The sequence below is a fragment of the Acanthaster planci genome, linkage group LG20, assembly GCF_054643075.1.
Source record: "Acanthaster planci isolate LZ-2023a linkage group LG20, COTS_SCS, whole genome shotgun sequence".
NCBI lineage: Eukaryota > Metazoa > Echinodermata > Asteroidea > Valvatida > Acanthasteridae > Acanthaster > Acanthaster planci.
Genome location: NC_141796.1, coordinates 11,211,062 through 11,450,929, shown reverse-complemented (window position 1 = coordinate 11,450,929; position 239,868 = coordinate 11,211,062). Strand labels below are relative to the sequence as shown.

Sequence of the window (239,868 nt, the reverse complement as noted above, 5' to 3'; positions counted from 1 at the left end):
AGGCCGGGGGACAAGATTTCATGTTCACTAAGGTGAGGTAACCATTTTTTGCAGCTGTGAACATGCACAAGACCCCCCGCATCACAGGGTTCATCAGATTTGGCTAAGGGATTGTTGCTGAAAATGGTACAACAGGAGAGGGGTCGATCATTCCATGTAGAGGCCGGGGACAAGATTGCATGTTCACTAAGGTGAGGTAACCATTTTTTGCAGCTGTGAACATGCACAAGACCCCCGCACCACAGTCTTCATCCGATTTGGACAAGGGCATTGTTTGTGAATCTGGTACAACGGGAGACAGGTCGATCATCCCAAGTAGAGGCCGGGGAATTCACGATTTGCATGTTCAGAAGGTGAGGTAACCATTTCTTACAGGCGTGAACATGCACAAGAACCCCGGATCATAGCAACTAGGCTTGGTAAAGTAACCCTTTATTTTCATATCCAAGCAAACTTGAAACACTTTTGTTCAGGTTTGCTTCTTAACCATCCAGGGAAAATTTCTTGGAAACACTTTTTTGAAATAATTTTCCAAATTTGGTTGCTAGCTTGACACCTTTTCTGTGGAAGAAAAAAAATTGAAGAAAACAATTGGTCGACTAGTTGGTTTATGAAAATTAAGTTTTGAAATAAACTGTGCAGAATTGAAATTTAGTTTTGTGATGTTGGCCAAGGTTGACAGAAAAATCCATGAGTTTCAAGTCAGTTTAATATTTTCCCAGAATGGTTCAGCTGCATGTTGTGATTGTGCGGTGGTGGGTTATGTGTTGTGATTGTGTGGGGTGGTGGTCTCTCACAGGTCATCGGCTCAAATTGAGCATATTTCCTTCAAGTCCAATTCTATAAGGGACTATGGGATCAGCTATATCCCGATGTCCTCAAGACGGGTGATGGGATCTTCTATATCCCTACATCCCCAACGCAAGACCAGCGGGACTATGGGATCTGCTATATCCCTATGTCCATCCAGGGGTGGATCTTAGGTGGCAGTGACGGGCTGGACAACTATAACTCGGCTCCTTGGGGAGCTTGCTTGTTAAAATTATATTAGGCTTCATGTGTCACAGTTTTCTCTTTGAGAGAATAATACAATGATTGTCATGGCAACATCATCAAACATATTATTGGGGTCTATGAAAATGAATTTAAAATTTATGGTCCACTGAGAAACATAAGTATAGATTAATTAAGGTTAAGGAACTTGCCCCTGGATCCATCCCTGCTGCAAGGCTCCACCAGCAGTCATCTGTAGGGCTTAGGTAACTTCCTTCAGGGACTTTTTTCTTAGTAGTGAAACGATTTGAAGTTTCACTGTAGGGCTTTTTTTCCTGTAGCTCAGTTGGATCTGTTATATCCTTCTGAGCATTGCAGAGACTATGGGATCTCCTATATCCCTATGTCGTTAGGGCTTAGGTGGGTGCGGAGATCGATCTAAAATTGGAACTCGCTCTAGTTGGAGTCCTGGGGAGTTTCAATGCGAGTTGTGCGGAAGGGGCTAGGCAGTTCGTGAGTCTAGCCCTACCAACGCTTCTGTTAGCCAAAAAAGATGCAGGTAGTTGTGTCCCTCGTGTCGAGGGCCGCGGACCTCTTCCATAGGGGCGTGGCCCTGTTATCATTGGGGTTAGCAAGGCGCTGGTACGTCCTCTCACCTACCCGGGGGTGGGAGGGCGCGCGTGAGTAGGCAAGGGCACTCTCCTTCGGGAGGGCGGACCGGACAGTGGCAGATGGTGCCCCTGCGGCCACAGGGTAGTACCAGTCTGTCCAGCGATGGGCCCGCTAATTGCCGAAAGCGTGCGGGGCTGGTATCCTGGGACCTTCACGTGGTGGCCCTGTTTTCACTAACCTTACCAGGATATTCACTTTACTGCAGCTTGAAAGGTGAGCATGTGACTTATTTACTCAACAAAGTCATTTCTCAAAGTTACTTTAATTCTCATGCTTATTGAGAATAGTCATTTTTTGGTCAAGTATAAAGATTCCATGAATTCCTGAGTTGAAGTATTATGACAACAATGTTGAAGTGGCATTCATTGCCCATCGTCAGTCTTCAACATCACTTATTGTTTGCCTTGTTGCTTGAGACTGCTGACAGAAAATTGTCAATTTAAAGTTTTAAAAATTGCAGTCAAAAGAAAAATGTACATGTAGTATCTCCATTTTCAAATATATGTGGAACCATAGTCAAGTTGAAACAAAAACGTTTGCTAAAATTAAAATACTTTTCACTTCAAGTTTCTTCTTTCTTTTTCTTTCTGACAGGTATTGATGAACTCTGAAGCAATATACACGAGGGAAGTAATGATCAAATCCTTGACTCATATGTAATTTTGCCTCTACAACCAGATCCCAGCAGCAACAGATGAATCGGTGGCATCCTGTTCCCCCACCCCAAAAAACCTCAGTGAATATCCCTCCGACTACCATCATTTTGTTGATTATGGACTCAGTTGGCCTTGGATTTTGTATAAAATTCTTCCCTACTTTCCTGAAATTTATAATTAAATCATACTCTTCATCAGTCTTGGTTTGCACTGGCAATGTGTACCAAATCATGGATCATAGTGCACCCCAAAATATTTGCCAGTGTATGAGGCAGGCAATTATACATTTTTTTAAAATTGAAACTGCCAAGTTCTTAACAACTTCATAAAAAGGCCACAGAAAAAGATTTGAATGTTCGTTTCAAGCTACATTCTTTATCAGAATCCAGGCCAATCAGGCAGGTGCATTTGTTGTGCAAATGTACAAGATTTTCTTTTGTTTGTTTTCTGAAGGTCCACCCAAGGAAACCCTCTTGAACTTGCTGACCAAGAAATAAAAGAGTCACTTCCTCAAGTAAGCAACTTTTAAGTGCAGTCTCTTCATTTTACATGGCTTGCCTCCTAGGAGAGACTGATGCTATTTTGTTTTATAAATAAGTGTGAAATGATTGCAGAGGAGCTGTGTCACACCAGAACTTGGTCACAGCTGTCAGTGTTTTTTTCTGTCCAGTATATTATCAAATATCAGTTTGTAAAGCAAAAATAAAACACCTATAATTGCTTTTGGCTGAATTTGAAAATCTTAAAGTATTCCTAGTTGTCTGTGAGGAAATTCTTCCTGGAAGGTGACCCCATTTTTGTGGTGTATTGAATAGGAAGCTGAACCGCTTTGAGAAGAAACATTCTGGGTCTGTGCATAAGGAGAGCCACAAGAGGTGATGGTGCAGCTCATCAGAGGACAAAGACCAGAGAAACACCATAGGGATGACAGCAGCAGCAACAGATTTTAGAAGTCCAATGTTATCGAAATCTTAACAAATATGCCTTGGTTTGGGTGAAATTTGAAACTGGGGAAGTTATTTCATCAAAATTGTTGAGAAGTGTCAGGAAACCTGAAATTCATCTCAACATACATTTCTGAGCTCTTTTACAAAAAGTCAATTTTTGACGAAATTTTAATTAAAATTCAAGTTTAAGGAGGTCTCACATAACAAAACTAAGGATACAATTCTGTGATTTTGTAATTACCTATAAGATTTTGCCATATACTATATTCGCTTCAATTTTTGCCTATTATCCCTCTGTTTGCAAAATGTGTGCATTTGACTCCTGCTTAATATTATACACTCATTGGAGGTCACACATAACAACTCCAAATTATTTTCATTTTGCACATGTAGTCCGTGAATTGCAAGAGACTTTTAAAAAGTCACATTACCGAAATTATGTTTCCGACTTTGCTGTCCAAAATTTCTGTAGTTGTAGATCCCAGCCCTAATTACTGATTTGAATTGTTTTTATACATGAATTGTTTGTGATATGTATCTGTCTTTAGCCTACATGGGCTACATATCAGTGCCTGAGCAATTTTTACAGGGTTGCTGACCTCCAGACAATAAATTGGCAGAAACAAATTCCTGACATTCAGTGCAGTTTCCTTGGCAGTGTCGCAACGCCCCCTTCATCTTAGATAACACTTTTGAGCCTTTTTTTTAGAAAAAGACCAGTTTTGACAAAATTTTATTCAAACTGCAAGGCTAACCCATTGTAGATTGGTCAATTTAGGGTGAAATTCGAAATTTAAATTGCACTGAAATAATCTAGTAGTGTAAGAAAAGGTGCGAATTTCATCTTGAAATACATTTCTCAGCCTTTTCAAAAAAGACCAGTTTTTCGCGAAATTTTAATTCAAATGCAAGGCTAACCCCTTGTAATTTTTGCAATTTTGGGTGAAAATTTGAAATTGGTTTACATTGCACCAAAATGACCTAGAAGTGTAAGAAAAGCTGAAATTCATCTGGGAATACATTTCTAAGCCTTTTCTGCAAAGATTAGTTTTGGTGAAATTTGACTTAAAATGCAAGGCTAACCCCTTGTAATATTTGCGATTTTGGGTGAAAATTTGAAATTGGTTTAAATCACACCAATATGACCTAGATGTGTAAGAAAAGCTGAAAATCATCTTAGAATACATTTCTCAGCCTTTTCTGTAAAGATCAGTTTTGGGTGAAATTTGACTTAAAATGCAAGGCTAACCCCTTGTAATTTTTGCAATTTTGGGTGAAAATGTGAAATTGGTTTACATTGCACCAAAATGACCTAGAAGTGTAATAAAAGCTGAATTTCATCTGGGAATACATTTCTAAGCCTTTTCTGAAAAGATCAGTTTTGGGTGAAATTTGACTTAAAATGCAAGGCTAACCCCTTGTAATATTTGCAATTTTGGGTGAAAATTTGAAATTGGTTTAAATTGCACTAAAATGACCTAGAAGTGTAAGAAAAGCTGAATTTCACCTGGGAATACATTTCTAAGCCTTTTCTGAAAAGATCAATTTTGGGTGAAATTTGACTTAAAATGCAAGGCTAACCCCTTGTAATTTTTGCAATTTTGGGTGAAAATTTGAAATTGGTTTAAATTGCACCAAAATGACCTAGAAGTGTAAGAAAAGCTGAAATTCATCTTGGAATACATTTTTTTTAGCCTTTTCTTAAGAGATCAGTTTTGGGTGAAATTTGACTTAAAATGCAAGGCTAACCCCTTGTAATTTTTGCAATTTTGGGTGAAAATGTGAAATTGGTTTACATTGCACCAAAATGACCTAGAAGTGTAAGAAAAGCTGAATTTCATCTGGGAATACATTTCTAAGCCTTTTCTGAAAAGATCAGTTTTGGGTGAAATTTGACTTAAAATGCAAGGCTAACCCCTTGTATTTTTTTCAATTTTGGGTGAAAATTTGAAATTGGTTTAAATTGCACCAAAATGACCTAGAAGTGTAAGAAAAGCTGAATTTCATCTGGGAATACATTTCTAAGCCTTTTCTTAAGAGATCAGTTTTGGGTGAAATTTGACTTAAAATGCAAGGCTAACCCCTTGTATTTTTTTCAATTTTGGGTGAAAATGTGAAATTGGTTTACATTGCACCAAAATGACCTAGAAGTGTAAGAAAAGCTGAATTTCATCTGGGAATACATTTCTAAGCCTTTTCTGAAAAGATCAATTTTGGGTGAAATTTGACTTAAAATGCAAGGCTAACCCCTTGTAATTTTTGCAATTTTGGGTGAAAATTTGAAATTGGTTTAAATTGCACCAAAATGACCTAGAAGTGTAAGAAAAGCTGAAATTCATCTTGGAATACATTTTTTTAGCCTTTTCTTAAGAGATCAGTTTTGGGTGAAATTTGACTTAAAATGCAAGGCTAACCCCTTGTAATTTTTGCAATTTTGGGTGAAAATTTGAAATTGGTTTAAATTGCACCAAAATGACCTAGAAGTGTAAGAAAAGCTGAATTTCATCTGGGAATACATTTCTAAGCCTTTTCTGAAAAGATCAGTTTTGGGTGAAATTTGACTTAAAATGCAAGGCTAACCCCTTGTATTTTTTTCAATTTTGGGTGAAAATTTGAAATTGGTTTAAATTGCACCAAAATGACCTAGAAGTGTAAGAAAAGCTGAAATTCATCTTGCAATACATTTTTTTAGCCTTTTCTTAAGAGATCAGTTTGGGGTGAAATTTCACTTAAAATGCAAGGCTAACCCCTTGTAATTTTTGCAATTTTGGGTGAAAATTTGAAATTGGTTTACATTGCACCAAAATGACCTAGAAGTGTAAGAAAAGCTGAATTTCATCTGGGAATACATTTCTAAGCCTTTTCTGAAAAGATCAGTTTTGGGTGAAATTTGACTTAAAATGCAAGGCTAACCCCTTGTAATTTTTGAATTTTGGGTGAAAATTTGAAATTGGTTTAAATTGCACCAAAATGACCTAGAAGTGTAAGAAAAGCTGAATTTCATCTGGGAATACATTTCTAAGCCTTTTCTGAAAAGATCAGTGTTGGGTGAAATTTGACTTAAAATGCAAGGCTAACCCCTTGTAATTTTTGCAATTTTGGGTGAAAATTTGAAATTGGTTTAAATTGCACTAAAATGACCTAGAAGTGTAAGAAAAGCTGAATTTCATCTGGGAATACATTTCTAAGCCTTTTCTGAAAAGATCAGTTTTGGGTGAAATTTGACTTAAAATGCAAGGCTAACCCCTTGTAATTTTTGCAATTTTGGGTGAAAATTTGAAATTGGTTTAAATTGCACCAAAATGACCTAGAAGTGTAAGAAAAGCTGAATTTCATCTGGGAATACATTTCTAAGCCTTTTCTTAAGAGATCAGTTTTGGGTGAAATTTGACTTAAAATGCAAGGCTAACCCCTTGTAATTTTTGCAATTTTGGGTGAAAATTTGAAATTGGTTTAAATTGCACCAAAATGACCTAGAAGTGTAAGAAAAGCTGAATTTCATCTGGGAATACATTTCTAAGCCTTTTCTGAAAAGATCAGTTTTGGGTGAAATTTGACTTAAAATGCAAGGCTAACCCCTTGTAATTTTTGCAATTTTGGGTGAAAATTTGAAATTGGTTTAAATTGCACCAAAATGACCTAGAAGTGTAAGAAAAGCTGAAATTCATCTTGGAATACATTTCTAAGCCTTTTCTGAAATGATCAGTTTTGGGTGATATTTGACTTAAAATGCAAGGCTAACCCCTTGTAATTTTTGCAATTTTGGGTGAAAATTTGAAATTGGTTTACATTGCACCAAAATGACCTAGAAGTGTAAGAAAAGCTGAATTTCATCTGGGAATACATTTCTAAGCCTTTTCTGAAAAGATCAGTTTTGGGTGAAATTTGACTTAAAATGCAAGGCTAACCCCTTGTAATTTTTGCAATTTTGGGTGAAAATTTGAAATTGGTTTAAATTGCACCAAAATGACCTAGAAGTGTAAGAAAAGCTGAAATTCATCTGGTAATGCATTTCTAAGCCTTTTCTGCAAAGATCAGTTTTGGGTGAAATTTGACTTAAAATGCAAGGCTAACCCCTTGTAATTTTTGCAATATGGGGTGAAAATGTGAAATTGGTTTAAATTGCACCAAAATGACCTAGAAGTGTAAGAAAAGCTGAAAATCATCTGGGAATACATTTATTTAGCCTTTTCTGCAAAGATCAGTTTTGGGTGAAATTTGACTTAAAATGCAAGGCTAACCCCTTGTAATTTTTGCAATATGGGGTGAAAATGTGAAATTGGTTTAAATTGCACCAAAATGACCTAGAAGTGTAAGAAAAGCTGAAAATCATCTTAGAATACATTTCTCAGCCTTTTCTAAAAAGATCAGTTTTGGGTGAAATTTGACTTAAAATGCAAGGCTAACCCCTTGTAATTTTTGCAATTTTGGGTGAAAATTTGAAATTGGTTTAAATTGCATAAAACAAATCAAGAAAAGCCTGAAATTTATCTTGGAATACGTTTCTAAGCCTTAGAACATGTCCTAATTCGACTAAATTTCAATAAAAATGCAAGGCGTGCCCCTTGTAATTTTTTTAATTCAGGGTGAAAATTTAAAAATTTATGAAAATCATCCAGAAGTGTAAGAAAAGCTGAAAGTTATCTGGGAATACAGATTAATTTTGATTATCTAGAAGTGTCAGAGAAGTTGAAATTCGTTATGGAATAAGTTTCCCTCCAAGCACTGAATAAAACAGTTCCAAAAACAGTTTCCATGAAAAAAGCTTTTATTGACAAAGCTTTCGCACGTGGTCAACTGTGCTAACTGTTATTAATAAAAACAACATAAGACCCAACTTTAATGCCAGAAAGTTGAGAATTTCCAGCTTTTCAAGAACATTCTTCATTTAGAAAAGGAAACTTCTACATTCTCAATGCAACAAAACTGAAAAAAAAATCCAGAACTTATTTGTTCCAGCCTATTTTTGTGGTCTCTCCAACCCACCAAAAGCAATAAACAACGTCCATGTTTTTGTCCATCATTAATACATGTTTCCCCAGATGATTGTGTTAACCACTTCATGATGGGGCATTTTTCAATGTTGATGATGCTGGGCCAGCATGACTATCATTTTTTCCATTTTCAAAATCCTTCAAAAATTCCTAAATTCATTTAACGGTCATTTATAGCTGCACGAAGTAATCTTTAAGCACTACTCTAAGTTGACAGGTGACCTTCATTGACGCCCGAGTATTTCAGCCAGGCCTGCAGCCTTGTAAACAGAGCTATGATTGTGCGGTGTTATGTAACTGTCTTTTGTTCACGAACCTGGCTCAGTGCACTGCTGACCTCTTTTGAATAGGGGCCAGATTAGCGTGCAGCTGTGCTGTGTGGCTCATCGCTGCGGTGGTGGCGCGCTTTTGTCCCCGGTGGTAATCCGCTCGCTCTCAATGCCCCAAACCCTAGTATACGGTTTCAAAGCGAGGCTTTTGAGAGTGAAAAATGTCGGTAATGCCCAGCAGCCTGGTCTTTTGTTTGGAGTACGGTCTTTTATTACAGGGCCCTGTCTCCTTTGTCCGAGTTTGGAGACCCTGGCCACGCATATAAACCATACATCTCCGATTCCGGAGTCCCCAGCAGGAAGTGGTTAAAGAGCATGATCACATACAAGTTTCATTTGCCTCTACTTGATGATAAAAAGGGCAATCTGAATTTATGCCATGGACAAGTTGTTTAAAGCTGCATCGAAATCTGTGGTCAAAAGCTAGGTCGTCACTCCATGGGTAATACACAAAAACGCACAGGCAATAGACCTAGCCATAGCCTTGGAAGCCTGTGGTCCAGAGCTAGGTCGTCACTCCATGGGTAATACACAAAAACGCACAGACAATAGACCTAGCCATAGCCTTGGAAGCCTGTGGTCCAGAGCTAGGTCGTCAGTCCATGGGTAATACACAGAAATGCGCAGACAATAGACCTAGCCATAGCCTTGGAAGCCTGTGGTCCAGAGCTAGGTCGTCAGTCCATGGGTAATACACAAAAACGCTCAGACAATAGACCTAGCCATAGCCTTGGAAACCTGTGGTCCAGAGCTAGGTCGTCACTCCATGGGTAATACACAGAAATGCTCAGACAATGGACCTAGCCATAGCCTTGGAAACCTGTGGTCCAGAGCTAGGTCGTCACTCCATGGGTAATACACAGAAATGCGCAGACAGTAGACCTAGCCACAGCTCTGGAAGCCTGTGCTCCAGAGCTAGGTCGTCACTCCATGGGTAATACACAGAAATGCGCAGACAGTAGACCTAGCCACAGCTCTGGAAGCCTGTTGTCCAGAGCTAGGTCGTCACTCCATGGGTAATACACAGAAATGCAAAGACAGTAGACCTAGCCAGAGCTCTGGAAGCCTGTTGTCCAGAGCTAGGTCGTCACTCCATGGGTAATACACAGAAATGCAAAGACAGTAGACCTAGCCAGAGCTCTGGAAGCCTGCGGTCCAGAGCTAGGTCGTCACTCCATGGGTAATACACAGAAATGCAAAGACAGTAGACCTAGCCACAGCTCTGGAAGCCTGTTGTCCAGAGCTAGGTCGTCACTCCATGGGTAATACACAGAAATGCAAAGACAGTAGACCTAGCCACAGCTCTGGAAGCCTGCGGTCCAGAGCTAGGTCGTCACTCCATGGGTAATACACAGAAATGCGCAGACAGTAGACCTAGCCAGAGCTCTGGAAGCCTGTTGTCCGGAGCTAGGTCGTCACTCCATGGGTAATACACAGAAATGCGCAGACAGTAGACCTAGCCATAGCTCTGGAAGCCTGTTGTCCAGAGCTAGGTCGTCACTCCATGGGTAATACACAGAAATGCAAAGACAGTAGACCTAGCCAGAGCTCTGGAAGCCTGTTTGGGACATGGCCTAACAAGTCGTTCGAAGTGGCTGATAACGGGGTTGAAATCTGGCCGTGACTTGATTATGACGGGGCCTTATTGCAGCTTGATCCCACCCAGAACTCTTGCTCTAAATGTCGCGGTCCAGCATACGTGAACACATCTCCTTGGTGGTGAGCGAGCAAGTGTCTCACTTTGTTAAGTCCAGACAGGAGAGACTTCCTCCACATGAGACAGTGCCTTGGTATGCATGTTGGCTCCCAGAGAATGACTGGACTTAAGGCCAGTGATAAGCAGAACAAATGAGATTGAGAGCTGTTTACATGAGGTACCCGTCTCATGCATATAAATGTAAAAGTAATAAAGCCCTTAATTTAAAATGCTATTTTAAATGTAGCCACACTCTATGCAAATACACAGGCTAATTATTCAGTTGCACAATATATGCAAATATATTACAATTATGCAAGATTTATGCACATAATAAAAAAGTTGTCTTCTTCATTTTAGCAAGTCAAAGAGCGTAAGTTCATCTCCTATGCCTTGAATTCCAGGTTGTGCTGGGGCTGGTTGCCGTGACAACTGTTGCTGGGCAACCTGTGCCTGTTGCTGCATCATGATTGGTTGCTGCGGCTGCTGGAGGCGGAACTGCTGTTGTTGACTGACACCCGGCTGTTGTTGTTGCTGCTGTTGTTGTTGCTGCCACTGCAGCTGCTGTTGCTGTGTCTGACCCTGCGTTTGCATGCCTGGCTGAACGGTTCCCTAAGACATGAAAACCAAAATGAACAAACAATATGATTATTTACTGTCTGACTGACGTGTATTGACAGGTATTCAAGTCATGAGACATAAGACAATAAATGGGAACCCCAAAAGGCTCCAATTCAAAAATAGACATTCCTTATAAAGTGGCCTATCAGTCACTATGGTTCACCCAAACACATAAATGTCTACAAATACTACATACATAGAACTCACAATACAGTGATTCACAAAGAGGCTGTCGTGGAGAGGCCATTTTTTGAAAGTTTACAGTCAAAAAAAGTGACCGACTTGCCGCAAATTACATTTGATCATGGGTTTACACGCAGAGTCAAGGTGCCCGAAATGGGACAAAAGAGCTGGTCCGTGTAACAAAAGACCGTACTCGGAACAAAAGACCAGCGGCTGGGAATTGCCATCATTTTTAGGCTTGCATTTTTCGAAGGTAATCCATCACTCTTTTTAAACAGTATACCACTGTTTTGGGCATCGCGCACCCGCAGATTAGCACTACAGCGATGAGCCACACAGTACCGCTGCACGCTAATCTGGCCCCTATTGAAAAGAGGTCAGCTGTGCACTGTGCCAGGTTCGTGAACAAAAGAAAATTACGTAACACCCTAGAATCTGGGCTCTTTTTACAAGGTGGCAGGCCTGGCTGAAATACTCCAGCGTCAATAGATGTTGTCTGTCAGATTAGAGTAGAAACCAGACGGTCCTTTTTGTGGGTGCAAGTGTCCAGTAAATGAAGATATAATTTTTTAAAGAATTTTGAAAACAGAAAAAAATTGATAATTATCCCGTTCCAGGATCATCAACATTGATAAATGCCACCGGTGCGAAGTGGTTCTAAGCCCCCAGCAGGATGTGGCTAAGAACTGGAGGATTGCCACAGCCACTGCCATGCAAACAACGATTTAGCTTGTAAGTTTGTCATATTCTCTATTATAGGACGCATCCAAAAATAACCCTTACGTGATCTTGATTTCCAGGACATTTCCATATCCTTTCCTCTTGAAACAAAGTTCCAGGGTAATCTAGTTATTGTCCTTACAGGGAAAGGGTGCTGGGAAGGGCAGCTATTTCTAAGAGCATGATCTTTTTATGTCCAGCACTCATTGGCGAGTTTGATATGTACATGACACAAGTCAATATGTCTGCATGTGTGCACCGGTGTACAGTGTTGTGGTTGAATACGTGTACTAAATATATAACTTCAGACACTCAGAGTTTAAGTCTAAGTTTTAAGAAGAAAATTACTCAGAAAGTACTCTGTTGAGTACTTTTTGAGTACTTTTGACCTTGAAACTTAAGTTCTATTTAAAAATCGATAGTCTGAAGTCATCTTATCTTTGTGCATATACCATCCAATGTCCTTGTTCTTCAGCTTTGTACCCTCCTAACTAGTTCAATATTTGGCAGAGAACTTGGTACTCAAAAAGTACTCCACTAAAAAACTGGTGCTGAATGTGCAGACTTGGATTGGGCTAGCAGGTGTCCCACAATGCTTCCAATATCTCTAAACTATGATATACTTTCTGTAAAGGGTAGTTTGCCCGTCCCAGCACCTTGTGAGTGGAGTGGGTGTGTGCTAACATTGGAGACAAGTAATTCAGGAACCCAATGTGGTCTCACCGGGGGTTGGTTCATGAGAAGATGTCTGAGCTGAGGGTTATTGGTAGGCAGCTGCTGGCTCTGGGCAGGGGAAGCCCCCGATGGCACCACTGCCTGGCCAGGTGGGGGCAACTGAGGGCGCTGTTGCTGTTGTTGTGGTTGGACTGGCTGCTGCTGCTGCTGCTGCTGTTGTAACCTACACAATTTAACGGAGCAGAGAAAATGAAGCAAACATTAAAAAACCTGCCACTTAAGAAAACGGTTATCATGTGATCATGATGCATTGCATAGCTCAGCTGTTGTCAGAAAAGCAATAAGATGATGTGATCAGAAGCTAAAATATGATTTGCCACTTCACTTGGTACAACACAGGAGCTCAGGTTTATAGGTCTGGGGTTTCAATCTAACCTTTGGGAACACATATTCACAACTGAGCACAGGTTGTACCACACAGGTACATGAGTTCATTGATCTTTTCGGATCACGACCTAATTTCAGACGTTACCTTTGTTGCTGCTGTTGTTGCTGGAGTTGTTGCTGTTGCTGTAGTTGTTGCTGCTGCTGTTGAATCTTCTGTGCTAACTGCAGTTGCTGTTGTTTCTTCATATGGAGATCCCGAGTTTTAGCCATTTCCAAGAAACGCTGAACAGAAAGAGAGATGAAATCACGCAGAATTGATGAGTGTCATTGTAACATCTACAGCTTGTGCCACACACTGTATCCAGATCTAAGGGAATAAGAACTAAGTTTGGGAATTGTTTGGAAATTGTCTACAGGTCTTAGATGTTACCTGCTGCTGTGCTCGCTGTTGCTGCTGCTGCTGGGCAACAGCAACTGCATTTCCCTGCATCGCAGCATTCCCATTACCACCGCTACCCCCTGCGGTACTCATACCACCCATGGATGCGGTTGCTACGGGAACACTGGACATGCCTATGGTGGAGATGTTGGTGGAGCCAGGTATGCTGCCAGGCATTGTGGGTAATCCCACCTGCTGTTGTTGTTGTTGTTGCTGTTGTTGCTGCTGCTGGTTGACAGCGGCTGCAAACTGCCGTGCTTGAAGCTGACCCCCTTGGCCTAACGGTTGCTACAGAAACATTACAGAAAAGACACAATAATTGAAGTTCACTTGGACAAGCACATTTAGAGAACCCAAATACATCTCCCTATTCCGTAACCTTATTTCAACAAATATATGACCCACCTAACAAGTCATGACGTGACAAGAGTAATTCCTTTTCACAATTTACAGATTTCAAGTCTACTGTGCTTGTGAACTTTATCTGTGCTAGAAGAAATCCACCTTGATTACTTTCGTAGCTATCCAACCCGAAAGTCAAAGGCAAGATATTTTCACATCCATTATATCCCTTGAGATCTGTCAAAGTCCAATGAGTTTGGGTAGGGTTGATGGGATAGGAGAAGGTCTATACCCACCATGGTAGTCCCTGTTCTGCCTGGGTAGGGTTGATGGGATAGGACAAGGTCTACACCCACCATGGCAGTCTCTGTTCTGCCTGGGTAGGGTTGATGGGATAGGACAAGGTCTACAACCACCATGGCAGTCCCTGTTCTGCCTGGGTAGGGTTGATGAGATAGGACAAGGTCTACACCCACCATGGCAGTCCCTGTTCTGCCTGGGTAGGGTTGATGAGATAGGACAAGGTCTACACCCACCATGGCAGTCCCTGTTCTGCCTGGGTTGGGTTGAGAGGATAGGACAAGGTCTACACCCACCATGGCAGTCCCTGTTCTGCCTGGGTTGGGTTGACAGGATAGGACAAGGTCTATACCCACCATGGCAGTCCCTGTTCTGCCTGGGTTGGGTTGACAGGATAGGACAAGGTCTACACCCACCATGGCAGTCCCTGTTCTGCCTGGGTTGGGTTGAGAGGATAGGACAAGGTCTATACCCACCATGGCAGTCCCTGTTCTGCCTGGGTTGGGTTAACAGGATAGGACAAGGTCTACACCCACCATGGCAGTCCCTGTTCTGCCTGGGTTGGGTTGAGAGGATAGGACAAGGTCTATACCCACCATGGCAGTCCCTGTTCTGCCTGGGTTGGGTTGACAGGATAGGACAAGGTCTATACCCACCATGGCAGTCCCTGTTCTGCCTAAAATCCCTCTAATAACACACACCAGAATACAACTGTAGTTGAGCTTTTATGAAGGAGTGATTTTTTATCAGCTGCTTGTTACCATGTTCATTTTTTAAACATAATCCTAAGGGCCTAGCGTAACAGCAATCGTTTGACTTATTAGGCCGAAGTGCTGACGAAAAGATTATTTCCACAACCAGCTGTCTCCTTCTTACCATCTGCCCTCGAGTTCTCTCTCCCTGGTTCTTCTTCTGTTTGGTCAGGACCAGTCGGAACTGGTTGACAAATCCAGCCTGGTCGTTGGGAATGAAACCAACAAACATGGACTTCCGTTGAGAATACAACAGCATTAGGATCCGGATGTTGCACGGAACTTCAGTAGGAAAGTGTACGCTACCAGCCTGTAGATAGGAAGGTTGGAATCCTGTTAGTTTTGAACAATAAATAACTGGATGCTTACATAGCTTTGTTAACCCCTTCACTACAGATGACTGCTACTACAGCACCTTTGTGTGAGCATTAGTGCATACCACACATACAGTCTATTCACCATGCAGCTGCTGGTTCAATGGGGCCTGCTGCTAGACAAAGCCCTCCATTCATAGCATGCCACAGCCCAGCAGTCGCGGTCAAAATAATCCCACCATGAAGGGGTTAAGGTTTTTTCATTTATTATTTATTTCTTTCTTATTTCTCAGGTAACAACACATGAATACACTCAAACACAAATTAGGAATAACACCATAAACAGATCTAAAAAAACCCTGATAACACCCCTGAAAGATTACCAAAAAGCGAACTAAATCGCTGTCTAGAGGCTCTCCTAAAATGTTACCAGTGACTAGGTTGGGCAAAAGTGGGACTCACAAACTAATAAGGCACAGTGAGGAAACACAGAGGGAGGGGGAATAATAAACGGAACTCTGAAGAAAGCTGTGTAGGCCTAAACAAAAAACTGAGAACGAAGAGACAAACCACAAGGAATTAAGAAGGGGGTAGGGTTACCTCAGAGAATTCTTGCAACACAACATTTTAGGCTCCTTTGAATTTCAGTCATTAGTAGCACAGATTAGGCTAAAGTACAAGTGTCCTTCTGCGGTTGATCAACACATGCTCAGATTCTTGACACATTATCAATAAAATCATTTTTACAAACTTACAAAATTGCTTTGCATGACTTTCATGAGAGCTCTCATTGCTTCAGGGTCGTTGTTCTGTTCAGGAAACTGGAAACCAACTTGTTGAGAGTTACACAGTAATGGACTCAGACCTTGCTGTAATGACAGAAGACAAGAACATTAAAAATGACACTGATGAAATGATTCAAATTACCTACAAGGTGCACTACGCTAAGAAACTGCAAAACTGTAGTAACAAAAAAGATGTTAAGCTATGACATTAGATTTATCTCTCCTTTTGTACACAAAAACAATTCCATTTTTCTTTTACCAATAGATGCTGTGGAATAAGTTGCATGATGAGTTTATTAGGCCACTGTTCCACTTGGAGTTTGCTATCTGGACCGACGGTCACATGACAGGTATGCGTTCGGGTGATCTTGGCCTCAGGGCCTGCCATCTTGGGGCGCTGGACGGAGAAGAAAAAAAATTCAATGCCAATTCAATTTTGGTGGGAAAGTAAACGTGAATGCAAAACAGTGATGTCAGATCAAATATTTATGTTACAAAGTTGCTAATGTTGAACACATTTCAACTTAGGGCCTTCACAAGGCCAGTCACAAGGCCAGTCACAAGTCCCTTCACAAGGCCAGTCACTAGTCCCTTCACAAGGCCTGTCACAAGTCCCTTCACAAGGCCAGTCACAAGTCCCTTCACAAGGCCTGTCACAAGTCCCTTTACAAGGCCAGTCACAAGTCCCTTCACAAGGCCAGTCACATGGCCAGTCACAAGTCCCTTCACAAGGCCAGTCACCAGTCCCTTCACAAGGCCTGTCACATGGCCAGTCACAAGACCAGTCACTAGTCTTTTCAGAAGGCCAGTCACATGGCCAATCACAAGTCCCTTCACAAGGCCAGTCACCAGTCCCTTCACAAGGCCTGTCACATGGCCAGTCACAAGACCAGTCACTAGTCTTTTCAGAAGGCCAGTCACAAGGCCAGACACAAGGCCAGTCACAAGGCCAGACACAAGGCCAGTCATAAGTAACAGGGTGAGCAATGAAAAATTGCTTTTGTCACAGCTCATTTGAATAGCTTGTGAATTGGCTTAGAAAAGACTGAATGAATTGTGCCGGACTTGTGATGGACTCAAATACAATACTAGATGAAACTGACCTCATGCCATTCTAGCTGACCCCTCCACACCACTGTGTTGACCGGTCCTGTTTGAATACCAGCCATCTGCTGCTGCTGTTGCTGGTGCTGTTGTTGCTGTACATTCATCGAATCTACAGGCTGAGAGGGGGACAAGGTTAGAATAAATCTCATTACGCTGCTCATAAAACAAAGAGGTAAGTTACCCATGAATGCCATCTAATCTTGTGCCCATGGCTAGGTCTAGGTCACTGCTGGTTACAAATACACTGGCTCATGTTGGCTATAGACATAGCCACAGCTTGGAAACCCGTTTTGGACAGCCCAACATGCCTACAAAGTCACTGAGGCTACACACTCAAGAGTGTTTCAACACTAAAATTCCAGTCCTAAACTTAAGAAGTGCGACTTACCAATGAGCCCATGGCCATCGATTGCTGCTGCTGTGATGACACAAGTTGTTGCTGCTGCTGTTGTTGTTGTAGCATGGGATTGACGACACCGATGGGTGCAGCCTGTTGCTGCTGGATACCAGTGACACCAGTAGAGGGAACCAGTGATGACTGTCCTTGCTGCTGTTGTTGCTGCTGCTGTTGTTGCTGCTGCTGCAATGGTGTGTTTATTGTTGATGGTGTGCTGGGTGTGGGGCCTGGAATGCCGGGAATGTTGGGTTTGACTGGCATACGCTGACCTGTAAGAAACGAACAAACAAACAAGTAGGAAACAAACCAACAACTTTAATATTTCTGCAGTTACTGACAAGATTTGGTGTCACCTTTTCTTACCACTTCCGCATAAATCCATGGCAATCTGACAGAAGCAAAACTACAGGATGTACGTGGGATATTTATAACTGTTCTGCTGTCCACCCTTAGAAGACCTTGTTTTCCACTGTAACTGCCCAGAGCTGTCTGAACGTGCAACATGAAATTGTCTAGCTTGTAGGTTTTTACTGCCATAAATTCTACCTTAGAAACATCCATAGACAATAAGAGAAATGTGCAAGTAATGAAAACAGATCTGTGATATGTTTAAGTGGGTTTCCAATACAGAACACTGATCCCAAGCAAAAGCTGCAAACCAAAACAGGTTTATCCTGGATTTGAGGTTTACTTGAGGCTTGTCCTTGCTGACCAGGGCGTGGCCATCGTTGAGACTGTGTCGCTGCAGCATGTTTCATTACATCCTGAACAGCTTGGATGGCACCTGAGGGCACCATCTGGCCTGCTGTCACACTCCCGGCAGGATTGGGCTAGACAAAGGATAATCATACACACCATAAGAGCTTACAGTAAAAGAAAAATACACACACATGGGAATAGGACCCGATTTGATGGAAATGCCCACAGAAAATGTTGCTTAGCAAACTTGAAGCTTTAAACACCTGCTACTTGATTTGAGGAATGTTTGTTGGTGACTTAATAACCTACCTGAGGAATTGCTTGGGTGTAGGTCACCGTCACGTTGGGTTGGACTTGAGACATCCCTGGCATTCCTCCTGCAGTGATTGGCTGTACCACGGCCATTGGTTGATTAAATGTTGATGTTTGCTGTTGTTGTTGTTGCTGTTGTTGTTGCTGCTGCTGTTGTTGCTGCTGTTGTTGCTGTCGCTGCTGTCTCACCTGCATCAGCATCTTCAAGTGCTGTGGTGTCAGCTGTTGCAGTGCTGTCTTCTTAGCCAACTGTGACATCGCTGCTTGAGTCTGTGCCTGCTGTTGCTGCTGTTGCTGCAAACGCATTTTACACAAATATAATCAATTTGATAATCATTCCTCTCTCTCTGAGGAGAAAAGCTTTCTTCCAAGATTCAAGCACTTATCCCTTCCCATTCGTCTCTAACCAGCCAAAGATAAAATCCTTCCTGTTCTCTCCGAGAAGAACTTTTAAAACTGACACCACACAACACTCTCTGAGGCCAAATTTCAAATGCACTTAATGTTGAGGAAGGAAACATGAAGACTCGTTCACCAGTGTTGAAGATTTTGTAAAAAAAGATTCCTAGTAAATTTGCTAACAAGCAAAAACTGCCTTTCAAAATCCATTGTTTGTCCTTAGGATAGGTAGACGGCTAGATGAGACACTAAGAGGCCATTTGGCCTTGATAGCCATGGTCTTTAGGGTAATATTTCTGTTCAGGTAGAAATTGACTCAAAGTACATTAGCTTACCTGCTGCTGAGGTCCCCCTTGTATCATCTGACTTGTAGCTTGGCCACTCATTGGTTGATTGCCTAGAGACTGTTGCCGGGACCCCACTCCCCCGTATGTCTGGGCTGCTGCTTGGTTCTGTTGTTGCTGTTGTTGGAATTGCTGTTGCTGCTGCTGCTGCTGAAGTTGTTGCTGTTGATACTTTTGTTGTTGTTGTTGTTGTTGTTGCTGGGTTTGGGTTGAGGTGAACTGGTTCATAGGTTGTTGTGGTGACATACCCTGACCTTGGTTAACAGTGGCTGGATCGGCAAAAGTAAAGCAAGTTATCAAGAAACCAAAGCCTTTGCATTAGTATTTTTAATTGACCAAAAATGATTTGTTAGTACCGGCAGTGTGTAACTGACGAGGATATGGCTAAGATTGGCGTGAGGGTTCCTGAAGCGAAAGACGGGTACGGGTAGACCTGTTTATATAGAGAATTGCCACATGAGTGTCTCAACTGTTGCAACCAAATTGGACGGTTAGCACACAATATCTGCATACCTTGCTAATGAACAGCCATTTTGGTTCCAAAGTTGACACTACTCTCTCTGTATAAAAATCTGGGGTGCATTCGCGCGGCTACTCCTGTCAACATGAGTCGGATGCGTGCGCATTACACTTGGGTACAGGAGTATACTCCCGCTGACCCTCGGGTCGTGCTCCAGCCGTTGGAATGCTCAGGAGTATACTCATGTTAACGCAAGTAGCTCACTCGAATGCACCTCTGGGTACAAGTACGTACCTGGAGAGCTAATAGAGTGACTGGATGGGATGTTTGTTGAAGGAACCTTGAACCCTGGAGAACCAATACGCTGAGCTCCACGACCACTGACGGATTGATTGGCTGTAGGTGTGGACAAACAGATTACAACCTTGTATCAGTTTCAATGGGAAATTGGCTAACATTAGAAATCTAGTAGATCAGGATTCAACCCAATGGACTTGATATCAAGAAAAGATTTTCCCCCATATTTGGAAACTGTCAGCATAGCTCTGTCTACTGACTCACATTTCTACCCTTGAACATAGGACTCTCGGTTCTAAAAGAACTCTGCCAAGTTTAGCAAGACAGTATCCCAACTATTACTTCATATTTTCATGCTTTAGATAGACTCAAAAAGGAGGTGATTACTCCAGTGATTCAAAATGAGCCTGACCAGCACCAAGAGAGGGCGCAATTTCCCTTGCCATGGAGGATCCTTTCGAGGGAACTGCACTTTGTTGGTTGAAGAGTAACTACGAAATGCATGCATTACGGTTTCATCACTACCAAATATGCCCCACCAACATGGCTTTTTTCAAACCAATGAGGGGTACTTCTGCCCAAGGCAGAAAATGCTTTCAGGTTTGAAAAGCCATATGCAGAGTCACAGTTGACATAAACAGTCTCTCAAAACAAATTTTGGAGAAATGTTGATTGTTATGGAGAATAAAACAACAATTCTAATGAAACAAAACAAAACCTACATAAAAAGACCGTCACATTCAGATTCTTTTATCAAAAGCAGAAATTGCTCTTTTAATGATGTTGTCCAATTTTTGTAATGGCTTCATTTCTATGTATGTATGTGTTATCATTTATACACACTCTGAGATGCTGAACTTCCAATGGATCGCATGGCGCTACCTGCAGGGGTACCAGTCACAGAGGAAGGAACAGCAGATGATGCAGATGATGTGGATGTTGTTGCCCCGGCTACTGATGCCACCTGGAGATGTGATGGGGACGAACCTGGGGGGAGGGGTTTGGTGGTATCTGCCCCTGATGATCTCTCTAAAACAGAAACAAAACAAGACAAACACAAAGTTAGAAATGGGATCATTTTCCTGTCTAAGTCACGTACAACGCAGTGGACGTTAAATGACGAGTACACAGTTAAACCTGCTAGTCACATCCTTTCTCCACACCTTGCGCCGACTTGTAAAGTCAAAGCCACTCAAGAGAACGTTTTGTACCTGTTACATTAATTCTTGATAAGTTTCTGTCCCTAACTGCAGGTGTTGTCAAAGAGATCGCTAACCTCCCCCCGTCCTACACAAATTCCACCCCCTCCCAGCATCCATACCTACCTGTAAGCTCAAAGCCACTCAAGAGTACCAAATGTCTTGGATCTGTTGTGTAATCCTTGATGGGTTTCTGTCCTTCACCACAAGCTTTGTCAAAGAGATCATACAGAATAGCAAGCTTGCGTGGGGACACGATGGAAAGATGGATGTTTCTCTGTGGAAAACGACAACCCCAAAAAGAAAAATTACGTCTGATGAATGCACAAGGAAAGAAGTCTAAATGCAATAATTCCAAGAGAGCGAGATTGGAAAAAAATGAAACATCAATCAAGTAGTCAGCAGACACACCTGAGGTTGTGAGGGTCCTAGGGCAAAGTACGCTCTAAGGTACAAACAAGTCACCCCCTTTTTTGTGTTCTATATCAACTTTTATATATGTGAATGGTAAACTCAGGATTTCCAAGATTTTTTAAGAGACTGATTGCAAAATCCTGAAATCAGGAATTCCTGACAAAAATATTTCAATATCAGGAAAACTCCTGACAACTCTCACCCCTGAAATCTGACAAAATGGAATTACACAACAAAATATAAACATAATAATCTAACCAAATAATTGGTCTGCTGTCCACAATTCTCAACAATAAAATCAAAAAGCAACTAGAGTAAACAGGAATAGAACTTTTACTCTAAACCAATGAAGCACATACACGTATACACACGTTGCTGTTTTCTTGGTATTAAAATGACATTTTCTCAAGAAACCTTCATAAATCTTCCCAAATCATCTGCTTGCACAGAGTCAAGGTCACATTATTTAATCCTCTGTCAGGATTGATACGTGGCTATACTCTATCCTTTCTGATTCAAACCTGCAAAATCCCCCCATGAAGGCAATCATGGAGCCAGTACTAAGGTGCAGCTTGGTGTAAGCTCCTCTGTGTAAAATGTAATCCCAGGTTCATACATGTAATGAGTGAGTGTACAATTGACTAACCATTGACCCTCATGACTCATAATTCCTGACATGCACTGTCTTTGTTTGGCTAAGGTTTGGAAAGTCTAGCAGGCAAAGGTAACCATTGAGCAACAATAGTTTCAGGAAGTATAAAGTGGAAAAAAATCAACTCGCTGTTAGGTCTGCCTATAACGCAGCCCCCAAACAATCAACAGCTTCATAATGTGGCAAGGATAAAAGGAATATGTAGTGGTAGGTGGTAAGTTGACAGATGAATGGGCTGGCTCATTTGGCATGCTCTAACAACCTTTTCAGAATTTAGGGTTACGCAGGGCAACACTTACACTTTCCTGCTTAAAAATAAGATTAGTTGAACATCAATTTATGCTTACAAATTTACAATCCTGTGAAACTAAAGGTTCTGTAGAGAGCTTTCATATTTTGTTATTTATTTAGGAATGTTGATAAAGACTTGAAAGTACAGTACATGTCAGGAAAACACCATATTTTACTTGCAAAGAAGCAATGTTCGGCTGGACTGTGGGCATGTAAAGACTACCGTGTAGACCGACTACTGTATGTACATTGTACGCATGCATCAGGGATGGTTAGGGAAAATCGAGTGTGCCTAGAGCGGTGAATGACAAGGATTTTGGCCTCAAAACAAATCCAGAAAAAGGCAGAATACATGCACAAGCAAAAGATTAGCTTTGGCGGTTTGACTTAAACAAATCTTTAGTGGGTATTTATCTAGTTTTATTTTCACTGTCTGCACAGTTTGTCGGTGTTTTCACCGACAAAAAATCATCTCATTTGCAGAACAAACAGCGAGACAATATACAAAATCTCTGCACACGTCTGTGTGTGTACATAAACACGCCAACGATGTTGTACATGAACACCTGTGTATGTATTGAAATGTAATGAAAGGTAACAATTTTCTTCAAGCACGTATTGTTTCCACAAAGTGACAAAAAGTTGGTATAATGCAGTAGGAAAAAAACTTAAAGACCTCAGGGTTTTTCTGTTTTCACAAAGTGAAAAAAATTTCATCAGTTTTTATTCATGAATTATTCTGTAATTTAAACAAAATCTCTGTAACTACATGTAAGTATGGATTAGCATTTTCCAAGTCTGACATTTCATAAATTCGTAAAAAAATTTCTCAATCGGTAACATAAAAGTGATTGAAAAGGTGTATCAAATGGCTGGTATTTTCAAACGCAATTATTTCAGAATGTCAGTTTGGCCAGATTTAGAGGTTTTTGTCACTTCATGAAAACACTGACGAATCCCTTAGTTCAGACGTATGCACATGTACCATGCACTGTGGGTTCACAGCTAAAGATTGATTACCGGCCAATCCATTACAGTTCATTCAGTTTAGCAGTGGGAACCAGTGTAAGAAGAATGCAGATGTACATATATCGCATGTGATTTTGATGCAGCTACATGTACAGTGCACAACATTAAATTTGTCTAAAGTTACAATTTGACTTGTGGAAAGAACAACCCGAACTTAAGCGTGAGAAAGACATAAATTTTGCAAGATGTACAGATGTTCGTGTTATTTGATTTTTCAAAAAGTGAACAAGGTGACTGTACATTCAGTGGGTGAAATCAGTTCAGTTTCTTTGTGCAGTAACATCTTCCTGCTAATGCATATGGGACATTGGAGCCTAGAGAGCCAGTCAAAAACAAGCTCCCACAAACAGGTGGAATGTCCATGTTCTACACGAATGGAAAGTAGTCTGGTTTGCAGAACTTCTCCACCATATCCTGTCTACACAGTTTGGTCGTGGTGAGGAAAAGACTAGACTGTCAAAGTGCTTTTTAATACTGTGGGTCAAAAACTTAACAGCACCAACACAGGGTTCCTGCACCTACACTGTGTATGTGTCAAGGACAACTAAACTCCATGGCTTTTCCATGACCAAATTATGAAAATCCATGACCCAATAATACAATTTCTTGAACTCTTCGGACATTTAAAGTTGCAAAAAAAAATCACACAGGGTATGAAAAATTCCATGACTTCAATTATTTTTACAAAATTCCACGACATTTCCAGGCCTGGAAAACGAAAACAAACTTCCATGACTTTTCCAGGCCGTGGGAACCGTAAACAAACTTCCATGACTTTTCCAGGCCGTGGGAACCGTAAACAAACTTCCATGACTTTTCCAGGCCGTGGGAACCGTACAACAGTAACAGCAATATCAGACATATACGGCAGATTTCACTGTATGTAAAGGGCATGTGTGCCTACTTGACTGTAACATAGTTTTTTTTTCCTCAGAGGGCACTGTGGCCAGTGCTTCACCATATTGTGGCAATGACTGCTCATGGACACTAGTAAGGTTGAGGCCTGATGCTCATGACTTCAAACATTATGGCAAACAGCATGAAAAGAAATTGTCATTACAACAGCTACCCTAACCCTGCAGTTATTTAGCTCATAAAAGCAAATCACTTATGCTGGTTAGGCTAACAAGATTTATTGCTTCAAGTATGAACACATTCACGTCCTTCATAGGCTGATATCATTTACTTACAGACAACGGTTGACATGATTCGTATGATGTGGCAAGTGCAGAGCATTATGTACATGTAAAACAGGATCTGCAATTTATGTAATTGTTTGGGTATTATGCTCCGTGCACTACGCACATCAAGCAACAAGAAGTCCCGCCGAATAATGGATGCTACAAAAGGTCGACAGTGATTGTGGCATAAATTAGAATTCCCAGAAATGCCTGACTCTAAAAGTGCAATGTAAAAACAGGTGCAACAAAACAGAACTGGTTATTGTAGCTCGTTGAATAAAAAGGAAATGAGAATAAAAAGTACCATGGCTACATGAATCCTGTATGGCACTTGCACATCTTACGGGACTTTCCCTGTTTTTAGTCTGGTCTTGTTTTGAAGCCGGGTAGGCTAAATTACTCAATGCCACATATTTGTGTTTAGTAGCAACCGTTGCTAATCAGTAATTTTTAAGTGGTATTTTTTTCTATTGCAATCAAAGGTATTCAACGTTCCAAGACATTTCAATCCTTAAACTTTCCATGTTTTGCCCAATTATAAAATACTTCAATGGACTAAATTTTGGAACTTACACTAAGATGATATAAGTTCTTCGCTGGAAGTGGCATATGAACTCAACAAATTCTTCACAAAATAAACAGCAGTCACTAAGGTTTTTAATTAATATTAGCCTACAAGAGGTCATTGGTGTCATGTCATTAGACCGGTGAAGACAGTTTAAGAAGTGTTCCAAGTCTGTGGAGGCGCCAGCATTTTCAAATCATATTTCCATTGGCAATTTCATGTACACAACAATGCAGATAGACTTCAAAGGTGCCTGCATTTCTGCATATATCTGCATAAGTTGAATGCAGTCCTGTCAAAAATCATGCAATTGTAAAACTTTTACATCATCATTCAAACCAAGTAACATGGATCACAAATGGTCAGGCTGATTTCACCAACTATCTGTAATGACGATTACCCTCCTTATCTGGGTACAATTTGTTATTTTGTGAAATTTTCCACCAAAACATAGGTAACAATGTCAAGATTTTAATTGAGGGTGGGAATTTACGTTTAATTTGAAAAACATTTAGAAAACATTCCCAAACTGTTTAAACATTTAGCCAACACTTTACAGAGCGCGTCGCTGCCTATATTGGTGTTTTATGCATAGTTATATAGTTCAACAATTCATATCGTCCAACCAATGTAAAAAATGAAAGATTGAAGTTGGGTCACTTAAAACAAGCAATGTTTATTGTTTTGGAATCCACTTTTTTCTAAAAAAGTACATGGATAACTAAAAGGGATAAATATTCTGAAAATCAGATTACACGCTACAGGCATTGTTTACAATAAAAATGCCACATTGCATCAATCAAAATATCAAATCTCTACCTCCGTTTAAACGTTTGGGAAAATCTGTAAAGGAATTTGGAACTTTTTTCATTTAAAATATGTAAACGTCCCACCCTTAATTTTAATATCTACGTTGAAAATATTCAACACAAGAGAGTTCAACTGATGCATCTGAAAGCAATATGGATGTTACAATGTAAGTTTCTGAACAATACACGTAGGTCTAATAAAAATATAGCTCTACAAGGAAACAGCATACTCACCTCAGCCATCAGTGTGACTAAATCTTCCGATGTATATCCTATGTAATTCCCACTTTCCATACTCGGTAGAGAGAACGGCGGTAAATTACAGACCAAGATGCATTGACAGGTGCAGTTGGCAAGACTAAAAGGTAACAAAAAAAATCAAGCGTCAAGAAGTCAGACTTTTGTCTTACATGGCTGTTGTACATGTTCACCTCTTCAGATCTCCGGAACAGAAAAGAAAGAAGCTCTTGCCATGAAGCAGGCAATGGTCATGGACATCGAGTTGACATAAACATGTATTTAAATAGTAACATCTGGTAAATAAACGTATCTTTTTGTGGGAGGGCGACGACTTTGAATTTACATTTCAGAATGATTTATTTATCTATTTATTTATTTATTTCTGATCATCTAACAGCACATTTACATGTAGCACCAATTACAGGATGATAATGAGCGAAGAAGGCAATGAACAAATGTTCAGTTTTAGAAGTGGTAGGGAAAACCCGGATAAATGTTTTGGGGAAAACCCACGGACTCAGGTAGGGATCGAACACCCAACCCACATGTGGACCAGGCTGGGACTCGAACCCAGGCCCCCAGATGTGGAAGGCAAGGAAAGAATCACTATGCCAACCTGACTCTCCTACACAGTTAACATTCAACACAATTATGGTCAGAGAGGGAAAAATGAAAACGTCTTGAGCACGTCATATTCTGGGGTACAAAACAGAATTTCCTGTAACAGTCTTCTACAGCATATTTTATGATAAAACTGATTGAGTTTTGCACCTGAAAGTGATCACTTCTTTGTTATTATTCTTATCAGAAAATAAAAATGCATTAACTCTTACCTGGAGTGTCTCTTAGCCTTAAAGTCATCAAATATCTGCATGGCTGATCCCAGTCCCTCTGCTACAAGGCTACCACTCTCCCCTCCTCCACCAATGAACCTGCCCAAGCAAATAAAAGAACACTTAATGAGACAGAGTGCAACAAAGAGAAGACAGGGGTAGGTGAATGCTTCAAATAATAGAGGGACCAGTTTAAATTCTGAAGCAGAAGAAAACATACATGTGACACTAAATTGACATGAATGTCATTTTTACTTGGAGGGAAGCTCCGGCAATGAATTACATAAGTTAATCCAATTTCATGAACAAAGGGCAAGGAAAATACAGGTATCCTCAATCTTCACCTGTTAGAACCCTTCAAATGAAGTCTGTGTAAGTGATGTGGCATGAGGAAATTAGGGGATCTAGAGTCAGGCAACTGTAAAGGCCCAACAGGTAATGAGATAATGACACCACAAGATAACAACCACCAAATAAAACAGAGCCTATACTACAGGCCAAAACAAATGAATGCCATGTTTCTGGTCTCCACAGACGTTAGTTTTGAAATATACATGTACACGTACATGTAAAAAACGTCTCAATATTTCACAACAGTAAAACAATCTGGTTTCAATCCAATTGAGCTTATAAACATAAGCTGCAACAAAAAGAAAACTTTGGATGCAACAAGGTACGGGAACATGATGAACCCAGAGGCGGAATGCTACTAAAGGTGGACCCCTCCCACTTTTTGCCCACAGCTCCTCCCCTCCTAACTTACTGTATATTATCCATTGAGTTGCTTAACTGCCATGCATTACTGGTTGGAGCGATGCATGATACTGCCGGTGAGGGATAACAATCCACTGTGTTATAGATGACTAAACTGTACAGCGGCCCACCATACTGTGAGAAACAACAACTCCATGTCAATGGTTATGCTGAAGGGGCATCTCCAGGGGTATTTCTACCACCCCCCACAGGCCATTTTGAAAACCTTGTTTTGCCACACTTAAGCAGGTAAAAGTATAAAACCTAATGCAACTTAGAAAACATAAACACCCCATTTTCAAATGGCAAAGAGTCCTTCTGATATTGTAACACTGGCCAACACACACTCCACAAAAATATATCTAATCACAAGCTATGAGACTTAAAGTGTCCAAAGTTGATGCATAGCACAAGAGACACATATATTATATACAAGTCAATTGGTTTAGCAGGTGTTTTGAATAACCTTCGACCACTCTTTTTCAAAATTAGCCACCAGTTTAAATCACACAGCACAAAACATTTGTGTGTCCATAGCTTCTGTTGAAATCAGCAAGTTCTTGTATAAAAAGTGGATTCATTTTATTGTGTGGTGTTTGGTACATGTAAGTATGTTTTACATGTCTGTAAAAAGGTCATCAATCTAAAGAAATGGACAAATGGAATAATCTAATGGATAAGAAAGATTAACAAGTATGAGTTCTGATCAATATTTTAAAAATTTGAAAATAAAGTTGTACTCACATCACCACTGAAATCACTCTCTCCAAGTGGTCCACCATTGAAGTGTCTGAATAGACAAAGGAAATAATGCCTAAACTTGTCAGTTGCAACTGGAACTCTTTTTAGCAGTGACCAAATTCTGTTAGCAACATTTCTTAATTGCTGGTCACATAACAGTCATAGGACAAAAACTGGCTAAAAAGTAAGATGACCAATGTCGGTGGCAGTATCCATCCAATCCGTGTTATTTGTTCAATGTACATGTACAATGTATGTTGAGTACAATGTGGAACTTAGCCAAATTCTTTGAATTGGCGTACAAACTTGGGACCTTCCCAATTCAATGTTCATTGAGATAATCAACTCATGAATAAGGACAAAGGCACTTTTAACCTAAAGAGTCACATTATTTTGGACCATCTCCCAGCCAATGGAGCAGATTTTGCCCCCCCCCCGCTGCCACCATAGATCTCAGCAGTCCTAATTTTCTAAAAACTTGGCATGCATGTACATGTCAAATATTTGACCTTCAATTCAATCAAGTATCTGAATATATGGTCGTACCGACAGGCAGATTGTTGATGAAGAAACCACATACAAAAATCAGTAGCAATAACACACACAACTGTACATTATAATCACTATAATAGCTTTTCACTGCTATGAGTACAAGTACGGTGTGTATCCCAGCCATGATTTAGCAAGATTTAACGGGCCCACAGTAGGCCCTACTTTTTGTCCTGTTGAAAATATCTATTGCTTTTAATTTGTTTTAGGAATAATTTACTTTTTGAATCATTGTAAGATTTCTGTTACTTCTCATCTGAATCTGCTTGAAACAAGCATCCACAGTGCAATTTTTTTCATTTAAAACAAAAGAAAATTCTCCCTTCCTTTTCAAGAATTTTGCATTTGAGTATTCAAATTTGGAATATTATATTCAAATATTCAATAATTGATCAAATATTCAGATATTCGGCACAGCCCTATATGCATGTTGAGAAACTGATTATCAGTACAAATGTACAATTTCAACTCAGACATGTGCTTTTACCATTAAGGTTACTTGAAGTTCCAGGCCATATGCGTGGAAAAATGCACTTTTACCTGACCTGTCTTGGAAAAGTGGGTGATTTTTACAAAATCATCAATTGTCATTATAACCACAAGACATTAATGAAAAAACAAAACAGCAGGTTCAGAGTATGAAAAAAATTGCACCGTGATGGTACCAGGAAAAATATGGAGGGCCAGATTCCCCCTCTACTGCACTCTTTAGGGTTAAAGTAAGAGAAAGCAAGTTTAGGCTTTTAAAAGGGTTAGCTGTGCCGTTCACACACCAAATCTGTACACCATCATCAACCAAAAGCTTCCACTTTGATCAAGTAGGATAACAGAACCCCAGTACTTTCTGCTAAAATGATCAACATATTTCCTCTCATTTCCGACTTACATGAGTGCAGGTAGGATGTAATTTGTCTTCAATTCTTTGAAGTAGGCGCCCATACCAGCTGTTCCTTCAATCACAAACACAATATTGCTTGCGTTGTCTGCTGTGACGATCATCTTGAAGATTTTCAAAGAAATCTCTGTAGCTATGTCAAATAGAATTTCACAGTAGATCCCAGTCTTTCACAGATGTGATGTTTTTCACATGAAACTCGTAAAATTCATATTCTAACCTGAAAAAATTAAAGAAGAAAATGTTTTCTCAGATGATCAACCTTCTTTTGATGTCTTTGTCGTTTATGTGTACATGTACATGTATATGCCCTGCTCAAGGAAAATCAAAGATATTTCTTCGGATACCCAAATTCACAAATCCTGATCAAAAAACTGTTTTAATGTACACCAAAGATGTAAGTCATGATCGATGATGTGGGTGTTGGAAATAATGGGTTCATCAGCACAATCTCACAATCATGCGAATCAGGTTTGCGTAGTGGTTCTTTCCTCGCCTTCCACGTCTGTGGTCAGGGTTAATTCCCGGCTTGGTCCACATGGAGATTGGGTTTTCACAAAAATTTCAGTCCCTACCCGATTCCATGGGTTTTATCCAGAATATTCCTCTGGGGTTTTCCTCCCACCTCTAACTGTAACTGCTTCTCATTGTTTCCTCTCTAAAGGTTTCTTCAGGCTTCCGAGCTGCACAGTGCCTAGGGCACTACTGGGGAATCCTTGGTGTCATTCTCAGAAATAATTAGTAATGATTGCATTGCCCTATTGGTTGATCTTGTATGAAATTTACGACTATACTTCCCTCTTGGAAACCATCTTCGGAAAAAGCCAGTTAAGAAAGAGAAGAATTGGCCATCACGGACACGTTGGATCATCGCAGAATTACTGGCAAAGTTTCCATGCGATAAGATTGAAAGATTGTGTGAAGATCAAGCCATCGTGGGCCTACACATAAAATGATGGAAAGGTCCATACGGAAGCCACTTGACAGCCTGTGCACAAACCCTATGACTATGAGACTGGTCGGAAAAATTTGAAGTGTTTTCTACGTAACTGTAGGCTAAGTAAATGACTTGTTTTTTTCCTTCCTAAATTGAACTTTAGTCAGTGTCAGTTTAAAAGTTTTATGGACATGTTTTTGCTTTCTGACGGCTAATAATATTACACAATAGGTCTACTGGCGTAGGGCCTACTCTTCCCAAATTTACTTATTGTGCCCGACACGGACATGAATTATCGTACACCTACCATGGAGGTAGAAATAGATTTCTACCTCCATACACCTACGGTATGTGGCCAGTTCTTTGGTAGCCTAGACATGAACCGGTAATCGCTCCTGAGGAAGGTGCATATGCACCAGACACGGCCGGCCATGACGGCAGGTAAACATGTGGGAAAACGTTAAAATTCAACACACAACTCACCTACTTTCCAACTGATATGCAACTTGCTCTGCCGTCTTAGATGGAAAATAACTGTGCTGGTGATAACTAAATTAAAGGTAACTCCAAGAGAAAGAGGAATTTTCGAGGGGAAACACCGAAAAAGGGTGACTCAATTACTTCTGTTCTTTGAAGCACATCCGGTCCTAAGTGAGCACGCATGGCGCGGCGCGGCGTTACTTGTTTTGTATGAGCAAGACCATTCTATTCCATTACAGCAATAAAATCGAATACTTCGACGTCTTGGTGCAAGACTACAGCGCGCTACATACTACATGCACTGCACGCGCACCTCCGGCTCGGGGAAAAATAATTTTTGTTTCTCCTTATGAAAAAAAATCCAAAGCTGTTATTTCCAAATTCAAAAGGGGAAAAACAAAATTTATTCATTAATTTAAAAAGGGGAAAACTGATGTATGGAAAATAGGGCTCAATTCATTGGTTTTCTAACTATCAGGGTGTCGGGGGTGGGGGGTAGTGCAGGGGATACATTAGTTGAGACGTGGAGGTACATGGGGCAGGCATATGGTAGCATCAAATACCTCTATGGTGGGATGCATTGGAAAATTCAGATTAAAAGAACTGATTCTGTATGGGTCATTCCGGGACGTTGGGGCACAATTTGTCTGACGGTGTCCTTGATACATCCAAAACTTTTGCCACCTGTTATGTTATGACCTCTTGAGTAGGTCATTTACTCTGTATAAATAACACACCCCTCTGTATTCAGTCTTGCAAGATGTATAACAATGTCAATTTGGAATCCACATGCAGGGAAATAACTGTTCATTTTTACGGAACCCATGTAATAATTGAAACCGTCACAGACTGTGCCCTACCTCATGGAATGACCCGTATACATGGGGTAGACTGACCCTTTTAAATTGACCCCTTCCCATCCATTCATTCCTCATACAGCCAGTTACAGGTCAGTCCTCCTTAATTCAGAAGAATAATGCCAAGGAACAGGGGAGATAATACAATTTTAAAAAATCAAGTCTTTTTCCTACGAACAAAACAGTAAACTGATTTACAAAAGAGTAGACTTTCTACATGTACTATAGTACGACTTATTGACTAGCACTCTGTAAATTATTCAGCAATCTTCCTGAGTGTCTCAGAACAAGCTATTTATTTCAAAGTGGAGTTAAAAACATTTTTTCTAAAACCAAAACAATCATTCTAAGCATGATCTGAACTTGTTCTAAGAGTGAAAAGAATACAACAAAAGCAATGGTACTCATTCTTCATTCATCAATGTGCACGAGTTACGAGTTGTGAAAGTGAAATAAATAAAGTAATTGCAAAATACATGTTGCACAGGGCACTATAACTGAAGTAGTAATAACAAATGTCCATGCAATGTAAAACTTACACAACAAAGGTTGAATTTTGCTTATTTTCATCTCCATATTTAAACTAGCCAATTGTCTCCACACAGAATAGTGCTTAAAATATTCTATATTTATGATTTCTTGAATTTTTCAAACACAAAGCCAAAGAAGCAAAAAGTAAACTTGGAAAAGACTTCACATTTCCATTTTTAACCCTCAAATGTGTAATTTTTCTCTTTCTTAGACACAATAAATCATCTGATAAAATATAACAGTAAACAAGCACAAAATCTGTCAGTAAATTGTTAAAATAAAACTAATTTTAGTAATCTATTGAGGGAAACACTGGTGTACTTAAATGAAATACATTCAGACAAATTAACCTATGCCAAGTCACTTTGCAGTCCTTTATGAATCATCAAAATAACTACATGTATGACAAAATCCATCACAAACACTTTTCTTGGCTTTTATATACTTGCTAAATGCACACTATCAGGGAATTCACTGATAATTCAATAGAATTTTTAGTTCTTCATAATTTGAATGGGCCTACAAATGATGAAGTTCAGGCTTCAATTAATTGCAGCTTTGTTAATCTACATTGGTTCAAAATATAATCGTACAAAGATTACAAAAAAGTACACATTCAGAAAAGATTGTTTGAAAATAAATATGATATATAAAGACATTTCTTTTAGCCACACTTGATGGAAAAAGAACTTGATGTTACAAGTGCTAGATTTCTAATATGTTTGTGTGATTTGTCCTTGTGAAATATGCTTTGCTAAAAGTGAGCCACATGTACATGTACAGCATCAAAAACAGCAAATGCAGAAAATTACAAACGTCTGAAATATGCAGGTTAGTTTCAAATGCTATTGATTCAACCCTAGCACCCTCTACAGCTCAGCAGTGGCCCCATTACTGGAACCATATTTCTCCTGGAATTGGACTTTTAGGAGGATGCAGTAGTTTATCTTGTTGATCTGCTTTCATTTTCTCGTAGTCTGGGTGGTTCTCTTTAAACGTCAATTTCCACAGTCTGGTACCAACTGTTCTGTGTGTGCCTAACACACTACGTTGACTGTCCCTCTCCAGCTCAGTCATTTGTCGCAATGACTGTGTGTGAGTGCTCTCTGGTGTTGTTAGTCTCCGATGCTCATATTTCTTGAAACCTTTTGGAGGGACAATGTCACCACGTTCAGTAATAGGTGGCACGCGCATCTCACTGCGCAGTTTCAACTCCTTGAAGTCTTTGAGTTCTCGAACTGAGCGACAGACAGCCAAGTCTCGACGTTTCTGGTCTTTAATCATCGGCACTTCACTCAGAAACTTGACAAATGTGTTGTCACTCATCTCTGAGTGAGGAGGGATCTTGATCGGATACATATCAGCCACCAACTCTGAAATGTTCCTTCCCTGGGAATCCACTCGGTAACCAACTCGGCTACTAAAGTTCCTCCAGACATTGCTGTTGTATTCTGGGTCCCATCGTGGTGGGAAGGGGGCACCCTTGCGACCGCTTTCAATCCACAGACGGAAAGGATCAGTAGGCTTAGGTATCACGCAGTCTGGCACATACGTCCTCATCCTGTGACTGATCTCAATCTTAGAGTTGGATCTTGCTGGATGCTTTTGTGTGAGTTTCTGGACTTGTCTGGGATTAAATGCTGTCCAACTTTGAGGCCTGTCATTATAGAGACGATCGCGCTCCCTCGCCGTCAATGGAGCGGTGTCTTCCTCAAAATATCCTCGCCAGTTGCTTGCCATGGATGTTACCATGTCTCTCCAAGAAATGCAAACTAAGGAATGTGACAACAGAATCAATTTTTGTTAAATATCGATATTTATCAATACCAAATGTCCTTTCTTTTATTATACAGTCCGACAGTGACTAATTCTATACATTCATACCAAATAAATTTCCACACAATCAACAATGGTACTTCAGATGTAATTTTGATAAACAAATTCCAACTTGTTCTCTAGCAGTGCACTGCAGTCTAGGTATATTGCAGAACTAGAAAGCTGCTACAGGCTGTACAATACCTAGTGCTGACGAATACAGATCTCTTCAATTTCAGTTCAAAGTGCCGATCATTTCATTATCGATAGTCACATTTTGCTAGTATTTTTGTTCAATCTGATGTAAACATAACGAACTTTACGTGTAGATATGTACATTATACATGTACATGTACAGTGTGTACATGTAAGTGAACTGTACTCATACGTACGCCCATACGTGGTCACGAACTCGTATCGTTGCTATCAATACACTTAACAAATAACCTTTGGTACACTGTTCCATATAACTTCTAGGGGAGTATTCTTTCCTATTCCGTATTTTGAATGCAAATAATCTTAAATAAATCACCGATTTGAAATATGGCAATATAAAAACGTACCAAAATGACTTTGGCTTATATGAAATTAAATGTTAGGGAATTCCTCCGATGAACAATTCGTTTTCAAATTATCATAAACCACCTACAAGCAAATGGAGTGAGCCATGAATGCTGCTCAGCAACGTAAGCGATCACTGAGCATTTCATTAAATATTCTTACTCCCTTATTGAAACAAATTACGGCTAAGTACTGTAGAATTCTTTTTTAAAAGAATAAAATTACTGTGTTCAATGTGAATAAAGTTTTGAAATATTTTAAACGTGACAAACTGCTCATGTATTCATACAGTCATGTATTCATACACAGTGTTACCACGTGGCGATCATGTCGGGAAAATCAACGCGCGTACGGAGTAAGTTAACTTAAGGTAACAGCACCGAAACAACAAGTGCAACGGAATGGGTTTGCGGTGTTTTGTTGTGCGAAAGCGGTGCTTTTGATCTGAGACAATTACATTTAATCAGGATTTCATCGAAACAACGGTTTGGAATGATGAGGACACAGGAGTAGATGATCGGTGGATATCCTACAGAATTTCAGCCGAGCAGTACATGTACGTTATTCGTCGTGCTCGTTTGCATGGTGATCTCGACATGAATTATTAGAGGTTTATTCATGATGACTTGGAGTTGATTTTTGAGCTTATTACATGTACCCCACGTTTGTTAACATTGCCAGAAATCAGTTTTGATACAAGCTGAGGAAATGTCTGATGTACTATGACCTCAATTAGTTACTAATGTTTTTAGTCGGTACATGTATCTCTGATTTTGCATGAACTCGCAATGAACTGCATTTGTGTATGTTGAAGTAGATGTCCCATTTTTGTGGTTGACAGAATTCAAGATGTCAGAGTTGAGCGCAAAACACAAAGCGTTGAATGTCCTGAGAGTGCTGTCAGCAGGGAGGGGACATCGTCTAGCCCAAACATCACCAAGCCCTGACCTAACCGGTTCCCAAGAGGTTTTGGCAGTGAAGTACCGAGAGTTAGCGACAATACTTGTTACACAACATGTTGAGCATCAAACAGTATCTCGTCTCCACTCTCTTGACCTGGTGTCCAGAAGTGCTGGATGCATTCCACCAAGGAGACAGCATATCCATGACAGCCAAGTCAGGCCGATAAGGAGGAGATACAGAAAACCCACAGTTCCTAAGGATGGCCAAACCCCTAAAGTTGTTGAGCTTAACAGCTCAAATACAGAGAGAAAAGATGCTTCTGAATTACATTTAAACTTAGAGCATCTGTCTACATCATCATCAAATAAGAAAAAAAATGTTTCATTCTGTGATGTTAAGTTAGTGAGAGGCATTGATGATGGTTCATCATCCAGCACAGACATGTCAGATACTGAGTTGATACGGAGAATCCTGCAAAGCCCACGTAAAGTATTAGTGAATAAACATCCAATCCATTCTATGAGAGCAACCTCACATGCAGCGTCTCCAAATAAGCAAACCAGAAAACATAAAAAAAAACTTTGCAAGGTGAAAAACACTCCAAAAGAAACTTCTAACCAGAGCAAAAGAAGTAGCAGTCTAGGGTCACCCACCATGACAATGACTCCAAGAGAAAAAAAAGAGTTTCATCCAACCGATAACAAACTGAGCAGCTCTAACAATCCAGACGTACTGTGTTGGCTGAAGGAGAAGAACAAACTGATCAGGAAGCAGAAACGCATGGAGAGAAAGAAAGAACGACAGGAGAAAGCAGCAGAGCAGAAAGTGATGGAGGAGAAACAAAAGAGACTTGCTGAGTCTGAGGATAAATTCAACCAGTGGATGAAGCACAAGAAAGATGAATCCCAGAGGAGACAACAGATTGAGAAAAAGGTCCGGAAAAATGCTGCAAAGAGGGGAACATCAGAATGGACAGAGGTCAGTGAAGGAAAGACAGACCATTCCCCTGCAAAGCACAGAGGAACAAGATTTGAAAGACAAATCAAGAAACGGACAACAAACTCAAGAAAGGAAATCAAAATACACAAATCTGTCTCCAGTCCTAAGGAAAGTGTCGCTGATAATCAGAGACACTCTGATGAAGAAGCAAGGCACCACGTTGTACAAAATTTGGAAGCAGAGAGGCTCCAGGCAGAAGAGAAGAGGCAGAAGAAAGAGGCAGAGAAACGAAGGAGGCGGCTTTTCAGAGAAGCCCAACATGGAAGCACTAATAATTCAGATTCAAAGTCTGGCACTGATGAAAAATCAAATGACAAGACATCATCAGCTGCGAAGCCCACACCTGACACGAATAGTCAACCATCTGCCTCTACTACTGCTAGCATTCGCAAGACTATGCCCTCTTCGAATCCATTCAAAGGCTTAACGTATGACGAGTGGCTCAAACAGAAACAAGCTGATCAACGTCGGCAAGCCAAAGAAGCTAAGACACAAGAAGGTGGCGATCCTGAACTTGATGACTTCATTCCTCAGCTTGCCCGGCGACGCATTGAACAAATCAAAGCCCGGGCTACCCGTGTTGATTCTGGTCTTCGAAGATCACAGAATTCTTCAGATGCTGACGAAACAGACAAGTCAAGGACACCGAATGGGGTGCGACCTTACACATGGACACCAACTTCCTCTACCCCCAGTGATAAACACCACAAAATCTCAAGAGCAAGTCCTCCAAAGAACAGGAAATCTACAAGAACAACTAAGTCATCTACAGCCATGCCAGATGTCATCAGCTTTGAACGACCGGAACCACAAGGCTGTGAGAGAACAGAAGAGATTACATGCCAAAGTCCCAAACCTGAACAATCAAAAGATGCAAACCTGAACAAAGAGCCAATTCTTAACAAATTCAAGGACCTTGCAGTCAATGAGAACAATCAAAGTAGAAATGAACAACTGATGAGTAATATGCAGGCTTCAAAAGAAGACACAATTTTTATGACTGAGCCCCAAACATTCAAGGAAGTGACTTAACAGAAAACTTTTAAATCTGCTTGTACAGATCTCAGAATTATTTTAACCATTTACTAAAATTATCAATGTTTGTAGCTGTGATCACACATCAGTTAAAGGCAGAATTTTCCTCAAAAAGACTTATTAAAGTGATGTAAAGCTGGACAAAGACTGTCCACTTTTGTAAAAAAAGGCTTTTTTCATGTCTGTGAAATCTAAACTCTAAAAGTACCAAAGAAGCATGAAGTGCAAATGAATGTAGACTTCTGTGAATTGTAAGAAGTATAGTGAAAAAATCACTTAATTTTATGGAAGTGAGCTACATGTACATAAAATATTGCAAAATGCTGATCTTTCAGATGTGAGCTTTTTTTTAGCAGAAACATATTCCATTTCCTTGGTAAAAAGCTACCCCTGCAGCACAATTTTTGGTAAATGTGTGTTAAGCGCAATCTTGAACCTTGCATAAATTTATTGTACTGGATTCTGAGTTGGTTTTCCTTTGAATAACATTTATTCATAGGATAATCGACTCAGAAGGGAATACAATAAATATACACAAGTTTAAGCTTAACATACTCAGGTAGATAAATTTGCATTATAATCACAAGTAGTTTGTGGTTCAACAGACAATACAGAGGAACCTCCAAGTTCAAGTAAATTGGCAAGTGATACTCTTTGCATTTCAAAATATGTTCACCTTTAAAGGATTAGACCCACTAGGACTGGACTTTTATTCAAGACTGTGACAATGCTTTCCATAGAAATCAAAGCTGTTACAAAAACCCACAGTGGTTTGTAATGCGACTCAAACACAATGAATTTTATTTCCACAATTTTGACTTGAGAGTCTATATTCTGAGTGTACTTAGACAAAAAAAGGAATGAGAAATGTACCTTTTAAGTCTACACATAGCACAAATATTCTCACGTGACTATATAAAGAGACATTTAAACTACAATCTACCTCTATACAACTACAATAATACTTCAAGTGCATCGCTGGGTTTTAAATATTTGGAGAATTTTTCTTTCAGAAGAGCCTCAGATACACAATTGGATTCTAGTGCATTGTTTCTCTGTCCTCTGTACGTTCAATAGGCATGATAGGGTATCTAGTTTGTAGTCTTGTGACACAGTCTTCAAGAATCCAAGTTTTATTTCCTAGGCACCAAAGGCGAGGCACTGTACCCTATCAGAGCCAATTACCAAGCAACGACTTCAGCTGTGGCTCCACAGAAATCTGCCACAGACTTTCTTTAACACCTGACACTTCTGCAGCAGCAAATGGACACCCAAGATCAGACTGTACCAGAAGGATGAATCAAAGTCATGATTTGATAAATTGCAATCGGTTTCCCCAACATGCAACATGTACAGGGAAATGTGTAAAAACACACTTCGTTAATTTGACATCACTGAACACAACGTCAATGTACTTTTGCAGCAACATAGAAACACATCCTTGTACATGTATCTATGGTCGACTATAAGCTGACCTATCAGGGGTAACATGAAATGTAATACATACTGATCAGGACTTAAAAGTACTATATAAAAGCAGGCATTACTTTTACACATGTCACTACCCAACCGTGTATTAGTTGCAGACTACAGTTTGGTTTTGGCTTACTGCTCGCTTATAGTCGATAAATAAAACCAGACATAATCTACACAAACATCAATGTGAAATTCTGAACATTTTTCTGTGCAAAGTTCCAAATTGAAAGTCACACTGACTTACGTAGAAAGCATTAGTTCAGCAGATGTACAAAACATACTTGATACAGTTTTCCATAAATGCTGATTAAGTATTGAGACAGCTAAATTCAACTTGTGACTTCTAAAAACCGAAAAGAAAAGGAAGCAAACATTGGAAGCATGCTTCATTACATTTAGGAATGATTGGGAATGAAACCTACATTAGACAGTATTAACTGCTCCAATATTGCAAGTTTTGTCTACACTTTGAAAATCTACACTTAGTGATATGTCATTTTACTGTCTTACTTTTTGAGTTTAATACAAATTAGTTTCACACTGATTCAAAATTTTGCTATCTAACTGTACATCAGGAAGTTGGGATTCAGAAATTAAAGGCAACATTTTGAGAATAAATATGAGATTTTTAACCCAAACTTTATTTTTCCATCCCCTCACACCACCTTATTTGGTCTATACAACAGTGCTGCCAAGAGTTGGCAACACATTGGCCAATCACGTTGGCAAAATCTGTCCACCCAATGTGCATTTGGAAAGGGTCAACAAATTTCGCATGCTGTGACTGGCCAACGCATGGCAAACTCTTGGAGGCACACTATTGGGAACCCCTATTCTACCAATGCCCCACAGCCAGGTGTACTTTGATGGATCCAGGAGGATTACCAGGCAATGTGAACTGAGGGAAAGTTTGAAGGATGACCACAGTTGACCATAGTTGGACCACAATTGCCCAAATGGTGGACAGTTCCATCTAATCTGCTCCAAGCGGAACAAAAAAGGGCATGTTTTTGTTGGTACTCAGCGCACTGGCGCACCATGAGGCACACAAGTATAGGCACATTTGACGCGGAGCACGCTGAGTACACGTAACTAATGTATTCCGGCATGTATGGTCTTTGCGTACACACAGAACGCATGTAAAACCTGCTTGTAACCACCTGTCTTTCTTTCGCCACTTGACGGTGCACTTCAGCTCGGGGCTGATAGCCCATTAGGAACAAGACCTTGGGGCATGGTTGCACTATTGGTTTTTCAACAGCCATTGCATGTAAACACGGGGGAACCATTCACAATAAAATAATCACATGAGGTACTACAGACCATGAACACCAAGAGAGTTACAATCAATGGCAACAGGTGAATGATGGTAAGACTTCACAAGACAGTTTGACAAGGGTGATTTGAGTGTGACTGGACTGAGCATGAATGCATAAGTAAAAAGGATTTACCCTCTGGTCCAAGTATAGTTAACAGCAAAACACCCAAACTTTCTCTGAGTTGGGAGAGGCATTCCATGTCATACCATCTTTGACCATCAAAACAAACACTTTCCCCAAACATCACGCAGATAGAAAAAAAAAATTGCTTGACAAGGGAACCGGGCAGATTGTATAGATAGGAAGAAATCGTATTTGTTTAATAGCCAATTACCTTATCAAGCATTTAGTAATACTAGCCACAAGCATAAGCATATCCAACAGCAGGTGTTCCTAATTAGCAACTTGGAATGCCAGAAACGAAAAGAAAACCTGGCAGGTTAAATATTACAAACTGTTTTCGACACACGACAATAGCACCAGACAATATCAATGTTCACTCCAGTTCTTGCACTTTCCTGTTTAGGGAACTAATCTAAACTCTACATCGAGATTATTTCTTATCTTCATGGGGTAAATTTCAATATTTGGCACAGCCAGATTTAACTCTTCTTACAAAATGGAAGTGAAGAAACAGCCCACGAAATGGCATTAATGAGGGAGAACTTCATATTCTTCAGTGTCCATAAGCAATCCTCATGACTGTAATAAAATGGCAGGCCTTTAACTGTAGACCGGCAGACTGTTTTCTGGAGCAACAAGCAGATTTGCTGTAGCCATGTTTCAAAAATACTACCCATCACACAAAACAGAGAACAAGGCATTCTGGGACTGAAATGAGACAAAAATGCTGGTTTTCTTGGTGCAGACAGCATCACTCAACACTGGTAAATCCCTTGAATTAGCTACTGTCAGTCCCTGAATGAAACATACCATTCCTAAATTTTGCAGCTGTTAGGAAGCAATAACAGATGTTAATGCAACTCATTTTTCGAAATAACAGTGAAGTTGCTGAAGAAATTCCTACTGGCCACAAAACTTTCCACAAAGATACTGCGGGCATGCAAGTTGGATAAGTGATCCCAGAACCTTACATTTTGGCTTTAACATGTTTTAAAATATCATATTAGTTATAGTGGATAAATTCACCTGTTAACAATTCTATTAACAATCAAAATCACATGGTTGGGAATGCGTTCCAGGGAACCTCCTCCTAAAGCTAGTTATTTCATCTCTTTGTCTCCTGCTAAGGTCACCCCCCCCAAAAAAAATTATCAATTATCAGCCGAGTACCTTGGACTGTTGAGCGAATTCTCACACTAGAGCAACTCTAAGCCACCCTTACAATCAGGGTAACAGACTACACCCTGCACAAATCCAAATGACAGCCTACAATACTTTATTGGTCTGGGTCCTCGTCTTCAGAGTCCTCTTCCTCTTCAGCGGTTGCCAGCCAGGTCAGCCACTGGTTAACCTATGGCAAGGTAACAGGGAACCAGTGATAAATATTTATGTGACCCTACTGAGACCAATCATTGTCTCTCATTTCATCATCACCTAAAACCACAGAGCACAACCCTTCCTACTCAAGCATACAAACTTTCATACTTTGACCTCTATGACCTACAACCTTTACGAAGCCTCACCTGGAATAGAGCCTTGCCCTTTCCTGGATGTTCATCCGAGATGTCTTCCTTCCATTTCAAGAAAGCTTCTTCTTCAATGACCTCCATGTTGTAGAAGTTGACGAAGAAACGCAGCAACATGCCTATAAGGACAACACAACTGCTATCACCAACGATTCAGGACAATGTCAAGTATTCATTAGAACTTACAAATGACAGTAGACTAACAGTCCACTCTCAATATAAAGAACAGTGTTAAACAGAATAATTTAATGAGCAAATTCTGTGAATTCCAATTTCTTTATTTCTTTTTTCATTCTCTGCATTGACAGTCCTTTTATAAAGTCCTGGTTATAATCAACTTATTTTTCTAGCCCTGTAACTTTGCAATAATAAGAGTTGTCTGTATATGAAATGCCTATCTGAAAAAACATCAATATCGTAGGATTTGCAGGTGTAAAACTTTCGTTAACTTGGTGACACATGGAAAGGGAAAATAGAGAACATCCTGAATTATGACTGGTTCCTTGTCTGTTACTGTAAGCAAACTGATCCCTTTTCTGCTGGTGGTAATTCCTAGCTCACCTTTGGGGAACCCGCTATTATTACAATGCACCTGCAATGCATACAATGCACTGAGCTGCAAGGCAACGCTCTCGTGGACGAACTTCTGTAGAACAGCTTTGAATTTTTCCAGCAGGGCTCGTTCCTTGTCTTGCAGGGGCTTGTCTGGGGCAACGCTGGAATCAATACCTTCAGCCAGAGTGGTCTGGGAAGTTACAAACTTGATGATGCTGTGTACAGCAGTCAAGAGAAAAAAAATTGAGGAAAGAAGTGAAGAACAAGTATTGTGTAATGACCAGAAGCCGTAGAGTACATTCAACAGTCCTCAATCCTTCACCTGTTGGAGGATTGAGGACTGTTAGGGTTAAGCAAGAATTTGACCGTTTACTCTAAGACAAAATTTCCTTGAAATCAACTAAGCCGAATAACATCAACTAACTTAAATGTGGATCGTACAGAGCTGAAAACTCTTGTTCGGGAAACAAATGGGCCTTTGATTTATTTACAGCATTGATAAAGCCTTTGTCTATAAAAACCACTGGCTGGTATGTTTTTTCTCAATCCCTAGTTAGATGATCACATATACCCCTAAATTTCTTACCTTGTTGCCAGAGCGTTGATGAAACCCTTGTCCGCATGTATTTTGGTCGGTATGTTATCTCGGATCCATTTGTAAAGTGCGGAAGGGTTGGGCTCTGTCGTTATCTGCTTCCAGATGTCTGCCTGAACCCTCAGCAGTGGGAACAAGAAACTCAGGCCCTGTCAGAACACAAGATCCAACATCTTATTCGATAAAAAGGCATGCAGTTTTCATTCAGCAAGGTGTGTGAATAGCGCCTTCTATTAAATACGCACTAAGCACATAGCTGAGTAAGCTATGCATTCCTCATGGTTCCCAAGTTGTACACATGCATAGACCCTCGTTACAGGTGCAACAATCCTAACTCGCATTTGTTTTGTAAACGAGATACGAACTTCTTGCACTGACGTCACGAATTATGAACCAGGGCAACGGCTCAGTGATCTGAGCTGAGAGTAAATAGTGCCCTCTGTCAGCTTGCACTGGGGGATTAGCAGTCATGGGTTTGATGGACACCAACCTTATCATCAAGAATATCCATCATGCGCTCCTTCCTCTGGTCAATCTCAGGTAACATCAGCATCATGTTCACCTTGCTTGCACCTGGGAAAGAGGACGACAATGAGAATAGCTTGAAAATAAACAAGTTGAGGGCAGAAGAAGTCTGGTCATGTCTGACTGGGTTTAAAATAAAACAGTAAAAACAAACAAGAACTCACTGAAGAGATTGACAAGCCATTCCTTGTCCTTCATCTTGTGAAGTTTCTGAAGACACAGAAGAAAGAGAGGATAGTAGGCACCAGACTCCAAGGGTTTGGCGATGTCAGCGAGATGAGCCACGTCATCAACGATAGCACGAGCAGCCAAACTGGCCATGTGAGACTTGATGAGGGCTACCTCTGCTTCTAGGTCAGTGGAACGCTCCAAGAGGGATGTGAACCCCTGGCAAGATAGTGGATATTAGGGGAGTAAATATTGGCACTCTAAACTCAATGATGGTACACACTGCACAGCCAGCCACAGGGGAAATAAAGACGTGTCTAAATGAGCTTCCAGGGCTATGGCTCTGTCTACTGTCTCTGTGCATATATCCAGTAGAGTGAAGACTTAGGCCTAGCTCTAAAAACAACCTTGGATGCATCCTAAGAGGAGTCACTCTAGAAATAGTTGACCTCTGACCTCAATAACAATGTTGTGTAACTAGCCATCTGAGACTTTTTCAGTATGAGCTCAGAACTCCTGACAAAACAGACTCGTGGAGTTTATTTGGAAATGCTGGATCCATGCTATTAACCACTTCACGCTGGATGACGTGTAAACTCACATATTTTTCCTTATTTGTTCCATGGAGGATGTGTACACTCGTTTAAGAATTCTTGTTTCGTTTCCACGGTTGATGTATTAGCGTGTCGTGCTTGGTTGGGTCAAAGTGCAACTGCAAGGTTGAAGAATTTACTGGCAAAAACTTCATCCCCAGCAGCTTCTTCCCGTTAGAAAATCTGATGTTACCTGACTATGGAGCGACAAGCATTTTTTCTTACATCTATGAACTGTGCTGATGTGACGGCATCATTCTGTTTGAGTGCTGTGATGAATTTACTGACGCTTTCCCTTTCCGTGTCCCCCTTAGTAAGCGCCTCCGTCATGATGCTACACAGCAAGGCAGCGACATACTCTCCAGCTACACGCAAATCCTTCCAACCGTCAACTGCTGCTGTCAGGTCATCGGAAGTCAAGTAAGACTTCATCAAGGTCTCCTGTCATCAAAAAGAAGGAAATGGGGAGATAAGGTCAGTCAGAAAAGCTTGACTAGAGAAATGAAGTTGACTGGGATTTAAATCTGACCCCTTTCATGTTTTCTACAGGCACCCTGCTGAATCAAACAGAAAACAACAACAGAAAGTATGAAGCCTGCTGAGCCAGAATCCAACCGCTAGAAGAAAAATCCATTCCTTCACTACCCAGATCAAAAAAATCCAACAGAAAGAGCCTGGTGTTAGATACCACTGGGTTCAGCAAGGTTTTAGTTACGGGAACAGCTGAGCAAAACTGAGATCAATAAAGTGATCAAATTTGTAGAATTCTGACAAGATGTAGTGCTTGAGAATGAATCGGTGGTAAGACAAATGATGGACGGCTAATACAAGCAACTCTACATCCACTTATGCCTAGAAAAAAATCTTGAAGTAAATGAATTAGAATTCCCAGCAACCCACTACTGACTTAACCACTTCCTGTCAGGAAGCCCGATTTCGGTCACCGTGTGTTTATACACAGAGCTGGGGTGCCCGATTTGGGATTGATGAGAGACACACAGCGCGGCTGCTTGCTACTCCAGCTGCGTATGAAAAGACGCTACTGGCATTCACCGGAACAAAGGAAATTATGCAACACCACACAATTCTGGGCTCTCTTTTACAGGGCTGCAGGCCTGGGTTGAATACTCAGGCGTGAATGAAGGTTGCCTGACAGATTAGAGTAGCCACCAGACAGTTGTTCATGTGGGTGTAAACGTTCAGTAAATGAAAATATGAATTTTTGAAGAATATTTTGAAAAAGGAAAATCCTGAAAAGGTCCCGCCATCACATCCCGCTCAAGAGAAATCCACCCGGCAGGAAGTGGTTAAGCAAATCTTTTCTTAACATTTTCTTAATTTTCTGTACCAAATCATGTGGCTGAATGTAAAATTTCTAGAACCTACCATAGACTTGAGCAAGTCCTCCTTGCTGGGTGTTTGTTTCTTTGCTTGCTTGCCACGTTCTGAACTGGTACTCTGCTTGACGCTCAATGGAGGGAAACCAGACTGCAGGTTACCAACCGGAGGTTGTTGAGATGATGGAGTTGGGTTGTTGGGTTTGGAAGGGACAAGGCTAGGAGGCTGAGATGATGTCTTTTTGGTACTAGGAGGTAACATGCTAGGACCCTGGGGCTTGAGAGAAATGTTGCTGGAGTTGGGACGAAGGTTGAGCTGGGTGAAGAACAAGGAGAAAAACCACAAGATAATTTGAAGTCACAGAATGTCTAAACGGAAAAACCACAGGAAAGGTTCATTTATCAACATTATCTGGCTGGATTAATTCTGCATTATAATCACAATTGACCATTACTCCCTGAGGCTTTATGTAAAGATGCAACCTCAGTCCTGCAAAATCCTACAGGCTTGCCTGACAAGACATATAAGGCAACTACCAACTTGCCTGACAGACAAAATGAGGAAAATTAATCCCAAGATCTTAAAGGTCTCTGACAAGATAATGACAGATCTGATCACATGTTAAAGGCGATAACTGCACCTGCATCTGAAGTATTTACTAACGAGAAATCCTGACAGAGGACTACGACTTCTGTCAATCTCACCTGGTCGGAGGTCATCTTGCTCATACGTGGTGGTTTGTTGTCTCGTTGCCCTGACAGGTTTGACCTTTGACCCATGTATCCACCCCCTCCTCCGTCCTTACCCATTCCCATACCCTGTTGATTCATATGCTGCTGAAGGCGTGGTGGCGGATTGTTGTAGTTACCCTGGTAGTTGCCTGGGTCAAATGATAAAGGTCAAAGGTCAGAGGTTAAAATGGCTGATAATGGTTTATAAACCATAGACATTTTGTTTTTTCCATTTCAAGAGAGGCTTTACAATAATGTTAGGATTCCTCATCAGGAAACAGGAGTTTTTAACAAACTTTTGCCTGTGTTTGTAACAGGAACTTTATTTCAAAGAGGGATTTGCCACCTTGGTTTTGTCTATCCATGTTGCGTTGTGGGTTCCTCATCTGCTGCTGTTGTTGTTGCATCATAAAATGAGCATAAGAATCCATCTCAATGGTGCCTGGACCAGTGCCAACCTTACCAGCTAGAAAACAAATAAAAATGGCAGAAAATCAGATGTGAAATTCCTCAATGCATGTATAGGACACTACACTAGGAACCATTTCCAACATGGTTCGCCCTCAGTGTTTGTTACCAAACAGCCCCATATTTAGCTTGCACATCAGTGTCAATAATTAGATGAAGTTTTCTCATCTACCACTCCAGACGTTGAAGGGGTGAGACTGTTATGAATCGACAAACGGACAGAGTTTTTGAATGTGGAGATGCAAGATTTGGTTATGGAAGCAGGGTCAAGGTATGATAAATTATAACCGTATGATCACCAATGTAACAGAATCCCACAAGGTGGCCTTTTATTAGTAAGGCATTAAAGACGTTACATCAAATAGCACGATCCAGGAACTGAGTGTACTAAAGTGCAACCTCGTTCTCATGGGTACGATCTTTCCGTGCCATGTTGGTTCCCGGCACCAAGCCCTGAAGGCACACACACAGCCCATGGAGTCAAGGTTGACTGAAGTGACCTAATGAGGTCAGTGCCTATGAAAGCATTAGGAAACAAACCACCCCGACTAGAGTGCATCTTTAATGTTGATTTTATCTCTCTAACGATGGTTAGGACTGTATATCAGAAGGTGCAGGTGAATTCAGGAGTCATCACTGCAGCGACTCGAGGCATTAAGGGATACTCTATTACCTCAGAAGCATTTAGAGAGATAGAACGAGATGAAGACACTTACACATTGTATCTTGGAGGAAGATATCGCTCATGGCTCCTCGTGATTCCCAACCACCATGCAAACCTCGATCACCGTTCAGTGGGCCGAAGAATTCACCATGGGAACGCCCCATGTCCATCGACATACCGGAGTCCTGACATCAAAATGGAAACAATCACCCAATTTCATCTAGTGCTTCTTTAAACATTTTGAATTTACTTGTTATGAATTATGAAAAGATGTTCATCTTGAAGAGATTACAAGTAAAAACGAAGACGTGAATAGGATAACAGTGAGCACAGTAAAATACATCAATGTGTACATAACCACTGACATTTCTTCCTATGTGCTTCGTTGGTAATGTGTGGTTAAAGATGATTTGTTACCTTGAAAGCGTCTTGGTGGATTTGACGTATTGTCCTTGGACCTTGCACAACGGCGCAATGTCGAAGCACCCACTGCGAGTGAACAGACAATAAGAAACCACCATCTCAGACATACTGTACATCTCAAGAACTGAAAATAAATGTTCACATTTAGAATGACACTTGATAATCTGGACATCAGTCTGTCCTAAGAAGATGGTCTACTCACGTTGTTGCGTCTCAGCTCCAGACAATCCTGTAGCATGAAGCGAATTCTCGCTGGCAACTCGGGAGCTTCTGAGAAACGGGTCATGCGCTCAAAATACTGATCCATCCAAGACTGTGTAAAAAAACATTAAAAACAGTGACCACTACAGTCTGGTTCCAGACCCAGTAGGTCAGTCTCTGACTCACTGTATAGATGTCAATATTTAAGTTCGAGCGACTACCATTTATGAACCGCAGGTCAATTTTGCCTGGTACCCAGACTGTATTTTGTGTACAGGTTACGTGTCAATATTTCCCCGTGGTGACTAACAACTATCACTCTGAGTTTGTTGTTATCTATTTTCCATCTAACAGCCTAGTCTCAGAGTCAGTCCCTGAACTCACCCTCGCTTTGTCATGGTCTAGTCTCCGGCCCACTGTATTCATTATCTTACACAAACACTCCAAGTCCTCCGCCTTCTCTCGAAATGTCTCACTGCTTCGTTTGTACAGCAGCTAAGGAAAGCCAGGTCAGAGGTCAAAGGTTAAATTAAAAAATTACACAGAACACCTCAAATTATTGATTTGTAAGTCATACTTTTTGGAAATTATCAGAGGGTTTTTATCCAACTCAGTGTGTCCACTTATTTCATATCTGTTCATTGGAAAGATGGCGACACATCAGAGTACAGTCAAATCCAAGGAGGTGCCATTCTCCTGAGGCCATTACACTCATGAACTGGTTTTAACTTGACCACCCCATTGGTCAGAGAGAAATGTAACTCCACGTCAAACAGGATGGCTGCACAGTAATGGCCTCTAATTCTAGTGGAAAGATTAGTCAACAGAAACAAAAGTTTTCCAGAAAAAGCCACTCAGGTCAGCTTCAAGAAGGTCAAAGGTTAATCTACCTGTTTAATGCACTTATGCAGTATGGACTCATGTAGCATTTCCAGTTTGCCGAGTTCACCTGTTGAAACAATGCAACAGTTTCCACAGAATTAATTGAATGGTGATTTCTCTTGGTGGGTGGTGATATCTGGTTCCTAAATGTGATGTCACATCGGTTTAAACCACACCACACCAAGAGCAATATGAAACCATGAAACCGGAAGCTAACATGCAACTTGAGTGTTCATTCAATGGAAGCAGTCGCCAGTGGTGTGTGTGCATGTATGATAAAGTCATTTACCAACTGGATATGAGATGTGGTGGGAGTAGATTTGAGACTTGAGCTAGTGAATATATAAAGATCAACGAACCTGAGTATTATCGAATTATGTCAGCTGTCGTGTCATGACAACACTGCTTGTACTATAGTCTTGCCTAATTCTTGAGTCTTCTCAGCGTGACGTCCTGTTGACCTGAGTAATGCACTACTGTCATATGGCGAAAAAGCCCCTTTGTGCAATTGAATGCCGTGCAGGAAATGTAATGAAGTTCAGTGATGTCCGACCACAAGATTTCCAAGAGGGCCCCCCAAAAACTTCTACACAGCCCACATTACCAATAGGCTTCCGAGGCTTCAGCTTCGCCTGTTGTTACCAAAACATTGAAGATCAGGGCAGGCATAGAATCTCAAGAGGCTTACCAATAAACTGGATGTTACCCAGCATCTTCTGCTTGGTGATGTGACGTTGCTCCTCCTCGTCCGGTGTGAGATTGCCATTTTTGTTTTCGAAGGCTGAGAAGAGAAAGAAAAAGTCAGATACAATGGTTTAAATGAGGCCGAAGATTTAAACTTGGGAAGTGATTGAACGTGGTAGGATCTTTCTCATGGATCTTGTCTGTGTTTGGACAAAGGACTGTGCAGCTAACCTAGTTACTTCACATCAAGGCTAGATATCTCTCTTTGGCAATCTGCACAGAATGTGTCACTTGATGACAGCCATGTTTGTTTTTTTTGGGGCAGACCCAGGAGTGACTACTGTCCAACTACCCAAGAGACAGGTTGGTGAAGTGGTTCTTTTCTTGCCTTCCACCTCTGTGGTCTGGGTTCGAATCCCTGCTTGGTCCACATGGGGATTGGGTTTTCAGTTCCTACCTGATTCTGTGGGTTTTACCCAAAATATTCCTCTGGGGATTTTCTCCTACCTCTAAAACTGTCCTGCTTCTCATTGTCTCCTCCCTACAGGTTTCTTCAGGCTAACAAGCTTATGTGCCTAGAGCAAGTTTGAAGAATCCTTGATGTCATTACCAGATATAATGAAGAATAAGAAGGAATAACAAGACAGAGACAGAGGTTACCTGCAAAAGCTTGCGATCGGTTCTCAAACTCATCCTGACATTTATTGATGAGCAGGCGCCGGAAAGTCTGTGGCAAGAAATGGGGGGAAAAAAGAATAAACTTAGGGGAGATTGGACAGAGAATAACCAAACTGGCTTCAGAGATTGGAAGTAAACCATCTGAAGCAAAGTGTTAGACAGTCCACAGACAGTATTTGACACATTCTATGAGCCCTGAGCTGGACCAAGAGAGGGCGCAAATTTCCCAGCAGCCCATGCTCCTTTGGCAGGAAGTGCACATCCTGGTTCACAAACAACTAGGAAATAAACTCGTTAAATAAGCACTCACGACAACACATGGCTCTTTAACCGATGAGGGGTGCTTCAACTTGAAGTGGATAAAGTACGTAAAATAGATGCTATAAAAAGAGCGACAGGCCTGGGGACGTAGGACTGGAAGACAGGGCTATAGTGGGGCCAAGTGGGACATTGGGGACGGTATACCTTATTGTTTGAATCAAAAGGTTTGCACATTCAACCTTCAAGTCATTCACAAACAGTGGTGCAGAGGGGGGTGTCAAGAGGTAAAAGAACGACTCACTCTACTGGTTGAGCCCGGAGGCTCAAAGGTAGGTGCGTCTTCATCCAATCGCTTACATAGCTGAGCATACACGGCACTGTACTTGGGTTCTTCTAAAGCTTTGTCAAATACCTGCAAATGAAACAGGTGAAAACGAAAAATAGCACATTGTATTCACCAGTGCATAAAATATTTTAGGCCACTACGGAAGAAAGACGAGTGTTTGGTTGAGGGATCACATCTTCAGAGATTTGATTCTTAAATTTAGCGACCCTGAGAGGTGATGTACTACATAATGACATTTTACATGCAAATTATTTCATGAATAGTGCAAAGTGTCTTTTTGCAACCTGCAGTTTGTGCGACTTGTCACACTTTCCATCCAATTTTCCCCCTTTTTAGCATCAATGTGCTAAGGGATTAGTTTCGCTTACCAAGAGAATGATGCCTTTGAGTACAACTTTTGAGTCGATTCCTACATTGAGGAGCTCAAGAACCAACTTGTCAAACTTTTCAGGGGTGAGCTTGTTCAGAATCCTGCAGATATGGAGAAACAAAAACAGGTTGGAATGGATCCAATTATGCACAGGATCAGTGTATCTTGACCAAGTTGATCAAACCCCACGGCAGACTTTAAAGTATGATTCTACTCTAGAGCCTCTTTATCTATTAGAAATTGTGGTCCTGTGTTGTTTGTCATGGGCTAGAAGGGTGTGATGGGTTTCAGGGATGGGATTTGGAGGTGGAGTAAATTGGTACATGTACATGGTGAGCAAATGGTGAGTGAAATATGCTCAAAAGGTGCTGATATGAGGCCCAGGGTGCAGTGGGGTATGGGTGTTGGGCCAGATTGGGTACTCTGGGATGCGGTAGGGTAAGATCAAATAGAGAGAGAGAGACAGACACGTACCCTCTGACACGCCTAAAGATGTGATTATGCCTTTCTTGGTTGGTGTGATATTCAGGTCTGTTGGTTGAGCTTGGTGGAACCCATCTCTGTTGGGCTCGTCCACTACTACTACTCTGAAGTCCACTGCCTTTGTTGCTCAACACAGGTTCATGGTAGTTACTTTTGCTGTCAGGAAGAACTCCATCAGTTAGTCCCATTATATTCAACCAAAGGCATTTATGTATAAGTGTGGCTGAGCCAGAAATGATAAAGTAATTAAATACACGTTTTTACATAGAAGTAGTTCCCCTTTAAAAATGTTTAACTTTAGTTTAGAGTTCTTGATTTTTTTCTAGTAGTGTGCCCCCCTGTTTATTTGTTTAAGCCCTAGCTTCCCCCATATAGAGTTGCCACATGGTCTGGTCACACTCAGTGTAGCAGATCAGCAGAGACCAGTCACCTTCACATGTACCTATGTATTGTTCCTCCTAACTGGAGTGTGGTTTTCTGCTTGAGTCCTATTCTGCTAGTAGTCAGTGATTGAAGTCTGAATGTAAACTCGTTAGGTCCATTTTACATACTGTGTGGGTTTTGGTTTTTGCTCTTTTGGTTTAAGTCTTTTAAATCCTTCAGTCCTTTTAGTTCTTTGCATTTTTCCAGTATTTTTTCATTAATAAATTGTATTTTTGATCTTTTTTTTAAAGTCAAATATATTGGTGTCTGAGTCCTGAGTCCTGGTTTAGTTAGAGTTTTTGTTCTTTGCAAGTTCCCCATAGTGTTCAATTTTTCCCTGTTACATACATGTAAGCACTACCTTTTTTCTCATTTATTCACCTCAGTCAATAATGTCTAGACCTACATAGGACACGTTGTCATAGTGACTCTGGTGTCTATTAAACGGCAAAAACTTCAGCAGCAGCATCTATTTTCTGCAGTCTTCAGCACTCAACTTACTCAACCAGGGGAATAGTTCAACTATTGCCCTCACTAGAAGCCAGCATTTCCTGGGCTTATCTAGATCATAACTAAGAAGAACAGTCAATGAGTTTGTTCAAAGAAGAACCTTAGCAATATCTACTATTGTCCTATTTTTAGTACTCTTAACAAACTCTTCCAAGTTACACCAGTCAATCGTTCAACTATTCCCTTTCCAGGACCAGTCAGTATATTTCATGGCTTTGGTCATTGGCATCTTCAAGAAGCACTGCCTTTTCTGTTTTGTCTTAGGATTTCAGCTGTCAAATCCCTTCAAAAGAAACATGCCCAGAATGCAACAAAAAGAGGGCTTAGGCAAAGACTACCTGTAAGGACAGTAAGTAGTTCAACTACTGCCCTCTTTAGCAGTCAATAGTTTCTAGTCTTACGTGGGGTACTGTCGTGGCGTCTCTTGTTGCCTTCGCTGAGGGAAAGCTTGAGAAGCACCACCTACTTCTCCCTGGCCTTCCACTTTGTCTTGATTCAAGCCGCTGTAACTACACAAAATATTCAGACCACATCCGTACCTACACAGGAAAATAAGGTTTAAATGAATAGTGTTTGAGGGAAATGGGCAAAACCTAAATTACTGCCCACACTACACCTTTACGTTAAACATTTAAAAATCATGTCCACTATTTTATGCCGTAGAAATATACCTCTTATACTAAAAAAGTAGTATTTGGCCATATTTTCCTGCATTAAATATTCAACAAATCAAGTACGCCCCTATTCCCTGTGCAAAAGAACAGATGGCTTCCCCTTGGCATGATGAAAGTTCAAAAGGTTGAGCAACCCATATCTCAATTATTTCTGGATACTTTGGGCCTATTATGAAACTTTCCACCATTTCCACCGGTAGGGTTTCACATCACAACTCGTAGACTTCCCTAAACTCGGAGAAGTCCCTTTATTTGGGGACAAAATCAGTCCCGTAAAAGACAGAATGTCCCAAAACAGGGACTTTTTTTCCTTCAAGTGGGCTTGGTGATCCTACCATTGCCCTGGGGATCGTTTTAATGCCATAATTGGATTCAGCAGAAGAAAATACACAAGGGTACTGTTGAAAAAAATTCAACCATTTACTTCCAATATTACAAGGAGGGGTCAGGGGTCAGGCTATTTAGCATCAACAAGTTATTCAAGCATATTTATGCAACTTTTTTATATAAAATGTTAATTAGGATCCTTTATATCAAATTCAGTGTATTATATCTATCTGAAATGACACTTGAAAGTTGAAATTTGAGTGACAAAGTCTGGCCTGTTTGTGCAGTCCCACCTGCCGACATCTTGTTTTCGCATGGATGGCAGAGGAAAGAAAGTTGGCAGCCCCCATACATGTACATCACAAAAATTTTCATTTTCCTACCAGAATCTGGAAGCAAATTCGGTGTTTCTCTTATACAGTGGCAAGTGTTAGAGTCTCTGAAATATAATAAACCACTTTTAAATCTGTGGAGGGTATTTTCAAGTTGTTGACGCTTTGTCGACACTATGTGCGGGTGTTGACGCTTGTTGACGATAAGTAGCATGAAGGGTAGGTACATGTAAAAGACCGCATCTAAACAATTTTTCTGAATATTAATCCTTTACGTACAGTAAAACTGAATAATATGGTAGGCCCTAGAAAGTTCATAAAAACAACTTGGTCCGAGGGCCTGCCGGTAAATAACTAGATGGAACTGGAAATAGGCCTATGGTGCAAAATTGAAAATAGCATGTGGATTTTTTTTTTAAATCTAAGCCCACTTGGGCAAAAAAGTCCCCTTTAAAAGAGACATCTTTCAGGGGTCTTCTCTGAATAAGCCTTTTGCGAGTTAACTCTGACTCAAATCTGGTACACTGAGTTCTTTAAATTTACGTGAACATAACTTGAATTCTCCTTACTAAAACTACTGTTGCTATACCCCATGATCCAAGGCAAGCTTTTGCTTAGTTACATAAGAGATGCTTCGCAACAATACACTGTTCTAATTGGATAAGAAGGGCACAAAGGAACCAGTCCATTCCAGAGATGGTGGTCGCTAAGCAAAAGCTTGCCCCGAATCACGAGGTATAGCAACAGTGTCTTCAGTTTGGGGAAGTCAAATCGTTATGTTTATATGCAGTCAGAAAACTCAGTGTACAATATTTTATTCAGATTTAACTCGAAAATGGCTTATTTAAGGACAGTCTTCCAGATGTGATGTGCACCTTCAGTCTACTGCCCACCATCTGCCAATTGTTTGCATTGGCATTGTCCACTGACCAAGAACAATTCTTCAAAATGCTTCAAATTAAATCAGCAAACGCTTATTGCCTCATGGATCGGCATACAATATTACAAGTATCAAAGAAATACGAAGGACTCCAAACAGTTTAACCGCTAGCGTCATCCACGGAAAAATAAGAAAAATAAGTGACAGAAAAGAACACGTTGTCAGTGTACAGTGGTGTAGGCCTAGGCCAAAAAAACGCCTGAATGCCACAAAAAGGAAGTTACGACACACATACGCAATCACAAATAACAATCACTTCCATTGGGAGAGTTAAAATCAATACTCAAGCACTGTATACCAAGATACTCCTTTATTTATTTCATTAGTCTAGGATGTGAAAGTTAGGCTAGAAACGAAGTTTACAGGTTTTTTAAACTCACCATTCAGAGCAAAAAAATTCGTGGCGGCCTTTACTGCTGAGTGTAGAATGGATTGGTAACCAGTAGACCTCGTCCAATGGTAAATTAACGGGAAAATGTGCATAAGACAATGGAACATCCTGCCTCGATAGCAGGAAACCAGTGACCATCTTACGGACAATGCATTTCACGGCATGCCTCCAGAGAGGGCGTCCTTCACATTTTATGGACAGCGAAATGTTACAAGTTGGAATTTTTAAATATGGGCTAGTCGAATCAACCCCGACATCAAAACAAACTAAATGTATCAATTTCAGACAACTGTCTTTGCCCTACTCGCACGTATGCAATTAAACATCACGTGTGCCACTGAAAATTTACTCACAAGCAGTGGGCATATCTAATTTCCACTTTCTTCCATCATCCCAACAGTACACATATAAACAGTCACACTTGAAACACCGCCGAGTCTATCCACTTGCACTAAATTAACTTAAACTAGCAGAACTAGATATCCATTCTTTATTGTCTCAAAAATTTAACTTCACTGATACATATGCTGTGCTCAGATTTTAAAAAATCCTCACTAACAAAATTCTCAGTAATGTAATCTTGACATTCAAGACAAAAGATGACCCGGGTAAAATAAATTCTTACAATATAATACTGAAGCCCAGTATATTCAATTGTTGCTGAGGTATTAACGGTGTGTAAGATGAATTTGTTAACACTAAAAATAAACCATCTGACGCCAAAACAAAGCAAAACATTATAACTTATCATTTTGCTTGATCCGACAAAAAATAACCCTGTTTATTCTTTTAAATTAGTATTTAATTTTACAATTTTACAATTTCAGTGAAGAATTAATCTGATAAATTTGAAAAAAATAAGACAGAGGAAAACATATGAAGTAAATATAACGGAACTAATTTTTATCAGACAACAATAAAAGGATGTCAAAGAGGCATTTTTTTTTTTAGTTTTTGCATAAAATGTCTCCTTGAAACAAATTACAAAATACCAAGATGAAACTAAATAAAAATAAAAGCTCAAAGAAAAGAAGACAATCTTATGGCTCAGGTAATGAAAAGAAACAACTTCAAAATCCCAAACTCTAAAATTTAGACAGAGGTAAAAGAAAACAAGGCCAAGAAGAAGAAGAAAATAACTGTCCATCACAGGCACTACACTTTCCTTCGAGTTATTATCAAGATTGGCCAATGAATAATTGGGTTATCATTAAAGAGATTCCACAAACAGATATAAGGCCCCCAGAACACTAAACCGATGGCCAAACATCCAAATCTGAAAAACAAAGACACTGTTCATGAGGGTGCGCTCCCAAAATTTGTGAAATAATCTCCTTATTGTCAAGCCAGCTACTTGAAGTTGGCCATGTACTCTTGGAAGAGTTTAGGATTCTCTGCTTTCCACTTGTCAGCCGTGTTCGTCTCCAACCAATCAGATTTAGCGATCTCACTTTGCAGTTGGGAAACAAGCGCTTCTAGAGATTTACCTAAAACAAATCAACGATAAAGAAAACTGAACAAATAATTGTGAACATCAAAATGAATAAGTAATGACTACAAATGACAATTATAGAGGTAGGCATACTGTAAGAGAAAGCAGATTATAAGTATGCCAATTAGACCTGAATACTACCAAGCCCATCCAGCCCATTAAACCTCCCAACTCAACAACCAACCAGTCAGCAAGGCCTCTCCTCCAATTTCTTCCGCTAACCTCCAAACAAACACTGATCAAAAAGAAGCCATCAAAACACAGAACTAACCAGCAGCCAGTAAACCTCCTGACCAGCCAGGAAACCACCTGACAAGCCATTAAACCACCTGACCAGTCAATAAACCACCTGGCCAGCCAGTAAACCTCCTGACCAGTCAGGAAACCACCTGGCAAGTCAGAAAACCACCTGGCCAGCCAGTAAACCTCCTGACCAGTCAGGAAACCACCTGGCTATCTAGTTAAGCACCTGGCAACCAACTCATCTACTTACTTTGGGAGCTGTCTCCTGCTCCACCTCTCTCGGCAGCTGGTGCTATGGACAAGGATTGCTTGTTTTCTTCTTGAAGCATGTGGCAAACCTTAGCAAGCCTTTCCATGGCTAGAAACCAAATAAAATCAACATAACTTTACATGGCTGGTGGCTGTTGTGCCTCATTTTGGGGGGCAAAAAAATGATGCTTCAAATCAAATTCCAATTTCAGAAAAATGATAAAGGTCGTGTATTCAGGAATTTGAATACATGACTGGGTCTTAAAATTCGAAATCTCCACAAGACAGAGTTCATCTAATTAGTAAACAAAACGAACCTCTCCACATATCTGTCTCAATTTGTTTTATTTGTTGTATTCTTGCTTTTGTGTGCTGTGGACAAATTTTCTTACCAAGTTTGATCTCGTCAAGCGGTCGGGTGAAAATGATGCGGAACCATCCACGCTCATCTGAGTAAAATGCCAGAGAAGGAGCGATGTAGATGCCATCTTTGATGAAACGATAGAAAAGCGCCATTTCACTCTCTGCAGTCAAGGATGGCATGAACTGAAAAAAAAGAATCAAACAAGACAGAGATTTGAAAAAAAAAGAAGAAAAACCGCAAGCTGTCCGTAAGCTATGTCCACAGCACCAGGAGCCTCAGCATTGTTACAAGAAGTTACATTATGCATAGCAACAACATGAACAGAAAATGGAACTGAACCACCACGGATTTTGACAGAGGTTCGTGACACTTACTTTCTTAAAGTTAGCATAGACATAGAGTCCAGAGGGTCTGTTGAGGTATGGTATCCCGATCTCATCCAGGGTGTCTGTCGTGACTTTATGAGCCTCTCGCAACCTCTTGTTATTGGTTGGAAAGAAGACATTGTTCAACCAATCTAAAAAAAAAGGTACAGAAAACTCTTGACGAATGCTCCCCTTGAATGCTTCAAACACGTGAAATTAATGGTCTTTTAAACTTCCCCACTTGTTTTGTGGATAAAATACATCAATTCAAAGAGATGAACTCTTTATTCTACAAATAACAGGTGATATTAACCTTTGTCAGAAAGAAGACGAGCCATGACTTTCTGGATGTAGACAGACACTAACTGGAAGTACGCGAAGGTATTGATACAAGAAATGATCGAAGTGTTCAAGGTGTGAATGACTCCAAATCTCATACCGGACATCGACATATCCTGAAAAAAAATAAACACAACAAATTACATGTTGCACAATTTGCACATAGGTTGAGCTGGGGTAAGGGTAACTTGTTTCTAACCTTGCTTTCTGCACAAAGGATACTCTCTATGGATCAGGGTAAGTCGTTTCAAACCTTGCATGCAGCCCAGATAAAGTGCACGCTCTCAGGATCAGGGTAAGTCGTTTCTAACCTTGCTTGCAGCCCAGATAAAGTGCACGCTCTCAGGATCAGGGTAAGTCGTTTCTAACCTTGCTTGCAGCCCAGATAAAGTGCACGCTCTCAGGATCAGGGTAAGTCGTTTCTAACCTTGCTTGCAGCCCAGATAAAGTGCACGCTCTCAGGATCAGGGTAAGTCGTTTCTAACCTTGCTTGCAGCCCAGATAAAGTGCACGCTCTCAGGATCAGGGTAAGTCGTTTCTAACCTTGCTTGCAGCCCAGATAAAGTGCACGCTCTCAGGATCAGGGTAAGTCGTTTCTAACCTTGCTTGCAGCCCAGATAAAGTGCACGCTCTCAGGATCAGGGTAAGTCGTTTCTAACCTTGCTTGCAGCCCAGATAAAGTGCACGCTCTCAGGATCAGGGTAAGTCGTTTCTAACCTTGCTTGCAGCCCAGATAAAGTGCACGCTCTCAGGATCAGGGTAAGTCGTTTCTAACCTTGCTTGCAGCCCAGATAAAGTGCACGCTCTCAGGATCAGGGTAAGTCGTTTCTAACCTTGCTTGCAGCCCAGATAAAGTGCACGCTCTCAGGATCAGGGTAAGTCGTTTCAAACCTTGCTTGCAGCCCAGATAAAGTGCACGCTCTCAGGATCAGGGTAAGTCGTTTCAAACCTTGCTTGCAGCCCAGATAAAGTGCACGCTCTCAGGATCAGGGTAAGTCGTTTCAAACCTTGCTTGCAGCCCAGATAAAGTGCACGCTCTCAGGATCAAGGTAACTCATCTCTAACCTTGCTTGCAGCCCAGATAAAGTGCACGCTCTCAGGATCAGGGTAAGTCATTTCTAACCTTGCTTGCAGCCCAGATAAAGTGCACGCTCTCAGGATCAAGGTAACTCATCTCTAACCTTGCTTGCAGCCCAGATAAAGTGCACGCTCTCAGGATCAGGGTAAGTCATTTCTAACCTTGCTTGCAGCCCAGACGAAGTGAACTTTCTCAGGGTCTGGCACCTCCTCTGGCTTGAGGCTCAGAAAGCTCTGGAATTCCACTTCTTCTTTGAAGATGGAGTTTAAGTAGACTTCATTCATGATCAGATGGAGTGAATGTCTGAAAGAATGCATCACGTTCAAACATACAGCATTGCTTAGCACAAAAGACAACCAAAATTATCGTTAAACAATACTGATTGGTGCTCTAAACGTTTAAGCTTTAAGTTCCATTGAAACCTTCACTTAGCAGCTTAATCAAACTGAACCTAATGTGAGAAGATAGTCAGTGCAATGTGTTGATGTTTGTTTTTGGCAGTCAACAATCTTTTTGAAGGCCAGTATTCTGACTTGCTAAGTTTGGTTGGGCTGTGACTTTGAAAGATTTTAGAAAACTTACTTAGAACACAGATATCTGTATGACACTGTTTGTCCTTAAACAGTAAATGAACAGAAATGAAATCATTTGATTAGCATTCACCTGTGACAGAAATGTAACATGTCTAGAACCATTTGTTTGGGATACACATCTCCAAGTGGGTTATTGGGATTCATGAAGACAACGGCTCGGATTTTCATTCCCTGAAAAAACAATGACACAAAACTATCTGTCAAGCTTTTGAAACTATGCAACTTCTAGATTGTTTGCCATAAAACCAGGAAAAACTAGAAAGTTCTACATTGGAATCCTCGTGTTATAGAAGCTCATAATTACATTTTTACCGACTCGCTTCAAATTCAAGATTTGAGACAATTACACCAGTGACTCAGTTCAAAATTCAACGCAACACACTGACCAAAAGTTGAAACAGAAACATCCATGAAATGACAGCGTTCGCTGATTAGTAAAGGTGTCTGGTCATTCAATTTATTTCTTTCACAACTTCTCAACGAGATTATTTTAATGAGACATGTCACTTCCTTCTGGATTCACCTAACCAGAACTTTTACTCACCTTTTCAGTTTCTTCCTTGTATACCGATTCAAACTTAGAGATTGTAATTTCAAAAGGTTCAGTCAGTCCAGGCTCCGGCTATGAGGAAAATAAACAAGAATGGGAAACCATAAGCTAGAATTCAAGTTTCACAAACTACGCTCTATTATATCTATAAGAAGTAGCAACATACCTTGCTGTAGAAATGGACAGGAATAATCTTAGCTTCGGGTCTTAATACAATGTCATTTTCAATTCCGCCGTAATACGGTGAAGCAACCATCACGCCATCTAGAATGTCAAAATACGAAAGAAAATCAGTGACATTGTCCTTGTGTGACCCAGCCCCGCCCACTAAAATACCCTAACCACACCTAACAACCGTTCTTCATTTCATTTCACCACTTCTGCATTTTCCCCGCCTACATTATCTCCTCCAAGTCACATCCATCCTGCTCTGCCTAGGCCAGAGCCGTTTACAGAGAATTGCGACATAAGTGTCTTAATTGTTGGAACCAATAGCCCAGCCAGGGGGCCTACCTAGTCCCACCCTGCCCTGTCCATCCTAACCCAATTCATTCAAAGTCACCCTATCACCTACCTCCAGGATCACAGATTGAAAATGACAATGCTTCCATACAAATTCCGCCTCCATTCATAATAATGATCTACAAATCAAGCACAACGGACCAAAATCAACCCTTGGAGGCCAATAAAAGTAACATTGGATAATTCTGTCAACACTGAACTGACTGCCGGCCTATTCATTGACTTATCTACCACACAACAGTTTCAATTTTTACAGATTAGTTATGCCAATAAAAGGATATGTATTCATTTGAAGATTTGTTGCAAGAACTGAGATTGATAGGAGAAATCTAAATTCTTGGCATAACAACTAACATTTTCAGGATCCAATGGCTTTAGAGATTTGGCTTGATCACTCAGAAATCCTGCAACAGCTTTCCGGAGTTCTGGAATTCCTTGGGAGTTTTGGTAGGTATACATGTAGTCTTCCCATTGAACATTGTATCCATTCATCTAAAACAAGAAAGTGTGCATTGGTAAAAACCACAATTTGCCAAGAACATCTCCAAACAGGTGTTGGATACCTGCAGGAGAACTCACAAAACAACACAATACATTGTCGTATAAAACAAACAATGCTAGAAGAACTGCACAAACTATCAAATAGCAACAAAAACATGAGCTTAAAATGTGCAAAAGACAAAGGGAAATTTATACAACACAATAAAAAATGGGCAATGCCACAGATTCTGCTTTTTCTTCTGTCACTTCTTCAGCAATTACATAAAATTCCAAACTTTCCTTGTATCTAGACAAACGTCTCAAAGTGTCAGGGGCACATGGTCAGTTAATTACAGGTGCATGTGTGTATTTCAATAAGATACCTACTCTTTCTTTCAGTAGATCAAACACGAGCCTGTTTTCAGCTGTGCCCAGGTTGATGCAACCCTAAAAAATAGCCAAATAATGACAACAAAACAAAAAACAGCGACTTTAATCAAAAGCTGGGAAATCCTAAGGTTGTTTGAACTTATCACTGCATACAAACAAACAACGTACAATGTAGAGTAGTAATTTGGTCATTGCATTAGGAAAAGCCCTTATGATTAGCTGATGAATGAAGGAATGCTTGTAACAAGCGGTCTGGTTGCTGGTAGAGAATGCGAGGTAGGCCTTCATGCTGGTAACAAGCGGTCTGGTTGCTGGTAGAGAATACAAGGTAGGCCTTCATGCTGGCAACAAGCGGTCTGGTTGTTGGATGAGAATGCAAGGTAGGCCTTCATGCTGGTAACAAGCGGTCTGGTTGCTGGTAGAGAATGGAAGGTAGGCCTTCATGCTCGTAACAGGCAGTCTGGTTGCTGGTAGAGAATGCAAGGTAGGCCTTCATGGTGGCAACAAGCAGTCTGGTTGCCGGTAGAGAATACAAGGTAGGCCTTCATGCTGGTAACAAGTGGTCTGGTTGCCGGTAGAGAATGCAAGGTAGGCCTTCATGCTGGTAACAAGCGGTCTGGTTGCTGGTACAGAATGCAAGGTAGGCCTTCATGCTGGTAACAAGCGGTCTGGTTGCTGGTAGAGAATGCAAGGTAGGCCTTCATGCTGGTAACAAGCGGTCTGGTTGCTGGTAGAGAATGCAAGGTAGGCCTTCATGCTGGTAACAAGCGGTCTGGTTGCTGGTAGAGAATGCAAGGTAGGCCTTCGTGCTGGTAACAGGCGGTCTGGTTGCTGGTACAGAATGCAAGGTAGGCCTTCATGCCGGTAACAAGCGGTCTGGTTGCTGGTAGAGAATGCAAGGTAGGCCTTCATGGTGGTAACAAGCAGTCTGGTTGCTGGTAGAGAATGCAAGGTACCGGTAGGCCTTCATGCTGGTAACAAGCGGTCTGGTTGCTGGTAGAGAATGCAAGGTAGGCCTTCATGCTGGTAACAAGCGGTCTGGTTGCTGGTAGAGAATGCAAGGTAGGCCTTCATGCTGGTAACAAGCACTCTGGTTGCTGGTAGAGAATGCAAGGTAGGCCTTCATGCTGAGGATGTTGTGCTCTGCTTACATGTGCATTCTCCAATCAGATAGAGGGGAGGCATGCTGAAAACTCCATGGGAAAGTATACGCAAGCAAAGTGTGATGTCACAGGTCAATTGAAAGGATAGCCTTGTGTGCATGCACGCATGACGCCGGGCCCTTTACCAAAGGGGAGGGGGGCCCGATTGGTAAGCCAGATGGTAAGGCAGGTGGTAAGCAAGATGGTAAGCCACATGGTAAGCCAGATGGTAAGCCAGATGGTAAGCTAGATGGTAAGCCACATGGTAAGCTAGATGGTTAGCCAGATGGTAAGCCAGATGGTGAGCAAGATGGTAAGCTAGCTGGTAAGCCAGATGGTTAGCCAGATGGTTAGCCAGATGGTAAGCCAGATGGTGAGCAAGATGGTAAGGCAGGTGGTAAGCAAGATGGTAGGCCACATGGTAAGCCAGATGGTAAGCCACATGGTAAGCTAGATGGTAAGCCACATGGTAAGCTAGATGGTAAGCCAGATGGTAAGCCAGATGGTTAGCCAGATGGTTAGCCAGATGGTAAGCCAGATAGTTAGCCAGATGGTAAGCCAGATGGTTAGCCAGACGGTAAGCTAGATGGTAAGCCAGATGGTAAGCCACATGGCAAGCCAGATGGTAAGACAGATCGTAAGCAAGATGGTAAGACAGATGGTAAGCTAGATGGTAAGCGACATGGTAAGCCAGATGGTAAGACAGATGGTAATCAAGATGGTAAGCCATGTGTTAAGCCACATGGTAAGCCAGATGGTAAGACAGATGGTAAGCCAGATGGTAAGACAGATGGTAAGACAGATGGTAAGACAGACGGTAATCAAGATGGTAAGCCACGTGTTAAGCCACATGGTAAGCCAGATGGTAAGACAGATGGTAAGACAGATGGTAATCAAGATGGTAAGCCACGTGTTAAGCCACATGGTAAGCCAGATGATAAGACAGATGGTAAGCCAGATGGTAAGACAGATGGTAAGACAGATGGTAATCAAGATGGTAAGCCATGTGTTAAGCCACATGGTAAGCCACATGGTAAGCCAGATGGTAAGACAGATGGTAATCAAGATGGTAAGCCACGTGTTAAGCCACATGGTAAGCCAGATGGTAAGACAGATAGTAAGCAAGATATGGTAAGCCAGATGGTAAGCTAGATGGTAAGCAAGATGGTAAGCTAGATGGTAAGCAAGATGGTAAGATAGATTGTAAGACAGATGGTAAGCAAGATGGTAAGCCACATGTTAAGCCAGATGGTAAGCCACACGGTAAGCTAGATGGTAAGCCAGATTTTGTCAGTAAAACAGCAGTTGAGTAGAGTCCGAGGTCCTTTCACTGATCACTTACACTTGGGTTTGAAACACTGTTATACTTGTCAGCATTACATGCTGCGGAACCTTCACATAATCGATTTACAAATTTGAGGAACTTATTTCCCCGACAGCTGAGAGAGGTTGTCTTCTGAACTGCCATTTCAGACATCAGTCTGTAAAGGCGATAAAAGTCAGGAATTTTTACAGGGTAGACTCGTCTGAGTAGCATTGGCAGGGTGCATGTTGCTGAATCCATCAGTGATGCAACCAGGATTCGTCCGGGGGAGGGGAGTTGTTCTGACCCTTACTGACCCCAGCATAGTTCATAATGGTCACCTCCCCCCTTGGTTGACACTGACTGTCATGTCTGAAACAAGTTTACACAGCTATGGCTAATTTGTAACCAGTGGAAACCGGGACCAACCATACATGTATATATTTCCAGACAAAAGATTCCAGAGAGTAGAATTCCAAGATGAACCGAACAAGTTTTTGCAAAAATGCAGAGTTCAAACTGGTTTGGCCCAATGGCCAAACAAATAAGGCACTCTTCAAGTTGATAGGTGGAATTTAAGACCTACTTCTTACTCAACAACCTTACAGCGGGGGGGGGGAGCAGATGTCATTCATACTCATTGTGACATATGAAATACAGTATTGTGACTCACATTTGGGTTTGTTTCGCCATCATACAAATTGGAGGCACACCTGCCAAATCCTTTTGCTAGTAAGTTCTCTGTACTCAGAAGTCTTTCCCCACGTTTGCTCAACACAGACATGTCTGACATCAGATGCTTCACAAAATCTGAAAAAAAATGACAGGACAATAAGCAGGCATCATTTCAAGAAGCAGATGGCTTTTATTATTGTTTTGTTGGGTGACGTAATCAATCAGCACGATCACATTGCAAAGTTAGCTTCCTGTAGACATGGTCTTTACTTCCCTTTTTTGAAACAAACTTTCAGAAATCAGAAATGAATCAGAAAGAAAATGTAATTGTCTGAAGTCTTGAAGGTATCAAGATTTTATGGCAAGATCACCGTAGACAAACTGACAGAGATCATACAGAGATCAACCGATTGCGTCTACCAAACATGCCAAAACTACAGGCCTAGTTACAATCCAACAATGGACCTACACGCGCGGCGCTGGCAGGACTGGTCATGCTGGTTGGGGTTTTACACAAGTGTCAATAGGCTCAATTCAAGTAAACCTTTCATACATTCATATTTTGTATTCAAATTTAAATGACAAAGTGCAGCAAAGTCACCAGCAATGTACAACCTTCATGGCTATTCGGGAAAAATTCAATAGCCTAGGCCTAAACTTAGCAGAGCTCGCCATGCGCTGACATGACCCGCATGACTCACGTCTGGAAGGACAGCTAGGCCTAACTTGTTTTAATTTCACCATACGTAGGCTTAAAAGCTTTTTCGCTTCAGTGATTAACATAATTCCCCGTGGACATGATGGACCAGAATATGTACCTGATATTTATGATTGACTAAATCATACATATCAGGTATGAACAAATCAAATCCTCAATGATACGTTACCGACCAGTCGTTCCTCTCGATCGGTCGTGCGTTCAAGAACAACACGAGGCCATCGCCAGCAGGCTGCGTGATCAGGTGATGAATCGGCCAGCATAACAGCGCCCTCTATTTAGTTCTGACTAGTAAATGCTTTTCCTCATGCTGCGTGTGAGTTATATGTGCGAATAATTATAGCCTGGTGCCCCCTCTCAGGTACCCCTCACTGAAAAAAAAACCGGAGGAATGGATGTTGAACAAAGCTAACAAAAACTTGCCCTCAACACACCGTTGAAAGCTAGTGTCCCCCCGCATAAGATTCTGGTGCCCTTTTGTGCTCCCCACCGAAATCCTAGCTACGTACCCCATTGAAGTTATCGCGCGCTACAATATTGAGCAAAGAGCGAATGAATTGAATAATGACTGAAATTCCAGTTTAACCCGAGCCACAATTATTGACCACTCGACCACACTCAAGTATCGACGGGTACTGAGTCGACTACTGCGGGCAAATGATTTGACTCAACCCTCCCCCGCGCAACACCCTCTCAGAGAAAAAAGTCATGCCGATTCGGATGCTATCCGGACGACTTGTAAATGAAATAGATGGGTTACATAGAGTACTTTGGGGGGAAAGGCATGCAGACCCGAAAGCACAAGCAAGCCTATAATGACGCCACATGGGGTCGACTTCTGAACTTTGCTTATTATTCCTTGCCGAAGCTGTAATTTGCAATACGTTTAGTGTAGCATGGTTTCCGATAACGGCAATAGCTTTGCCAACCTCTCCTTTCAAACAGTATCGGTTAACAGTTTCCTTGTTCCGGCTCAAGCGACCGAATAACCTCAAAACCAGTCAGACTATATCGTGCCAACACGTAGGCTTTGGGTTTCCCAAGCGCAGTTGCGCAATCCCGAGCGGGGCTGTCCCAAGGACATCCTAGACTTGCTACAGAGCACTGTGGCTTACACCCTGCAATGATATACTACACTAAGCCATGGGCATAGAAGTCAGTACTTCCCCGCTGAAATGGTTACAACAGCTACCTTTGGCGGCCGGGCTTCCGGACCAGACTCCTTGCTGTATGCTTCAAGGTCAGGAAATGGGCCGTCGGTTGGCCCCGTGCACCGTTTCAGATCAACTTTGCTGACTGGGTCAAGTCTAACTTGTTTACGCGGGCGGCTGTTATTGTTATGGGGATATAGGCCCATAGACCTCCGATCTCACCGTGAGCTAGGAGTGTAAGTATGACCATACAAAGAGCAAGGAACGGCAAACAAACTTAACGACCCAGTAGGTGATAGGCTCTATGGAGAGGGTGACTGGTGACGTGTGTAGTTATACCATGGAGGTGGTTTTACTGTATAATGCCATTAATGGTGAGGTAGTCTGTAGTCCGGTTTTCCTGGCTGCCTACAAATTCAAGTTTACAAATTCCATGGGTCATGTTGTAGCTTAATGATGGCGTCCGGTGGAGGATCTGAAGAAGACAGTAAGTCGAAAATAATTTACTGATGTTATTATAGCCTGCTTAAAAGTCTCTATAGCACAGAATTTAGACTACACCGACAGATATATATAGGGCCTATGGCCAGCGCATTTTAATAAACGGGGATGCGTAGAGTCCCTACTTCCAAAATGTAGCGAAGGCACGTCACCACCCCCACGGTTCAACAAGTCATTAATTTCAGGTCTTTACCACTTGTGTTTTGAACCTAAGTCCAACAAAATTTATGCCGGGTGAGTGGCAAAGGAGAAATCGACTCACTGCAAGCTTTGTCTTAGTACAGGAAGTGACAAGTCTCATTTAAGTTGGCAGATCAGGGTAAACGGCTCTTTCCGTTTATGAACATGCACTCGGATAGCCAAATGCATATTTTGAGTCGAACATTCTCTCATTGGCTAAACTCTACTGATTTTAACTTTGCAAATGAATTTCTGCAGACCACAAGAAAACGTTGCCAGACGGCATAACCATCGTGAATCATTACCACTTTGTGAATTCACCACTGACCTTTGGAATCAGCTCAGGAAACACAGTTAATTATGGACCAGGTACAGTACTTGCAAAAAACAACTGACAAAGATCTTTAACAATTCCAATAGTCTTTTAATACTGTTTTGGCTTTTTACGTGGGATAACTGAACAAAGGCTGAGAAACTATTGACTCGATATACCATACGATGACCTCCCACAATGAAAGGGAATCCGAAATTCAATTTGAGAGAATGAAAGGTCACTACAACAAAGTCTACTTTTTGAATATACTCTGAGCATGAAGGAAATGCTAAGGATCTTTCAATGCAGTTATTTAGAAAGCAATTTTGAGCACTGACACAAAGATGTGTAACTCCACACAAATGATTTTGACATGACGACTACATTTTCTATGAAACGCGTACAACACGCAACACAATTTCAAACAGTCCTTTGCAAAAGTCTGGACGGCTTTTTAATGATTTGACAATAAATGGCTATTTTTTTTTTGCAAACAGAGGTGCGTCTTAAGCTGGAAGGACCGCCAGAGTTGTTGAGTATCATGAGTAGTTTGATAAACGAACAGGGAGAGAACTCGTCCATGTCGCTAGAGGAACTTCGAAGAACATGTGACGTCACACCTGTGAAAGTGCGCAAGGGATGCGTGGAACTCACACTACGTGTTGCAAGTCAGAAAGGTCTTGAAAAACTGCGTGATATTTGTAACAGCGGGGAACTCAAGCATATCATGGGAGCAGAATTTCCCATCAACAACTTGAGGATGGTTGAGGAGGACTTTTTGGAGGCCAACAGATTCTTTGAGACTAAAAAAGGTAAGTTTAAATCTGTCTTGACTTTAATAACATAACACATGAGGGACCATTGAATGATAGTCATTGTCGCTTAAAACCATCATTGAGCCTTTAGGTGTACTAACACTCGACTTAGGCACAGCTTTTGTATGAGGAGGATCTAAAGACAGACCACATGATGCCACGAGGAAGAAACTCCCCCAAATGACTTCACTTCAGACGATGAAGACTTCTCATCTTCATCTCTCACCCAACATCTTGCCTTCTTTCATCAGGCTAAAGTGTCACATACACTCTCACCACTTCAGTTTAAGTTCCGAGTCACAATAATTTTCACGTACAGGTAAAATTAGCGGTAAAACCCGGCGTCCGTATAACTAAACAGGATTATATCTCGAACCGAATCTTGTTTTTCTTTAGCTAATATGAAGAAAGAGCTTCAGACAGAGGTGGAGAATTTTGAGCGAGCTGCTTGCGACTACGTAGGACGCCGACAGAACACCGTGAGATTGCTGAGGGAATTGGTCGATTACATAACTCGTCGCCAGAGACAATCCCAAGCTGCCGCGGTAAGAGTCGATACATTTTCCAACCGACCCCTGGGGCATCCGTCTTCCTTTTCCACCATTCAAAGCAGTGTAACCATCCATGGTGTAACCAAATTTAGGCTGGAAGGAAAAGGTTTGCTCACTTGTTAATAACGTGTGAAATTGTATTACTATTGCCAATGGGTGTACAGGGAACAAGACAAACATGGCGGCATCTTGATAAGGTCTAGTTACGACCCCTTTTTATTCTCTTTTCAAGATTATTGATAGTGAAATACTTTATCTTTCTTTATAGGCTGCGGGAGCGGCCGGTGCTGCTCTCGCTGTGTTCACCCTTGGAGCCTCACTTCTGCAATCGGCCGTCGCTGGGGGTGCGGCCTTAGCGATTGTGGCCGTGATAGCTCAAGGAGTCACGGCCAAAATATCGACAGACGAGGCAAAGAGAATCATGGCCGAAGACAAGAAGGCATGCGATCGGGTGAACAAGGCTTTGGAGAAGATCGAATTAAAATTACAGAGAGGAAAGGAGAGAGACTTAAGTACATTAGTGAATTCCATATACGATTTAGTTAGGGTGGATAAGATGAATCTGAAACGGGGTGAAGACGTGATCGAGACAATTGACGGAAAGGGCCGGGGAGCATTTATCCACTTTGTGGTTATCGCAGAAACGCTCGATTCGATAATAATGCACATATTGGATGTATTCAGTGCAGACATTTCTAAAATGGCCAAGAAAATTTCAGAAATTGCTGACAAACTTGCTTGTCCGGACGAAGCGTCCATGAAGGCACTTGTCTCACAAATTAAAGATAAGTTCCAACTCGACGCTTCTTAATGGGATCATAGTCAGTTCAGTTCACAACTGAACATACCAATCTGCTCAAGAAGTCCATTTTACTTCCCAATAGCCGGCTCGAGATTCTATAGTTTTTGAAAATAAAGGAAAATACCAAGTTATCTTGAACATTCCTTCTGTTTTCTTGCTTTAAAGATTCCGTTTACTCTACATGTATTTAGTTATGTCATTTTAGTACGTTATCAATTTTATGAAGCGTCTAATCAGTACTTACCGTTAGTTGGTTGTACTTGTCTGACTGAGGCTTATTTTCGTGTACTTACTTCTTTCACTGTGACTGTGCGTCTGTAGGGTTTGTGACCTTATGACATTTGAGTTTATTTTTGACATTGTGATGAGGTTTTATTAGATTGTGTCGACGATTCTGTTTGTGTAGGGGTCCATAGTGTTGTGTACACCCGAAGCGAATGTACATTTATTTAAAGCACTTTGAGGCAGAATTTATCTGCAGTTTAAAAAAAAATTCATCAGAGGCATTTATTTTCGATAACCCTAACAGTCCCAAATCCTCCGATTGCAGTGTGACACTACATATTTACGAATAAATTTTTGTTGGTACTGTTGTTGCTTTTTAAAGAAACACACTCCACATCACAACTATGTTTTCTGCAATATTTATTCCAAAATTCACCTCTAATAAGTTGAAATAATTACGATAGTAGAAACTTAAAAAGAACAGTTCTCTGCCTTAGATGTTGACCGTAAATCAGTAAATTATAATCACTAGAAGTCTTGAGAGGGAGAGAGAGAGAGAGAGGCTCCATAGGTTTCTTAAGGTAACTAGACTACCAATAAGATTAGATATCCGTTTCAAATTCCAGTCATTCCTGTGTCCAAATCTTTTCAGGAGGTGGCGTTGCTAGTTCACCTCTACGCACACACCTTCCACCCTCAGCCGATCACCTCCAGTCACGATGTTTTGAACGGTCATCTTGAACCGCTGGCCGTTGATGGTGAACGTGTTTGAACTGAACGGTAGCTCGCCAGACAAACTGGCCACTAGAAAAGGAACACGACGAATCAGGGAATGTTTCGTTGTAAAGCAATTTTAGTGACATCGACTGTCGGTCGGATTGTAGTTACAGATAAATTGACAGATTTAAAATTGTCTGTACAGATGAGAACGCGTGCATGGAATGTTTTAGTGCAGTGAATTAACGCACTTGTCCAATCCCATTGATATAACAAGTTCCTAAGTGTGAACTGATACAGACCAATCAGTGGCCTAACTTGGGCTAAATGTCCATGGGAGGGGGCACTCAGGGGTGCATACATTTATTCAAGGGAGCACCAAAAGGAAAAAGCTGCAACTGTATAACGATATTATTCAACTGAGATTTGGGGGGGGCGGCACCTGGAGAGTCACAGGCATTCACGGGGGGGGGACACATGTCCCCCGTGTATGCGCCACTGAGACCAACAGAAGGCCAAAGCGATCATTCGAAGGTTAGTTTATTCCAGTCAAGGAAGCGAATCCAAATTCTATGAAATTACCTGTCTTCACATAGTCCACGTGAAGATCCCAGTATCCTTCTGTATTACAGCAGTATTCGAGTCCAATGGATAACTTGTAAGCATCCCCGTCTGGTTTGTATTCGATGAACGCAGCTGAAAAACAAGTCATACAGGGTAACCCTGTCATGTGACAGATATCGTAGATACCATATCTATGGTCGTTACATATTCCCCCAATTTTTTTTTTCGAAACGTATGTAGGATAAACGTTTCTCAGACAACACATAAAGGTTAACAAACCATAAAAATGTCTTGTGACACAAGAATGTACAAGCAAAGAAACAAAAATATATCATTTATTGCTCACATCCAAAGTCACCGACTTCAACATTACAACCAGTATCCCAGCAGAAGAAATCATCGGCGGCAGCGCAGGCTGGCAAAAACAAATAGGCAAGTATTATCAGCTCGGTAAAATGTAACGTGAACGTTTACAGTGCTAATTATGATGGCTCCGATCTGTCGTAGGCCTACGCTATTCACAAGCGTACCTTCCTGTCATGCTGTGCCTCTTTGTAGAGTTTCTGTTAAATCTACAAGGTTTATGAGAAAATGCATTAGAAAATGTCTTCCTTGCTTTTGTCATTGGTTGTCGTCAGCAAAGGCCTACACTAAAAAAAAATCTATCGTTTTGTCTGACCATGCTATGCTACATGCATTCATATAGTCTTTCTAAAACTTGGTGGTCCTGATAATAACAAGGTTTGTTGAAATATCTGATCAAGAGTGCAGAGACTTGACACCGTAAAGTAAAATGCAGAGCCCTTAGTACAGTTATTGAAGGGAGGTAGGTGTATTCTCGATCCGGGGTCAGGGTGGGTGATAACCTTTTGCAGAAATATTTTTCGTTTACCTGGTTGCATTTGTCGTTTGTCTTCCAGAAGACGAGAGATCAGTTCTTCAATCAGTTGGCTCTGGGAACGACGCTTGAGCTACATGCAACCCAAGAGAAGTTATAGGAAACAGTAACTAATGAATTGTCGACAAATGCACGGACACTTGCAGAAAAATGGTTCCATAATTCATAGTATGTTGAAATAAGGGGCCTAGCGTCTACACGGTCACGGATGTTATATATTTTTCCCCAGGAGCCTACATAATCCTGTATGACTGCCCAAAACTACCATTGTGAAATGTTGCAAGTGGAACTCCATGTCTAGTTCGACAGACAGTCGGTAGGACTAACTTGAGTCAGGTTCCCACTGGGATGATCAAACAGCATTTGCTTACAATCGTGTCACTCCATAACAGGAAGTGAGTAAAACATATCTGGAACAAACATACCTCGGGAAACTCCTGGACGGTCCGGTGTTCAGGCCAGGCCAGGACCTGACAAGCCAAAAGGCCGAAAACAACGAAGACCAGCAAAGATCGCATAATGTTCAGTTATCAGATGAAATGGCTGTCAGGATAGACGAGGAGGAACCAACTTCACAGCAACGAGCGCCAACCAATAGAAGTCGATCGGAGGAGTGGCCTTTTGTGTCACAATGCCAAACAAATCGTACTATATCGTGGTACAATAAGAATAGTCAGCGAGGTCGCGCATCTGTGACTCCTGACTATCTCAGTAAATCCCCTATAAAGAGGTGTCAATACTTCTACGTTCAATATTCTCAATGGAGGTCAACCAACAAAATTAAGGCATTGTGGTAAGGCAACAAAAAGCAATTTACATTATATCGTATGACCTTACGAATCCGAAATAGTGAAAGTTGCGTGACCACAACTGGTATTTTACAGTCGCATCCAAACCAAATTTTGTAGGGGTCAACATAAGCTGCATGCCTCGGGGAGAAGAAGGAAAACAAATTCGGGGATTTCTTTTTGTAATTAAATAGCCCTCTATGGCGCTATTCATGCACATTCGAGCGGAGGACATCACAAATAAGACATCATTTATACCACAGGTTTCGTACGAGGTATCTTTGTGGACCTTTTCGGCTTAGACCTAATAGGATCTAACCTGCTTTTCTTCATACGATTACGTTCTCTTTCGTATCAACGTGGCCATCAGTCATCAGGCTATAAAGCCCCGCAGTTTTGTCAGACTTCGTGAATTCTCTCTGACTTCGGAACAATGGTCCAGTGAGAAACGAAGCCCGACATTCTCAGTTGATTTATCCCTTGTCCTTTAAATCGTTTCCAGGGTTATAAATTTGAGTCACCAAATTCCTAGTGCCATTGTTAATACGTCTGTGTGTATAATAGGCATCGTAGGTGCAGTAACAATGATTTGGACATAAAATGATAGAACTTGAACAATCACATTTACAACTTCAAATTTTCTGTTTTGGCTTAATTTCCAGCTCCATTTTGAACGACTGCAACCAAGCATACAAAAGTACAATTCTATAACCTCGTACGTACTTGTAGAAGTAATGTAGATAACCGATGTTGATAAGAACGACCGTAGAGAACAGAAAAATGGTTTTCATCCTCATCTGTAGTAAAAAATACAGATATGATCAGCACATATTGGTACTTTTTCCAAAGCTCGATTTTTTTTACTGTAAAACCGGTTTTGAACGTTTTGTGAAACTGAATTGAGAGACACCTTTTGGTGGACAATTACAGAACAGACATCGATAACACCGCTATGATACAAATACAAGCAAAAGGAAGGGAATTTCACTTAAACTTTTGAATACTTTTTTATATCATAAAAATAACGAATTCACATGGAATTAGTTCATTCCCTCAAGAACATCAAATCTCTACTACTTAACTTTCTGTTGCATGTGATTAATGCATGTACAGTTGGATGCCTTCGTGACAATGATGATATTCATGCTGGACAAAAAGTGTTCTTTTAATATTCTTCGTTGAAACAAGAAATTCCTTTGCTAACTATACAGTTTAAACGAAGCGAAGTCTCAACTTTGTGAAAACCGAGTATATGAGATTTATTTTCTTGTCTAAGATTTCCACTTGCTTCTTTGCAGGAATCTAATAGTGCAATGAACTTGCCAAGTTCTGCATAGGATTGAAAACCGGAGCACGAAGCACCTGCAAGAATTCAATTTGCAGGTTGGCTAATCACAATGCAAAAAATCTGCCGACCCTTTCCAAACGCGTGCTGGGTCGACAGATTTCGCGCAACGTGATTGGTCAAAGCGTTGCAAATTCTTGGAGGCGAGCTACTGTGAAACGCCCGTATTGCTCCATTACTTTTAAAGAGTGCGACATATTTTTTTGACAGCTGTTTGAAGTATTTTAACGCAAAGAGTTCCATGTGCGAACGCCACTTATGACATCCCGTGCATACCGTGATCCTTTGAGTCTGGTCTGAAAAATTAGCCTTTCAGAAGTATGGCGGACACAATGTGAGGGTGCTATTTGAAGTGAAATTTGGAGCAAACACAAAAGATTTTATCCAAACCAAAAAGCGCTCTCCTATCGTGTCCCCCGTGCCCGCCAAAAGGTTAAGAGTTTTATCAGCCACTTGTAGGAAAAATATATAGACCAGACTCCATAATCCTGGTTAATAGGGTCTTTGGATAAGAAGAACGAAGTATGTATTGAAAATCATAGCATATAGGCCTAACGTGCCATTGCATAATTTTGTAACTTTGCCAATGGGGACGCAAAATTTGTCTCAGGGGAATTACAACGCACACGGCCCCTCAGAAATGTTGCTTAAATATTTTTTTCAGCAGTAATAACATAAGGTGACTGGAAGGGACTGAAACTTTACCTTAAGAAATTCCTGGAAGGGGCCTCCTTCAGGCCAGGCGAGGATCCGGCAGACCGGAATCCCCAGAACCACAGGACGGGACGGGTAGAGGTCGTATCGTGCCATATGATGCAAGATACGGGCGGAGAGAACCCCCCCCCGCCTTTGTGCTGGTCACTGTTTGATGGGAATCTCAGGAATTCTTTACAGACTTCTAGGGGGATGTGTTAGGTAACAATAGCCTAGAGTGCCTATAGGGATTGGACATTATGGGGGGGTATCCATCATGTACGGTAAGCTGAGATGTATAGACTCAAAGCAACTGAACAACCGCAAATGGAGTGTACGTACGGCGCACTGTACCTATTTTTATGTTGAACTCATCTTACGTAATATGCAAATAGTTCCCCCATGGTTGTTTTGTGCAAAACAGGCATGGTTGTGGATTCTAATGATAGCTTGTCAAATCTCTCAGCAGTATTCAAGTTTTAATGCCCTAACAACGCCAACCTGGAGGTAGCCTGATGTTACAATAGAAGGACGCAGGCGTTTGAACTGCTTTCTTTTCGGTCCCTGTTTTTGGGGTATGGAATACCTGCATGGCTACCGAGTGCACCAGAGAGCGACTTGTTTCATTCTCAGGCGGAGAGTTGGGTTTTATGTCATACTCTGATAGACTCCTACCCTGGAATCGCCAAAAATCTCTCTCTTGTCATTTGTGATCAAGGGATTAATTAATATTGTCAAACACATTATGGTAAATGAAAGACGCTCTAAAATTTCAACTTTTAAGCATTTGTTTGCCAGGACTCAGGGTCTACACCAATCACCAATTCATCAGTTTCCCCGACTTTGGTCAGAATTACCCGTTGATCTTCGTAATACTTGGATTCTGATGCCCCTCATCAGATTTTTAGGGTCACTGGCGCGTAATATCCTGCTCTCCTCATATTGTTTGATTGTTTTTTTCTTTTCTGGCAGCTTGGTCTGGTTCTTTGTACTCATATCATTGTCCATCCCATTTTGTTCGTTTTTGCTAGGCCTTTCCAATGTGGCCATTTTGTTAGTCCTTTGTCATTGCTGTCCCTGCTTTTAATTTGTATTTGCATTTGACAAAATAAAATAATTAGTAATAGTAATAGCATGATGTTCGGCATCAGACAATATGGCTGTCCAGACAGACAAGAAGCTAATTTCACAGCAACGCACGCAAGTGGATAATAGTGAACAGCTAGGAGCCTGCCTTTTATTTCACAATTACCTCATTGTGCCTTACTTTCCTACATCATTACAACAAACTAGTCGGCTGAGTTGTGATGGTTGACGAATCCCAGTAAATTTGGGACGGAAAAGATAGTACCACCTCTATCACGTAAATGAAGCATTCAAACCATTCAATGTAAACGAAAGCAAGACAGTTTAGGCCTACAGAGCAACCCGCCCAGGCAATTCCTACCAAACCGTCGAGTTGTTTTGCGCAGTAGTGACACGGGTGGACCAAATCCCAGGTTTTTGGCAGCTTTTCGGGTGGCTGGGTCCAAACAATTTGGATATTTCTTAACCTACAGTGACCCTGTTGAATGGCGAGGCTGAATTCTCTAAAATACTGTTCGCAAACCCTTTTAAAACCAACATTTAGACCCAGGTCCCTTCTTAAAAAATTGTCATAAGCAGAAGGAGGTTGGTCCTCAACCCGCTGGATCTGCCCCTACTCATTGAACAAGTTTCTTGAGAGAGTCGTCTGTTACACCAACTCAGTGCCGTAGACAAGGGGGTACGATAACTGCCCGGGAAGAGCCTGGCTTCGTCACTTGGTAGTCGATGACTTGACAAAATCGGATTTTTATTTAGTAGCTCCTAGGCTTAGAGGTTTTATGTCTCTTTGTCCGTATAAGAGGATGGCATCAGATGAAGCGTATAGGTGACTGACCTGGATTCCAATGCAAACTAAACAATACGCAATAGCTTGATGGCTTCATCGCTGTCTTCACGCAATGGGGAACTGAAGGGGCTCGATTTGTGAATCTTAAGATTGAAACAAGCACAAGAGAAACATGTTGACATTTTTCCTGTCCTTACCACAGTGTGAAAAAAATTACAGAAAGACCTAATAAAACACGACGGGCTTGTGAATGTTTCACCCTGTATCGTTGCTGCATTAGAGATATTTCAACCACATATTTTACTAATACATTTTTGGTTGGTACTGCTGTTGTTATGTTAAAGGCAACACACTGTATATCATACTTTTTTTCTGTAACATTTATTCTAAAAATTCACCCCTAATAAGTTGAAATAATTATGGCAATGTTAACTTAATAGAGAGGAACCGTTCTCGGCCTTAGATGTTGACTATTAATTAGTAAATCATTATCAATCACAATCATTAAAAGACACGAACCCTTTTTTCCATATTTCTCTGTTGCTCCAAACTGTTACCTCCCATTAAGCGTATGTGTTTCTCCGGCAAATGTTTGAGCTACAATTGATAAAAAGATGTCAGCCCAACAAGACCGTGCTAAACCTTAACCACATCTCGAATATCAACATAAAAAAAGAAGAAAACAAGTTTTGTGCATTTTTTGTTTGGGGATACTTTGGAGACTTTAGTGACATCGACTGTCGGTCGGAGGTTGTAAGTATACATAAACACACAGATTTAAAATCGTGGAGAAAGGACGCGTGGAATGGTTTTTTATAGTACTGTGAAACGCATTTGTCCTATCCCATTGACATGAACAAGTTCATTATTGTGAACTGATAAAGACCAATCAGTGGCCTAACTTGGGCTAAATGTCCGGGGGAGGGGGCACCCAGGGGTGCACACAAGTTTTTCAAGGGGGGCCCCACAAGAAAAAAAGGTGTAACTGTATATTACTCAACGGAGATTTCAGATGGGGGGGGGGGCACGTGCATCCGCGGGGGGACACGTCCCCGTATATACGTCACTGAGACCAACAGGAGACCAAAGGGATCATTCGGGGAGTTTATCCCAGACAAGGAACAGAATCCAAATTTTAGGAAATTACCTGTCTTCACATAGTCCACGTGCTCATCCCAGAATCCTTCTCTATTACAGCAGTATGTAAGTCCAATGGATAACTTGTAAGCATCCCCCGTCTGGTTTGTACACGATGAATGCAGCTGAAAACCAAGTCATATAAGGTAACCCTGTCATGTGACCGATACCATAGATACCATATCTATGGTCGTTTAACAAAACGAATATTCCCCTAATTTTCTTGTCGAAAGGTATGTCTGGTGACAATTTGCCATTGTCATCATACCAAACTCGTAACTATTGGCACAAGAAACAAAACCAACCAAGCAAAAACGGTTAAATTTATTGCTTACATCCAAAGTCACCGAGATCAGCATTGCAACCAGTATCCCAGCAGAAGAAATCATCGGCGGCAGCGCAGGCTGGCAAAAACAAATAGGCAAGTATTATCAGCTCGGTAAAATATAAAGTAAACGTTTACAGTGCTAATGGGAGACTTTGAGACGCATGGTGGCGGCAAACAAAAAACAAACAAACAACCCAACAAACAAACAAACAAACAAACAACCCAACAAACAAATAAACAAACAACACACAAACAAACCAACCAACACCCCAACAAACAAACAAACAAACAAACACCCCAACACCCCAACAACCCCAACAAACAAACAAACAAATACGTCCGTGTCTATGGTGCGCTATTCACAAATACACATTTCAGTCGGTCGTGCTGTGCCTCTATGTACAGTTTCGGTTAAATATCGGGGGGTAGCATAAGAGACCGCATTTCTTTGTTTTCTCTCTTTGTTCATGTTAGCATACACTCAGAAAAAATGATTTGTCTCACTATGGCATGTTATAATATGTACACGCATACATATGTAGGCCTATGCCTTAAAAGTTGGTGGTTGTGATAATGCATGACAAGGTTCATTACCATTAAAATGACCAACACCTGACCAATATTGAAAAGACTACACAGCGTCAAATAAAATTGAGAGTACAGTTACTGAATGGAGGTACTTATACGTATGTTTACTCTCATTCGGGGTCAGGGTGGGCGGTAACTTTTTCAGGAAAAACCTGTTTACCTGGTTGCATTTGCCGTTTGTCTTCCAGAAGACGAGAGATCAGTTCTTCAATCAGTTGGCTCTGGAAACGACGCTTGAGCTGCATGCAACCCAAGAGAAGTTACAGGTAACTAACGATCAGTAAATTGTAGGCCGTGACGTATAGACACCACACAAATCCAAAGGTGCTTCAAGTTTGTTCATCAGTGGCCTAGGGCTACGTATTACACTGCCCCTCCTTCACAGTTGGTATTGCGTCCTACACCGAATTCATAAACATGTCAATGTTGCACGATACCAAATTTTACCGTAGATCATCAACCGTCTATTCTTGTGTTCAGACTTGGCTTTGGGCAGATAAAAATGCAAGCTTGGGTAAAAAAAGAATTAGAAAAGATAATTTATAATTGTAACCTCTAAAAACATCCAAAATACCGGAATAGGCCTACTTGAGAGAAAATCAAAGGCAACTAAAAATTGTGTCAAAACCCCCAAATGGCCAACGTCCCTTAGACCTACTATTAAGTCAGATTTGTGTTCACAGTCAGTGGTGAAATGAGCGACCTGGCGAGTAGACGGTCGGTCACGTACGTTGTAGAAGAACTGAACTTCTTGACTATATATATCGCCCCAAGGGCCTACAGGATGTCTTCAAAGACTGCCTCAAAACCACCATTCTGAAATGTTTTAAGTGGAGCTCCAGACGGCCGGTACATGTATAACTAATTTTAGTCAGGTTCAAAACACTGCTTACAACCGTGTCGCTCCATTATAGGAAGTGAGTAAAACACATCTGGAACAAACATACCTCGGGAAACTCCTGGAAGGTCCGGTGTTCAGGCCAGGCCAGGACCTGACAAGCCAAAAGGCCGAAAACAACGAAGACCGGCAGAGATCGCATAATGTTTAGTAATCAGAAAAGATGGCTTTCCGGACAGACGAATAGTAACCAACTTCACAGCAACGAGCGCAAACCAGTACAAGTCGATTAAAGAAGTGGCTTTTTGTGTCACAATGCCCAACAAATAGTACCACTGTCGTGGCACAAAGGATAGTCCGCGAGGTTGCGGATTTGTGGATTTACATACTATCTCAGTAAATCCCCTATCGAGAGGTGTCAGTGCTTCAGCGCTCAATATTCCCAATGGAGATCAGCCGATAAAATTAAGGCATTGTGGTAAGTCATTAAAGCAATATATATAACGCGTACCACCTTGCCAACCAGATACAGTCAAAGCTACGGGGAGTTGTGACCACACCTGGCATCCAAACCAAATTTTGTGGGGTCAACTTAAGCTGCAGGAGTTTGGTAATTTGGGGAACGACTCGGAAGGCAAATGAATTTGGAGATTCATAACGGCCCTTCTATGGCGCTTTTCAGAATTCCAACTTTTTTCCCGAAATAAACAATGCTGTATTTGTTTTACTACACCTCATAAATATTCAAACAGAAATCTCACGTTACTTGTACTCACAGACGCCATTATTTGTTTCCCAGCTGCTAAATTTCCATGTAATGATAGTAGAGTGCAGATGTGCATAGAAACAGGGCTTCAATAGTCTGGTGCTGACATACGTTTTGGGTCTTTACTGTAACAGTTATTAGGATACAATCCCAGACTGGTTCCGTAAAGATTACATGACACAGACCACATATTTACGCGGCAGGTTCCAGAGGGATTTTTTATGCTACCAGAAAAAACTACCGCACGGAAGCGAGGTGGATACTCACCGCTATAACGTCACCTGGTCGCGTACCATTTCTATTTCCCTGACGCAAGGTGGAATTGGCCAATGACGCGCTCCAATTCGCTCATGAATATTTAAGAGGTGTAGTAATCAGGAATACAGTATGCGCAAGATCTCTAAAGTTTAGCCCTTTTTAAATGCGAACTACTGTATGTTATCAGCCTGAAAATGTCTTCGTAGTCCATGAAATTATTGCTTAAACTTCCGTTCACAAAACTTGACAAATATGCCTGATTTTTTTTTCCTTTTATGTCCTATCATTCCATCCTAAAATTCTTTCAGAGGGGAGAGAGGTAACGATAGAAGCCAGTTCTCTGAGGATATGGTTGAGATGCATGATATGATATACATCGTTGATGAAATAATAAGCGCTGTCACACTGCCCGTTTGCAAAAGGAAGTTGTGTATATACATATCTATTAAATTGCGTTTGTAAAAAAACCTTCCATCCAATTACAATGTCGCTAAATTACGTTACAAAAGAAAACCATTATAAATATATGAGCTTTTTTATTACTCCTAAACAACTAGCCCATTTCCATAATATATCAAACTTTATAATTCCTCTTATATAATGATTTGCTCCTTCTAAATAAGATCATGCGATTTTTCCATATACATGTATGGTAGATGTATCTACGACGCTAACGAAGTTAATTTAATTTTATATGACTGTAAGTTCAATTTCAGTTATTTACTGCAGATCCATCTCTCCTCTGCCCGTTGTTTCGTCATAATTGTGATGCTAAAATAAACTTAAAACAAATATTGAAATGTAAACAGAAAGTCTTGAGGGAAAAAACTGAAACAAGTCCCAAACTTGCACATTGCAATTTTTACTTAAAAGGGTGGATAAGAACCAGAATTTGCGGGGGGGGGACAAATGTGAAATTTATTCATGTAAGTTTTTATGGCCATTCTGAAAAGGAAACTACATTTTGTAGCTTTTAATGCGCTTTGGTAGAATGAACTTGACATAGACGAAACACTGTCTTTCCTGCTTTTGTTTATTTTGGAGGGGGGGGCTTTAGTATGGTCCCTGGTTCGCTCTTGAGTTGTTAAATGTCGACATTTGTGTTTTGCACTTTTTTTACATTCGACACAGACCACTTTTTGAAATGTCAAACTGTATACACGATAGTAAGACTAAATTTTGCGATCACCCTTTCGAAACATGAAATTAGTGAGCAAATATTATCAAAGCTAATAAATGTACAAGCCTTTGTTAAAGGAACCAGGTAATGGATTTTTCTAGAATCATTTTTTGTGTATCTCTGTACTCTTCTTCCATGTATGAAGACTGTTTGACATCTTTTTTGAGTTACGTGAACTGAACGGTGCACTTTTTGAATCATTATAAATTGACCAAGCATTTATGGACAAGTGAGGGCGCCTTTGCTTTGATGTAAATCCAGGAAGACAAAGTTCAGGTTGCATGATTTCATGTTCAAATTGTAAACCCAAATTTAATATCTGGAAACATTTCTATAAAAAGGATTTTTTGCTGGATTATTGCCATATATTTACACAGCAATAAATTGCCAAAGAAATAAAATCTGCCATAGCAGTGGATAAAAAATCTAGAAATTTTCAGTGCACAAATCAGTGCAACATTGAGATTTATTGCCTTGGATGACGTCATAGTTCTGCTCATGAATATGCAAATATGCATTAGCATAAAAACACAAAAGCATCAAAATCTGGGTTAAAATTGCAAAATAAAAATTAAAATCAGGTTAATTGAAACCCAAAGATACAATTTCAAGGGTTTTTTAAGGTGAAATTTATAAAAATATTTCCATTTCCTGGTTCCTTTAATTAATTATATCAGTACGGTAATTATATCAACTTAATACACTGTTCTTTGACGCACTTTTGTTAATTTACTATTGGAAGGTTTTCAATCTACACGTACATTAGACATGACAGCTTTTTGAATTTACGCCAGGCATACATCAACTTCATGCAGCGATTTATTCTTGGCCGGTCTTAAACGCACATTGAAGACCGTCTCAAGAGAACGGACGCGACTAATGCCCAAGTTAGAGGCGAGGGCAATATCAGCGTTCGTTCTTAGCACATATTTACTCCCATTCATCAATACCTTTGTATTCGAAAGGTCAAAAGCAGTTCATATATGATGAATTTCCTGCAATTTGGTTCTAGATTTTTACTTTCATTTTCCCCAACCACCCCGTCCATTTTATGGGATACTCCTTTTGAAAGTTGTCCAATAGAATACCCTTCAATGAACGCGGCACGTCGCGTGTACACAGACTCCTGACCAATCAGACCCGATTAAACTGTCTTGTATGCATAACCACCGATCTCCACCAATGATATCCTTATGTGCTGCAGCGACGGGTGGTATAAAAGTTCAAACTTTGCCGGAATGAATTAGTTGCCAGTAAGGGAATGGCCTGGTTCGTTCCCTTTTCAGCGGGCAATCATCAAATGTTATTACACGGTCACGTGATGCGTTTCTATAGTATGGAGGGTTGATTTTGGTGGTAGCAACGCGAAGCGGCGAAGTGCTTTTGCCCCTAACGGTGCCTCCGCTGTTAGGAATTTTTGCCCTCTCTTGGTCCAGCTCGGGGCTCATAAAGAGACGGGAGCTTGTAACATGGACTACAGCACGTCTTCCATCACAACGTTTTGGTTTTGGGGACCCTTCTGATAAATCCTGACGATGGAGCTATCATATAACGCAAGCCTCTGACCAGACTCGAACATACACATCCCGCGAATACCGGGCCATGGCTTGACAAACTGACGAAGAAAATTGCCATTGAGATCATACTGGATAATTTCAAATTGTCTGTTACATTTAGTGTCACTGACAATGAATACAAACGAATCGGTTACAAAGAGACGAACTGGATTTAAAATATTTTGCACAATGAAATCCTTCTCGTCTATTTGCTTTTCAGTAACCTTGATCAGTTTTACTGAGCTCTGATTATCGCTTTTGTATACAAAGATCTCACCTGCTGAACCCCCAGCAAGTATTGCAGGGGAAAACTTGAGCTGGATAGACCTCATCTTTTGTCCTTGTGAATCAAACATAACGATGGAGTTATCAATGCCGTCCCCTGCGTATAGGTTGCCACTTTTGTCAACCGCCAGGTCGGTGAGTTCATGACTTTTGCTGATTAGAGGGACCTCCTCACAATTGCTAGAGGCGGCTGTCTTCTTGGTTGATCCGGCCTTTTCTTGAGCAGACTTCAACTTTTCTGTTTTCTCGTCCGTGGAAAGTGAACAAAAAAGGTCCTCACGCAAAGGTTTGAAACTTACGATGGTAATGTCTCCATGTGTAGTGCCAAGAAGCAGACGACAACCGTCATGATGGGTTACCATAGTGATGTATTTTCCGGATTCATGACGAAGATTGGTCTTATGGTCCGCCGGAGTAAAATCCGGTGAGAATGTGTGTAAACCACTGCTATCCAGAACAGCCACGTACGAATTGTTGAAAACGGCGACGCTCTTCAACGAGAAGAAGTCATATCCCGGCTTTTTTCCTTTTTGGCCCAAAAAGAAATCAAGAATCCACTGATCTTGAGAACCTGTATCAAAGTCAAGGGAGAAAGATTAGAATTCCAAACTTTGTGAGAGATATAGGGATCATCTTTCAAAATATCAACAGAAAATACTTTAATCTTGATACCTCACGCCGACAGAAAAGACAAGTTTGCTAAGATTAAACCGTTCACTTATGTTTTCAAGTTTGAAAATTATAAATCGAAAACTACATTTCCAGGTACATGTGTAAAAAAAGACTTACCAGAGTCAACTTTTGGACCTTTTGGGTTTTCCAGCCAACGCTTGTAGCGTCTCTGTTTTGTGAAACACTTCCACCAGACAAGAAAAACGATGAAGATTACAAGCGATATCAAGATGACTGCCACACAGATGCCGATGATTGTCCCTAGATTACCCGAATCTGAAAGTTCAAAAAAAGTGAATACTCGCATTTCTTCGCAAGAACCAGAACGAATTTAGAAATATTGTAACTGCGATAGAAAAAGGAATGTGTTGCAACTTGAAATCGTGGCATCAATGGATTTGTGGACAGCAACATGTGTACATTCAAATTTGTACAAGGTAACAAGTAGTTGATGTCAAAATGTAACTTCAATAAAAAAAAACCCACCTGTCATGCCTGTGATTTGTATAGAAACCCTCGAACTCTGAAGATAGAAACTGTCGGGTGTTGAAGACACGTGACACCAGAAACCAAGAGACTTTTCAGAAGGTATCGATTGGAGAATCAAATCATTATTAGAATCAACCTTATATCCCTCGGCATAAGAAACTTCCCCGTCAGAAAACACTTGTGCCGTTATCACTGTCTGTCCATCTGGTCCAGTGATTTCTTTAGACCAGTATAAGGTTGGCTTGCTAAGAGAAGAGGCTCTTTTGATTGGGCAGAAGATTTTGGGTTCCCGTTCGTCCCTCAGTATTGTGACATTGTTCCCATCTTTAATTGTACCACGTTCAGTTGGGAACAGATCATCTATGAACAGAAACACAATATGACCAAAAACATTAATCCACCGACTACAATTGCTCGGCACAAACATTGAGAATCATTCATCAAAATGTGAACGCATAAGATAACGACGTACTTAGACATGTGCGTAAGGCAGAGTGACTCTTTCTCGGAGAAAACAGCAGAACAACGAACACGCTCGGCATCATAACACGACAATAAACAAAATGTACAAAGACAAATGTCCACGTCACGAGAAAAGCATGAAGACTTACAAAAACCAGAGTAGTTACATATACAACCACAAAAGTCATTTATCGGTCGTCTATTTATTCAATACCTATCACGACGACTTCTACGTTGTTTTCTCTATCATTTGCCTCAACTGATGCCCCTTTTTTACACTGGTACGTCCCCCCGTCTTCGCCGACCACTGATTTGATGACGAGGCTCAAGTCTGGCGCCAACTGGTAGCGAGCCGCTGCACTGAAGTTGTCACCGTCCTTTGTGACGAGAACCAGCAGGGTCGACTCGAGCGCCCCGTCCGGAATCTGAGGCACCTTGTACCATGCGATCGCCTCAGCATCTGTACCGTTGGCCAGACTCATGCACGATATGCGCTGGGACTTTCCCTGCTGAAGATAGAACCTGGACTCCGAGACAAGGATGCCGTCTATGACAGTATTGGCACCTGAAAACCAACGAAGAACGTGAAAAAGGTCACCGTCTGATGTAACAAAACATAAAACGAAATATTGACAGCTGAGCTTTGCTTGGTGGTTTTTGCTGACATATCAATGCAGATTAATAGTTTCTAATCCATCAAGAACAATAAATAATTTTGTGTTTAAAATTCAGTGCACGTTTAATTACCACCACCTAAAATTTATGTCAAAGTAATTTCCGTACTTAAAAAATGGCAGTGACATTGATCTTGGCTCTTTTTCATCTGGAGTGACCGATCCCGTAAATTATTCTGCTTATACCTCCACATAATTAAGTCTGCGTGAAACCCTCCAAAACTAATTGTCAAGACATCGAAGGAAATCATTTCCCTCCTGCAGATTCAGGTCTAGCATGCATCATGCTATTATTAATACCACACAGATGTGTCAATATTGTGCATCAATATTGTGACGACAATGCCAGCGCACGTAAACTGAATAAAGGTCTGAAGTTCACCCGTCTGTGTTGCATTGCATGCATTTCCAATAGTGTCTCTTGTGTGGGTTTAAAGTTCACATACCTGCAGCGATCCTGGCAAAAACCCGCCAATATGCACAGACGGTTTCTTCATGCATGGAAAAACATCGTGATCAAGTTCAACAGCTAGTATGTGTTGGTACTGTACATGCGAACAGACCAGCAACAAGTCTGTATATAGCCTGGCAGTGCATATCTGGCTTGCGATGCGCGCGCAACCCCCAGCGCCATTCCCGTCATATACACACATCATACATGTAGTACCCGACATGGACTACATACAGTGAGTGTCATTTGAATCACAGCACATACGACTCACTAGTTTATGTTCATATCTATATGTAGCCACATAGGCCTACACGTACCATTGACTAGGAACACATTGCACACCAGAACACCGCAAAAGCAGCAGAAACCAACCAGCTCTTTGCTGAAGAAAGAAAACAAAAACATTCAAGTATTCCAGAATCTCGTTCGCTTGAAAAGGCACAGTAAACCTGGGCCTATGATTAATACAATCATGAAAGAACTTTTAGGTTTATATCATTTCGAGTATGCACAACAACGTTAGTTTCGGGATATACTTCCTTCCAGTTTCAATATTCTTTACGGCATTGCGGTCTACAATTAGGGATTTCTCTTATACGGTGTAATGCCTGTGCTTTGGAAGGAAATTGCAATACATCATGTGATACAAGCGGAAACATGAAACTGTATATTTTAAACAAGGATGTGCACGGTCATGGACAGACTAGTTGGGAATCAAACAACCTACGCATGATAAGCTTGTGTCCAACGCTAATTCTAATTTGACATGGAAATGTCATTGGAGTTGACTTAAAACATCAGGAAATTTGCATTACTTGAAGCTTACGAAATAACAAGTCAATTGTGAAAGGGTCACAAATACCTGGACCCAAAATCCTTTAAATGATCTCAATAACCAGTCACTGGTATTAGTACGCTTTAGATTTTTATTCCAAGAAAGCCAATATATGTCATCAAACGACAAGTGTTTTCCCCTAAATTGCAAAAGAAAGCAAGAGCTCACCAAAAAATCCTAGACTACAAACTGAGGAAAAGCTTTCAGCATTTGAGTGAAATTATCATAAAAGAACGAATGATTTAATTCAAGGAATGCTTATTAATGGTGTTAAACACGACCCCCAGCACGCGCCGCCTGATCTAGCTCTCGCTATGAAAAAACTGATAATGTCTAAACAGTGTTGTAGTCGAGTACTTTTCCGCGTACCAAGTACTGCCGAGTGCTTTGACTGCCGAGTACAAAGATAGGTCGACTACTTTGCCAGACGAGTACAAGTACTGGTTTCCGAGTACAAGTACTTGCACTTCCGAGTACGAGTACAAGTACTTCTAATTCAAAAGTAGTTTTATCTTAATTTAGAGACTCTAAGACCTGCCACTGAGTAAAAGAAACACATGCAGATGACATGGCTACAAGAACAACTTCTGGCTAGCAATGTCACGGTCACTACGCGTGCGTTGCAGCAGTCGACACAATTGTTAACGTTAACGTTCACGGCGCGGCGAAGTCTATTTTCTAAGTCTACTTTGATGCTCGAGTACAAGTTTTGGATGTCGAGTTCCGAGTATTTTGTAGCCCGAGTAAAAGAACTGTAGTTTGAGTACGAGTAGTTGGACGTCCGAGTACAAGTACGAGTACTCTGAAAACGGTACTCGAGTGGTACTCGAGTACGAGTACCGAGTACGAGAACTACAACACAGTGTTTAAACAGGTAACAAGGTTGCGAAACGTCAGTGTAACTACACACAACACGATATTACAAACTGATTTTCCACACATAATACACCGTTGAAGACAAATGCTTTCTTGTCAGAATTAACAATGAAAGTTTGACTGACCTGGTCTTTGTTCTCTGATGTTTGTTGTACCCCACGAGTGAATCAGAAGTCCTTTTGTTAGCTGAAGCCATTCTGTCCAGCTTCTTTTATTCGATTCCGGTTGTAGCAGCAGGCTTTACTTGCTAATGGCCGATGACACATTCGCCTGACTCAACCGTGACGTACAACACCAGCGCCCACTAATTTAGAGGGCGTCCTTAAAAAATGTCTGCTGCATGCATGCAATAGGAAAGTTCAACGTGGACTATTTTTAGACCATGCATACCACTGATCAATTTTCCCGGGTAACGCATGACCATTAATATCCGGGGTAGAATGGGCTCAGGGGCCGTCCATGAAGTACATACGAACGAAGGGGGGGGGGGGTTAGTGCAGTTGCCTACACCATGCACAAAGTCAGTGCGTACCGTACGCAAACCAAAACTTTGCCTGTAATGAATCTTCATCATATCAATACCCTTTCTCATCCAAATAAATGACAAACACATTCAGCTTTCAGAAATTCAATCACAGTAACCTTCACCGTCCAACCCACCATTTATCCTTCCGCGCCAACGCCCATTATTAGCACATCGTAACACAGTACAGTAGATGTACTGTGAATGATTCTAAATCAAGGTACCCTGAGAAGTCAAAAGATGTGTGGAATGCGTATGCGTTGGGGGAGGGGGTGAGCCACTGCGTACGTCATGCGTGCAGGGGAAGGGTGTCTGAAAAGTAGGCATTTTGACGGTGCGTGCATATGGAGGGCCCCTAATGGTTTACAGTCTAAACTTCCCAATGTTGACCAGTCAATACGGTCAATGGGTTCTTATTTTCACTGTGGCCAAATGACAAGGTAGTAACAGCGACATCCCAAACACACGCTCACCCACTATCAAAAAAAAAGCTACACAAAACGAAACAAATCACAAACTGAGGCTTTGTGCGAAAATAAGAAACGACAGAACCATATATCCTCGTTTTTGTTTCACATTGTAATGCATTATTGTTTTAGCAATCATACAATGCAGAATTTTTAGTCAACGCCAACTGTTTATAAAGAGAGTGCAGAATTTAGCGGGACAATTTCACAAGCACAGTTTGTGATGTCATAGGCCTAAGGGGATAACATTTTATAAACGGATTCGTTCAAGTTAAGAAAACTATGTACCATAGAAATTTACAAGCGACTTGTCAAAATCGAATTTACAAAATATAATTTGAGAGAGAACCCATGGCCTCAGGTATACACAAGCCGTAAGCCAATCTCACCACAAATCTGAACAAACAAGTTTTACTTGACATAACCCCAAGTATGACCTTACAACGGAGAATTGAAAACTTCACCATAACAAGCGAAGACAAACAAGCAAAACGGTTTCTCTTTCAATAAGAATTGAAAAGGAAACAAAACGCATATCGCGTAACATTCGATTCATCTCTCCTCACTGCTGAAATTTATGTACATTGCAAAATGATTTTTCAACTCGTGTTTTGTTTTTCATACACAAGTTACTTATATTCTTAAATTACACCATTTTGGCCGACATCCTGACACTATCCAAATATTTCAATAATAATCCACCCTTTTGGAAGTGTTGAAACTACCAGGTTTTTGACCACCACTCAAGTCATATAAACATAAAAACAGTATATCACTATGAACTTTCAACACCGTGAAAATGCAGTTTTACCATTAAATCACCGTGAAATTTTTGTGAAGGCAATGTAAGCCCGTTTTTACGGTGGAAAGTTGATCAGCTTGGGAGCGGATTAGCTCATAGCAGTTTCACGGCCTTTTCACGTCAACATCTTAGCTTATGGGATGGTCCTATTGTTATTCATAACGGTACACCGGTCCAGCTTCCCACCGTGGAAGGTGTGAAAACAGTGGATTGACTGTCAAAGCGTAATAAAAGATTAGTGTGATAGACAACCAGGAATAGCGCAGCAGTTACCAACAAAAGGAGCGATTGAATACCCCTGTTTAGGTCTGGAGTGTAAACTCCTCGCTCATCACGAACTCAACGGACCGCACTGTAGCAAGATCCACTGTCGCGTTAGCCCTTGACACTCATGCCTCATGCGCGCTCAATCTTAACGATGCCCTGCTGGCACGGGGCCACTAAAAAATTCATTGAGCCACTGCATTCTCCAAAATCAATGGCCCAACCGGCAGTGGTCATTTGAGGAACACTGCCACATTTTCAAAACTTTCCTCACATTTAATGACTCGTGTTTTAAATCACCGGCGCAGCACTTTCAAGTTCACGGTATAATTCCACAGCCTGAACAGTTGTGATTGCCTGCTTAATGTACGAGGCTCATGTGCTACATGTAAACACGTAGCTAGCGCGCAGCGCGACTGTTCATTGCACGGTCGACAGTCGTGCCTACGGCTCATACTCTTGCAAATGACCTGAGTAGATGTTGGCTGGTATATTTGTCTAACAATGCCAGTTTACTTATATTCCTTCCCAGTTTATATATATTCCTTCGCATGGTGCTACAGCAAGCCTTTCCACCTATTGCTGTCTTTCTCACCATGAATAGCCTGACATTTCATCCAATACCAGTTTAACGTCCTCTCCCACGGACACCAATGAAACCTTTAGGAGGTCGTGTCGTGTTGCACCTCAAGCCAATCAAGCAACATATATGTGGCCTCAAATTAAATTTGTGAACACAAAAAATACGTACATTTTATATATCCAACTAATCAAGTTCTGGGAAGTACACGTAACTTGTACTTCCTGCGACATCATTTTTCTATGTGCAGCCACGTAGAGTTTTGTGTGTGTGTACACTGAATTGCACAACGCTATTTTAATGCATGGACTGGTTGCCGCATTGCCATCACACCTTTTTGGCAGTTGCACGGCGCAGGGGAACCAGCGGAAACCTTGCATCAAGCAATATTGTGAAAACCACAAAAGTTTCTTTCCACATGTTGTGAATGTAAAGCAGGTGTTTTGTGAAGATAGGATCCTAGGAAAGACAGGATTGATTTTTCCTTTTTTTAAGCTGTGAGAAGAGACGGATACACGTACGATGGCTCAAATTTGCCGGATGCAGCTGAAAAGTTGATAAGCACATTTTGCTTATGTAGAACCATGGAGGAAGGACACAAGCTTTTTTTCAGCCCTAAAATGTGACATCATTCATAAAATTCCACGAAACTTGGTGTTAGATGTCACAACACCCCCCCCTTGACCACATACCAGACGACATATGAATATTTCCAACTTTTGTGGGCAAAAGGCACATTGAGTGGTGAAGTTACCACACCGAATTATGGAATTGCCAAAAGACTGTGAAAGTGCATACAAAGTGGTGGAATAACAAAGCCGACAATGTAGCATCAGAGCGAGCGAGGATAGCAACGGCGTGTACATCATTGTCCAATCCAACAAGCGCAGTGTACATATGACATCGTGCATGGACAGGGTTTGCCCGTAACGTTTTGCTCACTTGCCAGCCGGACCAGCAGTGATGGCTTTTTACTAGTCCATAAGCAGAATTTTCACTAGTCCGCGTCTTCCCCCAAATTTCAACATTCTTTTTGGCACTAGTGTTTTCTGCTCCAACATCATGCATAACAGCGTGCACTCGGTGCTGACTGTTGTTTAATTGTCGATGAGTAATCATAAATGGCCATGGGAATTATGAATTTCCAAAATATTCATGAGTATAATTCTACTCAAGCAAATTAAAAATAAATCACAGATATGCCAGAAAATTGAAATAAATGTTTCTGTGAGGTGACATAATTTGTGGGGAGTCGTTTTGCTGAAGTCCCTACAATGTTCTCATTCAGCTACAGGCCATGATGTAGTGTATGAACAACCTGGCCGAGATTACATGTAGGCCCTACATTGCAAGGATGCGAACATTGTGATTGGGGTGTTCAGTGTACATTTACACCTGTCACCACCACAGTAAGAAGACAGGTAATGGTACTTTTTATAAGGGATTCAGATAATGGGTCCGTAAAGCATTTAAAGGATTAGCCCCACCGCAAATTTAATGAGGAAGGCCCCCTGGATGGGCTCACTGCATTTTCACGGTGTTTTCACTTGACCTCAAGGTGTCGGCAAGGGGTCACAACCGGAATTATTTTCACGGTGTTTTCACCATGTGAACTGCCATGAAGTTGCAGCGAAAAAGAAATTTCACCGTAAAACTGCAAATTAACCGCAAATTAACTGCAAATTCATGGTCCTGAAATGCATATACGCTTGTACGATTGAGACTGCCGATTAAGGAAAATGTCTGATCTTCGAGGCTGTAATTAACTCCTGAGGTATATATGACGTCACAAGTGATTCTTCCAATTCAACCCAACTTTAGATATTTCGCCTTAATTTTATCAACGATATTCAAGGCGTGTAGCATGGGTCACAAATTGGGTACGAGGGTAAAACTGACGTACATATTCACGGTGTATTTCATCAAAAAATGCCCATTAAACAAGCCAAGGCCATTACAATTTCAACTATACCAGGCACTGGTGGGGATAGAGGTCAGCAAGAGATTTCGTTGGTGCCCAACGTAAAATTGTACCAACGAAATCTTCAGGCAAGATTTATTTATAATAAATATGCAATAAACGCTATTGGTAACTGGATTTAGTAGTGATAAATCCACCACGTATGCGCATGTAATTACGTCATGACATCAGTCAAGCTATGTCTATCTACTAAGCCCCATCCCAGTCATTAGCCGTTGTAGCGCCATGTTGATGTAGCCAGAAACATGAGCGAATTCAACCACGTGGCTAGTACACACGAGGCAGGCTCATGCGCGGTCTCCGGGAAATATCAGGCGACTGTTGACGTTTAGGAGTTGCTGGCAGTTCAGACTGTACGAAAGTAAAAGAAAAACAAAAAACAAACTTGCATAATTATATGAATTAAATTGCGACAAAAAGGTCTCAACGATTTGTCGAAATGAGCTGGGCCACAAGTTAGCAACCATAAAATGAACTCACTATTGCGTGATTACAAAGGTTAAAGAACAAAACAGCAACAACTCCGGCTACCATAATAAAAATACTACCAAACTGTGCCTTCACAACAGCAGTCAAAGTTGGTGATATAAAACTAACCCGCGATCTTGTTGACATAACAGAGTCAAGAATGCTGACCACACCACGTGGCTCTTCAGGATGAGCCACGGCATATGTACGGTCACTGTCATTTTCTGGAAGTAGCAAAATATTACAAAAAAATTACCAAGCGTATGCGTCTTGGAAATGTCAGGCAAAATGTCTGAAATCTACCTGTAACGTCTGGTTTATATGCTTAAATTCCATTGGCAAAGTGATTCTCGCTTCGCGTAATCTTGTGATGAGAACATAATTATCATAGGCTCCCAACGAAATGGCGGACCTTACAGCACTTCATGCTCATGCTCAGTGATAAACATTTGCTACCACCATCTACTGAAGTGTTAAAAAACAAAGATGGAAGACTTGCCGGTAGACTTACCAGTTGTTTTCTGCTTCTTCTTCTGAGACCGTGAGTAGCAAACGGCAACCACAGCAAAACAGGAGCAACAAATGCTACCAATTAACAATGGCAAGCCAATCACGTAGAACAAACCTAAGGTCAAACACGTAAGAAATTCATCTCTTAAGTAGAATACTACGGAAAATTTAAAAACAGGTTTACATTTTTGACAATTTCTGTGCTATTAATTAATTAACTATGTGGAGTCCTCGGTATGCCTTCAACCTCGGGTAAAAGGAGGGTTTCACTTTAAACAACTGCCAAGCTCCTCGATGAAAAACTTGTCTTGCTCCTGAGCAACCTTGTTTTATTTTCGTTGTGTTTTGATACGTACGTTTTCCATCTGTCACAAACAGGTCAATCAAAGCTTCAGCTCTGCCAATTGTGTTTTGTGCGATGCACTTATAAACACCCCTGTTGCCTGTATTGGTATGGTCCACCGGCAATTCACTTCTTGTTAGATTGCCCTGCCCTTGAGGGTTATCCCCAAGAACTGTTGTCTCACTGAGAATGTGGTTCTTCCGTGGGTCTATCCAACTTATGTTAGCTGGTGGATTAGCATCAGCTTCGCACCAGAGTGTTGTGCTCAGGGGTTGGCTAGTTTGTCCTGAAACGATGGATGGTGGATCTGATTGGACAAACAGAAAGCATCAAATGACGTAAGATCAACCGGCACATGCGCACACAGGTTCATCCACGCTTTATAGCCAGTGTCTGTTGCCGACTGTCTGATGTGCGCAGTTTTTGGCATGTGCACACTGCACAACTATCCTACCAACCTGTCTTAATTAATTGTTGGCAAAAGGGCGCCTCTTGTTAGAAAGCTCTGTATCGCCTGTCTGGTATACTCACGGATGAAGGCAATTAAACTTTAATATGAATGCTTTAGTTATCAAGACGCGAAAATTGTTCACGGTGGGGAGTTCGCCATAAGCAACAAAATTAAAGAACTTATGGATGAACCAATGCGTGGCTGGAATCCCAATAACAATATTTGTAGGGCACTACTTACACAACACGGTCAATACAGTCTTGGTTTGTAGTGCCTCAGTCAGTTCAGGATGTGGCGCCCTACATCTTAAAATGCGATTGTGGTACCTTCTACTTGCTGTGATATTCAAAATATTTGTTGATCTGATCGAAGATGGTTCCGATGCGACGCCATTTTGTATCCGTTTGGTGTCTATATACCATGTTATATTTGTCTGGTAATTGGCTTGGCATATCAATGTGCAGACAGTTCCCTCTAGGGGCGCGCTGCAGCCAGAGTTGCTGACGAAGAGTGATGGTTGTTCTGGCGGAAAAATGCGGATATTTTTTTAAAAAGGTCTTTTGGTGGGATTCTGCTGAATTCCTCAGACCGCAATATCCCATCATGTTGGCATATCTAAAAGCTGAGAAAAATTCACCTCCACTCAAGATGACGTAGTTTAAAATGGCAAGGTGATTTGAAAGACTCACCCAAGACTCTGAGCATCCACGCTTCTTTCCTTGTTCCCGCTCGGTAGATAATGTTGCATGAAAGGTTCAAGTTTGTTTGGGTCTTCAGGGGAGTAATCTGGAGAATACTGGACTCGATTCTGGCCCATGAAGGGCCAGACTCTCTCGACGGATACAACTTGTACGACACTTCACTCGATGTAATAATAACGCCATTCACGTACCAACCAAACCAAGGGTTGTCATTCTTGGACTGTTGACAGGTAAAGTTGACAGGTACACCTGACCAAACTGTTTTTTCTTCAGGATCTGATGAAGCTGGAACAAAAAAAAGCTTGGTCAAATCGAAGGACAATATAAGACTTGTGACGACGAAAAAGAAGCGTTCAAAACATAACAAAAACTACAAACACGAGTCTCACCTCAGCCAAAAAAATCCTTGGTAAAACGCCACGATTTTGAATTGACATAAGTAACTGACGGTTTGCATATTAATGTGGAATACAAAGTAACAAAGAAACAGAACACAGTAGAAGATTTCGGCCTTTTGCAGCGAACAATTAGCAGTCAGCATCATGAGACTGTCGATTTGATTAACTTGAAACTTCTATTCGATACCCACCTACGACACAAAGCTAAAAAATGCATTCTTTAAGAAAAATTCGCTCGAAAACGTATCAGATTTTGTTTAACTCTCACTGGATTTTATCTGGAACTTCAATGTACTGCCGTTGAATGGATCAATGATAGTAGCAGCAATATTAGCTGGGTCATCTGGAATGTGCTACTTTAGGATTACCAAATATACCTTGTAGCATAACTTTTATGGGGGAGGGGGCTTTCTGCCAGTAAATTGTTAACATTCTACAGTATAATGCCCTCTTTTCATAAAAAATAACGCCTACTCAACTGCACTCTGCGAAAGTGAAATATCATCTTGTGGCAATATCATACCCAACACATTTACCGAGTATTTTGACAGTACAGACCTCTACCTAAAAAGAAAACGGAGATATCTACATTTTTGCTTTACAGTTCTTCGCATGAGAACAAAAACAAGAACACGAATAATTGAAACTTTACTCGATAAGTACATGTATTAAAACAACACATTACATTGCAACAAAATTGTCTAGGCCTATGCCAGCACGGATGGACTGTACTCTGGTGGTGTTTTCAATTTTGTGGCAGCTAAATAATTCTTGTAAATATAGGCCTGTCAGAGGCGAGTTGCAGTGCTCCTAATTTCAATACTCCCGCCATTTCTAGACTACCCTGAGCTTAAATCCCTGCATGTGGCTGGATCGGTTTGCTTCGAATTCAAGGAGGGAGGTACTATACTCCAAATAAATAGTTGGAATGCGGTGCAAACATACACAACTTACCCAAATAACCAAACAGATGGGCTTTGAACGAAATTAAATTTCGTCTTTTAAAAAGGTTTTCAACATATTTCTACATATATCTAGCAGTGTCACATGCACGCCAGGCCTGCCCATGAATCAATTTTTTCATCGTTAAACTTGGAATTATACATTTTACGGAAAATGAAAACACAGAGAAACACTCCAGCCTTATAGGAGTAAAAAAAGCAAATTGTTTGGCAATTCAGACACTTGAGGGAACCAAAGCTTGATAATCAGTCGCAATAAACGATGGACAGTCAAAGGTCTATAAATGTGGGCCTACATGCAATACTCAAAGAAAAACCAACAAAACAAACAATTTCTACCATACATCAAATGGTTATGTAACTGTTCTTTCTGTTAAATGTGCCGAAAATTCAACTTACCTGTGGAATTCCTCCACAAGCACAGAAGCAACAACAGTATCGAAAATATCTTCATCTTATCAGACAGCAAAGCTAACGGTAATAATCCAAATCGCTCGCAATGTCGGTAATTAGCTTGGAGCATCAAGGAAGCTACCTTTATTTTGACAACGCAGCTATATTCAATTACATTCTCTGCCGGGGAAAGTGAAACCAACAGCTCAAACAACGGAACTCCTATTCAAAATAAAACAAACGAGCGAAAGGGAAATTCAGTGCATTGTCAATCAGTGCATTGCCATTTTTCCCTTTGGAATTTCAAACTTTGGAAACCGAAATGCAACAATCCTCATATCTATAGAGGTCAGGGGTGAACAAAATCGGGATTCGATGCAGGTATAGGGAGAGATTGCTCCATAACATTCCGTGGAATGGGCAAGGATAGAAGCACGTATCCACCCTGAGCTGAAGTGCACCCCCAATCGGCGAAAGAAAGGTGGTTACAAGCGGGTTCCTGCACGCGTTTTGCGTGTACGCAAAGATCACACATGCCGGAATAAATTAGCTACGCGTACTCCGCGTCAAGCGCGCATATGCATGTACTTGCGCGCCTCATAGTGCGCATATGCGATATAAAAAACGCGTCCTCTTTTGTTCCGCTTGGAGCGAATACGCAATAAATAAACAGGTCGAACATAAAAACCTTGGGTGTAGGCAGAAATATAGTAACTTAGAAACAAGCATTCTCGAATGACATTCCAGTACTACATAACCGGTGCTTAGCAACAAAACAATAAGGTCTGTAGAAAAATGCAATGAAGATTAAATGTAGTAATTTACAAACACAGCATGGTTTGAGGGGAAGAAGTGGGAATTACTAGTCCCGAGGTGTAGGCCACCTCCCGACGCCAAACGGAGGGAGGAAGTCAAACTGACCTACACCGAGGAACCAGTAATTCCCACTATTTTCCCGAAACAAACCATGCTGTATTTGTTTTACTACACTTTATAAATATTCAAACAGAAATCTCACGTTACTTGTACTCGCAGACGCCATTGTTTCTCAGCTGCTAAATGTCTATGTAATGATAGTGGAGTGCAGATGCGCATAGAAACAGGGCTTCGCACTATGAATTTCAGCACCATGAATTTGCAGTTTCACTGTGAAATTGTTTTTTTACTGCAACTTCATGGCAGTTCACATGGTGAAAACACCGTGAAAATAATCCCGGTTGTGACCACTTGCCGACACCTCGAGGTCAAGTGAAAACACCGTGAAAATGCAGTGAGCCCATCCAGGGGGCCTTCCTCATTAAATTTGCGGTGGGGCTAATCCATTAAATGCTTTACGGACCCATTATATGAATCCCTCATAAAAAGTGTCATTACCTGTCTTCTCACTGTGGTGATGACAGGTGTAAATGTACACTGAACACCCCAATCACAATGTTCGCATCCTTGCAATGTAGGGCCTACATGTAATCTCGGCCAGGTTGTTCATACACTACATCATGGCCTGTAGCTGAATGAGAACATTGTAGGGACTTCAGCAAAACGACTCCCCACGAATTATGTCACCTCACAGAAACATTTATTTCCATTTTCTGGCACATCTGTGATTTATATTTAATTTGCTTGAGTAGAGTTATACTCATGAATATTTTGGAAATTCATAATTCCCATGGCCATTTATGATTACTCATCGACAATTAAACAACAGTCAGCACCGAGTGCACACTGTTATGCATGATGTTGGAGCAGACAACACTAGTGCCAAAAAGAATGTTGAAATTTGGGGGAAGACGCGGACTAGTGAAAATTCTGCTTAAGGACTAGTAAAAAGCCATCACTGCTGGTCCGGCTGGCAAGTGAGCAAAACGTTACGGGCAAACCCTGTCCATGCACGATGTCATATGTACACTGCGCTTGCTGGATTGGACAATGATGTACACGCCGTTGCTATCCTCGCTCGCTCTGATGCTACATTGTCGGCTTTGTTATTCCACCACTTTGTATACAGTTTCACTGTCTTTTGGCAATTCCATAATTCGGTGTGGTAACTTCACCACTCAATGTGCCTTTTGCCCACAAAAGTTAGAAATATTCATATGTCGTCTGGTATGTGGTCGGGGGGTGTTATGACATCTAACACCAAGTTTCGTGGAATTTTATGAATCATGTCACATTTTAGGGCTGAAAAAAAAATTTGTGTCCTTCCTCCATGGTTCTACATAAGCAAAATGTGCTTATCAACTTTTCAGCTGCATCCGGCAAATTTGAGTCATCGTACGTGTATCCATCTCTTCTCACAGCTTAAAAAAGGAAAAATCAATCCTGTCTTTCCTAGGAAAGACAGGATCCTATCTTCACAAAACACCTGCTTTATATTCACAACATGTGGAAAGAAACTTTTGTGGTTTTCACAATATTGCTTGATGCAAGGTTTCCGCTGGTTCCCCTGCGCCGTGCAACTGCCAAAAAGGTGTGATGGCAACGCGGCAACCAGTCCATGCATTAAAATAGCGTTGTGCAATTCAGTGTACACACACACAAAACTCTACGTGGCTGCACATAGAAAAATGATGTCGCAGGAAGTACAAGTTACGTGTACTTCCCAGAACTTGATTAGTTGGATATATAAAATGTACGTATTTTTTGTGTTCACACAAATTTAATTTGAGGTTTCATATATGTTCCTTGATCGGCCTGAGGTGCAACACGACACGACCTCCTAAAGAAGGAGGTACCGAAGGGTGACGTCACTGTGTGCCAGAAAGTGCAGTGCAAACGAATGGAGTACGCACGCGTAATGGTTCACGCGCTGGTTCACGCGCTAATGCCTTTTACACACTAATTGTGCGCGTGACGCATTCACTTCTGTACTCTATTGTTATAAGGATACAGATAGACTGGTTCCTCAAAGATTACATGACACGGACTAAATATTTACGCGGCGGGTTCCAGAGGGATTTTTTTATGCTACCAGAAAAACTACCGAACGGCAGCGAGGTGCATACTCACCGCTATGACGTCACCTGGTCGCGTATCATTTCTACTTTCCAGACGAGAGGTGGAATCGGCCAATGACACGCTCCGATTTGCTCGCGAATATTTATGAGGTGTAGCAATGATGTTCACAACCATCATGGTTCTCCTAGCAATGTAGTGAACACTTTAGAGAGTGTGTCTTCATTTAAATGCAGCTGTAAGCAACGTTATGAAGGGAAATAAACGTATTGTGCACTGCATTATACAAAGGATCAGTTTTAATGTTTCGGCACACCTTCGAAATGACACACACGGCCACCAATCCGGAGGCAAGATTTGCTACTCACATTTTAAAAGAGTATGTACACTGTTCACATCAAATATACTTTCTGCCCGTGAAGATTCAGTAAGGTTTCTTTGTGGATAATTATATTTTCCTCAGGCTAATATATGTAATTATCTAATTTATTTCGATCTTAATTCATAATCTAATATTATGCAATGATGTCTACTCTAGTAAACAGCAAGTCGTGGGTTCGAGTCTCACCCGAGGAAGCTTGTGATGTTTGGCAATCCTCGACCCCGCATTGAAAATAAAGGGGACGTTTACGGTTTCAAAGTAAAACCTGGTACAAATTTCACACTTTATTTTTTACTACAATTTCAACAGAGTCACTGGATCAATGACGAACTTTAAATAAATAATACATTAAAGTTTTCTAACGTAACACATAATAGTTACGATTACAACAGTTATGTTATATTTCAAACTTCCCTATTGAATTTTCAGCACATTTATAGGCTTAGCGAGGGTGGATTCAGGGGGAGGGTTCAAACCTGGAGCATCAAATCCAATCGTGCAGTCCGAAACCTAAGTCAGAATTTAAATGCAATGGAGCCAATTTTAAATTCATTGTCGTGCCGGTGGGGGGGGCGTCCGGTTCGCCCCCTCTAAATTCGCTTCTGCATAATATCGTGTCTTTTGCCAACAGTTTCAAGTTTAACAGATGCTTATTGATAAACTTGAAAACTGTTCTCATTTAAAGTACTACATATTACTTAAACCAGACTCCATGGGATCCTAGTTACATAGTTTTAAGTTTTACATCTTTCCTGAAGGATGTTCACCAACAAAGAATCAATGTCATACGGTAAATGTCAAACTTTCTAGTTCATAATCAACACGGTATCATGGTATCACGGTTTCCCATTCGGATCCTTGCCGTAAGATTTTGTCAGACTTGATAGTTGCGTACACTTCAAATCTTTTCAAATGTAGCCAATGCCGAGAGGTTTTTTTTAATTAATTTGGATAAATTACACTTAAAGAGCCTATTCACAACGAGAGCGCCTGTAGCGTCTTTATTACTACGATGATCACTGCAGAAATCCGACTTTGTTATTCCTGGGCAGATAATTATTCTGCCCAATTTTTTCGAAACGCAATTACGCAACACTACAGTCGTAAAATTCCTCAATTATTGCTCAACGGTCGTGATGGAAGGTAAAACCAGCTTCAGTGGTCAGTATCAAGATGAACAACCTTGTTGGTGGTTTGTCCAAAGACTCAGACACTAATTTTCCTGCGGGCGACAGGTTTGAGTCAAGGGGTTTGCGTAGACGTACTTATCAGCCTGAAATTGAGACATGTCCAACATTTCCTGCAGGAAACATAAGTGATTTAATGAATTGTGATGAAACCTCGGACGATTTTCATTCTCTGCATTTAGTTTTAAAAGAGAGAGCGACAGGCCTAAATGACGTGGCAAGAGTCGTGAACAAAAAGACAAGAATTTCTAGGTATAGAAATGGACGTAGGGCTGCCATTTGTGGAAACACCACAGCTTAATATGGCAATTCTTTCGTTTTGGTGCGTTTTTAGTCTTTTTACCTTTTTCTCGTTTTGTGATTGTCATCATTGATGTTTTTTTTATTTCACATGTTGTTGTATTCTCTCTTTTTAGTTTCATTCCAACGAGGTATTCCTTTCGTTAAAATTTGTATCTCTTATTTAAACGAATGTTTGTTTAGAATTTGAAACTAAAATTTTAATCGTAACTGAGAATGTTTTCGGCCTGTTGGCTGCTTTTACTTCAAAAATATTTTTAAAAAGTGTAATTTAGACAAAATCCGAGTTGTCATTTTAAGCCAAGAGATACGAAAGAATTCTTGGCTTACACGTTGCAGTTATTGTTTAAATGGTGAAATCCTAAAAAAGTGGCATCGTCCTTCACTCGCAAATGCCTTTTTATGTCGTTATGCAACACTACGGAACAAACAGGGTTTGAAAAACAAAACAGGGTCAAGAGTTTCGCATTCTCACCGAGTCACTGTCCAACAGACACCCCAGTCTTTGATGTAGGTCAGTGAAGTCTGGTCTCATTTCGGGCTCAATATTCCAACACGATGACATCAAATTATATCTGCCAAAGAACAATAAAATCTTTCTCGAAAGACATTGCTTTATACAGACAAACGTTTTAAAAAGGTTTCTGAAATGTACTTACACTAAACACCCTAACATTACTCACACTTCTTTTCCACAATGTAAAGGTCTTGGAAGTCGAAACCCACCGAGAAGATAGACAACCATGGTTTCTAAAGACATGTCCGTGTAGGGTTGAGCACCTGTCAGTGAAAGGTAGGCGAATGTCAGAATGATCACATCGTTCAAAGATTACCAACTTGAAGCTACACCAAGAGAGCATCATATTGGCAACAGCCAGCGATGAAACTGGTTGGGTTTGTGTTTGGAGGGGCAGGGTAAGCTAGAGGGAATAGGTTTATTAATTGGTGACTGGATGGACGAATTGACGGTTAGTCCTTTGCCCAATTTGACTTACCCAGCGTGACCAGTTCCCACAGAAGAACACCAAATGACCACACGTCACTCTTTGTTGTGTAAGTGTTGTGGCAAAGACACTCAAGAGCCATCCAGCGAAAAGGAACAGTATTCTGAAAACATAAATTGATTTCAAGGTACGTCAACAAATCTGTGAATCCAAATAAATTCATGATAGGAGACCCATAAAAGGCCATAATTTCTTGATGTCCTGTGTCGGTTTAATCTTACCCAGCGTGACAAATTAATAAATTCACTAGAAAGAAAAAGACTTTAATTTAAATAGTCGACTTTAGAAATATTTCCACTAAAATAAGACACTTGGACACCAACAAGTCAATATTAAATCTCAGCTCCAGTGAATAATTGCATTACATCGGATGTCTGTTTGTACTGCCCAGTTCTTGTGACGTCACGTGCCAAGCCAAAGTCACACAGTTTGCAGGTTAGCCCTTCACCAAGAAGGACATTTCGAGTAGCAAGGTCACGATGTACCAACTGTGAAGAGAAAGAGACTTGTTCTAAAGCAAAGGTTGTTCAATGAACACTGGAATATTCAAACTGTTCACCTCGCAATGATAGCTCATACTGCAGTAAAAGTTTGCATTACTTGCAACTTTCTGTTTTTGATATTGTAAATAATCTAATTCTGGGACAGTTGTCAAAAAACGGACTTGCAGAATACTTGTTTGCCATATCGTTTGTTCCATCCTTTTTCTCAATATCAAAATTAAGTTACTTAGTTACAGCACGGTTCATTTTGATACTTGCGTTCATGGAAGACAAGTACTCCATTCCACTAGCGATTTGGAAAGCGAACATAAGTATTCGAATGGGGTTCACGGCTTCCTTCATTAATCCAGTGGTAAGCTTTGCTTCGGTCCAGGCCACTCGTTTCTTCGTGATGTAGGCCTCCAGTGTGCCATTAGGAACGTACTCCATGATCAAGTAGAAAGGCTCTGCAACCAAATCAAAAACTCACCTCTGCCGATGTGTGTCCTTAAAGTTCGTTTTGTTAACAAAACACTTTTATATGGTTTGGATGACTAACGCAAAAGGGTATAAAGCTGGTAATATCTCTAACGAACCTTACCTTCGTCTGTGCAACTTCCAAGAAATGATACAACATTGGGATGTTTCTTGAGAGCTTTGGAAATAGTGAGCTCGTGCTTTAACTCGGTCCCTGTGAAACCTGTAGGAGTGGAGAAATATTCCTTTAGAGAGTTTTCTTGATTTACCAACATATCAAGGAAATATAATGCCAAGGTTTCTTATAAAACAAAAGAACAGGGACCTAAACTTTATTGTCATACATGTACAGCATCTGTCTTAGATACAGTCTGTTCATTGGCCCAGAACGATCACATGACAAGACGATATGTCTGCATAATATAACACTCATCGTGAGACATCTCATTCTACCGATTCCACGTGCACGCGCACGAGATAAAAGAGCTTTTGAAGTCAACTTTGAGAGGTACCCACGACACGTTTTGCGCGTAGGTTACCATGGAATGAGGGCAATGGGCAAGTTCAAATAATGACTATGGTTAACTAAAGTTTGACTAACACCGTCCAACCGATGGATGGTTTGGACTATCTAAGCAACCATTTGGGACCACGCCCCAGGGTATAATTATACAGTTTGACACTAGGCCTAATGTTTTCTGAACCTCTGAGATTCAAAGCTCGTTTCTTTGGATAAATTCCGGAGCCTCAACATAATGCAGACAGAGGTATGGCAATACAATACAGTTATCAGTGCGAAAAATTATACATTTTGGTATTAATTTGTTTTAATTTTTCAATATTTCGAGGTAAGGCTTACAAACGACAAAAAATCTCAAGTTAGTCAGTTCAATAAATCATTGCGGTCTCACTGCGTTTGATACCGGAATACAGTAACTTCTTTGTATTTAGAATTAAAAGAAGCCCACCTTTGCAAATTTTGACAGCGACTGTGGTGATTTCTCCGCTCAGAATACCGTCTGCTTTAGCTTTCAGTACCTGTCCGTAGAAACCATTACCGATCACCTCTTCCAGATGAACTCTTTCTCTTGGAAACTCGAAATCAGACGAGATGGCTGGGACAGAAGTCTCTGGACACTGAACTGAAAAATCCTCTTGTTGCACTGTCTAATGAGAAGCAAAAAAAAAATCACAACTGAGAGGATCGGAATGCAAACTTAAAAACACTTCCTGATCAGCTCAAAGGTATTTGGGAAATGAACATTCAATAATAGAATAAGTCCCTGAATGATATTCAAGAAGCTCGTAGGCCTCTAGGAAACCTAGCTTTGGGTACGATGACATGCGATTGTTTGGTTGACCTGTTTTTGGAGCCTGACCATCGGATGGGTTTCCTCTCTTATTCCGCTATTCATCTCGTCATGTACTCCTCTGTACCTTGCCCTCCATTTCACAGCTGCTAGAGAGCTTAGGCAGATAAGGAGCAAGAAACTGGCGACAGACCCGGCGGATATTGCTGGAAGTTTCCAAGAGGAATCCATGTCTAATATCCAAACAAAAGAAAAATTTCTTCGAGACATAATATATTCAATCTTTATTCGGGGATTGTGGGATCGGACACCATTTATTTCTAGCCTACTTGGTATCGTGATAAATTCTACAGTTCGAAAGACGAGTGTAAAATTAAACCCTGAAAGACAAGAGAAATGACAGATTACCTCGTGAGGGCTGAACAAGTATCTGAAGAACCTCCTCCCTAAATATTGTGGCATTATCGGGATACCAAACACGACACACAACGTCGATGGCATTTACACCTGGTGGCACTTTGATTGAGAGTGTGTTTTCTAAGTCCCAGCTACGAGTTGTGTTATCCTGGAAGATCGACGATACATTATCACGATAAAAAACTGATTGGAGATCTTCACCACCGTGACCTATGACCTCCCAGGTGAGCAGACTAGCTGGGTTGGAACCCACAGCGATGCACTGTAGTTCTAGGTGTTCTCCCACCGAGGCATTTCTTGTGCAGTTCCTGCAGGCGTCACAAGTTTTCAAAGACTTCACACAAATTGCAGTGTTCTGAGGTCCATCTGAAAGTGAGAATTTTGAATTATTCTTAAGAATACAACTATAACTTCTCACAAAATAGTAAAGACTGTTTCTTCCTAGATACAGTTTAAAGTGAAAGCACGCCTACCAATCTCATATTTAAGCACTTGGCGCGACTGCTGCCACTGCACTATTTTCACAAAATATGAAGGTATAACGTGTTAAATACATGTAGTTCCAGTATATCAGTAAGCGTTGCAACACAGTTAGGATTGTTGCAGCTTTGTTTTACTCTTCAAGACATGGTAAAACTTACATTTTGCTTCAACTGAAGCTACAGCTCTGCCGATCATGTTGTACGCTATGCACTTATAAACACCTCGACTGCCCGCCTTGGTAAAGTTTACCGTCAAATCACTTCTTGTCAGGTTGCCCTGCCCTTGGGTGCTATCATCCTTATGAACTGTAACTGTCTCACTGAAAATGTGTTTGTTCTGTGGGTCTATCCAGTATATGATGCTAGCTGGTGGATTAGCATCAACTTCGCACCAGAGTGTCGTGCTCAGGGGTTGACTAGTTTGTCCTGAAACGATGGATGGTGGATCTGATTGGACAAAGAGAAAGCATCGAATGACGTTTTATAGCCAGTGTCTGTTGCCGACTGTCCGATGTGCGCAGTTTTTGGCATGTGCACAACTATCCTACCAACCTGCCTTTATTAACTGTTGGCAAAAGGGCGCCTCTTGTTATTAGAAAGCTCTGTATCTGGTATACTCACGGATTAAGGCAATTAAACTTTAATATGAATGCTTTAGTTATCAAGACGCAAAAATTGTTCACGGTGGGGGAGTTTGCCATAAGCAACAAAATTAAAGGACTTATGGATGAACCAATGCGTGGCTGGAATCCCAATAACAATATTTGTAGGGCACTACTTACACAACACGGTCAATACAGTCTTGGTTTGTAGTGCCTCAGTCAGTCCAGGATGTGGCGCCTTACATCTTAAAATGCGATTGTGGTACCTTCTACTTGCTGTGATATTCAAAATATTTGTTGATCCGATCGAAGGTTCCGATGCGACACCATTTTGTATCCGTTTGGTGTCTACATACCATGTTATATTTGTCTGGTAATTGGCTTGGCATATCAATGTGCAGACAGTGCCCTCTATGGGCGCGGTGCAGCCAGAGTTGGTGATGAAGAGTGATGGTTGTTCTGGGGGAAAAATGCCGAATTATTTTATTTTTTTTTTAGAAAAGGTCTTTTGGTGGGGTTCTGCTGAATTCCTCAGACCGCAATATCCCATCATGTTGGCATATCTAAAAGCTGAGAAAAATTCACCTCCACTCAAGATGACGTAGTTTAAAATGGCAAGGTGATTTGAAAGACTCACCCAAGACTCTGAGCATCCACGCTTCTGTCCTTGTTCCCGTTGTGGAGATAATGCTGCATGAAAGGCTCAAGTTTGTTTGGGTCTTCAGGGGAGTAATCTGGAGAATACTGGACTCGATTCTGGCCCATGGAGGGCCAGACTCTCTCGACGGATACAACTTGTACGACACTTCACTCGATGTAATAATAATGCCATTCACGTACCAACCAAACCAAGGGTTGTCATTCTTGGAATGTTGACAGGTAAAGTTGACTGGTACACCTGACCGAACTGTTTCTTCTTCAGGATCTGATGAAGCTGGAACAAAAAAAAGCTTGGTCAAATCGAAGGACAATATAAGACTTGTGACGACGAAAAAGAAGCGTTCAAAACATAACAAAAACTACAAACATGAGTCTTTCACCACATCCCCCCCAAAAAAAACCCTGGTAAAATGGCATGATTGTGAATTGACACAAGCAACTGACGGTTTGCATGTAAGTGGAATACAACGTAAGAAAGAAACAGAAGAGAAAAGTGCTTTTTGTAGCAGCAAAAACCTGTCTTTTAGCATTCAACATCACCAGACCATCGGTTTCATTAACTTGGAAACGTTTTCTAATAGAAAACTGACAAAGCTAAGGAAAAAATCGATCAAAACCTGTCAGATTTTGTTCAACTCTAACTGCATTAATTTTATCTGGGATTTCAATTTACTGCAGTTGAATGAATCAAAGATGGTTGCATCGATTTATGATCCATATTCTCTGGGTCATCTGAAACGTGCTTCAATACAGGTAGCTACTTTAGGATAGCCAAGTATACTTTCAGCATAATTTTATGGGGGGCCTATATGTCATTAAATTTTTAATCTATAGTTTAGTGCCCTCTTTTCATATGAAAAGATGAATGGAAAGAAGCACCGCTCAACTGCACTTTGCGAAAGTGAAATGTCATCTTGTGGCAATATCAGCTTCCCTATTTACTCATTGTTGATAGACCTAATATGAAAACAAGTGCATACATGGGATAGACCTTCTAGGATGCAGTTGTTCGCACGAAAAAAAAAAAACAAACGGTGCATTTGCAAGCTTTACTAGATGCATAATAAAAAAAGATATAAGCCAGGCTGTTGTCAATGCAGCAGAACATTTGCGGCAACTAAATATTTGTTGTAAATTGACCTCTCAGAGGCGAGTTGCAGGGCTCTTATATTTTACTGACTCAATGCTCCCGCCATTTCTGGACTATCCCGAGCGTTAGCATAAAGTCCATGCCTGCGTCTAGATCAAGTTATTTGCTTCGAATTCGAGGAGGCGGTTTATCAGGATATTTTATCCAAATTCAAACTGAGTGTCCTGAACTTTTGTGTCGCTTTAAAATCCTCACTGTCTCATAGCACAATGAAAGAAAACACATAAAATTCTTCAACTAAGTTTCAAGCATTCTTATTTACACTTATTTCTCTCACTTCCTATGGTGTCATAAAAAGAACTGTAGCCACATATTTACGGTACATGAACTTCAAGACTTACTTCAAACGATTTAAAGACATATCTAATTAAAAATTACACATCAGATAATCAACTATGGTTAATGTTGTTAAATGGATACATGCACTGGCGTCTCGATCTGCCAAGGCAGAGAGATCTATTGGATAACTGCACTCCTAGTCTTCCTGCTAGACCTGTGCCCCCGGCTCAGTCTTTGGCTCGAGCTGCGTCGCTGAGACTTGACACTGTGCTCATCAGACTAGGGCAGTGGTACAGCGGGTTGGGGTGTTTTGTAACCCATCGGTAAAACCATGATTGCGACGGATGACTGAATAAATTTTACCCTGTGGTGTGTGCTGGTAAAGCCGTCAAAACTGGCTTAAAACAACAGCTACCAGTTAGCAGAAACGTTAGCTTGACTATCCATCGCTGCCAAAAGCTGCTCTTGGCCTGCTTTAGCTTTGGCACTATACCTGGTGGCTCTTGGGTTGTAGATGTGCGATCATCGGAAGCAGCACACCAACTTCACGTCTCAAGATTCAAATATCAACTGACCGAATTCACTTTTTGACTTTCCACCCACACCTCACTCGATCTATCATCCATCTGGCAAACATACCAGTTGTCAACACAAGTCCCTAGTTACTATTATCAATCCAATCCGTTTCACTGTAATTCAAACGCAGTCCTCACCTGCTAAATGTATTTCCAAAGTAATCACAACCATGGTTTTCCGTATGCTATGACAATCAACCAATTGCTGCATGCTACTACACCAACTACTGTGAATAATTACGACTACAAGCAGTATGTCACACAGCACAAAAGGGCTGCAGGGCTGCCTGCGTACAATACTAATTGGGCTATTGTGTCTACCTTGAGTAGAGATGCAACTGCAGTTTCCAACTTTACAGACTTTTCCATTATGAAATAGAGGTGTCCAGAAACATCTTACACGGTTAATCAAAAGAAATAGTTTGGAATGTGGGGTTAAAGTATACTGACATACAGATTACCCACAGTTAAATATAGATTTAAATTACATTAGATTTTAATTTATGTTTTAAACGAAATTAATCGTAGTCGTTAAAGCAAAAGGTTTACAACACACTTGTATCTAGCTGTGTTACTTGTAGGGTGTAGGTCTGCCCCACGAAGCAATTAATTCTACATTAAAATTGGAATTATACATTTTAGGGAAAATTCAAACACATACCTACAAACATACCACCCTTATAAATAAATAAGCAAACAAAGCAAATTGTTTGCCTACTAAAACACTTGAGGGAACCAAGGATTGGCAATCAGTGGCAATAAACAATGGACAATCAAAGGTCTATAACCTGTACATATGCAAAACTCAAAAAAATGAAAACAAAACTAACAATTTCTACCATACATCAACTGGCTATGTAACTGTTCTTTCTGTTAAATGTGCCAAAATACAACTTACCTATGGAATTCCTCCACAAGCAAAGAAGCAACAACAGTATCGAAAATATCTTCATCTTATCAGACAGCGAAGCTAACGGTAATAATCCAAATCGCTCGCAATGTCGGTAATTAGCTTGGAGCATCAAGGAACCCACCTTATTTTAACTCGGCATGTATTCAAATGCGTTTTCTGCTGCTAAGGAAAGTGAAACCAGCGACCGAAACAATGCTATTCCTATGTAAACGAACGCAAACCATCAAAGAGGAAATTCCTCGTAACGTAAAAAGGCCCTACACTAAGTAAAAATGCTGTCACAGTAATGACATTTAATTATATCAAGCAAAACTGCTATAATCATCATCATGGTGACGCCAGAGCGCCAGTAGCGCAAGGGCGTTGCTCAGTGGTTAACATAATAAATTAATTGTCTGTTTCCATTGTTCGGCGTTCAGAGTGGCTTGTTGTTACTGATTGAGGCTGATTTCAACAATCCTCATATCACCAGAAAGTTGTTGGTAGGTTCGCATAAGCGCGCCGCCTCTATGGTATGATTCTGTTGGTTGTTTCTGTCCAGGAGCAATGAGAGTGGCATCATGCCTAATTGCGTGGCCTATCAGTTGAAGGCGCTGTTTGCGAAGCGTTGTTGATGCTGGTTTGACTTTACATCTACGATACAGTTCAGCGTTGGTGATGCTTTCGGGGTATCTGATATTCAGTGCGTAGCGTTACAAGGCTCAGTGTGATGCGTCGATTGTTTTCTCGAGCGTTTCTGCCAACTGCTATAATGATGACATCTAAATGTACAATGTACTCAGAAATCTCTTTTTTCGACTTCAGTATTTTTTTTCGCAATAAACACCAAAAGTAGTCAATCTTATTGTGTATGATCACAATCACTAACAACTAATAACAGCTACTCACTACACAGCTATAACATTCAGAAATCCAAATGCAAAAAGTAAAGTTACAAGTTTTTCACATTTAACATCCCAGGCAAACATTGTATTCTCCCAGAACGAAACTCGGTCTTCTGAAGTCGTGACGCTACAGTTGTAATTTAAGTCCTTTTCGTACCATTGACAAAGCCTGTTTAATAATCAAGAACATGGGTGTATATGTCCTGAAGTGTCACATGGCCGTCCAGAAGGTTGTAATATAAACGTTACCAAATGAGAGCATTTAAAAATAATTCCGTATCCTTCTGCTTGTCTGGCGGGAGTTACATTTTCCGTACAGTCTTTGAAGTATGCCTGGGTGTGTTCGAGAGACGATCATTGATGAGTCAGTTCAGTCTTTCAACAGCGCATGCCGAAAACGAGGCGCGTAAGGGGTGATGCGGACGCGCGTGCGAATTCTACCCTATCAGCGCAGCCCTACGGGTAGTAGCGCGCGTGATTTGTTCCCGATTGACCTTGCTTTTTTGAAATACCGAACTGGCTCATTATCATTGGGCGATTTTTACCTGGTACCCACAGAGCAATGATCACGACGTAACTTTGCCGAGTCGAAGCGAATTTTGACTAAACCAGGCGACTAGCCGTCTCGCAAACAAATGGGTAGCTGCCGTTAGTTGCTTTTCTTTCCTCGCCATTGGTTGGAAAGTCGTCGAAATACGTCAGTCCACTGACGGTCATGACCATACCTGTGGATGAAAAGAAAATAATTATTAGAAAAAATTCAAAAGCTGCTTCCTTAAATTTGAAATGTTTAGACAGCTTAACTACACAAAGCAACAGAACCACGGCTGTGTGTCAAAGGTTAACTGTAGGAAGTACGTTGCCTTTTTCCTGTCAAATTTCCTCACTTAAAATACATGCACATCATGTCCGTGTCTTCTTATTTAAGACCGTGTCCGAAACGGGCTTCCAGAGCTACGGCTAGGTCTATTGTCAACGCGTCTCCACGCATTCCCAATGGAGTGAAGACCCAGACCTAGCTCTAGACAAGAGATTCGGATGCCGCCTAAGACAGAGAGTTGATCAGTAAAAGCAGAAATTTTACAATTGAAGTCCACACGGGATAGTCTGGATCTACACCCTTTCTTCCTATTTTCCTACTTTTAACTAGTCCATTCACAAGTCCTTTTCTAAGTAACAGGCTGAACAACTATAAGAGAATGCTTTTTGTCAGAGTTCATTTGGATATAGCTTGTGACTTGGTTTCATCCTATACCCCCAAGGGTGTATGTAAAATCATATATGAATCAGAGGATTGAGGACTGTTCGGGTTAAAAGTGAATGACCCGTGATGGACTTGGTTAAGACTGAATGACTTCTGACAGACTTGTGACGGACTTGGTTAAGACTAAATGACTTCTGACAGACTTGCGATGGACTTGGTTAAGACTGGATGTCTTCTGACAGACTTGTGACGGACTTGGTTAAGACTGAATGTCTTCTGACAGACTTGTGATGGACTTGGTTAAGACTAAATGACTTCTGACAGACTTGTGATGGACTCGACTTGTAACACTGCTCTTACCTCGGTGGATGTACTGAGAAACTTGCATCGAGCCAGTGGTGGCCTTACAACCGATGACATCATTCCAACCGATGGGTTTCTGTGTTTGATCGATCACCAGGCTAGACTGCAACACGCATGACGAGAAAGTGGTCTGTGTGATTTCAAAGATTCCCTCGGTCGAATTACCCAGTTCGTCAAACTCCGCTCGTTCCGTGTAGTACACGCTCCATTGTATCGTAGGCCCGGTCGAGGCACTTGCCGTGCAAACACACCGAAGTCTGCCGCTATTGGTGTTGGTATCATCGATGTAGAGACTTCGTATCTTGAGTTCCCAATCTGTAAGGTATACAAAAGGTTTCAGCAATACTGGTAAGATTAAGAAAATCAACGGTAGATGTATTTTATAGCTCACAGTATGTAATATTTGATTGCCGATCCATGTCACCTGAAGGCAGGTAACAATTTTTTGTTTCAGAAACAATTGCAATGAATTTAAAGGGCGAATTTACAATGTGCCGAGTAGTATTGTGTAGAAATGGAGTAAAATATAAACTCGATACTGTACATTTTTGTCTTTCAGAATCTGAAGAGACGCCATATCTGCGGTGGTATCATACAGTTAGATAACATTATGAACATCTATTTCCTACTCTGCAAGGCAAAGGTACCACCACACTCACGCTAACGTTCTTAAACTACAGATGCGCGTCCGTTTTGACAAATTCACAGCACCAGTGTTAATCGAAGCGATACTCTACGCACGCGTACCAAAGCCGCTGGGAAAACTCACGTAAGGAATCATAACTCACCCAGTGACCCACATGCGTAGAGGTTACGCATCTCTTTCTTCGAGAGGAGACGATCCAATACCATGAGATTGCTATAGGCGGCTGTGACTCCGTACCTCAGGGATGAAAGTGGCGGCCCATTGCAGGCATAGGAGTTTCCTAAGAGTAGCTTCGTGCATCCGTCCTTCATTGGCAAGGAGGAGGTAGCGCTGTGGTCTACGTCTATACGAAGTTCCTGGCCGTTCAGATACACGATCAACCAAGCGCTGCTCTGCATAAGATCGAATGTGACAGCGAAGTGGAACCATCTATCCATTGGAATCTTGCTATTTTCAAACTCAACACACTGTGGCACCTGTTTCTTAGTGCGAACGCAGAAATCAAAGGAGTCGACTTTTTTCAACAAGGTAACACCCCGGCCTTGTTGACTGTGCCCTCCAGCGGTAAAATAGTATCTCTCATCCCCATGAATAGCCGAAGAGTTGATCTTCAACCAAAGAGACCAGGTCGCACTCTCTGAAGCACACACGTCAGGATCTGAGACACAGGTCTTGGCAAAATCACCAAGGTTGACGTAGGCACCCTCCCCTAGGGAAATCGCGCATTTGTACTCGACCACCTTGGGGGCAGGAACCATTTTGGAGACGCCCGCACCACTTTTATCTTTGAGGATTGTAACCGGTGAACTATAGGCATCACACGATGTGAGGTGATCGGCGTTATTTTCGCTCAACGTGTTGTGGTAGATCACATTGTAACTTTCTGGAAAGAAGTTTCAATTAAACAATTAAACAGAACCATACACCTAACAAATCTGTAGAGCTCTTTTCTCGTACAGAAGAGGATATCCCTCCCTCATTCCGATGTGGGTGTTTATACCTTTCGTTTGGAATCTCACAACGGCACGATAGATTGGTGTTTTAATTGAATTACAAATCAACTTACCGACCGTGTTGCGCCTTCTGTCAAACCAGACAAATCCAGGGCCGGTGTTTGACCAACTTCGTACATTCTTTACGTAGTAGGTTACGAGAATCATCTCCTCCGGAGAGGTGATCTCGGCTAAGCCACCCTCTCCGCTGCCCGTGGCATAGCGTTGACAATATGCTTTAGCTTCATCAAATGAGAAAGGTCGAGCTAAGTATCGATAGCAACGATGCTGATGCTGTACCCATCTAAATGGGCACGGGGAACATGAACCTTCGCATCCCGTAAAACCGTACGCCAATGCTAAACAAAGAATTATATTTCTCTGCAGGACTGTAACAAATTCCATTTTCTTTGCTGTAAAAATTGACAGCTGTGATCACTTTCTATGCCACTCTGCAAATGTTGCTAGCAAGTTGGATATAGCTAAACATTACGTCGGAAACGCACAGGCCATCAAGCATACTGAATCATCTCTTCCAACGTTCAGTTTCCTATAAGTTGAAACCTTATGAAAAAAAAACAAAACAAAGCAAAGCACGAAGGTAATATTGTGTATCAAAGTTAATGAGCGTTGGTCGCCAGTCAGCCATGATGAATGGACATGGTTAATTCAGTGGAAAACGCCAACAGTCGGTTTCTATTGGCATTTCCTATGGAAACTGCGACCATGCTGCGACAGACTCTGCACTTATTGGCTACGTATCAACTATTAGTTAGTGTAACCTCGAGAATAAATTTTATTGACCATTATCGCAATCTAGTCGCTGAAGTAGACTGAAACAGGCTACGCAGATCGTCAACTATTGGTTAGTGGAACCTTGAGTATAAATTTTATGGCCATCATCGCAATCTAGTCGCTGAAGCAGACTGAAACGGGCAACTTCGTGAAAACTTTGCAAAGTTTGACCTGGAATCAGGAGAACAGAAATTGAGGCGCACTCAGGGAGGGAGCGTTCGGTCACAGTTCGTGACAGTGGACAGATGCTTTTGCTTCTCTACTTTCTTTAGCGGAGGGGGTAACAGGCTTCGAGCGGGGCGGCCGTACCCCGTCTGTTACGCTACTGAAGTACATTTGTTGAGGGTACCCCAGCAATTATCGAACACCGATAGGAAGAGCACTGCAGTGATGTATTTTATCAGTGAACCGATAACATACTACACCCTGCTTTTGAGGTGAGCTTTTAGGTGTCCATTACTTTGAATTGTTTATTGTCCAATAGTGATTATACAAGGCCCTTGTTGAGGAAAGTGGTATAATAGCAACAGTCTTGTTAAGAAAGTATTGGACAAGTTGACGTATTCATTAACCCTAACACTCCTCAGTCCTCCAACAGGTGAAGGATTGAGGAGGGTTAGGGTTAAAGTCGTTACGTTCACTAAGAGAAGAGCCTCCAATTTATCCCAAGGTCTTTTGAATAATGTGGCTTCAAGCTTTAATACGGGCGATTCACGGCAAGGAACACAAAAAGGTTGGTTTTCACATTCCACATAGACTTAGTCTCAGTGCAGGTTGGAATTGAAAATGCAAAACAACCGAGTCTTAAATTTGCGGCTAAATGAAAACTTTGAGTAGTTCTTCAAAGTATTACTGGCATAAATTCAAATACTACGGGTGATCATGCCTTCTGTCAAAAATGTCACATCACGACAGCAAATTGGTTTCAACTTCGATGCATTGTCGGGTAGAATATCGAGGGACTACCTTGGTTCATGGTAAACATGTCAGGTAAACGGAATTTGGAAGCGAGTACCAACACGAACAAAGAGCAACTGCGAGCTAAAGAAAATCATATTTTTCATCTTAAAGAGTTTAATAAAAGTATCAAAGTTTTGCAGCATACATTCCAGATCACTTATTTCACATTTCCCTGTTCGTACAAAACATATACAACCAAGAATTACCCTTAATAATAAAAACAGAACAAGCAATCAGAGCGTAGCCAGCAGTCAACGGGTAGCGGGGTAGTACAGCTCCAATACATTTTCTGTCTTTGGCATATTCAACACGTGCCTTAGGGTCTGGAGCGACGATCTTTTTTTCCGGGGGGTGTCCCTGTCCACTTTGGCTCCGCCACTTGCAATCGTACTAAACAAAACAAAACAAGCTGATATGCACACATGGAGATTTCCAATATAAAACTACCTTTATTGACAACAAAAATGGAACGAAATGCCTAGTAACAGATGAATATCTCTTCATTGGAAACCAATCAATAAGACCAGCCACTTTACACGTCACTAATCACAGTAATGACGTCATTTATAACTCACCCCAAGGATGCCAACATGATAGATTATTCAGAATTTAAATGCCAGAAGGATAAACTCTTAAGGCTTCGTGAATGAACGATGAAGACACAGAGAACATGAAAACCTTTTAAATTGCTATTGAATTCTTAAACTGGTGCTTTGCAAAAAGTTTCCATTCTGTACAGTTGGGGCACAGAGCTCTTCCCCGTAGGTGTCCTGGGCGTAGTTTGGTTTAACTTCAAATAAAATTTCGAGGATTTGATGACATGAATTAATTCTCTCTGAAACTAGAAATCTCTAAGTGAGCCTAACGCAAATCCGCTATTATTCTTCCATACTTTTGACAATGCGTGTACAGGAATGCAGTTTTGCCAACACAAAACGTGAACTAGCTCCTTCTCACCAGAACTTACTAAAGTGGTTGCCACAGAATCTATTAACTTCTACGTTTGCTTTTCTGTACAACTTTTATGATCTAAGATCACCATCTCCTATTTTTTCAACTGCATTAGACAGTTTTCAAAGGAAGTTGTATTTAAAAAGAGGTTTATTCTCCCATTCGTTGCCCTCATCCATAACAAGAGATGAAAACTGGCAGAAAATTTGTGTCCCTTTCTGAGGTCAAAGGTTAGAGTTCAGACACCGAAGTGACTCGATATGGTCTCGATGAGATCATTTTTCTTTCCGGCTGTGGAAAGTCCATTCTTGGAACAGAACTCTTTCAAGACGGCGACAGTTAACTTGCCAAGCTGAGGGGAAAATTGGAGTGAGAATTTGTAGGAATATTTCATCTAAAGGCAGCCTGGATATAAGATTATAATCAAATATTTTTCCCTGTAGCTATCGATGTCTGGCTTTAAATAGACAGGTGACACAGCATATTCCATGGGCGTAATGAACAGGTTACCACAGGAAACAGGTTGCCTGTAGTGGAAACTTGTCCAGTGTGGCTCACTGTCCATGAGTGCTATCTACTACTGATAACCCCTGACGGCCACCTGTCTAACAGTGCCATAGTCCAAGTCCATCACAAGTCCTCTCACAAAACCAGTCATGACTAACAGGTTGAACAGCGATAATGAAATGCATTGGTTACAGCTCATTTGAAAAGTTGTGACTTGTCCTCAGACCATATGACTTGTGATAGACTGACATGGGCTTGAAGGGACATCTGATGGACAGAACTCCAGCACTGCTGTCCAGTCACACCTGCTTATATTCCACTCACCTGTTCCCTAATAATTCACATACATTCACACTCACCTTTCCCTGCTGGGCATACTGATTCATGTCAACGTCCATCGTTGGTTTAGCTTTACCAGAATCACCTCCAACCGTCTACAAGATGAAGCAATAATACATTTGTCTAAGTTTTAGTCTTTCTGTGGATGCTACATAAATGAACAAATCGAGACAATCTTCTCTCTCAATAACATCAAAGGAAATCAAGTCAATCAATCCTCCCCTGGAGCGAACAGAAGTAATAACCGATAACATGACTTTAATCTCCACCACTGAGCTACACAGCAATTTTTTTTCGGGGGTCTATCACAGTCTAGTACCTTGAAGTAAAGCACACTGGCTGACCTACCTTACGTTTCTTGGCACCAGGCTGGTACCCATCTGGGAATACTAACTCCTTGAATTCTTCAATTTTCTCCCCAGTTCGCTTTCTCATCATTTCAACGTCAGGGGCTGAAGTGCACACACAAAAAAAGATTCACTCTACTCAAAAAAAGAACAAACTTGACAACTGTAATGATGTAAAGAGGCAAAAGAGTCCTGCTAGGTTTGCAGACCAATTCTCACTGATTATTTTGGTAAAACTTTAAGGTGACCAACTAACAAAGAAAGATGAAGAATCTCCTTAAGGTTGTGGATTTTAAAATCTTTCATTTATACAAAGAGAAATAAATTGATAAACGACCCCTGATAACCTCTGACCTGTGTGATCTACAATGTCGTCTGGCTTATCTCGATCTAGGGCTAAGGCCTCCAAGTTGCGGTAGTGTGTCTGGAGAACTGGATTCTCAAAATTCTCACTCTTGAATTTGAACTGCAGTTTCTTGATGACTTCCTTCGCTTTGTCAATCTGATCAACATTAGCTATACAAAAAAAACAAGAACAAAAAATGTGCCTGAGATGGTGACTGAAACGTTTCCTGGGCCACATGACCAGGGCTAATAATTGTGAAGCCCTTAACCCTTTAGTCCCAAACCCTCCAATTTCAAAACAATTTTACATACACCCTTGGGGGTTAGGGTTAAGCACCAGTCCTGGTGGATACATGTCCGTTTTTATAAATACCCATTAATATTAAGTGATAGATAGAGCCTTCCTGCTTCAATACCTCGTGGATGCTCTGGAAGGGTTAACCTCCTGATGTCTTCAGAGTTGGGCAAATAGATGAGATGAAATCCTGGTGGAGTAACCTGAACATTGCGTTCATCCAACTCCTCCTCCTACAAAGGAAAAGGAAAATTCTGTGTTGGAGTTGAGACCTCTTCAGACCTTCACAAGACCCCATAAGACCATCAAAACATGATCACAAAACCCTACAACACATCCAGTTTGAATTTGAGTCACAAGCTATTGAAATATGAACTCCAAGAAAAGTGCTACTTTGTCACTTGTCACCCTGTTACTTGTGACTGACCTTGTGACTGGCCTTGTGACTGGTCTTATGTCTGGCCTTGTGACTGGTCTTGTGTCTGCTCGTGAGAATGGCTTTGTGAAAGGTCTTGTTATAGTTTCAACTACAACACTGGGAAAGTTACATCAATAACAGGAAAACTATCCCTGCAGTTGTTGATAATCAATGATTGGACAAATACAGGTGTTTCAAATCAAGTGCATCTGGATATTAGTCCATGCTCAAATTCTTAATTGGAACAGTGGCTTTGTGAAGAAACACTGCAGGAAACTAGTCATATGTGGAGAAGGAAATAAGGTTTAACCCTACCACTCCTCAGTCCTCCAACAGGTGAAGGATTGAGGAAGGTGAGGGTTAATGAGGGTGTAGGAATGTGTTACCTGGGCAACAAGCGCAACAAAAAATGGTGTGGAGTTTTTTCGTGGGATGAAGCGGCAGATGGCGACCACGTCCCTTTCTTGGCATTTTGTGAGAAGGGCAGAGAAGAGGGGTGTGCTTCCCTTGACGACGCTCTCATCGGGGAAAAGAAACTGGGCCGGCCGAATGTGGAGGTATCTCTTAAGGGATGAGCGAGGCTTAAAACCCATCAGCACAAGACCTGACAGATAGGACCACACAAACGCAAATCAAAAATTTGTCACTTGTCACTGTCTATGCTCTTCAAAACTATAACAACATAATTATTTGTAATTATATTCACCAGTCTGCAATAATTCTAATTATTGAATGAATAATTTCCATACTTCAAGAAATACAATGACAAATGCATTAATCAGTATTTTACTAGAATTTTACAATACAGGAACATTCGTTTCTACTAAATTTTTTTACTACAAGTTAGTGTTAATATAAGGCTAAAAATACTACAAATGCAACATCTCAAATACTACAGAGCTAAGATGTTTTAGGAATATCTTAAGTTTTCATTACGTAGAAAATAGCAAGAAAACAAATGTACAACATATATTACTATCCTTATTAATATTCAATAATACTTATCAACGATACTAGCCAACAATTTTTAGAATGCATGTATCTCAAGTATAAAAATGTGAAAAAAAGGACAAATTATTGAACAAATTCATGGCAAACCTGATTGACCAAAGTTCTTCATGTCAGTGATTTCTTCCTTCTCAAAGACGATGTTCCTGCCTCCATACACCTGATACTTCTTGATGTCAGTTGGCATGAGCAACTCTCCTGTATCCTTGATGAGATGAGAGAAACAGGCTGCGCTTCAATTGCCTCAGCCGCGACAATGTCTTGTGCTTGTTTGATGGGACAGGGCATTTCCTCTCATGTGTAAATCTGAATTATGCAAATGGTCTGCAACAGGGCCTTTCTGAATACAATGCAACGACTTGTTTGGTCAGCGTTGTATGCATGTGGGACTGGAAATCCACTTTTGATGAATTATGTTTTAGAAGTCGAAGTGCAATTTAATCTCGGTGAGAGGGGAAGATCGTTCTTTATTGAGTCTGGAATATTATTAACTCACTAAAAGTCACCGATTATTGGCGTATTGTTCAAAATATCCTTTACAGTATTGGTGAAGTTCAATAACATTTGGATGATGATTGTTTTAGGGGTAAGAGGTGAAATCCACTTGTTAACCATATGTTGAAAGCCTCAGGCATGCATCAGGTCAGGTCTTTCTAAACATAAACATGGTTACCAGCAATACTGGTACCCAGCTAAGGCACAGTAACAGTCTCTCCAAGATCTCAACAACAATTTGTCAGTTTATAAACAGACTTCTCTTCACTTTTTATTCCAGTGTTTTTACAGCAACTTCCAAGCTAAATGGAAGGTGAATTGCACCATAAATTGACAAATCTTTAAACAGGGGCATTATTTGCAATTTCCTAACTACAAATTGACAAGAAAATTGCTTGCACTTGGAGAAAGACGGGCATACCTCACAAAACATGCGTGACTTGCTCTTGAGTTGCTCGTTGGTCTTCTTGTACAGCTTCACTGGATAAGGTTTATTCTGCTGACGCACAAGATTGAAGCTATATTGGAATAAGACACCAATAACAGTATTGAGAGTCAAATTTACCCTTTTACCTCAGCAGGAATTAAGTTGCGTCCAATATTTCCATTCATGCACGTCTTGTGGATATCTAACAGTAGTTTAACCCTAACCCTCCTCAATCCTTCACCTGTTGGAGGACTGAGGAGTGTTAGGGTTAAAGGTATGGCAGACTGGAAAATTCCGACAATTTTGTTAACAGAACAAGAATGGATTGGAAACAGACTGTGAAAGGACCAGGGGAAAAAAGATTCCGAACAAACAGACACGGAGACTGACTCACACTCCTACTCCAAGATCAAGCCCCTCTCCAAGGCTAAAGGTCAATCTGCCCAGTGAGCGTTTCTTGTGGTCCTTCGCTCGGACTCGGTTGAGTAACTCTTCAAACTTCTCTGCTGCATCTGGCAGGGTGCCAAGATCTTCATCGTCTGGTGAAAACACAATGTCCTAGAAATAAAGCAAACAGCAAGCTGGATTTCAAAAATCTTTGTTTTTAATGAATTCAAGTAAAACTACCCAGTGGCTTTAGGCCATCAAAATGTCCACTCCTGCAAAGTTTTACATCAAAAGCTTTCATTTCTCACTGTCTTTTTAACATGAATGGAACTGTGGAACTCATCAGCACTAGGGTGCTTGCTCATTGTTCATCAGACTTCAACTTCATATCTCCAAAATATCATCTCTTGTCTTCTTTTTTGGAAGGTGGTTGACAGATAATCATACCTGATAAAACTTTGAGTAATCGAATTCTTTGCCGGGTTGTGCAAGATGCATCAGCTCAATGTCGATGCCAATCTCATGGAGATCCTTAGCTTTGGTCTTGGCTTGGCGCTGGGCTGCTAGGTCATTAGCATGAGGGTCATCGTTGTTGGTAAACAGAAGAACCCTCTTGTGACCAATTTTCTGGGTGCTAAGGGAGATATAATGGACTTGAAATAATTCTGAGTCCCAACAAGAGATGGTTATCAATATCAATGAAAAGATTGTTTGTCTAATCCTCATCTTTTGATGTTTTCAGCTCCGCATATAAAAAATTTCCACATTAAGTAAGCTATTTCACATCGACCAAAATCAGTTCTTAAGGCTTGGCATGTAACATGAGAATGGAGTTCAGCCTTGTACCTTGTCTCTATTGCAAAACTGCCCTTGCATTAATGAGAGGCTGGATATACCTGAGATATGTTACCTTTGAGAAAACATATTGGAGCAGGTCCACAGAGCATCGTTGAGTGAGAAACTTGTGTTGTGGCCGTAATCCGTCTTGAAGTCATTATCATCTGAGAACAATGAAAGGAAGAATCAAAGTCTTGACTTTCCTTCAGTCAGATTCCTGAAGCCTTCTTGTCTGTAACCTTTCTGCATTTGCCAACATTTACTGCAGCAAACAAGATATATTTTCATGATAAAACTAGGACCCTTTTTTGCAACGGTTGCAATGGGGGTAGGTTTTCGTTTATGCAGATCTATCAAATCTTCTCAAAAGCTTCAAAAAGGAGATTTGGAAAATTTCATTTTACCTTCCAGCAAGCTTTCCAGTTCCAAAATACGTGATGCACTTGGATTGTCAAGGTCCTATACAAATATTCAAAATTGGAACGACAAGAAATATGTCGCGAACTCAGAACTTGACAATGGAAACTGATTACTTTCAATATAAAAAAATCATCATGCCTTCTCAAGAGTAGCAGATGACACCCAATTTGACATGGCTAATAATATCCATCTCACAAATACAGTTATTGACATGACACTTACCTGCAAAACGTAGATATGATCAAAATTACCACTGTTTTTCTTCTTCTCTGTTCCAAAGAAAATGACTCCCAAAAGGTCTTTGTCACTGCTGATGATTTTATTGGTCAGCACGCTGCGTGCACACTGTAACAAAATTAAAGCAATCAAATGTTTCAGAGCAGGAAGTTACAAATTAGGTTTAACAATTCAAGATGTCAAGATAAAACATTTCTTTTCTGTCAAGACAGAAAGTATCTAACAGCAATACATTTTATGTTGGGGGGGTGGATTTTATTGACAAAAAGCTTTATTTCATATTCCAATCTTGTCTAGACTAGAGTTGTATATAGAAAGAGTAATGCTAAACTCAAACTTTGGAACCAAAATGGCTGTTTATTGCATGTGCAGCAAGACATGCAGCTTCTGTGTGCTTATTGTCCAGTGACACACAATCCACCATTTTGGTTCCAACCATTGAGACACTTATGTCGCAACCCTCTCTCTAAACAGCCCCACCCAGAGCGCACGTGCCTCTCTCTAGTTCCTCACTGGATGTTGCAGCAACGCACATCATATGTGTGTACACACATGCCAGACTTACATATCTTTATGCACTAAGGACAAAAATCCCAGTAGTGATTGGTCAAAAGACCACGGGGTGGGGTTTCATGAATCTGTCTATTGATCCGTGCACATCTGCAAATGTACGCACCTTGATGCAGAGTTGAAAATGGCTATCTTCATCTGGACTTGCTTTCTGGAACATAGACTCACCACAGTCCACCAGGAAGATCAGACTGTCCTTGGTGGCAAAGGAAGTCTGGTACCCAGACTCCGCCTCCTCATCCTCATCACCACTGCCGTCTGCATAGCCGAACGATGTTCCCCAACCACCCCAATTGCTCATGCTGCTGATTGCTAACAAAACAGACATACATGGATTGTTGGGGGCGATAAGTCGATCTACATGCATGTCACTCCTAAATCTAGGGGCCTGTTTGTTTCACGCAGAAACGGATCATGATCAGTGATCCATTAGTGAAACCAGAACACATCTAATGGATAGCACCCGTACCAGCTCAGGGATCGATGATTTCGATCCAGATCCGTGTGAACGTGGCTAAACAAACAGGGCCTAGATCTTTCCACAAATCTTTCAATCTAACTGCATGATTTTCTGATAATCCACCATCAGCTTAATTCACAGTTGTGGAGGATTGCTTGGAAAGAAGTCCAAACAGACGCCATTATTTGGCTATTTTCCCCCTACAGTTACCTATGGCATCTGAAGTAATAACACGATGGAAAAAAGTCAAATTTAGTATGTTTAAGCTTTAGCATGTTCAGCTCAATAGCAGGGAAAATATTGGGATAGGCCTATTATTGCAGAAAATGCTTTCAGACAAGTCTCACAGTCACAGGGTTTGTGCAAAAGGGAGTCTAGAAGTAGCAGTGTACGTCTGTAAATGAAACTCTGATTATTTTGACAAAGGGAAGTAGGCTAGGCCTAACGTTAAGCTTAGACCCTACCCCAAAACTGTCCGCTCCGGACACTGGACCCTACAGTTTTGAGGGTACCTGGGCCCTAGGCTAAGTAGGGTGATGGATGCTCATAGGCCTAGGTGAGGCTGCAACTTAGCATGACAAGATTGAACACTGTCATGATTGTCGAACATGCATGTCATGTACGTCGAATGAACATGATCAGATGATGATCGAAGTCACAACAGGATTTTGTGATTGTGTTGATTAACTGATGGTGTAAACATGGTAAACAAGTAAAACATTACAGCCGTCAAATGAATAAGCACCAACACTAGCATGATCACTGACACGCAGAAAAAATTTACGCCTAGGCCTGGCGCATGGCGGCCGGCTTCAATTTATCAAATTCATCACGAAATAGTTTCAGTGCAGCCTACCGTAAATAACGTAGGCCCTGGTCTGTTCCTAAACAGATGGATAATCACGAACAGACTCTAACATGTAAGAATTCTCTACCTCTAGCCTCCTCTGAGTTGTGTGTCTAATGAAATAAATTAAAATCTGCGTGAAACTAGACTAAAAAAGGGAGACCACTCCCCTCCTAGACGCAAACACTCACATGTCTCGGCTTGTTCGTATGACCTCTGACCCTAGGTGTGTGTGGCGCGCGCGCGATACAAACGGTACATCTCACTGATCTCTGTACTATGTATGTTTACAGTACCAATAGCCAATCAATACGCCAGTCGTAAAAATTCATGAATATTCATTCTAAACTTTTGCCCACAGCATGCGCGCAAAGAGATCGAGTGCCTGGACGCTACGTACGTGCGCGGCGCTATACTATCTTTGGCCCACAGTACGCATGCTCGGGCTGAAGTTTTAGTGCACAAATTTGTGCGAACCCTACTGCTAAAACGGTACATCTTTTTTATTCTTATGCAACTTCAAAGAGGATGGAGAAACAGCACACAAGGGCTGTTTTTGCACGTCAGCCAGGTAATATAACGCGTAAAATACGAGACTCAGTCTCAGACAACAGAACCTGTGTTTCATTTGTCGTGCTCGCTGTGAAGCATTGCTAAAATTAGGCTAGGCTGCGCCCCATTCATGCCATTACGTTCATGAATGAATTTCATAAATCTTATGCTCGTACTACGACCTCTAAAGTAACTGTTAAGCACGAAGGTCCCAAACTGTGGGACTCGGTCGATCTCTCAAAAGTATCCTGAGTCTTTCGCTCTTTAAGAGTAAATATAAAAATATGATGTCAGACAATTATTTGCAAAGTAATTAAATATTCCTTTCACGGGGTTGCAGTTGCAGGGTAGGCCTAGGCTAGGCCTAGGTTTCTAATTCTGTTTGTCCTAGACCTATATTCTTGCTATGTGTTTGTGTGTTAATTAGTCTTTATTATTGACTATGGGGATCACTACTTGCCAAGCTTCGCTTTTTAGTGATTTGCAACCACACACTTGTTTATATTACCTGCTGAGTGTGTTCCATTTTTTTATGTGGAGATAAACATAAATAAAGTTAAAGTTGAATGTGTAATGGAGTTCATATTGTGCGATTGGTTCACATGTGGATTAGCTTTCAGTCCCTGCCAGATTCCGTGGGTTTTACACAGAATTTTAGGCCCAGGCCTAACACAAGAAAAAATGATGCAGGCTTGGACTAGCATCACTAAACACAAACTTTATTTTTCAAGTGATACCCTTTGGCACCGAGTCTGTACTACTACTAGGCTAGAGCCTTGAAGTTCAAGGATTCTTTCATGATCAAATTTATGTTTGCAGGCATAGGCCTACCTTCAGTTTAGGCCTAGAAGTCAGAAGGCCTAAGCCTACTCAGTAAGTCAATCAATTTTTGAGCAAGATCTAAGTTGAATCATGTTTCCAATTCCTCAGCTCGTATTTTACTGGTGGACTTCTCCCTGCCATTTAATGCTGGTATCTGTCACCTGGTTCACAAGTCTCTGGAGGAATTGTTTGCAGTCGTCTGCAGTATGCCTGGGATACCAAGGATCCCCTACTTTGGGCTTTTTGCTCTGGGCACACATGCCGAGGTAAATCAAAGCATCAAGGATGCAGTCAAGCGAATCAACCCTAACTCCCTTGGAGGGACCCTGTTCCTATAAGAGATGGTTTGAATTCACCTTGGAAGATGACTGTGATATCGTGCTCAATAACTGTAGGGTTGATGTCGTCAAAATAGGGCAGGTTTTTGAGTTTAACACATGATACATGGTGGATTCAAATTGGCTGGCTAATATCAGTAAGAAAGATACATTTTCTCACAATTTACAATTTGAAACTTCCTAAAATAGGGTCAGTGCACTAAACAGAGTGTTGCCTTTGTTTCTTGGGTGGGGGACTTACCAGTTTTGCAAGATTAAAATGACAAAAAATTGGAGGGGTCCACAAGTATACAATCCCCACTCCCTTGGGTGTGTCAAAACTATTAATATTGGCTGAATAGCAAATAGTCAAAGAATCATTACAAGGAAAGCTCCAAAGATTTTGAGTAATGTTTGCCTCAAATTTTAACGAGATCCTACAGAGCCTAGGGACCTATATGTCCCTGATGATGCAGAAAATACAAAATGTCAAAACAAAATGAGAAATTTCTCTGTACATGTTGCTGGTAGGAAAGTATTTGGCCCCATACAGTGTGTTTTTCTTGCTTCACACTGACTCTGTATAAGTGTCTCACACTGGAGTGTGAACAGTGAAGTGGACAGCATACTTAAATTATTTCTTGCAGAATCTGTTTCCGCTCCAACACATCAAAGGCAATTTCCAGCGGCTGTATAACGCACTGCAGGAATTGAAGTCATTCACGTCAGATAGTTTCATGACGATGGAATCATCGGTCAATCTAGGCCAAGCAATGAGAGAGGCAACAGTCCAGTTCCGTCGACAGGCTCAAACACTACGACAGGTATGACGTGCCCTGAAGTAGCTCATTTAGTTAGTTTGCCCGTCACCCCTCCTGGGGTATAGGTCATCAACGAGAGTCCTCCAGAGCCCTCTGTTGTGCACTTTCAACTCTAGCTGCTTCCATGAGAGGCCCATCTTCCTGATATCTGACTGGATAAATATCTCATTAGGCCTCAGGAGTGTTGGCGGATTTGACGGGGGGTTCAGAAATCTGTTGTACAATTGTGAAAACATGAGGTAAAACATGATGAACAGTTGTGCGATGGACTGTTTCCTGAATTCCTGAAACCAATGCCTTGCTAGCGAGGATTACGTCACCTGATGGTCACTTGGTTAGAAATGATGCCATCACAGGAATTGTTTGGAATCATTCAAAGACGAAGGATATTAGTTCATTTCTAACATTTGAGAAACCATAACTTCTGTTTGGGATCAGTTGAGTGAAGACATGGCCTGCAGCAGGATATCTACAGGCCACCTTGAGCAAACAGTATTGAAAATCTCTTGTCTGTTCACCAGATGACAGGCTTTAGTGCCCAACTAGAAGTGACTCTTTTGACTTGTCATCAAGGGCCGTCAATTAGCAAACAGATTAACGAGATCTTACCTGAGATGGATCTGACATCATTAAGAGTAAGTGGCTTGTGTGCCGAGTTTTACCTTCTTATACTTGCACTTTACAGGGTAGCTGCAATCAATTTGTTTTAGGCCTTTTAACACTAGATAATCTCGGGGTTGACGCAGGGTTGAAAACTGGTGACAATTCACGCTTGAAAATTTTCAACCTCGCATCAGCCCCCGAGATTGATTTTAACTTGGGTTGAACTCAACCTTGGTCCAGCCCAGGGATGAGAACTCCGAATCAGGCTGAACTCACCCCAGTAAGCCCGGTTCACACAGAATGACCATCCTGGGTTGAAATATTTCAACCCAGGGTGGTCATGGTTTCACCCAGGGTTGAGTTCAACCCGGGTTGACAGGCTGTAGTTTTTTTATTCGTTTATGTAGCGAATCCAGGTTGTCACAGTACTCGCCGGGCCCAGTGGCCTAATGTTCATGGACCCCTCTACAATGTCAATTGACATTGACAGCTCACCAACCATCAAGATAGAAATGACAGGATCACCAACTTCCTCCCAGAGCAGCGACCCACTAGCTCTAGGTGCTGTGGAGACGGTAACTCTGGAGCAAGGTACTCAAGGATGGAAGGAGACAGATATTGGTGGCATCTTGCTCTGTAAAGGCAGTGAAATTGATTGGAGTCGGACCAAGACTGAAGTCAAGAAAGATTTGTCACAGGAAGTAATGAGACAAAATGAAAGTTTGAAAGTAGAGATAGCAGTTGCATCCCTTAACTTATCAATTTGCTACTCTATCCGCTCTGAGCGGGAACAAGAGAGGGCGTGTTTATACATGAACATGCCGGTCCTATGGTGGCAACTCATCACATAGGCTTGACAGTTGATGTGCATTTGGAGCGGGCACACTGAGTACGGAATGAATGGGGGTTTTTGCATGTGCGCTGGGCAGGTGCGCGGTGCCTGGTTGTGCATTTCAGGCGGTCTCTTTCCTCTACTTCCAATTTTTGTAGATGAGATAAGTTTTCAAGAGTTTTTCCGCAGTTGGCTTCATGACTGTGGCACAGACAGAGAATATCTTCATCTTCAACTTCCTCCAACAAGTACGTATGACTCAAAGGTAACAAATGGAGTCAAGAACTCCTGACAACTGATAGCGTAGGGAAGATACCCTGGATGTCTGTAAACAGAGAAACAATGAGTTTCATGTTTTACCAGAAAAGGGAGCTTTTTCACCCAAGAGCCTTGTGGCATCGCTCAATTCACCTGAATCATACTTTAAAATGTGTGAAATTTGTATATCATCAACACTGAATGCATGAGATTTTAAGTTTTGTTACTAAAACACCAAGGACTCTAACTTTTCTCAACAGCTGTTGAAGATGACTGGTTGACCCTGAAATGTGATCTCCAGGAAAGTTTGCTCAGTTCATCCCAATTTCCTTTCCAGGCACAGTTTGTAAGTTTCTTACATACGGTACCTTCAAGAACAATCCACCTCCAGATACATGGTTCCTTCTTGCTTGTTCACAAGTGTTTACACGCTGAACAGAAAACTGATAAGAGAAGATGCTATCCTACCATTTATGAAAAAAAAGTAGTCAAGATGACTTTTACCATAAATGATTGCAAACAGGTTGCAAATGCACCCACAACTCAAGTCACTTGTGTTTGATGAAAGAATCAAACAATCAAAGATCCCATCATTGAAACCATTTGAAATCAATATGCTTGAAAACAAAAAAACTACAAGTATGAATCCTCTTGAATCACAAAGTTGGAATCCTGCTTGATAATCCTACTAATACTTTCTCCTTTCTTTCTAGGATATTCATGCAAGCATGGTTCCCAGTAAACCTATCGCCAGTCAAGTGTCTGGCAAGATCAGCACTATCACCGCCCCGATCATAACACTGCGTACAATCCAAATGGTCAAGGTGTCAGGCCTACACGTATGCGACTCCACAGTAAGTTGCCACTGTCAAGGTCCAAAATGTGGCAAATATTTGTAAAATCTGAAACAAATTACACGACAGAATACAGGCTGATTTTATTAAGAAGGAAATGCCTTGCACTTCCTATTTGTAGGATCATGCCAGCAAGACTTTGTGTTGTGATGTTAAATGGAAATTCTTGTAACTTTTTTGCATTGTATTAACAGACTTGTATGGTTACATCTTTTTAAGATCCTGTAAAAAAAATAACTGCTTACTTTGTTAGGACTCAAACCTTCTGCTTTAAGTCCTTTCAATCTTTCAACCACCTGGGCCAGTGTAATCCACTGCTAGAGCTCAATTCTCTCCAGCCTGAAAATAGACTGAAATGAACCAGTAATCCACCCTGAGCAGAAGCACCCCCTCATTGGTTGAAAAGAGCCATGTTGGTCAGGAGTGTTTATTTGGTTGGCAGCAATGCGACTGCAATCCTTGCGTGTCACACTCTTTCGTAAACCAGTGATGCATAATTACTTCCAAAGGAGCCTCCGTTGCTAGGAAAATAATTGCGGCCTCTCTTGATCCAGCCCAGAGCCCATTATTAATTTCTCTTGTACTTGTAGGTCTTTGGAATGCCTCTCCTAGTCAAACCGACATCATGTTGGCAGCTGGATTGGGAAGAGCTAGAGTCAAACCAGCAACACTTTCACGCTCTCTGTCACTTGCTTCAAGAAAAGGTACTCAGTCAAATTTGCGACCCAACATTCTATAACCAGACTGAAGGCTTCTTAGCTTACTGTCTGGAAAATGACACCAGTATACACGTGAACAATGCCAACTCCACAACTTGCAGTGCCCGTAACTACCAAATCTTTCTGCAGAAAAACATCTGCACAGTGGAACACCTGAATGTGTGAAATTAACGATGGGGGATACGTTTGGTTTGGAATGATATATCATATTTTGATTAAAACACGTAATTTAAAAATAAATCAATCTCATTTTATGGATAACTTATGATTGATGTCATTTCAAGTTTGGAAGCTCCTTAATTGCTTTGATCATTTCTCATTCCAGAGTTTAGCCTTAGTGACCAGGCTGGATGACAACACTCCTTCACCTAGCTATCAGACCCCAAAGCCTAGTGGCCATTTTATCCTTCTACCTTCATCAGGTCTGTCTCTCCTCCTCAAGCCTATTGCTGTTAAGGAACTCATACTACCAACAGATTGTAGCCAGCAGGAAGAGCAACCTGTCTCCGACTTTCTACAGAATGTCACAGCTCGTTTGAATAGGGTACATCTTATTTATGACGCTGTAAACTCAGGAATTGGGATTATTATCCTGAAGAATAGGCCTTTTGGAAAGATGTATTGTAATTGTATTTATGTATTCTACACTTTCCATAGATTTCTACAAAGTTTTTGCTTCCTCCTTCATGACTTGCCAATTGGACGAAAAATTACCAAATGCATTATGAAATCTGCAAACTGAACAGTGGCAAACAGAGGTTTGTATTTTGCCTTACACAGCTGGAGGTCGCTGACCTTTATAACCCACTTATGAATACATCCCAGCTTCACAAGAGCCTGATGGGGACACTTGTCCGTGACAAGGGCACCAGGCCAGTGCAGAGTACCGGGAGGCAACTCAAACGCAAAACAACAGACACAAACACAGTAAGCGAACCTCCAGATGATAGCCTGAGAAAATTAATTACAAAAAACAAAATTCCTACTTGAAAGTCAGATTTTCAGTGTAGCTTTTCAAGACACCTGTAATTTCCCATTTCTATACATTTCAGCCTTCAAGGATGTACCCAACACAAAGATGCTCATCTTACCTGTACCCAAGCACCCATGCAATGCCTCATGGAAATACTTGGGGTAGCACCAAAGGCACATCAAGGGGTGTAAAGCCCCCTAGCGCCCAGAGATATCACCAACCACTTGCAATGGAAAGTACCACCTGCTATCCCCATACTGAGTAAAGTGGAAAATTTCTGCTGACTGAGGGGCTTTCTAGCAGTAATCCTCCACATCAAAACAACTGGGTAAGCACTTTACAAACTGATACTCTTGTTATGATGAATAAATAAATGGACTATTTGAAACATCCAATGACGACTGAAGCTCTACAATTCATGGACTTCCTCACAAAGACAGAAAGGTGGATGGAATTTGGTAACATGGTATTCATTTCTGTGTAGGATTCTCACATAAGAGTAATCAGGTAAAATACATGTGCCTTACTTTCACTGCATGACAAAGGTGAAATCATAAGCTCAAACATTCCAAGCAAACATTTTGATTTTAATGAACTCATCACATTTTAAAAAGAGCAAACCTACAGATGTCAAAGCTCTTGGCCACTTCTTGGCCACTTGACCCTTGAAACCTAACAACTAAAAGGTCCGAACGAAACATTGACTTTAATATAAAAACTGACAAAACTGTGGTATTTACAATCATCCTGATCAAATACTGTACTGTTGTACAAACTCAAAGCTCTCAACTCTTACCAGCAGACACATTTCGTGACAGCTAGATTTTCTGAAGTCATTTTATGGAACCGGTCCACTCAACCTTGAAACTTGCAATGAGATCTTCAACCATAATTTTCAATACTAAGCAAAGATGCTTCAACCTGGATTAATAACCACACCTAGTTCAATAACTAGGATCGGCCCTAAGGTGCTAAGGTGATCAGCTAAGGTGCACTTCCTGACTGCCATGTGTCTTACAGTCACTCATAACTTGGGTTCTTGTGACTGCAATGAAAACCATGTTGTAAGGCTTTCTTCAACTGACAATGGGCTCATAGGGGCATCTTGGCCAGTTATAAGATTGTTGCTATTTGCTGTTGTTCAGCAAGTTGGTTAAATTTATACAGTTTTTCCATTTGAACAATTAGTGAAACAAATTTGGTCTGAACCAGAGTTTGATCCCCAGTGATATTTACTTAAAATGTTCATCTAGTTCTGGGAAAAGCTTTGGTGAATCCAAAAATATTCATTTTCAGGTCATCCAGAGAGAGTCTCATAAGGTTATACTCAAAACAATTCATTTTCTACTTCTCGCCCAAAATAATCAATTCAGTGGTTTTCTGAGACTCTGCTTTTGTCAGCACCTGTTAATAATTCCTGTTCCTGCCACTTTTTGCAGTTTTTGTCAAAAGCTCCCCGTCCACTCTTAACACACTCAACTATGTTTAGAGACTTTTTACCATATTATTCCTTAAACACAGCTGTTACTTAACAATATTATTAAAACACATTTTTCTGCAGTTTTTTGTCCTGTATATTGAAGAAAATTTAAAAATAAAAGCAAGTTGTTCAAAACTGCAGGTTGGTTTTCATTACTAAATAACTCCAAAGCCATTAGCGCCGACTTTGAAGGGGTTGGATGGCAAAAATTTTGTCTGGTTGAACCGAGTTGCTAAGCTAAGTTTGGTGGCAACCAGTCATGAGAAATGTAAACACAGCATACCAGGATAACTGGTAGTCTGTTTCTTCTAATAAAATAAACAGACGAGATCTGTGTTCAGAAAAGCTTTGTTAACAGTGAACTTTCCTTTTCACAATGCAGTGATTGTTTTCCAACTTTTCCAACTTACATTACGTAGGATTTTAATGATCACAAAGTATCATAAACATATCATGCAGATTTCCCCACACAAAAGCGAGAAAAGATTACATTGGGAAAACAGACTGTGCATGAAAACCTATCACAGGTGATTTACAATACAGTACACCACCACAAAGTTGCCATGGAGAGGCAATTTTTCAAGTTTACCATCAACCTCAAAACGGCCAACTTCCAATGATTGTATTTGAGTGACTGTCAGTTGACAAATGGGGGAAATCACACATAGATTGGGGCATTCCATGCTTTGGAAATACATTTGCAAATCTTTTACCAACTCAAACAATAGGAATGATTCCAGGTCCCTTCGTGCAGTCGGAGCATATTTTTCAACGATTTCCCACAGTGCAATTGGGCAATCCCACAGTGCACTGCAGCAACCTCTTGGTAGTGCAAATGTATTGCAAATCACCGGCATTGATATCCTACTGGCCACAAGAACTGCAGCGTCATCCATTTTGTCTGTCCAAGTGAGACAGAACAGCAAAATCTTCACAAGCCCTTTCCTGTAGAGGTTTAGCATGTGATGTAACCTGACGGGAAAAAGCATTTCAGAAAGCATGCCATGTGGGCACTGGCAATTTCAAATTGGAGTGTTCTATTGGCAATTTCACGCACACAAGAATGTTGAGACATCGAAGGTGCCCACGTTCTCGCGCACATCTGTGTGAATTGAACACCGACAGTCAACAATCACATGACTGAAAATCCTCTAGTCCAGAACACAGCTTGTGGTTTCTGAAATTTGAAGGTGCCGGCTCCAACCTCAGACTTGTCAGTAATTAACCTACTTGGTGTTTGGGGTGGTTAGATCCGATGTTCAGTGTATCCTTGTCAACTCTTCAACAATCTTGATGATATCACTAACGGTGGCATCTCGTTTCATATCTCCATCACTGATCTGTTTAATAACGAAACATTCAGGGAGAGACAAAAATGGGTTCAGAGTGATGCTTTCTCATTTCTATTTCCGTGATCTTGGTTCACTTCAAATGGACTTCGGTGCTTTCATTTAATGAAATACAAACCTAGATGTTTCAACCACTGATATTTCCAAGACTTTCAGACGTGCAAATAAAAAGTTTCTATAAATACCTGAAATAGATTTTATAAAAAACATGATTTAAAAAAATTAGTCCTGAATCAGAAGGTTTACCTGTAATCCTTGAACGACTTCTTCCATCTTATCTCTACTCAGGTCCAGAAAGCTTTCAATTAAGTCACCATCAATGAAATTCTCTGCAGTTTCTGTTTTACGATCGGTGTAGAATGACCTCCAAGTATCACCCAGTCAAGGAAGAATCAAGTTAAATCAAGACTTTTACCAAGCCACATGGCAATTCAAACGGTACAGAATGGTAACTAGTGCAAGAAAAAACTTAGCAATTTCTCACAAACTTTCAAAGACCTAATTTTTCAATACGGTTAAAAAATTTTGTGCACATTCAGCCGCAACTACAATGGAAGTCACTTCCACAGGGAACTGCGTGTGTGCAACATTTAACAACGACGTTGGCATGGTTGCCTGCAAATAAAAGGGCATGTCAGAAAGTTATGGCTCGTATACTCCGAGGGAAGCCAGTGACTGTGGCTGTGGGTCTTCCACAGACACACAGTAGTTAGCCACTGCCAATTGATTTAGACATAGCCTAATTTGGCTCTCTCAAATAGCCAACAGCGCCCTCTATGGCACTGTATCAAGCCAAGCTCCCCCCTCACCCCCAGGTCACATGGAATGGCAAATACCAAAGGATATAATGTGTGGTCTATCTTCCCAACACTCTTAATGACTCTGGTCAGTTTATTCTGAACCTCCATCAAGAAGTGGTAAAACTCCTCAGAGAGCTGGGTTACCAGACCTGTAACACAAGCAACACAATTAAATGATTTTACAAAAACACCTGTAACACAAGCAACACAATTAGATGATTTTACAAAAACACCTGTGACAGCTAGTTACCAGACTGGTGACACAAACACAATGCAAATAATTTCAAAAAATAAAACATAACAAAGGACAGTTACCTAAAAGTAAACTTCAAATAATTTAAAAAAATAAAACATAACAAAGGACACTTCCCTAAAAGTAAACTTCACTGTGTGAGGGTTGCAATATACCAAATACACGCCCATAGAAAATAGTGCAAAATCTGACCGAAATAGTGCTGCCTGTTGACTCTCGTGAAGAGGTTGGCCTACGTTTTTTCACTGGAAATTCAAGATCATGGCCAGAAAATCACTTTTCGTTTCAATTTCATAGGTGTTAGCAACGAAAATATTGTTTTGTTCGCCTTTGAACGAAGATACCCCCCAAATAGCAGTAAAACTAAGCGTTCATTTCTGAATGTAGACGCCCACCTCTATCCAAAATAGGTCCACAATTTGGCGCTTTTAGTGAAAGAAATACCCAAAACTGGAAACTATCAGTCCTAAATTCGGGATTGACAGAAATATTTCTATGATACCTCCTGATTATGGCTTGTCCTATTGTAAAATTCCCGTGGGATCACAAAATATTATTGAGCTCGCACGCAGAAATACACCCATTTGGTGGAATGCACCCAGAGAGCTGTCAAGCTGTTCTTACCCACAGTGCCATTGACTGTACCAAACAGAACGCTTCCATGAGTTGGTATGGTACTTTCACCGATGTTCTGCATAACCAAGGATCCATGTCTGAAGACATTGATGAACTCGCCAAAATGGAACAAACCGACCTCTTGAAGGTGTTGTCTCTCTTCGTCTGTCGTGGCCGCACTGCGTGCAGAAAAAAAATCAAATTATGATACATTTTTCTATTGACCTGATATATTTTTTTATTGACTTGATATATTTTTCTATTGACCTGATATATTTTTCTATTGACCTGATATATTTTTCTATTGACCTGATATATTTTTCTATTGACCTGATATATTTTTCTATTGACCTGATATATTTTCTATTGACATGATATATTTTTCTGTTGACCTGATATTTCTCTGTTTTTTTTTTATACATTTTGCTATGGTCATGACATGCTTTTATATTGTCTAGATGTTATTTCGAGATGACTTCTCATTCCATGTTTGCTTCCACTCCTTGAAGCAACTGGTTCTATATGCAGTCTGGCTCTCCCGTGATGATTGATAATCTATTCACTACTGATGGAAGTCTGGCTGTATATAAAGTGTACATGCTTCTTGTGGTCTGTTTCAACACAATCTCCTTCAGGGGCATGATCGTAAACATTTGTCTTCCAAATCAACACTCACTGACACTCCATTTTCTTGCTACCAGGGCATCAAAATGTCTTATAAGAGGCCAAAATTTGGTGCATTATCTGTTTGGTTCAAATAGTACACACTTTAAGCTGACTGAAAGCTCAATATGAAGTAAAAGACAGAGACCAAGCCATAATTGGACTAAGTCTGATGTATCGTTTTGAAGTCCAATATACGCACCTGTCTTTCTGGCATGTAAACAAATTGAATGAGTTCTCAGCTCCTAGGAATGTGTCATCATCCAGGATTTCTACAGCCGACATCCAGTTGGGATTATAGTCCCGAGCAATCTAGCCATTAAATACAGAAACAGATTTCATAAATAAAGCATACCAACTGAACCAACCCTGGCTACATAACACACTTTTTTAAGCCCTTGCTACCTCTTTACGTCAAAGTGCACAGTTTGAAGAAAGCCATGATGGTGCAAGACAGTCATCATCTAGACTAGCACAACCCTAAGACTTACCTCCTCCAGACACCCCTCCATGGGCTTATAAGCCAGCAACGTCACTGATCTCATCAGGTCACCAACTAGGACAAAATCACCTTTGGTCTTGAGGTGTAAGGCTAAGATGTTATTGTAGTGACTGCATTCAACACGCAATTCCCTTTCTGAAGTCCACTCAAAAAGTCGAACCTGTAGGTGAAAAGATCCCATGGACCGTTCCCGTGAAATATGCAAAAAAGGCAGGTGCACGCGCATCACTACCACTGGTTGGCAAAGTTGCTTAAATCTACGACGTAACAATACAAATCTCCATGTGCGTGTCACAATCGCCGTTTCTGTACTAGTATAGTTTGACATGAGTGCCACACTTAAAGACAACGAATCGTTACTTTCCAACCTCAGGACACTGAAAACTTCACTTAGTTTCGAGAAAAGCATGCTGAAGTATCGGACAAAGACTGTAATACGGTTTTGTTTGACCTTCAACGTGCCAGGTTATGGTTAGAGCAGCTCTCCTAGGCTGCCGACAGTGCTGATGGTCGAGCTTGCCAACCAGTGTTAGAAACAAGCATACGCCCGTCTAATTTGCATATTTCATGGGAAAGGTCCGTTCCTCACTCTACTCCTCCAACTTCTCTTTTTCTACTGTTTCCAGGGCAACACATGACCAGAATCATCAAGTCACTCCAATGCCAATCTCCATCCCTATTCTTTCAAGTAAACAAATTTTTCTCAATGAGCAATGAAAAGTACCAAGCTGGCGTGTTGGTGAAATTTTCTCTAGAAATCTTCCCGACTTACGTCACTTTCCATTGTGTAGGAACCCATTCATTGTATCTCAAACTTCAAGACCCTGCAAGCCACATGTATACTGCACAATTTGTAACCAATAATTTTCTGCATCCCCCAGAACTGCCCGGTGGATTTCCAAGAACTTGGAAGGATAAATGTGGACATTAAATCTGGAACTGAGAACAAAATACTCAGTTTGTTCACACTTTACTCACCACGCTATTGATTGATGTCAGAAGTTTTCCATTGAACTCTAGCATAGAATATGCTGCTCCTTTGATTTCTTTTTCTGTCACTTCTTGAAGTTTACCTTAACGAAACCAAACCACAACTTCACAAGATGAGAATCTGCTCCAAGCAGAAACAAAAGAAGGCATGTTTTGGAATGAAATTGACTGTCATTTGGTACGCACTCACCACATAGGCGCAAGTTTATGCATGCTTGACGCGAAGCACGCCGAGTATGTCCAACTAATTTAGTCTGGAATATATGGTCTTCACATGCACACTGAACACGTGCAAGACCCCGGTTGGAAAACTTAGTACCATCGTTCTTTCTTTTGCCGTTGAGGGCGCACTTCAGCTCAGTGCAAATACACCGAAACCAAATGAGGCAAAATGTACGAATTGCTGGGTCACTCCACAATCATCAGCAGTTGCTCACAGGTAGCACTCAACATTTCAACATACCATCACTGTACTGGAATACAACGATCCGCCCTTTCTTAGGCTCCGCCTCATCCGGGTAGACCATAGCTGTTCCCACGATGTAATACGTGGTAGGGTCGTTGCCAAGTTTACTGGATACGATGCTAGTGGCGTACTCGTAAGGAACAAAATGATGTGCATGGAGAACTGTTGAGAAATATACATAAATAAATTCCTTGAACTTGGATCAAAAACAATAAAGGATTTCTGTTGCTCCCAGGTTTCAAAAATGTATAGAAATTGAAAATCTTGAGAAATCAAACACATTGGCGTTGAAAGTTTGACAACTCAGAGAAATGATCCACTGACACACATAACAATGGCATCTGCTTAAAATTTGAAAATAATGTGTATTCAAAAAGTGTCACTTTTCCAATAGCAAATTGTTTCACTAAGTGAAAGTGCTGGTTATTTGTATCCGTTAACGGCAATATTTTCCCATTTTACTTTTAATATCTAAAGTCAAATTCTGAATTCCAAGTTTCCTAATGAATTTGAGATTCAGGCTCTGTTTGCTCAAATCCTCCTGTTTTTCCATTTCCCAACTCACCTTCAAATGTATGCTGATCAATAATGAGCAATGAATGAAGCTCGATTTCCTCTCCGAAGTGAGAGCCCTCGGACCCACTCTGACCAGGCATGCTCTTACTGTTGGTGCTGCTAGACATATTGAGAGCCGTGGTGCTGGCTGATTGGCGTACTGGCATCGTACCCAATCCTGTGGCATCTTTGAGCTCCGTACGCGTCGTGATGACACCAAAGGTCTGAGTGGCCTCTTGGTAGGCGATGCGGTGGGGAGATTCGCCCAGAGGGACGGTACGAATGTGCAGTTTCTGGATCTCATCGATAGTGCCAATCATGAGAGTGGTGTCGTTAGCCAAGGCAAGGCTAATGGAATAAGATGGAAAATAAAGATTGATACACCGATGAAATAGGTCTACGAAATCTATAAAGAATGACTTCCAACCAACATCTTCATGCTTGGTTTGTATATCCGTCTGCAAAACAGAACACAATCCCTCTCAATGGAAACTTGTATGGTCAGATCGTTTTTTACTCTACCTGGGCAAAAAAATATAAGGATTTAAAAATTTTAATAAAAAAAAGAATAAAATAACTCCTCCAGCTAAAACAAAATTCCAAATATAGATCATGTGCTAACACATTTGCATGCTTTTCCCACACTTAAAACTGCGTATCTTTCAATGTTTAGATCTGAAATCATTCTGAAAGGAGCTGGGAACCAACCTGTCCTGGTACCCTTCAGAGTTCAAAGGGCACATGTAGCTAACCTCCTTCAGGTTGACATTGGAGAAGACTAGCTTGTGGTTGCTACTGTAGATGACCGTTGGTCGGTCCGAGCAGGCGAAGACATTGACTGTGGCATGGGACTTGAACGTCTTGAGGACAGTTGGCTGAGTGCCAAGAATGACCTTCTTACGATCCCTCATGAAACCTGAAGGTAACATGGACACCATTTGATAATAACATCCACAATTTGATTGCCATCAGCTCATAATGCTTTCATTATTAAACAAAAAGTAACTTGACCATGAACGCTTATCATGAACGTGCCCAGGTAGATTGTCTATGAGTCTTGAGCTAGACCAAGAGAGGGCTCAATTGTCTTAGCAACGGAGGCTTCTTTGGTCAGAACTGAACTTTGCTGGTTCACGAACAACTATGAAATGCATGAATAACAGTCTTATTGCTACCAACAAAATGAACACTGCGGACCAACATGACTCTTTTCAACCAATGAGGGGGTGCTTCTGCTTGAGGTGGATACAGAAAACTAAATTCCAGAGCCCTGCAGGTGCCTACATTCTTAGTCCCCCCCAAAACCCTCTGTGGTTCAAGTACAAAGCCTTCAGCTGACCAATCAGCTTTTACCTGTCTCTGTGTTGAGTTGGAAGTAGAAGAGAGAGCCGTCTCCTAGGGCACACAGGACGTAGCACTGTCCCTCAAACACGCTCAGTAAGATTGAGCGTGGGATGATCTCTGAAAGCAGGAATAAAAAAAATCCACTTCAAATCGATTTTTAAAGCTCCAAGGTTCCAAATCTTCTTGAAGATAGCTCACAGGTCTACTGGAGGGCCACAATCCACTACCCTATCTAAGTGCATTTACTAACTCTACTTAAAAGTTATGTGCAACTGAGAAATTTGATCACCGATCACAAAAAAGCAGTTCTAGTGACTTTCAAAGGAGTCTTGAAGCAGTCTGAGAATATCAAAGAGGCGGAGGTTTATTCAGAGGATTAAGCTCCGCCCCCTGAAAAGAGGTTATGCGTTAAAGCCTCCTCAGAGGGAAAGAGTTTTGTATCACTGGGGTAGGCTCGAGTAAACCTTTTCAACATTTGTTGTAATTAAATCAAAATAACAAAAGCAGCTTCCTAGACCCCATGGAGATGCCAGCAACACATAACCTCTATTACAATTTCATAGCAAAATGGAAGGCATCAGTTTCCGAGTCAATCTCATTCTTTAAACAAGGGTAATTCTTCTGAGGCAGTAAACAGAGATGGAGCCAAAGGACAGGTCCTACCTCTACAGCTCAATTCTCATCTTACCTCCTCCAAGCATCTCGACGTGCATCGATTCCAAGCTAGGGATTTTGAGTATCCGTGCAGAAATGTCAGTCCACAGACCCACAGCACACAGCTCAGCCATGTCAGAGCCCTCAGTGAGAGGCGTAATGTCTAAACAAGCGACCTCATGTTCCATAGTCACAGTACTGCAATGCCCAATAAAAACTTACAGATTTAACCTCAGTGCCCAAGCAGTATTGATAGGAGAATTCCTAAATCCTCCAGTTTTCACACTAATAGGAACAGAAAGGGACATTCTCTGTACAGGCAACTTTCAAAGATTATATCAAGCTATATCCGATAAACAGAGCCTATTAAGGTTGCAAGATGTTAAATCTCTTTAACCCAGCTTTTGCTGTAACACTCACAGACAGTCAAAAAGTTCCTTTCACTTCTCCCTCTACAGTACAGAGACATATCATATATCACTTGACTGATTTTGACTGATAGGACTACTGGGTACAGATTGCATCTTTGCACAGGAGGGTTTATAAAATCCTACAAGATCCAAAACCTACGAGTTTCCAAATTCTGAAGGGCAGACCAAGAGTAGCATTAACCTCCATTCCCTTGGAATCCAGCCAACAAAGTTACTTGGATGCTCCTTGGACTCACGCCCCCCCCCTTTCTGTTAACTTAGCCCCTCCTCCTCTTGTTCCCAATGCTGAGACCAACCTAATCTGTCGGAGTTCCCCTTCGTGGATCTTGAGGTAGAATATGTCCCTTCCCACAGCGCAGACAGCTTGCTGTGTGTTGCAGGAAGCTACGCTAATGTTCTTACTTGACGGAGAGCGCCACTCACTCACCATACGTTTGGTAACAGCATTAACGAGGCGCACGGACGCTGCAGTGATCTACAGAAATAATTCAGACTTATAATCAAGACTTCAGTGTCACTGGATGCTTTTAGAAAATCCTCCATGATTTGGGGCAATCTTTCAGCCTTCTGCATCTGTAAAGACTTTATTTCTTTTTTCTTCAAAACATATAAATATATTTCCTGCCAACCTGGACCATTTGTATAACCGGACCTCAAACCTTTACTGACCACTTCAACTCAATCAGACAACACCATACCTGAATGAGCTGATTGCTGTAGACGTTACCACAGTAAAATGTTTGCTGATTACCATCAATACCAGGCATCTCCGTCTCTTCAACCTCCTCCCCATTCAACATTAAGACCCTGGCAAAGAGGAAGACATCAGATAAGGCATGAACAGAGAACTTGCTTCTGACAACAACTCAAGTTAATACAAGAAAGAAGCTCAACCTTCAACCATGTCACACATTCGTCCTCTCCGAAAACCGAGATTCCTCACACCAAATGAAATGACAAAACTACTCAATAATAATTAAGAAACCGAGTTGTGAGAACAAACCTTGTTTGCCCAACGAAAGACAACACCAGGGTGTCATCAAACTGTGATCCTTGGTCCACTCTGAGTGGCCATAACCCCTTGATCCCTGGAAGGTCAATGCTAGCATGCTCATGTATACCGATGCCATTCCTGATGATGCGAAGACTGCCCTCTTTGTACGAACCTGAGCAGGTTACCAACTAAACATAGAAAATACAAACCAAGCATTGCCATGACCTGAAAACCGCGTCAGCAGGAACTTTCAGACACCAAGTAATTTTTGTCTTTTACTACAAATGGTATCACAAACATTTTAGTAAACTGAGGGATGAAAAACCAAATCCTGACTGCTTGTTAGGGAACCATAACCTCCAAAAAATTGGATTTGCAGACAATGAGCAGGGAAGGGTTTGATTAAACTATTTGCAACTTACCTGGCCTTGACCTTGTCTGTCTAGGTCAACAACCGCCATATCTACAATGGGACCAAGATTGGTAAATGTCTCCATGGGCTGGACATAGCAACCATGTTCATCTGGGTCCACAGTCAACTGCAAAGATCACAGGTCAAAAGTCAAAACCAGTTCTGAAAAAGGAGCGGTTGATGGAGTAATTCAAAGAACCTTTCAGTTGAAACCAATCTTAGGCTATTCTTGAGTTTGATTTCTTTGAAGATTTGGCTAGGTCCCACTAGCAGTAATCATTGATCAAATCTTGTTGATACAAAAGTCAGCAATAAGATGATTTACCCTGACTAACTGCGAGTCTCCGAGTCTAGACCCGATGAAGATGACCCCATTGTCCAGATACGTCAAGGATTCTGCAATGGATGTCTAGTACAAAACAGTAAATCAAATCAAATCAAATCAAATCAAATCAAATCAAATCATCAAATCAAATCAACCACTCACTCACTCACTCACTCACTCACTCACTCACTCAATCAATCAATCAATCAATCAATCAATCAATCAATCAATCAATCAATCAATCAATCAATCAATCAATCAATCAATCAATCAATCATTCAATCAATCAATCAATCAATCAATCAATCAATCAATCAATCAATCAATCAATCAATCAATCAATCAATCAATCAATCAATCATTCATTCATTCAGTCATTAACTTATAATAAAATCTCTGAATAGAAAATGGAAAAGCAAGCACCATGATGGCAAAGGACAAGTATGAAAAAACAACATCCACAGTTGTGACTGCATCCGTTTCCTTGACGATGGTTTACTTAATGCCTCCTCAATGAATGGGATCATTAAACTTGCCAAACAGAGCAAGAACTTCAACTTTAATAAGGAGGAATGCTCGATGCACGCAAGCATTATGTCATGACAGTAACAGCGTCAGATCGGAGTAGTTTACTGACTACAGACAGCGTCTGATGGGAGTAGTTTACCAGCTACAGACAGCGTCTGATGGGAGTAGTTTACTGACTACAGACAGCGTCTGATGGGAGTAGTTTACTGACTACCAACAGCGTCTGATGGGAGTAGTTTACTGACTACAGACAGCGTCTGATGGGAGTAGTTTACTGACCACTGACAGCGTCTGATTGGAGTAGTTTACTGGCTACAGACAGCGTCTGATCGGAGTAGTTTACTGACTATAGACAGCGTCTGATGGGAGTAGTTTACTGACTACAGACAGCATCTGACTGGAGTAGTTTACTGACAACAGACAGCATCTGATTGGAGCAGTCGATGGACTACTGACCATGCAAATATCATATCCAAATTTTAAATCCTGATTGTAGCACTTGTACGAGCCACGCTGTGCCCCTGCATACCACTTACCTCTCCGAGTAGCTCAACCTTCAGATCCTTGACGATGACCGAGCCATCCATCGATTCTTCCTTCTCAAGATGTAAGAGGAACAATCTGCCAGCCATGTCACCCAGCAGGTAGCGTGAGCCGTCAGAGTCCAACCGTCCATGACACACCAGTGTACTTGCCTGATACAAATCATATTGAAAATTTAATGTAATGTAATGACCCAGGGGTCAAATTCCCCAATCTTTAGGCAAGCAAATGAATCAAGGACAATCTTGTTGAATACAAAATTGAAATCAGTTCATATACTACACGTAAAAAATTACACTGACTCTCAGTTGATTGTGCCCTCAACACATCCATGAAATCAGTTTCTGCTTAAGTTCGTTGTAATTGATTGGATCTGTGCATGAACTGACGAGGGCGCTGTGTAGACTTCTCATTTGTCGACTGAGGGTAATTTGATTGTATTTTTAACTGTGCATGGGCAAAAGCCAAGGGTAATGTTTGAATGATGCAATACCTTTATGCTAGGTGGCGCAATCGCAACGTATTTATCCCCATTGTGGTAAGTGATAGACTCCTGTCCGATGATAAGAGCACCACCACAAGGTTTAGGAACAGCCACAACCATACTGGCCTCTGTCTCAACATTATCCTGCTTCCAGGGCCCCTTATTAAACTCCTTCTCTCTCAAGTTGATCTCATAGGTTTTCACGTGCCTGCCATGGGGGTCCTGGAACATGGATAAAGAGATCAATTATAAAAAATTGCCAAACTGGATTGTCCACTAGTGAAGTTTCACAAAAAAAATTGCATCTTTTGTATATACACCTAAACTTCCTGTTGAAACTTACACCGGTGCAAAGGGAAACGTTTAAAACAATTTGAACATATCCTTTCCATTTCCTGTTCAGTGACTTAGCTCACTTAGCTCAGTTTTATCATATTTCTCAGCTGTAATTGGTGATGCATCTGGGGGGAGTAACTTTTGACAAACATGTACAAGTAAATCCTACAAATCCAGTGCCTTCTTACCTGATGAACAAATACGATAGTTGGTACTTGGCAACCATGGAGAAACTTGACATCAATCACGTTCAACTCCTCCAGTCTAAGAACAGAGGAAAAAATGAATTTAAAAGCAAACTAAAATTCAGAGACTGTTCAAAATACTTGTTTACTGATTTAGTCAGCAACTGAAAGAGAATTGCTTCTGCAACGGTTGCTGTAAGTACCTGATATTGAAAGCTTTCAACTCTTTGTTGTCTCTGTCAAGTGGAACAACTTTGAAGAGGCCATCATAGAGTCGCAAGCCAATGACACGGCACTCAGGATCCACAATGCCGATAAGTCCAGTCTCTGATGGTCTGCCTATGCGATCCTACAAAATTAAATGTAAAATTCCATGACAAAAAAATCAGTAAAGTGAATTTCTTGGAAAAGAAATGATCAACACTGCGGCAAACTGCTTCTGAGTGCAGTGACCTCATGAATCTCAACGTTAGATGTTGAGATTTCAATACTAGTAGAATATTTCTCTAATGTAGAAATTTTCTCATTTCCTTTAAGGAAGACCCTACTGGGATAGAGACATCACACCCTCTAACCGATAAACTTTTTTCAACTAGTCTGTCAGTAATGACGATTCTTTAGCATACTTTTATGGGAAATGTTAAAAAGAAGGAGGCTTAGATGATGGGGACCACCCTGTGCAACTCACCTGAACATTGCCATGTGCTTTGGTCACAATCTCTTCATTTTCACCATCTTTAACATACTCCAGGATGCAGGCATTGTAGCGTGCCGTCAGGATGAACAGCAAGGATTTGTTCTGACCCTGAAGTAAATCAACACAAGTTACATGCCATGTCTTTAGCCAGCTAGCATATCAAACTTACATACACACAGCATCCACTCCTAGGAAGATTCCTCTGATACTTTTCATTTCAAACCAGAGACAATAACTTTGAGATGAATTTTATTAGACAAGAAAGTAAAGAAGCTCTGGAGGTTTACCTGCGGCTTGAAGAGTTCCATGACCTCAATCCGTCCATTGATTCCAATCTCCTTGACAGGTCGAAGACCTTCAGGTGTTACCACGTAGATCTCAAGCCGAGTGTTCTTAGCAACAATAAGATTCAGGTCATCAGGAGATGTAAAATTACCTGAAAATAATGTGGAAGAAAGAAAAAAAGAAACGGTGTACACTGGAGGATGATTTTACAATTATAATTTTTACCTGACCTTTTCAAAGACTAGCTAGCTTGGTGCAATCAGTCAATCAGCATGATTGCTTATGATATTGATCCTGTATGAATTCTCCCACTTCACATGCCCTTTTCAAGACAATCTTCTACAATCACAAATTTTAAAAGAATTATTGGTAAATCTAGCACACACATGTAGTTCGAGAGATCATGCAAAGATTAAGCGGTTGTGCAAACTGACCAAACAGCCCCAAACTATGCAGTTGAATGACTTGAATAACAACAATGATCTGTCTGCGCACTGAAGTTAAGTAAACATACACTCAACAGGAGTTAACAAGGAAGTCTAGATGGCATCATCCAGGATGCGATGGCCAGAGGAATATGGCAACTACTGCAGCAGTTTTCAGAGGAGCTTAGCTTGAGTTTACCCCAAAATTATTTATTTATGGGAGTGTGTAGTTTGAACAAAACTTTCTGTAACTTAGGAGCTCAAGTGCAGAATACCCCGCCACTATGCATGATTAACCTCATAGCCAGGTACAGGTCCTTTTAAAGGACAAGGGATTTTTACCTCGTACCCACGTAACCAGTCATTCCAGCAGTCAGTTTTTTTTGAGTGGCGGGGTATTCTGCAATTTCTTCCTGTAAGGTTTGTTATAAACCTTACATTTCTGGAAGTAATATCCATCCAAACCATCAACAATAAACATGATCAGTGATAGACTACACATGTGTGAGGTGTGTCCATGATGGATGGAGGACACGCTTTATGGTGCAAGGCATGGCAGGTTACACCTGCCTCTACATGCTGTAACTGAACCATTTGAACATGTTGAAGGTAACACTGGTGATAATTGATATTCATATTCATCGCTTTGACCTCCGCATCGACATAAAAAAAAATTAATTAAACTTCGCTAAATCCCGTGCTATGTCGGAAATAGGCGTCTTTCCTTTGATGTGAGTAATAGAGTACATGTACTTAAATAAATGCTTAGGCCTAGTAAGTATACAAGTTAGGCCTAACAACATGGTTAAGTCATGTAAGTAACGTGCACGAAGTCAAAGATGCAGTGGTTTATGGTTACAAGATAGAGACAGCGTTCTTCACAACCATCGTACCTGTGACACATGCATTGACAGCAGTAGGTTTATGTGCTGTAACTACGTAGTTGTAGGCCATTTTCAATATAAAAAAAGGCTTCAAATGCACTTCTATATCCAGAAAAGACGAGTCGTGTGCACGATGGACATTGAATCGCTTTAGCGAAAAAATAATGTCAGAGTTCACCATGGACCTGATTTCACCTTTGACCCGACAGAGGGCGCGAAATCGAGATAAATAGCGCCACCAAGAAAATATCAACGTGCGCAGGGCCAGGGGTAAAGCTCAGTGTTACCACTTTAAGGAAATTCCCTTATTTAAGGAAATTTTCACGTCCTAAGGAAATTTCTAAGGAAATGAAAAATTTAAGGAAATTTTAAGGAAAATCCAAAATCTGAAGGAATTTTTAAAGAAATTTCTAGAAAGTAGAAGAAAATCATGAAAGACTAGATTTCAGTTGTGTTCCAATAGAAAATGCCGCCGGGCAAATTCAGAACAGGGATTGGGTGTCACACGGTACCGTCCGTCCTTGCTCTATGAACATACATAGTTTCTTCCCAGCCCCTTGGGGCCTACTCGGCGAAAGTTGCCATTCTAAAGCGCAGTATTCGCGGCTGTTTTGACTAGTTCGATTCTTCCAAATTAAAGAGGTTCGAAGATACGGTAACCAGTATAGCCTAGGCTGCTATCAGCATTATTGTCGTGGTTCGTCAGTCACTTTAGGCCTCAGTGATCTAAAAAATGTATACGTGGCTGCTGCAATCACCGCACGATTCATTTTTTGAAAAACAGAGTTGATTCAAATGCATTGTTTAAGGAAAAAATAAAGAAATTCAAAGAAAAATGTAAGGAAATTTCAGAAAATTTTTAAAAAATATCCACTCTAAGAAAATTTAATTTTAAGAAGTGGAAACACTGAAAAAATAAAAGGTGTGCTCCACGTGGGGTCTCGATCGATCATGAATTTCGAGAAATCGAAGCAGCATCGAAAGGTCGGGCTTGATGTCAATTATACCACCAAAGGCTTGAAATTCTTGACATAACACACGGTGCACGTGGTCCCGCCTAGCTGTTCAATGTTGGGAAAATGTGGTAAAATAATTAGGGATAAAGTCAAAAATTAATGTGACGCATGTACCGCGCGCAGTAAAACATGCATTTTGAAATCATTACAGTAAAATGCATGTACCATTATGCTTTCAAAGACCCTTCGAGACTAACTCCCAAAGTAGGATCAACCAACCAACCAACCGTGATTTTACTTATCATACTCCGGATGCCAGCATAAATTAGCCGACTTAGCTCACTCAATGGCACACTGTAATGATTCAGGGGATTTCAAGCGAGATTTTTAACCCAAAAACTGGAGGTGCAGCTCTGGCCGGCTCAAGTCGGTCGCCTGACCGGACTGTCCAGGGGGTCCAGTAAAAAAAGCACAGATGACCAGGCGATGAATGATCAAGGCAGCAAGAACAGAACATGTACAATTGGGTTGTCCGCAAAATCATCTTTCTCTGTAATTAAACCCCTAAAAGCTTCAATCTGAGAGCTAAACGGCGTTTTTTCCTTTCATCGTGTACGAACCAAAAAACAACAACAACAACAAACAAAACAAAACAAAACAAAACTCAACCCCCCCAAAAAAACAAACAAACCAGGATGCATTAAAGGTTAAGAGAGGCGCAAAGGCTGCTTGCAGACAGAACATTCCGGATTGGTGGCTGCACTTTGCTCCGATCGACTTCCGGGAAATATTCTGCTGATAATGGATGCAACCACGTGATGCAAAGGTCGAAGGTCAACTAAATTTGTGAAGGCGGAACATTTTTTTTACAGTGCTCAGTACCACTCCTTCCTTTCATTCAAGCTTAATACCCCCCCCCCCCATGGAAGTGGCACTGTCCATTTCCCAGTCCACTATGCCGTCTATATTCGTAGTGATAATTGCAGATGTGGCTTCTATTATTCCCTCTGCCCTCGCGTATCCCCAAGCCTTGAATTTGACCTGGACCCGACCTGATCCCTGGTCTGGCATCCTGGCCGCATTTCCAGATATAGGAAGACCCAGATGGTATTGTAATCGGACCTCATGGATTTCAAGTACGTTATCCCTGTATCAAATATTAAAGGTGATGTCTTGTTACGAACACAGATTGATATGAGCATATGCAGCCCCCATCTTTCCACCGGGCTGCCCACCAAAGAGGTGTGATCACTTTTGAAATGATGCATCTTCAAGTTAGCCCCTGGACAAAACTGATTTCCAGTCATGCTCTGACAAGCATAGTTATTGTTATAGGGTGCACTGGCTGACCTGCGTGATTCCCCTGGGATAGAGCAAAAGCAAAGGTCATGCGGCTCAAAATAATAATAATAATAATACAGCATTTATAAGGCGCCTGTATCTGGTGACCATTCAAAGGCGCCGGTCTGATGAAAGAGCCTCGGTCTCAAGAAGGAAAAGCTAGGACATAAAGGTGGGTTTTTAATCTCTGGGCAAAGAGTGTGGGGTTATGTGTTTCTCTCAGATCTACCGGGAGGGAGTTCCAAAGACGGGGGGCGGCACTTGAAAAGGCCCTGTCACCATAACTGCTCAGGCGGGTTCGAGGAACAAATAGTGACTTTCCTGATGACCTCAAGCCCGACCTGGAGCTGCGAACCTGTAAGAGTGATTGTACATAGTCTGGGGCGGAACCGTGAAGTGCTTTGAATGTGAGCAAAATGATCTTGTATTGTATTCTATACTGGATAGGCAGCCAGTGAAGGGCTTGAAAAAACAAAAAAAAAAAAACAAAACCTAACCCCAAAGACAGGAAGGAGGGGGTATTAAACCTGTAAACTTAATTCTATTAGGCTGGATGAGAATGCAGACGGCGTGGGTGCGGAGAAAGGTGGGTCCCATATACCTCAGCCCCTTCAAGCATCACTTCCAAATGTGTTATTTGAGACTGTACCGTTACGGCACACTAAAAGGGCTGCTAAACATCAACGACGTACCATAAAACTCCTTTAGCTTTGTTAAAAATATTGAAGAACTGTTTGTCCGTCTGTGTTTGATTGCAATTTCAAACAACTGTAAACTGGTACTTCATCTGTTTGTTCTCGATAGTCTTGCTGTAACAGCTTTAAGGCTGCTTCATACCACAGGCGAACGTGCATACGTGAAAGCGGAGCGAATTTGACGTCACAAAAGATATGCAGCGAAATTTCGCTCGTGTTGAGATGTGCTCAATTTTTGCGAATTCATAGTGCGAATATTTGATCTGCCCTCATAAATCCACGTTTTGTCCGCTTTCGCGTAAAGTATGAACCAGCCCATTTTGGTTTCTGTCTAGCTAAGTTCCCTGAACAGCATTTCAACTACATTATCTTTTCCACTCAAATTCCAGTGAGGCACGGTATCCTTCGGGGAACCCTTCCCCCATGGTGGAACTTCGACGAGAGACCGAAGCCGTTTCGTGCCGGTGAAGAGCTCAGACCCATTTGTGGTCTCACTCTCTACGTATCGGACATACCCTTGGGCCCTCAGGCGCGTTTCCCATCATTAGCAAAGCAGGCAGCCGGTGCTTGACATTGCCGGAAGAATCGCGGAAAAACAAAACTATTTTTGTCCATGTTTCCAACAACTTGAACACTGGCGGTCGGGTGTCTTTTCTATTCATTAATCGGCGACAACCCGAACAGGCAGATTCGATCATCTGATTGTTCCTGAAGATGAGTCGTAGAGCACATTTGGAAGGAAATTCATCTTCATCTTAGGGCGGCAGACACTCAGACAAGAATTTATAAGTTATTCAAGGAGTGCGAGTTCTGATTGGTAAGTTCTCTTACAATTTCATTTGAATAATAATTAATTAATGTACATTATACAGGATGTGGTAAGATGCGATTGACAACAAGCATCCAAAGAACTTGACTTCTAGTTCTAAACCAATGAACTATGCAATACCCATCATCCTGTTGGGATTTCTTTCATAGAAAAAAGTTTTAGTTTAATTGAATTTAAACACTTTCGATGTCACCATGAAATTGGAAAACCTTATGGTTTATAATATAAGCGTTCGTCCCCAAGTGTTTATTTGAAAGTGGATATAAGGTCCTACTCAGCCTAAGACATATCTTAGGCTGAGTTAGGACCTTATATCCAATCTATGTCTTAGGCTGAGTAGGACCTTATATCCAGTCTATGTCTTAGGCTGAGTTAGGACCTTTTGTCCACTTTCAAATAAACTAATGTAAGCGTTAGTTCCCAAGTGAAAGATTTGATAGTCATCAAAACGCGGTCTGACTCAAAGAATTCCCAATGTAAATGATTTCAATGTACTTAAATCTTAGCACTGTATTTACACGTAATTCGTTATTATACTAACACAATGGCAGAGAGGTCTGTGTTGGTAATCCACGCAGACATTGCGCGGTTCATTTTTCTTCCCATAAAAACAGGATTCTGGTGGTGTTGGCGGTTAGGCACTATATAGGAAATGGTCTACCCGATCACCTTGAAGCGCGTGTTGTAGCGCATGTAGCACATCTGCCCTTCGCATGTTTACATGCCACTAAACGCGGCTGATCCCTATGTAATGGGTAGACAAGTGGTACATTATTTTCAAGACAGGTTTTTCCCTTTACACAATAGTGGGCATTGATGGATCGAAACCAGGTTTTCACCACCCATGTCGCCCCTCTTCCTGACCGTTTATAGGGCGGAGATGGACCCTGGGAGAGAGGGTCGTGGTGTCTCACTTGACAGACAAAGCTTCCATCTGTTCATGTCGACATTGAGTTTCTGAAACCCAACACTTTTTGAAAAGAGCAACGTGAATCATTTTCAAGCGTGTTTTATGTAATACAAGTAAGTTTAATTTCTTATAGCTATTTGTAACAAAGTTTTTTTTAAATAATCTCCGAATAAACAAAGTTTGCATGACAAGTATTCTCTTTTTCTTACCTCACTTTGCTTCTCTGCACTCTAAAAACATCTTATCCCTAATTTGCAGTTACATATTTATGTTCAATTTCATAAGGTGCCATTCCTGAAAAAAAGTCCAAGCACAATGTCTTTAAAATGCATTAAGTACACCCAAAGATTATAATGTTCATTGCAACATGACACAAAATGAACCACTCCTATGGTTATCAGTTAGTAGCACTGTATACATGTAAATATTGGTTTATATTTCCGCATAATTTACATCCGTATTACCTTAATAAATAATTGCATTTTTGTGAGTTTGCCATAAGCCAATAATGTATATTACATCTTTATTTTGCTTGAAAATTAAAACGAAAGTCTCCTTTGGAGGCGGGATCAGACGCATTCTTTCCATTCTACGGTGAGGTCATCATTTTCAGAAAGTCTGGACCAAGGAAAGGAAAAAACAATAACTGTTTTGCAAAAGTACCTCATTTCGCAAATCCAACTTGAAAAAAAGGCGTCGAAGACGGTATTTTTGTCAAACAGACTTGTAACCAAGATAAAAGAAATGTGAGGCTTTATTAAACGTATATGATCAGCAGTCTTGGTTAAAAAAATGGTCAGCCACTCCATCAAAATAATGTCGCTGTCTCAAAACCGCAGATTTCTACAGCGCAGTTACCCATCCTGAAATGCCAAATGCACCAAGCCTTACCTTCATACGTGACACGCCCGTCGCTATCTGTGTCTGCCTCTCCTATCATCTGATTGGCTCCTTCATCTGTGATGCACTCACCGTAGAGTGTTCCAACTCGCCGAATATCAGCAGCACTAAATTTACAATAAACGTATAGTAAACTGACCTGTAGGCCTATGTATGTTATTTTACATAAGAAACATCTCAAATTTTCTTAATTTTTATCTATGTAAAAGCCTAAGTCGTCAGGAGAGTGTTCAAAAGTATATGTTTAGTTCTTTTTTTCACCACAGATAAGGTAGTCAGCAGACGTAATATCTAAATCTCATCATCGTAATACTACAAATTCTGAATGAGCCAGTTCGGTATTCTAACAGCGCATGTCCAAAATGAAGCGCGCCCGGCGTCATCAAGTTCGGGAACACGCGTAGCCATACACTGACTTCCTCGCGTGATTTTTTTCCCGAATGACCTTAACTTTTTGAATAACAAATGTAACGCACTGTAATGGTAATTACTTTTGTCTTCATTCTCACCTTATGTAACCATTACCATTGTTGTCGAAGATATCGTAGGTTTTCTTGATTTCCTGTTCCGTCATGACGTCATCATCCTGACCTCTTCCCTCCTGCATCATCTTTTGAGTCATGGTGGCTAGAAACTCGTTCAGTTCGATCATGTTGTTACCTGACAAACCAAAGTTCAAAGGTCAGCATTAATCGTCTAAAGTGGGCGTGTCATCAAGGTAATACACCAAAAAATGCGCATGACCAGAGTCGCGTTAACAAAGATCGATGGGTCACATACCATCAGTATTTGTTCCACAGGTCTTATCCGAAGCGGCATGCTTGTATAAACTACCCTACTCTATCTTCCGTTGCCACATATAATTATGCCAAAGGTTTAAACCGTAGCCACAAAATTGTTGACATGACATTCACACATGCATGTATAAATTATTTCTTTTCGTACCGTCCGTGTCCGCTTCTTTGATGATCATGTCTAGCTCCCTCTTGGTCGGGTTAAGGCCAATCGACCTCAGCACCACTGCCAGTTCATCACTGGTCACTGTCCCGTCGCCGTCTTTGTCAAAGATCGAGAAAGCCGCCTTGAATTCTGACCCAGGAACGGAAGACACGCATTGTTATTTGACTGAAAAGGTTATGATCTTAACAAGATTATCAAAATGAGGAAATTCTGGCGGTTTGAAATGACGCTGCGTATAATGCTCCATCATGAACTCATCGTCATAAAATCGATGCGGAAGAATTATACTGGCGCATTAAATTTCAACCACAGAAATGTAAGTTACGGAAGTAGAGTTTACAATGTCATCTAGTTATACATACCCGAGAACTGTTCTTGCGAAAAGGCGTCACTCTGTCGACAAGGACAAACAAATGAGTCTTTGTGTGAATTGTTCAAATGGACAATCTACTGAGTTTGACGGGAGATCCAAAGTTTGTTCTGCGCGCGATCTTCACATATGCAGGGTATGAGACGGAGAGAACCCCCCTGCTTTGTGTTGGTCATTGTCTCGCAGGAATCTGGGGAATTCCTTTCAGACATCTTGGGGGATGTGTTAAGTAACAATAGTCTGGAATGTGTATAGGGATTGGACATGTTGGGGGGGGGGTACCCCTCGGTCTCATTTCTTGCTGTGTATAAATCTTCAGATCGTCCGTGACCTCTGAACCACCATAGAGCAAGTCTTACGCTGTGCTAATACCCTCTCAGCAAATCTCCAGACGTATTCAGGTCATGGCACACATATGAAAATGTACTTCGGAAAACATTTGAATCCACAATATGCAAATAGGGCAGTGAAATACATGTCCACATCTACTGTTTAAGTTGAATCTTGTCCGTTCTGCATCAGATCCTGTAGACCTGCAGATCACTGTAATCGTATACTACCGTATAGCATCCCAAGGATTCGTGTTTCGTAATGTGGTGGCAAAACTAGGAGCCAACCGTCCACCAGCATAACTACACCCCACCAAGTTGGGTCTCTTTGACAAGATAACCCCTAACACAACTATACGATAACATTCCACACGGCAAAACTCTAAATATATTTTTGATTTCAGTGAATAAATCGCTATTGGCAGAATTAGTTTACACGGATGTATACATGTACATTATTTCAGAAATCTAAACCACTCTTCCTCCATTATCAAGCCAACTCTGAGTTGGCAAACCTGAAACCGCAAGTCGGTGGAACTATAACGGGCAATGAGAATAACATGTCATTCATGTCGGTTCATGCACTAATTAACCATACAAGAACCGGTCAATTTTATAAAATGTTCCCCTTTCTCTCCACTGCGGAGCCATTCCATCGTCAATCCCTGTTCCTCAAACACTGACATGGGGGATGTAACTTACCATGATTTCTACTTTTCAAGAGTTGGGCTCCAAGTCACTTTGTACATCTCTTTCCTCGTGTGACTACCGGATAACTCAGGCGTGGACGGTATGTCAATGAAACGTTTATCCTTAACAAAAAGCCCTTTCCTCTGTTACGTAAATCCGTCGTGAATAAACAGGCACCCGCTCCCTTGAAGGTAATAAGCCGCTGGGTACAGAGCAGGCGCGAGAAACGTTAGGTGCTTGACGGGGATGAGTGGTCACGATAGCCTGGTGACTTACAGATAAAGAGGAACTAGATCCAGCTCATTCAGGAAGCTGGAAGTCACCATGATGTGCAGTTTCATAGTCCGGCCATAGATCATGGGTTTGTAGCTCTATGGTCCAGCCAAGCCGACAGTATGATCGGCGATAGGTTATACATGTACTGTCAAAGTATCCCGTGAAAGACACGGAACACAGAGCCAAGGGCTTATCCAATCTTGTCTGCTCATTTGTCAACATTTAGGTTGTTTCATCACTTCAAAATGATACCAAATTTCTCGTTGTTTGGTTTGCTTTGTTTCTATTGTTTACATGTACTTGTTGTTATTGACTTGATGTTGTTCTCTGGCCTTTCTGGGGTGGAGCTTGTATATAATGTGCATTCCAAGCGCCAGCGCACCCTTTTATTTAATAGAGACACTGAGAAGGGATTATCACGACTGATAACCATCACATACAGCAAATCATCAATGAAGATAAAGCGGATAATCCATTCATAATTAACCAGATAATGAGGTTATTGAATTCTTAAAAAGATTTCTCCGCACAAGATCAGTCTGTTTCATTAACTGCCCAATATACCAATCATTATCTCGTTCTCAATGAAACTGTAGCAGGGTTGGTAGGGTTACTCAAACGGCACGGCATGACACTTGTTGGGACCTGTACGGGGTGCATACAAAGAACACACAGAACACCTTCGATGAACAGGTGCTCTACAATCTCGTAGACGGCACTGCCAACACTCATATAATCATCCCAATTTTAATAACGACTATCTGAAATATTCTCTGTACCCAAGAAGAATTCCTGAATGGAATCTTCTGCCTGAGGATGTAAAGATGGCACCTGACCGAACGAGCTTCAATGCTGCTTTAGGCTCAGTTGATATCCCCAACTTACTTACTAATACCCCCTTTAAAATTTAATTCTGCTGCTACCACATGAACCCTACCCAAACTGTATCGGGATAGCCCAGTGGGGCATTGTAAACAGAATAAAGCAGAAATTGAAGCATGTTTTTGAGGGGCATTGAAAGTAAATTAACTGTGGCTTGTTGGATTCATTCCAAAGTTTCAGTGGGGGAGGGGGTGTTATCACAATGTAATTACATGAATCTACCATATGCACTGACATTCAACAATTTCCAGAATTGTTTTCTTAATTAATGACGCAGCAGGTCGTAATTATGTGTTTGTTTTCTTTTCCACCTGTAAAGATCTTTTCCTATACGGAAATCTTTGGGACTTGCTCGACAATGCGCATCAACACAGCAGCGGTAATGTTTTTTGCTGCATGCTCCGTGATCAACTTCACGCAGCGTACAGAGAGCCACCCTCTTCCCGGGGCGCACCCCCACCACTGTCCCATGAAGTGCCGCTGCGTCACGGTGTCTCGTCGCCTGCTGGCTGCTTCACGTCGTCTTCAGCAGTACGCAGCGATGTTTGACTGGGTGGAAGGGGCCGGAGCAGCCGTATGCTGGGGGAAGAAGGAGGTACCAGTTGACCTGTTGCCGGGTATGTAAATTATGTCGAGGCGTGGCCTGTGGCCTTTGGTAATGATCAATTTACAAAGATCCAGTTGTAAGATGTTCTAGAATACATAGTGTAAGAAAATGATGGATTTAAAAACTTCTTACAGTAACTGATCAGTTGGTACATGTTGCACAGACATTCTAACTGAATGAGCCAGTTTGGAGACCAGACGTATTTACACGCTTATGCATTTGAGGTTTGGGAAACTGATACAAAGGCAGTGCTTGATCCCACGTGACCCCACCTGACCTGTGTGTTGGATATCTGCCAACCCCCATGGGATTCACAAAGTCAGTAAATCAACCAAAAATCGTGTAATGCAATCGGCTTAACCTCACGATGTTGTCGGCTTTAAAGGGCAAAGTGGTCGGATCTAATAGATGTACAGAAAGAAATCATTGTTCTCTACCGGCCAGTCAGACTTAACTAAAGAGGAACTAGTGAAGAACGTTGAAACATACCAGGTTATACAAAACGGTAAACAAGCTATGATAAATCTAATGCGTATAGCGTATTTAAGGTACCGTAATTGAAGAAACCAGGACGATTAACTATGGGTGTTAATCTATGTAATTAAAATGTAATTAGAAATTGAGATCCAAGAATTACTGATTGGGAATTTCCTTCCATAGGTACTAACTGAGCGTAATGAAAACACTGTGTTATGTTTGTGTTTTCATATTTTGACTTTTGGAGCAGGAGATGGTGGGTTCGAGTCCCACTCGCTCTTATCAGTTATTTGTCTTAAAAACGCAACACTGGGAAGTATTAACGCTGCTTTGAACACGAAGAGGCAATGGTAAATTGTATCTCAGGTTCAAAGAAGTACAGTACCCATATTCTGTGTAATAACCCGGCTTTCTGATTGATCCACTAACGATGTTGTGTTCTTGCTGTCACTTTCTCTTCTTTCAGAGGTCAGTTACCTATTGCTGGTTGGTGACGATTCGCGAACCGGCATAATTGATTACGACATGACAGGTTCTGCTGTAACTTCGACCGCGCAACCAGACAGTGATGAGAGAGTAGGACGCATCAAAGACATTCCATTGGGTACATTCGCCGACGGGGTGGGGCTGGTTCATCTGGATTTACGCGGCAATAAGATCGCGGAGCTAGAGCCCGGAAGCCTGATGGGATTGGGGAATCTACAGATACTCTCCTTGAAGGCTAACAGGTTGAGGGCGCTCCCAAAAGACGCGTTTCAAGATGTACAGAATCTGACACAGCTCTTCCTGTCAGACAATCATATCCGATCTGTACAAACAGAAGCCTTCATAAACAACACGCACCTGCTGGAATTGGACATCGGAGACAACTTGCTGGAGGTCATGTCTCCGGGATCGCTGAGAGGTCTGACATATCTCCGGTTCTTGAATCTGTCGCACAATCGCCTGACTCATCTCCCTGAGGATCTGTTAATGGATCAGCTTGAACTCCAACAACTAATCCTTAATGACAACAAAGTAGAGAGTCTGTCCAAGAACATCTTCGCAAAAAACTCCAATCTGAAACTCCTTTCTCTTAAGAACAACAGGCTGCGACAGTTACCCGAATCCGTGTTCATCTCCCTGACGAACCTGTTGGAACTTGATCTATCTGGAAACAATCTGATTGCCTTGGCTGATTCCATTTTCCCGCCAGTGTCTGCTCTAAAGTTTGTGAACATGTCCCACAATGCCCTGGTTGAACTGAGCAAGGTCACCTTTGAAAACTGCACCCATCTCAGAAAACTAGTCGCCAGCTCTAACAGGCTGAGTGCAATAACAGACAAGACATTCGGGCAGCTGTCCTCTCTTCAAGAACTCTTCCTAGACAGGAATAACATATCCACGATACTTCCTCATTCTCTGCAGGGTCTGAACAGTCTCAAAATTCTAGATATCACCAACAATGCACTGCAGCGCCTCCAAACTGAGACATTCTACGGACTTGAGGCTCTGACGTCACTGCGACTCGACAACAATAAAATCACAGACATCGAACAAAATGCCTTCAGCGTAAGTGCAGCGCATAGCATGTCCAAACTAACATGGCTCTACCTGAGGGGTAACGACCTCAGAGAATTGTCAGCTGATATGTTTGGCGGAGCTCCATTTGTCAAGATGCTGAATCTGGCAGACAATAAAATTTCCACTATTGATCCCTCCTCTCTCCGACGTCTGAGAAGACTGGTAACACTTTCTTTGCACGGCAACCGGCTCGGGAGCCTGCAAGATAGAACCTTCTCAGAAGCCACAAACGTTCAGAGCTTGGATTTGAGTGGAAATTCGCTTCATCGGGTAGATGAGGGCGCCTTTCATGGACTAAACTTACTCCTGGAACTCAACATGGCAGACAACGAACTCGACGAGACCACTTCTGATTGGCTGGCAAGTTTGACATCACTCAACCTGCTTAACCTGAATGGAAATCGTTTCTCCCGAGTTCCAGCTACCCTGCTGACCTCTCTACCGGACTTGAGTCACCTCTATCTGAAACGGAACATCCTGGATACTTTTCGGGTTCCCGACCACGACCGTTTTAGGGGACTCTTCCTCTTGAACATTGCAGACAACAATCTTCAGACTATAGAGGGCGGACTGCCAGTTATCTTGGCCCCCGGGAGTTCAGTGGACCTATCGGGCAATCCGTGGATATGCAACTGCGCTTTGGTTGCCGATGTGAGGGAGATGATTTCAGTGAATATCCGTTTTGAAAAAGAGAACGAGACGCTATGCACAGTACCAGGACAAGCCAATGATAGAAAGGTAGGTCAGTTCATCCTCGCTCTACCACTTGCCAAAATAAATCTTAAAACTGAGTCTCGATCAATCTGTTCATTCGGATCACTATCAATAATCAATTATCAGTAACTTCCGTAAGTTATGGTTTAGTTTCGTTGGTTGCTACATTGAGTCTGCAGCAAAATTTTCCTATTCCTGTCAAAGCAGGAGTTGACGAACACAGCGGATGACGACAGCGCCCTCTGTGGTCTAGAAGACTTCCCACCGATCTTTTCAACGCAAAGTGATGGACTGGTCAAGTCTAGTAAGGCTGCACCAAGAAAACCTCCGTGCGAGAATCACCCAGTGTAAGTTTTATTTCTTTTGTCACGGTGACTGCATTCAATAACAGTCATGATCTGACAGTTTTTGAAACGCTGAATACAAGAAGTGTTTGGCAAAACCAAATAGCACCCCAGTATCGAGGTCACAGTAATCCTTGGAGGCTTCGCCGCGTTCGCATTATGACCGGTTCATACTTCGTGCAAAAGCGAAAACGAACGCGAGTTGTGGGGGAGGGGGCGGCAGATCAAATTTTTGCGTTACGAATTCGCAAAGTTCAACACATTTCAGTAATTTTTGGTGACGTCAAATTCGCTTCACTTTTGCATCCGCATAAAGTATAAACTAGCCTAAGGCTGAGTTCGGGCGGCTTGTTCTCGTTTGTTCAAGAACAGCTCGATTTGTTGTTCGTGGGTCGGCCGCTCGAACGCCGGGAACACACAACCGGTTATTATCGCTAGTAGTTATTTGCATTTTTCGAGAGTTAATGTCGACTAACTGGGCGAACTTCTTTTCTATTTGAAAAAACTTCTATCATGGAAAATTATTACAATGTAATATTAATTTTGCAAAACTGTCCTTTGTCTTCGGCTTTGTAAAGCCATATCGATACTTTTTGCGGCTGTTCAAAAATCAAATCTCACGAGTTTTCCCGTGTGTTCGTGTAAAATCCTAACGAGAAGGTGATGTGTGACCCTGTTCCGAGAAAAGTGTTCTTTGGTCATGTTCACGCCGTTCGATCGCGATAACACGAAACCCGTGTCAAGAACGGATCGCACGAACTCGAGAAGCGTACATGGCTCGTGCTGGCTGCAACACGCGTCTACAGCAAGCCAGGTGGATACATGATGTAGGAGTTTCAAGCCAAGGTCTTCTGCTGGAGCTTAAGAGATAATTAACAGCTAATACGGGTGATTCACAGTAATGTGTCCCCAAGAGTTTGCAACGCGTTAGCCCATCATGATGCGTGAAATCTGTCGACCCAGTGCACGTTGGGAAAGGGTCGACAAATTTCGCGAGTTGTGATTGGCCAACGCGTAGAAAACTCTTGGAGGCGCACTATTGTGAACCACCCATATTATGGCCGTTTTCCAATACGCGACTTGGGCTCCGTCGGAGGTATCAACTGTTTTTTACTTCCTGACTTTGAGATTGTAAGCGCAAAAGTAAGTCTGATAGTGCCACAAAGCATCAAGTAAGATGCAAAAGAGCCAAACATTACAGTACTTTAATTTAAATTAAACGCTTCAGGCCCACAATCGGAGATTTGATTTCCCACACGGAAACGGAGACGAAGTTGAGTATTGGAAAACGGCCTGTTATATTTAAGATTTCAGTAAGCTGAAATCTTATTAGGGCACTGAGCATGCGTGATCACAGACATTCGTCGCAGTTTCCTGAATTACATACAGCAAAGTAAAATGGCATGTTTGACAGTGTTAGCATGCTGCCGTAATCGTAACTTTCTTCAAGGGGCAGGACTACATTTTTAATGTGCTGCTTCTTTTATTTTTCCCAAAGTGTGTCCAGAGCCGATGGCACGTGGCCGTGGTACGCTGTTGTGTGGAGTACAAATAACGCGACGGCTCTCTGTAATGCTGCCCTCATCGGCGTCGACTGGGCAGTCACAACTCTACGCTGTCTGCAGCAGATACAACGCACACTGTCGAGCAGTATGCCCAATATCTTCAGAGACATTGTCAAGCGAGAAAAAGACAGTCTGCTCATGGCACCACGAGGTCTGGTTATCCGACTCGGTAAGAGTAGGTTCATGGATGAGTTTGAAGCTGACGAACAAGGTTACAGGATTATGAATATGCATATACCGGGAAATGACCACGGAACTGGTTTAGACCGACCTTTATTGCTCCAATTCAGTTCCCTAGCAAGGGTAAATGAGCAGGTCTCCCCCGTGTGCATTGCGAATTATGTGGTCAAAGTTCAAAGGGCAATTAGCTTAGGATGGGGGATGAAACCGAAGGAGACACCACCGGAGGAAGCCCTTCAAAGTTCCCGGATGAAGCTTGAACCCTGTGACCTTTCCGGCAACGCTATCGAGGACTTCATGTTATGTGGGGTTAGAGAAAGAGGCAGGCCTATTGACTATTCAATCGATGGAAATATGGGCGGGGCACTGGCGATGAAAAGGGGGCGTAGTGACTGGGCTTTAATTGGCATAGGGAGTCGAATTGAGAAGGGTGTTAATGTGTTCATCGATCTGACTCGTTATGAAGAATGGATTGATGGGAAAACTGCGCAAACAAGGTCACGATAGACCAAAATCATCAATGTTGGCAATTATTGGAAGTTATTTCAGAAAGATCAAAGCAAACATCTTAGCTGCAGAATAATTTCTGCAAGTGTTAATCTGCACTGCAAGAAATATGTATGGAAATGCTTTGTGTGTGTGTGTGTATCAGCAAGCCTTCGGCGTTGTTACTACTTGAAATTTCTATCTATCGCCCTCTATTGAGGAAAATATCGTTCTGCGAATTTCTGTATTGTGAAATAAAATCCACAATTCTCTTCATGTATAGGTTAGCCTTCTTTCTTTTTGGCCTTGTATTTATCAAGTTTAGGTTTTTACCTTAAAGTAGTTGTATCGTGTATGGGATTCTGTGTTAATTTTATACATGTGTTATTTATTTAATATTTAGCAAATGTAGTATATCATTTGATAATCCTTTATTTTTTATCGTAAACCTAGATGTAGTGCAAGGGTAGTACTAAAAAGATGCAGCTTTGATAGAACAGAAAAGAGCAAACAGCAACAGCAGCAGCAACAACACCAGCAGCAGCAACAGAACAGCAACAATACAGCGATAGTTGCTGTTGATAGTAAAACATTGTTTAAACACCCCTCCTTGAGTACTTCGTCAATCATGCATTTTGTCATGCATTCAGCCGTTCTTTCCTTGCACATTCAGGTTTTCAAATAATCCCGCACTCACATTTTTCACCTTTTCAAGCGCTGAGATATTTTCTTGTCAGTTTTCTATTACCTCTCTGCACTATGTTGTAAATACCGTGCACAATCCAGTGCGCTCTTCACCATTATTTAACAGCTCATTTGCTCAGATTTCCCGCCATTACTTTGTTGTGCTTTTCTTATCGCATCGATTGCCCCAACGCGCAGATTATCTGCGCGTATCACATGTCACTTCCCAATGCGCCAACCGGTCCCAACACTTTTTAACTACTACTTACTTAGCGATCTCCCTGAAGAAAGTAGCCAGGATTTCATCCAGCTTCCCGCCAGTTTTTCTCTGTCCAACGAAGTGTAGACAACGTGCAATTCACAGTAATTATCTCTCGCCTAATGCGTGTAAATAGAAGCGCGTGGCTGCAGAAAGATCATCATTTCAAGTCATCACCCTTTGTTAGGGTAATTACTCCACAACCCTTCTACTGTACTATGCTCCCTTTTTAACTTTTTGATTTTGAACTGAAGGTTCATTCAAAAGGTGAAAATGTGGGAACCTTAATGTGTGTAAACGAGAAGGGTGAAAACCAAGCAACGTGCACTTATATACGTAATCGTGACCGTTCTGGTTTGATACATTGTTTGTCTATTTTGTATTAAAGAAAACTGGTTTCTCTAAAAAGAAAAGGACGGATTTGTTCCTACCGTGGCTACAGTAATTTCGTTTGACTGGAACACGTGATTTATAGGTTTGCAGCAAACTTATGCCCAGTCCCTAGAAATATCTTTTGTAAGTTATTTTTTAACAGTTGCATTGAAAAGGTTTTCCGAGCTTTGACTTTTTCCTGCACACTATACCTTAAGCTTCTCAAAGTCTGTAATGCATACATTTCATCTCACCACGGATTCAAATCCTTGTCACGGGGTTAAACTGGGACAAAGAGGTCAGAGAATTTGGATCTATGTAAAGATTTTCCATAGCTTAACTTGACTGTTCTTCTTAAGTGATTCTTTGTTTGTTTGTCGGGTCTCTACACCTTTGCTTATCTCTTTGAAGAGCTCAAAAGCTGCAGGTGGATAGGGTTCAATGACTTGTTGCTAAACGATACCTTTTCGAAGTTTTCGCGCTCAGCCGTAACTCTCGACGTCTTCGCTGTTTTGCTTGGCTGTCGATGGAACATTTTTCTTACAGCGATTACCCTTGCGCAAAATGGTGGCAAGTCGGGTGCACCGTAGCAGAACGGTGATCCCTTCTACCCCAGCTCCCCTCATTTGCTGCGATCTCACTCCGGCGTGACGCCATTATTCGCACTCCATCTAACCCTCTGCCGTGCCTCATTTTCTATTCTCTCTTGTTTTGTTACTTTTGCCGCCCATACCAACGATTTTACCCCTCTTGGGGGTAATAACGACCGTAGGGAGGCCTCTTAGATCCAATTTGAGGATCATGGTCTCTTTACTGGTTTTCCAAGACGCTGAAACGGAATGGCAATCTTAATTTCACAAGTTATCTAGTTAAGTTTGTCTGGTTTACACACTGTTTTCAACTAAAAGGCACCATGCAAAGGGATATTGCAATCTGACGGTGTATAATTCATCCACCTAATTAAAAACAAGCAGTCCTACTTTAAGATTGCATTTAATTGATCTTGAAAGCTCAAGCTTATAGTCTTTTCCCAGAAGCATTTTCGCGCTGAATCAAATACTTCCCAGATTTGACCGGATCATTTTACTACTCATTGCTGCCATTTCGAAGCGACAACACTTGAAGTTTTTTCTCACATTATCGATTCTCGTCTCCATTTCAATCCTCCACCTTTGCTTCTATAAGTCTCTCCATGTTTTGCCTGCTCAGTCTGTCTCCAATTTGCTTGGAAAGCTCTCAGTTCACTACCCAAAACTACTCAAGATACACGCCGTCTTAGCGTGCATAGACGCTACATGTCTTTCACTCTGGCGTCTCTCTATGGAAGCAGCTCCTTTGTCATAGGCTTCTCCAGTTTTTGTCTGATTGCATAGCAAGTATCCGTGTTCACACCAATTAACTCTCCATCAAATGACAGCAAATCAAGGGCGCTCTGGCAGAACCTGAGCGGTTCTGACCCGCCAGTGTCCCCCCGTCCACAAGCTGTATCCTCCCCGTGCTTTGCCCCTCGAGAACACGGTGCCAATCCTTTTATTTTACGGTTGTCGGTCCTTTCGTTTCAGGTTGAGCGAGAAGCAATACAGGCGTATACCGGATGCCAAATGCGCGTGAGATGCTATCGTGGACTTGTTTTTCGCGCCAAAAGAAAAAAAAGACAGAAAACCTGTCAGCTGTTTCCTGTATTCTACAATCTCAAACAAGGAAAGTATCCCCCAAATAAACCTGAACGAGGGTCCTTTCTGGTAACTTTACCTTCGCAGATAACACAGCACAAAACTTGGCAACCCATTTCCTCCATTTTGACTTTGTCAATTCAAACCAAACAACGCCTGGTCTGCTTTGTTTACAATTCTAACAATAAAAAGTCACCATAAATACACACATGTAAAAATCTAGTAAAGACGGCCTAAACACAATATCGCAACACGAAAGTGAATCAAGAACTCTCTACGTAACGTTGCATGTTGCCAACTAAAAGAAGATTCTCAATTCACAGCGTTACTGACAGAGGCCGATGGAGAATTCGCGTAAAATGTCACAAACAATATAACAATAACTGAGGTGGTAATAGTTATGGTAATCATAAAACAACAAATATGTGTTCCAAATTTGAATTCCGATTACAATTGAATTGTTAACATGAGAGATGGTTGATGATGCGGAACCTCACAAAAATTGATGGTATACATGAAACAGCCGATAATTTTCATCGGGGAAGTGAGAAATGAATAAATGTGCAAATCCATAAAGCTGCGCCGTTGCTTTATACGCTCCCATTTATATTGTCTGCTAAGTTTTGGGATGATCCAGAACGCACTTTTGCTTGAAAACGTAAAGAAAAATAGACAAATCGAGAAATATTGGTCCAAAATCTGGATATGCTCAAGAAGGAGGAATTTGACTGGGATGTAGGTTCGTGAAACACTAGCTCTTTTTGCATTCTTACAGCATCATGAGATTGCATGTGAACCAGTCAAATGTGAATCTCAAGTAAATTCTTGTTAAATCAAAGCTCATGCATAGCATATAAGAAATACATGTATTTAAAAAAAGTAAACGTGATTTTCAAAAGCTTATAAATTTATTCTGAACTACTTGTAATTAATTAGCCTAACCAGTCCCGCCCACTTAGCTAAGCCCCGTCCCGCCCACATAACCCAGCCTATATAGGCCACCAACTTACCCAGCCTAGTCCCACCCACTTACCCAGCCCAGTCCCATCCAGCCCAGCCCAGAGCAGTCTAACCCAGGTGAAGCTCAATTAGTAAAGTAACCTAACCTTGGCCACCTGTTAATAGCCCAGCCCAATCCAATCTGTCCTATCCTATCACTTCCTCTGCTATAAAGTACTGGCCGGTAACATTGAAAGAAAATAACAAAACTAACAACTCACCAAACAATACGTCTTAGATGATATTCCCAAATCGTGATTTTTTTCAAATGAAAGGATTTTTCGTCGGTGAGAGATTTTGATGTGTACTCACGTAAAAATCCAAGGTCGGAAACGTAGTCTTCATAGCTGCAGGATCAGTATGGTTCTATCCATCAGCACTTGTGGTTCGTAGAAAAATCCTCAGTTCCATACAGTAAATTTTTAATATTTTGTAAACTTAATGCAGTACATTTCGGTAGCTGCAACATTATTATACATGTACAATTCTATTTGATCCTGGAAGGCCATGAACTTAGGCACTGCGATCCACCGATGGTGACTACGTGGCATGAATTCCATTTTGAGGACAAACGCACACAAGTATTGCGTGGTGTAGGCCTATGCCATGAATGGAACACTCGGACTGTTACACAACCAAGATCCAGTCGAGATGCAAGCGCATAATTAAGGAAAGGGTAGATCTTTTACTTGTGCAGAGCTAGTCAGAACTGAACAATGGATCGAATTCATGACATAGCTCGAAGTATTAGTAAGAAACCACACTTTTTATACCCATGTATACACTAGACAATACGGTAGAAGGGACGAACGTATGTGGTTTAAATCAGAGTTGAAGTCTTTGAATCAAAGAATCTCATTCCACTTTTTCGTCATTTCTCATCAAATAAATTGAATTTTACCCTAGATTTGTTTTCGATTTTAAATTAATTCTTTTAATTCTCTTAAATTAATTTATACATGCCAGGGCTTAACCTGTCATTGTGAAATAAAAAAATAATACAAATTTATTAAAATCTATGCATTTTAATTTGAAATTTAAAAACTTTCCAGCTGAAACGCATGGAATACAAAGAGTTGGTCTGGCATTTTTATTAAGAGAATATTGAAATGGTAAAAGAGCAAGGGTTAACTTGACTTTTTATTGATGACATAACTTTTTTTGACCGAAAACATTTGGAGAAAATTAAACAAATTTTTACTGTGATAAAATCTGACAACTGGTGAAAATGCACAAATTTAAGTGTATGTTAATTCTGATTCTCGTAACAAAAAACATGCAGACACTGAAAGACAAATAGAATGCACCACGGAGCAGTTATTCCGAGTGTCGATATTTATCTTTATTTTAAAATCAATCGGTCAAGTATAATAATTCATATATTCGTCTACGTCAAATGACTTGCATATTAACTTAAAAAGGGGACTGCCATTTTTTGTTCATTACAGTACTCAAATGAGGGCGCTATTTAACATGAATGCCCATTTTATAGACTTTCTGAGCAATGTTATCGGTTATGTAAAAACAAAATCAAACCCCCTTCACCTGTACCAGTTTCGGCAAGTTTTAGAACAGAACACAACCACACAACGCCAATTCATTGACAATATCTCAGATTTCTCAGAGTAATCTGTTGCCAAAACACAGAATACACATCTTCATATGGGGACGATGTGTAAAGAATATGCACCATGCTACACGAACAGACAAATATACGCATAAATATAGACAGGACACAAATACATTGGCTTCATAAACTTTATATAAACATACACAAGTCACTTTTAGCCTCTTTTGTAGCTTAGTCTTTGGAGATTTATATTTCTTTCATTAATATTCGTAAATAAAGTATCGTAAACGACGAAATGAATGGGATATACATGTATCCACATCCATTAAAAAATTCTCCGACTCGCATGTTTTTAACGGGTTATACAATGAGATTATCGTATGAAACAATCAGGAATTTAACCCTTGTATCTCGTCTCAGTTAATATGGGGTTTCACAATAGCACGCCTCCAAGAGATTGCGACGCGTTGGCCAATCACAATGCGCGAAACCTCTCGACCCTTTCCAAACGCGCATTGGCTCGACAGATCTTGCGCATTGTGATTGGTCAACGCGTTGCAAACTCTTGGTGGCGCACTATTGTGAATTGCCTGAATTGTTAATACAGCTCGCAACACATGAACAACATCCCATTTTCTCCCCAGAAACCCTGTAAATTTCAATAATTGTTACGATGTGCAGATGGTGATTATAAATAGATGACGTCATCAGAAGAATTGAAAAGATGACGTCCTAACGGAAGAAACTTGATTACCAATAATGCTGAAAAAAGGCACAGCTGACGAACAAAAGGGAAAAATACACGTACACTGCAAACATCAAACGTCTATCATTCCAACAAAGATGAAGTCTTTTGAACAAGATTCAGGGCTGCCATTAGTGCTCCCAATTTCAACTCTGGTAAAGGGTTGATGAGGCCTTTTGGAAAAAAAAACAAGCATTGACGAAAACCAAACCAAAGTTAAGAAGTCTTTGCGAAACAATTTACTTTTTTTCTGTAGTCATTGTTTCGTTAGGGTAACTTCACGTCAGAAATACCGACAAAAATAGTTAAACATTTCATAAAGATAGTCCCGCTTGGACCCGTGTAGGTGATTTTGGCAGGAAGTTCGCATCCTACCAAATTTGCGATTATAAACATTTCAATAAAACACTTCAAGGTTAATATGCGTAGCTCACACGGAATGTCTTTTTGTTCACAACCCTTTAACATTAGTAATCCAACCGTCCAACTCCATAAAATTTCCCACAAATTATTATTTCAGGGTGAAGAATTAAGGTGTCCACAGGGAAAAAACTGATTCTCAAACTGACAGCATCAACGGCCGCGTTCTCTCCGTTTGGGGCGGCTCGCTTCTAGTAAGGTCAGAGGTTACTTCCACCAAATCGATGGGGCATGCTATTTGTCACTTTCGAGCCCCTATCCCGTCTCCGAGTAGGCTTCAAGAGAAGTTTTAAAACCCCTAATACGGTTAACTTCGGTCTGGGGGACACTGAACTCCCTATGGAGCCAAATTTTAGATGACATGTATTTTCTATATGGTTTGGTAAGGCCAGTGATTCACATACGGAGCAGGTGTTCAGTGAAGCCGACATTGAAAACAAAGCCAGGATATGAAAAAAAAGAAGAACCTGCCGCTAGAGGGCCATTAACGCAAATGGCATATAAGCCGTTCCTAACAAGAGTCGTCATACTCCAATGTTTCACAACACTCGCAAATAGTCCTTTCATAAAATGGAAAAGACGACAGGTAGGCTTACCATAAAACTCCTACTTTACTTTTGTTCGACAAGCGGCCCAGTTAAAACCCAAACCTCAGGGAAATGTCAGTAGCAAAATCATCGCGGTTGAAAAGACAAATAAACCCAACTAGCTCGGTTGGCTATGTCCAGATATAAAAAAAGACAAATAGTAATAATACACCAGAGATTATTTACTGTAACAACGATACCATAAAATCACTAATCATCATTGAATAAAGCTATTCTAACTATGGAACCGGTTTGCACTACTGGCTGTTATCGGCTATACTACATTTTACCACTACTATTTTCCAGACGACATAAGACAAATATTTTACAAGAATCGGCTGACTTTTTAAATCATCTATCCCATTTCATATTTAACATCGACGACAAAACGTTCCTGAGATAGTAGAAAAGAAAGCAAAATTTCAACTAAAATGTCCAAAAATCACAGTCGGTGAGATTCGACATTAATTATCTCAGTACAGTGTGGACTTAATACGGTGGCCTATACATGACACAGAACTCGACAACTACTTCAGTCGAAATCCTACAAACAAGTTAGGAGATGCCTCGAGTTACATCAAATCTGGTGTGACGACCCGTAGATGAATTCTTGCCTAATATTTTTCTCCATTGGAAGCCACACCCAGCCTCTTTTTAAAACCTTTCAGCCTCATTTTGAAACACACGCAGATATCATTTCAATACATTACTGCTAACAACCGTCTTTCCAGATAACGTCGTGGTCGGTGGATATCCCTTATTTAAACCGACTCTACACTCTCGAGTCTGAGTTGGTGACTCCGTGGCCCATCACTCACCTTTATGTACATCAGAACGAAATATCACTGTATTTGTTGCACTTAGGAAATGACATCTACCCCGACCAACGACCTTTGACCGCAGTAACCTCTCTCTGAGCATGCCACTGGTCAGCATGTTTGAAGCATCACCTTTCGTCTTGTAAGTTCCGGCACTGATCAGTTCCAGGAAGTTCCGCGTTCTAACCAAAAGAGGGTGGTTGCCGATGTGAACAGAAACAAAGAATATCTACAGTTTCTCCCGCTCCAAAGCTCCATCAAGTCTCACTATAGCAACAACAACCTTGAGCTCATGATTTGTTCTCACGGCCATACGTTCTCATTTCTTGTCAAGCTCTTCCCATTCCTCGGTGCCAATCAACCTCTATCCCGAGTTTTGGAATCAGCAGGGCCGTCTACAGGTGGTCACAATGAGTAGCTCATCAGTTTGGTGTTTACTGGATACGAGGCCAATATTGAGAGGAATGAGAGTCGTTAGAGTTTCCTCCTGGGACTTGTACGGGAACTGAGACTCCTGGTGAAATGAGACCTGCGGACAAAGATGGATAAGAAGGAAGGGTTAGGGAGATTCACAATGACACAGTAAAGTTGAAATGAGAAACAAGGACGACAATAACGCAGGACGACATCTTGCCCGCTATTCGTCGAATGCATTTAAAGCATTAACAAGTGGTGGAATATATCATGCAACATCTAACAGTGATGTTCATCTTGTATATGTGCGGAACTCTTTATCAAAAACATCAACAGTGTTTAGTGGGATTCTTTCAAGACATTTTAAGGAATGTACAACCACCAAATCCATCATCAGCAGTTCGTAAGTTACAAAAAATAACAGTAGAGATTAGACGATAGATTTGAACGAGCTAATTTCAACAGAAGCATGCACGACCTTTGACATGGTTTGACCTTTAAACTTACTTGAGAATGCACCATTGTTGCAAGCGCTGTTCATGTGGTGGCTCTGCATATGTCCATGGCTGGAGTGGGGCACGTGATGTGACTGCATGGCGTGGTGTTGGTTGGGACTGCCGTAGAGTGATTCGTGGTGGTAACCATGGGACACCGATCCCATCATACTCCGGTAACTTCCGGAATCCCTCGGTGGCTGCGTCCAACAAAATATGGACGTGTATAAAGTTTAGAGCACCAACTATAAACTGACATACATGAGCTCTTTACACCCATCGGGTCAGAGTGACTTCATTAATCGTTTTAGATTGTAGAAGAGCCATTCTCACTGCAAACTGGTCACTGTTCTTTTCATTAATTCCTAACATTTAATGTTGAATCACTTCCCCTAGAAAAGCCACTTTTTATTTTTTGTGAAAATAAGCTATTACACCTAAAAAGTACTGAAAACGGAAGATTTTGGCAATCCGGTAAAGGTGTAACACGTAGTGCCTAATAGAAAGGAATTTGAAAATCTATTCATTGACGTTTAAAGGTGTAATTTATTTATTTTTCCATGACTGGCGTGTTTATTTACCTGTACGTTCAAGTTGGGAGCTGTAGCCATACTGAAGCTGGGCACAGGTGGGAGGGCGCTGTAACTCTCAGCAGTACGGGGCACCATGGGAGCCGAAGGCTGAGCTATGGGCTGGTACACGCTGCTGATATTAGAGAAGCCGCCCAGGTTACTAATGGGAAGATGGCTGGAAGACTGCGGCGACGCCTCTGTCTGCTGGCGTCGCTGATTCCGCAGTTTTTCCTCCCGACGCCATTTGGCCCGACGGTTAGAAAACCATACCTAGAACAGAAAACATATCAAAGGGGATACAGATAAGAGAAAAAATAGCACCAACAATAAAAATCGACAGCAGCACCAGAAAAATAGGACAGTAACTTTACAAACAAGCCGCTGTCACGAAAAGAACAACATTAAACAACATCGAGCAGGAACTAAGATTGTGAGCATAATCTAGACACAAGAACGAAATTGTGAACTACAAATATGAAAGGAAATAGCATTTCCAAGTATAAAATATCTCTACGATTATGACATAAACCTAGTCTCAATAAAAAGTCAAATTGTCCCCAGCAGTAATTTAGAAATCAACATAATAAAGAGTAAATTATTGCACAACTTTTCGCATTGGTTCTAACACGTTTTTTGCTTTTTAATGCTAAATTTAATGAACACGGTTACTTCTTTTCTTTCTTTCGTTGAAATTTATCAAGCCAGCGGTATTTCCAGTCAAAAGTTCAGCTGATTAAATCAACATTACTGAACTCACAAACAAAAATGTAATTGGCAATGTCCGCTTTTATTTGGTGCCGTATATGTTTATATTAAACATGGCTTCAAATGGAAGACTTAAAACAACTAAGGCGATAAAACATCTTACACGAGCCCAAAAAGTGCCTTGTAGCTCACTGATTTTTATCAAAAGGTTTGACAAACTGGCCGTTCACACTTAAACGGTTTATGTATTGTGCATGTATAACTAATTGAAGATAAGGTCTACTTGCTTGCAAGGTAGCCGCGTTATATGTAGCCTCGTTCAAAGATTATTATCAACAATATCAGACGGTCGGTGAACTCAACTACTGTGCTGATCTTGACATAAAAAAGTAACCACATTTTAAGGGTTGTTTTTGTGAGATTTACCCGAACACAGATCACAAGATCAGATTGGCCAGACTGTAAAAAGCTCTTGAAACAGCAGAAAACGAAACATGAACAGAACTGTTTTCAGGATCTATACTATTCTCACTGTGGTCTCTGGAGGGCTGAATGGATGAGGAACAACATGTCATGTTTTAGAATCCCCACGAAAACTGAACATAACTGGAAATAGATCGCTTACCTGTATCCTGGCCTCTGGTAGGTCAATCTTTTGTGCCAGACGCTCTCGAGCAAAGACATCCGGGTAATGTGTTCTTTCAAATTCTGAAAGACAAAAAAAAAGCAATGCCTTATCCAGTGTAAGAGTAAAAACATGATGGAAGAAACAAAACATCAAAATTGGCTTTCAATAAAAAAAATAACTTACTGGTGGACGCTTAATCTTTTGTCGTCAGACTTAAGTGCTGAAAAACACTGTCCTCGATGAACAAAATTAATTTATTTTCGAAACTTCAATATACTTATTTTCAGACCTCGGTCTTATTGTTATCCAGCCATGCAAACAAACTGTACCAGGCGGAGTAAGTGATCATTACTTTCGTATTAGAACCAAGCTATAGGTGGACAAAGACTCATATTCAGCAAACATATCAGCTATGCTACTTTCAAATTGGAAGTTAATGTCAATCCCAGCAAACCAATTAGGTTGTGCTTGGTGTAGATAAAGAATTGACCATGGCGTAAGGTCCATTGCAACCGTCGATTAACAAGTTCAGAAAGTTTCTTGACGAAGGATGAATGCATCAAATCTCACTGAATGTCACAAATGTAAAAGCTGACGCCGGAGTAACTTTCAATTAGACGACACTCCTCTTCGCTCTCAAGTAATGATTTTGTGAAATGATTTAGGAAAGACAAACGAACTTCAGGTTTTCATGAGTTACAGTGACAGACATTCAACCTCCGTTTCTCCTATTGACAGGCTTAAAACAAGGTCTATCAAGTAAAACCACTGGGCTTGAGGTAGCTTCAAGACACACGTGCATTGGCTTATTAAAACATTCTTAGGACAATCAACAAAAAAGAGAGAAACAAAAATCAAGGAAAAAAGCCAAACCAAACCAAACCAAACCACAGACAAAAACTTGCATGCATTTGTCAGAACCAGCCACAGAAAAATAATTTCAAATACCACAAAAATTTTTTTAGGTTTGACTACAAAAAATGTCAAATGATGAAAAAACCCACCAAAATTGTGTCAGCAATTAACCACTCCAATGCTGAGTATAAATGACTGTGCCTCTATCAGCAAACATCGGCAGTGAATCCAAAGTGACACTGTCGTGTCATTGTCGTGTCATTTTACAAACAACGTTTTGCTGATTGATTTTTGATGGATGTAAGTACCACATAGAATTCTAGCAATCCTCAGTTACCCTTGATGGCCTTCAACTCGGCTAACTTCAAGATCGGTTAATGCATTTATTTCACGTGTAGTGTTTCCTTGATGTAATTAAGCAAACAAAAGTATCCATTAAAACAACACTGAACATGCATCATTTGAAAAAACCGTTGATTCTCCAAATTACAGCGCAGGGAGGGAGAGCGCGCTACCGGCTGGTGCGCTCTCAACACGGTGCAGTGTTGCTCGCTTGTCCCGCAGTTTTGTGCAATTGATGGGGGATTATTCGCTGAGGATGACTCGGTAGTAGTACCGCTGAAGTTACAATGGAAAGCATTAATATGCTGTGACTCTAAAACAAGCATCATCCACGGACCAAGCCGGCGCAATTAGAGTAAATAATGACGGTAATACATCATCAGGCGGAAGTACGCATTCATGAAAAAGCTTATGTCTCGGGAAAAATGAGTACAACGGGGAAACCTACTGGACCGAAACAGCTAGAATGAACAGTGGCTGAATGGAGAATCTGTGGGCATGTTTCGCACATCTGAAAGCAGATTAATGAATTCAGTCTCATCTAACATTATCGCGAACAGTCATCAAAAATGTCAAGGATAACAAGCAACTATATGGTTTAGGAGTGCCGAATCTTTTGAGTAAGGTTCTCTTGGGCACTGAATCACTCATAATTATGGTACAACTTCCATATGTTACTTTCACACAACCCCTGTCGCGTCCCCAAATGAAATTCAATCAAAGCTTGGAATCTCCCCATGTAAAATCCTCTAATTTGTTACAAAATTACAGATTAATTTATGCCACAGTCTCTGTCCGTTCGATGCCACTTACATAGGTCTAGAGAAATGGAGAGCTAAAGTACGACAAAAATGGTCAAGTCTGAATGGAACTTACCGATGCTACCAATCAATATTCTGCTACGTAGCATTGCACATTATTTCAGGCATGCAATCTAATGTCAAGTTTCGATTGGGAGAGTGTTGGAAGATAACGGAACACATTTGGATTTCCCTTGATATGTACACGTTTCTAGGGATTTGATGAGCAATGCCATTTAATACTTGGAGTTTGATATGACATAGATATTGCGACACGCGAGTAGGGCTTAAGTACCAACCCCCCTAGCGATCTCATTTGATGGAGAAACCCCCGCCAATTTACACCAATCCCGGTTTTCTTATTCTGCGAGGGATCAAGGGCTCACCAACCGTCCCTACCACCTTGATACCTGACCATCTGCCTTCATCTCCGGCCCCAGCCACCGATTTCCAAAGCTCATATTTCGGGATCTTGTTTTCTTTCTTCTCTGCCTTAATCTGGCAGAAAAAAAATGATCGTTTTCTTCGCGCCGGATTGAAGTGGGGGATTTGATCCGGTTTTGCCTTTAAGTAGAACCTTAATCGCTGACGATGTCGGGTCAATGTTAACATCCTCCCACATGTACAACCAATAATTTCACTGGCTACTTTAAAAATCAATCTATAAGGAAATGGCAACAACACAGTACCCGCAACTTATTATCACGAAATGTACATACTTAAATGCCAACCTTTGTAGTACATGTTTGAAAGAAAGATGTATACGTTTTGAAAGACACCAAAGGAAGGAAACATACTTTCACTGTCGAAACCTTTCACTTTTTTAAAATTGTTTTCTATTTCACAAGAAGATCAACCCCGCGATGAGAAGATCAGTTGAAATGCCTTACGGGTTGTAGAGTCCAAATGCTAAAATAGATAGGACTGCTACCTTATGAGACCGTCACAGGTAACTCCGACTCATTCCTAGGTGAAGTTTGTATGAACAGTCGTAATTGCTCTCATCCAATATATCAGCCGGCAAGCCAAGCGTGCGGCTGTAGCTCGTTTTCCTGTAGGGAAAAACTAATTGAACGCTGATCAAAGGGGGGAGAATATAGAGTGTGGAAGACAGAAAGCCGCCGCGAAGGAGCAACAGCCATTGGCCATTCGCATCTTCATTTCCAGTCTATTCGCTTGGCTTGGCAGAATGCCAAGGTCACGGTGTATTATTGGTGACGGCGCGGGGCGGTTAATGTCGATTTCTTTTTTTTTTTCTTCTTCGGTTTTCTTTCCACTTTCATCTCACTTTGGTTTCAGCGGGGCTGAGGGATTTGTTTTTGCAGGGAGAGAAACGATTTAGCGCGGGATCAGGGAAACCGCTGATGGGGGATGTGTTTAGGAACAGAAGACCTGACTGGAATCGACGGAATCAAGGGGATGCCTGTGACTTTAGGATGTTATGCCAGGGAGATATTGAAGAGATCTCATTGGTGCAAATTATTATCACTTCTCGCTAAATTCTGGAAACAGTAAATGACTGAGAAAATACTTAGCTCTAAGTTGAACAAACACTGTTCGGCAAAGTCCAGCTTTGATGATGATACAACATAACAAAGATCACAATCCCAGCTAAAGTCACATCCCACGCTCGAAGGGGGATAACAGTCAGTTATCTTGTTTGTTCGTAGCCCATAGGAGCGACTCTTGCGACAGGTACCAGACGATGGACAACAACCACTCCCAACTACATCTCTTAACGGATTCATTCTATTCTACAAAACCCAAAATTTCAGGAAAAAATTGGCTATAAACATCATTCCAGATGTAAGGTTTTCCGGCAATTCACGGGCTGAAAAGCTTAAAATTATTTCAACTAATATTTCCACGATTCTGCACATAGTAATTATTCCATAACTAGGATGTGTTGTGTTATCGGATCAAATCTCTCCCATCAAAACGAGGTTCTGCAAAGACGCACGTAACAGTCGTCGACACAACACAGTATGGCGTCATGTTTTCTCTTGTTGGTGCAATATCTTTTTATTCGAGTGGCATTGACGAATTAAGCCACCACTTTGCGCTTTAAAAAGAGGTACAGGTAATTGCAGGGTAACAATATAATGGCAAAATGACCCTCAACAATCGAGGAAATATCTTTTAGATTGCCAGCTTCGGTGGGATCTAATCCATAATGAAAACCCGGAACAAAAACTAAGTGTTTTGGAAAAAAAAAACCGCGACACGTATCCGAGTGTGGAGGCCGAACATCGACCAGCAGTGAACTCGGAAGCAAAGGGGATGCCATCAAAGAGAGAAATGTTCCCTAAGCTGAAACAATTTTGTGGTTCTAAATGACGTTTTGCTCTGCACTGAACGTAGCAGATTCAATCTTCAGGTACGGCGAAAAATCTCTTTCAAATATGAAGTTGACATGTCTCTCCCTCTTTATGACACACCATTCAGAGACATAACTGATGTCACGGCTAGTAATATTTTAAACACAAGAGGTATGGTAACTAGCGCTTTTAGAAAAGACCTCATACCACGCGTAGAAGATGTGCACCTATGAGGCTGCGTTCGTGATATAATTCAATTATGTAACTGGAATATACAATACCTTAATTTCAAGAAATCACAAAATTGTGGTTGATGGAAAACAGACATCTTTCTCTATATGCGCACAGCATAAATTATGCTGAAAAGTAATTAACGTCCGTACATTAAAAAATTATGCAGACCATGGTCTTAAACAATCGCATAATTCACACCCAATTGTCGTACCAGGTGACGTTTCTGGTATATAGCTAACAAACACCCCATACTGGCAAAATGCGACGAACCGTTAAGGAAACGATCAGCCTTCAACAAAAAATTGCTATCAGAAATTGATGTATGGAGATTTTCATGTAATACATTTTTGGACAAAGAGGTTTCTATGGCAACATTGTGCAAATAAAATAGTAGCCTTTTATTTCCGTCAGATTCTCACATGCAGCATTAACGAGCAAACTGGTTTATAGAGACTTTTCCCCCAAATTGCCAAGAATCGCAATAAATTAACCCGTTATTACTTCTTGGTGTTGTAGAATAGCATCATTAACGCCAACTCCATATTAAAATAGGTCCGGTATTATCCTAAAAGGTTAAGTAATTCACGTCTATGGAAATATCTGTCATTCAATATCCATCACGATGACGCAAACAGCAATACGGCAAATACTATCTCGACTAAATATGAGAGTCTGAAAAAGAGGGAAGGAGAATCGCCATACTTAAATGACCATGGCTGTGTCCTACAAGCGAAGATTGTTGTCTTCAATGGGTGAGATGTTTGCTGGAAACGCTTCCATTTTTGCATCATCTATTAGGAGAGCACCGGACCTTTATATTGATTTTTCTTTCTTTTTACAAATCGCCCAAATGCACATTGTAAGAAAATGTTATCATCTTCCACAGTAAAACAAATGATATTGTGAACTGTCGATTTATTAAGTATTAATTGCGTTGCCTATTTAGTAGAGTTTTCACTTCAAGGTTTCCTTTCGCTTATTAATAACAAAAGGGTGTACATCTTTATATTCGAGTCCAGCATGACGTGTAAACATCCAAACCCCACATCAGCCACCTTCGTAAATTGAATCCACGCGCTTTCTCGGCCTTTCTCCTTGTGAGCGTGCGTTGAAGCGAGCTAATGAAATTCTAGACGCATATTGTCTCTTATTGAGTTACCAGGTTGAGTTCAAAATGGCGCGTGCTACAATTTCTGGCCGAGGTATTTAATGACAAGCCGCAAACGAACTGTACGTATTGCTTTCACCTATATAAATGATACATATTCTACGGGAATTTCATGTATAATACAACGCTCAACCATCAAAAAGACATCACCGTTGCCTTCATTACTTTCAAGTTTAACTGCCGTTTTCGCATTTTTCTTATTTGGTTACTATTATTATGGCAGCTCATTGATTTCAGACCATGACATTTTCCAATTTTCAATTAGTTTACGATGGCAGGTGGAAAGAACGTAGTCATCTGAGTGAGATTCAAAGAAAATTGAGTAAAATTATCATTTGTGTCAATTCCTAGCCGTTGGCAAGATCGATGTGATCTGGACGTCAGCAATGTTCAGTAGGTCATGTTACGGCCATAACATGACTGATTGATGACTGACTAAAACAGCACATCGGTCAATTACATATTGCATATATTCCATCAACATGCACGGCACATTCCCAGCTAATACCAATTCCAGAGACAGTAGTTTTTTGGCTCTGAAAATGTCAAGTTCTTTTCGAATTCCTCATCCAATAAAGAAAACAGAATGTTACAGTTTAAATATGTAGTTTTCAAAATGTGCAACCTCGAGTGAAGGCTTTTATTTTACTGCCTGTTGCTTCATTCAATGACGTGTTCATTGTCTTAAGCTTCATTTGAATCTTCCTTTTGATATAAATGTCAAGGAAGAGATGCCCTCTCTCTGTTTTCTTGACTGAAGTTGGCATTATCCAAATATCTAATCATTCAGACAAAGTCAAAAGCGCTTGCTTTCGATAATTATAACTGAAGCCGATCTAAACTAAATATCAACTCGTTGAAGACCATATTTCTTGTAGAAAATCCAAAACAAAACATTCTATAGAACACCGTGAAGCTTTGTTTAACATCCAAAAGGGTTGCTAATAGACCGGATAATGCGCCTATTTGCCCCACTCCATCGGTGCCTATAATTCTCGATGCTATGTCAAAACGCGAAATGCCATGTCGACATCAACACCTTTTCATTGAAATGTCGAAATATTATTTCGAGATGTGTACAGCATTCTTTTTTACGGTTTCGTACTGTTTCTTAGGAGGGGAGTACTGAGGGAAATAATGGAGTATAACTTACCCTTTTCGAGTTCTTCAATTTGCTGGGCTGTGAAGGAAGTTCGGTTTCTTTGGAGTTTTCGTTTCAGTCTTAGCCTCGCCTGTGCTTCCTCGCTGTCATCATCTTTCAAGTCTACATCACCTGAATAAACACACAAAAACTCCATGTCGGTTTGCTGCAGCATACTGATAAGTGTCTGCTCTTCACTTTCAGGAGTGACCAGCGACTAAGTTCTAAGGTGCCGGCACAGCGCTCCGAAGCAAATGATCAGTTCAATAAAAAAAAAAGTGGCGGGAACTTGGCTTCGTTTTCTCACATGATAATTGAAGACAGAGAGAATGTACGGCTACCGTAGCCCGGTAAAGCAGCAAATATGGATGCCGGCTGGAACAGTTTTTTTCTGGTTCCTTTTTCGAATTTATGACAAAAATGCATGCAGCTGGCTCGCTATGTGTACCCGAAGCTAACAGAGTGAAATGAAATAAAGCTGGTGTCACAATAAAATCGGCCGGAGAATAAAATACGCGGCCTTATCTACAGGAGCGATCTTGCGACAGTTGGGTGGAGTTCGTGAAAGAGAGGTTCCCCCGAGCGTTTGGGATTGTGGCAAAGCGCGTTGAACTGAGCTGGAGTTGAGAAGCCATGGGTTGGGAAAGACAAGGAAACACAGACTGTAAACATGCTCAATGTAAAAAGGGAACGGGGTATGTGTACGTGTGGGCATATTCGCAGCCAGGTAAAAAGTTTAGCTGGCGTGTTGGTGCGCTGATGCCGCGGCTTGCATGCGCAGTCTATGAAGTGTGACGCTGCCGGCACTTTAGCGGGGTCACAGCCCCTGCAGAATACCTGCTAAGCGGCTGGTGAAATTGGTTTCTATTCAAGAGATGACTTCCACAAAAAGCGACCCATGGTTTGGTGACGGCATCTCTTGTTTGTGGTTTGAAGTAAACACATCGATTCTTCTAACGGTCTTTTTTTTTTTTTTTTAGCAATGCACGTTCTTTTATTGGCTAACAACAATGTTTTGTGGGCACGGGGGATGTAAAATATTGAAAAATTCTAAAGCCAGCCGCATTGACAGAACGCGTAGGCAAATTATATTCCAATGTCATTTTTTCGTCCTGCAGAAGTGGGATTGGAACTAATTTTGGTATTGTTGCGGGTCTGTTTGAGGAACATGACGGAGACAAACATGAGCGTGGGGTAGCGGGCGCTTAGTCTGATTGCCCGTCCAAAGCGCATTTTCGTCGGGCGTGAGACGGAACAAAACACACTGCGTCGACTCTGGAGGAGGCCTTTTGTGCCGTTGTTGATTGGATGGGACCTCTCGTGCCCCCTCCAAAAAATAAGGAATTCGCACAAATCCCATTCGAAGACTGAGAAAGAAACCTGATGGCAAATGCTAAGGTGAGTGATGGGCCTTTAATCTGAATTCAGATGCCAATAAAAGTCATATCGATTGCACAGAAAACAATTTCGATTCTGCATTTGCAGTGAAAAAAAAGTATTTTGAATATTCACTCAGCTTTACATAATCAGTGTAGAGCTTGTGGTATTATCCTAGACAACACTGCAGCGGGTGGACGGCTAGCTTTCCTAGTTAATTTTTTTAAATCTTTATGGTAAGTTTTTTTTCAACTCCAGGCTCAGGAGATGTGGTTAAAACAATTACAGCATTATAAAAAAACGCTGGGCAATTTTTGCCCAAAGTTGAGTAGCAGGTGAAACGCCTTAATGTTAGCTGACAGATTACCAGAATGCGTTAATTCTCTCCCAAAATATGGACAAACTTGTCTCATTTGACCCAACGGTTGCAGAAAATATTGTTTGAACTGCCACATTTTTCCCCAGCGTTTTTGGTCTTTTTACCCATCATCTAGTACCCGACGCTCAGCAAAATACTTCCCAGCGTTGGAAATCCATGGCATTGGCTATCGATCAAAGTTACTAGTTACTATGACTACACCTTGTGGTCGGGTAATCGAACTTGCACCTTTACCCGTGGTTTGGTCAGGTCATAAGCATGAGGGTTGAATGACACCCAGGAGGTCGAAACAACGCCCCCAATCGGACAGCTATAGTACAATCACCCGTTTGATTGCTAGCGCAGACGGGACGGGAGGCATTGTCCCTTTTAAATGTCACGGTCCACGGCCCGTTGTACGGGACAGATTCCCTCGGAACAAAAAAATGAACGAATCAACAAGCATTGTAGGGGCCCAACAAAGCCCGGATATTTTTCATTTGGCAGACAAAGTCGGTTTAATAGAAACCCAAAGTGTAAAATTGGCTCCAAAAGCCGATAGAACAGATCGGGTGAGGGCGAACAAAGACAGGCTAGCAACCTTCTGCAGATTTGGTATTTTTCCCAGCCAAATCGAGCTACTGCACGCCAGTTGTTGTTGGTGATCGATTGCCAAACATAGCTACTATTTTTTTTTTATCGTTGGTGAGTAGTAACAGCCTAGTTAAACCTTCTGACTGATGCATGCTCTGGGTAGAACCTTGAGAATTGGTATTCACTGTGGTCTTGTGACGACCAAGTGATAGGGTGTTGTCTAGCCGAGTGGAGACCCACGAACTCCCGGTCAGTTACCGGTAACTGTACTTATGCAACGTCAGAATTCACGCCACGTGTCACACCAATTTCAGGACATAATCGTTCTGTTGCCAGGAATCTTTGCCACAATGACAGTGAAACATTTCTGCTTGTCACATCTAGCATGGCTACTTCGAGTAGACGTTGAGTTCACTACTGAGTAGGAAGTTTGGTATACTTTGGAATAATAAACACAATTGTACGCGTGCGCAACAACGACCAACAAAATGAACAATTGGAAGAAAAAAATAAAGGGGTTGTTTCCCTAATAAAAGGTAATCCTACAACATCCTGGCTTCGCTTCGCTTCTTTGTTGTAACACTAAATTTACAAAGAAACTTCCAACCTTTGGCAATACCAAGTAGCGACTGGCAACTAACAACTAATTTCACATGAAATTCCGAAACTTCAATGTTTGTATGAATGTTTTTGTCGGTTTTTAAGGTAGCACTGATGCGTCACTCGGCTAGGGTCACTCTTTACCGGGTCAATCGTGGCCGAATTTCGATCTAATCCCACCTTATCACCATGTCCAGCCTTTTGTGCTATCGGGGTATTGGGATTTGCAGCGGCTTAAACTTTGACAAGCCCTGATAAAACTAGTGCTTTTGCTCTGCTGATTTACGGCGCAGTGTTTTGTTTATCTGAAAGACAGCGCACAAAAACATTACGTGGGTATGACTCGTCGATTCGCACCAAGCGGCCGGGTTTGGGGGCGCTATTGCCTTGGGGGCATGCGCAGACGTCAAAGTGCATTTAGAGATAGCTGGTCGATTCAATGGCATGGGCATGACGTATTAGTTCCATGTAACAAGGGAAAAAGTAGCAAGACCTAAACTAATTAGTATTTAAAATCCAGCCTTTCTTCGACAAAAAGGTAGGCTGCTATTTTGCTGTGAATTGCGCCCCAAGCGGTTATTCTTGATAGCTTTAATAAGTCATAGTCACATTGAAAAAATCAGCAGATATGTGTCAGAAATAATAATGCAGAGAAAGGGGCTGCAGTTGTCATCGCTTGTTGTTTTCAATACGGTGTCCGCTCAGAGACATACACACGGATGCAAAACGACTTGAAAATGAAATGGATTCAAATTACGTTCACGCTGCTTTGTTTTGGTATAGTATATATGTGTTAGAATTAACCTAAGAGGCTTTGGTTTTGGGTAGCACTATATCAGTCTCTTGAAGGTCACATATATCATTAGAATTAATAACTTATAAAACAAGGCCATGAGAAGATTATAAGTACGCTGATGCGATCTTCCTGTAGCTTCCGCCGCATCCTGTACAGCTTCCCTTTTGATTGCCAAGAAGAGAAGAAAGAAGAGACACACTGAGAGTTGTTTTCAAGAAAGTGGTGCGGCATCTTGTGATGGTGAGTTGAGCCCTCCCACCCTGGTAAAGAGGAAGCGAGCGGCAACTTGACCTTGAGCCTGGAGCAAAGCAGCTATTGATCGGACAGACTGTTCCGCCTTTACAGCGACCCTCCCCTATGGGGCAGCCGGTTACATCAGATATACCCCTCAGACTCTCTCTTATATCCGGAGGGTTTTTTTATACCTCCGCTGTCTATCTCCTCAGTTTGCGGGCCTTGCACGCAATAATGACCATGATTGTCGATGGGCGAGGGACCAGGATCGGCCGATCCTTTATGCTCGCCCGCTACCCTGCTGCCTCGGGCTGCAAGGCACCCCAGGCTATAGAACACGAAGTAATAAAACGACCTTCTAATCAGTTCCGTAGATGATGATTAAAGATCGCAGGTAATGCCATCCTGGTACGTTTCTCTCGGTCTTTATACTTTTCCACAGGTCCCATACCCAGATTCTTTTATCCTGATTTCTGTGGCCAGCGCATGGGAAGGGAAAGCCGTGGGCTTCAGAACGCGCATCGCCGGGCAGACCTATTTGCAGCGACACGCTGCCGACTTCGTTGCCCTGGTTCAGAGATTTTCCGCTGAAATGTTTCACCTCACACGCGAACCGTGTCAAAAAATAGTTCACAGGTTGACAAATTATAAATAGCTTCAGTGACAGCGGCCGGACATCAAATAAATCCTTCACAAGAGAGGATTTTATTCTTAGTCATTTCTGGCTGAAATGATACACTACGCTGCTGCAGGGACTGATGTACGCTTGGTGCATGAGAGCTTTCGTTGCCAAATATAAGGCTACAAAGAACAACTCTGGTGTGCTTTCTAGCAAATTAGAAGTTCAGGACTTACACAACATGAGCGCAAAGCGTACGCTTCAAACTTTTCACCGCGTTGTGTTAGAGGCCAAATGCTCTACAGTTCTATAACTAAGATCTTTTATGATCGAATGAACTTGACTAGTCTGAATATACCGGTATAAACCTGCAGCATTGTGTATTTTTATACTATTTTTCTCTGTCTGTTTATTTCTTAAAACGGTGGGATGGATTCCACAATTGTGCGAAAAAATTTGTGCTTTTCTATTTTACTCTTCCAAAATGAGAATACACAGCCGATCTCCAGCTGCAAGTTTTTCCCTGTGAGACAACAGGGAAATTTTTTGGCCGTCACGGTCGTGGTTACAATAAGAAATCAATCAAAACAAAGTTTAGGTCAGTCTTGGACAAAAGAAGGTGTTCGCTCCCGGCATAAAATTTCGCAAAAGTGACAACGACACGTAGGAATTGAGAGTGGCTAGCGATCGTCGTTCGTCACTCGCTGTGTCGATGTCGACCTTGCCAATGGTGAAAATAGCGTACTTCCGACGACAAGCACGTACGCCTACGGTATGTGCAACCCATCCCAACTAGTCACTGGCTCTGTTACAATGCAAATAATCTAATCGGGCTTCTGTCGAGAAGGAGAAACGGAGAAATCACCAGGGAAAAGGTCCAGGAGGTATTCACTCAGCGGGGTTGTGACACGTACGTACGGTCAGAAGAAAATGTTCATTCCTTTTTTCCCCCGCGCGCGTCACTGCGTTTAAACCAAGTTTCCCGTGGCATTGTGGGAGCGCGCACACCACAATAATCAGGTTCTTCACTCGTGGGCGCCTTCAGATTACGGCCCTTCGCGAATTGAGTCCACATGGATGCGCCATTTGTTTACAGTTTCCTGCTTGTAATGAACTCATTAGTACTTAGGGCAGAGCAGAGAAAAGACGCTAGGAGCAAAGTAAGTCCATAGCAGAAGTGTTGCTTGATATGTGCACCATGATTGTTGGGAGGACACAGTAACGACAGCGTGTTTGCCTGAATGGTCCGTTTGAATGAGAAATCATGATTGAATTTTCGGGTCAGAGTTGGAAACGAAATGGAGCAAATGTCGGTGGAAAATGTGAACTTGACCGTCCACTAAAGGGTGGAAAAAGACAATGTGTGGGCAGCAACTTTAAAGACTTCACAGTTACTAAAAATAGCATGGAATCCTAAGCGAGACAGAGGAAAGGGCGGGATTAACTCTTTGCTTTGACTAGCAATGCCACGGAGCAAGGATTTTATGATGTAGCAAGATTGAAAAACAAAATGCTAGGATACCAATTTTAGGATTCGAGTGAAACAACAACAGTTCATTAAAAACTAGCTGTCTTTTCTTGCCTGTTGCAAGTAAGTGGACTTCTCCATAAACGCTTGAATTTCCTTATAAAACTTGCACAAACTGTAAGCAGTTCAAAACCCTGAGAATAAGAGAGCAATGGTTATTATAAGAACAGAATCCGTCTCTGACTTCGTAAATCGGTCAACCGAAACAGACCGAAAATTTAGGTATATGTGGGCAAAAGTCCCTCAGTAACACCAAAGTCTAGCTATGCTGACAATACAAAAAGAAAAATGTGAAGTCGTAGACTATTGGAGGTGAAATGAGCTATTGTTCACGCTTAAATTGCTAAATTATGGTTTAAATTGACCTTTCTATACCACAAACAACTTTGGAATTGATATGCCTAAGGTATTGAATTCCAAGGTGATAGCGGGACTTTGCAACAGGCATATTCTTGCTGAACAAAGAGGCAAGACCATGAAAGCGGTTGCTAGCAGACCGTAAAAACACGCGCCATGTCCAGAGAAGCACGAGTTCTCCACGGTAGCAGGTTTTGCCTTCAATAGACCAACATCCTTTGATCCACGCTGGGTTCCGTGCGTAAAAATACTACAATAAGCCACATGAATACAGGAAGTCAAGAAGATCCAACCGTGTTCCAACTACTGATCAACCCCAGACAAGTCTTCCATTTACGGAATTTAAGATGAAATCGTTAAATTGTTCTATGTTAAGTGTTTGAATTACACAAAACTGTACAACAAAGCTGTTTAATTTACAAAGAAAATTAAAAAAATCTTGTAAATAAGTTGCAAAGTGGCTGACTACGCAATCTTAAGACAAGAAACGTGCCAAAGCCAAAACCACGTTGAAGGAAATGTTTTGTGTTTTCCATAAAACGACTCAGACAATTTCAAAAGCTTGAAAGCAAATTGCTAGAGCCATACATCGAGTAAACTATTCTCTATCACAAACAGTCGACAACCTATACCTCTTCTGAAATTTGTTTGGAACATGGGCAGGATAATCGCTTTTCAAAATAATTTAACCCTGACCCAGTTGACACTCCGCGGCAACTAACCCTGACAAACAGGTGCGGAAAATACGGTACGACTTCTGGCCTAAAAGAACTAGTTTATTTAATGAATTATTTTCATTGTCTGCATTCGTTTCGGTCGGTTCTCTCAATCATGCTAATAATCGCATCGATGTAGAGTGTTTCCAGTCATTATTCTACTTGTCAAATTGTTTTGTTGTTGATTCAGACCACAGTTCGTTCAATCATGTCATGTGCAATCCGGAGGCCTTCAAGTTGGATTAGGCTTATGACTTTGTCTGAAACGGAGCAACTGTGCAATTTTTCAGTTTACACACGGAAACCAGCTTGCATAAAGTAGACCGCAAATTATGAATCATTTTGCTGACACAAAACTTTCCTGCCAACGGCGATCCCCGTTGAAATTAGTTTCAGAGTTGGTAGACGTTTCGAAGAAGCCTCACGTTTTTTAAACACATTGGAGCAATGTTCGTGCGTATTAAAAAGATCATTTATTTTGAACAAATTAAACAGGATTAAACAGAACTTTTTTTGACATCTCAAGACTTAGTTCACCTTTATCACTTGCATGGAACGATCTCTGCAGGGATGGAAAAACACAAAATCATCATAGAAGAAATCAACAATTAAAAAAGCTACTTCCAAAATATTCTTGGGTCATAAGAATCTTGAAGGATCTTTTTTTTTCATTCAGTTTTTGAATAGAAATTGTGTTTTATTGTCGATTGTTAATAATTGTTTGATTATGTCCGTTGACTTGTTTTTATCAGTTGGGAAAAAACGAGCTTGATTTTTATTTTAGGAAAGCCCTGACAGAGATTGAGGAGAAACCATGGTTGGTAATGTCAAGGCACATCAACTGCAATAGCTCCCTCAAGAAAATTATCTGCCCCTCTAGAGCTCATCAGTATAGCGCCACCAGCGGCAGATTTTGGCCTTCTCACGTAAGTATACGCACAGTCGTCATGACCCTCCTGTAATCCGTCCATGTGAGAGGCTTAGCTCGTGCACTAAAAGAGGGCTTGGAACAGCTGATCAAATGCGCCGATTAGGAACTCAAACCCGCCGTCTTTTCCAGACGCCATGCTCCGCCAAAATAATTAATAATTCGTCTCCCGCTTGCGTTTGGGCTCCATCTTAATCTGCGATCCTCCCCGATAAGGAAGGCTGCTTTATTCAAATCATACTAAGGTCAGAGCACTTTAGACCGGATATTGAAATTGCAGGCTATCAAACAGCCATTATACAGACGCCAAGAAGAAGAAAAGTGTTCAAACCAATGACATTTTATGAAGGTACTTAGAATCTCAGGACTGAAACTCTCTCACAGGCTTCAAACAGTTATCACCCGTTGCTTTTTCCGCACACCAACCTGTGCTGAATTGCAAGTTCATCAGTGTCTTCTTTTATCTTGACGTCAAATAGTTAAACAATATCACTTTTACAATGTCACCTCAGTGATACCTCATCGCGGAGAATACAGGTCTCCAGAGAGCATCTTTAAAAGAACCTTGAAACTGTATTTTGTCTGTGTCGTCGGCGGAGGCAAAGCCTCTAATTGTAGCCGATCGGAACCCGGCGGCGCTTCCAATCAAAGGGAAATGATTACTGCAAGATGACTGCACACGTAAAAAGGCGCCATGACAGGCTCTTTCAAAGATTAGTGAAAAAAAGGCTCCCCCGTTTGGCGCTTTTTCAAATCCTGGATACTTTAGAGTTGGCGAGATATGGCCGAAGAAGTCGTGAATACGGCACTGTAAAGTACAGCGTACAAGTCGATGCACAAAGAGAATCTGGCAGAAAACGAGGTGAGAATGCCAAATAAATAACTTTATCATTAATAATGATAATTTCGTTCGGCCCGGAAAACTACGCAATGTTGAGTCTCTGCTTTATCATAAATTACAAGTTTCTTTTCAAGGTTACTAATAGTTTGAGGGCCTACTTTATCGCCGCCACTGTATATTTTCTGTACAGGGACTGGATCGTAGTGGATTTACTAAAAATGAGGGCGCCATTACTCAAGTACAGTCGTGGCAGAAACATCCGCACGCATGGTTTCAGCGCGCCGCCCTGCATGTCACGTTAACATAATGATATCCTGTTTGTTGCTGGCTATTTAGGCCGCGTCTAAATCACTCGGATGTGGCTTGAAATTACACACGACTCTATTGGAAATCGTTGGAGCCACTACCATAGACTTGTGCGTAATAGCAGGCCGCAGCCAGTAATTCGGACACGGCCTTATTGTCCTTAATCACTGGTAGCCATGCGTGCACCAGATGTTAAATGTTTTCCCGCCTAAGACCGTAGATCGGGACGTGTTGAACTTCATCAAAATTGGTGGCGCTACTTTGCTGCGCAAAAACACGTGACATTTTGTGCACGGAAGATCCTTTTCCCTTTAATGTTTGTATAAAATCCAACTTCAGAGGGCTGAATTTTATCCGAACAGGAACTTCCAAAATCTTTATACATCAGATTTATAAGTCTATTTTGGGACATATTTTAGTTAGTTCGCCTTGTAAAATGTAAGGACGGGCGCATATCCTTATGTCTTACAGAAAAGGTAAAAATACACCTGGTAACAAGTGAAACGACCGAAGGGCAGTTTTGCAATATTGATGAGACTACCATGACGGAAAATCATGATAGCAAAGTGACTGTCCCGTTGCCATGGTATTACCATGGACATGAGAGATTCAAGATTTCCTGTGAGTTCACTGACGGGTTCACTGGTCTCCTGACCGTCAGGACTAATCCAGCAAGATGCAAGAGTTCCTGTAGTACCTTTCGTTTCTTTCAATTAATTAATGGCAACTTGTCAGCATTACTGCTTGTCTTAAGATCTACCTTTGACGAATCCTTCATTTTCAGGCAAGAACTGCAGCATTCTTCAAATCTGTTAAAGGCGTCAGCGATAAACAAAACATCAATTCAGTCGCCAGGTAATATATCGTAAACCGATGCACAAACACTTGTGTAAAAGGGAGAAAAATCTGCGGTGGAAAAATAATTACAGTAGCTTACGCATGTGTCATTTGGGACTTGCAGTCGGCAGACGACCGGCGCCGAAAAGCCATCAGTCCAAGCGCGCCAAAACGATCGCGCTTTTTCCTTTGCCACTCGCTCTTTTCCATTATTCAACTCCTCTGTCAATAGGAGGAAGGAAAATCACTGTATCGCACGTTTCTCTTTCTCCTCAGAAAACAGTCTCGACCCGCCGATCAGATTTGCGAAAATGGAATTTCCTGGGATAAGATCTCAGAAAGCAATGGCCGGGAGCCAAGCGGCGAGTCGGAGCTCTTAGGGAGTCCAAACCTCTCGGGAAAATCGCAAGAACAGATCGTCAGGGAAAGAGAAGAGAGAAGGGAAGGAGGGGAGCAGTAATGAAAGCGGATGACATAGCACGGTTGGCCCTGAACTTGGATTGGTCGGGCATGAGCAAGAATCTCCTTGACTAACCGAAGAAGCTCTCAACCTGCCACTAGCGCTAGGACTTCCTGTCTTGCTTCAAAGCATTTGGTAGCTATTTTCCTCGATAAATCCACCGACACACAAAAATTCCCTGCAAATTGAAGATTACGGTCTTATTATAGAAAGCTATAATTTGCCATTGCAAATCCTTTTCTTCAGAAAGCTTTAAAAAATCATCAGCATTTGACGCTGGACTGAAAAAAACCCACAACTGCATTTGATTTAAAGTAGCATGTCCAACAGAAATATTCAATTTTGTTGGGTTTACTTGTCAACAGATTTTATTAATATTCAGTTTTCAGGCAAAACTCACGGTGATGTTGGTTTAATGTCAACATCACCGCAAATTTTGCCTGAAAATGTTAAATGAACCTCTTTCGTCTGACATGCACCCGACTCTGGTACAGAGCAGTGCAAATATTAATAACTATTTCGAAATACATTTTACACTAAGATTTTTTATACCTTCTACAATCATCATTTTCGTTTTCCATTTGCAAGTGACGCAAGAACGAAATTGGAGGAGCCGAGGAAATTCAATTCTTTCTTGTAAAATTGTTGATATCTTACTCGGATACATTAAAGCCAATTTCTGCTAACTACTGACAAATTCTAAAAAGACAGGAAAGGATTTCGACAGTAACACTTTTACTTTATACGAAAAATTAAACTTCAAATTTTGATATTTGGAATCAAGTTTCCACAAACAACCAAGACAATTTGGGGGGGCATCAGCCTGAAAAGAAAGAGAAACTGCTTCTACAGAATGGACAAAGAAGCCTACTGTCAAGTATAGGGCGGTTAATTTTTCATTATCTAAACAATACGATCCCGGCAATTACCGGGCAAGGAAGAAGGGAGAAAGGATGGAGGCTGAGGCCGCGTCCTTCGGTGCCGGTTGGACAGATGGCGCACGATGAGCGCCAAGGTACGCAGCGGTCTCGGAATCTTTAAGGTCTCCTTCAACAACGTACATGCATCTTTCATGAGATATTCCTTTGATGAAAGAATGGCAATTGCTGAAAGGAGGAAGGAGTGAACGTCTGTTCTGGCATGCAGCTGAAGGATTTACACACACTTTTAAATAAATAAGACAGCAGAGGAAAGAGCCATCGAAAGAGAAGACTTTGTCTCGCGTTTTCAAATCATACTGGCAAGAAGTTAATTTCCCCAAGGAATGCGTCTTGCATTAGTGAAAGAAATCAGTAGCATGGAACTACAAAGACTTTGTAACCATTTTCAAAACCAAATGAAAAGATTAAAACATGTTAGATTTGAATTCTAAAAACCTGCTTTGAAGAAATGAAAAGTATACAAAGTAGGAAAGATTTTGTTTTGAAAATCGAAGCAATAAGCAGCAGAGAAATATGTAAATAACTCAGGTCGTGGTACTGTCACAATGCACGGTCTGGTTATGTTGCGTAGCAGCAGCTGCGGAAGGCTGAACATTCCAAATAAAGTGCGCCCTCATTAGTGTCAGGGAGAAACCATCCTTATTGAGGGCGCCGTCGGGTAAACAGGGACGCGCGCTCGAGTAAAAACATGAGCGCGCAAAGTGAGAGACGTTTTTGTCCGCGTCAAAAACGAACCATATTTCTCCCATCCAAGTCTTCCGCCCATCACAGCAGCCATTAGGGCCGTCAGAATGATGGAAGAATTGGCCACTTCACAATGGTTCGACGACAGAACAGCAAATCGCAGAAGTTGGGAGAAAATCCCGTGGAGAAAGAGGAGAGAAAAACGAACTAGAAATAGATGAGCTCACTGGAGGGGAAGTAATTAGCACTTGGCTCCGGCGTAGTGGATGGCAACAATAAATGCTGCCGTGTGGGCAACGGATGTGGACAAAGAGAGCGGTGAAATGGCGTACATGCCGGCCACAGAGTGCCTCATTGGAGGAAGGGGAAAGGAGGAGGGTGCTTGGAGATTGAGATGAATTCCCAGTTTGAAGGTGGCTGCCAGAAATGGGCACTTAGTGAAATTGTCAACTATTAAGCTTGAGAGGTGGGGAAAAGGCGAAGAAAGGTGATGAGATATAGCTCGGGGAAAAAAGTCTGAGGTTGACCACTTGTACTAGCCAAGGGATGCATAGAAGAGATATTATTCAATCAATTGCAAAAGAAACACTCGTGAGTTAATTTAAGTATCAGGATTTAATCTGATTTCAAACGCCACGAGACCAAATTCATCAACTATTTACAGAAACCGTAGCTTCCTAGGTTAACGTTCAAGTTACTGTTTCGTGGAGCTACGTGAACCAAACATTACTCTGCAAACGAAAGAACCAAGCATTCATAAATATTATCGTTTCTTATCCTTGCAACTTCCGTTCACGGCATTGCAAAAATTCTACAAAAACGTGCAAGCAAGACAGAAAAGTCCCTAAAACCCTCCGAAAAATCCACAGTAGTACAGCAAGGGGAAATGGCGCGCGATTATTTCGCAAATCGCCACGCTAGATTAGACAAACTCGCGCGCGCAGCATTCCACGGATTTTCCACTCTTAGTTATATGCCCTCTCTCTGTCTTTTTTTCTTATTCTAGGAGAATCGGCCGGAGAGACGACCGCTGTTATTTGCGAGTAAGATGAAAACTTGGATCACAGATTCTGCGATTCATTGGGGAATTGGTTGCCGAGTCGTTGCTGCCTGGCAAGGTAATGTCTGATTGACGCAAAAGCCGAGTTGTTTCGTGCCATAATAATGAAATGGCGTACTTTCTTTAAGTCTTCGATTTGATGAGAGTCCACGCTTCTCTGCCGCGTGTGTAATTTTTCCCCAGTTTGGATCGTGGAAGATGTGTGTTTATTCCACCCCACTGGCTCCGGGTAATCATGTGCAGTTGCCGAACGACCGTATAAAACAATATAAGGGGTAAATTGGGAGGGGGCAGAAAACGAGGCTATGAGATGGTGAGATGATGAAGTGTGTATGGACAGGAGTAATATAGATGGAGGGACAAACGGACGGATCAAAAAAGACTTGGATGATATAACTAATGACTCAAATAAAATGTGGCATGCTGAACTTGCGCATTTCATAGTCTATTTGTTGGAGATAAATATAAAAAATGCTAAAGCATTTTGCCATGACATGTGGTCGATCTTTTGGATGAGTGATTGTTTACTAAACACACAGGAATAGTCTGTGCAACTGCAGGGGATATCATGATGGCTGTTAATTAAATAAAGACAACATTTCACGTTTGGGGATTTAGCCACCATATACAGTTGGTATCTAATTAACCCTAACCCTCCTCAATCCTTCACCTGTTGGAGGACTGAGGAGTGTTAGGGTTAAAGTGTAAATTTCCAAATCATTCCAAAATTATACAACAAATACATCAATAATTTCCCGCCTTCGTAAACATCGACATGTTCCGTATTACATTATGATCTCGACCAACCTTCTTTCTTGCAGCTGCTTTCAACCTCGTGCACGTGGTTCATGTGTTGGCCCGGCATGGCGGCGTTAGGAGAGTACCACGTGCCTGGACGGGGCCACTGGCCGTTGAGCATGCGTAGTTTATCAAACATGGCGTCATGACCCATATTCTTCTCGGCTGCAAGACTGCGTAGTACTCTGTTGATGGAGGAGACCTGGTGAAGAGAGTTAAGAACATTAAAAGGTGGTGAAGTTCTGTGCCAATTGTCAAAGCAACAAAAAGGTGGAGGTATAAAATAGATCTTGCGTTTAGGCTTTATCTTTTTGGGAGTCGTTCAAGTAGTGCTAGGAATATGGGTCGAAAATGTGATTAAGCAAGGAGGCTGTACGTGGTAAGATGATGTGTTGGTTACTAATCATCGTTTCCTCCTCTGGTGTGAACAGGTTGCCCGGGCAACACCTTCACATCTTCAGAGCCAAAAACTGTCAGAATTTGTCATCAGTTTTGGATGAACTGCACGGTATGGAGATTTCCCGCCTTAAATCCCGTGGCTGGCAGTTAAATTCTCGTCGCTAAAATGAGCTGCAAGCCCACAGCGGAAGATGTCTTGGCAACACCTGCAGCTCTGCATTAATTGGCAAGAATTCTGCAAAGAATGAACGCTTTATACACCTCGTCCAAAACCCTTATACACCTCGTCCAAAACCCAAAGGGATAACGTGTCACCTTGTTTCCACACATTACTATCTATTACTTAGCCTGTCAGGCAATTAGAATTATGGTTATTAGTCCCAGCTACGTCAACTGGTGTTATTCAGCTTCATCCATTGGTCCCGCTTTCCACCAAGTTCCGAAGACTATCCAGGAAAACCGTGGTTAAAGTTATCAAGTTTTCTCGCCTTTTCATGGTTGAAACTGTATACAATCACGATAAACAACAACCCATGTCTTGGTGCCAGGCGAATAATTGAAAATGAGCAACCAAAGATTGTAGAAATCTTACAAATTGCTGGTGACAGTATTTGACCAAAATGTTTTAGTCTTGTTACAGATCTTCATTGGGACCCAGGTCCCCCCTAAGACATTCATCTTTTGTCTTTGTGCTAACGACCAACCGTAGTTTGTCAACCTGTGTTTTGTTAACCAATAGCCAAATGGATGTCCTGCAAATGTGACAAAGCACAGGAAAGGTCTTCCTGCTTTTTCGCCTCCAGGGGGCGCGATACAGACTCATCTTCGTCCCAGTTAAAAAAATCCAATGGCAGACGTTAGGAGAAGCAAATATCGCTCAAGGGCAGTTTATATCAAACACAAGGAAGCCCAGGTTAGCGGCCGTCTTTTGTGGAAACATAAAAAGGGAACCTGAAAATAATTGTCACCCACAAAGAGGTTTGACCGCCCTTACTAGTAGCAACGGCCCAACAATTTCAAGGGGAGCAAGTCTTAAGGTTTGCCGGGAGATATGTTATTAATTGCTGGCAGAGTTGGTAGTGATCATTATCTCCACCTGACCATAAAAGACACCAAGATGTGCCAGCTACAGGTCGTCTTCAAATTGATGCATCCCACGGTGTGCTTACGGCACATCGACTATTGTTTTGATATCCAACGAGGAAAGATCTAAGCGATCGCATCGGCCCTTCATTAGGGGGGTATCAAGCCCAATTGCTGCCCTCAAGGTTTGGCGCGGCACACGCTTTAATTTCTCACCGCTAGCTGTTCGGCTGGGTATTTGGTTTTGTCCGCGCGACTACCCGTAGCGTAATTAAACATCGTTGATTCACAAACACGCATAATTTGTGTATAAACAAAAGGAGAGCTCCTACCATGAAGTAGCACACAGCTGTGAAATACAGACATGCGGTCTAGAATTCTTGTATTCTTGGAATACACGACACAAATTTTTTTTCTCCTATAACCAGCAATATCTTGCACAATTAACCTTTTCACGGGAGCAAACATATTCAGTTCCTGTCTTCCGGGCACATGAAAATATCCATATCAAGTAGATCTGTGGTAGACTGAATGAAGTACTAGGTTATAACTTCCAAGAATACCCATCGCTGACAGTTTTAATTAGAGCCGACTCCTTTTCCTGGAAAAATACACTGCAATTGGAAATGAGATTTGCCATAAAGTATTCCATTGCAATTTTGAATCTTTATTTTTGTTCATTTGCGAGAATGTTCCAACCTGATCTGATTTGTTTTACAATACACACATCCATTGAAATCCAAGAGCTGAAAAAATGAAAGCAAGCATTATGATCAGTCAAAAAGAAACTGAGCTTCCTTTTAGCAGCATATGGATGACAGAAAGAAATCCTGATTTAGAAATATGTTCAGGACATTTAAGCAATATAACTGTAGAAAGATTAATACAATTTAAGCAGTCTATGTTATAAGAAAACAAAAGTCAAAACTTGTAATTTCAAAAGCCCAAATATAAGTGCTTTGTGATATTGCAATACAATCCATGGAACTGGAGAGTTCTGTATTTACACACGACAGACTTGGACCGAGGTTGACTCTGGATGTGTTTGGTAGTAATAGGCATCCTCATTTACATAATATGCTGATTATTCTTTATATGGACATTACGTCATTAATAGTCGTCTGTTTAGACAAGCAATCGGACCAGAAGCGGGGGAGAAATAAATTAGACGACGGACAGATGGAAAACAGCGGGAGAACTATCACCACATTGAAAAACCGTGATGAAAATAACTCTAATGAAAAGGAAAGAGAAGGGGGAAAGTATCGACACAGAAAAAAAAAATCGTCAATATTTGAGGAGAAAAAGTGCAGGCAGCATACGTCGTGCGACACAGGAGGGAGGAATGAACAGGGTGAACCCCCCTACTGTGACTGGCGAATCGAGCGAGGACGGAAGGCCAAGGTTAGGCAGGGCTATGGCTCCGGGAGACGGTATTGTCCATAGCAGATATTCGCAGGAGGAAACTACGCTAGCTTCGGGGAGAGACTGCAAATTTGGCGCGGAAACAACCAGTGGGAACAAAAGAGGCAGCTTGACAAACTACTGTGGTTCAGGACCAAGTCTAACATTTTCAATCCTAAGTAATGGCTTGGAAATTATGAATCTGTTAACGACAACAGAAATTCAACTTCCAAATTACAACTATATATTGGAGATACAAACTTACGACATGTGATGAGTTTTCCAAAGAATTCCGATTGTTTTGCCGCATGCGCTTAGTTAATTAAGCCAAAAAACATTACTTTCAAATGAGGAAAAAAGTTGCTTCATTTGGTTCGACCTTGAGGAGAAACGACAACGTGATCAACATTTGGGACGCCCATCCACTTCAGGGTAGATGTTTTAATTTTTTTTTCAATTTCAAATGCACAAAAATACGAGTCAAAATCATAAAATTGGTTTTAAAATATCATCACTTTGGTTTTAATGTTCGAATGTTTCACTGGCGGGCAAAATGAGCTATTCCCGTGAGCATGGTGGACTGAGAGAATTCAATGTGTCCCGAAGGACAGTGGGAGTTAAGATTCTCCCAGCACTGCGATGCAAGCTAAGGAAATTAAAACCATGCAATATGGTTTGGCATGGCAAGCTCCGTGGAAAATCAATATCATTATTCAGCAGAAGAGGCGAACGCAACAATGGTTGAATCAACAATAATTACGATTATGACAACACGAATCATCATTTGGGAAACGGGTATCAATTTTTTGTAGTTGGCCTCAAAGATAGAACTGTACAAATTAGCAAATTTCCATGAAAAGGTGTAGGAAATATTTCCAGTTTTGACTCGAATAAGTAGATTTGTAGTCATTCAAACCATGTCCGATGTCTGTATTATAATATGAGCTGCTTTCGACTTACATAAAAGGGAGATTGCATATCCGTAATACCAGTATCGATTGAAAAGACAGAGAGAGGAGACAATGCGATAATTGTGAGTTTAACCTCGACGTTGTAGAGCAGTGATGCCACCGTATATAAATTACGGCTACCGCCCGCCAGCCAGACTATTAAAATGAAAACATGTTGAACCGAGTTTTCGCTTAGTTTCACCCGGCGCGTGAGCTCGTGAAATGCGATGGATTTTTCTCTCTGTCGTCGTGACAGCGGGGAGTTATAGCGCGAGTGGCCGTGGGAGCGAAGGCCGGTACAGGCGGTCAGTTGGAAGCCGTACGACTCGCTGTTGATTCCGGAGTGGCTTGGTGAAACGAATCAAAGGAATCCAGCAGCCTGGTGGACACAGAAGGCGGTCAATTCAAGTTTATTCCCGGTCAATATGGCATGGAAAACGCCAACAATTTAAGATAAACGGACTCTGCTTCATTGATTGCATAAACGTGATATTGAACTCTCGTTGAGGAAGGTTGAAAGAGAATGATCTCAGGTTCGAAAACGTTGTAACCGATGTTTGTTTACAAAATCAAATTGTTAAATATGATTGTGTTCACTTTACAAAAGAAGAAATATTTCAGTCTGTTGAAATTAACTTTTTTAACTGAAAAGATACAGAATTCAGCTTTCAATTTCGCCATAACTTTTGAAGGGTTGACCATGTAAGACTAATTCGGAAAAAAGTTCAACTTCTTAGCCAACTTCAAACACAAATTCCTAACACATTAGGCCACATTGCAAACCTCCGTTTGAATTAGTTGAGGTAAAATCACGCCAACTAGGTACAGATTTTGTCAGCTTCAACTCGAATAATAAAAGTACTGGAATCGAACTGTGCCGAATTTGCGCAGTTTTTCACAAGGACTTTGCACACGAATCAGTCACAACTCGATATCATCAATGATTGAAATTGAATTTGTATGATTATGTTATAGCGTTACGGAAAGAGGTGAATTGAACTCGACTTCGGTAACTACACTATTCCAAATGAAAATGGTTTCAAAAGTGAGAAATAGAAAGTGAACCATCAAAGGAAAAAAATGAAGGACAGGCTATAAATGGTAGGATTAGCGAATCCCTAGAAAACAGCTGAAATATTCAGTAATCGCATATCACGGTCCACATGGCTCGATGCCTTGAGGGTGCGAGCAGTTCCACATACCGGGGTAGTCCCGCGCAGTACGCCCGCTGAACAAGGCCGTGGTACGCTCAGAGGTGACGGGGCGACTTGGGTGTTCGGCTTGGCCGCAACCACGCGAAAACTCATCCAATGTTGCCATAGTTCGAATTCAGGCAGGCGGATATTTAGACCCAATTCCCGATGAACTCTAAAACCCAAGGTTTAACTAACCATCCAAAAGGGAAAAAACCCACAATGAATTCATATGCACTCGTGTTGCAGCAAGGCCCTTGACTGTTATAGTGATAAGACAATTCTTCGAAAGCTAACACAACTTGATTAAAAAAGGAGATGGGTGTAAACAATCTGACAACCGATTCCAGAATTCCACCTACTGGTCCAGCTACATCCGTTCTTAGAAAGAAAATTTTGTGTCTAAGAACTTGACTGATATAACTTGCACAAAAGCTCGAAACCTGGTTGGCCTATCCAACACACACGCGCGGGCTGTACATGTCTGAAGGAACTCGCTGTGGCTAGAAGTCACAAACGTCTACGGGGAGTGGTTGTAGCCGTTAGCCTGTGACTTCTAAAGGTTCACGTGTTATTTATAGCCGTAGCCGCAACTTCCAGACATAGCCTGGTTGATATCAAGATCGCTGTAAGATCGCACTCGCGGCTCCGTCTTATTCTAGCCGCATAGCGCCCTTACAACTTGCCCAAAGCGTGTCTCAAGACTAGTGGACAAATGCGCGCGCAACAGAGACGTGCGCGTACTACCACCTATTTAAAGAAATAAGATCTTGATTAAATAAAGTTTCGATTAAGTAAAAACTCCCGTTATCTGTACACTGTACAGCGTAAAGTCACGATTCATTCACACATTAAATACTGCCTAGCATTAAATGAGAAAAAAAAACCAGGAGAAAAGTGGAAAGGCCTATCATCGTCGCCGAGACTTGTGATCGGGTAAGTTTTGATAAGATAATATAGGTAAGATTATGAATTGAAAAAGGAAAAACAGCAGAGGGATGTAACAAAGAAAAGGGGAAGGGGAAATAAAGAACTGAAACTCGACGTTTACACTCTTCGTCTCAAAACTGACCAATCTGATATTCAAAATTGGATGTAGTGGAAAGGCGTCGATTTTTTCAACACAGAGTGAACTTTGTCAATAAGGAATTTTGATTACAGTCACAATTTCCAAGCTTCACGCTCGTAAAGATTTACGGCTCTGTGTTGATTTCTTGTGTTGTTTCAGCAAAGTTCTGAAGGTCGGAAGATAGTACAATGCCTCAATGAGTAACACAGCCCCTTTATTAAATTGTCTATATATAGTGAGTCGATTCGGCCTCGCACTTTTCACCAGCATCAAAAACACTTCAGTCCCTTTACCTCCAAATTAAAACTTGTCAAACCGCGGGAAACCTTCATTTTTATGATGATTTTGAGGAAGAGGAAAATAAGACAGACCTCAAGAGCATCCAGGAGGGTATTCTGAGCGGCGCTGCTTGAATGTCTTAGCCGGGGGGCACAGAGCGTTTAGCTCCGCCTACCATTCGATCGCAACCAAATTTTGGCGCAAATTTTGTCACGCGAGTAGGTCATTACTACCTGATAGTTCACACTATTCCATTTTTCCTTCTCGAAAGCCAGTTCTCCATTTTCCTGTTCTTGCGTAGTTTTACAAGGCGGTGTTGAGCATAAGCAAATCCAAATGGATTTTCTTGCCGATAGAAGTCCGTATTTTAAACGGCCATTACAAAATCACGGTCAAAATATCTGCACAGCAAGTTTTTAAAACACACGCACATTTGTCTTGTGTCTTTCTTCTTTATGTTAATTTTTTTAACATACTCCACTATGAACGCAAAAACTGCATGGATCTGTACGAACAGCTTAAACACGGCCAAATGCCAAGCACCGAGGCATTCATGATAACTATATACAATGATCGACAGTAGCCTAATGGGTGTGTCTACAATGCTGCAATACCGCCCTCATTTGACCATCCATTTCACGTTGTATTCTGTTGTTTTCCTATGCTTATCAAAAACATAATTTTGTGTTTAAAGCAGTGTTAATGAGTACGTTGTCACCCAATCCTCTTTTCTTAATCAGGGTCTATTTTCTATTGAAACACAATTCTAAGAAAGACCATTTTAATCGATGCAATTTAATTCTAACGATGTCTTCTTTTCCTTATTCTCGAGGTACGGAAAAATAAAGAGGTGGAGTTAGAAAAAGGAAAAAATTGAAAAACAAAGAAAATTCTACTAATTTCATAATGATGCCATTTTTCTTCACACTAAATCCGAGCTCGGTGGGTCTTAGCACAGACGGCCCAGGTTTGGTGCTGGCTGGGTTCGATGTTTACCGTCTTCTCAAACTGAGAAATACGGGGCAGGGTTTTTAAAAAGATTACCAAAAAGGGCAGCTTGGGGGTGAGGCGCAGGCTGGCCAGCGGTCGATTGGGCAAAGTTAATGGAATTGGCCAGGCGAACTAATATTGAGCCGCAATAACCTTGAGCTGACGGGAGGGCCTGCAGGTATCAAAAAACGATAGAAGTTGAAGGTCGGTAGTAGGTATGAAATATTCAAGATAGAAGGAAAATAATGTATGGGGAAATTGAATAATAATACGAAGATCGGTTCGTATTGGAAAACTTTGCAGGACTATTGGACTAAGTATGTAAATTTGCCCCTGAACGAAGAATAAACAAAAGAGCTGAAAATAATTCTTCACAAGAGAGGGCTGTCGTTATGACTTGGTAGAAATACTTGTCTTAACAGAATGTGCATTGTGTTCCACGCTGAAATGTTCTGCGCTTACCTACCGATTGGTCAGCCAAACAAAGTCAGTATAAAACTATCGAACGTTTTAAATCTGACCTCGAACCTCAAAATTTACGACAGTAATTGGTGGCACATGCGCAATCAATTTATGCAAGGATTTGGTCCATCCCAGGTAAAGAAATGTAACAGCACGTACTGACGGGTTTTGAGACTGGCATTGAGTTGTATCATTTAGCAAAAATCCAAGTGACAAAATGTGAATTACACGAAAAGGTTTAAAACCAAATTTGCCATTTTCTGTAATTTTTCTGCAACTGAAACAGAGACCTGATCCAGCGGCCGTTTCAAAACGATCAGTGTAATGTTACAGCTGTCCTGAAGTTTGCGGACGTGTGCTTAATAACAGGAGCGCGTCTGTATTGATCAAGTTGGCAAGTTCGCTGGGTTGTGGTACTTTGAACTTCACCGCCTCATGGCAGCATCGCGACCAAACCGTCCAGTCGACCCGGCACACTCTGGCCATCTTGACGCAACAGACACGCCAAACGCTGCTTTCTTTTCAGAGCTTTCGGTGATGCGTGAGCCGCTCCGATTTTTGCAGTGAAAAGTTGCGTAACGAAATGTCTTTCACAGGTTCCATCGGCGCGTGAGTTTCGCGTTCTTATATTTTTCAGGGTGTTAAAATTCCAGAATTGAGATTTCCGTCACGTTTTCCCTAAGTGACGCGTGAAAGGGCGGTCTGTACCATGTCGGCATGTCAAAGACCTACAGGTTACATTTTTCTCAAACCATGTTTATGATGTCTGCACGTAGACCGTTTAATTCAGAGTTTATTTCGTTGTTAAATTTCAACAAAAGAGATTTTATGTCGAAACTCCAACAAACTTCTGGAACAATTAATATAATGAGTGTCTATGTGGAAGATGCTTGGCCGCGATTGCTTAGGTGAAAACAGTTTTCAAAAAAACATAGGGCCGATTTCTAACAGTGATATCTCGATAGGCGTGCAAATACACGAAACACATCCACTGGATGACGTCTTTGACACCGTTTCTTGTGAGTTCAGGTGCAGAGGTGGTGCACTATTGTCTAGGTGTGCGTCAAGGCGTCATATCTACAACTTAATAGGAACAGGCAGGTGCAAAGCTCGCTTACAATCCGGCCAATCATACACATCTTTTGATTTACAATAATTATAATACCATCCCACATCATCTTCTCATGCCAGAACAGCAGCTTTGTTTGGCCAATTCTAGTTACATGTATTGTGTGGATTTGGTAAGAGGCACAAAGTAGGCCTATCCATCGAGATATCTGCGCTGATTAAGGTTTGTTATTTTGGTCACTCATTTCCATCGAGTTATTTTAGAAACAGAATGCATGTTCGACCAAACATCAATACTAACTGCAGAAACGCAACGAGTTGGCGCAATAATAGGGTCCATGTAACGACTGCTTACAGTGGTTGTATGCTTCTCTCTGCGTGCTTCTCTCTGCGTGTATTCAAAGTAAGCACATTTTGTTCGGCGCTCGCAGAAAGAAAATTATTAAAATAAAACCTTAACGCAATCCCGTAATTTCGACTATTCATCCCCCCCTCAAAGAAAAACAACCACCGCGTGTTGCTACAACACCAGGTCGAAGCGAAGCTGGCACGTCCCTAGCCAACCTGGAGCCGGCTTTCCGCCGGCGTTACAAGCGGACAGGGGAAAAATAAACACGGCGGGTCTTTGTTCTCCGAGGACCGGGCCAGCCCTTGACCTCGGTCCACTGTACTATTGGGGAGAACAGCGAAGAAGGGAGAAGTACACATTGTTCTTCTCCAGAGTCGACGAGGAGGTGGCTCCTTTGCGTGTTTTTCCCCCACTTTCTTCCCTTTGAGGAGGGTACTACGCAGTTGGTTAAAAAAAAGTAGCTGGGTACTTTTGCCTGTGTTGCTGAGTTTTGTTCGTGCTGGGATGTTTGTTTTGTAGGGACCAGCATTATTCCACGAGTTGTTGGCGGTCGGTATCGGTGTTTTTATAAGGAATATTTTATATTGTCGTCGATGCAATACCGGTTTGGCCTTGGATGGAGATTGTCTGGGCGCTGCGGTCTTTTGTTGCGTTTCAAAACTGCAGCATTGATCAATAGCAGTTTCAAATGTAATCGTTTTTTTGGGGGGGGGAGTGAAAACTGGATTAGAAAAGAGCAAATTATGAGATTGTCGTTTTTAAACTGTCTTCATGGGCGAACACTTGGGCCGGGTTGACATGCAATGAAATACAAACCACTGAACTTTATTGAAGGACGGACGAGGAAAAAGAACATTCAAGAAGTAAACAAATGTTCCTGTTTCACAAACAAGGCACGATGTGGACCCCAATAAATGTCCTGTGTTGGCGGACTTTGGCTGGTACGTCACCACTGCCCTAGCCTTAACAAGCTTCTTCCATGGCGAGTTCTTCCCGCCCTTTTTGCTATCAACGGGTGCAATACTCACGCTTGGTATATTTTCCTGCGTGCAGACCTTCTCGGCTAACAGTCGGTCCCGAATCTCCCACGCAAAGATGGACGGACATTCCCTCTTGTAGTGGGCGACCCGGCTGACCACCAGCGGGGTAGCCACTCGCGGCTTGCTTCCCCCGATAGCACGGGGCCGAATGGATCCCGTCTCATAGTAACGGCCAAGGATCTTGGACACGCAGCCGTTCGAGACTTGGAGGATACGGGAGATATCACAGGGTCGAGCGCCGCTGTGGGCCAGCTCCACTATCTTCTGCCGCGTGGAATCCGGTAAAGGGCGACCGTTGACAAACATACCACCTAGCTGATTGATCCCACTGTGACCTGGATAAACATAAGATGAAAATGAGAAACTTCAGTGGACTTGGCACATATCTTAATGTTCCTAAATTCGTGCAGTTTGAAAACACTGTCATATAAACCGAACAGCCGATCAAGACCGCGAACTTTCATGGCAGTCATTATTTTCCGATGTTGCACAAACCGTCCCTAGATGAGCACAAACATTTACAGAAGATTAAGTTTAATATAACATTACCCTTGAATTCATTCCATATTTCTATCGCAATGGAATTATCCACATGGACTTTTGAATTGCACCAACCGTGGCAGTATACTAACGCGTAATGTTGCCGTACGCTACCGGTAACACTTCGCGTGATCGGGATTGGTAGATACACAAACCGGATCTCCGCACACATTGCAAAGCTGTTCTGTTGCAATTTTCTGGAGATGAAATCCTACTATGAATGTATCCTACTATAAATTTATATGATTTTTCTCATCTTCACCTTTAATAAAACATAAACCCAGTCTGTTTGTTTGTTTGTTTGTTTGCACTTCAATGTCTTCAAGAACCCGAATTCCAATAAGGAAACATTCCGAATTCGAAATTGCAATCTTATTAATGTTCCAAAATAGCGTGGAAAATGCAATGGGTATTTTCATGACAATTCTTTTCCTGTCAGTAAAGGTGTTGAGCTTGATCATTCTAAATGAAGGGTGCCAATAGCCAGACAATTTCTGATTTTCAGGAGGTAACTGGACAGCCGTAAATATGGGTTTCATTTCAAAAGTAGACACGTGACCAAATCGCACAATGTAACCAAGAAAATCACGAATACCAATGCTCCGTAGCAACAGATCATTCATGAAAGGATCAATATTCTATTGCTTTCAGTGGAAAAATACTGTAGCTTCTTTTATTTCTAGACAATACGATTCGTGTTTTCTATCAAATGCAAAGATATGACGTAATTGCAATTCGCTTCAATTGTTTTACCACTAATATTTTTTCCATTTATCTTTCCATTCTTGGCAAACAAGTGCGCATTATTCTACAAACCATAACATTTTGGAAATGTGGGAGGTACATGCATGTTGAGTGTTTTCAAACTTGACAATAGCCTAACCGTTTTAAAAAAAGATTGCAAGATTTTTCCACCGCTTTTTAAGTCAACAAGACTTTACAAAATCGTCTTGCGAGTGGACTGTTCGATTTGTCAGCAGAAATGGAACGGAAGATGTTCCAATCGCATCATACCATGGTGCCAATAGCATGGCTATATGGCTTTGGAGTTTTTATATGTTTCACTAAGAATCATGGGCAACAGTTATTTGACCCAGAAGTCAGGGTGTCAGAGGTCTAAGTCTTTGCCTTTGCGGACTGGCTCCCACCAGGACAGACGAGTCATGGATAAAGCGACCGGAAGGAATGGACCCGGGGAGGCGCTTTCCGTCATATCGGAGGGAAAACGAACACCAATCAGGTCCAATTGAGAGAATCCTTTCTACCATTTCTGTCTCTGGAGATCGACGTCTTAAGACAAAAAAAGCATCTAACATCGATCGATAGCCATTGATTTCCCTTGACCGAAGGAAACCGTTTCTCTGTAGATGCACTCAATGCTTCGTTATAGTAAGAGTCTGTAGATCCGTGCGGCTCCATACATGCTCTTTTCTTTCGTTCAAATTCAATATCTTCTATTTGTGTCTCGGTTCCAACTGCAGGAAAGCAAAGACAATAGACTGACCGATGGTCATTTGGCAATAGTAACTATCGGGATCGCCCGTGTGACCACCTTGAACATTTGCAAAATGGCTATGAAAGCAACAGTTACACAAAGGACGACAGATATGGTGACAAGGAGGCGGACACAGAGGACATGACAGGTTGGTAATGTTATGAAAAGGAAATAAAATGCTATGAAAATGTATCCTGGAATTATAAAATGAAAAATATTATTAGTGAAAACAACATGAGATGTTGAAGTTTGGAAAATCGAAAGCGTTGTTGCAGCAACAGCAGCCCCAAACTCATAACCCACTAAGAGAAGAATACCGCATGATCTTGTGTCATTCTGAAGTATGAAAAGGCGAAGAGCGAGTCATTCCTGCTCAATAATTAGTTGATAGTTTTTTCAAGTTGTTCAAAACAACAACAAAACACCTCTGCATATTTTTTTTTCTAAAAAGATGGTCACATTTTATCGAGGTTAGCCAAAAACGGAGGTAATTTCGTACCCAGTTTGCCCCTTAAAAGTAACATTGCTTCCACTATGGTGGAAACTCAAATATTTCCGGGCGATAAAAGAACACGGCTGATCTCTCTGATATCATATTTTCATGGACATCAGTATTATATTGGCTATTTTTATAACTTGTGGACACAATGGAAAGTTTAATTCTTACAAGTAGCCTGTAGGTGCAATATTGCACTATTACAGTCCGTATGCGATTGATACGCTCGACTCGAAGTGCTCACTGCCGGCTCGCAGAAAAAAGGCATCAAATCTCTCACGCCAGTCCCGCCAAATTACATTTACGAACTCTCTTTCAGCCGGTGCGTCTTGATGCAATAAGCAATACGCTGCTCATCGCACCGCCAAGCCGCGCTCCGGCCTAGCTGAGTCTCGATGCGCGTTGAGTACTAGCGCCTACTGCGCGAGAAGGAACGGTTCAAGGACAATCAAAGAATATTTTTCCCCCAGCGGTAATTTCGGAGTCCCTGTCCACTTCCGAGTGAAGCAATGGGGTCCTGCCTTGGCAGGCTTGGACCCTGCCAACGAAATGCTGCAAGCGTGCTACTCTAAAAGATGATGAAGATAGTGAAATCTAGCAATTTCTTTAAATGAGAGTTTCAATTCATAAGATTTCAAGGAGATTAATGTGAGCGTTCCTGGTCCTACCTTACCTCATAAGTGTAAACGAAACAGAAGATCACAATTCATCGGTCAAATTATTACAATTTGAACTATTAAGGTAATGGTCAGCTTCAATTTTGTTTATTTTTCACCGATCATCAGATTTTCTCAGTCACCTTTATTGAATTCGATGAACACAAACAGAAAGTAGGTAACTTATTGGAATGGTATGTATCAATGTTAAATTCACGAAAGGAAATGTGCTGTTATTTGTTTATCATTTCAAGTGACCAGGTGGCCATGGTGACAACGTTGACCATTAAGTGACAGCGCAGGAAGGCATCTCTAAGACAAATCTGACCTAAAACACCTCCGGGGACGATCCACACGGAGTGCCAACTGCCAATCCAACGATAATCACTAGATGAGAAAGAGAGTATCGCTGAATTCTGATGAATGTAATTTCAAAAATGCATTTAACTGTTGAGTGACTCTTTTTAGCAGTTTTGTACTAAAATATCTGATTTAAGACAGACAGATCAGTCTTGTGACAATAGCAGATATCCCGCCATGAATACAGACTTTGCACCATTTGCTACCTTTGATAGCATCCGCACCATATCAAAATAAGCACGCTGTGACTTCCATATGGCATCTTTAGTATCCTGAAATTCAAATTTTGAATATCTTCTGAAGTACTTGTACGTGAATATTTTTGGCTAAATACGCCGTTTACTCTTTAAGGAAAGAAATTTGATTAAATACGTATACTCTGAAAAAGTAAAAGAAAAACCCAACATTTTAAACTTGAATTGCGAGATTCTCCAAGGGAAATAGCATTTGAATAAAAACTAAAATCATGAAAGAGGAACTTTTGTTAGTAAGATTGAACTGGCAGATTCTATTTTTTAATCTCATGAATGAAAAACCTACCCAATTATTTGAAAACGTATACAAGGTTGGATTTCGAATTAGGATTTGGGGTTCATAATCTAAACGGCTTGAAAAATCCCTGGGACGTTTTAAAACAATACATTTTTGTGAATAATTGACCACGCTCATTACACACGTTGGCATAGTACGCCCAGCATATTGCACATTAATATGCTAAGTTTGAGGGGTTTGATCCAGCGAGTGTGTAGTGCATAACTGATGGAATAATATGCAAGGTGCGTGTGCCATAGCATCCAATATTTTTTTTTTTACTGATGTAAGTATAGCGGATGCCCTGGTAGCGTTCCATTCTCCTGTCGTTGTATGAAAGGCCTATCGACGGCAGCTCACAGCCTAACAATGGTCAGCCCTCATTCACCACAGCGCCGTCTAACAAAGACTCGTAGCAGCCTGCCACGCAACAATTTGCTAATAAAATATTGTCCATTTTATTTTCATATGTATATTTTTTTCCCGAGGCTGTCTGAATTGCGTTATGTCCTGTTGAGCTTGAAATACACGAGGCGAGGGGATAGGCCTATTCTGGGTCGAAATGTAATGGATTTCGAGAGAGGAAAATTCGTGGTTTCAATGAAATTACTGATTAAATTCCAAGCTTGACAATAAAAACATTAGTGTGCGTAAGAGTGTATGCACTGAAGCCGGTATTGTGTAGCGGATGAAAAAATTCTGTCCTTGACAAATATTAACAAACGAAGTATACATGATATGCAGTAAAATCATTACAGTACAGGTTTCAGTGTACAGAATACAGGTTCCCCCCAAAAAAATGACAGCAAATTTGACATGCTTGCTTTTCTGATGAAATTGCGAGAGCAAATGGCACTGCCAATGTTGATTTATGTTATGAATAAATCGCAAAACAATATATTCTGGTTTGCCAGGTTAGAAACACCATTCATTGGGTTAATTTCGGACGTGACTATAGCATCCGAAACAGGATATAGGCGTACAAAATTTAGTTCATAATATGAACTTAACTGTACAATCTGTACACTGTTGATCAAACACACGCTAGAATATTGAACTGCGAGTACAGTACAGTGGCAAAACAAAGCATTACTATTTGCCTCGATCTAGTAAAATACATGTCTTTCCAAAAATCGGTAGAATTTGGTTTTTTCAGGAAGAATTCGTTAAGATTTCTCGGCAGCGTTTATGCCGAGAGCGAAGCCCGTCTCAACCTTGACATGGCCGTGTAGGTATAAACACACTCTGCCGTCGTTAGCATATGAAAAAAGCGCGCGGGTAGAGCCCAGAGAGTTGACAGTAAAAACAATGGGCTGAGTAGCGGCAGATTTACCTGCCAGTACTGTGTGTATTTAGTGACTGGCATGGCCCGTATGCATTAGTCATTCCAAGTCCAAAAGGCCCAAACCAGGATTTATTAAATTTATTTCGTTGGTTCTCCCAATCACGTCGAAATATCTTGACACGTGTGAAACAAAATCATCAACAACGAACACTCTGTTGTAATATTAATCATCTAATCTTCTCAAATGTCGTGAGATAAAATAGTGGATCTATATTAAGAGAGGAGTTTCATCTACTTATTTCTATCTCAAATCTCCTCATCCCTGATATTCAAAAAACGGAGAATCCTAGACCCCCCAAATGGTCAAGTATTCTTCTAGATTAAAAAATTTTGGTTCAATTCGTTTTGTTTTCAATCAGCTTTGAATGCAATCAACGAATGCAAACCAAACATTTCACAAATTGCAATTTATTTCGCCTTCCAAATCATTCCTGGACTGTTCAGGTAAAATTTAAAAAAAAAGAAAAGAAGAGAAAAAAAAACCAAATTGGAAATTGAAATACAAAGACGACTGTGCAGCACTGAAATCTATGACATAGCCATGTCTTTTTCAGTATTTTTGTTCTTTCTAGATACACTGGAGAATTATACAATCAACGAATTTCTTAATATCAAAAACTACAAGATGATTTTTCCCCTTTTTAAAAAGTGTATTTTATACAGTACTTAGGGGAGGGTGGTAGAATTGTGAAGAACTAAACAGAAATCCAATGAGAACTCCCTTTGGAGACAGCGGTCACTGCAAAGGATGACTTGAGGGCTAATTTACACAAATTCTGACGCGTTTTGGATCATTTTGTTCCAGTCTGGAACACCGCGTTGTGATTCATACCTGTGGTTTGCTCATAGGGTCACCCAGACGCGATGCCAGGACAAAATTCGATTTTTAGTAACCTTGTGTCTCTGTTAATCTCTTGACACAGCAACTGACAATTTCCAAGATATCTCAGAAATCTCCTCTTTTTGCCGCTGTGGAACACCTCGATAGACTGACTCATTTTTCTCCTATTCTGAGCAAGAATGACTTACTCGGATGACTTATCATTGGACACAAAGAAGAGGAAATCCCAGTAAAAATCCGCTCGACGATGGCCGTATCGAATCTTTGATATCCGTGAGGGTTGGTTTAACACGCAGTCACTGCAGAGCTGTATTTTTGCCAGAAAAATCTTTGGGTTCTCCAGCAAAAAAATAGATAGTTTAATAGGCCTACAAGAGAATGAAATGTTCGTGTACACTTTGTACAAGAAAAGCGACTATTCGATCATCCTTTATTTTGTGTATTTTAATATCAACTGGTTTAAAATTTCTGGTGTTTATAAACAAGAGTTTGTAAGAAGTAAGAACATGCACACAATCGGAATTTTAAATTGTCCTAAACTGCTCTTGGCAGCTTTTCAAAAGGCCGTGGTTAATCTGCTAATTGTTCTCAGCTTGAGAGCACGGCAACAAAGCAACGATTTGCCGTTTGTAAATTTTCCGTCAGGCTTCACAGCAGAAACAAAATGTGAAAAACTGTTTTGGAAACGTGAAGGTTTTCAATAACTGCACGCCGTTCGATTCATTGTGAATGAACGGGCTGACTTTGGTCTATCACAAATCGGATCGCCGTTACCAAGGCACAGTTGAAGTGAGCAGCGGATGCCCATCCACTCTAATTTGCTAACCACACCAGTCCGCTTCAGCGGAACAATCGGGATTGCTACGGCCAGACGTGTGAGTCATTCACGCTGGGCAAAAAGGCCAGAAATGTGGCATTTTTTATGACTGTACATTAAGTGTGGCTCCCCTGCATGCGAGCAGCACTATGAATTTGCACTTCGACATCAATGATGCACAATTGCAGCTACATCGAGCTCGGTACGGATACTTTGATACTACATCTGTTATAAAAGAGGAAAATTAGCCGCAGAAGTTGCAGAACGAAGGAAAGCGAATGCTTTATCTTTGAGAACATATATTTTTAATTGCAGAAATAGTTAATGAAAACTACGAAGTATGAATGTGCACACCATTCCAAGAACTTAAACTTCTTATGGTAACATTTCGATTTCACTCCACGTGAATGTTCCCAGGCCAACCAAATCCACAAGCTGGTGCGTTTGAATCCTACAGTCGAATAAATCGGTTGTGCGATAGGTGAGTGTATTGTGCAAAATGTTGCAGCACGGCTGAGCAGAGCGGGCACGGTTGAAATGAGAAGAACTGAGGCTACCATAACGGGAGAGCTGCCAAGCGTGTGCAATCAAAGGGGTTCAGGTTGACCAGCCGGCTTGCCGGGTTAGCTGTCGTGAGCTAGATAACTCGGAAAAGCTTCGGCCTGAAACCGCAACGTGGCTGGAGGACACTTCCGCCATCACAAGGGACAGGATTCAGCCAAACACATTGATCCGTTTGTAATCTCTCAGGTATCATACCGGTAGGCCTGCTCGTTGATTGGAGACTTAATTATGTGACCATAGTCCAACATTAAACATTTAGACAAAATAGTGAAAAGACCAATTTGGAAAGAACTGGACACCGTGGCAAAGAGCCTGCAAATTAGTCACGTGTGAACGCTGCCTAGGTGGGATCTGAACCGCTGGACTTGGTTGATCAAAAACAGATGGTGATAGGCACATGAGAAATACCACGCCCAAGGGATACAGGATAACTGTACTCATCGCTTGCATGCAATTTCAACATACGCTGTACGAATGGCAATACGCGGCGTGTACAATAAGCCACTCAAATAACAGCGGTATATTAGCACACTCTGCGCAGTAAAGCGTAATACGAGGATTTTTGTACCGATTATGATAAACGAAATTTCACATTTTGAAACCTAAATTGAGTGAATTTATGTCGTCGATGCTTGCATGGTTATAAATTAAAGTATATTGTTCTACGATTTGACGTGATAACTGTTTCATTGAACCACAGCGCGTAATTCGATTGAGCATTGTGTTACTGACAATCTTCAATCGTACCTGGAATACCACTAATCAACGAAATTTCCTTCACTGAACAGAAAACTCTAATTTTTCCTACATCAAATGTTGAGCATGGACAGTGCAAACAGGTTGTTGTTGACACTTTGAAATAGGAAGCCCAAGGCTGCAACATGAAAATCATCCCATGACCTTGCACGCTGGTTTACAATGGCACACTGATGAATGCATGTATTGTTGGCATCGAATTTCGGAAAACAACCAATGTTATTATGCCTTAAAACATCGTAAGATACCATACTGTAAAGGTAAAACAACACACATTTTTTTTTCATTCTCCTATGATCATACAAAATAATTGTGAAGGATTGTTGGAAGCGTTAGATTCGAAATGAGAACATTGGAGATTCTGCGCTTCGTCCCGACGAGTATTTTTTCCTCTAAAGGAGCAGGTTTTGATAAAGGTTAGGGAATTGAATCAGCTCCATTTCCACCTCTCAGTCACCACGGATCACGAAACATGACCAAAGAAATGGCAAAGTACGAAACTTCGTCATTGACGAATTTTATCCCAGCTGTATCGCCCCGGGCGGGGATTTCGGCGGATTTTTTTAAAAGAGGTGCGGAAAAGGAGGGTTTGTGGGTCGGCTTATCTTACCTCTGGAGCGGTTGCCCTTTTTGGATTTGGTGCCCGAGTCGTTCTGTCCTTGCGGGGAAACACTGCCTGGGTTGGCTGTAGTGGTTTCCACGCCGTTTTGCTGGGCCATACTGCCGGTAAAATCTCAGACTCTTATAGTGTTCTTTCTAGTTTTTGGTGGCTTCCAAGCGCTTGTCCCGGAGCACCAGATGAGAAGTGTCAAATTGCCCCGAGATATTGACTCTCCGGGCGAGTTACGTTTTCACCAAATCGCACAAGCAGTCTGTACCGATGACTGGAGGGTTTACACCGGGGGAATGCAGTCTCCTTTGCACGGTAAAATAAAAACAAGAAAAGGCCGCCCAGATTGTCCCAGCTGACTAGGACCGAAAACAAGACAATCGCGCCGGCCCTGACTTTCTTGCCAGACCACGTTCTCTAGACACCCCAAGGCTAGTCCGTCCGAGGCGTTATGATCTTCCCCAACTCTCGACTGATTGTGGTCTCTACAGCCCCTGTGGGTTTATGGACTTATCTCTACCCTATTATGTCAGTTCAACAGAGAACCGTCTCAGCACATAGCCGCAGCGCCTATTACACACACTCGTGAACTTGGCCTCACTCTACGGCTCATTTGCATACCGCTGACCTCTAATTTTTTTCCCTATTGCCGGCACCTATAGACATGGCATGGAAAGCCATACCTGTTCAACGTTGTAGAGTCTGCCGGCGTGAACTAATCGGAGTTAAGTAGGAAAGATCAGCAGAGGGCGCCCTAGCCTATAGCCAGAGGGAATCCGCGCCCTTGGCCGCGCGTTGTGAACCTGACGTAAGGAGCAGCAGCCAACGAACGATTGCGCTTGACAGCGACCATTCCATCATCGTTTTGGCTATTTACGCTATTGCGTTCAAACTCTGTCGTACGTACGCTATGCAAACATCGACTCTCTCTGACTACGCCCATTTTGAAGTTTTCCAATTGGGCCAAGACTCTGCCTGGTGCTCTACCAGCATTTATTTATTTATTGACTTTTCTAACCTGTTTAATGTCACATCTATGCATGTTATTTAGTTATATCCATATCGTCAACATTTCTTGCCCTTGAAAGTGAAGTGTTTCACATCACTCAAACCATTCACAGTATTGTAACTGTCACGAATTACATGTACGTGTTGAAAACACGACTTTGTGTTTGAATGAAAAGACAAAAGATTGTAACCAGGAAGAAAACACAACCAGCCAATTACACGAAACAAATGAAAATAGTGTCGTTGAAGAGCCGTTCCTTCAATGACTCGTGAACTATTATCATGCCCAGCTAGCACAGTGCATACAATTGGCCCGCCCATATTCAGTTCATGTGCAATTTCGTCTTTATTGTTAACAACCTCGTTAAGCAAGTGAAATAATTTCCCAATGAAAATTGTACCGGTACAGCGAGCACATAGTAATCTTTAATGAGTTGGTGAGAAATAATACGCATGTAGTTAAATCACCCTTAAGCTTGTTTACTCAGGTATGCACCATCTACACGCTTGTTACGATTTCCGTTCGGATTTCGAAATCAGGCAATTGGCGTGTTTACTTCCAATATCGTGATGGGGCTTGCACGCGAGCAGCTCACCATACGACAGTGAAATTGTAAATATTAAACAAAAAACGAGGAAACGAACCGATTTGGGTCATAGAAATGTGGAAATCTTGAGGAAAGAGGAGTTGTTTTTTCTATAAACAAAATGGCTTTAAAATTCAAAAGCTATCTGAATGATATAAACGTTTTCATGACAACTGACAACAAACTACGAGTGCCGCTGGGATTAAAAATAGAAAATGAAGTCACACTTACACAGAATATTGTCACCTGTGAATATTTTTCACAAAATTCACAAGACAACTTACGGGTTTAATATCTAACAACTCTCCTCCGATATGGCCATTCCGGTTCGATTTCCCACCCGAAGTCTTAATTCAAACACACACCGAACGAAATTGACTTACTGGGACAACTGAGAGGAAGAATTCGTTTCTTTCGATTACAGTTTAGGGCGAGAGTGCGCGCTTATAAACTTATCCAAGATATTTGACACGTGAGAGTGTTTAGTAATGCATGAATAACGTAAACATGAGCCTCAAACCTTCCAAGAAATCGAAACAAATTCGATTGCAGCGGGCATAAGTAGAGGAGAAGAAAAATTGGCGCGAAAGCAGAAACGCCGATTTGTCTTTCGGGGTTTTTCCCCTATCTTCGGCGACCGTCTGCTCAGTCGCTCGGGGCAACACCTGAGACCCACCGACAAAGAGATAGCAGGCGGGAATTACAGGCAGAACGTCTGGAGGCGTTTGATGAGGCCGAAACGCGACCGTGACTCTGAGGGAGGAAATTTTTATCTGGGAAAAAAAAAGATTCAATCCCCTTCCAGCGCTCTGTACGCGCCAGCCTCTACGATGCGTTAATTCCTACCTCCGGGAGAATTAAAATCGCTCAAGCTGGCGCTAATTCGATACATCCCACCCGACTGCCAGAAATGGTATCGACCATTGCCTCATTAATTATACGGTAGCCTTGACCCGGGCGAAGTGCATTCAGACCAGCTTGCAGGGGAGTACAGTTGGGGGGGGGGCTGATTTCGACTGGCTACTCGGATCCCAGGCGGCATGCTTCAGAAAAATCCCCAAGGAAACGAACATCGGGTAGGCCCAGTAAAGTGCCAAGTGGTGCCAGCTACAAAAAAGGGTCCGCTGGAAGAAAAGCGCAACCTCTGTCTACACTTTTGGCACAGCGGGGCGCCCGGCGCACCGCGCCTGAAATTTCATTCAACCGCGGTGCTCACAGAGCAGCTTGCCCGCGTTAAAAACAGTTCCCGAACACTGCTGCCAGCAACATTTCCCTCTCACAAAAGATAACTGGATGTTTGGAGGTTTTTTTCCTCCCTTTTTTCACCCAATGCAATTAAATCCACACCCCGTGTAATTATTCCCATTTCTTGGTTGCGGGGGAAAGACTGTATTTTTACAGCCTTTACGTGAAGATTTCATTACTTAATCAGCGGTTTTATCCTGCTCGCTTAAGTGCCGGAATACCAGACAAAGAATAGTGCTCGTGCAAGGTGCAATGCGAAATTACAATTGAAAACACATTCTGCAAGGAGGACGAAACGGTTTTATGTAATAGACTTTTCTTGTACACTACTCTTTGGAAGTCTTGCTTACCCCAAACCAAAGCAGTTTTTCGTCTAGTTAGTTTTGTCTTCTTAACATTTATAGACAACACTTAATCCCGTCTTGTACCAAAGCAGCGTCACCCTGTCTGGTATTATGTATTGGGCGGTGCAGCCTGAGCTATATACAAGGCAATGGTCACAGAACGGGAGAGGAAATATCAAAGTGGTAAATATTCTTTACCAATCCCAAATCTGACTCCGATTTCATCACGTTTTGTCATTCCAAACCAACAATAATGGGGGTCCTACCTCAACGGTTGAACGAATTGAAGCCGGTAATCAATTGTAACGTGTTCTGATGTGTACGAGTTCCTTCTTTCAAATGTAATACATAACATGGCAAATAAATCAGCGGGTTCTGACTAAAAGAGGGTAAAATAAAAACACCGTTGTTAAGTTACTGTTGATGCCTTTATCTATCGACTAAATCCGTGATCAGTATCTTGGAGACCGCAACCGCAGCGGTGCCACGGTCGTGCACAGGTGGCACGCGCGCGTTTAATGCACCTCCAACCAATAGCGTATAGTGTTTGAGTGCGCACGCGTGTTGTCATGGTTGTGAAATGAAGTTTCTTCAGGGCAGTCCAGGTTTGAGTGTACAAGAGACACCGCGCCCCCTTCGGTAAGCATGGGATCATTTTTACCGATTCTTATCTAAATTCCACTGAGTAAGATCTCCACGAGATCAACTTCTCATGCAAGAATAAGCTATGTTCATCCAATCGGCGAGGGCACTGTATGGCCTATTTTACGGCGCGCATGTTTTGTTTGGTCACAAGCGGTGAGTGTTAAGCACACGGCCAATGGCGAACAGAAGAACGCAGATGCCGCGTATTAATACAAAGTGTGAAGTTCTTCGTTCTCACTGCCCCTTACACGTACCCTTAGAAATAAGACCGTGCCATCTGATTAGGTCTTGGCGCGCCCCTAGACAAATCATCTTCTACGTCATTTGTAGTGCATTTAATTCGCGCCTTCTGCCCTCTGTATACAGACAGTGTGGGCATCCGTGAAATGAAGAGATCGCTCCTGACGTCTACAGCTGCTGATTGGTTCAGGAGTGGACTCTCGCCGTGGAACCTCGAGAGAAACTCTGTTACTTTCATAATGAAAGAGCCGAGGTGTTTATTGGTGATGAATGGAGATGGCTGGATGGCAATCGTGCCAATAAATTAGCACTTAAATGGAGCAGCCAAAGCATTCTGCTCAATACTTAGCAACGGACATCTAAGGAGGACTTATAAAAGGATTCATTGTAATGTATGAAAATGCGAAGTTAGGCCTGTGATATTTGAAATCACAGATGCCAGTCACAGACTCCCGGTAATGAAGCCCCAGTAGTCATACAAGTCGACCGTCCATACAAAAATGTTTACCAGTCAAAGGAAAAAAATGATTACTTTGTGGGTTTCATTTGGGCTTCTTCAAGGGCAATGTTGAAAGAAGACGCTGTGTTTAGACTCGGCACAGCTTGTCCAAGCATGGAACTCTATAATCCTAGCGAAGCCATACAGCGAAATGCAGCTTAGGGCAAGGTTGACATCACGGACGTTTTGATTAAAATCACACGTCGCCGTAATTGGGTGTACAATTTCATTAGCCTGCAAGCCAAATACCTCTCGATTATTTCAATAAAAATCCGTCTGCTTCGGAAGTTTTAGAGGGGATTACATTTCGACAAAGACATAAAATGGGAAAAGATTTTTCAAACAACAAAACTTAAGTGTTCTGAAGAAAACTTTAAATCTCGCGGGAAACCTCTGCATCATGAAAAGCAACGCTATAGCCACGAGGTAGCGCTGTAAATGGGCAATCTGTGAGCTAATGACATTCAGAAACATGAATAAGAGATTATTTAATCATTCACGTAGGTCACCATAGTCACACCATAGATTATGGTCACGCAAGCTATATTGCTCGTCGTGAAATGGTACAATTGTCTGCCTTGATCGGAACAGTTGTCGTCGTTCGTCTCCTGTGTCATTACTCAACGGCTAAAGGCAGCATTGCCGAGCCGCACCGCATGAGTCTGCGCGTGATGCCGTGACCACAAGGCTAATATTGTCATTACCAACACACTCATCAAATGCTACCGGTCGTTAGGCGGTCGCGCGCAAAAAGGGTCTGCAAATTACCGGGGCGGTTCCGTCCACAGCGCCGGTGTCAATTTATCGAGAGACCCGGTCGTTTATCAATGTCGCCAACCCACTGCCGATGGGCTTGGTTGAATAGGATGGGGGCGCTATTTCCTTCACCAAGTTAATTTCAATCCGAAGGAGCACTACTGGCTTTGTATAGGCTCAGGCATGAGAAGTATACGTTCTGGTAAAAAAAAATGAGAGAGAGAGAAAAGCGAACCTTGCAAGTTTTGTGAAGGGGTTAATCCGAAGACTTAACCTATAGCAATATACACTGATAACCTCGCGTGCAAGATGCCTTTCGTCATTATCACTCAGGTCTGCGACGTTATTGCAACATGAGATCATTTCTAGTCGGTGAAACGCAAGTAAGACAGACTTAACTATCCTTAATTGTCAACTAACAAGGAAGGCAAGTTTACCACTGAACCAACAGGGCATATGAATCTTAATTATGCACGAATTATTCCCAGTGGACATTAGGGAAAGACAACATTGTTCACTTTTATACAGTTATGGATCACGTCATTAATGTTAACATAAATTACTATCCCGGTCACGCGACCAGGTTTTTCAAAGGAAAGCAAACTTCTCAACAAGTCTGAGGAATACAATTTGACAATTATGTTTTGTGCCTTAGTGGTGTTTCTGAATACATGCACATCGTGGAATGTGGAAAAGTGGAAAATAAACTGGAAACGAACCCAGGAGTTAATTTAACCAGCCAACCCAAGCAACTAATCCAGTTTTTGTATAAAGCTTGGACAAAGCTACTACACCCCCATGAATGCATTCTGCTCCTTGGCCCTGAAATATGACGAGACTGAAGACCATCACCCCCCCAGAAAACTCAAATATTATTAAACATGGTTATTTATCCGCTTGAGATTCTCCATCACGCCTGCTGGCTATCTCATTTTCCCGCGGGCGATAAAACATGAATGCAATCAACTACGCATGCCTAGGAAATAAATCAACAAAATATGAAACAGGGGAAAATAATAATAAACGGTGAAAGCGACAATAAAGAACAAAGTTTTCCACGTTGACGCCTCGCCAAGGTCAAACCAATTTAATTTTCACGGGTGCCTAGACGAACAAAATAGTCACTTTGGTGGGAGTCGGTTTTCAGCTGGCTGTGCGGTTGTAGGAAATAAAAATGCGATCTGCTAGTCAAATAAATAAATTCGGTTTCTTACATTTTCAAACAAATTAGTGTTCGCAATATTTTGAAAATTTAATGAAATCGAAATGCGATTCCAAACTCATCCATTGAAATCGCAATGAATAGATCACGTTAAACACGCATTGTCAATGAGGGCAAAAACAGGTATCAAAATGATACAGTGTTTACATTTTGTCTTCTGTACAACATATACCATGTGCGAATGTGCCTTGTTCATAGAACTGTGTTAGTTTCAAGTTCCGATATTTACATATAATCATGGGGGATTTTCCAAACAGTCTTTGGCCAGTTGATCATAATGGCATCGGGATTGCACAAAAGACGAAACGAGAGATATGGGACAAACAGATAAACATTGAATTCCATGGGGAAAATCACTATCAACAACCCAGTAGACCTTTTACTAAAAATGGTTGGAAGCCCAAATTTGAGGTAGCCAGCGTACACAGATTGATCCTGCCAAATCAACCCGGTCATCTGCAGTCCGATATAATCACTCTCTCCACGCGCCGCGAGAGAATAAACAGTCTCTGAACATTTTGCACCGGGCACACAAAAAGCACACTTGGCATAGTGCACTGGGGAAAAACACCATTATTATTGCTTGCAGCAATTTCGCGGCCAAAGGGCCCTCAATTATTCCGCTAAGTATTTTCGCACCTTTTTTCAAGGTTAACCTAATGAAATCTTCACGGGCTTCATGTGCTTTCAAGCCAGACTAGAAAGACAAGGGAAAAATTCATACATCATTATGACCAACATGATCACACAAATGGAACAAACCATTATAATATGAACACCCTTGAAGATCTGTAAACTCAGTGTGACACATACTACATCAGAAAATACAAGGAAATAACGCGATATTACTGATGTAGGTCGAGGCGGTTTATAAAGAGCAACCACTTTGCCCTGCACATTATAACGCATGTGTTCTGAAATGGCACAGTTTATCAAAGTTAGAAAACCGTTTTGACACATATTATTTTCTAAGGTTTATTAGGACGGCCAAAACCCATGGGTCCGTTTCAGAAATGAGAAATCAGGATTTTTATCAATTGTTAAAAACTTAACGCTCAACTGGCCTTTCAAGTCGTATCAAAATGGTCATGAATTCAATCCTTGAAATGCACGACCTATTTGATTGTATTCCAAACCACGTAAATGCCCTGCCGGCATGCACGGCATGCATTTGAATGAACAGAAATTTAGGACAAGAGCTATGAACAAGAAAGGAACCTCCTAAGACATTTTGAATGATTGCAGTAAACGGACATACAAATAATTCATACAATATCTTTCAACAACCATGTCTTCATTTTTCAACTGCTTCAGTTTCATCGAATACTGAAATATCAGCAGACATTAAGCTAATTACTTACTCTTTTGTTAATTATGCTTTCCAAGAGCAAAAGGACAGAGTGTCAATCATCACCAGTATCGCAAAGTGAAATACAGAAAATTGTACTGTTCCATTATCACTCTTAATAAGTGAATAAAGCTATATAATTATTAAGACATCTTAAATAAACCAACTTTTTGGCTGCATTTTTGAGGAATAATTTAAAGCATGTTTCTATGGAGATTCTAATTTATTACATGACAACCACACACTGCACGTTGAACGTGTGAACTTCCAGTGCAATTTTTCAAACATTTTCGCCAATTCAATAAAAAAAAAGCGCACACACGACGCATCGCCTTTCTCCCCAAGATATACTTGGGAGAAAATGTCCCGTAATTTTATAGAATAAATTAGATTGGGCCACCCCAGGGGAATAGGTCGGCAGACCGGCCTACCAGCGAGCACTCCCCGGCGAAGCCCCCGAATGACGGGGGACACCCAGCGCTCTCGCTCCGCCGTCCATCCCGGGGAATCTCACGCTTAACTTCAGGCGCTCGCCGAATATAATTTCCCGTTACAGATTAGGTTTTCTCGTTGATTGGAGGTGCTAATAGGGGATATGTGATATAGATCCACGCGTCTAAAGCCACAAGAAAGACACAGGAAGGGGAAGAGAACAGAGGACGGGTTAAAAAAAGGGATGCTGGAGAGGAAAAGGAGAGGACTAAAAGAAGAAGCAAGGTGGCTTTTTACGGGATGAGGGAAGGAGATGGGGAAAGAGGGTTCGATATTCTTGTCACCTGTCGAGGGAAGATCGGTGATTTAGCGTAGGGCGTTCGATCGGTGGAGGTGGTGGAGCAGCTTTCAATATTTCCGACTGAGTGAGCCCCCGGACTGAGCCATACTGGGGGACAGATGAAGGGGCAGACTGGCGTAGAATGAAGGAATGGGACGGCTCTATGGGGAGATTTAAATGCACGGAACCTCTTCAGGTGTCCCCGTGCCCTGTCGCTGAGTAACCGCTAGGTTGTGGAAGGGTTTTACTGGGGGAAATGACTAAGACCTTTGTGAATATCTGTCACTGGAAAATGTCAGCAGTGTGGACTAGTATCCAGCAAACAAAGGGAAGGTGATATTCGTTCCAAAATTTTGAAATAAGACAACTCCAATGCCCCTAGGTCCCTCAAAATGTCTCCTTCATAATCAAACCCACTGTCTTCCTGATTAAAATAAGCACAACTGGGTAATCAGAAAGAAAATTCAAATCTAGGCCTACCAGAATGATTTCAATGTGTCTAATTCATCACACGACCGTGGTTACTGATACATTATCATTTCATTGTAATTTCTTTGGTGTGTGTACAAACGTTTTAATTCGAAACGTACACCAACGTTTCGGCAACCTAGCGCTCCAAATCTACATTAATTGTCAAAATAAATTCGCCATTTCCCTAAATATCTATTCAACAAAGGCCTTGTAAGGTCGAAGGTTAGAGCGGTAAATCGAACTATGGCAATACCGCAGTAAAAAAGGGATGCGGCAGTTTATACGTTTCATGTCAATTCTATTCGTGTTGGCAAAAGTGGGGTTAGTAACTTGACGTCATTATTACGTCACCAAAATGAATGATTATCACACCATAATCTATAATTCTGAATACTGTTAGCAGGAATGAAAGAGGCCTTGATGGAACAATGGCGATGGTGATGACAATGTCATGTCATCATGACGGTGGTAGGGTGGATGTGGAGATGAGGCACACGATGGTGGTGAACTTTAGTTTGATCGGCTAACGGTGGTGAAAGATTAAATTGACATTTCGACTGTACATGCAATGCTGAACTGAAAGTAATATTGATAACGCCGTGGCTAGCGACGGTAATTTTGACTTGGATATCTCGGCGTGGTGAAACTTCAAGTGCATCATAATAAGGTAAAATGGTGGCAAAGCGTCGAAATCTACACCATTGCCAACCTTTAAACATATTCGCAAACACTATGATAGAGAGTCCAAACTCCCACTGGATTTAACAACAGACAATCAAATATTCCAATTTCACATAAACTCACTAATCCACCTCCCCAACAGCGTCCGAAAACACAGCCTAAAACTACATCACGACCACGATTGCAATAAGGGCAGAGGGAGAAAAAAAAGTTCCCAAATTGAAACACGCATAATCAGCGATGCTCCAGCGTCGAAAGCCTGGCGACCGGGATATTCTAGCGGCTCTCATGGGGGATATGGGCTTGATAAGACCGGGGTAAGCCACGTCGGCGGGCCGTCCCGTCCCGTGCGGGGGTACAGCTTACGGGTGCTAGTGCCGAGGTCTCGGCTGCAATTACATAAGTGTAATTTTCACAGTAGATTTGATCGCAATGCAATATTGGAGATAAATCCAGGCGATCCAGGCGCCAGTATGAATCGCCGCGGCGACAACTCGCATAAATCTCAACCCTTGCACGTCTGTCTATCGAACATTTTGTTTCATCTAAAAAGTCTGCCATCTCAAAATTTCTCTCACATATCTTCGTCTGATATTATCATAATTCCTATTATACAATGATGTGGTGGTAGTAATCAGGAAGCCGAGGGCTGGGCTATTAACCAAGAATGACTGTCAATACGAAAACTCATAAACTGAACAAAGGAATAGACTGACAAAATAAAGAATATGGATTGAGTGGGTCGGAAACCACACTTCACATTCAGGTCTGTATTGTGAACCAACTGGCACCCGACTGTGCAGAGGACGTGCAGTAAATATGGAATTGGTACGTTTGTGAAGGCAAAACAGTTATGCCCACAATGGTCAAAGGTCAGGGTTGGAAGGTCGGTGTGAATTTCAAGTGTGTGACAGAAGAAAAGACAACGGGCAGAGAAAATTGAAAATCTTTCATGCAAAATCAAAATCACAGCATAAAATACAAAGATCACGCAAAAAAGAATGGACACCACGTCAACACATCGTATACGCATAACATATAAATGGAATAAATGAAAGGATGGTATAGCCTGGAAATCTCGATGTTGTAGCATTTAGAAGAAAGGATTTACTTGAGAGTTAGAGCACTAACCATGCGCAGAATACGCTTCCGTTCCGTTGTGCGAAGGAAATTCTGAAAAATACAAGGAATATGGTAGATTATATTGGTTTTGTCAAATTGTTTCTCATGCATTTATTCGGGGGATTATATAATATAGTCTGGCGTTATTAATTGTTGATGGTACCAACTGCGGTTCTTGGCAATGTTCATATGCATAACCGTGGCCTCCACAACAGCCTAAATGAAGTGATTGGTGCACAGTCTGACACACATTGTCACATTAAGCATGATTTCCCGCACAGGCAAAGGGCACTATCTGAATAGCTGTCATGTGATATTTCTGCATCCAATGGCCATTTTAGCGTGGAACAATGAGGTGTACGGCGCATGTTCTTCAAAGAATCCCGTTTGACAGACTTGATAAACAACTGGAATGTTAATCTCTGTACAGCGTGAGGGGAACTTCACATGGAAAGCAAACTTTCGGCCGGCAGTAGCCGAAAATGTGGGAAAAGTCACACTAACCATGTCCGTCACTGCAAACTGCACACGTAGGGGCAATACTTCAATTTGTATCACACTATGTTAACTAAAGAGTAGCATCAAAATAAACATGCAATAAGTTTGGTAAATCTGATCGTCAGGTAATGATAAAGCTGTCTTTTAGCTGTTTCTTAGTCTGTTTAAGATCATCACAATTGTTATTCACCACACAGCAACTAATTTTGAAGATATGGTATCATGTATAGATTGATTTTACAATTAACATTTGGGTAACAAGTAGAGTTGCATACCTCAGTCAAGAACTTGTACTCTATTGTTACAGTCAACACAAACACAAATTGTTAACTTCACTGTTAAATTGATTGGAAATGCCAAGCAAGTTTTGCCTTGAAAATATTATATCAAGTTTTAATTTTCAATTTATTTGGCACAACGATATTGATTGGAGAGTAGCGTTCCTTTCCAAGCTGGTGGTGAAGGGGGGAAGGGTACAAACACGAGACAATGCTTGCAGCGGCGAGCCACAAAAAGGTCTTTGTCAGGTGTGGAGGGAAGGTTTTTATCTGGGCCGCGATGTTGTCGTCTGCCAAGACGCGTTTTGGAGGGAAATTGAAAATGTGCAATATCCGGCCGGCGAGTCGCGGGATCGATCCGCCATATTGTTGCTCTGTGGCACGCGCGCTGTCTTGTTCATGCCCAAAGATAGAATCCTAGGAATCGATTGACGCGGGAAAGAAAGCAATGTCATGTGATCAAAAAAGGTTCTGTGGCGACTTTGATACTCTCAAGGTGGAGGTGACCAAACGAAAAGAACTACTTCATTCAATGCATTTAAAGTTCGCGGCTACAAAGTTGGGTATTGCATAATCTATGGATAAAATGCGTAGCTAGCGACGTGATCACATCACACTAGGGTCCTCGCTAAGCGCTTGCAACCTTTCCAAATTTTAGTTGAAGTGGATTATTTTTGAACCAGGTGCAGTTTGATCAGGTTTTGGACGGAATTATACCCTGTCTCCACCATCAGACTCGAACCTTTATCATATAAAAGCGGACATCTCGCTACAAAGTAAGCCTATTTGAAACGCCTCCCATTAAATCATTTGCACGACTTGGATTACACAAGCGCATGCGCATTATGGCCTCGCACTCTTCCCCAAGGAATTTTTAGCTCGCGGTGAAGGAAAGCTGCAACTCTCAAGGTCGCCAGGTCTCTTTTATTCCTTTTTCTCCCGCTTCCCTCCTGTTCTGACGGTGTTATTATCCTTCACACTTTTAATTTCATCAGGCGAGAATTACGGCTAATGGTTGGTGCGCGTCACCGCTGCTCATCACGGGGCAGAGGCGCGAGGCAGCGAGATTGGTTGTTTAGCTGACGGTGATGGCGGATGCATCGACCGTATTACCGCCAGGTGATAGGGTTATGTACCTCATCGGTTCGCCAACTCCTTGACTCATATCAGTTTCCTACATATTATTAGAGCCGAGCTGATAACTAAGTAAGGTGCTATAAGGAAGATATCAACTGCAACAGTGGAAGAAAATAGTTCTTGAATATAATAAAAGATAACCACAAAAGAGATAATCAACTTGTGACCAGTTATCGTCACCACTTCCTACAGTAGCTGCTCCGTGTTGGCAACACATTATTTTCTGCATTTAGATTCTCTGGTAAAAATACTGGCGATTCACGATAGTGTACCTCCAAGAGTTTGCAACGAGTTGGCCAATCACAATGCGCGATATCTGTCGACCCTATGTGCGTTTGGAAAGGGTCGACAGATTTCGCGAGTGGTGATTGGCCAACGCGTTGCAAACTCTTGGAGGCGCACTGTTGTGAATCGCGAGTATTAAGATAAAGATTAATCATGCAATTTGATAATACACTACAGTCCATACAACCTGTAGCAAGGCAGGGTGGCCGGGCTACTTCAACCTCAAGTTTTTTTGTACTTCATAACTCATTAAATTTCCACACTGAGATGTTGGATTTTAAATTGTTTTCATCCTGACCTTTAAAACGGCAAGAAGAAGGTTAGGAGAAAGGGCGTCCTCAACGGACATATTCTAATACACATTAGACATGCGCAATACAAACACAACCACTGTGGTTTGGCCTCATACGTACGACTGCATATATATCTCCCAGAGGATGATCTTGGCAAGATGGCGGACGGCAATGATCACACGCGGGACGTTTATACTTTGATGCAGCACAGGAAACTGCAACAAGAGCTGGGATTCGCGACTAGGAATTGCTCAGAGTGACATTAATAATACCATTATGAATGATTAGACAACTCGAGACGAATCGACTTGGTCGACCCACTTTTCACACCGTCAGATGTGCTCATCTACAGGCTGTTTAGAGTTCATGCTGGACATGCCTCGATCCCGCCAACGGGATAACTCTTCTATTAAACCACACCACTTGGTTTCAATCAGCAGTTCAATTGTTTAAAACACATGAAACATATAGGATTTTCAATCAAATTTATACAAACTGTTGAAGCGAGTCAGTTCAGTCTTTTTTTTTCAGACTCAGTTTAAAGTAGCGTGTCAAAATGAATTCAGAACGGATGAACATTTCCTAATTCAATACTTCAAAACAGTCATAATTTCATCGTGAAAAAGAAGTAATACGTGAGTTGGCTCATAGGGAAGGTAAATTGTTTTTTGTGTTTTTTCTCCAGATACCGAAGTGCAATCTCCCAATCACTTTTGAGATAAATGTTCATGACTTAGCGGTCGTGGCTGGCTGCAGATAGACATGGAGAATTCGCATCGCGTCCACCGCGCACTGATCAAGAGATTCCTGGTCGCACGCACCCATCTGTCACGACAAAACACATGCCACATGTACAGCAATAAACCGACACTTCAGTCCGACCGGGCAAAAAGTGGTTTAAAAAAATTAATCCATCAAATATAACTTCTTTGATTTGAAACATCAGATTCTAATTAGAAGTAAATAACAGTTTGTCTAGCATAATTGTTTCCCAATATAGTTTAACTTAATTGGCCGATTAAGTAGTTTGATTTTTCTCGTTTTCGACCTATCATCTGCATCACAGTTATAAGGTTCAGTCACGCTACTGAACCTTGAGGGCGCTGTTTAATCACCCCACAGGCTATGGGTTACCCCTGTAGTTCGCCCAGCAGCTGACATACCCTAGAAGCTTGATTTTGATGTCCTTGTAAACAGTGTCATTTGAAATGATACCGAACATTCATAAACTGACAAATGTTTCATGCCCACACTGAAACGTGACCCATATAAACGACCTACAACTGGGCTGTCCTATAAATTTGGGGTTCAATTTCTTCCCTGTCCTTGATACTTCTGACGTATGATTTTGTAGGTTTAGAATACATTCACGAATTCCCAACAGCGATTAATCTCAATGCAAATTATCAGCCAAACAAAAAAGGTTTAAAATCAATTTCAGCTGTTCCTTGTCAAATTACGTAGGTCAGGTGTAACAGGGATAGAAAAATACAGGTAGGTCACACATCAGACCCCAAATTAATGGGTAGACACAATTACATGAGTACCTGGGTACTACAGGGTTAAAGTTGAAGCAAATTTTGTATTATTTGCTATTATGATTATTTAATCTAACTAACCCACAGACCCCAAGTAAGAATGAACTGCCTTAAAATGGTTCAAGTCCGCGGATGATGTCAAAACCCCTCAATACAAGTACCAGCTACACAAGGCACAAAAGCGAGAAATACGTGCATGATTTGAAGTATAATGGACGAACGGTTACTTATAAGGTAGAAATGGATTAATGTTTTTACGGAACTTGAAATTTTCCACAAAACATGGAGATTGCGTCTCATTATTTCGGTATTGGAAATTTCAAGTTATTACCTACTACAGGTCTTAATTGCTACGACAATGGCCTTCTCTTTTTTTTTCTTTCAACTCGGCGGAAGTAAATGTCTAAAGCTGTGGTGGTTAAGAAATTAGAGTGACACACAGTCATTAGATTTTTGAGCAGGCAAGACGAGAACAGAGAAATAGTGCAGGAGACCCGTACTATTCATCCCGCGGTCGGCTCGTCAGTAGCAGTGATGACTCGCCTATGAGCCCCCGAGCAACGCGCCGTTCGCCCCGTGCGATGGCCGCCTCAACACGGCAGGCTCCCCTCAGCTACTCGTGGCGTCGGCACACACCTACAACTGCTGTCATTACCATCATGCTTGGCATCATTGCTCCACAAGGCACTTTCATCTCGCCCCTTCCCTCGTCCAAGACTTTTTTCTCCCTCTTGTCTTAAGCAGTAGTCGGAACCCCCGGGGGTTTTTTGCATTAAAATCTCCCCAACCCGCCGGACCGATGCCTAGGCCAAGCCGAATACGTGTACCAATGTACACACGCAGCCATATTTAGCCCTCCTCTGCGGCTTTTATTTATCTTGGTTGAGTTCGCCTGTACTTTTTCCTCCTTCAGCCTGTGTGTTTGTGCGACCCTGCCAATCGCTATACGCCCTGGCTTAGCCCAATATTCAATAATCGCTCTTCTTATTGGCTGGCCTTGCCTTTGCACGCGAGGAGGGCTGAGCGCGCGCCTCACGAGGCACAAGACGCTACGGGCAAGTACTGCCATTCATGGTCCCCCGCTCGGGAAAATAAGGGAAAAATAGAGCCAGCCTGCATTTTTTTGTCGAGAGCGAATGGGATTTTTCTTGTCACGAACTGGAGATATTTTCAGCTGATTGCGAAGTTTTTTAGGGGGAGGGCGACAGAGAGAAAGCCAGAGTGGACAGCTTGCGGCAGTTGTCTTCATCAAAGATCGCTGATGTCTGAAGAGTGCAAAGGCAAGGTGAACCGGTGAGGACTGGTCAGTTCTGGAGGGGAAGAAAAAAATCATTTCATCCCCCCAACACGACAGATGACAAACTCCTCCAAACTACCCTGAGCCGTGCTAGTCTCTAATGGCGCTGCTCGATGCTTTGTTGATGTCACAAAGTAAAACACAAATCAACATCGTTGCATTAAACGAAACTTCATTCCGGTTTTCTATAAAAGGGTAAAAAATGAGGCGAAGTCTTTATACAAGTTATTTTACACTGTGTAAACCTGGATGATTATACTGAAACATGAAACAAAATCAGTTTCAGTGCATAATTTAAATAGACTTTTAATAATGAAAATAAAATGTTATAATGGCCATATTGCGAGAGCACTTCAAATTGGAAAAGTAGTCGATTCCCTTTCATCTCAGGAAGACGAGTTACTAAATGAGGAAACATTTATTTTGACGAATTATCTAGGGGAGATTTCCGGTCGAAATGTATACAAATAACTGTTTGCTGGCCATCTGGGATAGACCTCATATTTGTCTTCACACAACCCAATGACGACAATGCAACCCAACCTAGAATTCCACTCGCAAAGAACAACAGACCGCACAGAGTCATTGGTGTGTACTTCCTGCGCATGATCGGGGCGTGGTGCCGTGCCTCACACTACTCCGTGAAAGAAACAGAATAGACGATACGCTGCCACGTTTGGTGACGTTCTTTATGAAACTGTAAAGGCAGACGACCATATGCAAGCAAATATCCGAGAAATGATAAGTCAGTTGGAATGGAAAGGTTGGCCTTCTTGACTCTTTTCTGTTTACTTGGACAGTTCGATACGTTAACTCACTGAGGGCAAGACGTGTTCAATCCACGCATTATTTCCGTTCGTTTGGAACCATTCCGTGGCGTTGGTTTTTTATGCTCTCCATTCATACCACCACATTTTCCCGACCACGTGATTGTTACGAAAATGTTCCTACCAGCAAATTTGACCTTTATGACACAACAATGCGCGGCGGTTAAGAAAAATCATGGACTCCAGTCTAATTACTCTATGCTGCAGCAGTTTGCTCTGCAAGGCCTGGTGTAGTTGAAGAGGGCCAGGATGACATATTAACCACGATACGGTGCAAGCAATGCCGTGAATAATTAATCATCATCAAGGGAGCAAGCTCTCAAGACTCATTTTTTTTTGTTTCTGCAAGTCCTCTTTCGCCTCCACACTGACCTCGTTTGCATTATAATTTCCTAGGCACAAGTGTTTTCGTCTCGTGATTCTCATGCGCATGTACACGCACACCTAGCGCTGAATATCATCACTGTGTTACAGTGTATATCAAATTGGAGTTTCCCAAACAAATCTTACAATATTTCAAACAAGTTTCTAATTAACGGACAGATTTTTAATACTACGCCTTCGAAAGAAAACTGAGCATCCTATTCAAACGATCTCAAGAGTATCATGTTTCTTCATGAAATGTACAACGGAAAAGATATATAAGCCCTAGTTTATGCTTTGGCTTTGTACTGTCAATTTTAAGTCACCATGTTCACAATATTAGAAGCTGTGTGGGGAATCATTCGTGTGAGAACTGCTAAATTTAGAAGTTTAGCCAGGACACTGTTGACAAGGAGACAAGGCTGTAGACGGGCCCAACAGTTCTGTGAATAGTGCAAGCCACAGTACACATGAACTATGCCCGCCATTGCCCGAGGTCCAACCACACACAAGCCAATTGCTAGAATTGACCCTACAGCGCTCTACAACGGGACTCCACAAACACTGCGAGTAGATCCCGCGCGCAAAAACGTCTAATCACAGAGCGCTGTACGCCCAACCATACCGCTCGCTGTATGCAAGCTATATAAAAACGCTGTAGGTTGAGGGGAAGGGAGGTTTAGACATCTCCGGGGCAAAAAGGAAGGGAAAAAATGGAAGGAAGGAAAAATACTCTGACGTTTTTTTTTTGTCGACTGGGGTACGCCAAATTGAGTGGAGAGCCGACAGTAAGGTTGTCATGAACTGTACATTTATGGGCATTATGTCACCGTGTGCCTATAGACAGCGTGTGTGTTTTTGCTTCCGCAGGAAATGTGCCGCGCGTGAAAGATTTTTTCCCCTAATTTCACTGTTCAAGGTGTATAAAGGCACATGCACATTTGAAACGATTGTGATCCCAATTTTTTCCCAAAACAAAATTTACTAAAATTCACATCGCATTCCCATATTTCTTGCCAATCGCTGCAGAGAAAAGTCTAATTATTAGTTCGCCCAAAGGAACAAAATTCATCCAATTTTCTGCTAGTGCTCTAGTTACATGAAATATTTCTTCACCAAATCGGTGATTCGCCCGCAAATCATCTGAAATAGATCCAGAAACTACAAATAGCATGCCATCTACCTCAATTCTAAAAAGACGCCTCTGCTTTTAAACGTTTTCTTAAAATCAAGATAGCCACCCCTATCCGTACACAAACTACAATATCTTGATAGAAAAACGTCGATCGAATTAGATGTTAAGAGATTATATTTAATCTGTGCGGTACTTAACTTCAACTATTGGATATTCAAGAGCAAACTGAGTAATAACTCATATAAATCTCTTTAAAGGAACCACATGACTGAGTGCAGTGAAAAAGCACAGGAGTAATACCTGTCAAAGGTTAACCCTAAACTTAATTTATGCCCTTAAACACTCCGGAAACTACAGTCCGAAGCGGGCCAGGCTCGCGTGGATTGGTCATACCCTTTACAAGCAATCCCCACGAACCTAACACCGTTTTAAAGGGGCAGTGTACAGAATCATTGGCAGATTCACCGACTTCAAGTAGAATTCTGCTTGCAGCAGAATAACGTACATAGAGTTTGTTAGAATCGGATCTCTCTGTCCAATGCGTGGGAGGATCCCCCTTACCACAGAGCGCATATCGGAGCAAGAAATCGTGGAAACATATTTCATTGCGATTGAAATTAGTGCGTGAAAACCAATTGGTAAGTGTTATACCAAGCGCTGTCTGCCACTTTTGCCAAAATTATGGTCATTTTCAAAATTAAATTTGCTTTATTTCACAGAAAAAATGACACACATGCTAACGATGGTGGTATTCGCACACCTCATTCAGGGAGTTTCGCCAGGTAAGCGTATTCCTTGGAAGACTTGTTTGACAGCTTTGTAGTTATTACAAAGTTATTACGCTCGCGAGTTATTACGCTCCTTTAACGTTCCCCTTAATAAACCAGAAACACCCCGAGCAGGTCAAATTAAAATTATAATTTCAGCATGATTGTGGGCGCTAATTTCGTGCGGTCTGGAGCCCTCTTTTTTCGTCCTCTACGGGTATGTTTGGCGTGAGGTTTCGAGAGGGAGCAAGGAAGGGGAATATAAGTACCACACAAGTAATCAATGATTGTTGAAGAAGATAGATACCGCTGCAACAGATACAATGATAAGGATTCGACACTGGCAATCAGATATCTAGAGTGATTCCACACTTGACGTTTGGGGCTCACGCCAGGATACCAATGGAGAAAGCAATACGACGTATCTTGATTTGGGTTAATTTTCGGAAATTGTGAAATGGCCGAAGGGGCAAAGATGGTTCTTAGATCAAATGATAATAATCTAAATAAGGGAACTTTTTGCCACCGTTTGATTTTTGAGAGAGCACGAGAAATACTACCCAGTCCTTTTGACATCGACGAGCCATGAGAACAACTGCCTGACAATTATCGAAGGTGACATTTGGACAAATCCTAAGACATTTCGTGAGTTTATGATGGAATCAGGCATTTTAATAGTTTTTGTGAGATATATTTCAGTTTGAAAATTTATATTTCATATTACTTATAATGTGCTCGAAATGTTTATCTACAAACTATTAATTGAACAATTCAAACAAGTAAAACCCTAATTCTTTCTTATTTAAAAGAAAAGGGAAAAAAGGAAAAATGCAGGTAATTATTGCCTTGTAGTAAGCCTGGCAAGGAGAGGCCAAGGTTTACATCACGCTATACGGCTGTTCCATGTACTCTCTCTGTGATATTTCACGCCTCGAACAATAACTAATCACACTAATTAATTACCAAGAGAGGGAAGCATTTTTGCCGCTAGGTAAGGTGTCAGTAATGGAACAATCAAACCTGCTATTGTCTCTGCAAAATCACATCTCATGTCTCAATTACCGGAGTTAACCGCTAGTTCCTGAACCGTAATGCTTGCGAGTAATTGATTCGTTAAGTAACACTGTCAGGCGACAGATGAGCTATAGTAGAGTTGATGTCATTATTTTCACCATCAACGCTTCCAAAACTAAGGGTGTCATCTAGCCGTGAATCTGTTACATAATGCTGCGAAAAGGACCCTGCGGTTTTTTTCCTTTCACAAACTTATCAAAGCTCAAAATTTGGAACTTTGAAAAACGTGAAGAAATTTTCACAGTAACTGGCGGCAATTATTATAGGAGATTGTTAAAAGTCACAATGACATAACATAAACCACTAGAACTGATGTGGAGCGGGAACTAGCAAAAAGAACGAAAGGTAAAACGACGCTGCAAACATTCAGCACTGGAGAAAAAATAAACAAATTCAGCTGAAAGAGCCTTTAGTCCGCCTTTTTACTCAAAATTCTATGTAATCATCACAAAGCGAAGCAAAGACTGCAGACTTTGCCAGTCTGATTAAAGAAAGGCTCAACCTTACCTTTGTGCGTGACACTGTGGTCCGATGGGGATCTAGTAGACGAAATGATTCCTGTCGACATTTGGAGTATCCGTGGTAAACGAAGGCAGATGACAAAGACAATTCCTATGCACTGAGGGAGCGAACTTGGAAGTTTGGCTGTAGCACCGTCGAGTTACCCGAAGATACGGCATTAACAAACTGTTAGACCAGACACACAAAAAGGCAACAATCAAAATGTCGCTTAATTAACATGAAACACACTGCACAGCATAGAAATGAGCTTCAAAAGCTTCGGTTATGTTGCAAGTATAAATACCGATGCCTGAGAATTACTGCAATGAGCTGAAGGACGCTGTTAGTCGATATCCACCCCACCCCCTTCGTGAGGACGGTTTCAGTATTGACAAATTCTAATCTCGTAATACGTAAGGCTTGTGCACCTAATTTACACTGACGACACATTGCAAGTTTGTTAGTCTTTCTTCAAGTACGAAGTGATGTGAAATCCGATAGATGACCGGTGAAGAAGGGCAGTTACTGGCGTTACACGCATTAAGCACAAGGTTTGATAACGTTTGTTGATCCATGCAGGACGTGTTATTATTCCTCCATGGTTGATCCAGCGTAAGTCAGTCAAGATTGTCAAGCCTGAAGAATGGGTGATACCATACCATTGTCTCGCGCTCTCTCCAGAAGACTTATCCGTAGCACTCCAAATGGATTCAACAACAAAAACAAAAACATCCTGACAAAAAAGAAGACTGCTTCCCCTTTTTTGGACTTCGCTCGGCTATTCCAAAGACCATGGCCAGAGAAAGACGGCGCAAAACTGGCAGACAATGGCTGCGAAAGGCCATGCTGTCTGGGAACACAGTAACTATTTTTCATTGCCTAGTTAGCGGTGTATTCAGCTGTCCAAAGACCGGTAACTTCGGCTTAAGTGGTTTGAGCGAACGCCCAATCAAGCAGCATTCACAAATGTAGTGTACGTTTTCAGGATAGTTTGATGGCCGGGTACAATAAACAAAGCCTCACTGAGTAATGTGCTCGGTTGCGCATTTCGACATATCTTCAGCGACTAAGGATACTCCCAAATTTACCTCGTCATACAATGAAGAGTACCCCGCACATGCTTGAAAGTAATTTCTTTGGAATATTTATGGCGAGAAATTCTGTAATCAAATTATGGAGAGTAAACTTACACTTCACTTTTCAGGCGTCTTGTTGTTAGGCGTACAAAAGCATGCCGAAAAATAAATGAAAAAATAAATTTTGGTCAATCTGTACAAGACACTCTGAAAGTAGATTTTACCATTTCAACGACAGCACAGTCAGTTTATCTTCGAAATTGATTGTCTGCTTGTCACTACTCTCTTCTGATCCTTCGGTGAATTTTTCATCTGAATTCACAGACTATTCGCTTTCCACATGGTTGCACAACCATGAAAACTCGACCAACATCGAGACAAATATCTGGTGCACTTATGTAACATGATCTCCAGAAACCTTTTCAACTACATTCAAGAATAATTCAGGTCGTTTGGTTGCGGTGAGCGACGATTCGAGTCGCTAAGTGATTTCAAACCACACAATTCACAATGGTCTCTGACGATCACTAACCTAAACGCAAAAAGACGTTCCACACACTGCATGTGAATAAAGAGAAAAAAAACGAACAGGCAAACAAACGTTCAGCGTAAAGGTTTATAAGCATCTTCGACACTATGTGTGACAGAGTTTGGTCACTAATTAACAACTGTTTTGACACTGTATTGAACGTTTTTAGTGAGTGACTAAGTTAGAGACAGACAGATCGCGACAAGGTCAAAACACCATGTCCACTCTCGAACTAACAGCCAAAGCAGGGACGACATAGCCTCTTACTAAACAAACAGTCAAACAGATAGCTCACAAAGCCAGCAGATAAACAAGTCAACAAAGAAACCATCCCGACAAACAACTTTCTCCGATTAGATTTTATCGACCGGTCTGTGATATCCCATATCACAGGGGTCGACTCGTCTCCTCTCTCTCCTCTCTAAACCAAATCATTCCGCTGAGAGGCATTGCATTACGGCTGGACAATACCCCATCGGAAGTTGTCTGTCACCGGCCCCTTGTTCGGACCCAGCCAGGCCAGATCCGATTTGTAACCCATATTGGCTTAATCTCCCATCCCAGTCAAGCATTCTAGCCCTAAAGTTGACGTACCCACTGCTTGTTCGTTGATGCTTTAATCGCTAAAATAGATAACCAGACAATGACTTGTTATGTCGATTGTTTTGCCACGTAACCTGCCTACGCTTGCCTCATCCAATACCGCAATTTCACTCCCGATTTATGGAAACACAACTGGAGTTGACCGCAGCCCAACATTCCAGTGTGCGTGACACTCGACCTCAGAGTAAAGAAAACAACAAACTCGTCGGCTACAAATTGGTGGGCCATTTTCTACATTTGTAGCAGGTTGACGGGGGAGTTTATCTTCTCCTGGGTACAAACCTGAGTGGCGGTGTACTCTTTCGCGGCAGGGGGGCAGCAACACGAGATGGTTGCCGAATGGCATCACATCTCCACCAGCCGCCTTCGCTAGCTGCCATACAACCGTGTCAAGGCCCGTCCTGCCGCCAGAACTCGGGGCCGCATTTTCCCGACAAGCAGACGACACGGTAACTGGCAACACGGGTGAAATATTCGGTGATGGAAGAAACAAGGGCGACTTGGGTTGGACAAATTATACGTGATGGAGAACACGTGTGTATGTGGGGGGGGGCTTAAAAAGGGAAAGGCAAAGACTAAAGTCTGCTCATCCTGAAAGGGTCCACGCTAATGGAGGAAAACCTCAATGGGTCCCAAACTTTCTCCTTTAGTCATGCATGGCTATCGACAGTACCTTTAATTTCCTCCCGATACCAGAACAGTAACTCCGTTTCACAAACCATCACAATTTTGGGTGAAATAGTACTGAGTAATATGAATGTTTCTCCGAAGCAAGATTAGAAAGAATATTGGTGATACCAGAGTCTCTTGGTACGTTGATAGGCAAGCCATCCCAAGTGAGGTGATTAATGAAGTGGTCTTGTTCACATTTACTGCAAAGTTAATTTTCTGCTCTGGTTCGCTTTCTAATTTGATTTCACCCCGTCTGCACGTACAAACTCATCCGCTTTCCAGTTCTCGCCCTGACAAGAGTTACAGGTGCACCCAAACCCGATCGACTCGATAATGTTAAAAAATGTGTCCTTATCTTCAATTTGAATTTGTTTGGGAAAGATATAAATAGTCATTTAAAAATATTTTGCCAACTTGGTTGTTTATTCTGACGCATCTCATTTCTTAAATTCATTTGGCCAGAAAAGTCTTCAAAACAGCATTTCTTTCATGGATGCTCCGATATCACCTCAGAGGATGCCATTGTTCCGGAAGATTTGATCGTATGTTCTAACAGTTCCTCAAGACACAAAGACATCAGCACTTGCCTGCGCTCATTGCATTATGTTGACTTCAAAATAACACAATCTGCTTTGGCCATGCCGAGGTGCTAAATCGCTCGGAGGGATATCTTGTAGCAGACAGCAATCAACTTCGCTCACGACTCCGAACTTTCCAAAGTGCCAAGGAAGAATCAGCAGGAT

At 41.4% G+C, this 239,868-nt stretch overlaps 16 protein-coding genes and 2 long non-coding RNA genes across 35 annotated transcripts in view; 6 read left to right on the top strand and 12 right to left on the bottom strand.

Annotated features, from left to right (window-relative positions):
- The first annotated feature begins 1,795 nt into the window (after nt 1–1,795).
- LOC110987718 (uncharacterized) lies at nt 1,796–3,895 on the top strand. The gene is made up of 4 exons (XR_015423567.1): nt 1,796–1,878; nt 2,260–2,401; nt 2,775–2,835; nt 3,137–3,895. It is a non-coding gene; the product is annotated as an uncharacterized LOC110987718 (long non-coding RNA).
- A 4,123-nt stretch (nt 3,896–8,018) lies between these two features.
- On the bottom strand, nt 8,019–31,594 carry LOC110987725 (mediator of RNA polymerase II transcription subunit 25-like). Of its 3 annotated transcripts, none has more exons than XM_022250727.2 (21): nt 31,392–31,594; nt 29,963–30,191; nt 28,531–28,576; nt 27,797–27,921; nt 27,034–27,132; nt 26,195–26,318; nt 21,146–21,296; nt 20,664–20,849; nt 19,818–19,919; nt 19,055–19,332; nt 18,318–18,614; nt 18,001–18,139; nt 17,301–17,578; nt 16,909–17,028; nt 16,065–16,202; nt 15,776–15,889; nt 14,831–15,016; nt 13,304–13,600; nt 13,019–13,155; nt 12,535–12,709; nt 8,019–10,899 (listed from the first exon to the last, which is right to left on the bottom strand). In XM_022250727.2, exons 2-21 carry the CDS (start codon nt 30,073–30,075, stop codon nt 10,639–10,641), a joined length of 3,366 nt encoding a protein of 1,121 aa, XP_022106419.2. In that variant the 5' UTR covers nt 30,076–30,191; nt 31,392–31,594; the 3' UTR covers nt 8,019–10,638. The 3 variants fall into 3 exon arrangements, with proteins under 3 accessions (XP_022106419.2, XP_022106421.2, XP_022106420.2); XM_022250729.2 differs by having other exon boundaries at nt 20,703–20,849; XM_022250728.2 differs by having other exon boundaries at nt 31,396–31,594.
- Nucleotides 31,595–32,518: 924 nt separating this feature from the next.
- On the bottom strand, nt 32,519–35,155 carry LOC110987723 (testis-expressed protein 52-like). Of its 2 annotated transcripts, none has more exons than XM_022250717.2 (2): nt 34,796–35,155; nt 32,519–34,548 (listed from the first exon to the last, which is right to left on the bottom strand). In XM_022250717.2, the coding sequence occupies exon 2, from the start codon at nt 34,526–34,528 to the stop codon at nt 33,668–33,670; it is 861 nt and encodes a 286-aa protein (XP_022106409.1). In that variant the 5' UTR covers nt 34,529–34,548; nt 34,796–35,155; the 3' UTR covers nt 32,519–33,667. The 2 variants fall into 2 exon arrangements, with proteins under 2 accessions (XP_022106409.1, XP_022106410.1); XM_022250718.2 differs by having other exon boundaries at nt 34,661–34,797.
- Nucleotides 35,156–35,385: 230 nt separating this feature from the next.
- LOC110987720 (uncharacterized) lies at nt 35,386–38,423 on the top strand. Its single transcript, XM_022250714.2, has 2 exons — nt 35,386–35,708; nt 35,994–38,423. Exon 2 carries the CDS (start codon nt 36,002–36,004, stop codon nt 38,084–38,086), a length of 2,085 nt encoding a protein of 694 aa, XP_022106406.2. The 5' UTR covers nt 35,386–35,708; nt 35,994–36,001; the 3' UTR covers nt 38,087–38,423.
- A 437-nt stretch (nt 38,424–38,860) lies between these two features.
- LOC110987719 (eukaryotic translation initiation factor 4 gamma 2-like) lies at nt 38,861–56,399 on the bottom strand. Its single transcript, XM_087130886.1, has 22 exons — nt 56,085–56,399; nt 53,833–53,970; nt 52,490–52,654; nt 52,014–52,116; nt 51,601–51,711; nt 51,021–51,087; nt 50,365–50,457; nt 49,685–49,743; nt 49,179–49,289; nt 48,796–48,906; nt 48,588–48,659; nt 48,223–48,355; nt 47,385–47,504; nt 47,012–47,187; nt 46,356–46,622; nt 45,195–45,410; nt 44,373–44,595; nt 44,174–44,256; nt 43,675–43,832; nt 43,095–43,303; nt 42,531–42,652; nt 38,861–42,358 (listed from the first exon to the last, which is right to left on the bottom strand). Exons 1-22 carry the CDS (start codon nt 56,231–56,233, stop codon nt 42,284–42,286), a joined length of 2,961 nt encoding a protein of 986 aa, XP_086987012.1. The 5' UTR covers nt 56,234–56,399; the 3' UTR covers nt 38,861–42,283.
- Nucleotides 56,400–56,536: 137 nt separating this feature from the next.
- Nucleotides 56,537–66,994, bottom strand: LOC110987700 (1-aminocyclopropane-1-carboxylate synthase-like protein 1). Its single transcript, XM_087130887.1, has 14 exons — nt 66,768–66,994; nt 65,879–66,015; nt 62,758–62,817; nt 62,245–62,382; nt 61,943–62,009; nt 61,535–61,632; nt 61,363–61,440; nt 60,889–60,989; nt 60,387–60,528; nt 59,122–59,263; nt 58,818–58,960; nt 58,472–58,625; nt 58,081–58,188; nt 56,537–57,582 (listed from the first exon to the last, which is right to left on the bottom strand). The coding sequence occupies exons 1-14, from the start codon at nt 66,859–66,861 to the stop codon at nt 57,446–57,448; spliced, it is 1,599 nt and encodes a 532-aa protein (XP_086987013.1). The 5' UTR covers nt 66,862–66,994; the 3' UTR covers nt 56,537–57,445.
- A 968-nt stretch (nt 66,995–67,962) lies between these two features.
- On the top strand, nt 67,963–71,538 carry LOC110987722 (uncharacterized). The gene is made up of 5 exons (XM_022250716.2): nt 67,963–68,236; nt 68,689–68,799; nt 69,241–69,555; nt 69,955–70,103; nt 70,378–71,538. Exons 1-5 carry the CDS (start codon nt 68,203–68,205, stop codon nt 70,918–70,920), a joined length of 1,152 nt encoding a protein of 383 aa, XP_022106408.2. The 5' UTR covers nt 67,963–68,202; the 3' UTR covers nt 70,921–71,538.
- Nucleotides 71,539–71,702: 164 nt separating this feature from the next.
- LOC110987724 (uncharacterized) lies at nt 71,703–76,285 on the bottom strand. Of its 3 annotated transcripts, none has more exons than XM_022250721.2 (7): nt 76,154–76,285; nt 74,827–74,900; nt 73,741–73,963; nt 73,310–73,388; nt 72,764–72,832; nt 72,436–72,549; nt 71,703–71,940 (listed from the first exon to the last, which is right to left on the bottom strand). In XM_022250721.2, exons 3-7 carry the CDS (start codon nt 73,831–73,833, stop codon nt 71,801–71,803), a joined length of 495 nt encoding a protein of 164 aa, XP_022106413.2. In that variant the 5' UTR covers nt 73,834–73,963; nt 74,827–74,900; nt 76,154–76,285; the 3' UTR covers nt 71,703–71,800. The 3 variants fall into 3 exon arrangements, with proteins under 3 accessions (XP_022106413.2, XP_022106414.2, XP_022106416.2); XM_022250722.2 differs by having other exon boundaries at nt 73,741–73,933; XM_022250724.2 differs by lacking the exon at nt 74,827–74,900 and having other exon boundaries at nt 76,154–76,263.
- A 6,160-nt stretch (nt 76,286–82,445) lies between these two features.
- Nucleotides 82,446–89,694, bottom strand: LOC110987695 (uncharacterized). 2 transcript variants are annotated; one of them, XM_022250668.2, is made up of 7 exons: nt 89,535–89,694; nt 88,016–88,080; nt 86,788–87,138; nt 86,109–86,471; nt 85,740–85,898; nt 84,943–85,521; nt 82,446–84,724 (listed from the first exon to the last, which is right to left on the bottom strand). In XM_022250668.2, exons 1-7 carry the CDS (start codon nt 89,603–89,605, stop codon nt 84,654–84,656), a joined length of 1,659 nt encoding a protein of 552 aa, XP_022106360.2. In that variant the 5' UTR covers nt 89,606–89,694; the 3' UTR covers nt 82,446–84,653. The 2 variants fall into 2 exon arrangements, with proteins under 2 accessions (XP_022106360.2, XP_022106359.2); XM_022250667.2 differs by having other exon boundaries at nt 82,446–85,521.
- Nucleotides 89,695–90,492: 798 nt separating this feature from the next.
- Nucleotides 90,493–99,023, bottom strand: LOC110987696 (cell adhesion molecule 2-like). Of its 2 annotated transcripts, XM_022250669.2 has the most exons (7): nt 98,259–99,023; nt 96,488–96,784; nt 96,039–96,320; nt 95,361–95,654; nt 95,006–95,119; nt 94,624–94,718; nt 90,493–94,377 (listed from the first exon to the last, which is right to left on the bottom strand). In XM_022250669.2, the coding sequence occupies exons 1-7, from the start codon at nt 98,380–98,382 to the stop codon at nt 94,294–94,296; spliced, it is 1,290 nt and encodes a 429-aa protein (XP_022106361.2). In that variant the 5' UTR covers nt 98,383–99,023; the 3' UTR covers nt 90,493–94,293. The 2 variants fall into 2 exon arrangements, with proteins under 2 accessions (XP_022106361.2, XP_022106362.1); XM_022250670.2 differs by lacking the exon at nt 96,039–96,320.
- LOC147795935 (uncharacterized) lies at nt 98,942–115,444 on the top strand. Of its 3 annotated transcripts, XR_015423471.1 has the most exons (5): nt 98,942–99,035; nt 102,956–103,025; nt 103,779–103,866; nt 104,073–104,204; nt 104,469–104,551. It is a non-coding gene; the product is annotated as an uncharacterized LOC147795935 (long non-coding RNA). The 3 variants fall into 3 exon arrangements; XR_015423470.1 differs by lacking the exons at nt 102,956–103,025; nt 104,073–104,204; nt 104,469–104,551 and adding exons at nt 113,973–114,197; nt 114,435–115,444; XR_015423469.1 differs by lacking the exon at nt 102,956–103,025.
- Nucleotides 102,594–112,898, bottom strand: LOC110987694 (uncharacterized). Its single transcript, XM_022250664.2, has 14 exons — nt 111,410–112,898; nt 108,485–108,781; nt 108,028–108,306; nt 107,405–107,692; nt 106,755–107,129; nt 106,398–106,579; nt 106,005–106,203; nt 105,161–105,259; nt 104,839–105,026; nt 104,443–104,565; nt 104,069–104,180; nt 103,757–103,853; nt 103,549–103,648; nt 102,594–102,886 (listed from the first exon to the last, which is right to left on the bottom strand). Exons 1-14 carry the CDS (start codon nt 111,531–111,533, stop codon nt 102,800–102,802), a joined length of 2,550 nt encoding a protein of 849 aa, XP_022106356.2. The 5' UTR covers nt 111,534–112,898; the 3' UTR covers nt 102,594–102,799.
- A 2,253-nt stretch (nt 115,445–117,697) lies between the features above and the next one.
- LOC110987728 (DNA repair protein Ku70-like) lies at nt 117,698–126,456 on the bottom strand. 3 transcript variants are annotated; one of them, XM_022250735.2, is made up of 15 exons: nt 126,350–126,456; nt 124,958–125,163; nt 124,267–124,389; nt 124,029–124,083; nt 123,698–123,788; nt 123,235–123,421; nt 122,795–122,958; nt 122,395–122,491; nt 121,569–121,683; nt 120,857–121,074; nt 120,174–120,285; nt 119,767–119,928; nt 119,414–119,517; nt 119,086–119,160; nt 117,698–118,571 (listed from the first exon to the last, which is right to left on the bottom strand). In XM_022250735.2, exons 2-15 carry the CDS (start codon nt 125,150–125,152, stop codon nt 118,458–118,460), a joined length of 1,812 nt encoding a protein of 603 aa, XP_022106427.2. In that variant the 5' UTR covers nt 125,153–125,163; nt 126,350–126,456; the 3' UTR covers nt 117,698–118,457. The 3 variants fall into 3 exon arrangements, with proteins under 3 accessions (XP_022106427.2, XP_022106425.2, XP_022106423.2); XM_022250733.2 differs by having other exon boundaries at nt 126,247–126,382; XM_022250731.2 differs by having other exon boundaries at nt 126,168–126,380.
- A 121-nt stretch (nt 126,457–126,577) lies between these two features.
- On the top strand, nt 126,578–134,734 carry m1ap (meiosis 1 associated protein). Of its 2 annotated transcripts, XM_022250710.2 has the most exons (12): nt 126,578–126,729; nt 127,641–127,798; nt 128,497–128,673; nt 129,192–129,305; nt 129,681–129,864; nt 130,264–130,353; nt 130,624–130,709; nt 131,077–131,217; nt 131,808–131,921; nt 132,262–132,480; nt 132,717–132,863; nt 132,989–134,734. In XM_022250710.2, exons 1-12 carry the CDS (start codon nt 126,687–126,689, stop codon nt 133,172–133,174), a joined length of 1,659 nt encoding a protein of 552 aa, XP_022106402.2. In that variant the 5' UTR covers nt 126,578–126,686; the 3' UTR covers nt 133,175–134,734. The 2 variants fall into 2 exon arrangements, with proteins under 2 accessions (XP_022106402.2, XP_086986744.1); XM_087130618.1 differs by lacking the exon at nt 130,264–130,353.
- On the bottom strand, nt 133,568–149,290 carry ddb1 (damage specific DNA binding protein 1). Its single transcript, XM_022250707.2, has 24 exons — nt 149,119–149,290; nt 147,803–147,951; nt 147,507–147,623; nt 147,022–147,167; nt 146,822–146,897; nt 146,307–146,519; nt 145,807–145,965; nt 144,743–144,826; nt 144,428–144,544; nt 144,015–144,193; nt 143,710–143,818; nt 143,308–143,486; nt 142,615–142,778; nt 141,936–142,043; nt 141,291–141,498; nt 140,593–140,930; nt 140,025–140,189; nt 139,550–139,644; nt 138,561–138,731; nt 138,272–138,381; nt 137,416–137,585; nt 136,585–136,687; nt 135,985–136,108; nt 133,568–135,729 (listed from the first exon to the last, which is right to left on the bottom strand). The coding sequence occupies exons 1-24, from the start codon at nt 149,288–149,290 to the stop codon at nt 135,649–135,651; spliced, it is 3,537 nt and encodes a 1,178-aa protein (XP_022106399.2). The 3' UTR covers nt 133,568–135,648.
- Nucleotides 149,291–152,255: 2,965 nt separating this feature from the next.
- On the top strand, nt 152,256–165,648 carry LOC110987685 (uncharacterized). Of its 2 annotated transcripts, none has more exons than XM_022250635.2 (5): nt 152,256–152,918; nt 158,567–158,864; nt 159,798–161,632; nt 161,816–161,955; nt 163,451–165,648. In XM_022250635.2, exons 2-5 carry the CDS (start codon nt 158,606–158,608, stop codon nt 164,202–164,204), a joined length of 2,988 nt encoding a protein of 995 aa, XP_022106327.2. In that variant the 5' UTR covers nt 152,256–152,918; nt 158,567–158,605; the 3' UTR covers nt 164,205–165,648. The 2 variants fall into 2 exon arrangements, with proteins under 2 accessions (XP_022106327.2, XP_086986728.1); XM_087130602.1 differs by lacking the exon at nt 152,256–152,918 and adding an exon at nt 153,818–153,953 and having other exon boundaries at nt 163,451–165,625.
- On the bottom strand, nt 153,936–168,820 carry LOC110987691 (uncharacterized). 2 transcript variants are annotated; one of them, XM_022250655.2, is made up of 6 exons: nt 168,483–168,820; nt 156,063–156,093; nt 155,686–155,829; nt 155,250–155,400; nt 154,732–154,847; nt 153,936–154,458 (listed from the first exon to the last, which is right to left on the bottom strand). In XM_022250655.2, the coding sequence occupies exons 1-6, from the start codon at nt 168,513–168,515 to the stop codon at nt 154,430–154,432; spliced, it is 504 nt and encodes a 167-aa protein (XP_022106347.2). In that variant the 5' UTR covers nt 168,516–168,820; the 3' UTR covers nt 153,936–154,429. The 2 variants fall into 2 exon arrangements, with proteins under 2 accessions (XP_022106347.2, XP_022106348.2); XM_022250656.2 differs by lacking the exon at nt 168,483–168,820 and adding an exon at nt 157,102–157,447.
- Nucleotides 168,821–169,487: 667 nt separating this feature from the next.
- Nucleotides 169,488–239,868, bottom strand: part of pax6 (paired box 6) — a 115,235-nt gene continuing 44,854 nt past the window's right edge. For 2 of the 4 annotated variants that reach the window (XM_022250642.2, XM_022250640.2), the window contains exons 2-10: nt 236,252–236,431; nt 226,262–226,303; nt 206,290–206,636; nt 196,025–196,217; nt 181,994–182,113; nt 175,121–175,203; nt 173,800–174,060; nt 173,232–173,418; nt 169,488–172,839 (exon numbers count right to left, since the gene is read on the bottom strand). In XM_022250642.2, the coding sequence (XP_022106334.1) occupies nt 172,745–172,839; nt 173,232–173,418; nt 173,800–174,060; nt 175,121–175,203; nt 181,994–182,113; nt 196,025–196,217; nt 206,290–206,636; nt 226,262–226,303; nt 236,252–236,312 (1,389 nt within the window). In that variant the 5' untranslated portion in view covers nt 236,313–236,431 and the 3' untranslated portion in view covers nt 169,488–172,744. Of the gene's footprint in view, nt 172,840–173,231; nt 173,419–173,799; nt 174,061–175,120; nt 175,204–181,993; nt 182,114–196,024; nt 196,218–206,289; nt 206,637–215,312; nt 215,865–226,261; nt 226,304–236,251; nt 236,432–239,868 lie in introns of those variants that run through there. The other 2 variants (XM_022250644.2, XM_022250639.2) reach the window with 2 other exon arrangements.

Coding starts and splice junctions, on each gene's coding strand:
- LOC110987719 (XM_087130886.1), bottom strand. CDS start 56,233: ATGGTCACTGGTTTCCTGCTATCGAGGCAGGATGTTCCATTGTCTTAT. Junction 45,411..46,355: donor AGGACTTGCTCAAGTCTATG/GTAGGTTCTAGA, acceptor TTTTGATGACAG/GAGACCTTGATGAAGTCTTA. Junction 42,359..42,530: donor AGGGCAAGGCTCTATTCCAG/GTGAGGCTTCGT, acceptor ACCTTGCCATAG/GTTAACCAGTGGCTGACCTG.
- LOC110987696 (XM_022250669.2), bottom strand. CDS start 98,382: ATGCTCCAAGCTAATTACCGACATTGCGAGCGATTTGGATTATTACCG. Junction 94,719..95,005: donor GAAGAAGCAGAAAACAACTG/GTAAGTCTACCG, acceptor TGCTACTTCCAG/AAAATGACAGTGACCGTACA. Junction 94,378..94,623: donor TTATGTCAACAAGATCGCGG/GTTAGTTTTATA, acceptor ACTTTCGTACAG/TCTGAACTGCCAGCAACTCC.
- LOC110987725 (XM_022250727.2), bottom strand. CDS start 30,075: ATGATCGTCACAGCAGACAACGCAAGCAATATTGTGTTTGTGATTGAA. Junction 21,297..26,194: donor TAGTCACACTGATGGCTGAG/GTGAGTATGCTG, acceptor CGTTTTCCACAG/AGAAACATCCATCTTTCCAT. Junction 19,333..19,817: donor TCACTCTATTAGCTCTCCAG/GTACGTACTTGT, acceptor TTGCCGATCCAG/CCACTGTTAACCAAGGTCAG.
- LOC110987722 (XM_022250716.2), top strand. CDS start 68,203: ATGATGGCGTCCGGTGGAGGATCTGAAGAAGACA. Junction 68,800..69,240: donor CACAGTTAATTATGGACCAG/GTACAGTACTTG, acceptor TTTTGCAAACAG/AGGTGCGTCTTAAGCTGGAA. Junction 69,556..69,954: donor ATTCTTTGAGACTAAAAAAG/GTAAGTTTAAAT, acceptor GTTTTTCTTTAG/CTAATATGAAGAAAGAGCTT.
- LOC110987720 (XM_022250714.2), top strand. CDS start 36,002: ATGTCAGAGTTGAGCGCAAAACACAAAGCGTTGAATGTCCTGAGAGTG.
- LOC110987724 (XM_022250721.2), bottom strand. CDS start 73,833: ATGCGATCTTTGCTGGTCTTCGTTGTTTTCGGCCTTTTGGCTTGTCAG. Junction 72,550..72,763: donor TGAAGTCGGTGACTTTGGAT/GTGAGCAATAAA, acceptor CTTGTTTTTCAG/CTGCGTTCATCGAATACAAA. Junction 71,941..72,435: donor CGTGGACTATGTGAAGACAG/GTAATTTCATAG, acceptor TTCCTTTTCTAG/TGGCCAGTTTGTCTGGCGAG.
- LOC110987685 (XM_022250635.2), top strand. CDS start 158,606: ATGCGCATCAACACAGCAGCGGTAATGTTTTTTGCTGCATGCTCCGTG. Junction 158,865..159,797: donor ACCAGTTGACCTGTTGCCGG/GTATGTAAATTA, acceptor CTCTTCTTTCAG/AGGTCAGTTACCTATTGCTG. Junction 161,956..163,450: donor CCGTGCGAGAATCACCCAGT/GTAAGTTTTATT, acceptor TTTTTCCCAAAG/TGTGTCCAGAGCCGATGGCA.
- LOC110987723 (XM_022250717.2), bottom strand. CDS start 34,528: ATGGTAACATCCATGGCAAGCAACTGGCGAGGATATTTTGAGGAAGAC.
- LOC110987691 (XM_022250655.2), bottom strand. CDS start 168,515: ATGAAGACTACGTTTCCGACCTTGGATTTTTAC. Junction 156,094..168,482: donor TTCCGACCTTGGATTTTTAC/GTGAGTACACAT, acceptor CCTTGTCGACAG/AGTGACGCCTTTTCGCAAGA. Junction 155,401..155,685: donor CAAAGAAGCGGACACGGACG/GTACGAAAAGAA, acceptor TTGGTTTGTCAG/GTAACAACATGATCGAACTG.
- LOC110987700 (XM_087130887.1), bottom strand. CDS start 66,861: ATGCTGGCCGATTCATCACCTGATCACGCAGCCTGCTGGCGATGGCCT. Junction 62,818..65,878: donor ATGGCGAAACAAACCCAAAT/GTGAGTCACAAT, acceptor GCTATTTTTTAG/GGTTGCATCAACCTGGGCAC. Junction 60,529..60,888: donor ATGTTACATTTCTGTCACAG/GTGAATGCTAAT, acceptor GCATTCTTTCAG/ACATTCACTCCATCTGATCA.
- ddb1 (XM_022250707.2), bottom strand. CDS start 149,290: ATGGTGAACTCTGACATTATTTTTTCGCTAAAGCGATTCAATGTCCAT. Junction 136,688..137,415: donor TACAGTCAATGGCACTGTGG/GTAAGAACAGCT, acceptor CTTGTGTTACAG/GTCTGGTAACCCAGCTCTCT. Junction 136,109..136,584: donor GGGAAGATAGACCACACATT/ATATCCTTTGGT, acceptor ACTGGGTGATAC/TTGGAGGTCATTCTACACCG.
- LOC110987694 (XM_022250664.2), bottom strand. CDS start 111,533: ATGCTCCAAGCTAATTACCGACATTGCGAGCGATTTGGATTATTACCG. Junction 105,260..106,004: donor CGCTGTCAAAATTTGCAAAG/GTGGGCTTCTTT, acceptor CCACTCCTACAG/GTTTCACAGGGACCGAGTTA. Junction 103,649..103,756: donor TTACATTGTGGAAAAGAAGT/GTGAGTAATGTT, acceptor GTTCTTTGGCAG/ATATAATTTGATGTCATCGT.
- LOC110987728 (XM_022250735.2), bottom strand. CDS start 125,152: ATGAGCAATTGGGGTGGTTGGGGAACATCGTTCGGCTATGCAGACGGC. Junction 124,390..124,957: donor ATTTTCAACTCTGCATCAAG/GTGCGTACATTT, acceptor ATTTTGTTACAG/TGTGCACGCAGCGTGCTGAC. Junction 122,492..122,794: donor CTTGATCTTGGAGTAGGAGT/GTGAGTCAGTCT, acceptor ATTCCAATATAG/CTTCAATCTTGTGCGTCAGC.
- LOC110987695 (XM_022250667.2), bottom strand. CDS start 89,605: ATGGCTTCAGCTAACAAAAGGACTTCTGATTCACTCGTGGGGTACAAC. Junction 86,472..86,787: donor CGTAGAAGTCGTCGTGATAG/GTATTGAATAAA, acceptor TTCTGTTCATAG/ATGATCTGTTCCCAACTGAA. Junction 85,522..85,739: donor AGGTCCAAAAGTTGACTCTG/GTAAGTCTTTTT, acceptor ACTTTGATACAG/GTTCTCAAGATCAGTGGATT.
- m1ap (XM_022250710.2), top strand. CDS start 126,687: ATGGAGAAACAGCACACAAGGGCTGTTTTTGCACGTCAGCCAG. Junction 129,865..130,263: donor GACGGTAACTCTGGAGCAAG/GTACTCAAGGAT, acceptor CAATTTTTGTAG/ATGAGATAAGTTTTCAAGAG. Junction 131,922..132,261: donor GTCACTTGCTTCAAGAAAAG/GTACTCAGTCAA, acceptor TTCTCATTCCAG/AGTTTAGCCTTAGTGACCAG.